The sequence below is a fragment of the Anolis sagrei genome, chromosome 1, assembly GCF_037176765.1.
Source record: "Anolis sagrei isolate rAnoSag1 chromosome 1, rAnoSag1.mat, whole genome shotgun sequence".
NCBI classification, from domain to species: Eukaryota; Metazoa; Chordata; class Lepidosauria; order Squamata; family Dactyloidae; genus Anolis; species Anolis sagrei.
In genome coordinates this window covers 242,916,715-243,156,363 of record NC_090021.1, presented here as the reverse complement: position 1 = coordinate 243,156,363, position 239,649 = coordinate 242,916,715, and the positions used below count along the sequence as shown (strand labels likewise).

The 239,649-nt window shown below is 39.9% G+C and overlaps 2 protein-coding genes across 2 annotated transcripts; one reads left to right on the top strand and one right to left on the bottom strand.

Moving 5' to 3' along the window:
• The first annotated feature begins 71,391 nt into the window (after positions 1-71,391).
• On the top strand, positions 71,392-109,960 carry TOLLIP (toll interacting protein). The gene is made up of 6 exons (XM_060769011.2): positions 71,392-71,552; positions 89,198-89,347; positions 93,884-94,066; positions 96,739-96,891; positions 101,201-101,291; positions 106,885-109,960. Exons 1-6 carry the CDS (start codon positions 71,520-71,522, stop codon positions 107,097-107,099), a joined length of 825 nt encoding a protein of 274 aa, XP_060624994.1. The 5' UTR covers positions 71,392-71,519; the 3' UTR covers positions 107,100-109,960.
• Positions 109,961-124,101: 14,141 nt separating this feature from the next.
• On the bottom strand, positions 124,102-204,479 carry LOC132762420 (mucin-5B-like). The gene is made up of 50 exons (XM_067466590.1): positions 204,380-204,479; positions 202,084-202,152; positions 200,164-200,425; positions 196,876-196,990; positions 196,146-196,236; positions 195,448-195,557; positions 194,757-194,970; positions 193,369-193,494; positions 191,932-192,049; positions 190,435-190,573; positions 189,630-189,740; positions 187,210-187,279; positions 185,153-185,290; positions 184,887-185,051; positions 184,290-184,384; positions 182,414-182,540; positions 181,587-181,839; positions 180,868-180,923; positions 180,069-180,169; positions 178,452-178,603; positions 176,477-176,615; positions 176,258-176,371; positions 173,176-173,358; positions 172,550-172,789; positions 170,941-171,097; positions 170,247-170,375; positions 169,179-169,323; positions 167,964-168,007; positions 167,683-167,874; positions 159,233-167,137; positions 153,675-153,785; positions 149,126-149,243; positions 148,996-149,059; positions 146,509-146,674; positions 145,922-146,172; positions 144,390-144,573; positions 143,520-143,730; positions 140,879-141,057; positions 136,224-136,293; positions 134,785-134,885; positions 133,841-133,872; positions 133,186-133,363; positions 131,071-131,175; positions 130,454-130,497; positions 128,098-128,220; positions 127,873-127,968; positions 126,940-127,068; positions 126,287-126,338; positions 125,726-125,837; positions 124,102-124,700 (listed from the first exon to the last, which is right to left on the bottom strand). Exons 1-50 carry the CDS (start codon positions 204,450-204,452, stop codon positions 124,523-124,525), a joined length of 14,337 nt encoding a protein of 4,778 aa, XP_067322691.1. The 5' UTR covers positions 204,453-204,479; the 3' UTR covers positions 124,102-124,522.
• Positions 204,480-239,649: the final 35,170 nt, after the last annotated feature.

The following is a 239,649-nucleotide window of genomic DNA, read 5'->3' as shown; positions in this document are numbered from 1 at the left end:
ACATCACAGTAGGCAATAATTTTGTTACATTTACAACACAGACGATTTTGGGTAAAACAAAGGGTAAATGGACTGAAAAACCAGTCCAAACAGACTACAATGGATGATGATGGTGATGATGATTGAGAGAAAGCCCTCCCCAAGAAATCATAGATGCCTCCCAGGTTCATAGAAAGAGATATGATTTTTCAGATAACATGGAACAACCAGAGCCATATAGGGCTTTCTATGTAGGTCAAAAGCAGCAGTTTGAATTGTACCCGGAAAAGTGTTGGCAGCCAGTAAAGCTGTTGCCACAGAGTTGTTGTCAGCTCCCTGTAGCAAGTCCCAGTTAGCAGTCTGGCTGCTGCTGTTTGGACCAATGGAAGTTTCCAAGCACTTTTCAAAGGCAGGCCCATGTAGAGCGCATTACAGTAACCCAACTGGGATGCAACCAAGTCATGTACCACAATGGCCAGATCTAACTTCTCCAGGAAAGGGTACAGTTGGTGCACTGTGGAAAAGCTCTTCTGGTCACTGGTGATATCTGGGCCTCCAGGTTCAGAGGTGAATCCCAAAATGCAAACCTGTGTTTTCAGGGGTCGTGTGACCCCATCTAACATAGGCTGAATCCCTATTCTTGAACATTGAAAGTGACTGCTCCCCAATTAACTTAGTAAATGCAGAAATGGACTTGTTATGTGTACAGTTAGTTTAGCTTGTCAATTCATAATAGATTATATGGATGAAAGTGTGTATGATATGTGTGTGCACACAAGCATACAGCTAAAGACCACCCAAGAGGAAAATTCCAGGCTTTACATTTTCTTTTTATAGGCAAGTATGGTTGGAAGCCAAATGGGTCAGATTAAGCTCCTTTAATAGACACAGTCTCCTTGATATCTTTTCAGATCATTTCATAAGTAAGTATATATAAATGAAGAAAGTAGATGCAATTGCCACAGCAACATATCCTCATTTGACTGGATCAGTTTCACTGGATATTTATTTATTTATTTTAAAAGAGGTATGTTATTTCTCCAACACAGCAGGAGTCTACTCTTCTCTGTTATTTATTTGTAATCATCCGTTTTAGTGATCATATTAAATATTGTGTAGCATCTCTCCATGCTATTTGAATCCAGAGTCTTTGTTTTTTGAAACAACTACAAACAATCAGTTTGTATATTTCAGTTCTTTCACATCTGAATCTTCACTCAAAAATCCTGCCTTACATTGCAAGCTGAAGAAAACTGGGGTTGTCATACAAAATAATGCAGATTAAATTCCTTCTTATCCATAATGTTGGAGTATCATTAAAAACCAACCAAGAAAGCAGCAGCTATTTAATTTACAAAATATTATGGAAAAGTTGCACATGTTGCATATTATGCATTTTGTCTGGTCTTAAGCCAGTGGCTGCCACTACCACATCTTAGAACCATGAATTGAATTACTCATTGTGTGGTTAAGTATTTTGTCTGTCCCAAATTTGAATTGGTCTCATTCAATCTTTTCCTCAGCAGACGTAGTTCATAAGACTTGATGAAATTATTTCACACTACACAATGGATAAAGGAACGAGTGATTTCCTTTCAGTAAACAAAAATAAAAAGTGTTTCAGTGAAGAATTATCTCAGTAAAGAATTCTCTAGTGTTGAGGTGGGTGGAGATGGCTACATCTTTTGTGTAGAAAAGAATGTACCATAATTCTTTCCCTCTTCTTCCATACTAGCCCTAAGAATCACCCTACATCATGAAGTAGCATCATTCCCATTGAGCAATTCTCTAGCAAAGCAGGTATGCTGCCAGGATTCTGACTGCAAATCCATCACCACCATCACATCACCAGTAGTGGTAAATCTTTCTTTGATTTAAAGTAGAAGCCCATCTATCACCTCACCTTAATTTCCAATCCTGCTGAAATAATAGAATAGCTTCTCTCTTGCAAGATCTCTCCCTGCCAAAAGCCTTTTTGTTACTTCTGTCCCAAAATCAGTGGAAAACATGAAAGCAGATGTCCTGTACCCTCAAATATGGCATAATAAGTTAAAGTGATGACAACACCATCACTTTCTATTATTCTCATTAAGTGGTCAAATGCTCAGCTTCTGTAATAAAATGGTTCAGAAGAACATTTTTATCAAAACACTGAATTTCAACACTGAGATATTCATGACCTGATTTTGACACCAATTCTTCTTTCCAAGAGTGATTTAGCAGTATGACAATGCTACTTTGAGAATGACCATATTAGCTTTAAGTATGCAATCTTGAGTAGAACCCCCCCCCCAAATTGTACAAGTGCAGTCCCCCTCATGGAGTCATGTACTCCCAGAGGGGTCTCCCATGGTGGCTGAGTCATAGAGGAGAAACCAGACAAAAAATCCAAAAACCTCAACAGAAGAGCAGGCAAGTGATAACATCATACATGTTACAATGGCTGCAATGGCAGACAAAGGCTTCAACAGATTAGAGGCCACCAGTCATCTTGTCAACCATGCCATTGGATCAAAACCTCTCTCTGTAAAGACTGTGTTGAGCTCCACACATAAAACAAATTAACACACGGGTATCTTCCAAGAAAACCAAAACCAACAAAAGTTCAATGGCGATAGGCAAATGGCGATGGGGGTAGGACAGTGGAATGTGGAATCCCCTAGTCACAGACCAGCAGTCATTCTAACTTAAAGTCCAAAGCAGTTGAGCAGTTTGGCAGCTGTATCCACAACTGAGCAGTCCTATTTAGGATCCACTCTGCTCACCCCATATGGGGAGGGGGCTAGAAAAGATGTCCTAAACATAGTCTGCCTCTCTTACTTATCCTTGACTGGACTGCAGCATCCAGACGGGTCAACATCTTGTGGTAAAAAAAGATGAATTTTGGAATGTGGAACATACAGACACCGTTGGATAACGCATACAATGACCACCCTCAATGTAGAACTGCTATTATTGCAAGGGAGCTGAGGCATTTTAATAGACTCAGATAATCCAGTTCAAAGTGGATTATCTGCCTTGATATTCTGGATTATATGATAGTGTAGAAGAGCTCAAAAAGAGTACAACCCAAGACAGATAACGGTCTTATTGAGTCAGACATTGCATTAGTTGTTCTTGGTTTTAGTTACTTTTTTGTTCTACATATCCTCCCCTAAGCTTTTTTTAAAATGAAATCCCCTCATATCTGTATTCAAAGAGCATTGGAAACATTACTGAAGACCCAAGAATATTAGTTCTTCACTCCCCTGCCCTACAAAAAGATCTACACCTGTTTCCTTACACACCGGAGTTCCAACCTAGGAATGGAGAAGAAATAAGGATGGGGGAGCAGAATGTGGTAGAGAAGGTGAAGCTTTGGATTCAAAGCTATCCCAGCCTCCCAGCATGATCCCAACAAGGGAGAATATTGAGATCAGACCTGGTACTATTCTAGAAGGTTCCCTTTCTCTCTGAGCAGTGGAAAGAAGATGGTTCAAAGGGAAACACCATCACTATTGCGCTTCTTCCCCTTCCTTCTGCCCTGCCAGCTTCAGAACACTCCAGGTTTGGGACATTAGGGTTGAAATGGAGAATTGCATTGCCTATTAAAAATCCTTTTAAACATGGGTTAACACTGACTGGAGTAAATTATTAATGAAATTAATGCAGCAGAAATATACCTACCATATTTTTATTTCTTGAAAAAATTTAAAACACTAAACTCCCCTTTAAAATTACTGTAATTTGTTCCAGTGCATTTATTCTCTTTTTTAGTATTCTAAACAGAATAGTCAAATTCAAGTTGATGCTTCATAGCAAACATCCTTGGTTTTTAATCTTTTCAGCATCTTGTTGAGAAATCTTTTCTTTTCTTTGTATTGTTTGCTGTCATCTTTGCCCAAACTTCTCTACCTTCTTGCTTTTTCTGCACATGTCCTCATTTCCCCTTCTGTATTCCCCACACTGTCAACCTAATTTATCTCTGTGTTTATATTTGAAATACAGGCATGCACACTATACATGTTCAGAAAATGTAGTCAATTTGTAAGATTCTTCATTGTTTTAGTGAATCCCATTGCTTAGGAACCTCTGCGTACACAAGTGCAGTTCAACAATTTCCCATGTTTGTGACTTTATGTTGTTGTTTTTTGTGTGTGTCAGGAGTGACTGGCAAACTGCAAGTCACTTCTGGTGTGAGAGAATTGGCCGTCGTCTGCAAGGATGTTGCCCAGGGGACACCCGGATGTTTGATGTTTTACCATCCTTGTGGGAGGCTTCTCTCATCTCCCCACATGGGGAGCTGGAGCTGACAGAGGAAGCTCAACCCACTCTCCCTTCTCCCTGTTGGTCAATGTTCCTGCCACCACAAGGGTTTAACCCACTGTGCCACTGGGGGCTCCATGTTATGACATGATAAGAAGGGATGGGTTTGGGGGTTTTGTTTGCAAGTTTTGCTCAAAAAGGATTTACCTCTGCCTTTCTCTGAGATTGAGAGGGTTTGACTTGCCCAAGGTTATCAGTCAGTTTCCATGGCTGAGCAGGTATTTGAACCCTGGTCTTCAGCGTCAGTCCAACACTCCAACCTCCTACACCATGCTAGTTGTCACTGCAATGCTATAGTCCCTTCTTTTCCCTTTTTAAATATTTTAGAGCATTATATCACTTTTTAGAGCACTTTAATTAAAAAAAAAGATAGGAAAAGGGATACTTTTATGTTCTGATATGCTTTGAGTTTCAAAGGAAATCCAGAACAAGGTGGTGAAAATGTCAAATTGCTCAAAAATAGTTTAGGACAGCAGAAATCTCATCTGGATATTGAGAGAGAAAACTACAAGAAAGAAATATTGCAACACATTTGCTCCATCTCAAAGGTACATACATCTGGGAATCTACCATCTTCCTGCCCAGTGTCAAATTCATACAAAAAGTATGAAGTATGAAGTAGCAGCCAATAGTGAAAGGATCAAGGCAGAGACATCTCCAGCTCATCCCCTGTTTGGGTATCAGCCAGCACGTCAACGACTTAAATCAAGACATAGCTTTCTTAGATCTACAGAGACACTCGCTGGAACACCCCAGCAAGCGAGAGTCCAAAAGTGGCAGGCCCAAACCCAGCACCTCAATTCATGGGTGATACCAGATGAGAGACTCCCCCCTGGGCACTCAGAAGACTGGGCGACTTGGAAGGCGCTGAACAGATTGCGCTCTGGCACCACGAGATGCAGAGCCAATCTTAAGAAATGGGGCTACAGGGTGGAATCCTCGGCATGCGAGTGCGGAGAAGAACAAACCACTGACCACCTGCTGCAATGCACCCTGTGCCCTGCCACATGCACGATGGAGGACCTTCTTGCGGCAACCCCAGAGGCACTCCAAGTGGCCAGATACTGGTCAAAGGACATTTAACCAAATACCAAATTTGCAAAATCTGTGTGGTTTTTTTTCTTCCTTTTTTCTTTTTCTTTTTCTTTTTAATCTCTGTGTTTGTTTTGCTCTGTTAGAACTGTAATACAATGGTTGCTGATGACACGATAAATAAATAAATATACAAAAAGTGAGACGGTACTAACCCATTTTATTTTGTGGTTCTCAGGCTCCACATCTGTTTCAATGACACTTTTGCACAAAAGTGTGCTTTCCAGCCTGTTGGGGGTCTGGATCCCTTGCCCCTTCAAAAGGCTAATTCTGTAAGTGTCTTGCTCAAAATGTTATATTGGTGGTATGTTAGATGTCTTCTTCTTTCATTTATGTTGCCTCCGGTTGCTTCTGGGTACAACAGCGGGAGATGGCACCGAGGTTATAACCCAGACCTCTTATTTGTGAGCGACAGCATCGTACAGCAATGCACCAAATCAGTGGGACCACCAATCCCAAACACACAGCACCGACCAATAATATGCCAACTGTTCCCAACCATAAGGCCTCAGGAAGTTCGATTTAAACGAAGATACAACTTCAGAAAGGCAGATTGGACTAAATTCTCAGACATGGTAGACGACATGATCACATCGGTCGCGCCAGTCCCTGAGGAATACGAACATTTTATTGAAATAGTGAAAACCTGCTCACGGGCCTCCATACCGAGAGGCTGCAGAACCCACTACCTCCAGGGCATTACTCCTGAAACAGCTGCCTTGTTGGAAAACTATTACAGGCTCCACAACGAAGACCCATTCAGTGAGCAGACCCTTCAGGCAGCGCAGAGCATTGTGTCCTCCATCTCTGAAGCCAAGAAAGAACAGTGGATCAAGTTGATCACAGAGGTCGACATGGGCAGGAGCAGCCAGAAGGCGTGGAGGCTGCTGAGACGGCTGAGCAACGATCCCTCACAAACTAATACCCATGCCAACATAAAGGCAGATCAGATAGCACACCAACTCTTGAAGAATGGGAAACCCAACCTTGCCACCGAAGTAGGAAAGAAACCAATAGCCAGACAACCAGAGATTGAGAACAACAACCTCCATGAACCCTTTACATCTACTGAATTGGACATGGCTCTCAACAAATGTAAGAATGGCAAAGCAGCTGGCTTGGATGATCTACGGATGGAACAAATCAAGAACTTTGGTCCAAAAGCAAGGCGCTGGCTGCTGGAGCTGATGAACAACTGCACTGCATCCTGTCAGATCCCCAAAATCTGGAGGAAAGCAAGAGTCATCGCCATCTTGAAGCCAGGCAAAGACCGTAATGATCCAAAAAGCTACAGACCAATCTCCCTGTTGTGCCACCTCTACAAAGTTCTGGAGAGACTTATTTTGCATAGAATTATGGAAAATATAGACCCCTGCCTGATCCCACAGCAAGCTGGCTTCAGAAAAGGCAAAAGCTGCACATCGCAAGTGCTGAACCTGACCCAGCACATAGAAGATGGCTTTGAAAGGCAGCAGATCACAGGAGCTGTCTTCATAGACTTGTCAGCAGCCTATGATACTGTGAACCACTGCCTCCTCCTGAGAAAAATGCATAATATCACAAAGGACTACCACCTCACCCGCCTCATAGGAAACCTGCTACAAAACAGGAGCTTTTTTGTTGAGTTCCAGGGCCAGAGAAGCAGATGGCGGAAACAGAAGAACGGCCTGCCTCAGGGGAGCGTGCTTGCTCCATCCATGTTCAACATCTACACAAATGACCAGCCACTGCCAGAAGGGACAGAGAGTTTCATCTATGCTGATGATCGTGCCATTACTGCTCAAGCAGGGAGCTTTGAGATGGTAGAACAGAAGCTCTCCGAAGCTCTAGGTGCTCTTACTTCCTATTACAGGGAAAACCATCTGATCCCTAATCCATCTAAAACACAGACATGCGCCTTTCACCTTAAGAACAGACAAGCATCCCGAGCTCTGAGGATTACCTGGGAAGGAATCCCACTGGAGCATTGCAGCGCACCCAAATACCTGGGAGTCACTTTGGACCGTGCTCTGACCTACAAGAAGCACTGCCTGAACATCAAACAAAAAGTGGGCGCTAGAAACAACATCATACGAAAGCTGACTGGCACAACCTGGGGATCACAACCAGACACAGTGAAGACATCTGCCCTTGCGCTATGCTACTCTGCTGCTGAGTATGCATGCCCAGTGTGGAACACATCTCATCACACTAAAACAGTGGATGTGGCTCTTAATGAGACATGCCGCATTATCACGGGGTGTCTGCGACCCACACCACTGGAGAAATTACACTGCTTAGCTGGTATTGCACCACCTGACATCCGCCGGGAAGTAGCAGCCAATAGTGAAAGGACCAAGGCAGAGACATCTCCAGCTCATCCCCTGTTTGGGTATCAGCCAGCACGTCAATGACTTAAATCAAGACATAGTTTTCTTAGATCTACAGAGACACTCGCTGGAACACCCCAGCAAGCGAGAGTCCAAAAGTGGCAGGCCCAAACCCAGCACCTCAATTCATGGGTGATACCAGATGAGAGACTCCCCCCTGGGCACTCAGAAGACTGGGCGACTTGGAAGGCGCTGAACAGATTGCGCTCTGGCACCACGAGATGCAGAGCCAATCTTAAGAAATGGGGCTACAGGGTGGAATCCTCGGCATGCGAGTGCGGAGAAGAACAAACCACTGACCACCTGCTGCAATGCACCCTAAGCCCTGCCACATGCACGATGGAGGACCTTCTTGCGGCAACCCCAGAGGCACTCCAAGTGGCCAGATACTGGTCAAAGGACATCTAACCAAATACCAAATTTACAAAATCTGTGTGGTTTTTTTTCTTCTTTTTTTCTTTTTCTTTTTAATCTCTGTGTTTGTTTTGCTCTGTTAGAATTGTAAAACAATGGTTGCTGATGACACGATAAATAAATAATTTATGTTGCCAAGTATAAAATGAATATATTACTGCCCTGCCTATCTATAGAATTTCTCCAGGTTTATAGAGAGCTAAATACAATAACTTTCACTGAAACCGGAAAAGACACCATGCCTGGGATTTTGCAAGTCTCATCATACCTTTTTCCAGTTTTTTTTTCATAGCAAATGTACTAATAATTAATAACTTTTAAGAATTTACTTCTTTATCATTTTGATCAGTACTTTGCTGTGGGACTTATTGAGGCAATAGTTTTGGGCCTATTTCATCTGAGCATGATGAAGAAATGCTTTGGTATTTCTTGATCCCTTAATAATCACACAACTGTTTATTCCATTTTTCTTCCACACAGAGCAAAACCCCATTATCAGCTCCCTTTTGATCTGAAACTCAATACTCCTTCTTAGTGGAATCTAGGTTATGTCCCCTGGTGTGAAGCACTTACACAATAATTCCCCCAATTATTTGAAGTCTTGTTTATTCAAATGTTTTGATGTCTTAGAATGGGTTTGAATAAACAGAAATTTAACGTCCCTGTCTACATTTGATCTTATCATTGGGGACATGCTGCTAGGACAACTTCCGGCCCTTTTTATGTATCGTCTCGTTCTCAAATGGCCAACTAATGCACACTTTTGTGGTCAGTGAGCATTTTGGACTGATGCCTGGCAGTGTATTAAAACAGTTTGATTGTGTTTTTTTAAATAGTTATTTGTCATATCTACAAACAAAAGCTGGCATCTGCATATATTGCCAACATAGATGCACATGTTCATGAACATTAAAATTCTTTAGATACATCTCTTGATTAAACTACAGCATTTCTTGATTTATCCAATCAGGGCAGGTAGTTGTTGCATACTGAAAGGGAAGTCTTGCTGTGGCATCCCTATGAAGATCATTACATCGTATCATTTCAAGTAATTACCCAAGAACAAAATGTAGTGGAAGGCAATAAGCCAATTTTATATTGAATATTTTCCATATGAAGTCTCTTTGGAATGTGCCTAGGAAGATTCTGAAAAACCATTTCTCTATTGTTATACCTTTATGGAGTTATGTAAGCATTAATTACTATGCCATGTGAAACCATCTATATTGTTATAAAATGTTTATCTCTTTGTCTGCTATGTTATATACATTTGTATGGTTGATTGAGTTGCTAAATGTATTTTTTATGTAATGTGACCAAAACAAAGACTCTGAAAGTATAAATTCTGGTCAGTCAACTTTTTAAGTCTTCTCCCAAATAAATACTTCAGACTTTTATGTATTTTGAATTATGTATAGATCAATTTTGATCAAACTTGATGTTTACACTTAAGGTGACATCTGAAACATTTCTGTGCAAAAAAAAAAACATATTCAGGCCTGGCCATAAGCAAAATAAAACAAAATCCACAAAATATTGATACCGTTCTTGGCCAAGCAAAATGCACAAAGCATTTTGTGAGCTTTTAAAGCTCCACTGGCTTTTGCTTGATTAAAAAGCCAGCAAAAATTGAATTTCTGTGCAAATTTGGGACCAACTGGCAAAATTTGCCTGTTTCAAAAAGATGGTAGCTTTGATTCATTTGTGTAATTGGATTCATCGTTGAGCCTGGATCCCCAGGTTTCAGCAGTGACCAGGGGAGCATTTGCACAGCTTAGGCTCGTGCGCCAGCTGCGCCCGTACCTTGGGAAGTCTGACTTGGCCACGGTGGTACACGCTCTGGTCACATCCCGCCTCGACTACTGCAACGCTCTCTACGTGGGGCTGCCCTTGAAGACGGCCCGGAAGCTTCAGCTAGTCCAGCGCGCGGCAGCCATGTTACTAACAGGAGCGGGACGCAGGGAGCACACAACGCCCTTGTTGTTCCAGCTCCACTGGCTGCCGATCTGCTACCGGGCCCAATTCAAGGTGCTGGTGCTGGCCTACAAAGCCCTAAACGGTTCCGGCCCAAAATACCTTTTGAACCGCATCTTGGCCTATGAGCCCACGGGGGCCTTGAGATCATCTGGGGAGGCCCTGCTCTCGATCCCACCTGCTGCACAGGCACGTCTGGCGGGGACGAGAGAGAGGGCCTTCTCGGTGGTGGCCCCCCGGTTGTGGAACACTCTCCCTGTTGACATCAGACAGGCGCCCTCCCTTATGTCTTTCCGTAAGAGCCTAAAAACATGGCTATTTGAGAAGGCATTTAACTAAGTGCTACAATAATTTGGTAATGGACGACTGGAACGGAATATGGATTACGAGATTGGTTACGATTCTACTTGAGACGGAGCGGATTTTTTAGTGTAACTATATAACTGTTGTATTATGGATATGTTGTTTTTTGTTATTGCCTTTTGTAAATTGCCTTTTATATGTACACCGCCGTGAGTCGCCCTAAAGGGCTGAGAACGGCGGTCAACAAATGCAGTTAATAAATAAATAAATAATTTCTTATGAAACAGTCTTTAATATCACTCAGGGTTTCATTGTACTGAGAATGTAACTGCAAACTGACATCAGGAACATTTCCTAATTTGCTATAAAATTGAAGACCTTACCTTTTTATTGCTCAAGCAGTTATATAAATTTTGAAAAGGTTTTTTTAATATATAATTTTATTTAAAATGTATAGAGTAACCGTAAGTTGGAGTCGACTTGACGACAGATTAGTAACAAGAAAGAGAGCTGTTCCTCTGTTCAAACATAAAGAACCTGATATATATATATATATATATATATATATATATACACACACACATATGGCATTAAAATGACATCAAAGCAAAACTGCATCTTAAAACGTTTAGATGTGAACATGCAGTCCTCAAGTTATGAACAAGATAGGTTCTGTAGGTTTGTTTTTAAGTTGAATTTGTTTGTAAGTCAGAAATGCACATTTTAAAGTGTAACTTTAGCCAGATAGATAGAGAGAGAGAGAGAGAGAGATTAGATAGATAGATAGATAGATAGATAGATAGATAGATAGATAGATAGATAGATGATAGAGCATAGGGAAGGGCTAACATCCCTGTGGTATTTTGTTTTGCTGTCTGTGCCTCTGTTCAGAAGATTTCACTTCACTTTCTGTCCCTGTGGTAAGTGTATTTTGAAAAATTTAGCTTGTTGGCAAAACAAGGCTTGGTGATAAAAGTTCAATTGTGACATATTTTCTCCGTGATAATTCTTTCAGGAGTCAATTTCCCTTCCTAGGAGTAGATATCTCTCACTTCATGATGTCTCAGCCCTGTTCTTAACTATGAATAATTTGTAAGTCAGATGTTTGTAACTCAGAGATTGTTATGGTATCATCAAAAGCCTTGCTCAGGTCTTGCAGATTTAGAGTTGTGTCTTCCTTGATTGAGTTGACCCATCTGTAATGTGGTGTTCTTTTGGTCCTACTGCCTTTTACCATCTTAAGCATTATCATCTTTTCTAATGGATCATGCCTTCTCATGATATATCTAATACACACCAATCTTAGCTTCTAGGAACAGCTTAGACTTGATTTTCTCAAGGATCAATTTATTTTTCTGTTTAGCAGCCCATGGTATCTTCTCCAGCACCACATTATAAACAAGTTGATTTATTTTTTATTGTCCAGCTTTCACAATCATACATAAAAATGAGACATGCAATATGATCAAAAATCCTAACTTTAATATTCAGTGAAATGTCTTTATACTTCAGGTCTTTGTTTGTCATAGCTGCCCTTGCAAATCCTACATGTCACACCTGCAGGATCCTTTGGAATTGGTTTTATTACTCAGATCTCTACAGCTCAAGAAAAAAAAGACATGAATTATGGTTTAGGCCAACCCCCCCCCCCCCCGCCGCCGCCCCACTTCCCTTCCGATCTCCCCGTCCACATGGCCCTTATCAGTCTTCTCCTACAGGGAAAGGTTAGTCCATCCAGTTGTTCTCAAATCACTCCACCAACACCCCCTGCTGGCCCAAACATGTCACGGAGAAGATATATGGTGAATTCTCAAACAGCAGAAATCAGGTCCTGATACTATGACCTTGTCACATGGCTGTCGGAGTTGCTCCGCTTTGTCAAGGAGGAAGGCCACCCAACGCTCCACATTGTCTGACTCCAGCTGAGGGTGATTACATGGGGGGCGGGGAGCATGGGACATGCGTGGAGCACACAGTTTCTCTCCATGGATTCCAATGTCAACACGGTACACCTCCCATGTTGCCATGATGGTGGCATGAGCTGGCTCTGACCTCTTTCACACACAGAGCCATGCTGGTGCCATCTGATGGGAGCTGGTGGGCTTCATTAGTGACCTGGGCTAAACCAGTGCATACTGTCAATTTTAGCACCATGTGAAGAGGTCCTTACTCAGCCACTCATGTAGACTATATTGCAGAATTTTGGATTTTGGAATTCTGGCAAAGAGTTGCCCAACCTATTATATCTCTCCAGTCTTACACATTTTCCTTTATTAGTGGTTGATGTAAAGGTTGCTTTCTATTTGGCTTGTAGATTTTAGCCAATTTTAGCCCCTGTGAAGATGTCCCTAGTCTCTTTCCAATTTCTTGACTGCACTCTCCATTGCGATGAATGAATGATTCAAGATAAGAGGAATCTCTTAAATCTCAGTTCTTGTGGGTTTTTTCGGGCTATATGGCCATGTTCTAGAGGCATTTCTCCTGACGTTTGGCCTGCATCTATGGCAAGCATCCTCAGAGGTGAGGTCTGCTGGAGCTGGGAAAAAAGGTCTGCTCCAGCAGATCTCACCTCTGAGGATGCTTGCCATAGATGCAGGCGAAATGTCAGGAGAAATGCCTCTAGAACATGGCCATATAGCCCGAAAAAACCCACAAGAACTGAGTGATTCCGGCCATGAAAGCCTTCGACAATACAATCTCTTAAATGTTTCAGAGTCTTTATCATCTGCTTTTAAATTATGCAACTCATCTATAGTAATGGCACTTTTTTCACATTGTAAACAGTGGTGGACTGGCCAGGGTGTCAGTTTGCCTTATGTTCAAGTGACTCCCCCCCCCCAAACATGATTGCATTCCTTGACTTTTCTGCTAGTATATGCTTAATTCTGAGTCGAATCCTGCTTGATGTATGTTATGCATACATGTTAAATAAATATGGTGATAAAATAATCTTGCCATTGCCAATTGGAAACCTTTCAATTTCTCCATATTTTGTTCAAAGAGTAGCTTCTTGCACTCCTCCTCCCCTGATCAGTTATGCTTTTGGCATTCGTTACTGCTTAGCAGTTGACCATGTAATCTGCTGCTGAGTCAGTTCCAGGCACCATGACAGTAACTCATTCTACCAAACTTCCTTTGCTGACTTTTGAGTGATGCCCAAACAAAGTAATGTGCAGTGTCCACTCACAGGGCAACTTTCAGTGCAGATGTGTGAAATGCAGGATATTAACAATACAGTAAAAAAATTAAACAAGTCCAAAAAATGTGTGTGCTGGGCATTTTGCTTCTCCCTTACACATATTACTCTCAGGTAGTTAATTATGAATATAACAGGAAGTATCTACTCTAGTTCAATTCCTTTGCCATCAGTGTATTTAGTATGGATATCTACATAGGGTGTCTTCTGAGAAGGCAGCTCAATTAGTATGAGTAGTTTCCCAAATGTAAAGCCCTATGTAAAGGATGGAATGTAAAGGTTGGAATCATAAATTGCATGGCACATCTATGACAAAGTACCTGCTCTCCTGTAGTTGACATCCATTTGCAGACATCCTTTGCCAAGGAATAAGGGCCAATGTGAAGAATGGGGCAAATTCTTATTCCTGAGTGACCTGTAGTCAATGCCATCTAATGTATTCTGTAAATGCAGTGTTATTTAAGGATAAAATATACATAATATTTGCCATGGTACAATTCATAGTATATTCCTGAAAGTGCAATTTTGATACGGAAATAAGGAAGAGATGTTGGTTTTGAGAAAGCCAGTGTGGTTTGAAAAATTCATCATATATGTGGCTGTAATTGCCTCCCCCTCCCCCCCCCCCCCCCCACCACCACAGCAACTTTTTCCCTCAACACTTTTACAACACTTTAAAATTAAGAAATGAAAAAAGGACCAATTTGGTACATGGATTTCCCAGTATATAAAGTTTCTGTTAGTAAAAACAGATACTAGAAGCAGAGAAATCTAGACCTCTGGTTCAAACTTTCTGACAGTAATAGTTACAGAATACTTATGCTTCTGATTATGCTACTTCTTTGTCTTTTGTTCTAGAAAATGTTTTTAAATACCTCTACAGCTAATGTTTGGGGCAAGGGAGGGATCACAGGGTACATTTTTTTCACCAACAGGAATTTCCAGTGATTGAAGTATATCATTAGATAACACTACCAATATTTAAAATGTAAGACTCAAGCTGCTTTCTCTGGTTCAGAGCCTGAATATCAGAGCCCCAAGGAAAGTTTTATAGCATCGATTAACTGTAAACATTTATAGAACTGGAAAAGGGCTATGTAAAATGTTTATTCTGACTTCTAGATGGGAGTATTGTGCATCATTTTTATAACATGCAAGGCAGCAATGTTGTACTTTGTTATTACAGGTCAAAGTGACAACCTCTCCAGGTAAATCATACATGCTGACATTAGGTAACTCCAAATAGAGTCATAACTTGTAAGACATGAGTTGACAGGGGTCATATAAGAGGTGCTTCACTGAATTTTTCCATTTACACTCATTCCACAGAGAAAGGGGAAAATTGACTCCAGCCCATCTAACCAAGAAACAAATCACATGCAAAGACTGGGCGCCAGGTACAGACATGAATATGTTTTAGTGCTTGGATAGGAGACTGCCAATGAATACCAGGTGCTGTTAGCTATATTTCAGAGGAATTAACTGGCAAAACCACTTCGGAATACTCCTTGCCTAAGAAATTCATGGGTCATTGTAGCGAATTTGTTACTCTGTGTGAAAATTTTAGTGTTCGCAGGGGGCAGATAAGGAAGATTATAGACAAGAGAAGATAGCAACAGAGGGACCGGATTTATTTGCATATGGAGGCTGATTGGTCATATGCAGATTAGCATATGATCCAGGATTTCAAAAGGTTGGGAGACAAAATGACAGTTGGGAAGAGCAGGGCCCGAACATTCTAAAGGGGCGGAGTTAAGTTCAAAAAGGAGGGGAGTTAGAGTGGAGAGTTTAGAAAAGGACAGTTGGGAACGCAGTTTAGAAAAGAGAGTTAGTTGAGTAGGAATTGCAGTTTGTGAAGGACAGAGAGTTAGGGATTCCTGTTCATGAATGGTAGTTAATAAATCCTGTTAGAAAAGTAAGCTGCTAGTCAAATAGAGTACAGGTTTTGAGAACCTAAAGAAAAGCCAGTGGTGCTTGAATCGGAAAGTAATTTTAGTCCTGTATGTGTAAAGCAAATATCATCTTGATAAATGAGAAACATTGAAAGCCTATTTCAGGAGAGTGCAACAAGTATATATACGTGACTGGAACCCAAGTTTGCAACAAAAATAGTAATTGTAACCACAATCGTTTGGAGCTTGAAATTTTAAATAAACTTGTTACTTTGTTTCATACAAGAGAGACTCAAGCCTGTGTTTCCAAGCCAAGAGGCTTCTGCTTTATAACACTCATAGCAATTCAGATATTAAAGCTTTGGCAGAAGACCGCACATAGGTGCATGCTTCTTTACACAAACTGGTGTCCTCCCTCCCTGGCCTTACATAAATGGTGGCAGCTGCGGGATGAGTAGAATATATCTAATCTAGTGCCTCAGAAAGCTGCGGGATGAGTAGAATATATCTGATCCAGTGCCTCAGAAAGCTGCGGGATGAGTAGAATATATCTGGTCCAGTGCATCAGAAAGAGGCGGGATCCATATAAGAAATCTAGTGCCTCAAGGAAGTTGCGGGATCCGTATAAGAGATCTAGTGCCTCAGACAGCGACGGGATGCGTGTGACAAGACTAATCTAGTGCCTCAGAAAGTGACGTGATGCATAGAATACATCTAATCTAGTGCCTAGAAGTAGCTGTGGACTGTGGCTGAGGTGGTCCAGTGCTTAAAGAAGTGCTGTGAAAAAGGTTATCCAGTGAGAACTGTGGTTTAATACACCAGAGGCTGGTATAACCAGAAGATTCAGAGACTTCAAAAGAAAAATTTACCTCAGAAGCAGTTACCAAGGCTGAAGAGACATCTTTAGTCATAGGTGGAGAGTCACACCCAAAAGTGCAAAGGGCATTTGAGGCAGATCAACAAGGAAAAGATAAAGAACAAAAGGAGGCTGAGAAAGAAAGCATGGCTGAATTAGAGAATGAATGTGAGAAGTTGGATATAGCAATACAAAAGTTGGGTCAAGGCCATGTCTTTGAAGCATACATGATTGTAAGAGATACAGAAGTGCTGAGGCGTGACTCAAATCTAGTTTTGATGATGGCGACATGTTTGAGGAGTGGAGGATATTTAGACAGTGCTGTAGAAGTCGTGGCACAGGCTGTGGAATGGCACCGGGAGTTTCGGCCAGGGACTCCAGGCCATTTGTCCCTCCTCAGGAGAGCCACAGTGCTCGGGGAAGTAGCCAGGAAGGTGGCTCAAGTGGATAAGAAAGACAAAGATGGCGGAGCTGACTCAAGGCTGGATGGCGTGGCCAAAGGAGTGGTACAGAAAGTTACCAAGGGGCACATCATGGTTGCCAGGGAAGCTGGAGCCAGTGATGAGAATATAGAGACAATTGGTCTTGCAGAGCAAGGGGTAAACTCTGAGGAGAAAAAAAAGCTGAAAGAAGAGAGACGTTTTGCTGAGGATAAACCATTAGATAAGATCCTCCTTACCAAACCTGAACACTTCGAAATGCCTACAACTGAAAAGAAAATAAACGTAAAGAGAAAATCTAATCATACACCAGAGAAAGATGATAAAAACCAAGCTGATGGACTGACAAGAGAAATAATATACACCGACTATGTTAATGGTGATAAAAGGAAAAAGCTACAATTTCTAGCTTTGGAGGTTCGTCCAGACAGCAGTGTTGAGACTGCAGTAAAGAAAAACAATGTTTATGTTCATTCTTCCAACGGTGGCAAGTTCTCTTCAAGGCCAGGAGAAGATATTCAAGAAAGTACTGATTCTTCACAACAACATGATGCTATGTTAGAGCAAGCCGTTGTTCAAGCCTTGAAATTCTATAAAAGCAGAACTGTTCCTGATAATTGGAAGACCAGGTTAAAGAAAAAACTCTGGCAGTAAAGAAGAACAAAAAAAAGAGAACAACAGCTTTGTAACTTCAGAGAAGACCGAGAGACTCTTAGTAATGAACAACCTGTGTTTAGCTTATATAATAGTTAAGAAACTGTCTAATGTAAATTATCTGGTGAAAAGGGTGAGGAGAGTTAAATGAAAAGAGGAAATACCTGATGTATTTAATTGCTTAGAATTGTCAGAGGGACAAAGGTGTCAGTTGAGATGTATATTGAAGCAACATCCAAATGTATTTGAGAATGGGCCAGGTAAAAAGGAGCTAATAACTCATAGGATCAATACGGATGATGTAAAACTCATAACTTCCCATCTGTATATTGTAATGTGATAGAAACACATTTGGACAGGGATATTTGATATTGATACAGAGAATTGAATAAATGCAAGAGGATGTAAAGATGTTAATGAAAGGTAAAGTTGTGTGTCTTAGGTAAAGACAGAAATCCATTTTGAGAAAGTGTTTTGAAGTTAGAACCAGTCTTCAAGAGGAAGATTTAGGTCTAAGATAGCAGCCTCTGAGATAAAGAGTGCTGGGTTTTAGGGCTTCTATAGGTGATGAGAGCCCAGGGGACAGGCAAACTGTCAAGTTTGAAAGTGGGAGTAGAGGCTCCACAATTTCACTTCAATGTATAGTATATTGAAGGATGTGACTATGTCAAGGTGGACATTTTGTCATGGACATGGTGGAGGACTCCAGGATAGTTTTATTCAGGTAAGCTATATAGATATAGGTTTAGTGTTAACCTGTTAGTTCCATTGGAAGGTGTTTCATCAATACTGATTCCATGGAAAAGGGTTTAGCTTTTAAAGTCTAATGTAGCCAGATAAAATCACATAGGCATTGATAAGACCTAGTGTGTATATTAAAATGTAAGTGGAAAATTCTTTTTGAGGTCATTGATATGAAATGTAAAGATATGGTAAAGTATATTGGTAAAGTATAAACATGCACAGCATACATTAAGCAGGATTGTAGTAAGAAATTATATGATAATTATACTGTTACTGTTGAATGATGCCATGTAATGTGTGATGGAAACGTAAGTATTTGAATATATGGTTTAAACTGTGAATTAAATGTAGACTTATTGGATAAACCGGGTGCAAGAAGATGACTATTGGTAATGTATATTAGTGATATATGTTGTTAAGATATATAATATATGTGTTTATGTAAAATTGTATTGGTAGAGTAACTGTATAATATAATTATTAAAGAATGTTTTCATGTGATATATGATAGAAATGTAAGTATTTAAATGTATAGTTTTAAATGTGAATTGAATATAGAATTGTTAGATAAGGTATAAGTTAACAATATTGCTTTCGATGAGGTTAAAACACTCACCTCCAGCAATATTTTTATAGGGAAGGGGCGTATGTAGCGAATTTGTTACTCTGTGTGAAAATTTTAGTGTATAGATCTATGTTCGCAGGGGGCAGATAAGGAAGATTATAGACAAGAGAGGATAGCAACAGAGGGACCGGATTTATTTGCATATGGAGGCTGATTGGTCATATGCAGATTAGCATAGCCCCAGGATTTCAAAAGGTTGGGAGACAAAATGACAGTTGGGAAGAGCAGGGCCCGAACATTCTAAAGGGGCGGAGTTAAGTTCAAAAAGGAGGGGAGTTAGAGTGGAGAGTTTAGAAAAGGACAGTTGGGAACGGAGTTTAGAAAAGAGAGTTAGTTGAGTAGGAATTGCAGTTTGTGAAGGACAGAGAGTTAGGGATTCCTGTTCATGAATGGTAGTTAATAAATCCTGTTAGAAAAGTAAGCTGCTAGTCAAATAGAGTACAGGTTTTGAGAACCTAAAGAAAAGCCAGTGGTGCTTGAATCGGAAAGTAATTTTAGTCCTGTATGTGTAAAGCAAATATCATCTTGATAAATGAGAAACATTGAAAGCCTATTTCAGGAGAGTGCAACAAGTATATATACGTGACTGGAACCCAAGTTTGCAACAAAAATAGTAATTGTAACCACAATCGTTTGGAGCTTGAAATTTTAAATAAACTTGTTACTTTGTTTCATACAAGAGAGACTCAAGCCTGTGTTTCCAAGCCAAGAGGCTTCTGCTTTATAACACTCATAGCAATTCAGATATTAAAGCTTTGGCAGAAGACCGCACATAGGTGCATGCTTCTTTACACAAACTGGTGTCCTCCCTCCCTGGCCTTACAGTCATCATAAGTCAACAGGCACACACACACAAAGAATAGTCATAGCAAAACAATGTTCCAAATCCTAACATTTGGTCATGTGGGAGATGCTTCCAGACTCACCAGGGGAGGAGTACAACTGTGTCAGAAAGCACCAGACAGGTGCAAGGATTGTGATAAGGTTAATTTTACTACATCCTTGCTATTTGATTTTTTTTGTCCAGTTGAAGAGATGCAATAAAATTGACATCATCTCATGTCTAGAATCTTGTCATGTGACTTGCAGGCATATGTAGTTTTCAAGTAGCCATCATGTTCTATAGGCACTTCAGCTAAGTTAGAGCCCAGGAAAGTGAGAGTTATTAACTTGGAGTGGATGGAACAATGCATGTTAACAATTTTTTGTTGTTTGGTCATGGGGAATAAGATCAGTTTAGTTCAAAGACACATCAAATCATGTGTTGACCATGGCTCAAATCATCTTGGGAAATTAGTGTGCCAACAAACCATGACTTAGCCTGCTATGTCAAATCCTAGCCTTTTGTATCAGACTGTTTCATCCCCCTTCCCTCCTCTTAAGGATTTCCAAAATGCAGCTCCAAACCGATCTGTCTTGCACAGTTGCCTGAAAAGTGATGCCATGTATGCTGTTGTCCCAGCAGATTATGGGGGTGATGGACTAGTTAAGAACGTATGTGCTTGGAAAACAATGTGGAGTTTCAGATATTTCTATGTTTGTGTAGCACATTCCTGACTTTTCAAGCATCTGTATTTGAAACATGTTGATCCTTCTCTGCCTATTCATGCAGAAGTGCTGCCCAAACCATAAAACAGTTTTACACTCCACTCCAGTACAGCTCTCTCCTTCTATAGAGCAGAATGTGGCTCATTGTCCAGCTGTTCAGAGCTGGACAATGACAAAAAGAGTCACTGGCTTTAAATTGACATATGATTAGTTCCATTAGTTCACACCCCCTTTGAAGTTTTTCAGTATCCCTCTTTAGATATTTCTGCAATTTGAAATAGCACTTTAATTTCACAAACATTTTTGTGATTTCACAATTTTCTTACTTTCTAATCTCCAATATCATTTCTAATTGTGTGAAAGGTAATACTTAAAGGCTCATACTTCAATGTGGTGTGTGTTTGCAGTGAAAAGAGATGAGAAGGAAGCTAAACGTCAATCCAGCTTTTGTCTACAATGCATCTCCTGTCCAACTGTAAGGCCCATAACTACTGGTTTTCCAAGGATGACCACTTATGATGTTCAGATACACTTTGTATCTCAACTTCACTTACTGCGTTTTTGTGAAGAGAAAGATAAAGATTGGAAAGTATTACACTTCTTGTTATTTACCCAGTTTCTTATCCATAAAACACTTTAAGTTAAATGATTTCCATAGAACAATTAAACATAGTTGAGCATCTATTTTAGAAAATATTTGTCAGTATGTCTTTTTGCATTGTACAGATGTTTCTATTATGCAATGTTTTTATTGTTTTCTAGTGAGATAAGTTATATTTGGTTTTTAACATGAGTATCTTAAGGTAAGAGCATAACAGTTCATAGAGGTGGTTCAGGACACTTTTGAATCTTGATGGTAGAGAAAAAAACTAAATAATTAACAAGTTACTGCCTGTTAATTAACATCTAAATACCTGACAATGAGGCAGGCCACTTGCCAAATCATCCTCACTGGAGAATTTCAAGAGCCTATTTTATTTGAAGACAGTTTGATCAATATTTTCAGTTCTCTAGTGTCTAGACCCAGAAATTGGCAAGTTGTCACCCTCATCTCCACAACCAGAGTGAAAGCTGATGAGGACTCCTGTACCTCAAATGGTTGTGTAGAGGCAATCATTAGAATAATTGCTGTTTGTAATCTAGTTGTGTGACAAGCAACAACTTCTGAAATGCCTTCTTACTCACAACCCTTTAAGTGCAGGAACCCTCTCTGGTTCTCACTCTGGAAACCCTACCTTCAAGCTGGAGTTACAAAAACATTTCAGGAGTTGTGAGTGAAAAGGTTTAGGTTACATTTCAGAGAAGGTGCTGACAAAACCACCTCTGGTGATTTCTTGCCTTAAAACCCCTTATGAAATTAATGAGATATCCATATACACAAGCGAGATTTTATCAGAGGGGGTTTGTCACTACCTCAGAAGCTGAGGCAATCATACAAGGAATCCTAAGGTAATTCTATGCCCAAGCAGGGATTCAAACCCAGGCCTTCCAAGTCCTAGTCCAATAGTCAAACTAATTCACCACGCTGGCTCTCATAATCTACCCATTACATGCTTTCCAAGGAATCATGTAGTATCCAGGAAGGCTGGTTTCCCACATCACTCAGTGTTTGTTGTTTTTCAGTTGAAGTAGTCAGGAAATAAAAGATAATGGCAACATACTATCTTGTCAGGCAAAACTACAGGAGAAAACAAGGAGTCAGGAAAGAATACCATAATCTAAGGGACACAAAAACTTGTACTCGTATGCTTATGACTTCCTTCCTTCCACATTTTTCAGAAAAATAAAATGCCCAGTCATGTCTTACTGTCTTGTTGGTGTCTACTGCGATGTTCACCAGACACCTCAGTTTCCCTCAGGGCTGCTGATTCTCCTCATGTGGAGGCCCATAGTCTGTTCTCAGGGAGTCATTCTGCCTTATTGTCTCTGTGTTACTGCTGCTAAAAGCTTTCACTGTCCTCTTCAGCTGCCAACTATGAAGGCTTCTTCCACACAACACTTCGGCCTCATCCCTGGAAATAGATATCCAGCAGGCAGTTGTCCTTTTACCTCAGCCAGCTTCCCCAGCACTTGGCTGCTTTGCTAATGTTCCCTTCTGCATATTGCACAATCACAATCATGCGTGTCTGTGTGTGCCTCCATGTTGCCTGCCAACCTATCACTACCTCTTTCATTTCATAGTTTTTCTTTTTTTAAGACAAGGAATAATCTTTGATGCACAAAGGTTTAGAACAGTGTTTCTCAACCTTCCTAATGCTGCGACCCCTAAATACAGTATCTCATGTTGTGGTAACCCACAACCATAAAATTATTGTCATTGCTACCTCATAACTGTAATTTTGTTACTGTCATGAATCACAATGTAAATATCTGATATACAGGATGTCATTCATTCATTGGACCAAATTTGGCACAAATACCCTATATGCCCAAATTTGAATATTGGTGGGGTTGGAGGGGTGGTGGTGATTTTTTCATTTGAGAGTTGTAGTTGCTGGGATTTATAGTTCACCTATAATCAAAGAGAATTCTGAACACCACCACCTATGGAATTGAACCAAACCTGGTGTACAGAACTCCCATGAGCAACAGAAAATACTGGAAGTGTTTGGTGGGCAATGACCTTGAGTTTTGGAGTTGTAGTTCATCTACATCGAGAGACCACTGTGGACACAAACAATGATGGATCTGGACCAAACCTGGCACAAATACTCATTATGCTCAAATGTGAACATTGGTGGAGTTTGGGGGAAATAGACCTTGACATTTGGGAGTTGTAGTAGTTGGGATTTATAGTCTTTGGCAACCCTTCTGACCCCCAGGTTGAGAAATTCTGGTTTAGAACCTAGGATCGGATGTAAACTTAATGTATGGATATCCAAAGGGAAAATAAGAGGCATGAGGCCCTGCTGCCTCTTGAATTATTAAAAAGTGAACAAGTACTGAACACTTATAGTCATAAAATGCCATATGCTACCATTTACAGAGAGATTGAAGCCCTACATGCCCAGGCTATGGCATAGCTAATCACGACTGACCAAAAGGTCATGAGTTTGAAGCCAGCCCGGGTCAGAGTGAGCTCCCAATCATTAATAGTCTAGCTTGCTGTTTACCTATGCAGCCCGAAAGACAGTTGCATCTGTCAAGTAGGAAATTTAGGTACTGTTTTATGCGGGGAAGCTAATTTAACTAATTTATGATGCCATAATACCTTCCAGCAGCGTGCATAAGATTGGTTTGTTGATTGGTTTGTGTTGATCATTAACGCATCGTTGGAGCAAGGGATTTTTCTATCCAGCTTGAAACAGGCTGTGGTTCGTCCACTCCTAAAGAAGTCATCCCTTGACTCTACGGTGCTGAACAATTACAGACCGATTTCCAACCTCCCTTTTTTGGGTAAGGTGTTGGAGCGGGTGGTTGCCCTCCAGCTCCAGAGCTTCCTGGATGACATCAATTACCTGGATCAGGCACAGTCTGGTTTCAGGCCTGGTCATGGCACCGAGACAGCCTTGGTCACCTTGGTGGATGACCTCCGTAGAGGACTGGACCGGGGGAGTGTAACCCTGCTGGTCCTCTTGGACATCTCAGCGGCTTTCGATACCATCGATCATGGTATCCTTCTGGGTCGGCTCTCTGGGATGGGCCTTGGGGGCACGGTTCTGTCGTGGCTCCGGTCCTTCCTGGAGGGACGAACCCAGATGGTGAAGCTGGGAGATGCCTGCTCGGACCCCTGGCCTTTGACCTGTGGGGTCCCGCAAGGCTCTGTTCTATCTCCCATGCTTTTTAACATCTACATGAAACCGCTGGGAGAGGTCATCCGGAGTTTTGGAGTTGGGTGCCATCTCTACGCAGATGACGCACAACTCTACTACTCTTTTCCACCTAATTCTAAGGAGGCCTCTCGGGTGCTAGACGAGTGCCTGGCCACTGTGTCTATCTGGATGAGGACGAACAAGCTGAAGATCAATCCTGACAAGACAGAGGTCCTCCTGGTTGATCGCAAACCAGACCGGGGTATAGGGTGGCAACCTGTGTTGGACGGGGTTACACCCCTCCTGAAGCCACAGGTCCGCAGCTTGGGAGTCCTCCTGGATTCATCGCTTACGCTTGAGGCTCAGGCGTCGGCGGTGGCCGGGCGGGCTTTTGCACAACTGAGACTTGTGCGCCAGCTGCGCCCGTGCCTCGCGAAGGCTGATCTGGCCGGGGTGGTCCATGCCTTAGTCACCTCTAGACTGGACTACTGCAATGTGCTCTACGTAGGGCTGCCCTTGAAAACGGCTCGGAAATTCCAACTGGTCCAACGGGCAGCAGCCAGGATGCTAACAGGGGCCCCTTACAGAGAGAGGTCAACCCCCCTGTTTAGGGAGCTCCACTGGCTGCCGTTTATTTTCCGAGTCCAATTTAAGGTGCAGGTGCTTACCTACAAAGCCTTGAACGGTTTGGGACCATCCTACCTACGAGACAGCATCACAGTCTACGAACCCACACGCTCGCTCCGGTCATCAGGAGAGGCCCTGCTCGTGATCCCACCTGCCTCGCAGGCACATTTGGTGGGGACGTGGGACAGGGCCTTCTCTGTGGTGGCCCCCTGCCTCTGGAATGCCCTCCCGAAAGATCTCAGACAGGCCCCCACCTTGGCGGTTTTTAGAAAAAACCTGAAAACCTGGCTATTCCAACGTGCCTTCTCAGATTAGGAACCCCACTACCAAAGCCCAGAAGCACTTTAGTAGAGTCAAGATCACCCTCAATGCACACCGCACTTATACTTTAATCTCATATCCCCCCGACACTTTTTCAGCACTTTTAACCCTGTACCCCACTTCAGCCGGCTCAGTTCTTAATAACGTCCTGTGGTATTGTTATTGCTGTTGTTTTTCTGCTTTAACTGTTTTATTTGCTATATATTGTATTGTTGTATTGTGTTGTGCTGGGCTCCGGCCTGTTGTAAGCCGCATCGAATCCCTTGGGAGATGCTAGCAGGGTACAAATAAAGTTTAATAATAATAATAATTAATAATAATAAGAATGAGGAAGTACTCCATGAAGGACTCAGTGTCACAAGTGGACAGTGAAGTGGCAGCTTCCCTTGTGGCCGGAATCGAGAATACCTCCATGAAGCCAAAAAGCTGGAATGTGAAATTACCTCTGTGTCTGTCTATATATGTTGTATGTCTACGGCATTGAATGTTTGCCATGCATATGTGCATTGTAATCTGCCCTTGGTCCCCTGCGGGGTGAGAAGGACGTAATATAAACTGAAAATAAATAAATAAATAAATACCCAGACCAAGTTGCATAGGACAAAACCTTGAGGAGGTCACTCCAGAACTGGAGTTGCCAAAGTAAAAAGTGCAGAAAGCTTCATACCTTTAACAGGTATGCAGAAGAGAGCATTTCAGCAAGTGTTTCTTGTTACCTGGTTGCATGACAAGAAACACCTCCTGAAATTTGTGCTTTTATACAACCATTAAAGGTACAGGAGCTGTTTCTAGTTTCTGGCATCTCTATCTTGAACACTTGTAGTAGTTTTCAAAGGGAAGTTAGTGCACACAGTGAAATACCTGAGGTTCTTTTCAAGTATTTTTGGCACACAATAGTAGAGCCGAAATTGTTTTTGCAATTCCGAAACCATTGACATCTCTGTCAGTACAATTTTTCAAAGAATAGCAAGATTGTCTTTAGTTTTTGTGCTGCACATGAATCTTTCTGGGAGGATAAAATGCCCTGGCTAATTTGGCAGGTAGCTTTTGAATCAATTTCAGAAAAATGAGTGGAAGCAGGGAATTAAGTATACTAGGTATGAGTGTGTATTAAGTATAAGAGTTCTTTAAAATGTATTGACAAACCTCATATGATTGCTAATCAAAAACTTATCTGATTCTGCCTGAAATGCCTTCTGGTATCTGTGGCTTTGGCATCAATTTCAGTCACTTGCAATTATGATTATTATAGCATCATGTCGTGTAAAAGGCACCTTGTTACTTTTATGTTATGTGCTTGTCTAATTATGTTTCCATTCCTACAAATGGCTATGCACATGAGTAACTTAGGTTAACAGTCTCATTGAACTTGAATTGCTTGTGAATGCAGAGTTACTCATGTGCACCTTTAAAAAACTACACATTGAGGATGCATCTTATATATACTTACCAGGTACATCTACTAGGCCATAATTCCTGTTGAATTTATTGGAATGTACTCATGAAAAAGCATGAGTGGGATTGTACTGTACAGTGTTTCATTAGTCTTATGGGATTAGAGTGTAGTTTTGTATTTTCTCTGAAGTGCAGATTCACTTTTAGGAAATGGTCAGCAGCAAAATAATTGCATCCTCACATCAGCATGGAGCATTGAGAATATATTATGGTAATAAGAGATACACATATTACAAGCATGCTCAGTCTCTATGTATGTGTACCTATGATTTTAAGGTGTGTTTTAATCTTATGCCTATGTCTTTTAAATAGTTTTATGTTTTTATGTATTGGATTTTAATTATATTGTAACCTGTCTCAAGCCTTGGGGAGAGGGAATTAGGAAATATTACGATGATGATGATGATGATGATGATGATGATGATGATGATGATAAGCAAATCTGACTGGTAGTGAAGAAAGATGAAATTATTTTATTTATCTATATTTTGCACAGGGAAAATTATTTATAAAGGGCTGTACTATGTGTAACATACCACACATATGAAAGAGTTAATAATTGTGTTCTGCAAATAGTGTGATGGCCTATGAAAAATTGCAACGTGATTCAACACTTGAAGGATCTTACTCCTAGAAGCAGAGAATATCATAGTGGCTCAGCAACTGACACTGGAAACATCAGTTTGAGAAGATAATCCTCAGACCCTACTTTCAGATACTATTCAGCAGGATCACTTACGTACCGTATTTCATCTAATAATAATAATAATAATAATAATAATAATAATAATAATAACTTTATTTTTGTACCCCGCCTCCATCTCCACGAAGGGTCTCGGGTTGGTTTACATATGACACAATGTGCCTAAAACAACACATAAAATAAACTCACAACACAATAAAAGATAAAACCAATAGCATATAAAACAATAATTTAAACTCAAAACAGTGCCCAATAAGCTGTGGTGAGAACTGTTATAAAATATGGCCAACTGTAAACAGGAACAAGGGAACAGGATAGTGCAAGTTGTAGCTCATGAACTAGGGCATGGGATGAAAGTGCAGTGCTGTGTCATTACTTGCAGACCATTTGGGCTAGACATTCTCAAAGGCTTGTCCAAACATCCAAGTCCTCAATTTTTTCCAGAAGGAGGACAATGTGAGGGCCTGCCTAATCTCTCTAGAGAGGGCATTCCAAAGCCAGGGGCCTACCACCGAGAAGGCCCTTTCCCTCGTCCCCACCAACCATGCTTGTGATGGTGTCGGGACTACTAGGAGGACCTCCCTGGCAGATCTTAACACTCGCGCAGGAGCATAGGGGGAGATATGGTCATGAAAATAGGCAGGACTTGCACCACTTAGGGCTTTGTAGGTGATTACCTGCACTTTGAATTGGGACCAGAAACTTATAACAACCAGTGGAGCTGTTTTAATAGGGGTGTCATCCATTCCCTATAATTAGCTCCAGTTAGCAGTCTGGATGCCAACCTTTTCATAACAGTCACAATCGCATAATAATCCCACTTCCCTTATTGGGGTCCCAGTTTTGAGATTTTACAATTCTTTGCATAATAGTCGCACTCCTGCCCACACAGCTGCCTTGGAACAGTCCCTGAAGCTCTGAGGGGCAGGCACATGGGCAGATGAAGGTGCAAAAGCTGGGAGGCTTCCCTCAGCTGCCACCAGCTGATCAAGTGGCGGAAGCTGAGGGAACACAAGAGAAGCAGAGGAAAGCCTTCTAGTTCTCCCTGGCAGACACGCAGTTGGGTAAAAACGTGTCTGCCCGTGCACCTGCCATCTTCACAGAAATTGGGGAAAGCCCCATAGCTGCAAAAAGATTTCACCACACAATAGCCCTACCCCCTTTTCCCTCAAAAGATGCAGCTATTATCAGGATTTGTTCCATGACTGTACTTTTGCATTGAACCTGAGTCCTAGTTCCTTTGCCATTCATGTTGAAAGAAGAGGATAAACAGACTTGATCTCATTTTATTTTGAAAGCTCAAACTGGTCAGGTCTGATTAGTGCTTGGACAGGAGACTCCATGTTAGGAATGTCCTGCTAGATTTGGGAAAGGATCCTGCCCCAAACCCTGAAAGGCAATTGTCAGTCAGAGTTGAAAAGAATGGGCTATAGATCAATATTCTAACACAGCTATAAGGTGCATGCATAGTACGTACATCATGCACATAGTCTACATAGAAAATGCCTGGCTGGTGCATCAGTGTGGATAGTTGTTAACTACATATTAAGGTGGAAATTGATAGCATTTTGGGAAAAAATTCCTTTTTATTAGAGAGCCCAGATCTGCCCAAGCAAGGTTGCCAGCATGGGAAAATATTTTTGCACAAGCCCTAGAAATGGAGTAACACAGCCTAAACCAAAGAATAACGGTTGGCATGAATGAGTTGAATAAAAGTGATATTTGGAAGGAGGTTTTGTGAAGAATGTGAGATCTAAAAGGATTTTTCTATATCTTTTAAAGCATCAGTTTTTGAGAGGAAATACTCTTCAAACCGAAAGTTTGTGTTGATTACGAGATAACACTTCGTATTCTCCTGTTCTCTCATACATGCACTTCGACTACCCCCTTTCTTCATAGCCAAACCACTTATCACACTCAAGAGAGAGAAAACCTGATAGCAGAACCATTTAGGATACAGGAAATAGAAAGAACTATAGGTGGTTAGAGCCACAGGAAGGCATGATAGTATGGATAGTTAGAATCTGTTACTCCCTCACTTTTAAGCACCACACCCATATACTGCATATATTTTGGCCAGCACTCTTCTTACATAAACTTTTAACTATTAATATAAATAATTGAATAGGTTGCTTATATTTTAGGTGTGTGTGCCAAAGGAAGGGGACTTTTCCCTTAAAACACAATGGTGAAGTTCCTGTGAGAATCTCTATACTATAATTGCTATGAGATTTTTAAAAAGTAACTACAGGAAATGCTCTTAAATTGTTTTGTTTTTTTAATAGTTTTATTTTGCAACTTAGATTCAAATACATGCAAGGGCATGCATTTGAATTTTACCCTGAATTTCCTTCAATGTACCATTAAATCTGAAATAGCAAGCTGACCAACAGTATGTTCAAAAATTAGAAGTTTTTCTGACAGTACTGAAACAAGACCTAATAACGTGTGTTTGTACAAGTATAGATGATGGGGTCCATGTGGATCAAATGTGTGCTGCTCCTAGGCTACAGCAGTTTAAAAATGCTTCCTCTGACAGCTTTAGAGGACGCTGGTAGCTAATATATTTGCCAGTTTGGTCCTATGGTTAATTTATGAACAATAAACCATGGTATAGAGTTAAAAATGCTGCAACTGATTATGAAAAAAATGAACTTAAAGCCCATGGTCATAGAAGGGGCACTGTTTGCATTTTACAAAACAAATGTCAGCACATGATTTTTCAAATCCTACTCCATCACCCTCAAGATCTGATATGGAGGTGATCCGGGGTTCCTGAAGACTTATGGCAGCAAACCATCAACTCCTAACTGTTCATCTACTTCAGTGGTTCCCAACATTTTTCTGACCAGGGACCACTCTCTAACATTAGTACCAAAAGGGTTACGAATTAGTTTTTGGTCACCTTTAGATTTGGTTTGGTTATTTGGGGTGTTGATTTAGAAAATTGCATTGGATAGACCACGTCAGTTCTAGTTTCTGATACAGAACATATGTCATCCAGTAGTCACCATCTGCTCACCCTCAGAAAACCATTTTTAATAATCTAGAGCTGATGCGGTCTATCCAATGCAATTTTCTGAATCAGCACCCCAAATAACCCCAGGAACCGGCCTAAAACAAAGACACCAAGGTGTTCCTGCTTCCAGGCACCACGTGGAATGGCTTCGCTCGGGGGGAGGGAGGAGGAGGAAAGCAGCAGTCTGGAAGCTTGTTGTTGTGCTTTTCTTGGGTAGTCAGCCTTTTCCCTCCCCACATCCCCATTGCCTCGGCACTATAAGTGTAGTAGTAATGGTGAGGTGTAGTAATGGTGAGGCCACGGACCTTATTTTAATTCTAGGGGACCACTGATGGTCCACGGACCACAGGTTGAGAACCACTGGCCTAGTCTGATGAGGCTTTGGAGGTAAACAGGGTATGTTTTACTGAAGAAACAGCCTAACTAGATAAGGAAAAGCCTGTCATGAAAAGAGGAATCTACCAGGAAATGCAGTGACCAAAGGAATAGAAAGGCTCTGAATTGTTGAAGGGATTACCTGGTTTAATGAAATTACAGATCTCCATTGTATTTTTTAACATGCAATTCAGATCCTGAATATGTTAATAAGTAGAGGTTTATGTGGCTGCAGCATATTCTATCCAGGATAACATGCAAATGAAATGACAATAAGATTTCTGGTTTCGTCCTTTCAAATCAGGTAAGCAAGAACTGTAGATGGCGATGAGATATCCAATTGGCTTTTCCATCTAAAGTCTAAATGGTTTTTTCATCACAGTAAATTGCAGTGGCAAGCAAGCAGCTGTGCAATAGAAGACATTAGATATGATAACACTTGATCAGGATCCAACAACTCCTCCAAACATCCAAGATGCCTCACATCTTCACATTACTAGTGGCTTTTCTTTGCTGACTGCTCAGTCACTTTGATGAAAAAAAGTATGTTCCCATAACTGCACCCAGCCACAACCACTTATTTCAGTAATAACATGACAGCCATCATCTTCTGCTGTCAGCACAAACCTATAGCATTTGTGTGATGCATACATAAATACGCAGAATGCCATAGAGTAGTACTGTAGATATAAATAATTAAAGATCAAATAATTATTTCAGGAATTCTTGCTAGTATCTAGAAATTATTCAAGTTCAGCTTTTCACAAAATCCTGACCATCCGAGCTATTTCACATAGTTATCTCTTTAATATGTAACTTCATTGTTGGTGAAGGGCATTGCACAACACTGAATGTTGTATTCACATTATTGTAACAGCTGAAAAGGAGCAAGAGTGCAATTCTGCTTAGAAAATATGTTAGAGTTCGCTTACCTTGCTACCAATTCTGTATTATGACAAACCTATCATACTACTGGATCTTAAAATGGAGATATAAATATAAAGTATATGATCACATAAGACAAGTATTATTTAGCATGATTACTCTGGTATTTGCCTATCATTGTCTGCACAATAAATAAATACCAAGTGCACAGGATTCAGTCTTTTAGACACTATTTTCAGAGTTATATGTACAATATATAAATAACCAGATCTGGAGATTTTAATTGTTGTCATTTGCTAAGTATTCAGAACTCACAGTGAACTGGATTGCTGCCAAGTAGGGAAACATTTGCTTTTCCATATTTTTCCTTGATATCCTATTGTCTAAATCCCTTCAGTTTTTAGTTTCGCTGAAGTATGGTCAGCAAGTGTTACTCAAATTGCAACGTGGAATTAGAAGGTACTTGCTCTTACTGATTTCGGGGGGGGGGTGCATTGAGGAGGGGGTGAATCCGAGAATCCCAGAGATATATATATGAACTTTTGACATCTACTAGAATATCTCACTGAAAATGTTGTCAGCTGTAATGCAGCGATAGCCTCTGAAAATACAGTCATTAGACAACATTCAATTACCACTGATGGTCATAGTATTCAGTCTTGCCAAGTGCAAGGACATATAGGAAACCATATTATTTTGATACATCTTCACTTGCTGCTCCACTACGCAGCCCCATCTGTCAATCACACAGTCTCTTCAGAAACACTGATTTGCCTTTTCATATCCCATCAGTGGCTTGCTGCTCTTGGTCAAGGGCTTGATGGAGGTCAATAAAGAGCAGCGTGCAGTGCTTGCAAAATAGGTTTCCATCTGCTTGAACATGCTGTCGGTAGTAGATCTATCAAAAGTGGAATATCATGCACTACTGTTAGATTGGACTTTGGAACAGCATTATTGGCCTTTCTTTTCTAATCTTTTCTAATCGAGAAATTATGAGAATAATACATTTCATTTTCATAAGGCCAAAGTAGATAGAAACAGAAATAAAAACTTTACATGCCTCATTCTAATCTTACCATTTAGACCCAATACAGGGGCTACTGCGGCAGCAGAATTACAACTGGGTTGTTGTAGATTTTTTGGGCTGTATGGCCATGTTCTAGAAACATTCTCTCCTGACATTTCGCCTGCATCTATGGCAGGCATCCTCAGAGGTTGTGAGGTCTGTTGGAAACTAGGAAAATTGGGTTTATATATCTGTGGAAAGTCCAAGGTGGGAGAAAGAACTCTTGTCTGTTGGAGCTGGGTGTGAATGTTTCAACTGGCCACCTTGATTAGCATTTGATGGCCTGGCAGTTTTTTGGATGTGGCTTGTTAGTGCCTGGGGGAATGCTTTGTTGAGAGATGATTAGCTGTTCCTGATTGTTTCTTGTCTGGAATTCCCCCATGTTTGAGTGTTGTTCCTTATTTACTATTATAATTTTAGAGGGGTTTTTTTTTAGAGTTCTGGTATGAAAGCCTTTGACAATACACAGCATCACAACTCTCACAAAGCTAAATCTGCACTGCAAATAATATGTTTGAATAAAGGACACAGTGTAATTTTTTAAAATATAAAATGCCCTAGTAACATAATTGAGGGACAGAATAAAAGTTCTTAAAATACATGCAGTACAATTGGATGCCAGTTCCGGATCACTTTATTGGACTGTATAGATCTACACCTACTTGCTACTATGGCTGTCTGGTTCCATGTGATTTTTTAATCAGCACATTACCTGTGCATCTTACAATCCAGCCAAGTGGGAAAGCGGGCACCCAGCTACTTAACAATCTAACTTCAGTAGTGAACCTTTTTTTTCTAATCACAGGAAGAGTTTGGATTTTAGTTTAAAATACTTCAGGAATCTTTGGAAATATAAAGAGTATCTTCTTGGTCTTTACAGTCAGAAGCTACCACTGTCTTACTGGATTATACCTCAAGGGAACAGATTTGTTAGGACAATAATATCCTTTATTCCTTGCAAGCACAAGCTGATGAAACAAGCCACCACTGTTTTACCCTTCACTAATTACAGCTCACATCTCTTTTGCATTCCTCTTTCTCAGTTGTAGGTACAATAATGTAGAAATATCCCTAATAGTCTTTCTGTGTTCATAAATGAAGTTTCTGAACTTAGGGCTTAGTGTATTCACACAGTATTCTGGTTCAATCATCAGTCTCAGATCTATCAGTCGAGGTAAAACCATTATTATGCACTCACATGATATCATACACTGCCAGCCTTTGTCAGACATCACACTTCCATTCTTCCCTAACACCCCGTCTAGATATCATTCCAAAGTCAGCCTTATTTGCCCTTTATATTTGCAGTACTTTCTTTGTCCTGCCTGCTATAACCGTATGTCTTCTTGCTGCTGATCCAGCATCAGCATTTGAAGGGCTGCAATCTGGCACTAAGCTGACAGCAACATTTGGCACTGATGACTGAAAACAATTGCATTCCTCACTGGATAATGAAAGGAACAAGAAACCGAACCCAAATGGATCAGTGGCTTTGAGCAGTCCAGCCTTGAAAAGCTGTCTTGTAGCATGGTTCTAATGATGTGTTTTGACTGACTAACTCATTTTGGCCCAGAAACTGGCTTCTCTTAAAGCTGTGTTTGCATTATTTTTTCTGACAGTAAAACCTAGGAGACATCACAAATATAAGTACCATCAACCCTCAGTGCTCACACTCTGCTGCTAATAAGAACTTGATCAAAATTGGCTTAACTAAAGGCTGAAAGAAATGCATTTCAGAAATTGGTAAAATTCTTTACCTTTACATTTAATAAAGGTTTTCACATGAAGGCCACTCAGCATTCCCAATGTTATTTGATAGTTCTTATTTCAATACTTGTTTAAAATAATGTTTCCCAAATTTTATGCAATGGCACTCTTCCAGCTTGTTTAAACTTCATCCCTTTGCCACTGTACTTGAAGTATACTGCCTGCCTCGTGAGTCCCTGTGTTCCATTTCATATTTTTCGTTTAGTTTTTTACTTTACCAGTAAACTCTTACAGCCTTGATTTGGTTGTTTGAGTTATTAAACTGACTAAATATAAATATGTTAATCAAATTCAGTCAGTTAATCAATTTAAGTCAAATTAATCATATATAATGGCGATGATTTCACTTTGCAACACTGTTATTGCATTTAAAACCAAAGATGCATTAATTGTGAAACTTTAAAATAAATATATGTTCACTTTCCGTGGCCACAGTCCTGGAAATTCAAAGGAGTTATATACGAGGCCTACAAATAAATCTTTGAATAACTACAGAATTGAAATATAAAAGGAATATATTTTGGCCTATATCAATGAGGCAGAAGCACCTTCCTTTCCGTCTGTTACAAATCAGTATAGATAAGGCGAAGCAAAATGTCTTAAAGGAATCAAGTGCCCTTCAAAGAAATACCTTAATTAAGGCTTTCCTTGAGCGTGCACAATTGCAGTTTAGGAAATAAATATATAATCTTCCAGATGGTATTGGACTACAGTTCCCACTGCCTTCATCCACCAGTCATGTTTGCTAGGACTGATGGAAGTTGGAATCCATCAAGAGCTGCCTGGCCATAATTTTCCTACCAATGTTATAAGTCTTAAAAAGTCCGAATATATTAACTAAGTGGAAGAAGCAGTGTTGCTGCATGTGATAATTCATTCATTTGCAAATTTTGCTTGCTTTAGAAAGAAACAGGGTTGTGCTTTCTTAGAAAATATGTTCATTATGGCATGAGTTGAAACAAATAAACAAATCCAACCTCTCCCATCATGACATTCAATTATAACTTGCTGTCCATAAGGTTTGATATCAATAAGAAGGAATGATAATTTAGAAATATGTCAATAATAAATTCAAATATTACTGGAATACAACTGCATACCACCTAATTTCCGATCTCTAACTAATGCAGCTTCCCATGTTTCCCCTTATTGTTTAGGAAAGATCAGGTGTGGAAAACTTTTCCCTTCAAGAACAAGTTAATGTGAACTATAGTTCAACTCCATTGTGATGAACTGACTGCTCTTCTATTCACTCACCATGTATTGCTGAAGAAACCACTCATCTGATCAATTTATTGAAATCCAGACATCACTAAGGGTTTGTCTGTGTGTTGTCAAAGGAAGATTGGACTGTGAACCTATTTATCCCAGTATCCAGTGTGGTGAAATGAAAACTAAGGATGTACAGCTTGGATGCTAGTATAAAAAAAACAAACAGTAATCTGCCTTTAATTGGAACACAGTTATTTCTGATTTGTTTTAGGGGGAAATAGCTTTCTGCACACACAGTCTTGCAGCTCCCCCATCCCACTTCCAAACAAAGAGACTGCACAATTGTAAAGCTGATATTGGAGTTGTACCAAAATAATGTTGCATTTCAGAGGAATGAGTAAATGTTCTGTATTCATGCTCCTGTTGAGCAGTGTCTGCTTCTCAGCTAGGTTTTGCCTAGAGCAACAGCAGCAGCAAAGCTGTTTTAAAACCTCTTATGTACAGATTTTAAAAATCTGTACCTCTCTGTAATAAACAGATTCAGCCAGGAAATCTATTTCAGATCTCTTCTTGAAAAGCAGTTGCGCCATTTGGCACTCTGCCCTGTGCTACTTGTCCAAGGGGCATGCCTTATAATTTGCTTTCCAAGGACTTGTACTAAAATAAAGTACCTTAAATATTCTAAAGGATGGAAATATAAGGTTTGTTCACTCATTGAAGGAAGGAATTTCTTAGCCACATTTCAACACTACAATTTTCCCATGGTGGTTTACAATATAAAACATAATGTTTTAAAACAAGTTCATAAACATTTTATGACACATTCATAAAATCATATATTTTAACACCACATTTAAAATGAACTAGTAACCTAATTACCAGATATAATAAAGAATTTCCAATTCAAACCTAAAGGAAACAAATGGCCTGACACCCGTTAGTAACATATGCAGAAAGATGCAGAAGGAAGTTCACTTGCACAACTCTATGCAAGTGAACTTCCTTCTGCATCCTGCTGCAGAGAGACAGCAATAGCAACACTCTCATATACCTGAATATAAGCCAACCCGAATATAAGCCAAGGCACCTAATTTTATCACAAAAAACTGGGAAAACCTATTGACTCGAGTATAAGCCAAGGGTTGGAAATGCAGCTTCTACTGGTAAATTTCCAAATAAAAAATTAGATGCATTGTTATTAAATTACATTAATTGAGACATCAGTAGGTAAAATGTTTTTGAATATTTACCATATTTCAAAGTAAAATAGTAAACAAGCTATGTAACTGGAAAAGGAGGGTCAACAGAACAATATGGTATCAACAGTAACTTTACTGTAATGGGGACTTAAGCTGGCTTCCAACATAGTAACAGGTGAACATTCAATGCCTATATAAACAAAACAAAACAAAACTAGAAACAAAAGGCAATACTAAACATGGTACAATAAGTTAAAATAAACAGTTGCATTAAATAAATTTCATTAAAAGCAATTAAAAAAACATCCAAGGTAAAATGTCATATCAGTTCCCTTTTGCCTTCTCTCAGGCTTCTATTGATGCAGCCTAGAATGGCATTGGCCTTTTCAGCTGCAGCATCACATTGTTGTCTCATGTTCAGTTTGTAGTTCTAAGACTGCTTTCATAGAATCCTAGAGTTGGAAGGGGTCTCTAAAGGCCATCTAGCCCAACCCCCTTCATTTTGCCTTCATACAGCAAAAGCACAATCACAGGAGGGCACCTCCTGGTCTCAGAAGCCAGCGAGGCAGGCAGGCAGGAAGGCAGGCAGCAAGGCTGAGTGGAAGCTGAATGGAGCTGGCCTACGGAGGCCTTCATTGGCTGAAGAGGCCAGTGCAGGCTTTCACAAGCCTCCGCAGCCCCGGAATTCAGGCAGGCATGCAGGCTGGCTGCTGCAAACTGAGGTCCACCTCCGCAGCCAGCACAGGCCTCCGTAGCCAGTTCCACACAGCCTCGCTTTTGGCAAGACCACCTCCAGCTGAGTGAAGTGGCTGGCGAGTGCACCAGCTGCCACCGTCCCTTCCAACGAGGCTGCCTCCTGCCTCCTTCCTTCCTGAGCCCAGCTGGGGGCCATCAGAGAGTCTAGCACATGCTGTGCCACTCCCAGAGGCTGAAGACGGAGGCCAGAGGCAGCCTCTGTGGAAGCGGCAGTAGTGGCAAGAGTGCTCGCCAGCTGGTTCACTCGGCTAAAGGAAAATGGAGGCCTGAGGTGGCTTCACCAGAATCGGCGGAGGGTGCACTCACCAGCCACTTCTCTGGCCTAAGGCTGAAGAAGGAGATGCAAGGCCCGCCTGCAGGCTCCACTGCTCCTGCTGCCACCACCACCACCATTCGTCCACCTCCTCTGGCCCACTCCATGGAGGTGAAGGCCAGCCAGCTTTGGAGCCTCCAGGCTCCACTGCTCAGCTTGACTCAAATATAAGCCGAGGGGGACTTTTTCAGCCCAACAATGGGGCTGAAAAACTCAGCTTATATTCAAGTATATACGGTAATTTCTCTGGGCAGCAACAAGCCCTGAGAAAACCCTATCTTTCCTTTCACCAACCTCACAGATTTTAATGGCAAGCCAGAGATTAGGACCTCCCGCAATGACTTTAAGAAATGGGCAAATTCATCCTTCAAAGGGCCCAAAGAATGCAACACTTTAAAGAACTAGCACATTCAATTAGGCACACCAAACTGGACATGGGAAAGTGCAGCGAGTACTGAATTGGTGTAACACAGTGTGATTGTGCAGCCCAGGTAAGGATACAAACAGTTGATTTCTGCACCAGCTTCAGAAGCAAACCCACACAATGCACATTACAGTAGCTCATCTAGAGGTAACTATTGTATGCATAATGGAAGCTAAGTCCACTTTTTCTAGGTGAAGTTGCAGTGTATGCACCAACTGAAATGGTTAAAAGCCACTACTTGAGGGTTTTTTTCAGAGACAAAATTGAATCCAAAAGCATACCCAAGATATAAATCTAGGCCTTCTGCATGGATTGCAACTTAAGCTTCCATTAGCTCACTTGTACCTGTTGCTGCTGCTGTAAAAAAATGCCTACTTGCAGATATCCAGATGTTCCACAGTTTCCCTGGGGATTTGCCCATGGAAAACATAGTTGGTGTATGTGTCGGGTGTGTATGGAGCTTCAAGTTGGCTCTTGACTCATTGTATCCTCATGAATTCCATAAGATTTGCTTAGGCAAGAAATACTTAGAGATGAGTTTGCCAGTTCCTTCCTCTGAAATACCCTATAGCAGGAAGAAAAATACCTTTGCAAAGATACTAGTAACATTTCTCCAGAGCTTTTCTACATATTTCCATTAATTTTTGGGGAACACGGATGTAGGTGCTGCTGCCTTGTACTGTTTATAACATTTACCAGGTTTCCCTCTTTTATTTCCAGTAAATATCTCATATTCATCCTTCCTGGACCCATCTCTTGGTCTATTACCTTGTCAAGAATTCATGTCCAGCACTTTCTGAAAGTGACTGGGGCAGCTGCAGTACACAGATGTGTTGGTCTGGATCATTGCCACACATTGGTGTAACTGCCAGGGATCCATTAGTAATGTATCAATGGCACTGCAGCCCAAAACACCACTAGTTTCATATAGATGTTAAACTGCATGAGGTTCAGAACTAAATTCTATATTACTTCTCAGGTCAAAGGGTCATTGGATACCATAGAACTACTCCAGATGTATATCTTGTTTGTAGTCATTTCATGCTCGAGGTGAGAGATAATTTGAATTCATCGCAGATTATTTATTTATTTACTTACCTATTGGACTTCTTTCCTGCTTTTCTCTGAGACATTACATTTTTTTAATAAATATTTTGCCTGAAGGCTCAAAGCAGCTCAAATTATAATCAATAACTCAAACAGGGTGATACAGCCCAGGGACTGGGGGAGAGGAAAGCAGTAACAAATGCCAGGGTGATAACAATAAAATTATTTCCACTCCCCAAACAAATAAGTTGTTGTGACAAACCAGTAAATTTCTGTAAAGCTTCTGGCACACCCTGGATAGGTAGGTGACTGGGATGAGGGGAGCTATAGCTCCCCTCATCCCAGTCACCTACCTACCTAGAGGATATTGATTAGAAGATGTTTGAGAGGCTTGTAGAAGGAGTTGACAATCATCTGAAGACCAGGGACTATATCTTCCAGCATTTTATAGAAGTAAGTTAGGATATATCTCACCCAGCAGTAATGCGGTAAAGAGTATAACAACAAGCAACAAGGGGGAAATATTAGTGATGAGGAAGAATACTAATTCAAGTGGAGAAACATTGGAATTTATGCACTTTGTTTAGGAAAGCCTGAAATAAAATTAATAGAAACCGAAAACAACACTTGCTGAAGTTTCCTTGTCTAGATACCAGGAAAGGTACAGGAGCTTTCTTCAGTTTTCAGTCTTGTGATGCTAGAATATGGTATTCCTTGATACATTGGGAGAATATGCCCCATTTCATTGCCTGCATTGTGGATTTTAATCCTTGAAAGCTCATGCTATAATAGGTTTTTAGTATAATAATTGTGCTGTAATAATTTTGGGGGAGGTTTCAGTTATCCTGATATCTGCTGGGAGACTAACTCTGTTAACCACAGGTTCTCCAACAAATTCATGACATGCCTTGAGATATTTTCTTTTTTCAAAAGGTGGGGGAAGGAACAAGAGGACCTGATCACAACCAATAGGAGGAGATGGTCTTTAAAATCAAAGTAATTGGTACATTAGTGGGGAACAAATTCATGATTTTGGGGCAAGCCAAAGAAGATCATAATCAAACACAGACAATTAATTTCAAAAAAAGCTGATTTTCTCAAGTTCAGATAAATACCAAGCAAGCCCCTAGTAGGAAACACAAATCACAATTGATGTGTAGCTCAAGCTTAAAGTAATAATGTAAGGTAAGCTAAAGCTCAAAATGAGCTGAGACTGGCTAGACAAGCAAGGGGAAAAGATTTTCCTTTGTAAGTGCCCATACTAAAAACAGAAGGAAAAAAAACATTTTAAAAAAGTTTTGGAAAGTCTAACACAGGCTATTGAATATTTGGTGGACAGTTTGGTGTTTGAGCTCTAGGTGGTGGTGTTGCTTTATTAAAACTCAATTTAGTCCAGATACACTCAAAGGGACAGAACAAATACGTGATAACATTAAGAAATTATATACAGCTTTCTATCTGCAGAAGATGTATGCTGTCTCATCTATAGGGGGAAATTTATTTAGTCTTTTTTCATTATTCCACACACTATAATCAAAGCCAAATCATGAAATATGACTTATGATGATGGAACTGTATGAAGATGGAGCAGATTAGCCATGTTGCTTGTGTCATGAAAATCATCAGAATTGAAGTTAGAAGAATGAGGAGAATGTGCCATTGCCATGTATACACTTGCCCTTTGCATCCTATTTCCAAGGCACTTGCTCCACCATGTATTTTCATTGGTTGGGAGGAAAGGAGAGTACAGTGCTTATTGATGGGCAGCGAGAACTTTTCCAAGATTCCCCAAGCCCACAATACCCAGGTGCATTTGAAATTTACCCTCCTTTAAAATCTGCTTTTTACAACAGTTTTGTGTAAGTCTCCCTTGTTAAATTTCTAATAGTGATGGAGCAGAGAGCTCCTTGAGAAAAACTCAGCAGGCACTGGGTGTATAGTAGGGCTGGGCGGTTTCGTTTCGTTAATTCGTAATTCGTTAATAATTTGTTATTTTTTTCAATTACAAAACGATAACGAACCATTCTGGAGCAATTTTTAAAAAAAACGAATTTTTAAACACGTTTTGTAAATGCTTCGTATTTCATTTTTGTATTCGTTTCGTTATTGTTCTGAAGTCGTTTCGTTATTATTTCCGCATGTCTGGGGCAAGTTTTTTGTTTAATTAGTGAAAAAAAATTATAATATCACACCAACAGTCAACAACAGAGGGAGAGGGAAGCTTCAGAAGTTTTTGGAGGTTTTTTAGCGTATTTCGCGGTCGCGTCCGCCATTAACGAATCGATTCGTTATTGTTTCGGAAATTGATTCGTTAATGTTTTGTAATTTTTTTCACATTTATGAAATTTCGTAAATATTGAACTTTTTAAAAGGAAAATTTTGTAATTATTTTAAATATCGAAACAAAAAAACCCCCCAAATACAAATCGATTTTAGAAACAAATTTTTGCGTTGTTACCCAGGCCTAGTGTATAGCTATCCTCCTGTGCTCAAAAGTGAAAGTGCTGAAGGGTGCAAAAGAGTTTCAGTTTTGGGAATCTTTCTGATTTCAAGAAAAATCACCTACATCTCCAAGTGCAAGAACTTAAGAGAAAGGTTTTTGAAATAATAGAGTTTCAGGGCTGATGGCTGAATAAGATCTACCAAGAGTTTAGTTTTCTGATTAAGAAACTACTGAAAATAACATGTTGCTCTATGTTTGTCTATTGGATCTGTTGATAACATTCTGTTGCTATGTAGAGACAATTGTGGAATTAGAAGTTGTAGAGTTGTTTGGACATTTCTAATAAGTGGGCAAACTCTTCCTCTCCAACAAAGGCAGCATGGGCACACAAGATATGGGATACAGCTTATATGTTCAAGTTCACAAATTTAATTAGAGTCTAAGCTTGCTTTTATTTATTCACTAATTGAATGATTAAGTCAAGAAAAAAGTGGAAAACATACACTTTCGAGTATTTGGTTTAAATTGGTTGTTAGTGCTTATAGCAATAAACATACATTTAAAAAAAATTAAAAGAAGAAAATATTTCAAGGGAAGCCATTAAAACCTATTTCAATAAATAGTCTGCACATTTTTTTTATTAAATTTGGAGTAATGTGGAAGTGAGATAGAATTATCTCATGAATAAACAAATGGGGCAGTAATGTAGATTGGAAGCAGACTAATACCTTCTTAAGCTATACTTATGGTTGCACCATGGATATACAAAATGCATTATATGAAAAGGGTTTAATGGTTAATGCTTCTTTCTAGGAAATTTTTGAAACAATGCATCAGTTAGTAGAAGAAATGTTTAATAGAATATATTCAGTGTCTTACCATGCTGCAGTTGCCAGAAATATCTGAGATGGTGCTGTGAACTTTAAATAGTATTGATGTGGTATCAATGAAATGTAAATATACTCAATAATTTCTAAGTTTCTGGGTAAATCATTTAATATTTCTTGATGTTCATCATGCCAGACTACATAAATTGGCAGACTCAAATGATGAACAGCTTTATTAAATTCACAATTAAACTAAAGCAGCAATGATCAAGGAGGTAAATTTTGGCGCTCCCCTAATCATAACACTATATTTTGTTACTTTATTTTTAATGGATGACATTGTTGAAAGCAGACAAATTCATGTTAGAGTTGTGCAAGGATATAAACTATGAAAAAATCAGTATTATGGCAGCTTCCTTCATCATTTCTTCAGATTGATCTTTCACTACAGAAATGGTAAAGGTAAGGTTGATGTCTTTAAAAATGTGAATATTCTGAACCCTATTTTGAAAATAGTGTCAAGACTGAATTTGATTCTATGTGAATTTTACATCCTAGATATACCTGGCATATAAACACTTTTACTATGCATTAGTTTTGTATTGTATTAAGGGTTCCTTCAGAAGGACTTCACAGAAAGTGGATTCTAACTAGAATATCCTGACATCATGGCTGCATATACTATGTATGTGCTACTGTTGTTGGCCTAATTGAAATGTATTTTTATAATAAAGCAACACTAACTGGGTTAAGCTATGAGCCTAGCTTGCTGCAAATACAGAGTATTTGGACATTCAGAGTAAAAGATCTTAGGGTTTGAGCATGGTACATTGGTTACAGTGTTGTTTGGGGGCACCTTTAAGTATGAGTCCAAGCCTTAACCCTGGATAGTCAATTTTTTTCTCTCTCTCTCTCTTGAAAGAACTACAGAACGAAAATAAATATCGTAACATTATTTTTCAGTAGTCAAGGAGATAGCAAGTGTATGCAAGGTACAAAGAACTATTTAAATTGCACATATTAAAAACTGACAACACACACAAAGTATCATGATGGAAAAGTCTATCTAGCTGTTGCATAGCTGATTTTCCCCATGAATACACTGAAAAGAACTGATATACGAAGCAACCGAGGCAAAAGCAATTGGGCATAAAATAAGCAACGTTCTGTATGCTCAACTGATTGATAATGGGTTACATCTAAACCTAATAATGTGCGTACTCATGTAAGATGCAACTTAATATTCCATGCATTTTTAGTATGACCAGCTCTGTATTTACTTGTTTAATGAAATATAGATCTTAAGAATTTTGCACCACTCATTCTTCAGAGAGAACTCTTTGGAGTGGAAGATAAATGTATCCATACCATATAATGGAATAACTTATTTATTTCAATTATTTTTTTATTATATATTACAAATTAAAAGTACACACACATTCAGATATTACATTACAAGGAATCCATAGAGGAGAAAAATGGAAAAATGAATCTCCATTTAAATATGAGAACTAGAGTGGGATTCTTTCCTTTTGTTTCATGTGAGTATATGTGTGTACTGGCTACCATTAAGGACAAATGGGATTCAAGTGCTGAGATCTAGTTGTTTGGCTGAGAAGAGGTCCAGCAGGCGGGAGCACTTGAAAGATCTGTATAAATACCTGACGTTTGTAATAGGTAGTTGCTGGTAGCAATGTCAGTAATTGAGCTGCAGCCTGAAACTCTGTGTCTTTAACCTTGAATGGCAGATGGTACTCTGAATGTTGAATTGTGGACTATTCTTGAAAACTGTTGGTGAGATATTTTGGCTTTGGAGTATATTGTGAACTGGGTCTTCCATGACAGTGATGTCGTGAATCTTAGGAGTCTGATCAGAACCCTATCCTCCAAACAATTCAGCACCATACGCCTATATGGAAATATGTACCTAACAGTATTGCTGGCAACACATTTATATTTTTGAGCCTTCCATTAGAGGTTAAACATCTCAATATTAATACTTGTGGTTTTGCATTCTGTAACAATGAAATAATGCACTAAAAATAAATGAAGATTTAGAGATTCCAGAATATCTTCTGTAATATTTCATCAGTAGTTCAGATGTGAAATATTTCATAGGGCTGGGAAAGCACATGGTGGAAAGGCGCATCCTGCTGAAGCCATTTATCATCACTGGTGACAACAATGTGTATAGATGACAAGCGATCTCACTTTCTAACCTGCAATTAAGACTGGGAGGGGAAAAGATTGATTTTAAGAGCAGCCCTCAAGTTTTTGTACTGAAAACAAAATCAACCCCATGGCAAAAGGCAAATGAGCTGCATTTTCGGTTTAATTAAAAAGCTGACATTACAATGTAAATAATTGTGTTTTATTAATCATTTGCCTTCAAGCTTGTGACAGCAGCAGTTCTAAAGACAATTAAGTTGCTAGTGCTGAGTGCATTGCCTTAATAATTACATGGCAGTATAAAAAAGCTGAGATTCTGTGCGGAAAAGTGTTGAATTATTTAGTTGCAACCTAATCCATGTTTTTTTTCTTTTGTCATGGTTTAGTGGTATCCACACATATACCACACCTGTATCACATTGAACTAAGAGGCAATAGTTCCCCCAGCATTGCCCCCCCCCCCCCAATTTTTTCTGTCTCTTGTTCTCTGGAAGTATCAGGAGGCCTATCTATAACAGGTCAAGTGAAGACATTTGGAACCTATTATCAACATTAGTAGTTTGAATAGTGAGGCCGGTGAGAAGCTTGGGAACAATGTCAGAAAATTAAATCAGAGACATCCTAAAACATTTTGACATTGAACTTTTAAAACGTCACATTCATTGCAAAGATGACCAAGGGTAGATAGAACTCAAAAGGCTCTGTTTAATGCCACTCCACTGGAAGGAAATGTATCTATTATGTATCTGTGGTGAGCCGGTGAAAGAGCAAAGTATGCCACTGGGCAAGAAAAAAAAGTGTCTGAATCAGAGCCAGATGGGGGAGCTGGAACAGAACCTTTTAATTGCTGGGTCAAATGCTGAATGTGATTTTCAAAAGCCAACAAAGAAGTACAAGATTTTCTGTTTGATACTCCCTCCTGCTGTTCTTTGAACAGATGTGGGAAAGCTTTGAATCTAATTTGTGTGAGTGAGTGAATGAGTGTGTGTGTGTGAGAGAGAGATTTCTTAAGGTTACCTCCTCTTTTGACTGAGGATTCAAAAATGCTGTTTCACTATTAATCATTACAGTGGAAATATGTCTTTCTATTGTGAAGCATAAGCATTTCTTTATGACATACAAGACATACATTATCAGAAGCAGTCACCAATTGCATTTAAGCTCTAGGGCTGATTAACAAAGAGTTTTCTATCATCTATCTATCTATTTATCTATCTATTTATCATCAGTCCAAAGCAAGAGGAGCATGAAATTAACTCGATGACTGATCATGATCTAATTCAGCAGTCAAAAGTCTGTTTGAAGGGCCCCAGGGTGGATACATTTTTGAACTCTGGAGTCATTTGCTTTGCATTTTCACAGCCTTCTTTGCATGAATGAAATGAAATGTAACCATGAAGAATGCAGGCTCCAATCACCTCTGTGTCAAATGTTAGCAACTCCGGGGATTAATTTGGCTTAGTGTGTTCAGACTGTTGAGAGGAGGAGGCTGGGAGGAAAAGCTAATGGTTTCTATTCCTGGCAAGATGCCTGATAACATGCCAGGATCAATGTTTTTTTACTTTCCATTGACAGTCCCTTGGAGAACCCATTGCATTTCAGTTTGGGGCGGTAGTCAATCTTTCACACAAAACCTTCTTCCACCTGTGCCCTTTCCCTTTTACTTACTACCTCTTCTCTCTTTATTGTGACATCTATGTCTCCCCTTTTCTGCTTCTGAAAATGTGTCCAGGATATATGGTTCAGGAGTTTTCATACCCTTGCCATGCTGAACATTTATTTACACCCCCTACAGTTGGAGGGTCCAAGGAACAGAAAATTTGCTGCTAGATCCCTGCATAGGCCCACCTCTGACATAAATGAATATACAGTACATAGAGGTTTTTGTACAATGTTGCCCCTCCTGCTTTCTAGTGGAGAACTCAATGAATTGTAATATTCCTCTGGAAAGCTCAAAGGCAAGGCTTGAGGACAATCACTCTTCCCCATGCTTGTTTTCCAGAAGCATAATGTCTTATAAGAAGTCTATATATCCATCATGACTAATAATCATTGATATACATTTTCCCTGCAGCTAAACACGGACACCTTGAAAATGTCTTCCTGTGACACAAGTCCAGATCTGAAGAATACTTCATTGCTGGAAAGATGTTTCAAGTTGCAGTTGATAATATAGAAACAAATTGATGAAGAATTTTTTTTGAGAAACTCTGCATGTTTAACCTGAAGAAAAGGAAACTGACAAGGACACCATGGAGGATTGTCACAGCGAAGAAGGCAAAAATATTTACCCAAGACGAGCAGAAATGGTTCAAGTTTTTTTTGGGGGGGGGGAGGGGGCATTTTGGTTGAACATCAGCACTACAGTAACAGCAGTCTAACAATGAAACCAGTTACTGCTCAGAAGAGATTCTCTGCAATTTCAGTTGTGATCTGGAGCAAATTGAAACTACATGGCTTAAAAGGCAACATCCAACAATTATTTGGCCATTTCCCTTCCTTTTCAAGTACTTATACCAGTTAAAACTACTCCTATTTGTGATACACCGAGTCAGCCATCCCAAAAGAATTGCTTTTTTCCATTGGGGATTTTTTTTTATTTACCTCATTTATACCCCACCTTTCTCCCTCTCAGGGGACTCAAAGCAGTTTACAACTCCAGTACAATTCAAGACGGTTATCAGAACCTGCTCCTTCATTGCTCTTAACAGAACATTTAGGCAAGGGGTGGTTGACACAGTGGCCTTACTGAATACTTAAATACTATATAATTTCTTTCCCTTTCCTTGAGGAGTGCTATGAGGTATATACATGGATTACCTTGAAGACAACAGTACTACCCAATGTGCTTCTAGATGTAGGAAGCTTGTCCTGTCCCATTGGTGGTCTGAACCTTCATACAGAATGATTATGACAGTTGAAAATACACCTTTTGGAGAAGATGATCCACCATCGGTGTAGGGTTTTTCATAAGTTTACAAAGAATTCACCAGAACATTTGAAGTCCATTGCTCTACAGAGTTCTCATTCAACTGCTACAATGGAACAGAACACACTAAATGGTGCAGTAAAAATGGTGACCCCCCTTATATAAAATAGCAAACTTCCTTTTTGCTTCCATATATTTTGTTTCTGTGAAGCTTAAATTCCCTTTGAGTCCCTCTCTCAGTATTATGTGACCAAGTTATTACTGGTAATACAGAAGAAAAGTGTATATAATTAAAATGTTCTATCTAATTTTGTATTGGTATTACATATCACTGTTTTAACCTGTTTTAACTTTCATATATGAAAATAGTTTCACGCTACTTCTGGAAAATCCTAAGGCTTTAATCAGAAGAGAAATTAGAAACCTGGATCACCAAGAAGACCAAAAGGAAGACATTTAGACCTCAAAAGGTTTTCACTTTCCTTTCCTCCCATAGTACCCATGAGATGTGTGGAGCTCCTCAGGAAGCATTTATTCCAGGCAAGTTTTTGAAGCCAGTCAGAATTGGCTTTATTTGATGCACCCGACATCCCTATAGGGAACTAATTTGCAGCATGGGGCTTTGTAATTTCATGCTAGAACAGCATAAAGTGGAGGAAGAAGAAGAACTCATCCAGAAGGAGGTGATTACATAACAGGAAAAATATGTAGTGACAGTAAGTATACTTTGGAACCACATTCTTCTTGTTTGGTGATATTGTATAGTGTATATTGTATTACCAATTGGCTTTTGCACAAGATGAAATAATGAAAATAACTCAGGATTAATTGGATTCAGTCCCTACATTCATTTAGACAATAAGCATATTGCAACTGAAGAACCTTATGCTGTCTTGTTAGAATTTATTTGGCTTAGGCCCCCCTTCCTTCCACTAACATATTTAGTCAGCTTTGGTATCAATAATGCTTTAGAAAAAAAGGAACAACACATTAAGACTAAGGAACTCAGGCTTACAGGAGAGGGAGGAGAGTACTTAAAGACCACAATTGCACCAAGGACTAGCTCAAGTCACTGAAGGGCACCATACTTATATTTAATTTGTTAAACAGTGTGACATCTTCCCACTTTTAGAGTTTTGATATTCTGATAGTTTAGTTCAGGAGCAGATATATGGAGAAAATTAAAGCACACTCAACTCCAAAGCTATGCCAAGAAAGTTTATTGTGAAGCATTAAGTATCCAACCTGGCTCTCCACAAACACAATCCTCACCCTTCTATAAATGCTGGAGATCAGACTGGGAGCTTCCATGGGTTTTGTTTGTTTGCTTGCTTGCTTGCTTTTGGTATTGTGTAAGAGTGTGAGCAAGGCAGAGAGTCCTGCCCTTGGAATGAAGGAAGCATAATTCCTTAATCCAGAGGGAAGAGACACAGGATGAGGCTCAAGGCATGTGAATAAGATGGGAGGGAGTGTGTGAAGGATGACTCTGCCATCTTTGTTGTGCTCCCAGTGAACTTGTCCTTGTCACTAATTGTAAACCATTCTGTATCAACAACAGTAGTGTCGTTTCACTGTTTCATTGTCAGACCCATGTTAAAAACCAATCATTTTGCCACTTTGTAAGCCGATCTGAGTCCCCTTCAAGGTGAGAAGGGTGGGGTATAAATATAGTAAATAAATAAATAAATATATCATGCCAGAATAGTTCTTTCAAACCACAACAAAGCTTTTCATAACCTGTTTGCCAATTTCAGGCCACAAGTATAAGTTAACCTCTCATATTACAGCTACAATCATAGTTTTACCTTTCATAGATACATTGGAATTTACAATCGTAGCATTATGACATCAAAGTGATGTCAGTGTTGAAGATGAGCATTCCAAAAGAAAATCTTCCTCTTTTTTTTGCTGTGTATGCAATATCTCCAAAGCAAAATCACACAGATAAAAGGTGACTTCTGCTCATCAAAGATTTAGCTAATACAAGTGAAGCAGCTGCAATATGCTGTAGCCAAATAAGATGTTGATGAACAACACTATTAAGGACTTGAGCAGAAGGCTAAAAGACAGGTCACTCACCTTTAAGAAATGGGCAGATGAATTTGACAAAGAAATAGATGTGGTTTTGGGTGTGATAAAGCAGAAAGAGGAAAAAATCCAGGAATTAGAAAGTCATAACATGAGGTTGGAAAAAATCAACGAAAGTCTCAATGTCAAAATCAATGAGAAATCCAGGGTTTCTTTCAGTCAAGACTGCAAAGCAATGAAAGAAGGAAGTGCCATGTTTAAAAATGAGAGAAAATATTCTGAACCAGAAACAGTCATATGCTGCCATTTTGGAGATTCGGTGGTAGAAAATTCAGTTGCCAGGGAGTCTCAAGAGAGTCTCACATGGAACCTAAAAGAACAGTCGGAAATGCCAGTGCCCTCAAACAAGGACCACACAATTGCTCGTAAGACTTCAGTGTTGCATGAAGAGCTAGGCATAAACTCCTCTGAGCAACCCACATTTTTGCACTGCCTCTGGGACATTTCAAAGTTTTTGCATTGCCCCTGGCATCTTCCAAGGCTTTTGTGTTGCCCCTGGGATACTTCAAAGATTTTGCTTGGAATATTGTTTTCCTTTGGATTTTGTACCGTATTCATATTTTTGTACACCTACTTCTTCAACAATAACTTCATAGTTAATATTATTCTACTGCTGTTTAATGATCATGAGGTTGCAGAACTGATCCAACTCATTTCTCCATACCTTACCTGGCAGAACAATGGTCTATTGTCATTTTAAGAAGCACTTTTGGGGATATTAAGGGTTACTATAAAACATGCTGAAACTATTTGAAAAACAATACTATTATTTTACCTTTTTTTTTTTTAAAAAAAAGAAGGATTTATTGAAATCAGTCATATGATTATTTAATTAGTTAGGATTAATTAAGGATTACACTTAATGTTTCTTTACAGTTCTTTATTCATGTTGCATATCATGTTGACTTGGTGTGCTCTGGCTGCAATCCTGCAGTGCTACATATAGATTGAACTCAAGGAGAATAATTTCTGAATCGATGTATCTATATGACTACATTGTAAACTCTGTTGAATGCAGTGAGATTTATTTCCAACTAAACATTTCATTGAATGTGTTGTTATGGTGCAATTTTATGCTCAAAAATAAGTTCCCTTTTATCCAAAGAGGTTTAGGGTGTATATATCATTGCGAAATAGACTGTTAGTGTATATATAATTACTATTATTTGGATAAGTATTGGTTACGGATAGATGGTGGCAGACTACAACGCTTATCATTCCTCACTGTTGGCTATACCAGGCCTGGGCAAACTCTGGCCCTCCAGATGTTTTGGACTTCCACTCCCAGAAATCCCAACCAGTTTACCATTGCTTATGTAACAGTCTACATAAGCAATGAAAGAGATGAGATTTAAACCAAAAATTATTTTGCCATCAGCCCTGAGAAAGGGAATGGATCATGACCATATCACCGCTGCTACACCCAGCTCATCATGAAACTCCATGCAAGCTCCTGGCCTTAGTGGGTGCCCCATTTTGACATCAGCAGAACTACTTTCATAACCATCAAAAAAGAGGTAAGTTTGCCCTCTTTCACCTCCAGCTCCGTGGCCAGCTGGGAGTTATGACAGCAACACATAGAGTGAAGGGCAAGTGTGGTTTCAGCTCAGCTGGCCTGTGAGAATCCAAACCTAGCACTGCAGTGGATTTGGCCAGATGCTTCAGGCCACCTCCAGGACCAGTACAAAGCATTTGGGTTCTGAGCTCACCCCAGATTTGGTGGCCAGTGTAGATTTGTCCAAGTGGAAGAAAGAAGAAAAGTCAGAGTGAATTAGTTTGGATTAGTGAATAAATGTTTTCAAAGTGGACTTCACCCCAGATGCTCTATATTTGTACTAACCAAACTAAGAAAATGTGTTTTTAGAAGTGTGCTTGAAGGACATTGACCTGTTTAAAATCAACTGAAATAAACAGATCACACTGTGAGAGGCAAATAACAATTGCAAAGATCAACATGGCACTCAGCCGAGAGGCAGCCAAGCTGAAGATTCAGAATGATCTCTGACATTTATGTGTCAAGAAGATACATAAAAGCTTCTAGGCAGAGCTTTGTAGATAAACAGTAAACTGAGCAAATGGTATACAAAAATGAGAAATCTTACAAGGAACTGATAAGATGCTTATGATTGTGACAAGATGGTTCACGCTCCACCCCTCATGAAGTGAACAAAAGACAAAACAGAAAGGGTAGGGAAATAATTTTCAGATGACAATGCCTACGTGATGTATTAAATTAACTGGCACACAATGTCACTCTTGTCACTTTGTATAAAAAGGAGAATCTATTTCCATAAATACATGGAAAATAGTCCTGCTTGGAGGTTATAGGGCATAGAAGTTCAGGCTTTTTTGGAAGAAGAGTTCTCTCAAGTGTTCAAAGATAACTGATGGTCATATCACACAATGAAGCCTTCTTAGAACTGGATGAAGCCTTCATTGAACAGATGACCAAACATGCAGAAAGAAGAGATATAGTTATGGAATATTTCAGCTATTCTGATATTTGTTTGAAAACAACCTCTGCCAAGAGTACAAATTCCAGCAAATTCTTCACTTGCCTTGAAGACAATTTTATTGTCCAGAAGGTAGAAGAGGCTATTCTGGATCTGATTCAAACAAACAGCAAGGATCTGGTCAATGAAGTGGAAGTGGTGAGATCCTTAGGTGGACGTGACCATGTTCTCCTAGAGCTTGTGATACAGAGGAAAGCAGAAACTAAGAGAAGTCAGACATGCATTCTAGACATTAGGAGAGTTGACTTCAGGAAATTTAAGGAAATATCACCAAACTGAATTGTTGCCAACACTGTGAACCACACTGAGACCCCTTTGGGGATGAGAAGGGCAGTATACAAATACCGCAAATAATAATGATGATAATAATAATAATTCTGGGCACTACAGTTTAAAAGAGATATTGACAAGCTGGAACTTGTCCAGAGGAGAGTGACTAAAATGATAAAAGGTTTACGGGGCCATGTTCTTTGAGAAGCTTCTAAAAGAGCTGGATATGTTTAGCCTGCAGAAAAGAAGGTTGAGAGGAGATGCATAAACATGCATAAATATTTGAAAAGATGTCATAGGAAGAGGGAGCAGGCTTGCTTTCTGCTGCACTGGAGACTAGGATTTGGAGCAATGGGTTCAAATGATAGAAAAGGAGATTTCACATGAACATTAGGAAGAACTTCCTGACTGTAAGAGTTGTTCAACATTGGAACTCACTGCTTTGGAGTGTGGTGGAGGTTCCTTCTTTGGAAGCTTTTAAACAGGCTGGATGGCCATCTTCCAGGGGTACTTTAATTGTGCTTGTCCTGCATAGCAGGGGGTTGAGCTAGATGGCCCATGATTCTATGTTTCTGTGATGTCTTCATCAAAACATTTTGCCTTTAATGAGCTTTGTTTTGTTATTCACCATTAGAAAATAAACAGACCTCCATTTGCAGGTGTGATTGTTGGAAACATATCTGAAAGGAAATCCTGCTGTGGGAGAAAAAACACATGTATTATGTTTATGGTAGAGGAATGTACATCCTCCTTAAAATCTAGTGTGACCCTATCTCCAAGTAAATATCTTCTCCCAAAGAACCCCATCTGTTTATTTTTACGCACACACACACACACACAAGACCAACATTGGCCAAATTAATGTTTCACATTGTAGAGGCTTATGCAAATCTACTGTTAAGTAGCAGACTTTGAGTCATTTACTTTTGTACAGAATTCATAGAAAAATGAAGAAGGAAAAAAGAGAGTGAGAGTTGTTTATTTGTTCAGTTGCTTCTGACACTTCTTGACCTCATGGACCAGCCCACGCCAGAACTCCCTGTTAGCCATGGCGATGTCGAGCTCCTTCAAGGTAAGCCAATCACTTCAAGGATGCCATCCATCCATCTTGCCCTTGGTCAGCCCCTCTTCCTTTTTCCTTCCATTTCCCCCAGCATCATTATCTCCACCAATCTTTCCTGTCTTCTCATTATGTGGCCAAAGTACTTCGTCTTTGCCTCCAATATCCTTCCCTCCAGTGAGCAGCTGGGCTTTATTTCCTGGAGTATGGACTGGTCCAAGGCACTCTCATAATTTTCCTCCAACTCCAGAGATGATAATCACCTAAATACCGCTTATTCTAGTTTTAAAATATTTAAATGTTTTATCCATTTTTTTCATTTAATTTTTTATGGTTGTTATAAGTCAAAAGTTATCACAGCAGAAGACAGCCAGTGAGTAAAAATTTCACGTGACGTAAGCTAACAATACTCTGTTGGAATTTATGTGCTTAATCCCAGTCATACTTATTGGAAAAAAGTAGCCCAGAAAATATATTTTACTTAGAAATGTACTTTAACATGTCACTATAGAGACACCACTCACTTCAAAACTAGTCTCTCTTCTTCAAATATTTTTCCTCCCCACCACAAAAAGAAAAAAATGAAAAATCTGTCAGACACAGCAGCAATGGTAATCTGGAAATAGAAAAATGGGTAAACTAGAAATAGAAAAATGGGCACTCCAGACAAATTATTAAGTACTGCATCATTTAAAATTCAATCTCTTCCAAGGGGAATTTTTGGACTGGGTTATTTAATATGACAGAGTTTTAGGGCTGACAAACGTGCTAGCGTGTCAATGTCGTAATGAAGTTAGTTCTGCCTCAAGTACAGCATGAAAAACAGAAAATTTCCTTGCAAGGTTTATGATTAAACATCTAACAGAAAAATAATGATTTGCTTGAAGGAACTCAAACACCAAAGACAGTGAGGTGAGGGAGAGGGAAGCGGGGGATAGACTGTATGGGGGAGGGACCTTCAGAATATCACTATTGGGAGACTCTGTTATCTTAAAATCTCGTTAATATTCCCTGTTAATTATAGAAACTATAGCTATAAAATTTGAGTATCCAATAGGGGAATGTATGACATTCAAATGGCAGAATTCTCTCCCTATCCCACTTTCCGCTGCCGCCAGACTTTCCTCTTCACTTACAAAATTGATGGAAACTGATTTGCATGTCTATCCAGTTACTGCAGGGAAAGGAATGGATTAGCTAAATTATAGAGGATAAACACAGTTTCACTGCATAAAAGCAAAGTTCTTGTAATGAAGTGGAGTCAAAAGAATAATGGTGTTGACTTTTCTTGGGAAGGAGAAAAATACTTATTTCCTCATACATTTAATGAGAACAAGGCTATGGAATTACCCTCCATTTAAATGCCATGAAGTCATGAAAATGATAGTTTTCGAAGGATTTGCTTGTCCTCAAAAGTCAAACCTACTCTGTTCTGAGAGCAAAAAGCTAGAAAACTATCAGAGATTTCAGCAAACAAGAAAAATACTTCAGATTCTGAGCTGGCAGCATATTTTTAAAAGATCACTTCACAATTTTAGTTGGAAGCTCTACATAAAAGCAGTAAAAAAATTTAGCCATTCAGCTGATGTGCAATGAACTCTATTTTTAAAATGTGAAACAAACAACTTTAGGAGTGATGGGCTTTTGAGGATATGAAACAGACAAAACACCATGCAGAGCAGTCTAAAATAAATCAGAACCAAGCCAAATGTAATAATCTAACTTGCAGTTAGAATGATCCAGTATTTCTAAAGTTCTAATGTAACAGGGAACTGTGGTTTGAAAGGAAAAGCAGAAGCACTGGATCACAGAGAAGAGGGAGGAGGTGGGACTATATGTTTTTCAGTCCTCAAAAATACTCATACTAATAGCAAATTCAGGCCATCCCCAAGTCACAGTCATCTGACTTACAAACAATTCATAGTTAAGAATGGGGGTGAGCCAAGAGGAAATGAGAGATTTCAGTAAGGCCTTCGACAAGGTCCCCATGACCTTCTGGCAAACAAACTAGTCCAATATGGGCTAGGCAAAACTACGGTGAGGTGGATCTGTAATTTGTTAAATGGACAAACCAAGTGGGTGCTCACCAATGCTTCCTCTTCATCCTGGAAAGAAGTGACGAGCGGAGTGCCGCAGGGTTCCGTACTGGGCCCGGTCCTGTTTAACATCTTTATTAATGACTCAGATGAAGGGTTAGAAGGTATGATCATCAAGTTTGCAGACGACACCAAATTGGGAGGGATAGCCAATACTCCAGAGAACAGGAACAGGATTCAAAATGACCTTGACAGATTAGAGAGATGGGCCAAAACTAACAAAATGAAGTTCAACAATGACAAATGCAAGATACTCCACTTAGGCAGGAAAAACGAAATGCAAAGATACAGAATGGGGGGAGTGTGGCTTGAGAGCAGGACGTGTGAAAAAGATCTTGGAGTCCTCGTGGACAACAAGTTAAACATGAGCCAACAATGTGATGTGGTGGCAAAAAAAGCCAACAGGATTTTGGCCTGCATCAATAGGAGCATAGTGTCTAGATCTAGGGAAGTAATGCTACCCCTCTATTCTGCCTTGGTTAGACCATACCTGGAATATTGTGTCAAATTCTGGGCACCACAATTCAAGAGAGATATTGAGAAGCTGGAATGCTTAAGGAGCTGGGCATGTTTAGCCTGAAGAAGAGAAGGCTGAGAGGAGATATGATAGCCATATATAAATATGTGAGAGGAAGCCACAGGGAGGAGGGAGCAAGCTTGTTTTCTGCTTCCTTGGAGACTAGGACGCGGAACAATGGCTTCAAACTACAAGAGAGGAGATTCCATCTGAACATTAGGAAGAACTTTCTGACTGTGAGAGCTATTCAGCAGTGGAACTCTCTGCCTCAGAGTGTGCTGGAGGCTCCCTCTTTGGAAGATTTGGAAGATGGCTGGATGGCCATCTGTCAAGAGTGCTTTGAATGCAATATTCCTGCTTCTTGGCAGGGGGTTGGACTGGATGGCCCATGAGGTCTCTTCCAACTCTATGATTCTATGATTCTATGTACAAGCAAATATAAGGTATCCCAAAATTTGAAAATATCCAAAATATTTTTGGTCTCAAGTAGTAGGAATGTTTCTAGTAGTAGGAATGTACTGGTTATTTTGGGAAGTTATCTAGCAATGGCACACAGAACCTTAATCTAATATTAATACAGTTCTTCAGTTTGGGTGTAACAGAGATCTCCACAACAAAGCCAATGTGGAATAGGTGGAGGATAAGATTGGCGAGAGATGCACCCATGATTACAAAGTATATCCCTGGCTTCATAAAACATGAATGAATATCCAAACAGAGGTACTATATGATAAAATAAGGAGTAATAGAGGCCCTTACTGCAACCTGATCATAACGTCAAGTGATTAATAATGGAAGCTGTTAACTTCCGTCTCTTATGATGCTGAAATTTTCTATTATCACAAGAATGGTTATAATCTAATTAAAATTCTGTTAGATAGAATCAATGACATGCACAGATCCAAACATGCAATTAAGTCCAGTTCAAAAGGAGGCTTAAAGGCTGGTTTCATTTCCAGTGAGTCAGACTTCCTTGTCAGTACATCTAAGGACCCTTCAGCACAACCATTTTCAAAAAGATATATCTTCCACTTGAAAGTGAAGGGTTATAATTTTGTTTAATGGGCACTGCATTTTTGGACTATCCATACATACTGATTGGTACCTGGGAAAAATGTACTATTTTCTTACTCCTGTCTGGGGATATCAGCGAATGCACCTGTAGCTTTATATACATTTGATGTGAGCTCTGACTCTAGGACTATCAGCATCTAACAGACAAGCAATTCAGCATCTTTTATAGGCAGGCAAGAACATACGTCTACCATCGAGCATTTATGGAATGATGATAAGTGGGCTGATGAGGATAATGTGGTTGGGATTTTGGAGTGGCTGTGTAGTTTTGAATGCATTTTAATATTTTATTTCTAATTGTTTAATAACACAAATTGAATGTTCTTAATTTTTATACTAATATTCTAATTCATGCACATACATTGTTTCATTTGCATTGTGACATATGTATTGTTGAGAGAAAGGTGGAATAAAAAAATAAAGTACTCTGAATATTAAGTAACCTTCCTAGCCAACTTAGTTCCTTTAGCTATCTAAACTTGTTAAGTTGTTCTATTTATTTTAATGATCAGGGGGATACAGTCCTATCTTTATGGTAGTGAGGATGTCAGTAGTCACAATTTTTTGTTTACTAGAGTCAACATGAAAAATGTTAATTTAGCACAATGGTCATGGTTGTGTCTTCAATTATGCAGCGGGCTCAAATGTTCCAGGGCCTTCACTGGTTAGGAGCCCCGTGCTACTGCTGCCATACATGCATCTCTACACCCACCCTTTCATCTTTTCTTTTATCACCTAGCAGTGAAATGTTTGAGAGAACAAAGTGTTCCTTGTGTTGTCGAAGGCTTTCATGGCTGGAATCACTGGGTTGCTGTGAGTTTCCCAGGCTGTATGGCCATGTTCCAGAAGCATTCTCTCCTGACATTTCACTCACACAACAGGGGAATTCCAGATAGGAAACAATCAGGGCCAGCTAACACCTCCTAACAAAGGATTCCGCCAGGCAAGAATCAGCCAGTCTTTGAAGCTGCAAGGCCATTCAATGCTAAGGCCATTCAATGCTTTGGAGACTAGGACGCGGAACAATGGCTTCAAACTACAAGAGAGGAGATTCCATCTGAACATTAGGAAGAACTTCCTGACTGTGAGAGCCGTTCAGCAGTGGAACTCTCTGCCCCGGAGTGTGGTGGAGGCTCCTTCTTTGGAAGCTTTTAAGCAGAGGCTGGATGGCCATTTGTCAGGGGTGATTTGAATGCAATATTCCTGCTTCTTGGCAGGGGGTTGGACTGGATGGCCCATGAGGTCTCTTCCAACTCTTTGATTCTATGATTCTATGATTAATCAAGGTGGCCAATTGCAACATTCATACTTGCCTCAAGCAGAGAAGAGTTCTTTCTCCCACCCTGGACATTCCACATATATATAAACATCACTTGCCTAGTTTCTAATAGATCTCACAACCTCTGAGGATGCCTGCCATAGACTTGGGCAAAACATCAGAGGAGAATGCTCCTGGAACATGGTCATACAGCCTGGAAAACTCACAGCAAAGTGTTCCTTGTTGACTCAGTGGGACCAATGGGAATGGAGACTCTTTCCATCCAGAGCAGAAAGCATCAGGGTCCAAGAAGAAATGAAAAGGATGCAATTTATGTTTTACATGTATGTTTTATATTTCTTGTGCCAAGAGCCAGTGTAGTGTCATGGTTTGAGCATTAGACTACAACTCTGGAGTCTACAACTTCTCCACTTGGCCATGAAGTTCACTGGGTGGCTTTGAACAAATCGTACTCTTCCAGGATCAGAAAACCCCACCAGTGGTTCACCTTAGAGTCATCACAAGTTGGAAATGACTTGAAGGCGCACAACAAGAATTATTGTGTCAATCACTTTTTGTTATTGTATTTAATTGATGAAGGCAAGAAATGGCTGGGGTGGGCAGGATCAAGCTGCATTTAGGCAGAAACTATATATATTTTTATTTATATCTCAACTTTCTCCTCACATGGGATACAATGCTAAAACAGAAACAAAAAAAAACTAGAAGCCTGATAATGTCAAAAGGTTAATATTAAAATGTTGCTAAATTTTTAAAAAGTGTAAAATAATTTAAAATGTAATGAATTATCAAAAAAGGATTAAGGTTTTTTTTCCAGTGTTTTATGCACATAATGATGCCATAGGCATCATTTCCCTGCACTCCTTTCATGCCAACTCTATGAGGCATGAATGGTAACCACTACTTTAATCAGAGTTAATTTATGCTCTTGGTAGTCTTCCAGATTGGTATCTCTTACAAGCAAAGTGGTGTGTGGCGAGATTGCTGTCTTAGTGGTGTTTCCATTAGTCCAGCATGTCATAATTGCAATGAAATGAAAACACAGTCCCTTAATCTGTTCATCTGAGAACACCGGAAATTCTTTGTAACAAGCTTTCTCTTTTTCCTTGTCTCTTTCCTTCCTTTGTATAGAAACCTTCTGAGACATGCTGCCGTGAACATGATTCAAATTGAAACAACTTTCATTTTACAACTGGCCATCGGATGAAGATGTAGCTATGAAATAAATAATGATTCTGCTCTAACGTTCAATTTTGTCCCTATTGAGCTGCTCAACCAGGTGTTGAAACCAATAAAATTCTCTTCTCTCCCTTTGAGAATCTATTTCAAGGGCTGCGTGACTGACAAATGGTTGCTTATTAGCCACTCAGTAGTATTCTCCACTCTTCTGCTACTATCCCTAGCAATTGGCAGAACACCCGTTTTGCCAATATTAATCTAGTTCCATCAGTAATTGTGATGGCTTGGTATGCAATTATGTGGCAGGAGAGAGGGAGGGACCCTGTGCTGTTAGTGTAATGTCTCTTTCACAATACAGCCCCTAGGACTTTTTTTCAAGGTGGAAGCAAACCAAGCAAAATGATCCCTATTCCAGCTCAATATTTTTAGTGCTTACCCAGTGAACCTGGATCTAGATGTAGCTTAGCTGAAGAGAGAAGCCATCTTTTGTTTTTGCTGCCCAGACCCGCACTTCTGCTTCATTTACATGTTTGTGACACAGCTATAACATTGCCCATCAGTAAAGTATTGACAGAACCAGCAGCTTCTATAACCAAAACTACACATTTTATATCCAGTTCAGGAGAAATCCTGGAGGTGAAAAGTAACTGCATCTTATCATTGTGTATAAATGGTTTTCAGAATTTATTTATCTGACATGTTTGTTTGATATGTTGATTAGAAGCTTAGTGAGTTCAATGGGGCATATGCGCGTAGTTCTCTTCTTCCTTATTTAAACCTCGCAACAACCCTGTTGGGTATATCAGTCAGGAGGAGGGAGGGAGAGAATGAGAGAAAAAATGCATATGTGAGAGAGCAATTCAGGGCCATCTAGACTCACATAGTAGAATCCTGTACATCTCTTTGTGGACAGAACACAAAGGGCTATTCTCTCACCAAAATCTTCCCTTTCACAGCTGTCAAGTTCTAGAAGGGGCAGTGGTTGCTGCTCCCCATCAGTAGAGTAGAAAGGGGTGTGAGCACCCCTTGTGTTGCTTAATATTGCATTGTTAGTACAAATCTTATGAAATAGATACGACAAACGAGGCACAAATGAAGTTTTGTACAGCCATAGTGGAGATACTTGTAGGCAGCAGCCATCACATTATTTGGCTATGTGGGCTCTGAAAGACAAAGAGTTGTAAATATCAGGAAAGAACATATAAACTTCATTACCAACAGAAATACAGATAGTTTCTGTCCAGGGTAAGTCTACCCACCTCTTTCTTAGGCTGGGAACATTGAATTGCAAAGAGGAATAAGAGAGAGCTTGACCAAGACACTGACTGAAGATAATTTTGGCAGCAGGTTTCCTGAAATATAACAACATTGTGGAATGAACCATAGCTGACAAAATTTATGTGATGGTGTAATGGTTTGTAACAAAGCCACTATAAAATCTAGTGATGAAAAGTACTTTCTAGATGCCAATGAACTCTCCTGTAATGGGGCAAAAAGCACATAGAATGTAGTTAGTGGTGCCTCCAGCAGCACAATTGGACTCAAAGTAGCTAAATCTTTTTCCTTGGTCACAGATGGAGTGTTAATGTAGTTGAGTCTGATAATATATGACTAATAAAAGATTATGACAAATGGAATGCAACCATAGTCATTTTAATCTGTATTTTCCTCATCTATTTGTTTTACAAAATACCCTTGCTCCTAATTAATGTCTACATTGACAATTAAGCTGAAAGCTATTTTCTGCATTTTGCTCCTACTGTACAAAATGTGTTCAAATGCATCTTAGAGTAATGTCTAGGTTAAATCTGAGCCATATTATCTGACTTCATCCCATAAACTACCCTACTACCTTCAGGTACAAAGAATGACACCATTGCATTATCAATGTAATAAAATAAAATAATCAATTTAGTTTGTTTCTAAAGATAGGATAGGGGACTGGATAGGTTCTTTGCACCAGTCAGCAAAACATTTAACCAGTTCTGGTTCAAATAAGACTCCCTGCCTACTAGAGACTGATTACTCTAATATACACGAGGATAAAGTGTAAATTGGAAATCACACAAATAGAGCCTTGGATTAAAGTAGAGATGCTTTTCCAGTAACAGTGTACACAGTTATCTAATGTATACAGTTATCTAATGTTTAGGAGTACAAATAATCCTCCTAAACAGACTTTAAAAAGAATTACAAGAGAAGGAAAGTGGAATGGATAGATACCTGGCATCTTAACATTTTCATTGCAGAATAAATTTATTTTATAGCCCTTTCAGACACCTTAACTACGTCTTCAACCTGTTCTTTAAAATTACACCCATATGTTGCCAATATCAGTTTTAAGACTTTTGTTCTGCTATCTTTTCCCATGGCTTCCATTTTCACTTTAATTACCAGTCTTACTATGAATTCATCAGATGTCTTTGTACACTACCAGCTTCTGCACCTAGTAATGTTCAACTGGGGAAAAGAAAATAGCACGTGTCATTCCCATTTATAGACTACTTGCAGTTCCCAGATTGGCTCGGCAGGTGGCAATGGTGATATTTCCCTCAGTTGCCTCATGACAGCATGGATGGGAAAGTGGCACAATAATAGACACATTAAGTATATTTTATTGATGAGTGCTGCTCAAAAGGCATCACTGGAAAACTGAGGTCTCACAACAGATCAGAAACTCATAACAAAGATTCAATCTCTGCAGCTGTTATCTTGCACTGCATTATGTCCTTACTTGAGTTACTATTTTATGTTTAGGAGTAGGGAGGAGGAATAAAGAATAAGCAAGGGGTTTTCTTAAAGATATTTTAAAATGTTGCCCTGGACACAAGCCTAGATAACACCCTTCTTTTCCCACTCCCAAATTATGACAAACAGAAAGAACAATTCTTAAGGGGGGGGGGGGGGCTCAAGTACTCCATAATCAAGATCCTACCTTTAAAGCTACCACCTTATTTTATTGCTTTATTTTCTCTCTAACCTGATGTACAGAATTTTAATTAGGTTGAGATAATGCTATTGGGGAGAATGGACCTACTTGCATGGCTGCATAAAGAAAGGCAGGAGCAGTAAAAGGTAAGGAATACCATGGTATGCTAAAGGCTAACACATTTATTCCAGGATGAGTCTTTGAGGTGTTGAGTCTTTGATGTTTTTTATTTCTTCAGATGTTGCTTTCTACTTTCTAGTGACAATGGGGTTGCCACACTTTTTTTGACGGATAAATCTAAATCTGCCCTCAGGTTTCCAGATATAAAACAAGGCTGTGCTTCTGTAACAGTGGTTCAGGAGAAAGAATCTCCAAAGTGTACTCTGAGCACTTGATGTTCTGCCTCATTCTCATTAAAAAGTAGTTTTTGCCTGCTATAGAAAATTAAAATAATGAAAGATACAAAGTTTGAAAACACAATTTAACTAGTTAAATGTTTTATGTATCGCTTGAAGGCATCAAATCTTCCCAGGAAACAAACAAGAGAATCCAATATTGCTACGCTAAGTATATTGGAAGTTTGAAGTCTGGTGCTCTGGTTGTATCAACATATGCTTTAAATTGTAGTCCAGTGTTAGGAATAATGCAGGAAAGGTGTTGGACTATTTACCTTCATGAATGGTGAACCAACACAGAGAAACAGACTTTATTAAATATTCATAATAAACCCATCTGTCTTTCCTTTCAGGACTAAAGTAAATGAATAGGCCACATGGATGCCCCCCCCCCCCCCCCGGTCCTGATTTGGCAGGGATGTTCCCAAATAATCATCTGCCTTCCTACTTTCTCTGTGGATTTTTAATTGTCCCAGTTTTACTCCCACTTTTCCTTTTGTCCTGGAGAGACAATCGTGACATGAAGATCACTCTTTCCATAGCTGGTCTGGTACTTGAGCCTACCCTCAGCACTGGGAGAGCTCCCATTCAACAGTGGAAGGAGCAGCTATAAAGCTGAGAATGAATTTACCATCCCCACAGCAATGGAGACACCTGTGTCAATGCCCTGTGTACAACATGACAGTGTCACAACCAACACACGCCTAGACATTAATTAGGAACAGGAGTTAAAGAAGTAGTCTTGCTCACTTCTGAAAGTGTTTGTGAGTTAAAGCTTCACTTCTGATGACTAGGAAGTAGCAAGCTAACACAAGGGCATCAACATCTTTATTACTGATAGCAGGCTGTGCCGTGCTGGGTTTTGGTAGTTTTCTTTGGGTGGAAACTGATTTGTTTCTCCCTGCTCTCAATTCACCTATCCTCTACTATTCTCCCTCTCTAGAATGTAATAATAATGGTGACTCTGAAACTTGAGATCTTATTTGTCAACAAATGAGCTCATATCTCTAGGTATTTTACACATACTATTTTAATGAGATTAATATTTGCATTGCTTTGGTTAAAATGTGTCAAAGAAACTAATAAGCACCTTCACTGTTTCTTTCTCTTTTATTCCACAGCATGGGGAAAAAGCTATACACTAAATAAAAGAATGACCTATATTTGAAGAGTTACAAACTCTGCTAAACTTTAACTCTAAATAATTTAGCTCCAGAGAGTAAGCAACTAATCAAGCTACATTTGAATAATTTGTAAAATTGGCTTTCGTTTTTCATTTTTAACTTTGTCAAAAGTCTGATAGTACAACTCACCCAGATGTGCTTAAGGAAAGAGGTGAGCTTCCCTGGAACTGTACTTCTGACTATTCACATATAATTATTTTTACTTTATCCAATAACTGGGGAATTAAAGGATTCTGAATACTGACTGCTCTTGTAAAGAAATCTAAACGTAATTTGGGAGTGCTCTCTATTTTCCTGTGGCTGACACAAATAAGTCTACTAGATTGAGCTGGAAAAATAAGATGCACAAGGCTAAGACTATAGTGAAAATATAGCTGACAAGGAAAGAGAAATAGGTCTATTGGTTTGACTTTCAGTACACATTTAACAAAAAGTACTGTATTATTTTAAATCCTCCATTATTTCACACGTGAAAATCAGGACACATATGGCCAAGATGGTAAAAGTTATTAATGAGGAAGAACACACAAGCAAGGCTGTGACAGTTTGCTTTTGGCGGAGACTGCTGGGAACAGCAAGATTCTAGACACATCTCCGTTGAATTAATTTATGCAAACCACTTTTGCAGTATGCAAATGTTTGCAGCAACTCCAGGGGTGGCTCAACCCATTACGCAAAGTAAGCATTTGCAGTATAGTTGATTTTGCTCAGGGGAGCTCTTGAGGCGCTCTTGGGGGAAAATAGACCTTGACATATGCGAGTTGTAGTTACTGGAATGTATAGTTCACCTAAAATCAAAGAGCATTCTGAACTCCACCAATGATGGAATTGAACCAAATATGGCACACAGAACTCCCACGACGAACAGAAAATATATATCAGTGATTGGTTGGGGGAGGGGTGCCAAAGTACTGTTTGGTTACCATTGAAAATTACCTAGGGCTGCCTCTGAGCAACTCAGTTTATTACAATGGAAATATTAGTAAACTGAAGACAAATATAGGCAGGTGGTAGCAGAATAACTGAGATATCTGATAACAAGATGAAAAAGTGGGGTGGCAACAGATTAATTGGGACTATCCCTATCAGGCTGGGACAGTTGGAGGATGCATTATTTCACAATTCAGCTGAAAGAATCGATGCTCACCAATGGCTCCTCTTTATCCTGGAGGAATGTGAATAGTGGGGTGCCACTGGGTTCAAACTTTAATCAATGCTTGGATGATGGAATAGAGGAAATGCTTATCAACTTACTTAGGCGATCCCTCGTAGTCCGAGGATGATGGTAAACATGCCAAGAGGAAGGCGCGTCAAGCTTATCAAATGTGCGAGTGATATGAATTAGGAGGCTTATCTTTAAAAACAGCTAAAGCCTGTTAGCAAGACGTAGCTAATACTCCAGAGGACAGGAGCAGAAAAAGGCCTCAACAGATTGGAGAGCTGAGAAAAAAACAAATAAAATGACTTTCAACAGGGATATATGTAAGGTATTATAGTTAAGAAGAATAACTTAAACACACTGATAAAGGATGCCCGACAACACTACATGTGGAAGGGTTTTAGGAGTTTTATTAGACCACAAGCTAAACATGAGTCAACAGTGTAAATTCCAGAATGATGTTGTTGACAAGATGGAACATGTCCAGAGGAGGGCGAATAGAAGTCAAGCCCAGTGAGAAGTGGGTAAGAGAACTGTATACCTTTAGCCTGGGGAAGAAGAGCTTGAGAGGGGATATGATAGCCATGTTTAAATATCTGAAAGGATGTCATATTTAATAGGGAACAAGCTTATTTTCTGCTACTCCAGAGATTAGGTTATGGCAGAATGGATTCAAACTACAGGAAAAGCAATTGCACTTAAACATTAGGAAGAACCCTGATTTTGCCATCCTATATAATAGCTGTTCAAGAGTGGAATTCACTGTCTTGGAGTCTGATAGATTCTTCTTCTACCAAAGTTTTAAATTGGAGGCTGAGTGGTCATCCATCGGGAGAGCTTTGATTGTGACATCCTGTATGGCAGGTGGTTAGACTGGATGGTTCTTGGGGTCTCTTTCAACTCTATGATTCTAACTACTCCAGAACTATTAGGTATTTTCTATTCAGCTTTGTGTATGATAAGCATCAGGGGTGGTAAGTATCCTGAAGCTTTTTAAATCTTTTTGATCACAACTACCATAATCTCTGATTGGCTATGCTAGCTGGAGGTAATGGAAGTTGCAGTTCAAAGCTTCTGAAACACAAGGTTTCCTACTCCTACAATGGACTACAGTGAAAAAATGACAGGTATGATCAATTATACTGCACATCTTGCTAACAGGCTTTAGCTGTTTTTTAACGGGAACCTCTTAATTCATGCTGATAGGGAATTCAATTGGAAAATGCAATTGGAAAAAAGCCCAATATCTAGCAAATTAAGAAAGATTACTCAAGAACTCCATCTGTTCAGGTATGATATTATAACTATCATCTGGGAACAAATTTGTAAGTATTATCTATTCTGTTCCAGTATATTCAGTGTAGGAAAGACAATGCAGACACAGAGCCATGACTAGCCATTTTCCCATGGGCCTAAAAATTAGCTTTGGAAATTGTTTTTTGTCTCTTCTTTTAAAAATAGCAGACAGAACATATATTTCAACATAGTAGCACAGTTATAATCTGACAAGTGCTGTGTATTTATGTGCCTTCAGATGGCGACCCTATCCATTTCATAATTTTTCCTAGGCTAGGAATACTCAAAGGCAGTTTTGCCAGTTGCTTCCTCTGAAACATAGCCTAGAGCTCCTGGTATTCCTTGAGTCTCCATTCTAAGTACTATCCAGGGCTAACCCTGCTTAGCTTCTGAGATCAGATAGGGTCTAAAGCCTGTAGGAAATTTTGCCTACCATTTATTTATTTCAATTAAAATATTTTATCCCATTCTTTTATCATGCAATCCCACTTGTTAAAATTTCACAAAAATAGTGAAATTCTATTTCATGGTCACAGCAAAGAGAAACTTCCCCCTAAATGAAACACAGCATTGCTGAAGCATGCTGAGGATTTTTATTTATTTATTTATTTACTTTGCTTCTATACCGCTGTTCTCAGCCGGGGGCGACTCACAGCGGTGTACAACATAGGAAAAAACAAATACAAGACACAGTATAAAACCAATTCACAATCCATTTTTGGAATAATCTCTATTGAACCAAAAGTCAGTTTTATTTTTTCCTGGCTCTGCTGTCCTAACAGAATTAAAAAACAGGATTTTTCCCCCCAACTCTCACTGGAATTAAAAGACTGTGAATGGCTAAATAAACCTTTCATTCACACCTGGCTGACTAAATTGAATCCAGTCACATTGCTCATGTGGGGAGGTAGTCACCCCTCCACATTCAAGTGAATGCCACCTTTCTATGCCCTGTTAATTACATGACATCATAATCATTTTATTTATGGGTGCCAGCACAGTGATAATACAGAGCATCTTCTCATACGTGCAATACAATGATGCATAAAAATGTGTTATAAATTTAGAAAGCTCTTAATTGCACAATTCTATTTCCAGCTGTTGGGATCTGCTGCATGAATTTTAATTAATGACTGAATTAATGCTGCAGATCTTAGCAGCTGGAAACAATATTATTTAACTAGGCTTTAAAATGAGCAAATTTTATATCCCAGTACAGCACTTAGATTAATATTCAAGTTGTCTTTGTTCTGTTGAAGAGACTGGAATTACACAAGGGGTTGTGGGAGGCCAATGCTAAATGTGAGGTAACTGTCATTTGTTTCAGACAATCTAATGTGAAAGAGAATTGGCTCTTCCTGTTATAACACTGGCTGCCTGTGAGGTTGGGACCCACAGTTTTAAGAAGAGATCTAGAGGACCTCAAGACCCCCAACTCTAAAGCGCTGGGCAGCTAGTTCATTTTGAGCACTTTCTTTACCATGTTCTTTAGGGCTGACTAGTTGCTCAGCCTTTTGCTGACTCCACAAGGTCATTCCACAGTCTTGGGGCGGCCAATTAAAAGATCCTCTGAGTGACAGTCACTAGTCAGGTTCTGGCTGGCTGGAGTAGATGCCCCCCCCCCCCCCAGGACCTCAGTGTTTGGGGAAGATTATATGGGAGAAGGTGATCCTGTAGTTAATTTGAACTATGTAGACTGTTGCACTCCAGAACAGGAAAAGCCCTCTGACTTTAAAACACACCACACAATGAGTGAAAAAACAAATCCTTTTTATTGAAGCTTAGTAAAATAGCCCGTAGAAAGAAATGCTTGTAAGAAAATAGGAAAGTAAAAAGTAAAAGGTCAGTAAAATGCAGTAACTCAAAGCAATGTCCACAAAAGATATAAAAGCAATCTAAGGCAGTATTTATCCAGATAGGAATCAAACAAGATGCAAAGACCATCCTGGCGTTGCTAATCAACACCAAAAGGCTAGAAGTATCCATAGGAACAAGACCCCTAAAACAGGATTTCCATGGCACATGAACTTAATCTAACAGGTTTTCCCTTGAAGCAAACCTTATATCCCCAAATCCAGAAACTGGTTTCATTTCCCCCCACCTTTGGCTCTTATCTGACGAAGCCTTTCGGAACGGTGTAAACCTTGAGTTTGTTGTCGATCCAGGCTGAACTCCAGCCGCCTGTTTTTCAACTCCCTTTCTGGCTGCTCATTAAAATTTCCAGGTGTCAGATTGTTTTCCAAACCCAAATCTTGAGAGCTCACAGAGAGAGGGAGTAAACCATCATCCCTATGCCCAGCAGGAATATTCTCATGAGAAAGTGCCCTTTGCGCTGGGGCCTCTCTGTCATTGTCTGCATGAAAATCATTGACCAAACCATCTCCATCTTGCATCTCAGCACCATCATTTTCCTCATCATATCTCACAGCACTGCCCACATCATTTCCCACTTCAAAAGCATCATCAGAAGCATCATGATCCTGGAACACAAACACAGGTTGATTCCCAACACAGACAAGGTTGTAGTCCAGGAGTGGGGATAGGGGTCCCCCCCCCCATTTTTTTCAGGTTAACCCCCCCCCCCCGGTTCACTTATGAATTTAACTGGTTAACCAAATCCCTATGCGAAGTCTATGAGAAGCAAAAATTAAACAAGTATCTCCAGAACCGCAAGCACTATCTCAAGCAAATGTTGACAATTTATTCACACTATCATTAGTTGTAGCAATAGCTGATATAGTGGATACAACCAAGTTGGCCCATCCATAACTGGCAGGCAAAGGCTAAGGCATTGAGACGGAGGGGGGGGGGAGGGGATTTGAAGGCTCTCATGAAGGAGACCAGACTTGGTGGGTGTAGTTGACAGGGGCGGAGCTGCAGGCTATTTAAGGCTGCTTTTCCCCTGCTGTGCCCTTTGCTTCAGTGTGAGCTGGAGGCAGGTTCCTGATGGGGAATTAGGCCTTCCCCTCCTTGCTCCCCTGCTCCCCTTTTCCAGATAGTAGGGTTCCCATTGCTATGCCTATATATAGGCTGTTTTCAACTCTTAAACGTTTGAAAACATACATGAGCACAATGGGGCAAGAAAGTTAAACTGGACTTGCACTCTTGAGTGTCCACTGAAGTTTTCAGTGGAGTCTGATTTCTGTCAAGGTGTACTGAAACATTTTTCAAATGTTTCCAACAGACGTTTTGGTATTCTTTTGTAAGTATAAATTACAAATTAACAGTCATTTTCAGTTATTTTAAGACTTTAAACTTTGTAACTAAACTAGAAAATTGATTTAATTAATCCTATATAAAATATAGAATGAACCATAGTATTTAAATTATTTTGTGTTATGGAACTACTCTTCACAATTTGCTAAAAAAAAAGTTTCACCCCACCCCCAATTTTTTTTTCTGGCTATGGCCATGCATGTAGGGTTTTAAGGGTCAAAGCCAACACTTTCTACTTCTCCCAGAAACTAATTGACAGCCAGTGGAATGACTTTAGTATAGGTATAGTATGCTCACTCCTGGATGTTCTTGTAACCAATCTAGTTGCTGTGTTCTGAACTAATCGGGAGTTTCCGAACTTGGTACAAAGGTAGCCCAATGTAAAGTGCATTGCAGAAGTCCAACTTTGAGGTTACCAGCATGTGCATTACCACCTTCAGGTCACCCAAATCTAGGAAGGGGTGCAGCTGGCAGTAAGCACTCCTGACGGTCACATCTCCCTGGGCTGAGATTTGGGTCCAGGAGCACTCCAAGCTGCAAACACAATCTTTCGGGGGGAGTGTAACTTCATCCAGGTCTGGTTGACACACCTCCATCCTCAAGTTAGGACCCTTGGTGGCAGGTACCGCTGTCTTGTTTGGAGTCAGTTTCAATTTATTTTTCCTCCTCCAGCCCATTACCTCCTCCAGGCATTCATTCAGAGGAGACAGGAGTCTTTGCTAGAGCTACAGTGCTTCTACACTGTGGAAATAAAGAACTTTGACACTGGTTTAATTGCTATATGGCTCAGTCATGTAATCATGGCAGTTGCAGTTTTACAAGGTCTGCCAAATAGTGCTGGTGCTTCCCTAAACTACAACTGCCATAATTCCATAGACATTCAACCATGGCAATTAAAGTGGTGTCAATCTGCATTCTTCCTACAGTGTAGGCTGCCCGGAGTGAGCGAACTACACATATTATATGGAAGTGAAGAGAACCCATCCGAACTGATTCCATCTACGTCTTCCTCCTCTGATCTATGGCCTTGGAGGACTAAGGACGGCGCCACGCCCACTCCGGCAAAGGCGGCCAATCGGGATCCGCCGAGGGCGTGGCTTCCCTCCTGTGAGTCAGCAGAAGCGCCCCTCCCCTTTGCAGCGCGTTGCCTGGGTCAACGTTGTGACGTCACTGAGCACCAGTTTCAAAAGGCTGTCGCCCATCATTGGCTTTACTGCGCAGCCGTTATTAGTGTTTCAAAGCAAACTGAGGACCACTAGGCTCGCGCGGGGGCGCGCACGCGCCCGTCCGCTCTTCCCAACATCCGCAAGGCTCTTAACGATGGGAAAAGACGGGCGCCCATTGGCAGCCGGCTCATACTCCTCTTGGCGCATGCGCGGGGCCGATTAGCGGTTCCTGAGGCTGAGGGGGCGGGGGTGGGAGCGTCTTCTGCGCATGGGCAGTGGCGGATAGCGGAGAGCCGGGGGCGTGGCCAGGCGGCGGCGAAGGGAGCGCGGTCAGCTGACTTGGGCTCGCGGCACGGGCTCCGGCGGAAGGAGGGCGCGAGGGGACGCGCGAGGGACCCCGCGGCCTGAGGGAGTTGCCATGGCGACCACCGTGAGCACTCAGCGCGGCCCGGTGAGTCCCGGCGTCTGCGAGAGGAAGAAGGCTCCTGGGCGGAGGCTGGCGTGGGCTGACGAGGAGACACCCCGGCCTTTGGAATGGAGGAGGCCTTCTTGGGTCCTGTGGACCGAGAGGGTCCCTTTCTCTGCGTTCCAGGCAGAGAGGGAGGGCTGCGAGGGTTGCGCTCTCCCGGGTGACTCCTCGCGCTTTGGCAGTGTCCTCGCCTTCAGACACGCCAGATGAGGCGAGGGGCACGGGGACTCTTGCAGGCCCACGGAAAATACAACGCCGTGTTGAAACTATGGCTGGATCTACACTGCCAGATAACGCCTTTTGAACTCCATTTGTCAGTGTAGGCCAGGCATGGGACAACTTGGGCCCTCCAGATGTTTGGGACTTCAACTCCCACCATTCCTCACAGCCTCAGCTCTAAGGACCCGAGACTGTTAGGAATGGTGAGAGTTGAAGTCCAAAACCCTGGAGGGCCCAAGTTTGCCAATGCCTGGTGTAAACCCAGCCTGAGACGCAGCTTTCCCACATTTCTCCCCTTCTGCTACTGGCTATGTGCTGCCAGCATCCCACATCCGAAATGAACTGCAGAAATTATACCAAAGAATGCTGCTTCTGAAAAACTGGGCGTCCTGACCTCAAATGGGTTCCCTTACTTTACCTCAGTGCTGCGGATCAGGAAAAATATGACACCAGTAAAAGGTTTCTGAAGGCCACCCATTTATGGAAGTCGGTTGGCAACAGCACCCGGTGTTAGGACTTCAGAAAAGGCTTCAGGTATCTATATAAATAAAAACATAATGTTCGTTTGTGGTATTAACATAACTCAAAAACCACTGGACGAATTGACACCAAATTTGGGCACAATACATGTATCAGGCCAATGAGTGGCCATCACTCATAAAACACTGAAAAACACAGCAGAAGAGACATAAAAAGCAAAACAAAACAAATTTATATATATTACAAAGCATGCGCAAACCCATATATACACGCACATACACATGCAAACACTTATACACAATTATATATACACACAAAACATATACACGGACTGAGCCACAGCAACCCGTGGCAGGGGAGGGCTAGTGCTTCATAAACAGGAAAAATCGGCCTGTTTAGCAAGCCTTGCAAATGTTGATTTACTACACTGGCCAACACACATTTTGTTCCCCATATATTAGCCCTGTTTCTGGGTATATTTGACCTGCTGATTCAAAAAATGGCACCAGTTTCCACCTATCAGCTTTAGTTTTTCAGATACAGAACATATGCGTCTGCTAGTTGTTACCTGCTCATCCACAGAAAACCATGGTAACTAACTAAGAAACTAGAGCTGAAGTAGTGTATCCAGTGCAAGTTTCAGAATCAGCATCCTGAATAATCCCAGGAACAGACCTAAAAGCTAAGACACCATATTTTATTTTATTTATTTGATTGGGCTGTGTTATCAGTAAACAAATGTTTGATTTTTTTAATACGAATTTTATATACCTATATACCTGGGATCATGGAAAATTTCTCAGACAGAATAGGAATGGAAAAGGTTTAAGGAAAACCTACTTTTGAGAAAGACTTCGATTTATAGTAGAGAGGTGCATATTTAGGCCAGCAAGTTGGGAAGTCATGTGCTAAAGATCATTGTACTATGATGCAGGCCTATGGTTCAGAGCAGTTCAGCCTGGAAAGGCTCAGCTGACTTACATAGTGGTGTATAAATCTAAACATTTTAGTCAAAATATCAACCGAAAAATATGGCTTCACTTATCCACAGGCCAGTGTTGAGCACACTGTGACCTAACTCTTACAATAAATGGAACCATTCCCTTCTCTGAGTAGAGTTACAAAAAGCAAGAGCTTAGTCTATCCTGGGAGAACCTAAAAGAAGCACTGATTGCTTCCACTCTATCAGAATTCATTATTTGGGCTCCCAAATCTTCCCTCAATTTATACATGAGGTTTGATTATACAGTAAATGAGTATACACAGTAGACTGCAGAACTATGACCTTGACATGTGGCAGTTTGGGAATAAAAATGTTTTAGATTTCAGATTATTATTTTTGGGAAGGATTTTGAAATATTGAGATACTTGGAGATGGTATCACTGTTTTAACACTACATTCATTTTTGTTTGATATACACCTTAGACTCATAGACTGAATGTAATTTTATACAATATTGCTAATAATGTTCTGCATGGAACCAAGTTTGTGTACAGTACACCATGAATTGTGATATCACTATCTCAGCCACAATTTTAGATTTTGGAGTTTTTCAGAATTTTGGATAAGAGATGTTCAACCTGTCGGAAACCCCTGGAAGAGCCCTCCATTGTCTGTGAATAGGATTTTTCTGAGTACTGAAAAAAACGATTTTTGCTTTATTATTTTAAAAGGGCCAAGAGAGATTTAGCACAACATACCACTTAGCAGAGAGAGTTGTCTTGTGGAAAGCTTCACAGTCTTGTTTTATCTTCTTATGTATGTAGGGCCACAAATACCCTGAAGAAAACAGTTCCCATCTGATCTTGGAAGCTATGCAAGGTCATCCCCTGGTTAGTACTTGGGTAGGAGCCTGCCAACAAATACCAGGTGTTGTAGACTACATTTCAGAAAAAGGAACTGCTCTTGTGTATGCCTTGACAAAGTAAATCCTGTGAAATTTATGAGGTTGCCATTATGTCAGCAGGAAACTTGAAGTCACATATGCACACATACATTCCCTCTGAGGAAAGGTGTCATTCTTCTCTTCCCAGAGACATATGTGTCAGAAGGGCATCAACTTCCAATAGTCTAGGCTGACCTCTTCCTTTCTGATATATTCCAAAGTCTTTGGAACATAAATGCCAGGTTTATGGGGATCGATTATAGTTAAAGTACAAAACATCCGGAGAGCACCAAGATGGGAAAGACAAAGTTGCATCCTGGTAATGAAATTTTCTGTCATACATAAATATTTCACTTTTAAGATTTACTCTGAATTAAAAACAAGAGATTCTTGTATAAACGAAATATAAGGAACAAATAATTTTACAACTCTAAAAATCAAATAAAAGGAAAAGTAAAGCAACAAAACAATTTAAAAAGCATGAGCCGTAGTTAAAAAAAAAGTAACCACTTTATGTATTGTCGAAGGCTTTCATGGCCGGAATCACTGGGTTGTTGTAGGTTTTTTCGGGCTATATGGCCATGTTCTAGAGGCATTCTCTCCTGACATTTCGCCTGCATCTATGGCAAGCATCCTCAGAGGTAGTGAGATCCTTTGCACCCTTCATTTTCTCTCCAAAGACCAAGATATAATATTTAACTTCCATAGAAAACATGTCCCCTGTATTGGGGGAAAGCCTGTCAAGCATTTTTTTTTACAGGAGCTCTTTTAACATCTAGCAATATAGCTTGTGTTTTTCATCCCAATGGTGTTACTATGCAATCTGCGTTTAAAAGTTTAGAGCAGGTGCCGTATAAATGACATTGGAGGGCCATGTCCCGCTCACAGTCTTTAGTTTGGGGGTTCCTACTCTATGTTATCAACTTCCCATTTTTCCTATATTTTAGAAAACAGTTCCTAGAGTTGTAGTGGAAAGGAACAACCACTAAAGGATGCTAAAGAGCTTTCAATGTTTCTTGGTGTTTCAGTATTTCCAATCCTAAGGATATTTGTGTTAAAAACTTGGCCAATTGTTTACTTGTATGAACTTTCAAGATATTATGTGTACTATTTTGTTCAGGTTTATATCTTACCATTTGTTTTATAACATAACTTCTTCCTTGTCTTTCTTCTTTTTATTTCAATTAATTTGAAATCAAAGACATTGAGATTTGTTTTATATCAAACTAGAATCTTAATTACAAAGAATGTACATTCAGCCAGAGTTGGTCAATGGTCTTTGACTCAGTTACAATGAAACTGAATCAAAATGGTCAGAATTGTCAATAATAGACAATAAAACAAAGTATCAAGAGCTAAATAATAAGTATGAGGGTTTTTAAAACAATTTTAAAAACAAGAAGTTCACAGACTATGTGCCATTTACTGTAGCTCAAATCATGCAGTTCATACTAAGCAAACATGGAACCACAAAAGATGTAACTGCATATAGCTCTAGATAAGAGATGACTATCTTGCATATTCAGAGACTACCATGATTTCTGCACATTACTCTAAACCAGGGGTCCTCAAACTAAGGCCCGGGGGCCGGATGTGGCCCTCCAAGGTCATTTACCCGGTCCTCGCTCTGGGTCAACCTAAGTATGAAACTACTTGAAAGCACACAATAACAACAACAATCCTATCTCATCAGCCAAAAGCAGGCCCACACTTTCCATTGAAATACTAATAAATTTATATCTGTTAAAATTGTTCTTAATTTTAATGTATTGTTTTTAAATGTTCTTTACACTACAAGTAAGGTATTTGCAGTGTGCATAGGGATTCATTCATGTTTTTTTCTAATTATAATCCGGCCCGCCAACAGTTTGAGGGACTGTGACCTGGCCCTCTGTTTAAAAAGTTTGTGGACCCCTGCTCTAGACGATAGACTGCTTCTGAGTGATCACCATCTGTAGTTGGTGGCAACACCTACCTGCAGTGACCCTACAGTCAAAGTATTTTGATAATTGGATGAATTTTTATAAGACTGACAAGCAGATGTTCTTCCAAGCCACTTCCCCATATTTTCAGTTGATCACTGTCTTTCCAAAATGCACATACGAATATGTCGGTAGTATGATCTTAATTACAGGTAATGTGCAGAGTAATGTGCTTTGTTCTTAAGTAGAATTTGTTTGTAAGTCGGAACAGGTACATTTTAAAGTGTAAATCCAGCCATATACGTACATATCTATCTATCTAACATACATATCTATCTATCTTTGGATAGCATTGGAAAGAGTTAACATCCCTGTGGTGTTTGCTTGCTGTCTGTACCCCTGTTCACAAGATTTCACCTCACTTTCTGTCCCTGTGATAATTGAATTTTGAAAAATTTGGCTTCTTGTGAAAACAAGGATTGGTGAGAAAACATCAGTGGAGATACCTTTTCCCCATGATAACTCTTTCAGGAGTGAATTTACCTACCTAGGGACAGGTAAATTCCTGTTTTCTCTACTTCCTGTTTTCTCAACCCCATTTGTAATTATGAGTTGTTTGTAACTTGGAGATTGCCTGTATATGAAATACATATAAAAGTTTGCTTCTTCATTTTTTCCCCTTTTAAATGGAACCGTGCATGATATTTTATTGCATCTCAGTGTATATTTGATTTACCAACCCAACCTGCATCAAAGGTTTGACATTCCAGACTGAGGGAGGCCTGTTGTACTTTCTCATTAGTGATCTTCCAATCAATGGTGGAGACCATCCTTTTTAAAGAAAGCATTTAATATCTAAAATTTGATGTGCGTTTTCAAGTATTTTAAATATTTAATGTATTTTGGTATTTTTTTGCTCTGGTTTTTTACTCTCTGAATCTGTTTTTGTGTATTGATTTCCTACCAAAGCAACGGTTTATTTCACTATTGAACAGTTCAGGTTCTTCATAATATTTAGGTGGCTTTTTTGCTCTTGTAATGTTAATCTGTTGATTTGTATCCTTTTCTCCGGAGCATCAGGAAACAGGCTTACTTCATCTTCTACATGGCATCCCCTCAAGATATTTAAAGATGACTGTCCTATCACTTTTCAGTATTCTCTTTTTCAAGCTAAACATATCCAGCCCCCTTCTGTTTTCCTCGTAGAGCTTTGCTTTCAGACTTTTCACCATCTTGGTCACATTTGGAAGCTTATGTGCACTGTAGCCTCTCTATAGACAGGCAAGGCATTTTAGCATAATTCCATGTTTTCGCCACCCACCCCCCCTTCTTCCAGAAGAAAAAGGATCCTTGTGCCAATGTAGTAATGTTGAAGCACCAAAATACAGAGCACAGCTATACATATTAGGGCTGTGTCATATGTATTTTATTGGATTTATACATATGATGCAATATTATTATTATTATTATTATTAACTTTATTTGTACCCCGCTAGCATCTCCCGGAGGACTCGATGCGGCTTACACAGGCCGAAGCCTCAGAACACAATACAATAAAACATAGCACAACAATAAACAAAGCAAATCAAATAATTAAGCAAATAACAACAAAGCAAATCAAATAATTAAGCAAATAACAACAATAACAATACATCAAGAAATTAAGAAATGTGGACGGTGCCGACTCCAAAAATTTAAGAATTCAAGCTCTCACCTAGTAGTTTTGCGTAAGTTGCGTAAGCATCGTAACTCTCTCTGTGACGTAGTTTTAATTACCGGGAGGCGAAGCCAAACTTACTATTCCTCTCAGCCTATCAGGGCTGGGGGGGGGGGGTAGGCAGAGCTGGAGCCGTGGCCATTCCTCTTTAAATTCAGGAGTGCCGTGCGGCAGCTTGGATTGCGAGCGAGCTGGGATGAGAGAGCGGGCAGGAGAGAAGAGATTAGATAGCATGCTGTAGGCACTAGTAGACGCAGGCAAGGCAAGGCTACTAACTGCCTAGCTAAGTAGTAGTATTGTTACTACTGCAATACAGTTGCTGTTTTTAAAGAAAAGAAATCTCAATTAGTGCTACTATCTGTTCTGGGGCGGCGGCTGTATTTTAAAGAAAAGTAACTATCAGTTCTAATTTTTTACTCAGTGCGGGGCTAGGAGTAGAGTCCTAAACCATTTTTTTAATGCAAAAACATTCTGTGTGTTTTGGGAGACCCAGTTCTAAATTCTGAAACTTGATGAGTTTGCAGTGGTAAATGTGTCCTCCAAGTGTGGCCACCCTACCCCACTCCACTCCAGCCAGCCATAGCAGCTAAGATACATCATAGAGAATTTTAAGGAAATAACTGCTGTGGCTTCTTTTAAAAAATGAGAAAAATTAAAAACTTCCCCTGAAATCAGTAGATGTGTGAATCTTTCTGAAACTTGGAGGGAGTGATGCCTTGGTTATGTTGTGTAACTGTAGCAAAATTCTAGGAGACTGCTCTTGTAGTTTTCTTTTTTAAAATTAAAATGTTGTTGGTAAAACCTTTAAAAGTTCCTCCAAAAAATCAGTGGATGAGTGAAATGTTCTGAACTTTGGGAGGGGGTTACGGTGATAAATATGTTCTGAAATTATAGCAAGTTTCACCCCAATAGTTCTAAAAATGAGGGAGAAAGGAGCTCTGAGAGCTTCCCAACTTGCTTAATTATGTAACGAAAGAAAAAAAACCCAACAAAAAATCATTACTTCATTATAGTTGCGATACGGAGCCATTATGATATTTTGGAAACATTTTAGAAATGATTTCCTCCCTCCCCCCATTTAGTAATGAGTATTGAATCATTTTTTCATTGAATGCACAGGCCTAATACATATATCTAAACCTGTCCCACCTGAATATTCCTGTATTACCACCAAACATTGCATTGATTGAAAGCTCCATATGTAAATCAAGGCCAGCCCTTCACACCATATTCCCCTGTTGCAAAGTCATCAAAGACAGTTTCTAGTTCTATGCCAGGGACAATGTTGAGCTTGTCTATTAAGGTGGATTTAAAGGATTCGTCACCACTAAGCTTGCAGGTTCAGATGAAGAGATATATAGCTTACAGTCTTTGGATCATGCTAAAGGATTTCTTAATCCTATTGAGGATAGCATTCTGACCCTAATGTAGTGCAGTTCTAGCTTAGAATTAAATCTTGAATTTCAGGGGATTTTTATCCCAAGCAATTGTGCATAGTTTGCAGCTCTAACTATAATGTCTAGAAGTATTATTGTTTCATTTTTAAAAGATTAATGTCTTCTATCTTCTTTCTGTCAATTATCCATGTATGACTAGGAACAAAGTAAACACCAAAACATTTTGAACTGGTAAGATCAGAAATCCTACCACAAATAAAATAGGTAGTCTAGGTAATGTCAAGAAATTGGCCAGTGTTGGAAAAACAACTGTGTGACTCCATCTGGGAAGATCAGAAAGAGAGTGGTCATATTGGGAGAATCACAAGGGCTCATATGCATTTTATCTCATGATAATAAAGTTTGATTTCTAAAAATGGCATTGTATTAAATACGCTACCTGTGAAGCTGGTTACACTCTCTTAGAATCTATATGTGTTTTGTATTCTGCCTAGCTAGCGTTCATATTTCAGATATGATTTACCCTAAAGATGTACTTAGCACTTAGATGTACTAGTTTCATATATTTTTCAATTCTGTTCAAGGGCATTGCAAAATAAACAAAACATTTCCTAAAAATCAAATTACAGAAATGGGTAATCATGTACAGTACTGGGGGGCAAAAAAAATAATCAACAATAATTTGGAATATTCTGCAGTCATGCTTACAAAAAAAAAGTCAGTACTGTACAGGCAGTTCTCAAGTTACAAACATTGTCATAGTTAACAATGGGCCTGAGACATCAGGGAGCGAAAGAAATCTACCACTAGGAATAGAAATACACTCCTGAAAGAGTTATCAGGGGAAAAAGCTTTATCACCAGTCCTTGTTTCCACAACAAGTCTTTTTTTTCAAAATCCAATTATCACAAGGACAAAAAGTAAGATGAAATCTTTTTATAGCCAAAAAAATACCACAGAGTATTAACCCTTCCCTATGCTATCCAGAGATTTTATATAGATAGATAGATGTGTGTGTGACTGGTGTTACACTATAAAAGTGTACCTCTTCTGATTTACATACTATCTCTCTCCCCCCCCCCCTCTATATATAGTATATAAGATTACCCCTCTTCCAATGCACACCAAATAAAAATTAAAAGAACATCTGAACTGATTTAAATATGGTAATTTTCCTATCACCATACCTCCTCTGCCTCTCAGATCCCGCACATGCACACCTGTGCTGCTACACTAAAGTCCTTAGGAGCGAGATCTGAGAGGCAGAGAAGGAGGTACAGTAATCAGATACAAGGGCAGGGCAGACAGGTTAAAGAGGTATGTTTTTCTGGACACAGTGCAGCTCTATCTCTTTTTCCATACCTTGGGTGTCCTGGATGCCTGCAGCTTGCTCCACTCTTCACTTACACCTTCCCGGTGAAGTGCCCCCTCACCTTGTCATCAGAACCGCGTTAGTCACTTTTTTTCCACAAGTCCTGGTGAATGGCTTTTCTTCTACAGTACTTGTACAGCGCCGCCCTTGCTGCTTTCATACAGTCGCCGCAAACGGCAGGGATGTAGCCGTGGCCATTTTTTGAGCTCCCCCGTCATATGCAGCAACCGTAGATTTTCTAGTTCAGCTCGGAAGTTTCAGTACCCACTTTATAAGATGACACCTGGCGTATAAGACAACCCCTGACTTTTGAGAAGATTTTCCTGGGTTAAAAAGTAGTTTTATATGCCAGAAAATACAGTATATATACACACAACACACACACATACATATATATACACGCACACACACACGTACACACACGCATGCACACAAAATAGATGCTATTTTGTTGTCTGTGTCACTGTTGAAAAGATTTTACCTCATTTTCTATCCCTGTGATAATTAGATTTTGACTGGCGTTAAATTTTAAAAATGTACCTGTTTTATATACAAATTCAACTTAAGAACAAACCTACAGAACCAATCTTGTTTGTCACTTGGGGACTGCCTGTACATTCTTTTAGAATTGTTTTAGAATATGTTACCTTTATTCTATTTTGCTTTCTGAATTGATTTGTCAAGTTTGGCATGATGTGAGAAGTGCTTAATAATTTTGGATGTTTTGTCCAAAGAATTTGTTTGAAGCTTGTGTCACTAATTGTCATACATTTGTATGTGCATATGTATTCATTTATAATTGTTTAAAGCAAATAATTTCTAGTCTTCACACTTGCTTTGTGACAATGAACTAAATTGCTGTTGTTAGTTTCAATGAAATGTTTTAAAGAAAATATATTCCCAAGATGTTGCAAGAATACTTTCACTTACATTGTGAAATTTTTGGTTATTGTTTCTTAGACACATCCGGGTGTTCTAAAATATGCTTTAATATTTATAGTGCATATTTATAGAAGATAATTATAGCAACCTTACTCTTCCTGTTGTAAATACAATTTTAAGCATCTCTTTGCAGTTAATTATTATAAATTATATACAACTTGTGTATTTATGTGTAGGTTTTCTCTGCAGGGTGGGGAAGAGAAGTAGACATGGAACTGTTTAGCAGAAGAGAAATAATTGGATTGATAGTTAATAAAATAGGAACTAAGTCGGGATGTGATATGTGTTGGTAATGAATTTAGGGGAACTTGATCAAAGTGTGAACAAAGTGGGCCGGGAAAGGTTTGGGAGCCATATATAAAACCTTTCTCCGTTCTTTTCCTTTAGATGTAAGGAAAAGGAAAAAGAGACCTGTAACAGGCAATCTTTCATTTCTGACTGGAGTACACTCTACTGGTATTGGCTATATTCTGGGAATAAGCAAAAGTTGGGAAGAAGTGAGTGGCTACTGAGGTTAACATTATTAGAAAATGGCATCAATTGACAGAAAAACAAAATTGTGCTGCCGGTTTCCACTCATTTTGTCAGATGACTATGGAATAGAAGAGGTCTAATGACTCCCAGAAGCATCACTATTTCTCATAAGACACAGTCCTGTCCGTATCCCAGTTGATGAAATGGAATAAAAATATTAACTGAGATACTTTGAAGTTGCCAAGAGGTTATAAATATATGTAACATTATAAATAGTGCTTTCCATTTCCAATGCAAGAAAAAGAAAACCTTTGTACTCAAATGTTTGGTTAATATTATTCTACTATATTGGAATGACGAGTATATGAAATGGTGAATGTACCAATTAGGAAGTACATACTGTATATACTCGAGCATAAGCCGACCCGAATATAAGCCGAGGCACCTAATTTTACCACAAAAAATCTGGAAAATGGATTGACTCATGTATAAGCTGAGGGAGGGAAATGCATCAGCTACTGGTAAATTTCAAAATAAAATTTAGATTTTAAATTTAAATTTCAAAATAAAATAGATACCAATACACTTACATTAATTGAGGCATCGGTAGGCTAAATGTTTTTGAATATTTACATAAAACGGAAATTTAAAATAAGACTGCCCAACTCTGATTAAACCATAATTCTAACCTTCAATGTAAATGTGCTTACATATCCTTCCAATTAATAATAAAGAAAGTAAAATAATAAATGTAACATAATAATAATAATAATAATAATAACAATAACAATAACAACAACAACAGAGTAAAATAATAAATAACCTTGACTCGAGTATAACTCGAGGGGGACTTTTTCAGCCTAAAAAGGGGCTGAAAAACTAGGCTTATACTCAGATATATATACTACTCCAAATGCAGACCCCAAGATTTTGGAGCTGCCAAGCTTTGATTTTTATGATTCAGAATGCTTGTTTTGGTTTATTTGTACACTGCTTTCTCTTTTTTTAATGGTATTGTGTTATTCATTCCTTGTTCATACTCTTTGTAAAGCATCATTACTCACATCACTTACCACTACAATATTTGGGTTCTAACAGGGAGCAATTGAGTTGTTGGTCTAATTACAACCTTTTGCTATTTCATAGTATCATAGAGTTGGAAGAGACCACATGGGCCATCTAGTCCAACCCCCTGCCATGCAGGAAACGCACATCAGCTATGAGTTGTTTGCTTAGCTTTCATTTCTGAAAACATGTAATGGTAATTTTCCTGAGGAAAAAGTGCTGAAATTTTCCCCTAAATTTAATAAATTAAATGTTAACATACACACACACACACACACACACCAAATTATTATACTCTTAACAGTTTGATGCAAATTTTCTGCAGTTCTAAAACTGTGTCACAATTATTTTATAGCAAATAGAACATTTGAATGCCTAAATGTCAAAAAAGCAACACAAAATACCACAGAAGAAGCTTCCTTATCAGAAGGCCTCTTGATGTAACTAATGGATTTGAAGTACCAGGCTATAATGAAATTCAAAAGAATATTTGCATAACTGAAACACACACACAATTTGAACTTTAAGATCAGTTTACAGAGCATCGTGACACCAGTATAGTCACCTTAGAAATATGTGAGACTGGTTTTGGATTTAAGATCTGTGCCAACCTTAACAGGAAGTACTGTTTAGGTTATTTTAACTTGTTCAAGAAGTTACCATCATTCTTATAATGCTGGCAATTTGCCCAGTAGCCTCTCTGTGTGTGTATTTGTGCTTTTATTGGTCCAAAATTATGGATTGTGATATGACCCATAAATAAGTTGAGATTCCATGGAGTGGGCGGATCACCAATATCAGCCTTGGCTACTACCTAGCATTTTCCACCCAAGTATCCAAAAAGCTATGTCACCAAAGAGAGACTAGAAGGGATTGGAACTTCTTTTAGGTTCTCCTCAAATGGATTAAGCTCTTGCTTTTTGCCACTCTACTATGAGAAGAGGATAGTTGCTTTTTAATAAGAGTTAAGGTATAGGAATCACACTGACATGAATATGTAGACCCAGGTTTTTTGGATAGGTTATTTGAGTAAAATTTCCATATTTATAAAATATTACATAGGCTATTGTATACTAAAGGGTTATCTGCATAACTATGTGTGTCTTAACTTTTTAGCATCTGGGAAGCAAGGAAAAACAAATTGGAAAATTTGTAATAGACCAAAGTGCATTATAGTTGCATCATCCTAATCTGGAAATTCCAAATCCCCAAACCCAAAATTTGTTGCTGCCACTTTTGCCTTCCTTTCCCCTCCTTTCTTTATCATGGGGATTGATGGAGGAAGAAAGACAGAAAGCCCTTAAGTTTTTGCTCAAGATGACACCTCCATTCTTCTCTTGGCATTGTTAGCGGCAATGTCCTGATGAAATCACTGCTATGTGAGAGTGATAGGATGACTATCTCACTCTTCCATGCCAACAGCACTGAAGTGATTTGACACTTTGCTTTCTTCCTTGTTTTCCCATTGGGGCTTTGTCTCCTTTTTGCCAGCAGGACACATGACATCCCCAGCAAGGCCTGTCAAGGGTACAAGGGTGCTTGCATGGAAGGTGGATTTTTTCTGGTGGGGCCAATAATGGTTGTAGTTGTTTGGAAATACATATTTCTATAATTAAGCTGATGATTTTTGTATGCTGTATAGCTGGAGTAAGCTCGCTCTATGTAGCTCTTTCATACAAGACTAACTATAAAATATCTCTTTCCTTTCACTATAGCATGAATAGCTGATAAAAACCTGCTGCCTTAACTCTTCTACAAAACTACAATAGAACCCCTAAAATTGTTATGAAGTACCATAATTTAAGAATTGAACGAATTTATGTTGTTTCTTCATGTGAAATAAAGGCTAGTTGTGGCAAATGAGAGTGACGAAAAATTACATAAATCAAGTGGATAATACCTAGAGAAAACACGTTTTTAGCATTTCTAGGTCCTTCAAGATTAAACCATAAATAACAGTCGCATGAATATGGTTGTGGTACTGTACCACATTATTTTTGAATTTTAGGTTTTCCGTATTTATCTGAGCTCTTTTTGAAAAGCTGGTCTTTGATCTAGCAGCATTTAGATTGACAGTATTCCTTCTCTTGAATCTTTCTCAGTGTATTTCAGCCCCAACTAGCTACCTTTAATCTTGTTGAATCCCAAGGCTCCTACTCAGGAGCTGCTGCTAATTAAATTTCATGTTAACTCCTACATGTGAAAGATAATATCTAGCAGAACATGAGTAGTTGTATGCCATCTTCAAAAATCGTTGCCCAAGGCCTGGAATGATGCTATTTATGAAAACAAGTAATAGCAAGATTGGCAAGGTTGAACACTCTGAGGTTTAACTCCTATCTTAACTCCAGTCATGTTAGAATGTATAACATATCATATTTCATACAGAGGAAGGTTGATAGGATGGTAAAGAGAGCTTTTCATATAAACTACAACTACTTTGTACTATAAAAGAAACAACTTGAAGGTTTTCTGAGCAAGGTTTTGGAGCATGTGGTGGCCTCCCAATTACAGGGATTTCTGGATGAAACAGATTATCTAGATCCATTTCAATCTGGTTTCAGGCCTGGCTGTGGAACAGAGATAGCTTTGGTCACCTTGGTGGATGACCTTCGCAGAGGGCTAGAAAGGGGGTGTCCTTGTTGGTTCTCCTGGACCTCTCAGTGGTTTTTGATACCTTTGACCATGGTATCCTTCTGGGCTATTTCACTGGGATGGGACTGGAAGGCACTGACTTACAGTGGCTCTGGTCCTTCCTGGAGGGTTGTATGTAGAAGGTGCTGCTGCGGGATTCCTGTTCAAACCGCTGGCCATTGACCTAAGGGGTTCCTCTGGGTTCTATTTTGTCCCCCATGCTTTTTAACATATACATGAAACCGCTGGGAGAGGTCATCCAAAGGTTTGGAGTACATTGCCACCTATATGCGGATGACACCCAACTCTACTACTCCTTTCCACCTAAAGCCAAGGAAGCTGTCCTGATACTAAACCAGTACCTGTCATCAGTAATGGACTGGATGAGGGCAAACAAATTGAAACTTAATCCACACAAGACAGAGGTACTTCTGCTCAGTTGGAAGGCAGATCAAGGAATAGGGATCCAGCCTGTATTGGATAGGGTCACACTCCCCTCTGAAGACACATGTCCACAGTTTGGGGGTCCTCCTGGACTCGGCACTGAACCTGGAGGTCCAGGTGTCAGCAGTAGCTGGGAGGGCCCTTGCAAAATTAAAACTTCGCCATTCCTTAAGAAGCCTGATCTGGCCATGGTGGTACATGCCTTAGTTACATCCTGTCTGGATTGCTGTAATGCTCTCTACGTGGTTTTGGCTCTGAAGAGTGCTCACAAACTTCGGCTGGTCCAAAGAGCTGCAGCCAGGTTGCTAACTAGGCTGGCTGCAGGGAGTGAACCACTCCCCTGTTGCAGCAGTTCCACTGGCTGACAGTTGGTTTCTGGGTACAATTCAAAGTGCTTGTTATGACCTTTAAAACCCTAGAAAGCTCAGGCCCAGGCTATTTGGCTGACTGCATCCCCTTGTACGAACTTGCCTGTGCCTGAGATCTTCAGGAAAGGCCCTTCTGTCAGTCCCACCCCTACCACATGCCCGGTTGGTGGGAGTGAGAGAGCATGCCTTTTCGGTGGCTGACCCTTGACTTTGGAACTCCCTGCCCAGGGAAGCAAGAATTGTCCCCTCCCTGCTGTCCTTCTGGCGGCAGGCTAAAACCTTTTTATTCATACAGGCTTTTAAAGAAGAAGGTCTTTAATATCACTTCAGGCGGTGCTGTGGTTTTTAATTCAAGGGGTGTTGTGGGTGGAATTGGGCGAATATGCATTTTAAATGCCATTTTAGTTTATCTACTGCATTTTAATTTTGTTTTTACAACAGTGCTACTATTTAATTGCTTTTAAATTGCTTTTTAACTTTTTTATTGAACTTTTTAAACTAGCCTAGTGTTAGCCGCCTTGAGTCCCCATGGGGAGAAAGGTGGAGTATCAACAACAACAACAACAACAAATGTATATCAAGAAGAAACAAAATCAATATAAACCATTGCCAACATAATCGATAAAAAACTGTATATGTTTTTAATGTTTAAACCAGAGGTTTGAATTTTGTCCATAAACATCTTGTCACATAGTACAGGTGAATCAGGACCAGGTTAATCTGTTTTCAGATAACAGCCTGGCTGCTTAGTTAAGTAGTAGATATAGTTTTCAAATCATCTTTGATGGCAGGTGAGTGAAAAAATACATTGCAGTAATTTGTAATAGAGATTATCAGAGCTTTGTCAGGTAGCATCACAGCTGGGCTACCAGTCAAAATCGGTAGAAAGTGCTCTGCTGAAGAGGCTACCTGAGCCTCCAGTGCAGTGGTTCTCAACCTGGGGTCCCCAGATGTTTTTGTCCTACAACTCCCAGAAATCCCAGCCAGTTTACCAGCTGTTAGGATTTCTGGGAGTTGAAGGCCAAAAATATCTGGGGACCTCAGGTTGAGAAATACTGCTCCAGTGGAATTTAGGAATATTTCTAAGCCCTAGACCTCTTCCTTCATAGGAAGTGTGACCATGTCTAGATCTAGTTTCATTTCCCACAGCCAGACAGAGCATTCAAGTCTTCGTTATTGGCTCCTGTCCATCACTGAGGCCAGATACCTGATCATCACATCTATCACTATTCCTGCTTGAAATGAAAAAGAAAATTGGAATAGTCTGATGTTGGCTAGTAACCACGCACACACTCATGCACACACATCTTGCTCATGCACACACATCTTGATGATCCCATCCATTGGTTTCACTTACATTTTAAACAACATTGTGGATAGAATTGATCCCTGTGGAAACCCCAACTTACCTTCCCTCCCCAGAGTTTAACAGTACTCTCTAAGCACCATTGCTTCTGAAAAGAGTGTGGAAGCTGTACTACAAAGAGGTCAAGAAATAATGCTTGGGGTCAGATATGTTACAGGTTTTTAATCCTTATTCCACTGGTTTTGAAATACCTTTATTTGCATATATACATATAATAGGATTTATTGGAGACTAGCTGTTCCCTGCCACACGTTGCTGTGGCCCTGTCTGTGTATATGTGTTTTTGTGTATATATATGTGTGTGTATATAATTGTGTATATATGTGTGTTTGCATATATATATATGTGGTTTTGAGCATGCATTGTAATGTAATTTTTGTTTTTTTGGCTTTTTAAGTCTCTTCTGCTGTGTTTTTCAGTGTTTTTTTATGAGTGATGGTCACTCGTTGGCCTGATAGGGGTTTTGTTGTTGTTCATTCGTTCAGTCGTCTCCGACTCTTCGTGACCTTATGGACCAGCCCACGCCAGAGGTATTGTGTCTAAATTTGGTGTCAATTCGTCCATTGGTTTTTGAGTTACGTTAATTCCACAAATGAGCATTACATTTTTATTTACATAGATGGGACCCAAGGATATACACAAAAAGGAATTGTCTCATCTATCCATGTGAACAATTTTGGAGTACTGCAGATTTCAGAATTCTGGATCAGAGATGCTTACCTGTCTATAACCCGAATTTATCCCAATATGGAATGCATCATGTGAATACATTGTCACATGATGCCTAGCAGTCGAAAATTAGTTGTATTTGCAGATCTGTTTTCACTCATGGCACAACATCAATCTTGTTCTGGTGCTGCACAAATAACCAAAGTGGGCACATCTGGTTGCAACTCACCACCTCACATTTCCATTTGGCCATTCAGTTCTTCATTATGCATGCCAAATTTGCTTTCAATTCAAGGGTCAAATTGGGAATGAGGGAGATCTTAATAGATTTGCCATCTCATAGTAGCAGCTACTTTTATTATAGATGGGTTCAGGAAAGGAAGCTAAAATCTTGAATTTGCAAAAGTAGGGTTGTTGAGTTTTGTTTGTTGTTGTCGTGAATTCCAGTGAAGCATCTAAACTAGCAGTTGGGCTACAGGGGTTGCTGGAAAATAGAACAGGGGATATTATGAAATTGTAGATTACATGTTGACAAGGGGAATCCGCATGGCATATGAAGATAGTTGAAGTGAAGAGTAAAATTCAAGCGTATGTGTGTCTGTGTTTAAAAAGAAGTTTGGAAAATGTAAGATGAGTCAGAGTAATTCTCACATTGTTTTGCTTCCTCTATAGGTATATATTGGTGAACTTCCTCAGGATTTTCTTCGAATTACCCCAACACAGCAGCAGCAACAAATCCAAATGGATGCTCAGACAGCTCAACAATTACAGTATGGTGGAGCAATGAGTACGGTTGGGAGACTGAATGTCACAGTAGTGCAGGTATTTTTTTATTTTTTTTTGGTGAAGAACAGATTTAAATTTTCCACATTTTTAGATGTCTAGATTTTTGTGTTGAAGATGATGATGCCATGATCACTTAAACAGGAAATCAGTATAATAAAAGCCTCTTCTGAAGTTAAAAATTGTAGTGACTGGATTGTTTTGAAGTACTGTTTTAAATATGTTGCTGTAATTGAAAAAAATAAATGAAAGGAATTCAGATAATTTGTGGACATATTGTCTAGGTTTATTTTTGTTTTGGCACACATATACTTTGGGAAACAAAAAACAAAATAGGCTTCCACAGTTTTCAGTGCAGATATACTTCAAAAGAAACAGGCAAAAGCATCCTGGAATATTCCTTGTGAGCATCTATTCTAGAAATACAACTAGGCCAAGAAGGATATCTTTAACTACAAAACCACTGAAAATTTCTCTGATATCAGCCTTGTGTATTGGTGAGGAAACAGATTAATCCCTATACAACAGACATGGGCAAACTTTGTCCCACTAGGTGTTTTGGACTTCAACTCGCACAATTCCTAACAGCTGATAACATTCCAATCGCTGTTAGGAATGGTAGGAGTTGACGTTCAAGACACCTGGAGGGCCGAGGTTTGCCCATGCCTGCTGTACAACAAACATTTGCATAGTGATTGCTTGTTTAATATTTTCTTATCATGATAAGGAGCTTGGTACTCTATTATACACCTCCAATGCCTACATTTTATTTATTTATTTATTTATTACTTGCACTTATTAACCGCCACTCTCAGCCCTAGGGCGACTCGTGGCGGTGAACAACAACATAGAAAGGACAGTTTACAATAAATCAAGACAGTACACAACAATCTACTACTACATAACATATACTTATACTAAAAATCCGCTTCGTCATGTCATGGGGTCATAATCGGTTTCATAGTCGTAGTCCATTCCGGTCATCATTTCCAATGATATAGCACTCAGTTGAAGGCCAACTCGAAAAGCCATGTTTTCAGGCTCCTACGAAAGGCCATAAGGGAGGGCGCCTGTCTAACTTCAGCAGGGAGGGCGTTCCACAGCCGGGGGGCCACCACCGAGAAGGCCCGCTCTCTCGTCCCCGCCAGACGTGCCTGTGAGGCAGGCGGGACCGAGAGAAGGGCCTCCCCAGATGATCTCAAGGTCCTCGTGGGCTCGTAGGCCGAGATGCGGTCTGCAAGGTATTTTGGGCCGGAACCGTTTAGGGCTTTGTAGGATAACACCAGCACCTTAAATTGGGCCCGGTAGCAAATCGGCAGCCAGTGGAGCTGGGACAGCAGGGGCGTTGTATGCTCCCTGCGCCCTGCTCCTGTTAGCAACATGGCTGCCGCGCGCTGGACTAGCTGAAACTTCCGGGCCGTCTTCAAGGGCAGCCCCACGTAGAGAGCGTTGCAGTAGTCGAGGCGGGATGTGACCAAAGCGTGTACCACCGTGGCCAAGTCAGACTTCCCAAGATACGGGCGCAGCTGGCGCACAAGCCTGAGCTGTGCAAATGCTCCCCTGGTCACCGCTGAAACCTGGGGATCCAGGCTCAGTGACGAGTCCAGGGTCACACCCAAGCTGCGAACCTGCGCCTTCAAGGGGAGTGCGACCCCGTCCAGCACAGGCTGTAACCCTATACCCTGCTCGGCCTTGCGACTGACCAGGAGTACCTCTGTCTTGTCTGGATTTAATTTCAGTTTGTTCGCCCTCATCCAGACCATTACAGCGGCCAGGCACCGGTTCAGGACTTCGACGGCCTCCTTAGTAGCAGGTGGAAAGGAGTGACAGAGTTGGACGTCATCTGCGTACAGATGACACCGCACCCCGAAACTCCGGATGATCTCACCCAGCGGCTTCATGTAGATGTTAAACAGCATGGGGGACAGGATGGAGCCCTGAGGAACCACACAGGTCAAAGGCTGTGGTGTTGAACAGGAGTCCCCCAATAACACCTTCTGGGTACGACCCTCCAGAAATGACCGGAGCCACTGCAAAGCAGTGCCCCCAAGACCCATCTCTGCAAGGCGCCCCAGAAGAATACCGTGGTCGACGGTATCGAAGGCCGCTGAGAGGTCCAGGAGCACCAACAGGGACACACTCCCCCTGTCTAGCTCCCGGCGCAGATCATCGACTAAGGCGACCAAGACCGTCTCGGTACCATGTCCCGGTCTGAAACCAGACTGTGCCGGATCCAGATAATCCGTGTCTCTCAAGAATACCTGGAGTTGTGAGGCCACCACGCTTTCCATGACTTTGCCCAAGAAGGGAAGATTGGAAACAGGCCGAAAGTTGTCGAATTTGGTGGGGTCCAATGATGGTTTCTTCTACAGCGGCTTTATAACAGCCTGTTTTAGGCTCGCTGGAATCTTGCCTTCCCGAAGGGAGGCATTAACCACCACCGTTACCCACTCGGCCAATCCCCCTCTGGCCTCCTTCAGAAGCCAGGATGGGCAGGGGTCTAGGATGGACGTGGTGGGCCTCATTCCTCCAAGTATCTTGTCCACATCCTCGGGCTTCACAAACTGAAAAGAATCCAACAAAATAGGACAAGCAGGTGCTTGTGTCACATCCACGGAGACTGCATTTAATGTGGCGTCCAGCCCAGAGCGGATCAAAGCGACTTTGTCTGCAAAGAACCGAGCAAATGCTTCACAGCGCGTGGCCGAATTGTCAGGGCTCCCACCTGAGGTAGGGGGAGTTAAAAGACCTCTGACAATCCGAAACAACTCCGCCGGACGGTTTTTTGCAGACGCAATAGTAGCCGCAAAGAAAGTTTTCTTTGCGGCTTTTATTGCCGCGGCATATGCCCTTAAAAAGGACACAAACCGTGTTCGATTTGGCTCGCTTGGGTCCGAACGCCACACGCTCTCTAGTACCCTCTTCCTTCGCTTCATCGCTGCCAGCTCCTCAGTGAACCAAGGAGCTGGTTTAGCTCGGTTACTTGAGAGGGGACGTTCCGGAGCGATCCTGTCAATTGCCCTGGTCATCTCCCCATTCCAGAGAGCGACCAAGGCCTCGACATGGTCACCTACCGAGGTGGCGGGAAAATCCCCAAGAGCCGTCAGGAATCCATTCGGATCCATAAGCCTCCTGGGGCGGACCATCTTAATGGGTCCTCCACCCTTGCGGAGGTTAGGGGGCGCAGTGAGCCTAAATCTGATCAGGAAGTGGTCGGTCCATGGCAACGGAGAGATAGACAACTCCTCCACACCGCCACCCTGCTCCCATCCCTGGCAGAAGACCAAGTCCAATGTGTGTCTAGCACAGTGGGTGGGGCCAGTTATTCGTTGGGACAGCCCCATGGTTGCCATGGCGGACATGAAGTCCTGAGCCGCTCCTGTGAGGGTTGCCTCGGCATGGATGTTGAAGTCCCCCAGCACAAGAAGCCGTTGGGACTCCACCACCAGGCACGAGACCACCCCCGCTAGCTCAGGTAGGGAGACTGTAGTGCAGCGAGGTGGACGGTACACTAACAGAATCCCTATTCTGTCCCGGTCACCCACCCTCAGGTGGACGCATTCAAAATTTGGTCTGCGGGATGGGGCTCCTGGTCAGATGGATGGAATCTCTATAGACCACTGCGACCCCGCCTCCCCGTCCTCCGGCTCTTGGTTGGTGTTGCACGGAGAAACCTGGAGGACAAAGCTGGGAGAGGTTTACGCCCCCAGCTTCATCCAACCAGGTCTCCGTGATGCACGCCAGATCTGCCCGCTCCTCCAGGATTAAATCCTGGATCCAGGTCGTTTTTCCGTTGACAGATCTGGCGTTCAACAACACCACCTTCAAACCGGAGGGTCCGCTCACCTGGTTACACCAATTTACCTTAGGAGACCGGTTGGGGGTTGTTAATCTGGATTTTGGCTTTTCTGGTAGGACAGCTTCATTTGTAAAAAAAAATAATAATTAGGTTTGAAGGTATGGCTTTCAGCTCTCTGTGTCCTGATTGCTCTGTCTTGCATTTTCTGTTAACTCTTTTCATGCTAACCTCTTCTGATCTCAGTTTTGTCACTGATGCCATTACACCCCAGATTCAAATCTAAACTATCATTATCTTAGAATTAACACAGTTGTATGTAGCTGTGTAGATATAAATGCATTATTTCGTGAAAACTTTGGAGAATTGGGCAAGATAACAACAACAAATTGCTGAACTTGCTGACCGAAAGGTTGGCAGTTCGAATCTGGGAGCGGGGTGAGCTCCTGCTGTTAGATTCATCTTTTTGTTTGTTAGTTTTGTTTTAGTGTGTGGATGTATCCTAATATTTATTGTTGTGCTATTTTTTTCTTTTTCAATAAAAATACTTAAAAATATATAGACTTTGAATGTGTCCAAGAATGCTGTGAGCAGGTGGATGTAATTGTAAATAAATTGGCAAGATACACTTATTACATTTATTTTTATTAACTGTATTTTTAATATTGTACTTCTTATTGGTTGATATGACCATTAATATATTTGTTGTGACGGATTTAGATATCTCAGTCTAGTGATATAAAACTGGTTAATTTACACAGATGTTTGTGTTTTCTCAGGCAAAATTAGCAAAGAACTATGGTATGACACGCATGGATCCATACTGCAGAATACGACTTGGCTATGCTGTCTATGAAACTCCTACAGCTCATAATGGAGCCAGAAATCCTCGATGGAACAAATTTATTCAATGCACTGTTCCCCCTGGAGTGGATTCTTTCTATCTTGAAATATTTGATGAGGTTTGAGCAATTCTTGTCTATTAACTGATTTGCCAACTAATTAGGGCTGGGGGGTGGTATTATTATTATTATTATTATTATTATTATTAACGTACTGTTTAGTTTGCTAGAGAAAAGAACCTTTTCTGGATCACTCTTTGCAGAAGCATTTGAGATCTTGATGACACACTTTTTGTTGTTTCAAGCTTAATGCTACTTCATATTTAGTTTGTGTTATTATTTAGCATTTGTTTTGTGTTAACATTCGTAATCACAGCTATAAGTCAGTTATCAATAAACTAGTAGCTTTCTCTGTAAATGGGAGTAAATAGATTAGTGACAATTTTTTAAGACATGCACGGAAATGCAGTGAGGTGATGGCGGAGGAATGTGTCTCTGTGACATCCCTGCATTCCTGACTCCTCCAGTTAACTTGGGATGGATTCCTTAGGCATGGGATGTACCTGAACCTTCTCCATGATAAGTGTGGAATTACAGAGTGCTCTGTCCCTCCCTTGGCAGCCTGCTATCTTTCTGAATAAATGCCTTCTTCCATACCTAGCATAAAGACATGGCAGACTGCCACAGTGTGAGTGAAATGTTCCATCCCCTCCATTAGCCTGTTCACTCACTGCTTTGTTGCCTGTGGCAACTAGGTGAGTGATTCAAATAAGGATGTATTAAATGCTGCTGACTTTAGATGAATTAAAATGCCAAGCTTTCTTTAGGCTTATAGTCTTTGTTAAACAAAGTCCTGGAATTTTGTGTCACTTCTTAATTCAAAAGGATTTTTCTCTAGCATGTGTGTATTACGCTTTGCCTTTCATCTTTGTGAAAAAGATGAATTCAGTTGCCATAAAATTAAGTGATTTGTAAACAGCAGATATAATTTGAGATACCATTTCAGTCACATATATTTTGAAACTTATGCTTGTTTATGCTGACTGAAAAAATGAGACATAATTTAATTAAATCTCACTAATTTCAATGGAACTTAAGTTCAACAACCTTGGTCTGAATCCAGTGCAATGCTTTTAAAAGATTGCTGCAAATTATCAAGCCTTAAATCCAATTTTGTGTCCCAGCTAGAGCAAACCTATTGAATGAATAGGTTTACATATGTATTGATTTATAACTCAGCATTTGATTCACTGTGTTTCCTCTAGTTGAAACTAATAATTAGATTTATTTCATAGAGTTATATGTGGATAAGTTCTCATAACAGAACTCCTTTCTTTCATGATATGGGGAGTATGCTACATCTTCAAAATCTGTATGTCTCCAGTATTTACTACATTGGGTTAGGAAGTTTCTCATACAAATTTTTGGATGGCACTATTGAGAAATGTATTCACAAGTAAAAAAATTGTTTGGACAACTTTGGAAGAGAATACAGAAATAAAATTGAAGAGTGAGTTGTTTCACCAATAATAGCTGCAGTTTTTTTTTATTTCTAGCATATATTGCAGGTTGATAAGTGTAGAAAAACTGTTAAAAAGATCACACACCATTTACCACTTTGTCCTTCTGCCTCGAGTTACAAACATCTAACTTTCAAATGACTCATAGTTAAGACAAAAAGTGAGGTGAAATCTTCTGAACAAGGGCACAGACAGCCAAACAAACAAACACAAGGATGTTGCTATCCAAAGCTAAACAATATATATTTTGGCTGGAGTTACACTTAAAAAAATGTAATGGTTCCAACTTACAAACAAATTCAACTTAAGAACAAATCGACAGAACCTATCTTTTACATAACTTGGGGTCTGCCTGTATTGAAGTTAAATTCCAAGATGAGGATTTCTTATGTGAACATTTGAATAGAATGATTTAATTTACTTTAGATACCAGCAAAAAGGATCTTCACACATGCTGATTGAGTTATTAAGTAACATTCTGCAGACACTTAAATGAGTGGGCTTGCACACATAGGGGAAAGAATGATTGATGATTGTGCGGTGAATTTAATGATGCTAAGCTTAATTTTATTTCTTGGTCTATCTTGTGACCTGTAAAATCTACATTAATCTGGTCTTCTATCATTTTGAATACATAAAAGATGCTATTTTTCTGGATAAAAAGTCTTAAAATTGTGATTAAAGGAGATTTTTGACTCTATGTTCTACATTAATGGGCCTTTTGAAAATGCAGAGGAACTATAATACAATTGCAGAATGACTTGTGTATATGCACCTTTTAACATTTCTTATTTTTTGAATCAAACATTTTGAATACTTGTTTTCATGTCTCTATAGGAAGATGGATGATCCTTAAATCACTTTGTTTTAAAGGCAGCAGGCTTCATATAAAAATGTATTTTGAGGCTTCTTTTTTTGAAGTCTGGTTAAATTAATTCAATTGATGTAATTTGTAATAGCAATAAAATATTATTTTCTAGTGTTTTAATCTTATGCAACTTTGAAGAGATTTTTATAAGTTACTTTCTTGTTCACCATGGTATTGTCCATGAGCATATTTTTCTTTATGCACTTTTTAAACTTCATCCTTGATAGAAAAAAATGCCAGCTTCTCAATAGCACATACCATGATAGTATAAAAGCAGTTTGATTTTTATATCACTGTTACATGACAGTGTAATTTTAAAGTGCCAAAATTAATAATTCTGTCATTTTAAGATATTTTCTGGCCTTTTAAAATATATTTCTAACTATCTAAATATTGTTTTGCAGCGAGCCTTTTCTATGGATGATCGCATTGCTTGGACTCATATTACTATTCCTGAAACATTGAAACAAGGGAAAGTAGATGATAAATGGTATAGCCTGAGTGGAAAGCAGGGAGATGACAAAGAAGGAATGATTAATTTGGTTATGTCATATGCGGTAAGCTAAGTATTTATGTTACTATAATTGATATGTCTGATGAAGAAATAAGGGGATCTGTTGGTGCTGCTATTCAAAAGTCATTTGATACATAACTAAAATAAATTAGGTAGCAAACATAAATAGTTACAGAAATAAGATATTGAAAGCATAAGTAGCAAAATCTTATAGTTATGGATAGACATACATAATTGAAATCTGCAAATTTTATACAGAAGTTGTCCTGAAGAATGAAGATTTTCTTCAATCCAGGATTCTTCTAATGGAAGTTTCTCGTCACTCAGAAATAATCTTTTTGGGGATTTGAAAAAACATTTTCTATTATTCTTTTTGTTCCTTGTAATTGTTGCCTCCAGTATACAACTATTAATGATGATATAGTGTTTTACTGACTTGTGTTTAGGTTTTGGATATACATCCGTATAAAATATTTTTCCCTAGAATTTGTCAATAAAATACATTTATTTCATTGCTTGTCCTGTGCATTTCTCTCTTATTGCATAAAATTATTATATATAGAAAACATGTGTATCCAGTGTCCAGTTGCATAGTTAGAGCCTTTTTTGTATCTAGAAAGTCCTTTTCTTCATATCATGGAAGAAAGGAAAAATAAAGTCCAAAAGTATGTTTTAATTTGTGCAAGGCATTTTTTGTCTCTTGAACAAAATTGTCCAAAACAGCATCTCTGCCAGAATGTCTTCTACACATTGCCAAAGTATAGTAAAAGATCTGAATTACTACTTTCTTAAAACTTCATTTTAAAATGTAACAGCTCTTAAATTGCCTTACAGTTTGTCACAAAAGCTTAGCTTGATTTGAAGAAATGGAGCTATCTATTTAGAGGTTATAATGTTGTTCATTCGTTCAGTCGTCTCCGACTCTTCGTGACCTCATGGACCAGCCTACGCCAGAGCTCCCTGTCGGCCGTTACCACCCCCAGCTCCCTCAAGGTCAGTCCAGTCACTTCAAGGATGCCATCCATCCATCTTGCCCTTGGTCGGCCCCTCTTCCTTTTGCCTTCCACTTTCCCCAGCATAATTGTCTTCTCCCGGCTTTCCTGTCTCCTCATGATGTGGCCAAAGTACTTCAACTTTGTCTCTAGTATCTTTCCCTCCAGTGAGCAGTCGGGCTTTATTTCCTGGAGGATGGACTGGTTGGATCTTCTCGCAGTCCAAGGCACTCTCAGAACTTTCCTCCAACACCACAGCTCAAAAGCATCGATCTTCCTTCGCTCAGCCTTCCCTAAGGTCCAGCTCTCACATCCGTAGGTGACTACAGGGAATACCATGGCTTTGACTAGGCGGATCTTTGTTGCCAGTCTGATGTCTCTACTCTTCACTATTTTATCGAGACTGGACATTGCTCTCCTCCCAAGAAGTAAGCGTCTTCTGATTTCCTGGCTACAGTCTGCATCTGCAGTAATCTTTGCACCTAGAAATACAAAGTCTGTCACGGCCTCCACGGTTTCTCCCTCTATTTTCCAGTTGTCAATCATTCTTGTTGCCATAATCTTGGTTTTTTTGACGTTTAGCTGCAACCCGGCTTTTGCGCTTTCTTCTTTCACCTTGATTAGAAGGCTCCTCAGCTCCTCCTCGCTTTCGGCCATCAGAGTGGTGTCATCTGCATATCTGAGGTTGTTAATGTTTCTTCCAGCAATTTTCACCCCAGCTTTGCATTCATCCAGCCCCGCACATCGCATGATGTGTTCTGCATACAAGTTAAAAAGGTTGGGTGAGAGGATGCAGCCTTGCCGTACGCCTTTCTCAATCTTGAACCAGTCTGTTGTTCCGTGGTCAGTCCTTACTGTTGCTACTTGGTCCTTGTACAGATTCCTCAGGAGAGAGACAAGGTGGCTTGGTATGCCCATCCCACCAAGAACTTGCCACAATTTATTATGATCCACACAGTCAAAGGCTTTAGAGTAGTCAATGAAGCAGAAGTAGATGTTTTTCTGAAACTCCCTGCCTTTCTCCATTATCCAGCGGATATTGGCAATCTGGTCTCTCGTTCCTCTGCCTTTTCTAAACCCAGCTTGAACATCTGGCAACTCTCGCTCCATGTATTGCTGGAGTCTTCCTTGCAGGATCTTGAGCATTACCTTACTGGCATGAGAAATAAGGGCCACTGTACGGAAGTTTGAGCAGTCTTTCGCATTTCCCTTTTTTGGTATGGGGATATAAGTTGATTTTTTCCAGTCTGATGACCATTCTTGTGTTTTCCATATTTGCTGGCAAATGGCATGCATCACCTTGACAGCATCATCTTTTAAGATTTTAAACAGTTCAGCTGGGATCCCATCATCTCCTGCTGCCTTGTTGTTAGCAATGCTTCTTAAGGCCCATTCAACCTCACTCCTCAGGATGTCTGGTTCTAATTCATTCACCACACCGTCAAAGCTATCCTCGATATTGTTATCCTTCCTATACAGATCTTCTGTATAGTCTCGCCACCTTCTCTTGATCTCTTCAGCTTCTGTTAGGTCCCTGCCATCTTTGTTTCTTATCATACCAATTTTTGCCTGAAATTTACCTCCAATGTTTCTAATTTTCTGGAAGAGGTCTCTTGTCCTTCCTATTCTGTTGTCTTCTTCCACTTCCATGCATTGCTTATTTAAAAATAGTTCCTTATCTCTTCTGGCTAACCTCTGGAATTGCGCATTTAACTGGGCATATCTCCCCTTTTCACTGTTTCCTTTTGCTTTCCTCCTTTCTTGGGCTACTTCCAGTGTCTCAGCAGACAACCATTTTGCCTTCTTGGTTTTCTTTTTCTTTGGAACGTACTTTGTTGCCGCCTCCTGAACAATGTCGCGGACTTCTGTCCATAGTTCTTCTGGGACTCTGTTTACTAAATCTAGTCCTTCAAATCTGTTCTTCACTTCCACTGTATATTCGCTAGGAATGTTAGTGAGATCATATCTAACTGGTCTGTGTATTTTCCCTGATCTCTTTAGTTTTATTCTAAATTGGGCAATAAGAAGTTCGTGATCTGAGCTACAGTCAGCCCCAGGTCTTGTTTTCACCGACTGGATGGATGTCCGCCACCTTTGGCTGCAAAGGATGTAGTCAATCTGATTTCGGTGTTGGCCATCTGGTGAGGTCCATGTATAAAGCCGTCTTTTAGGTTGTTGGAAGAGAGTATTCGTTATACACAGCGAGTTTTCCTGGCAGAATTCTATCAGCCTGCGTCCCGCTTCATTTTGTTCTCCCAGACCATGCTTGCCTGTGATCCCTGTTGTCATTTGACTTCCCACCTTGGCATTCCAGTCTCCTGTAATGAAAATAATGTCTCTTTTTGGTGTATTATCCAGTAGGTCCTGCAGATCCTCATAGAACTGATCTACTTCTGCTTCTTCAGCAGCTGTGGTTGGGGCGTATATTTGGATCACTGTGATGTTGAAAGGCTTTCCTTGCACTCGAATTGAGATCATTCTGTCATTTTTTGGGTTGTATCCAAGCACCGCTTTAGCGAATTTCTTATTAATTATGAAGGCTATTCCATTTCTTCGATGTTCCTTTTGTCCGCAGTAGTAGATCTGGTGGTCATCTGATGTGAAGTGGCCCATTCCAGTCCATTTCAGTTCGCTGACCCCCAGAATGTCTATCTTTAGTCTTGACATCTCACCAATAACAACATCCAATGTGCCCTGGCTCATAGATCTTACATTCCAGGTTCCTATGGTGTGTTGATCTTTAGAACATCGGATTCGTCGTTCGCCTCCAGTACCGTCGGCCGCTAGCCTTCCTTTCGGCTTTGAGCTAGCTGCGTCATCACATCTGGGGCTAGTTGAACTTATCCTCTGCTCCTCCCCAGTAGCATTTTGGCCATCTTCCGACCTGGGAGTCCCATCTTCCAATGGCATACCGACATATCTCTGGTTGTACTGGTCCATTTAGTTTTCTTGGCAAGGATACTGGAGTGGTTTGCCATTGCCTTCCCCAGGGATCACACTTGGTGTGACCTCTCTGCCACAACCGTCCCGTCTTGGGTGGCCCTTCACGGTTTCGCTCATGACATCATTGAGGTGCTCAAGCTCTAGCGCCCCGACAAGGCGGTGATCCTTTGCTGGAGGGAGGTTATAATAGTTCCTTTAAAATGTTAATCCAGAGATATTTATTGTTAAATTTCCTTTAAAATGGTGGTAATTATTGCTTGGTGTCAAAGTGTTGCTGAGTAATATATTGACTAACACGCCCTGAAGAGGTTTTTTTGGTTTGTTTGTTTTTTTGGAAATTCATTTTATTTAACCTTTTTTTTTTGTTCCTAGAATAGTTTCTGAAACAAGCATTTCTTTTAACCTTTTAATGTGCAGTCCTTTCCAGCCGCCATGATGATGCAGCCCCAGCCAGTGGTCTTGATGCCCACAGTATATCAGCAAGGAATTGGATATGTGCCTATAACGGGTATGTAACTCCTTCTCTTTTTGAATATGAGTGGTGAAAAAGAACCTATTTAAAATTAATAAATTAGGTATTTATTTTAGCTGAGATTGAGATGCTAAATGTCTTGAAGTTGCTACAAACTCTTCTTCTCATTTTAGTCAAATAATATCAACAAAGCATTCAAATACAGTTGGATAGGTAGATAATGCAAGAAGATGGCTAGAGAAACTAAGCAGCAAAGCAAAGAAAATACAAATCTTTGTGTTCAGTACCCAGAATGTTGAAAGCTTATCACATTTAAAACCTTTTGTATGATTTGGAACACACTTAGAAGCCCCTTTCAGACTGAAACTGTAAATGGAATTCTGCTGAGGAATCGCAAAACTATCACTAAGGGTAGAGATCGCACATATACTTGTTTAATAGACATCATCATCATCATTGTTATTTTGATGACTGTTATGCTACTAGCTTGGGTACCTGGCATTGCCCAGGTTATTTGAAAAAGTCATTTTTTAAAATGTACAAAAATGCATAAGGTTGTGGGTGAACTACAACTCATATCATGCCAGGGTAACCCCAAAAAGCTCAATCAATACTTAAAGTTTGTTATGTTGGGCAAGTTTGCTCTAGATGCATCATCGGTGGGGTTCAGTGTGCTCTCTAGCTGTAGGGTAAACAACAACTCCCACTATGGTAGTCAGTCCCCTCAAACCCCTCCAGTAGATTGAGTTAGTCATGAAGGTTCTGTGTGCCAAGTTTGGTCCATCATCAGTGGAGGTCACAGTTTCTCTGGTTGTGGGTGAACTACAACTCCCAGAAAGGAAGGTCAGTTTCCCCTAAATCCCTCCAGTAATCAGATTTCGGCATATCAGGTATGTGCGCCAAGTTTGGTCTAGATCCATCGGTGTTTGGGTTCACAGTGCTCTTTGGATGTAGGTGAGCTACAAGTCCTCCAAATCAAGGTGAATTTTCCCCAAAGACCTCCAGTGTTTTTTGCTGGTTATGGGGAGGCTGTGTGCCAAGTTTGGTCCAATTCCATCTTTGGTGGAGTTCAGAATGCTCATTCATAGAATCATAGAATCAAAGAGTTGGAAGAGACCTCATGGGCCATCCAGTCCAACCCCCTGCCAAGAAACAGGAATATTGCATTCAAATCACCCCTGACAGATGGCCATCCAGCCACTGTTTAAAAGCTTCCAAAGAAGGAGCCTCCACCACACTCCGGGGCAGAGAATTCCACTGCTGAACAGCTCTCACAGTCAGGAAGTTCTTCCTCATGTTCAGATGGAATCTCCTCTCTTGTAGTTTGAAGCCATTGTTCCGCGTCCTAGTCTCCAAGGAAGCAGAAAACAAGCTTGCTCCCTCCTCCCTGTGGCTTCCTCTCACATATTTATACATGGCTATCATATCTCCTCTCAGCCTTCTCTTCTTCAGGCTAAACATGCCCAGCTCTTTAAGCTGCTCCTCATAAGGCTTGTTCTCCAGACCCTTGATCATTTTAGTCGCCCTCCTCTGGACACATTGATTGCAGGTGAACTATAAAACCTAGTACCTACTCCAAAATGTCCAGGCCAATTCCCCTCAAAACCCACCAGTGTTCAAATTTGGGCATATTGGATATGCATGCCAAGTTTGGTCCAGATGCATCATTGTTTGGCTTCATAGTGTGCTCTGAACGTAGGTGAACTACAACTCCTATAAATCCCCTCAAAGACCTCCAGTATTTTTGTTGGTCATGGATATTTTGTGAGCGAAGTTAGTTCCAGGTCCATCATTGGCGGAGTTCAGAGTGCTCTTAGATTACAGGTGAACTATACATCCCAGTACCTACAACTCCTATAAATTATGGTGATTGCTCCCCAACCCTCTCTAGTATGTTCAGTTGCTGATCAATTCTTCTGTTTGCTGAAAAAAATAGGAAAGGGTACAGAGTGCCTATAATCTTTGAAATAAGTGGTTTTAGATACTGCAATTTTACTATCATGCTTTGAAAGGAGAACTAGTATACAAATATTCATTTTAGTATATCTGTGAACAGATCCTGCAGTAACTGTAGAACATAGCTGGCAGTATTTAAATGTCTAGTTTCTTCATCCCCAAAGAAACATATTGTCAAATTACCCCGTTTTTCCACTGGGTATTCTGTGCACATTTTATGGGCTGATTCTTTGTATTGCTTCTGAGGGTGACTTGTGTATTAGGTACAGTAAAGCCTTTTCAAATATAAGCATGGTATTGCTAGTTGAACTTTTTGTTGAGCAGCACAAGCAGTCATGGGCTGGTAACATTACTCATAATTGAAATAATGAATGAGAGCTGTGATGCATGAGTTTATGTTGTTTCTACTTTCCACCAGTCTATTTTGTTTAATTTTTTTCTAAGGTGCTTGAAGTACAAACCCATACAATAATTAGTTGTTGAATACTTGTGGTAAATAGATGTTTGAGAGGGATTATAGAAAATTTGTGTTTTTAGTAAGAGGTCATTTGGGTTTCTGGAAACACGTACACAGATCATTCTCTTGATTTGCTTGTCTAATTTAATTTTATGTAATCTACTGGCATCCTAGTTTTTAATCAGGTTGTGTTTGGAGATGATACTGTATATCCCCCTCCTCCCCCCCCCCCCCGGTGACTTAGAAAATAATTTGTTTGGGTCCCTCACAAAGAGTCCAGGATGGCTAAAAGCTTCTATAAAATACAGTGTAACACAAACATGGCTAAAATCATAAGATCATAAAGAAAAAATAATATATGATGTAACAAATGTGATACGTGCCTGTTCCCTGGAAGCTTGCTCAAATAAATGTGTTTCTACCTGGTGCCTAAATGACAAGGTGGTAACCAAATCTCCACATAGTTCTAGAGATTGGATGCTGCCTTCAAGATGACCCTGGTGCATGTGTCAAATGGCCATAGCTGGTAGAAAAATCAGAGTTGGAAGAGGTCACAAGTACCATTTACTCGAATTCTCTGCCAAGCAGATATATACAATCAAAGCACTCCCGACAGAAATTTCAAAACCACCAAAGAAGGAGACTTCACCACACTCCAAGGCAGCCTGGACAGCCATAGTCAGCTTGTCATGGCTGAAGTCACCTGGACATTCAGTGAAAAGTTTGAATTGAGCAGTACTCTCAGACTGTGAATCTGCTTTGTCAACGAGGGTGTTACCTTACTTGGAACACCTGATTGCCTAATTCCCAGATCCAGAAACAATCTGTTCACTTCATCTTATTATTATTTCTCCGTTTATTTACAAATGCAAAACTGCTGGTAGGCATTCAGTGCTTGAACTGGAATCCAAATTTCACCCAGCAAGTGAATTCAGGATTTATTAAAATAGTAGATTATATCAGTTGTGTGCCTAATGTGCTCATTTCTAAAAAACAGCCACATTTCTTAGGATAGCTGTGGTAACATGGGACTCACCAAGTTACTCACTAGTTACCATGAGTTCATAGTCCTCTGATTTTGCAAGAGGATGATTTGCAAGTTCTATGTATCATGTTGCAATAAAAATGAGAGAGGATGGGAGGAAATTACTTGTGCTGCATTTCTTCACTCTTCGTAATGTTTCAGTATTTATTATAGTTGAACACACGATTACATTCATTACACTATATAACAAAAATTGAAAAAAAAATCTGTTCCTTGTTTGAAAGTGTTATTTCCTGTTTAATTGTGTGGCAGTTACTTTGAAAGTAGTTGTTATACTCCAGGAACTTCATTTTGTGGCTGCCACAAACTATGTTGAATTAGTTGAAACTATTAGATATTCTGGGTTGTTGTAGGTTTTTCGGGCTATATGGCCATGTTCTAGAAGCATTCTCTCCTGACGTTTTGCCTGCATCCATAGATGCAGGTGAAACGTCAGGAGAGAATGCTTCTAGAACATGGCCATATAGTCTGAAAAACCTACAACAACCCAGTGATTCCAGCCATGAAAGCCTTCGACAATACATATGACATATCACTTTTAATCGTTACTCTTATAACATTGGATGTTGCCATCAAGGTGCCTCTTGTAGTTTTGTCAGAAGTTGCTTGTAAAATTCTGGAATCCCAATTCTGATGCCTGTGTATAGAGCTACACAGTTCTTCCCAGCCTGGCAGCCTTGAAATTTTTTGGACTGTAACTCCCATTGTCCACTGTAATTGGTTGTGCTGGTGCTGGGGCTAGTGGAACTTGCAGTCCAAAGCATCTGGAGAGTACCTTTTCAAACTTTGCAGAATGTTCAGCAGAACTAACTCAGGGTCTATAGCTGACTGGATTGACGCCTGTATTGTCAGGTAAAACATTGTAGTTTGGCATCTTCTACAACTAATATTCTTAAAGCTTTAATCCCCCCCCCCCTTAAACATTATGATGGACTGTGCAATTTTGCTTTTGAAAGTTAAGGTATTTATCACTTGTTCTTTCTTGCAGGGTCAGGTACCTCTTTGAGAATCTAATAAAAACTATAGACTCCTTCCTCAGGGAAAAAAAACTTTCACACACAAATACATAGACATTTTTAATGCAGTGTATATTATTGGATTAGATATTGTTTTCCCCTACATTCACATGCTTGTTTTGGTGCTTAATTTGTAAAATCATAATGTAATTTGACGTTTAATAGGCTTTTCCTTAATCCCTCATTATCCAACTTTTTTGCTTATCTAACATTTTGTCGGCCCATTTATGTTGGATAAGCGAGGCTCTACTGTATTTACAAATTGATACTTTCCATTAGTTTTGGCAAACTAAGCTAAAGGAAACTTAAGTCCCCTTTTCTCTCCACGTCCAGTTTCTTCTCTTGCTCACCATTATTTATTCTTGGCTCTAAAGAAGCAGCACATTCCCATAGGACATGAGTGCTCGGGGAATTAGCACGCTACTTCCATAAAGTTTACATGTATATTTATGTTACTTTTAAGCAAACTTCCTTTGTGCTATCTTAAAGGATCAGTGTACTTCAAGGTGGAAAGGTCAAGTACTGTGCCTAAGCGGACAAGCCCAGTCTCATGAGCTAATTATACACACTGCATGTCTTATTTCTCCTACATCAGTTGATCATTGATATTACGATTCAGCTTTTAATCTAGGTTCTCTACCTTGATTGAAAACTATATGAGCAGGGTTACATATTTAGGGGGCACATTGTAGATTCAAACAACAGCAACATACAAAACAAAAAGATTTCGCAAATTGTTGACCCCAGTAACCTCTTTTTCTGGGATGTATGGAGTTTTGCAGACCTGTAAATACATTATGAGTTCCTTTCATTATTAAATTTGTGGACTTTTTATTCTCTCAGTGAGATTTTCTTTGTGTCCGAGGTAGCCCTCTGGGACAGATTTGGAGACTCTAGAGCAGGATTACTGCAGAGGGAGGAATTTTACCTTCCAGTGGTGTTTATTCTGCATGTCGATAAAATTGGCCACTACTTTTCTATTCTGAAACACCTCTTTTGATTACACCTTTTTGTACATCTGTTCCTTTACACCTACAACATAAAAACACTCTTAACTGGAAGCATCTGACCTCAATACTTTGAATTAATAATTAGTTTTCATGTGTTAGATTCAATGATTGTCAGTTTTCTTCAACTTTCTGTCTCTTTTTCCAGGAATGCCTGCTGTTTGTAACCCAGGTATGGTGCCTATGGCAGTTCCACCTCCTGCAGTCAACCCTCAGCATGTCTGTAATGAAGAGGATCTGAAAGCTATTCAAGACATGTTCCCCAACATGGGCAGAGAAGTAATCCGTTCAGTACTAGAAGCCCAGAGAGGGAACAAGGATGCTGCTATCAATTCCTTGCTTCAAATTGCAGAAGAATCATAGAACCTTCTACCCATTCCCCATATTCACTGTTACCTTTTACTTTTGATTTTGCCAAGCCAGGGATTTAGGTAGCGGAAGAACTTCCTGAGAAAGTATCTGGAGAGTTTTGGTTTTTTTTTAAATGTGGTGATGGTGGTTGGGACACTTGCACATATGTTTCTACATATGATCTATGAAAACCTCAGCCCTTTTAATGAAATATTAGTTCTATGTTTGGCTGGATTTCTGTGAGAGGCAGAGTTAGGGTTTCTTTGCTGCTGTTCCCTTTTTATGTTTCTGGGAAACACACACTAGCATATACTTCCAGTGTTCAGCACTACGCATTTTGTGGATGAAAGCAGAAGGTGTCAGTAGTAGGTTGATGGGTGACTGCTATTCTATAGCATGTTATTCAGAGAAGTAATTTCTGCCTCAATGTACACCTCTTTCTGTGAAACACAAGGGTATTACACAGTACACTTGAGATTATTTAATAAATCTTGGACAGGGCAGCAATTCATAATACTTTGAAAGACAGACAATCCGGCTTTCTACTAACTTTTGCAGTCATTCTTGTGAAAGTTCCCTTTTCTCGTCCTGTTTATTGGGCACGATTGCAATATATTTGTTTGGTTCTTTGGGGAAAGAGCTAGTTGCTATCATGTGGGATGTTGCTCTGCCTCTGAAATCTATAGTGGCTTTTTTCTCAGGATATAACAGCATATGTTCGAAGGTCAGAATTGTGGCTTAAATGTGCTCTTTTATGTACCTCTATTGGTCTTGCTTCTATGTCTGTCATCTGTTTAGAAAGATGAAAACAGATATTACACATTGGAAAACTTGACAACCTGATTTAATATTCATGCCTCCTAATTAACATCATAAAATGATTTGAGAAGAAGCTGGCTTCATTTTTTTCTTCTTGAGGCAAAATTTATTTTCAAGATACAGCTTTTTAGTAGAATATATACTGTAATTCCTCACATCACAATTGACTTGACAACATCAGAGTTCAAGCTTAGGAAACAATTTATTGTTCCAAATGAGACAAACCAAACAAAATACAATCCCAATCAAAAGATGTGTATTGTACATACTCACTGTATATTGCTAACACCTTTAGAACCTTAGGACATAATACATTTTGTATCTCTTTAATGCGTTTTTTAATTCATTTTTGGGCAGGGGAAAGCAAAGTAATGCACTTTAATATGCACATTTTCCTATAATGTGCAGTTTGGCATTTTGATGGTTTCAAACATTTTGCATACCTTGTATAATTAATAACTGTACTTTGTCCTTCCTCGAGTGTTTGAACACAGTACAAACTTTTTCATTGGCTGTGAATTTATTACTTTGAAAGGAAGTGCTTATGTTTTTTTTTCATCTTTACTTATTTTTTTGCTCCTTTCTCTGAAGAGTTTTTAGAATAGTCTATTAAAAATTTTAGTCCACTAAAATTACTTACTTTTATCATCTCCACACAAATACTCCTGGCACAGCCAGCTATGGTTAAAATATTTATTTTTTTAATAATTAAAGTATAGGTAAGAAAATAATTTTAAATATTGTACCAAAAAGTGTGTGTTTTCCTTCTACCATTTGTTACTTAAAATGTCACTGCTGTTTTGGTTAGCAGACTTGCAAGTGTTAGTTCTTCTTTCCGCTCCCCTCTCCTTCTGTTTCTTTTTAAGTTCATAGATAACAGTACATGTCAATGTATTTTAAAAAACATACTCTAGAACACAGCATATGGCATTCCAGTTATTGTTGGAATATAATTACCATTGGTGAGCTGGCTAGGGCTGGCCAAAATTGTAGTCCAAAGCCACCTGGGGGGCCAAAACCACCCAGAGTTTTAGTCCAAAAACCATCTGGAAAGCCAAAACCATCTGGAATTGTAGTCCAAAGCCAGCTGTTCCAGAACCAATCCATGTTCACCAGAATATTAGCTTGGTTTCTTTTTCATACCTTACAGCACTACAAAATAGATATGTTAATTAATATCAGACATTTGTCGTTAACATCATAGAACAGTCAATTCCTGTGATATATGTGAATGAGATCTTGATGTGTAATGTGGCTCTGAAGTGGAAAAAAAACTAGGATAGCAATTCGGCCTTTGGAAAATGATAGGACATGGTGGATTAAAATGAGCTCCATTACACACACAGTTCTAAACATTTGAGTTTATTCTGAAGTAACCAGCAGACATGATTTTGGCAGCTTTCTTATAGTTTAAAAATAGTATTGAATTATGTACATGATTCTTTAGGAGCTGACTTATGAACATGTTTACTGATAACAAGTGTATTCCCCTGGCAACAGCATCCCAAAGCAGTGTTTGGCTCAGAATGTTCAGCTAGTGGAAAGCACAGCATGTGATTTTCTTTTTTAACTGAAATAGCTCCTAGCATCACTTGCCTCTGTTCTGGCTGGACCATCAACTTCCTCAAGCATATTTTTTTAGGAAGCTTGGACAGATAAAAAATCTTCTAATAAAGGAAGGAGCCCTTATGTTCACAGGAGGTTAAGTTGGATCCAACCCACTGAAAACAGTCGAGGATGCACTTTCATGTAAAATAGAAATGGGAAAGGTAAAACTAAAATTTCCCAAAGGTCCCAGCAATTCAGAGCTTGTAGAAAGCCCTGGAAGCTTTAATAGTGGTTCTTTGTTTGTGTATGTTAAAACTAAAAGAATCATCATAGATTATTGGGAGCTACTAGGATATAAAATACTTTGCTGTTACTATTATTCCACTATTAGTGGGGGGTTTTCTTGTCATAATGGCAATACACCATTGATGTAAAATTAATATTCAGCCTTTTCTGATTATTGTATATGTGTCATTAAAAATAAAAAGAGGTAATTGCAAGCATGACTATAGTTGTATGTATATCTTTTCTTGATAATTGCCTGGGTGAACCTTGATCCTGTAAAAAAAAAGTGGAAGTTTTCCTCACAAATTCAAAGACACCTAAATCCAATTACGTGGGAATAAAACTAGAGCATATATTTCTGATGTACAGAATTGAAATACATTAGTTTAACCTGTTAAGATAAATGTGGTGCAGTGCACAATTCTTAGTATTGTTTGCTATACACTCCATTTAACAGAATGCCATGTTCAGATTTGTATATCTCTCATTTCCTCTCTCCACAGTCCAGAAGCTGCTGAGGTTTGTGCTGGCATTAGTATTAGTTTCAAACCTGTCAAAAGCCTGCAAATTGTGAAATCCAGGAATATTTTTGTTTAGCTAGATGCTTGCTTGCTTCTTCCTTACTGCAATTTGTGTGTTTGCTAATGGTTCTCAGTATTCTGCTTTTCTTGGCTGACCTGTAATACTGTATAGATCATGTTTTGCTGTAATAATTTTGAAGACATTGAGAATTTTTTTTCTGTATTGAAATCTTAATGTGCTTTTTTTACATTGTAAGGTCTTTTTCAATCTGTCTCATTTAATAAATCATGAGTGAAGCATGGCCTTTTATGGGAGACATATCTTCAACATGGTAGTTCCAGAGATTAAAAATGAATAACATAAATTTACGGTTAGTAAAATGTAGACAATTTAAATGTAGACAAATCATTACTATGTTGTACCTCAATACAGACTATCCTAAACTGCAAAGGGTTCTTTTCAATCTGTTTTACTCTTAATGAAATGTTTGTTTGTTTGTTAAAAGGGTAAGGTATGTCATGTGAGAGGCACTGGTTGGACTTTTGTACTTGAAATAGGATTCAAATACATTTTTGATCACAATTGCATACGGTTGTGCAAGGTGTTATTAAAATTAGATTTTTGCGGAAGTGCAACTCCTATTGAACACAGGCTGAATCTGTTCTCTGTTCTGCCTTTTGACAGACCAGGAGCACCTTTGTCTTATCTAGATTACGCTTAAATGTCTTGACCATCAGTCAGTCAGTTACTAACAGCTGATGTGGTTTAAGCACTGAAGCAGCTTCCTTGGAATTTGATTGAAAGAAGAGATAGAATTGGACATTATCAGCATAGTGTGACATCAACCCTCACAAATCCAGATAAACTGCCTAAGCAGCTTCATGTAAATGAGAGACAAAACAGTCCTGAGGCCCACAACAGAACCCACAAACTAATTGCTAGAGTGGCAAACAGGAAACCTTCCCTCCAAGAAGGTCTGGAAGCACTAAAAGAGTTCCCCAATTCCCATCCCAGAGTGGTGGCCTAACAGGATGTCTTTTGGATTGAATTGAAAGCTGCTGAGTGGTCCAGCAGAACTAACAACAACATACTTCCCCTCTCCAGATCCTGGCATAGGTCATCCACTGAGGTGACCAAAGCTCTTTCTGTCCCGTAATCAGACTTAAAGCCAGATTGGAATGTATCAGTGAAATCTGTTTCACAAAGGAATCCCTGGAGCTGAGAGTCTACCACATGCCCCAGAACCTTTACCAAAAGAAAAGGATATTGGAGACTGGCTGGTAGTTAACTAATGTGGTTCGGTTCCTCTCCACAATCTCTTTTAGACATGATGGAACTCTGCCTTGCTGCTGTGCGACATCTACCATCTCCCTCCTTACACATACATCTGGTCTTCCTGCTGCTGCTTTTATGAGCCCGGAAAGACATCGATCCAGTACTTGTGTTGTGTCTCTCATATCTTGTCTTGTTCCTAACGAGCAGGAGTGCCCAATACTAGTGTCTTCTGTTCATTTAAGAAGAGCTGCAAAATTTATCTCATTGTTTGCTATACAAAGTTTTCCCGGATCATCTCAGGCCATCAATAGATATTGCAACACCTTGTCTAACGTGGAAGAATGAAATTGGCCTATGGGTGAGACTTCCGTCCCAGGCTCACATCATTAGGAAGTAAAATATGTTGAAATGAGTTGCAGATTTTTGTGTGGTTAGAACGGAATAGCAAAATCTCCAGAAAAGGGTGACTCAACCATTTCTGTTTGACAATTTGAGCTTTTTTTATGTCTTTTGAAAGATAAGCAACTCTTCAAATGTTGCATCATTCACATTCTGCTTGTATAAACAGTCCATATGCCTCATGTGGATTTATTGATAGTGGGATAAATTAATGACAGTTATTGCATTTGGTAATTCAAAAATATGTGTCAATTACCAGTTGAATTGAAGTTTTTGCAAAAATTTAATGTGATAGATCTGTGAAATCACCAGTGCTGCATTATAATACAGTGTGACCTATGTATCTATGGGGGATATGTTCCTGGACTTTGCATGGATACTTGAAACCATGGATATTAGCAAGTCATATCAGATTCCCTGGTGCTGCGATGGGTTAAATCCTTATGCCAGCAGGACTGCTGACTGACAGGTCAGCAGTTTGAATCCAGGGAGAGCAGGTTGAGTTCCCTCTGTCAGCTCCAGCTCCCCATGCAGGGACATGAGAGAAGCCTCCCACAGAGATGGTAAAAACACCAAACATCCAGGTGTCCCCCGAGCAACGTCCTTGCAGGCGGCCAATTATCTTACACCAGAAGCAATTTGCTGTTTCTCAAGTCACTCCTGACACGGGGAAAAAAAAGGCAAATCATACTGGTATGAAGACCTTCTGGCACAAGCTTACCACAGAATCACACTGGAGGACCTAGAAATTCCTAAAAATAACATTTTTAATGCAGATAAGTGAAACCATGTACAGTATGTAAATTCTGTAATTGTGGGAGATATCCTGTACTAAGAACCCTAGAGATCTTTGGTAATTTAGAAGCTTAGTACAGAGGAAGAAAGTTCTTCTCCAGCCTGTGTTTTGAGAGGAAAGCAGTTGATTTTGCTCTAACCAAGTCAAAAGTGGTTGCAGTAGATAATACTGTCAGGACTGATTAATAGCACAGAATGCAAATGGTGCATAAACTATTTTGTTGTCTAGTCTTGGCGAGAAGGGTTTGCCATCTGTTGTAAGTAATTACATATTTTGAAGTAAAACTTTTTTTAACAAACAAGGATATAGTAGTAAGAGGAAGCAAGATTATTTTTGGAGGCCATGAATTATAAAGTGATACTTCCAAAAAAAATTCAACAACCAAAAATGCTAAGAAAATAAATAAGGATATACATATACCTCTACAGAAGTGGAGACTGAAGTATAGGCAGTATTTACCTCAATTGTAAATCAGTATATATTTTCTATCACCTGAGAGGTTTAATCTCATAATGAGATAGAGGGTTGACTAATAGTGTTGCTGCTCACGTGTTTTGCTGGCCTTAAAATTCAGGTTGACTGGATCTGCATGAGGAGGAGTTTGGTGAACTGGAATGCTCTCTCTGACTAGTTCATGTTGGATCTATTCACAGCACCACCTGCAGTATAAATCTTGTTATAAACTGACATTTTAACAAATGGATTCAGAGTCTGCTTTAGGACTGTTGCTGAGAAACATTGTGCCAAATTTTTCATAATCAAATTACCGAGATCTCATCTGCAAATCATTTGACTTATGCTATGGGAGAAGAAAAGCAGCCATGTTATCACCCCTATGTTTGAGAAACCATCAATAATGTAAACTATTTGAAAAACATCAATTAGGTTGTCTATTTACTTCTAAATTTTCATCCCATTGTCAGGGAGTTTACCACATTTAATATCTGAGTGACTCCTAGAAAATATTGTTACTATACGTTAAGTAAGCCATGCTAAATCAATACATAATTCCCAAATACAAAGCCACCAGTGACACAATTTTAATGTGTCAGCTGTTTATTCCAATGTAATGAAACAACTCAATTTAGTAATTTTAATTATTACAATTGGCCTGCCCATCCCTTCTTTTGATAATAGGTGGCCAACAATATTTTGAGCACCATATAGTACCTCTTTACAGTGAGTGTTGGTGTAAATCATTTTTCTGGGTCTAAAGTATGTTGATGCTATCCTCGTTACTTTCCTAAAGACAAAGGATTTCTTCAGTCACCAGCTACAATCCTAAAGTGGTGCTATATTTCTTGTCTCCTTGTTACAACCAATTCCCTTGGCCATTGTTAAATTTGATCAAACTAAAATGGATTGCTGTACCAGAAAATAATAATAGTTTAAATAATAGCTGTCCTGCTTCAACTCCCAAGATTTCCCCTTTCTTCAACACTGGACACCAAGATTGTGATTGAAGATTGAAGGCTTACTTCTATCCTCACCAAGTAACATGCTCCGCAAGGGGTCTTTTGTGGTATATCTATAAAGATATTCTCCAACTTGCAACAACGCTGGATGTTGAAATACAGTGTCTTTTGTAGCATTAGTATTTTAAAGAATACCCATTTTGTACCCTCCATCAAAAGAGGGTTGTGGAAAGGAAGAATGAAGCTATTGTGGCAGAGGTTGACATGGAATAGTAGCTAATTTGCATTTTTTTAGCTTATTTTTTAGGGGATACACTATGTGTCTTTCCATTGTTGCCAAATAATGCATGGGATATTGGAAATTACTGACAGAAATATCAAGATTCTTTGGGTTTTTGATTCCCATTGCATTGTTATGACCCATTTCTCATTCCTTTAAAATAACTAAGAGCCATGAAACAGGATAAAGGGTCCTGCAGAATCTAATTTCATTATGGCTCATGATGTACACACATTGGCCCTAGATCAGTGATTTCCAGCCTTTTTTTTTTTTTTTAACCAGGGACCAGTTGATCAACCAATTTGACCAGGAGCCATGCTACAACATTAGTACCAAAAGGGTTATGAATCAGTTTTTTGGTCAGTTTTAGATTTGGTTTGGTTCTTTGGGGTGCTGATTCAGAAAATTGCTTTGGATATACCATATCAGCTCTAGTTTCTGATACAAAGCATATGCTATCCAGTAGTCACCATCTGCTCACCCACAGATGCAATTTTCTGAATCAGCACCCCCAATAACCCCAGGAATAGGCCTAAAAAAGAAGACACCCAAGAACATATGTCATCCAGAAGTCACCATCTATTCACCCACAGAAAACCATATTTAATCAGCCTTAGCACTATAAGAGGCTTTTGTGAGACAAGTTACTTTTGTTTTAACGGTGTAGCAATGGTGAGGCTGCAGACCATATTTTAGTTCTTGCATACAACTGGTGGTCCATGGACCAGAGGTTGGGAACTACTGCCCTAGAAGCAGCATAGTGGAGTAACATGTCTAATATTGTAGTTAATATCTTTAAAGCACAATTGCCTTCTTCTTTTAGACAGGTCTAAAAAACAGAAGAGATGTTGTATTGTATCTAATCCTGAATTAGTTTTTCCATGGATATAAGGAGGTTAGTGTGCTTCCTTCATCCCTTCTTATATAGAAGCATTTCTCTCTAGTGAATAGGAGACTTGCAGTGCAATCTGAGCACATGCATAACGAAAGTCTGGCTGTCAAACCTGGATTCACTGCATTGCTGAGAACTTTTCTGGGCCAGCAAGCAGCTGAGATAAATGTGACTTGGTTCTGACCTAATGGAGGTATTTATGCATGGTTTTACAAGATTTGGAGATGTTAGAAAAGCAATGATGCCCAGCATGATCTAAATTTGCACTAGTACGATTTTAATTTGGGTATGAAATCATCTATTAGAATATTCTTATTGAAGAGGTAGGGTAGTGGCCAAGACTGTGGTGCATGCCATCCTTGCAAAACATGAGCGCCCAGTGTTGTTATACCCATTTTGTTGTGGAGAGCTACACTGCTATGAAACCCCATATTACTGTGTTATTTAATTTCTTGATATGTTATCTTTTGTATGCTGATTCTCCTGGCTTGGTACCATGAACTTGCAAATCAACACTCAAATGTCATTGTTCCTGGACTTCCGGTGCACGAAAGATGGCGAGGAGTCGGACATTCTAGAGCGCTAGAGTGTCACCCCTGACCAAGACGACCGGGTAGAGCATAGCTCCCTTCCCTACCGCGGATTGAAACGGAGGGAACAGCGGAACCGGGGGGGTCGCCGATGGTCTAAAAGGGGGCCCTCTCCTCAAGAGGGGGTCACCAAATAGATCCGGCAAGATCCCCCGAGGTACGGCGGGTCGTGGCAGGGCGATCGGGACTGGGAACGGACCCGAACTCATCCTCGACCGCGTGCATTTTAAATGGAGAGAAGCAAGGACTGGAAAGAAAAAGTAAGTGGAAACAAGTAAAGGATTCGAAGAGGAGGGTGGGGACCCCTTCCAGAGAAGGAAGGAAGACACAGAAAGACCTAGATATAAAATAAGAGACAGACGGAATTCCGGAAGAGAGAGAATAAAAATAAGAATAAGAAAGAACAGAAAGAGCGAGAGAAAGAGAGGAGATCATCTCCTTGAGAGGAGAGAAACTTCCGTAAAGCATCTTAACAAGATTAAACAAATAATTACGAAACAAATAATCAATCAAAATAACAGTTAAACGGATTTAAACGGATTTAAACGGGAAGGGTGGCGAAGACGAAAGAAAAGGAAGAGACTCTATTTAAAGGATTTAAAAGATCCTCTGGCCAAGTAAATAGAGAATACTGAACAAGTAAATAAAATATAAAGAGAAGAGAGTGTGACCGACCTTGAAGCCCATTGTTGTGTCTACGAAGAAAATAAACAGGAGGGAAGGAGATTCCGCAAGAATAGAAGAGACAAACGGGAGAAAACGAGAAACTGAGAGAGCGAGAAAGATCGCGAGACAGAACAAAGAGCAAGGAACGCGAGAAAGAGTGAGAAAACAAGGGAGAAAACGGGACCTAGAAAGTAAACAAGAGAGAGCGTGAAAGACCGCGGGAAAGAACGGGAGGAGACGGGAAAAAACGAGACTTGGAAAGCAGGAACAGGAAGGGCGCAACAGGCCAAAAAGGGAGAATAAAAACAACAATACAAGAGGCCTGAAAGGCGGAGGAGGCAGAAGCAGACGGAAAACAGAGGAGAGGGAAGGAATGGGAAGGAAGCCCAAGAAACTCGAGAGAAAGATCCTCAAAGGAGAAAGGAAAGGAGGGAGAAGGGAGAACGCGGAGGAGCTGCAACACAACGCTAAGGAAGGAGGGAAGAAAGGTAAAAGAACCCGCGCATAAGGGGGAATCATATATAATAAATAAATAAATAAATAAATACTAACAAATACAAACAATAACTGAATAATAAATAATAACAAGGACAAACAAATAAACAAATAAGTAACAAAGTAAACAGAAAATAACAATAAATAAAATAAATAAAATAAAATAGGAATAAATAATAATAATAAAAGAAATAAAATAATTGAACAACAAAAATAATAATATTGAAAAAAAGAGAGAGAGAGAGAGAAAGAAAAAAACTCCCTACATAAGCTGACCACATACCCCCATAAATATAACTATTAGAAACAAAAATTGACAAAGCCTTAACAAGGATGGTCTGATAAATTTAACAATCAACAAGTGCGAAGTTTTTATCTAAAACGAAAATCAACAGTTGATAGAATTGGAAACTACATTGACATATTACTTGCTTGCAGATATTGATTTCTATTCAGAAAAGACAACTCACAGGACAAATGGCAACCACAATGAAACTAAAGAATGGAAAGGAGTTACAAACACAAATACCCAAGAATGGGAGAGATCCCAAAGAGCTTAAAGAGATGAAAGAAACACCAAAGGACAAAGACAAAGATAAAGACAAAGATAAAGAAACCAAGGAAGGCGTAACGTCCAATAATACCACCAGTACAAATAATGTGGGTAGAAGACTCTCTTTAGGCGAAGATACGAGGATGAATGAACTACTGAAAGGAATAAAGGCTATAGGGAAGGAATTGACTGTAATGAATGAAAAACAAGATGCATATCAGAAGGTAGCCCAAGAACAGATGGCTGAATTGAGGAAAGAAATCAAGGAAGAACTAGGAGCGATGAGAAGAGACGCAGACATAATGAAAGAGGAAATAAAACAATTGCAAATGAAGAATAAAGAGGGGGAAGAAAGACAATCCTCAACACAGACAAGAATAAAGACACTGGAAATAATGAACCAAAAACTACTAACCAGGCAAGAGAACCTAGAGAAGAGAGAGACAGAGTTTCAGCTACGCCTCAGAAACATAAGAGAAGAGGAGGACGAAGACATAAGGGAGAAAACTACAGAAATATTAGCAGAATTACTTCAATGTACGACACAATATATGGAAGACCAGATGGATAGAGTCTTCAGAGTGAATACGAATTTCGCCAGAAAAAACAAAACTGACCGAGACGTGATAGCACAGTTTACAAGAAGAGTGACCAGAGACGAAATCCTAAGAACAAGCAACAGAAGAGTAATCTGCTACAAAGATAAAAGAGTGGTGATTCTGAAGGAATTCCCAGGACCGGTGATCAATAATAGAAGAAAATACGCCTTCCTCACGGAAGAACTGAAAAAACAAGATATTAGATACAGATGGAAAAAAGACGAAGGCCTGATGACAACGCATAATGGACAAAGACACTGGATAAAAACGGTAGAAAAGGCAAAAAGATTCTATAATGAAATAGTAAAAGAAAGAGAAGAAGGAGAAGAAGGAACAAATTCAAAATATAAAGAAAAACAACAGCATACAATAGTGATCGAAAAGGATAACCCGGACCCTAGGAAGTACAAAAAAGATTGGAGAACAGGAGAGAGTGGGGAAAAGGCAGGAGACAAAGGAGAAGAAGAAAAGGACAGAGAGAAAAAGAACCAAGAAGAAAAGGAACTAAAGTAAAAACAAAGACAAGGGAAGAAAAAACTTTCTGCTCTGCCCATCGACTATGGACCTGAAAATTTATTGTAATAATATTAATGGTTTAAATTCTGCAAATAAAAGAAATAAAGTTTTTAATGATATAAAAAAAAGAAACTGTCATGTAGTCATTCTACAAGAAACGCACATTATACACAAACATACCCCACATTTAGAAAATAAGAACTTAGGGGAAATGTATTATGCATCATGCTCTGAAAAGAAGAGAGGGGTGGTGACATATGTAAAGGAAAATGTGGAATCTGAGCTGGCATTCAAAGACCAGGAAGGAAGAATGCTAGGAGTGAAAATCTGGTGGCAAAATTTGAAAATACTAATTTGTAACATATATGCGCCCAATGAGACCAAATCTAAATTTGTGAAAGAATTGGAAGAAAATATAACCAAACAAGATTTTGATAAAATAATTATCTTAGGAGATTTTAATAGTGTCATAGATGGGAAGAAAGACCGGACGAGTGAGGGACAAGCGCAGAAAGAAGATAGAACATCAAGACAAATCCCCAAATCTTTAACAAGACTCCTAAAAGAAATGAATACAGAGGATGTATGGAGACAAAGAAATGAAGATGTACGGGATTATACTTTCTTCTCGGCCAGGCATAAGTCCTGGTCGAGAATAGATATGATTTGGGCTTCCCTATCTCTTATACCTAAGATTAAAAAAATAAAAATACTACCGAGAGTGAATTCTGATCACTGCCCCCTAGAAATGGTAATGGGGTGGGGAGAAAAACAACTGAGATGGAGGTTAGATGAAAATCTACTACAAAAAAAAGAAGATATCGAAAGAAATAAAAAAATATTAAAAGAATACTTTAAGATCAATGATACAAAAGATATGAACATCTTCATGCTCTGGGAAGCCAGTAAGGCAGTTATGCGTGGGCATCTAATACAACAAAAAGCAAGGAAGAAAAGAGAAAAGACACAAAAGATGGCAGAGAGGAAAAATAGAAAAAGAAGAAAGGAGACTGAAAAAAGAACCCAAAAACAACAAAATATTATACAACTTAGAAAAACTACAAAAAGAAAGAGAAAATCTGGAATTAGAAGAGAGGGCTAAACAGTTAAAATATTTAAAAGCCGACTATTTTCAAAATGCTAACAAACCCGGAGCCTGGTTAGCAAGGAAACTTAGAAAGAAGAAAGAAAGAAATACCATAACAAAAATTAAAGACGGGGAAAAAATACACACGGATGAGAAAGGAATAAAAGCACAATTTGAGAAATATTATATTATAAAACATTGTACCAGGATGAACAAATAAAAAACGAAAATATTATGAGATACCTCGAAAAGAGAAAAATTCAAAAAATAACGGAGGAAGAAAGAGAAGAGCTAAATAAAGAGATAATGGAACAGGAGATCATAAAGGCAATAAAAAATTTAAAGCTAAACAAAGTTCCAGGCCCAGATGGATTCAGTGCGATATACTACAAGAAACTACAAAATGAGATTACACCGTATCTAAAAAAGGTAATTAATGAAATCAGAGAAACGCAAGAAATGCCGACTACGTGGAAACAAGCTAACATATGCGTAATCTTAAAGGAGAACAAAAACCCAGAAAGAATAGAAAATTATAGACCAATATCGCTCTTAAATATAGATTATAAAATTTTTAGTAGCATCCTAGCAGATAGATTTAAAAACTTCTTAGTCAAATGGATAAAAGAGGAACAAGCAGGCTTCCTCCCTGGTAGAAACCAGAGCGAAACCGTACGAACAATAATCAATCTAATTGAATATTATGAGAAAAACATACAAAAAGAAGTGACGTTTCTAGCCATAAACGCGGAGAAGGCGTTTGACCGAGTTAATTGGAATTTTTTCAAATTATTAATTGGGGAAATGGATATGGGCTTTCACTTTCGAAATTCAATAGAAGCAATCTATAAAATACAGAATGCTAAAATTATAATAAATGGACAGGAGACAAAAAAATAGATATAAGGAAAGGAACCAGGCAAGGCTGCCCATTATCACCGCTAATATTTATATTAACTTTGGAAATTTTACTAGATAATATTAGGGAAGACAAGGAATTAAAAGGAGCAAAAATAAATGGACACCCATACAAGTGTCGAGCTTTTGCAGACGACATCATATGCATTATAGAAGAGCCAAATAAAAATCTAAAGAGATGGATGGAGACAATTAATGAATTTGGGACGGTAGCAGGGTTTAAATTGAATTTAGAAAAAACGGAAGCAATAACCAAAAATATACCAAAGAAAAAAATTGAACAAATTAGAGAAACATGGAATATAAAAATAGTATCAAAGATAAAATATCTAGGGATCACAATAACACCAAAGAACTCACAACTATTAGAAAATAATTACATAAAAACATGGAAAGAAATAAAGAAAGATCTGGAAAACTGGAAAAATCTGAAGATATCAATACTAGGAAGAATATCATGTGTAAAAATGAATGTCCTACCAAGAATGTTATTTCTATTCCAAAATCTACCGATAATCAGGAACCAAAAAGGATTTACGGATTGGAACAAGGATATTAAAAAATTCATCTGGTTAAAAAAGAAACCTAGGATAAATTTCAAAAATTTAATTGATGAAAAGGAAAGAGGGGGACTAACACTACCGGACTTGAAAACATACGCAGAGGCATGCACACTGGCATGGGCCTCGGATTGGATCCAACTAAGAAAGGAAAAACTGTTGAACCTAGAAAGCTATGGCCTGAGAAGAGGGTGGCATGCGTACATTTGGTACGAAAAGACAAAGATAGAAAAAAATTTCGGGAACCATTTTCTAAGAGCGGCAATCATAAGAATATGGAACAAATATAAGAAAAGAATATATGAAAAGGTTCCGGACTGGGTTTCCCCCCTAGAATCCAGCCAAAGAAAAGAACTAGGATGGACTAACTGGCCGAAGTACAAAGACATACTAAAGGCAGACAAAGAGGGGAAAACATTAAGACCATTGGAGGAAATCAAAAAGACATACAAAAATACAACATGGCTGCAATACTGGCAGATGCAAGAATATTTTGGAAAGGACAAGAAAATTGGATTTGAGACGAAGGAAAATAAATGGAATAAAATCTGGGATACAGAAAGGAAGAAAATATCTAAAATATACAAAGAACTATTGAGATGGAATACAGAGGAAGAAGAAGTAAAAGATTGCATGGTGAAGTGGGCCAAAAATATAGGCAGAGCAATAAGACTAGAAGAATGGAACAAGGTATGGAGGAAAAAAATAAATACTTGAAAGCCTATGATATGCAAGAAAATTGGATAAAACTATTTTATAGATGGTACATGACACCATGCAAATTGAACAAATACTATAAAAACGTTAGCCCAAAATGCTGGAAGTGTGGCACAGAAGAAGGCACTTTCTTCCACACATGGTGGAAGTGTAAGAAGGCCAAAAAGTACTGGAGGGAGATACAAACTACATTACAAAAGATACTGAAAATCCAAATTCCTTTAAAACCAAAAATTTTCTTGCTGGGAATTGCAAATGATAAGATTGAAAAAAGTACTGAAAAACTGATTTTTCTATCAACAACTGCGGCACGAATATGCTACGCAAAACAATGGAGAAAAAAGGAGATACCTAAAATTGATGAATGGAAGAAAAAACTGATGAACGTGAAAAATATGGATAGACTGAGCTACCTCATCCAAAGGAGTAAAGGAATAGAAGAGACGGAGACAGACTGGAAAAAATTTGAAGAATTTTTAAAATAAATACTAAATAAGGAAATAGACTTTAATCAACCGCAAACAGAAGGAAAGGAGAAAGCAACACAGAAAGGAGAAAATAAAATAAAATAAAATAAAATAAAATGAATGAATGACAAAAATGAGAAAAGAAGTAAGGAAAAGGAGGAGACCAACCTCGACGAATCCTGGAAGTCACTCTGATAAGAAGAAACACTTTCACAAGCTTCATAACCTTTTGAATTCTCTCATTTTAAACTATCCTCTCTTTTTCTGTAGATATTTACCTATACTTCTGTAGATAATCTACTTTTTATCTATTTCTACCTTTGTAGATATCTGACTCTACTATAACTTCAACTCCCTCCCCCACTCCTACGTCCCCCCTATACTGTAAATACCCCTCTACACCCTTTCCAAAATCTTTCTTTTTCCCCGCTTTTCCCTCTCTATCTTCTTTTGATGTATTGAGAAACTGAATAAAGACTATATCCAAAAAAAAAAATGTCATTGTTCCTTGCATTTTCCTGTTTAGATCACTGTATGCAACCCATCAAAAACCTTCATTGGCTTGAAGCTCCAAACTGAACCCGATTTCAAACTGAACTGGTCCTGAGTTGATTTGACTTATGTACTCTTATGACAGAAGAAGCAAAATCAATATCCCTTTTCTGAATTCCACATAAATGTAGTCTGGCCTGTTGTTCATAAAAGCAGTTTGTGTAAATTTCTCTGAACCTCCAGTATGAATTCGAAGCTGGTTTTATTGCTGTGGCTAAAGGTATAAGCGTTGCATGATTTCTTTTATATCTTTATGCCCAAATTGTGCATAATTTTTATCTATGCTGTTTTATTTGAGATAATTAATAAATAAAAAGATGGAGACAAAATCCAGAGTTTTTAAAATTCCCCACTCTTGCTGTAAATCTCTTTCAAAATAGGGGAGTGTATGAAAGGGGGTGGGATAATGTCCTTTACAGATTCCTTAATGGAAGTCCTTTTAGTAGCTGCCTCTATGTGCTAAATATTCGTCTTCAGTGAATATCATGTGCTACTCTAAACCCACATATTAATACATATTTGGTCAAAAAACAGTTCAGTAACACATAAAACCCTCCACAAGGCTACCCTACTTTTTAAGCACCCCGCTCTTGAAATGGAAATATAATCTTGCTGACAATTCAGTTGTGTTCAGTGATTTAATATGTTCAATTATTTTAATTCCTGTAAATTGCTGTGAAAGTATTATTGAAGGGCGGTATAGAAAGGACCTGTATTCTTGGACCCAAACCTAGTCATTCTTTGTAGAAGAGACTAACTTAATTTCCATGAATTTCAATGGATTTATTCTGACCATTACTATATCTGGATCCAACCCATGTATATCAAGTTTCATATGCTCCTCTAACAGTTAAGTTTCATAGGCTGGGCTAGGTACAGTGTGCTTCCATCTAGTATCTTGGCCCATGTTTCTACTAGACAGAAGAAGCATTCATGTTTGGCATAAAGTATCTCATACAAATGCAAGTTATAATTTGTCATTTGAGGGTCTGCTGTAGTGCATTGCAATAATTATATTTAAGGGGTAGCAGTAGTGAATTAATGAGAACAGAATCTGTCGAGGTTTAAATGCTTTTTTAATTAATCTTGAGATACAGAAATAAATGGTGAAGCATATTTATCTACATCACAGTCAGATGCCTGTTAAGAACTGTAGCCAAAAATAAACAGCAAAGTACACAAGAAACCTGTTAAGTACAAGAGTTCAGTTTTCTACTTTAAATTTCTATCACCATTTTACTCTCTCTTTTTAGGGATGGTTGGAGAGTTTTCCAAATGTATCCATTCTGCAAATGGCTATAAAGTCACATGAAAAAGAAGGCATTAATTTAGTATGGCATCTGACCAAGGAAAAGTAAAATGTTGTTTGGAGATACAGAGAGAGGAAGTAGCACTAGATGGCGACTAATGCTAACTTTAGCTGCATTGGAACATATTTGTTTCTTTATCCTGAGAGGAATGTACCTTCTCCTTCTTCTCATCCTCTAACTAACGGTGGTTTGTGGGATGCATGCAGTTGTGCACTGACACTCATCCACATAGATATAGTCATAATTGATACTTCTGCCATCCCGGCATGTCAAGGTCAATTCTCTCCTATGACTTTTCAGCTCCTGGCAACAAGTACACTTGTGCTGCATTTCCCTTGCTTCATTGGAATACCTGTCCAAAGGAAAGAGATTGAGACTTATTCTGTGATTTTACTCCATTACATGCAAATTGCACTATACAAGCTCACTGCTAAATATTGCTATTTCCATCTTAGATTTGCTAGATTCCAGTCTCAGCATATATATAATATCTTTGTTTGAAACCCTAGAGGAAACAAGACCAGACAATGCCCTGGTTTCAAAATTAATTTCTGATCTTAGTATATGTTTCCTAATCATTTGTTCTTAACAGAGTTTAATGAATAAGCCAGACTTCAACATGTTTCTGAATCAAAGAAGAAAGTTGTTTTTCCCAGATAAAGGAAAAGCAACTGCAGCTAATTCTGGTATCATGTCATCCTCCAAAATGGACCCAGACAACCCCACAAGAATGTACACCTTTCTTTGCCCAGAAAAAGGGAAACCCCAGAGCCACAAGTTAAACCCCTATGTCCCAGAATAACAAAGGGTATAGCTATGATAGGTGAGAGCCCTAAAATCGCATTGCCCTTTGCACTGAACATATAGGGGAATTAAATGCATGCACAATTATTTAGCTTTGCAGCTGTAGCAATGTTTCTTTTAAAAAAACATGAGCTCTGACATTGATACATTCTTTATCAAGCAGTACATTGGAGCAGGATACTTGTGTATCAGCAAGACTTTGTCCTATTTATGTATTATTATTTCTTTATTATTTCTTTATTTGTAGTATTTGTATACCGCTCTTCTCAACCCCAAAGGGAACTCAGGGCAGTTCACAGTGTTGGCAACAATTCAGTGCCATTGATTAAAAAACAGTATAAAACATCAACATTGACCCTCCCATGATAAAACATTAAACATTATTAAACACTGCATACTGTGATAACAGTCAGACTCCCTTGGAGAGACAGGGCAGGTTACAAATAAAGTATTGTTATAAATAGACTTCAAATGCACATAGCAACTTCCTGTGAGACCTAAATAATTATGTTCTTGGTACCACTACAATAACTAATTAGGAAATGGTAAACAGAAAGATTTCTTGTCACTTACACTGCAGAACTTGGACAAACCCCTTCACAGTATGTCATTTCTACAACTTCGGTAGATATGCAGTCATCTGACCGGACAAACGTTTGGTTCTTGTGAAGCTTGCAGCTTGGTGCTAGATTGGATGACAAGAAACAAATCTCAAATATTGTCCTCATATTCACTGTTGTGGATACACTACAGATGAGTTACAAATAAAAAGAGCAATATGAGTGTATTCAATGCTAACTGATTACTATTCACTCTTCAGTAACAGATCACATCCTACCTGTTTGTTAATTGAGGGGATGTTTCAGGGACATATGGGTTAAAGTGTCCATAATCTTGCTTGGGAAGAGTCAATACAATCTGAACATTCCAGTAATGGGGAATTGAACTAAAGATGGTTGGGAACCTCCAGCAACATTTTTCATCTATCTTATTATACAAGAGATGGCTGAAAGGAGGTGCATCCCAGCCAAGCATGGTGTTTGTGGAGTTAGGCAGAGAATTATATAGCCTTTTTTCAAAGTCCTAGTCACCCAGTTCCAACTCCTTTATTTGAAGATAAGCAACATGACTTACGTTGAGGTTTGCATTCTTGACAGCAGCCATCAGATGTCAGCTTTACTCCAACCTTTGGAGAAGAAACAAAGGGTGGGGGAAAATATTGTTACTACAAAGAGGCATTTTAGTTGCAGCTTTGCAATGTACACTACCAGTGGAAACATAATGTACCCAGAATCCCATTGGTAAGATGACCACATTTTGCTTTTTATGTGTATAATTTTATCTAAATGTACAGTTCATTATTCTTCTCTAGACTTTTAAGCGTCTTCTGATCCCTGATAGATGATGAGGTTGGAAGGAGATAAAGAACTGTGTGTAGGGAGTATTACACGGTGCCCAACTGTTGCAGGAACCTGACCAATATTGTTCCAGCACTTGCTTGAGACCTGGCTATTTCCCAAAGCCTTTCTGGCGTGGGCTGGTCCACGAGGTCACGAAGAGTCGGAGATGACTGAACGAATGAACAACAAATTTAAACTAAGTCATTAACTTGATCAATGTGAGTTATGTAGCTGAAGCATTTTCTACCTTTAACTGATGCAGTCATCTAGCAATTGGTAATATTGTTATAACTGTTTAACCATATGTTATGTCAGATTTTAAGACTTATATTTTGTGTACCACTATGTCATCATCAAGAAAGAAATCAAGAAAGAAATAAAACTTACAGGTCCACACTCCTTCGGGTCAAAGGTGGGGCATTTTCGTACAGTGTTAACCAAAACCAATGTGTCGCTAATTTCCTCGCATTCATAGAAAGTGCAGTTATTCGTTTCTGGATGCCAAATATCACCAGGCTATTAGAAATAAAGAGAAAAGATAGCATAATATATTTATTTGCAAGCTACAGCATAGCAAATGCATTCTAAATAATGTATTGATAGACCTCTCTCACCCCCCCCCCCCATATGTATATGTAGAGATTCAAGTGTCTATGGCCCAATGCCATTCTTGAAATTTCAAAATGGGAAGTTCTTACTCCACAAGACTTCTACATGTGATTTCTGTAGGCTCTTGGCTGATTTCTTACTACTGTAGGTCTTCAGATATGAGAAAAATAGATGCTAACACAGGCAAGGGCAAAGTTCAGCCCTCCAGGTGTTGTGGACTTCAACTCCCACAATTCCCAAATGCCTGTAAACTGGCTGGGATTTCTGCAGCCTTACCACCACAGAATGGTGATTCAGTTTAGCCCAACCTTCCCCCACCTGGTGCCATTGGCCAAACTGGTTGGGGATACTGCAATGTGAATAGATAAATCCAGCATTGGGTATTTCTATGGTTCCCTTTAATGAATGAAACAACATAAATATCCAGATTGATTTGCTCAGTTTTTTTTATTGCTCCAGATCTGTTCCAGAATCCATCGAATTAATCTGGAGGGCACCAGACTGGGAAACGATTGGTTTGCCTATTCACATTTCAAGGGGGCAGATATTTCACCTCACTGTTCATTTGAATAGGCAGTGTAGAAACAACGCCTCTAAATATTTGTCAGGTAGAAGAAATAGAGGAAAGCAACTTGATCAGCAAGTGTTTTGCCTACAATCTCTGTAGTCTTCTGCTGAAGAAATACATCAGTAATGAAAGGGCACATTTACCTTGAGCAACTCAACAGTGTCATTAAGAGTGATGACGCAGGCCACCTGGACACATTTTCCACAACATTCACCAGCATTTACTTGGTATTCATGACCCTGTTTGATAGAAAACGATGGTAGTTAACAGTGCATGGGATCTGTGAGAGGCTAGTGTCAGTAATAATGCAGGTTTAAAAAACAAAGCCAAGCTCACGCAGGAACACGGAAAGAAAGATTCTTGCTTACCTCTGTGCAAGTTGTATCACATGGAACTGCAGTACATTCCACAACATTTCTCTTGGTGGCCGGGTCTGTGTCATCACCACAGATGCATGTTTCACAAGCCTTACCAGGAACAGTTGTTCCAGGCTGGGGAAAGTCAAAGAACAATATCATTATAAATTATACTGTGGGCACCAAGTGGATTGAAAATCATACATCAAAAGCTTCTTAAACACTTCTAGCACTCAAAGTGTTCTCAATTCTTAGTCTCATTTAACTTTACAAAAACTCCAGTGGTGTTCTGAAAGGGGAATGGATAATTGTGCCGATTTTGATTGTTGTCATCAGTATTATTAATATCTCAGTACATATGTAACATGTTAGGAACTCAACCAAAATGCCAAATAGCAATGAGATCTGCAGAGGTGATAATGCTTATCTCCATACTGCAAAAAAACTTTCACCTGCTGATTTCTTCACACCATACTGCTGTGAAAGCTCAAGAGCAGGTCAGACTATTTCGACTGTTGGCAGTCCTAAACTAAACTTTGTGTTGATACTCCCTGGATATCTTGGGCTATGTTCCCCACATTTTTAAGTTACTTTGATCCTCAGATTGTAATGATGGATAGACAAGAGTGTCGCCTAATGTTTAGATCAATTTCCTCCAGTAATAAATTAGATTCTTATAAAGAGATGTGCCGCAATTTTGTTGGATCTCAGCTTCCAACATTCATTAGCAACAAACATATTTCCCTTCTCCTATTAAATAGCTCAGGGAGTTGCTTCTGGACTGCAACTCCCAAAATATCTCACGATTGACCATGCTGGCTGGAGATGATGGGGATAATATCTTGAGGACCATATTCATTTGCCCTGAAATAGCAAATTGGCAGGAAATAGCTGGCTCGTTTTTAGAAAGGGTTTTATGCATTCTGCTCTCCCAATTTAATGAAACTTGTTTCTAAGTAAGTCATGATGAAGATTGGGCTTCAAGATACTAATGAATTGTACTCTGTCAATTGTCGAAAAATCTATAGAAAGTGCAATGCACAGAAAAAGATATAATCAAAATGGGCAATGAACAAGTCATCATTATGAAAATGTAAAAAAAAAACACATTTTGGAAAGCAGGGAATAATACTAGCTTGAGCTGCTGTAATGAACTGTTTTCTGTGTGGCACAAGAGCTGGTCTATAATCAATCATTTTCCAGAGTTAATGAAGCAGTCATCCCTTTAAAATGGTTATTATCATTTTTTTCCCACTTGGAGACTTATGTGTAGGTGGTTCAAGTAGGTTAGTATCATTTGCACTCTTAATGTTACTTGTAGGGTGGTAGGATTTGAATATGTCCTCAAGACTAAAACTGCAAACTTTGAAGTTATTCAGCTTTGCATATCTCTAATATAAAATTCACATACTCGAGTTTTATAAAATTGTGAATTTGTAAGGATGCGGAGGTGCACTGTTACATTATAGGTATTTCCCATTAAATCACAGTGTGGGTGCAATCATACTGCAAAATCATTGCTGCTTGGGCACCACTTTAACTGTCATAGATTAATTGAAGTTGTAGGGTTTTGTTTTGTGTTGGGGTTTTTTTGCCAAAGAGTGCCAATACCCCGCTAGCTACAAATGCCATGATTCCTTAATTTTGAGCCATGGCAGTTAAAGTGGTGTCAGACTACATTAATTTCACAGTATAGATGCACCCTTTGACTGATTAAATCCATTCTCCCTGAGGAAAAACTAGGGAGGCAGTTATTTTACATCTGCATTGCTCTTTGCCCTGTCTAGATAGGAAGGATCCCTGGGGCATAGAAAGCAATGCAGAGGTAATACAATGGTCTCCCCCAGTTTTTCCTCTTCTTAAATTCAGGACTCCAGTCAAGAGGATCTGCATTCAACCCCACGACTTTGTTGTCTTTAATGTGATGCTATCCATTGTTTTAGTTTGTTTGTGCTGTTACTTTAATGTTTTTATTGATTATTTGATTAGGGTCACTGTTAGCTATTTATGGAAACTTTAAGGTTGAAGCGTAGGATACAAATGTATTCAAATAAATGTCTGTAACAGCACTCATTTTATTGTTTTTTTGTCATGTCAGAAGCAAATTGAGGATCTAGTTATAATGTATTTAAAAACACAAACAAAGTTAAAAACTTGGCATTATACTAGATTTCCTTTGACCAGAAGCTGGCCAAATTAGTCATCTTAATGAATTCACAAACATGTTCACTCAGATTTCCCAAACAATGAATCCTGAATCTGGGTGCTTCTACTAAAATCAGTCCATAGTTGAAAAGCAGAGGAAAGGGATTTGTTTGGTCTACATCTGCACATATAGACAATACATATACAACAGTAGTATCCTTACCTTGTAAACTGTTTCATTGACCAGACAAATATTTGGGATTTGCTCTGAAAAGAGAAAGCACTGCAATGTTAGAAATATGTTGGGGAAGTGATAGCTATTGTAAAAATGTCCAAGAGTTTACAACAAACATGCTACATCTTTTTATGTAATATGTCTATACTGGATGTTTACTTTTATTTTATTGCTTATAAAATATCCTCAATGGGAGTGCCATTCAGAATGGAAATGTAATATATCATATAGGAAATAAATAAGCCAAAGGAGCATGCATGGTTCTCCAAACTACTCTTAACACATTATTTGTTTATGTTTACCCTGTAAGGTAGGGAGACAAGGATTAGCCCCAAATCACTCACAATGCAATCTTATGCACATTGGCCCAGGAGTAAGCACTTTTAGAGTTAGTGGGGTTCAGTTCCAGCTAAGCAAGTATAGAAGAGCAGCATTACTGAATGCTGTGGTTACACAGATATTTCATTTTCTTGATTCTTAGTTTGTCAAATTTGGATTGTCAAAAATTAATCATTTTATACTGCTAATTTATTTTTAACTCTGTCTCCTTTTTGAAAGAGGTTCCCAGAATACCCATAAATACATGCCAGAAGGCTAGTGCTTACCACATGTGAAAGTAACACAGCAGTCTCCTTCGAAAAGGACTGAAGCCAATTCGTATCCAGGCTCACAAGTTTTCTTCTGGTTGGAGCAAGCACTAGTATCGCATTCTGTGAAAGAATCAGAAGGAAGAAAAAAAATGAACAAACCACTTTAGCTAGTACCCCAATATTATAAATGTTTAAGACTAGCATATTTTCCTATGATGCTAAGAAAGAATACCTATATTGCTGGGATAATGTCACAAGTAGTTGGTGACATCAGATGGGATGTAGTTAACCTTAGAGTCGGATTGTAAGCATAGTAAAGGAGATTAAGATAGATATTGGAAAAGTTTTTTTTAAGTACAACTCTTACTTTGTGCCTCCCACAAATATTTTTTCCTAAGCTCTGCCTTGAAACCCCCTAAACAATGGTAATCATGTTTATAAGGAAACTAATTCCACTGAGTTAAAATTACTGGAGCTTGGAAGTTAACTTTCTAAAAGTACTGTAATTTGTTCTGCTGCTTATTGCAGTGATTAAAAAAGCAGTTCCTGTTAATCACAATGATGGCTTTAACTGATTTAACTAATTTACGACACCATAAAACCTTCCAGCAGTTTATATAAGGATGAGGAAATACTCCATCAAGGACTTGGTGAAGTGGCAGCTCCCCCTTTGGCCGGAATCAAGCATACACTCATGGAGCTGGAAAGCTGGAATGTTAAATTGCCTCTGTGTCGGTCTATATATGTTGTATGTCTAACGGCATTGAATGTTTGCCATGTATATGTGCATTGTAATCCATCCTGATTACCTTGCAGGGTGAGAAGGGCAGAATATAAATACAGTAAATAAATAAATAGGTTAACATAGCCTGCTACACATTTTATTTCCATGTGTTACTTGGAAGTGGGACTGAACATGATAAGAGAATACCATAAAACTTGAAAGATTCTTGTCAAAATGCCTCTTAAATTCTGTTTTGAAAAGCTCTTGGAAATAACTAGAAGCTAATTGTACCAATAAAGACACTTCACTTGTGTTTGTTAAATTGCTTGTAAAATATAATTTTACCACTCTTTTTACCAACAGCATAACAAGCTATGGGTAAAACATATTGTGTTGTGTTCTGTTCCTTCAAGCCACTTCTAACTTATGGTCTTATCACAGGGTTTTCTTGGTCAGATGTGTTCGGGGGGAGGGAGGTTGCAACTGTTCTCTGAGGCCGAGAGTGTTTGATTTGCCGAGATTCATGAATTGAAATTATATGGCTGAGCAGGGATTTGAACTCAGGTCTCCTTGGGGGCTATTCTAGCACTCAGGCCACTACACCATGTTGGCCCCCATAAAAATGTTACTGATGACATGCTACTTCTATGCTCTGGGAATCACTCTTGAGTCTTTGTGGGTAAGATTGGAATCCAAATATGCTTACAGCTTCCCCAGCATGTGATAAGCAGCAGGTTGTGCGTTGCAATTTCTATACATCACAATTGTGCCTTGGCTGTTCATCTGCCTTGGGTAAGGTTCCTTTTGTATCACTTGTCAGACATTCTCTCTGATGAGAAAATCATTACCTCTAGCTCATGAAGAAAAAGCTTGCCTAGTCAACTACAGAGACATGATATATACAGATGTATTACTAATGTTAAAATTCAGTAACAATTCTTTCTCTTGATCCTGTCTGTAGTTCCCACACTGGTGACAACTAAGGGTTTCCTCCCCCTCCACCTGTTTTAAGAATAGCTTGGTATGGTTATTTACCAAAACAATGAATTTGGAACAGACTGCTTCTGCTGAATTATGTGATGGCTATCTATGAATTATGTGATGGCTGTGTTTTCTGTAAAGAAAGAGTTTTTGTTTTAAGAAGTGCTTTCAAAGACAAGGACTGCCATATTTGAAAGTGAGAAGCAGTTACCGTAAGAATGCAAATTGCTTCCTCAATAGTGTTTGCCACAGAGTGAATTCAAACTTCAGGTATATTTTTTTATTTCAAACGATGATTCATCTTTCTTTGCTAACTCTGTCATTTTTTATTTAAACTGATTATATATATTAATCCCTGTATAATAGACAATAGAACTTGGACCAAAGCAACCAACTGGTCTTGGCTAGAAAGGAACAGTACGTACTGCATTGCATTTCCGGACAGCATGGGTCTTCTGGGGTCACGACAGGGACAGCAATGAAGCCTTCTTTCTCACAAACAGGTGTTTCTGTGGTCTCGCAGGTCTGTGGCTTACACTGTACCGTCACAGATAATGGGTCACAGATACATTCTTGACAGTTGCTCTTCCATGTGCTACCTGGCTATTGAAAAAAAAGAATGTACAAATCTTGTAATGTTTTATGTTATGACAATTATCATAATAATTGCCTGCTTATTTATCACTTCAGTCTTCAGCTGTCTTTAAAGGAATCCTTCTGAGGGAAAGTGCAGCAGTAGTTTGGCAGCTGATTTTTTGCCTTGAGTTTTTACAGCAAAACTAGGTCAGCATTTTGAGGACTTCCTTAATCAGAACATGGAATAATCAGTTTTGGATACTACATACTTTGATATGGGGAATGTGTGTCATTGCTGTACTCAGGCAGCAATGTATCTGTGGTCAATCCTCCAAGGCCTAAAGATTGCACGTGGCCTTGGTAAAAATAAGCATGCCATGATTGAAGGGTGAGTTGATATTGGGTGAGTTGATATCACTTTCTGCTCATATTGAGAACCCAGATTATGGTTAGTGTCACTAACATACTTTGCAACAGCCTAGATGTAATTGCTGAAATACTTACCAATTTGGGCAATCCATCTGGTCCCACACAGCCTGAAAGAAATGAAGGAAGAATAATAATTCATACAAGTTTCCAAATAATTCATATAAATTTAAGCTGGCTCAAACATAAACAATATATTCCAGTTTTAAAAGCTTGATGTCCAATTTAGTCCGCCATGCCTATAACCATTTCTGTTCATACCCCAAAAAGACTGATTTAGTGTGTGTGTGGATATGTATCTATGCTATCTGTGCTAGCAGCTGTTGATATTGCTGATTCAATTAAAAACCTTTTCTCCCCACCCCAACCCACTGACATTGTTTTAAATGCTGTCCCCGAAATTTAACAGCAGCTAGAAGTGGAAGAATCCCATTTGTGGTTTCTGAACAGTACACTTTTTAAAAAGTAAAAAAAAAAAGAGTCAATTGGAGAGGGCATACTTTGTATAAGGAAGAATTACACTTCCTAGAGGCTTCCCAGATGCTTTTTAGTACAGAATTTGGAAGGAGGAGGCACCCTCTACAATTCAGTGCTGCCCTCTGAAATTGATCTGTCCAGACAGGGGCTGCACTAAACTGTAATCCTTAAAAATAATTGTTAGGGAACACACAGAAGCCTACATCCCATCCCTGTGCTAGAGAAAGGAGACACTGTTCAAATATGTATGCTGGTTTGTACTTTTTTTCTTCCCAAGGTCAGTGAGCCATTATTACAGGCAAAGCCACCTCCAGGAGAAATCTTTTTTTATTCTTTAAAACATACCCCCACCCTCATGCCAGGGCAGTGGAATCAAAGTGTCACACCAGCAATGCTGAATCGGAGAATAAGGCAAAAAACAAAAAACTGCTCCTGCATGTTAGTTTGCTCTGCTCAGCTGCCAGATATGAAAACAGATTCTACATTTCCCTTTTACTGCTGTAAGCGTCTGTGGCTAACTTGTCATGGCGAAATGAGAAACCTACCACACTCTGAGACACAGATGTCAGTATATGAATTGAAAAGGATTTTGTCATCTGAGCAAAAACATCCTTCAGAAACGTGGACACTAGTGTCCTCAGCTGGTCTGCAAGGCAAAGAGAAATTACTATGAGTATTTTAAACTTTCTAACCAAACATTTCCACAGTTTTTGGTTTTTTTATTCCACAGTTCAGAATAAAAAGAAAAATGGACACGTACATAAAAAGGTAAGCAAAGATGTAAAAGTATTCAGTTTATGAATAGTTTTCATGAGCATGGCAAATATTTTAGTCCCTGTTACACAACAAAGAAGACCTGTAAATTGAACCAGTTTGTGTTTATGATGCACATTTGTGGGGTTGGAGGAGTTCTTTCAGCGTAATACTATGTCTACTACATATGTCTACTTTCATTAATTTAACGGCATAGGATCATTTTGTCTCTCCATTCTAGCACAGGAGATATTGTTTCCATGATCAGTAGCTTCCAAATACAGTAGGCCCTCCACATCCACCCATGAAAGTGTGTGTGTGTGGGGGGGGGGGGGGTTAACAAAAAAGTTCCCACTATATATATATTTACCTGAAAGAACATCTTCCTAGAAATCTCTAGGTCCTCCAGCATGACTCTACAGTCAGCTTTTGGTGGAAGCTGTCCATAGAATTGTGCTGGAGGACTTTGTGATTCCTAGAGAGAACATATTAATCAAAGCCATTAATAATCAAATCTGCAAAAGTTAAAGCTGTAAATGTGGAGGGCTCACTGTAGTAATAAATACTTTGTAACAGTGGTGTTGGAAATGAGATCAAGATTCTATAAACCTTTATTGCAGCAGAAGCATATGTTAATTTACTTATACTGAAGATCACGGTTTTGCAATAGATGACATAGACTTGAGCTCATCCGTAGAGCAATAGTCGATGCCATCCCCATCCACCAAGTTCAAAGTGAGGAAGCAGGCCATGTGTGTGTGTTTGTGCAGACAGCTGGATGCACAAGGGACTATGCCATGCAACCACAGAGAGGGCATAACTCCATATACAACTATTTTTAACATAGTCTAATGCACTAAGAGGATGCCAGCCATTATATTTTATATTCTGAAATGGAAAACATGAAGATTATTATACCTGGTGTTCCAGAATAAGAGAGAATGCATTGAAGTAAGAACTGCTTCTTAAAAACAAGGAGGTCTGATGGAGGTAGCAATAATTGTTCCCTTATCCAAAACCTGAAAGACGTTGCTACCTAAAGTTGAGATTAATTATGCCTTTTAAATGAGAAACGGAATAGTAATATGTAGGAAGATTTAATCAATTTGCTCATTTTAAACCACAGAATATACTTCCATTAATTAACTCAACCACTGCTGCTTTACTCAGGAAATAAAAACACCACCTAAGAATAGTGTGAGTCAAACAAATCAATAAAGCTTATTCATACCCATCACTGCAGGTGGCAGCAGGAACAGTACCACAGGCATCGTAGACCTTGTCTTTGGGGCAATTGTATGCTGTAGAGAAAAGAATCATCATCATCATCATCATCATCATCATCATCATCATTTATATCCCACTTTTCTCCCTGTGGGGACTCAAGGTGGTTAACATCTATCTACACTAAACCGTTTAGAAAGAGCAATACAAACAGTTTTTAAAAATAATAACAACAGTGTGGTACAAAGAGAAGTAAAATACAGTAAATACATTAAAATAGCTTTTAAAACTCATATCCTCCCCAATCCAATTCACCCTGCCCATATCCTTCCCCAAAAGCTTGTTCGACAGAGGATGGTCCTGACATACTTGCAGAAGGCCAGCAGAGATGGGGCTACTTTGGTTTCTCTTGCCTGGGAGCAGCCCTCTCTCGTGTTCCCATCAACTGGGATGCAATCAAAGCATGTTCCACCTTGGTCAGATCTGATTTCTCCAGGAATGGGTGCAGTTGGTGCACTAGCTTTAACTGTGCAAAAGCACTCCTGGTCACTGCTGATACCTGGGCCTCCAGGTCCAGAGCCGAATCCAGGAGTACTCCCAAACTACGAACACAGGCTGACTCCCTATTGTCAGATCTGTCTTACGACTGATAAGGAGCACTTCTGTCTTGTCTGGATTAAGCTTCAATTTGTTTGCCCTCATCCAGTCCATTACAGCTGTCAGGCACTGGTTTAGCACAGGAACCGCTTTTTTGGAATTAGGTGAAAAGGAATGACTGAGTTAGGTGTCATCTGAGTATTGAGATCACTGCACTCAAAACTTGGATTGGGGAGGATGACCTCTCCCAGCAGTTTCATGTATATGTTGAACAGCACTGGGGACAACACAGAGCCCTGAGGGACCCCACAGGCCAATGCCCAAGAAGTCGAAGAGAAGTCCCTCAGCACCACTTTCTGAGAATGCCCATCCAGGAAAGAACAGAGATACTGAAGAACAGTACCTCCAAGCCTAATCCCAGAAAGGCAACCCAGAAGAATATCATGGCTGATGGTATTGAAAGTCTGTGAAAAGTCCAGGACAACCAACAGGGACAAATCCCCCCCCCCCATCTAGCTCTCTGTGGAGGTCATCCACCAAGGCCATCAAAGCTGTTTCTGTCCCACAACCAGGCCTGAAACAAGACTGAAATGGATCTAGATAATCTGCTTCATCCAGAACTCTAGGAGTTGCAAAGCCACCATACACTGTAGAACTTTGCCTAAAAATGGGAGGTTGGAGACTGGTCTGTAGTTGTCCAGTACCAAAGGGTCTAAGGAAGGTTTTTAAAAAAGTAGTCTTACCACATCCTCCTTGAGACCTGTGGGGACCCTGCCCTGATGTAGAGAGGTGTTAATCACTTCCCTGACCCACTCTACCCATCCCCCCGTGGCCTGCTTTATGAGCCAGGAAGGGAAAAAGTCTACAGCACATGTGTCTAGAGCTCACTTTGCCAAGAATCCTCTTCACACTCTCAGGCCACACAAATTGAAAGATATTGATCAACACGGGACAAGCAGGTGCCAAGGTTACATCCAATGGAGCAGTATCAACTGTGTATCTTAAGTTAGAGCAAACCCAAGCAATCATATCTGCAAAAATGGTGGGCAAGCTTTCACAGTGTGCTATTGTATGGTCAACGTTCTATTTTGGACCAGGTTAGATTAGGTCTCTAACTACCCGAAACAGCTCTGCTGGACGATTTTGTACTGCAGCATAGTGTTTGTATAAATGTTTGGGGTTTTTTTCTGCTTTTATTGCCCCACCATAAATCCTCAGATACAACTTTGCTTATTTTCGATCAGAATCACTCTGAGTTCTCTGCCACTGTCGCTCTAGTCCCGGTCTCACGTGTTTCATTGCTGCCAGCTCCTTAGTGAACCAGAGGGCTGGCTTAGCTCCACTTTGTGAGAAGGGATGCTTTGAAGCAATCATGCCTACTGCCCTTATTTATTTATTTATCGTGTCATCAGCAACCATTGTATTACAATTCTAACAGAGCAAAACAAACACACAGATTAAAAAGAAAAAGGGAAAAAAACACACAGATTTTGCAAATTTGGTATTTGGTTAAATGTCCTTTGACCAGTATCTGGCCACTTGGAGTGCCTCTGGGGTTGCTGCAAGAAGGTCCTCCATTGTGCATGTGGCAGGGCTCAGGGTGCATTGCAGCAGGTGGTCAGTGGTTTGTTCTTCTCCGCACTCGCATGCCGAGGATTCCATCCTGTAGCCCCATTTCTTAAGATTGGCTCTGCATCTCGTGGTCCCAGAGCGCAGTCTGTTCAGCGCCTTCCAAGTTGCCCAGTCTTCTGAGTGTCCAGGGGGGAGTCTCTCATCTGTTATCACCCATGAATTGAGGTGCTGGGTTTGGGCCTGCCACTTTTGGACTCTCGCTTGCTGGGGTGTTCCAGCGAGTGTCTCTGTAGATCTAAGAAAACTATGTCTTGATTTAAGTCGTTGACGTGCTGGCTGATACCCAAACATGGGATGAGCTGGAGATGTCTCTGCCTTGGTCCTTTCACTATTGGCTGTTACTTCCTGGCGGATGTCAGGTGGTGCAATACCGGCTAAGCAGTGTAATTTCTCCAGTGGTGTGGGGCGCAGACACCCTGTGATAATGCGGCATGTCTCATTAAGAGCCACATCTACTGTTTTAGTGTGGTGAGATGTGTTCCACACTGGGCATGCATACTCAGCAGCAGAGTAGCATAGCGCAAGGGCAGATGTCTTCACTGTGTCTGGTTGTGATCCCCAGGTTGTGCCAGTCAGCTTTCGTATGATGTTGTTTCTAGCGCCCACTTTTTGTTTGATGTTCAGGCAGTGCTTCTTGTAGGTCAGAGCACGGTCCAAAGTGACTCCCAGGTATTTGGGTGTGTTGCAATGCTCCAGTGGGATTCCTTCCCAGGTAATCCTCAGAGCTCGGGATGCTTGTCTGTTCTTAAGGTGAAAGGCGCATGTCTGTGTTTTAGATGGATTAGGGATCAGTTGGTTTTCCCTGAAATAGGCAGTAAGAGCACCTAGAGCTTCGGAGAGCTTCTGTTCAACCATCTCAAAGCTCCCTGCTTGAGCAGTAATGGCACGATCATCAGCATAGATGAAACTCTCTGTCCCTTCTGGCAGTGGCTGGTCATTTGTGTAGATGTTGAACATGGATGGAGCAAGCACGCTCCCCTGAATCAGGCCGTTCTTCTGTTTTCGCCATCTGCTTCTCTGGCCCTGAAACTCAACAAAAAAGCTCCTGTTTTGTAGCAGGTTTCCTATGAGGTGGGTGAGGTGGTAGTCCTTTGTGATATTATACATTTTTCTCAGGAGGAGGCGGTGGTCCACAGTTTCATAGGCTGCTGACAAGTCTATGAAGACAGCTCCTGTGATCTGCTGCCTTTCAAAGCCATCTTCTATGTGCTGAGTCAGGTTCAGCACTTGCGATGTGCAGCTTTTGCCTTTTCTGAAGCCAGCTTGCTGAGGGATCAGACAGGGGTCTATATTTTCCATAATTCTATGCAAAATAAGTCTCTCCAGAACTTTGTAGAGGTGGCACAACAGGGAGATTGGTCTGTAGCTTTTTGGGTCATTACGGTCTTTGCCTGGCTTCAAGATGGCGATGACTCTTGCCTACTGCCCTGATCATTTCCCTATTCCAGAGATCGACCAGGGTTTTTCCAGGGGATCAGCTACCTGGGTAGCAGTAAATTCCCAAGAGCCACAAGGAATCCATTTGGATACCATTTTAATGAGGCCCCTGCCCTGCAGAGTTTCTGAGTCCCAGAAAAAAAATATCATTAAGAAGCAAAAACAACAAATTCTGGGGACAGAACTATTCTCCTCCAATTGCTCTCATGAGTGATGAGTAAGTCAATCATGAGGGCTTCAGACAGAAACTGGTTGGAAAGGGAGCATTTCTTTGACCGTTACAAATTGTACTTCAATCCAACCAGTGGTTCTCCTCTCCCCAAAAAGTGGAAAGAGATATACATCACAGTGCAGTTTCACCCTAATTCTTTTAACACATGTCGTTGGTTTTGAGGAGTTTTTGCTTGTAGCGGTTTCCTCTGCATCCACCCATTTCATTCTTTTTGGGGACTGTAATTTCTTGAATCTACCCTGTGGCTAGGCAGATGGCAACTAATGGATGGCATATGTTCTGTATCAGAAACTGGAACTGATGTGGTCTATCGAATGCAATTTTCTGAATCAGCACCCCAAATAACCAAACCAAATCTAAAGTTGATCAAAAACTGAATCGTAACCCTTTTGGTACTAATGTTGGAGAGTGGTCCCTGGTCAAAAAGAGTTTGGGAACCACTGCTCTAATGGAAGGTTCCACTGGATTTCTGTGCCAACATCCTTCCATTGGTGGAAGGACAGGATGTGAGCAACATTTTTCTTCCACCTCTGGTTCCTAGTGCTTGACATTTTTGCTCTCAATACCTTTCAGACCTCCTGCTGCTTTGCCTTCTGCCTTTTCAATTTTGACAAACATGTGAAGTGTGGCAGAAAAATCAGAACATGACCTAAAAATAAAGCCAACACCTAAATTTTGCTGCATTTGCACTGGTTAGTATGCATCCGTCAGCATCACTTTATTTGATTAGTTCAGTAAAAAAGTAAAATATGTCTTCTACTTACGGCATTTTCCTTCGGTCTTGCCCCTCCAGTCAGTACAAGCGCCTTTAGCTGTGCACAGGGAAGCATACATCTCTAAGTAGTAACAGCTCAGGGAATCATTGGCTGAGTGACAGGCTTCAAGGAGGCAGTCTTCATAGAATACTCTGGGTGGCAGAACCTTATGACAATCTGCAAAAATACTTCAAACAGAGGGGGAAAAGATGTGTTTGAGCCATGATTTGTACCCATTGTCTGGGTCGAAATAGTTCCAAAATGGAAGTACAGCAGAAAAGATAGTAATTTGCTCGGCAAGGATTTCAGTTTCATGAAAGATATATTTGTGTCTTACTGCTGAAAGGAATCTTCCCACTGGCATGCAATTTAGCATAATACCATTTTTTTTAAAAAAAACTTTGGACTTCACTACATTAATTAAATTCCACTTAGTTCTACACTTAAAATCTGGTAATTCACTGGGCTCACTACATTCGTTTGGGTTAATGTGTGATTTTTCAGTCTTTTAAACGTAGGGGGCAGCAGTCCTTTTCAACATATCAGAAAGAGGTGAGGAAATGGATTTTTCTCAATTCTCTATTTGGTTTTATTTTTTTGGTTTGCCAGATTTCTAATGAAGTAGCATTTATTGCTCCCAGTTTAAAATGCGGGAGGGAAAGTTGTGGGAGGAGCTAAAACACTCACTCCGGTTAGGAAGAGTTCAGTCGCTGGCATTTCCTAGGTCTTTAAAAAAAACACCCTTGGAAATAAGCCCCAACCTTTTAGGGCTTCTCTGGCCATGTCCCAAAGCATTATCTCAGTATTATCAGTGGCAAGTGGGAATAATGTAACTGGCCACCTTGGTTAGCATTGAATAGCCTTGCAGCTTCAAAGCCTGACTGCCATTATGCAATGATGCAAGTATCCAGATCTTTGGGATTCAGAAGTTGGAGTATATGGCAGTGTAGATGGGGCCCTACACTGTAGATGGGCTCCCCACTTATCAGAGGCAAGTGGGAGTAATGTAATTGTTGCCCTTGATTAGCACTGAATAGCCTTGCAGCTTCAAAGCCTGGCTGCCAACATGCAATGATGCAAGAATCCCCTAGTAATTTGTTTGTATATGATTATGAAAATATTATACAGTGTATAAGCATTTGTTCCCAGAATACATACAGCTAAGTTGCAGAGTTTGTCCCCCTTCCCCCATGCCAGAAATGACACTGAAATACCGAATCCCTCTTTCTACCTCCCTCCCTCCTCTCTCTTCGTCAGCATCCCAAAGGAAGAAACTAAGGTTTCTGTAAGAAAAAAAAAACCACTCAGAGGGATGGTGGGCGGGACCTAATGTCTGCTGTCTGGAGTCAGCAGCAATAAAGACTACACAAGTAAACCAATATGGTAAAAGGTAGGGAACCCCCCCCCCTTTTTTTTTTAACTAAAAGGAGTCCGATACAACTCTCCTCTCCTCTTTCAAACACTTCCCAGCTTAAAGTAATGAACCCCTTTGTCTGTATTTTTAAATGCATTTAAATGTACCCTCAATTTGCTTCTGACATGATAAATAAATACCGGGATTCTACTACCACTAAAGTAATGATTCTACATTATTGCAATGGCACTCTTCCTTTTCATATAGAGGCAGTCCCCAAGTTAAAACATCTGACTTACAAACTAATCATAGTTAAGAATGGGGGTGAGATAACAGGAAGTGAGAGAAATTTACCCCTAAGAAGAGAAAATCACTTATGGAAGAGTTATCATGGGGGAAAGATGTATCCACTGAAGCTTTATTACCAATCCTTGTTTCCACAACAAGCCAATTTTTAAAAAATAATTGAGGTGAAATCTTCTAATCAGGGACACTGTGCCGTCGCACCCAAGCTGTTTTAAATGTCTTTAGCATCAAGGCGTCATGGCTTTCTATTAGCTTGGGTGATGCTGGATTGCCTTCCTGTTTGAGCAAGGAACCCCACAGAATCAATGTCCATGCTATTGCCTTCAAGAAATGATAAAGATTTACTAATTGGTCTTGAGCCTATCTCCACCCAGGCACTATCTTGATTTCCCCACAACAAAGTCCATACTTAAAGTTTGAAGGCAACTGGTTGTTCTTGAAGTTGCTAATCATAGATGATTCCGTAGACGAAGGACAAATGAAAGTTTTCCTTGCTCAGTTTCTCTGATAGAGGGGCCTCTGGGGCACCCAATGCCCAAGGTGAGCATTTTTTTAACATAAAAATTCAGATTAAGAACAGATTTACAGAACCTATCTTGTTAATAATAATAATAATAATCTTTATTTATACCCCGCCACCATCTCCCCAAGGGACTTGGAGCGGCTTACATGAGGCCAAGCCCAACAACACATCAATAACACAAAAAGCAATAAACAAAAACAATAAATACAGAAATGGAAAATAGTCTGGATATTTAGAAGGTACTAAAACAACAGTGTCCTTGGCATTACACAGCTGTGATATATTGTAAGGACAACAAATGAAAAGAGATACTGTACTCCTTTTGGAAGTAAAAGAACATGTTTTGATAGCCCATACAATGGCAATGATATGGCTATTATTTCATACGCTACGTGCATTAATATTTTCTCGGAAAGTTTTATTAAATATTTTCTCTGAAATGCATGTAAAAACTGAATTTAACTTACTCGCTCACAATCAGTTCACACAGAGGAGAAGGAGTTGTGCAGATGGTTGGTGTGGGTGACACAGGCGTTGGTGGTGGTGTTGGCACCACTCTTTCACAATAGGGCTTATTTTCATCATAAACCTGCCATTCAATGGCCATTTCTAAGCAGGAGCTAGCGTCATGGCCACTGGGCAAGCGGCAATCATCTGACTGGTCATTTGAACAAGTCCCTGGGAGACAGAAAGAGTTAAATACACAGCGTGCATGAGTGTTGAGCATGTTCACTCTGCATGTTACTAGCATAATGGAGCTTGTTTTTCATCTTCAAATGTTCCTCATTGCTTTTGGTTTATCAAAGAGTGCAATAATCTGAAGTCTATGCTTCCCATTCTTGGATATGGGCAAATTAGAGCTAGTATAGTGCCATGACTTGAGTGTTGGACCAGGACTCTAGAAGACAAGAGTGCAAAACCTGGATCAGCCATGGAAACTCACTTGATGACTTTGTGGGCACATCAGACACACTGAACTCAAGAGGAAGGTAATGGTAACCCCCTGGCTAAATCCTGCCAAGAAAACCCTACAATAGGGTCATAGTAAGTTGGTGTTGACTTGAAGGCACATAACAACAGAAAATCTGCCTTATACTAAGACAGACTTTTGATACTCTTAGACTACCTCTTTCTACATATTCCAGTTGGCAGTAGCTCTTTCTTGGCCTTGAGATCCTTCTGTAGTGGATATATGAGGACTTGTGGCCATGCTGCCCCAATGTTATCATCAAATTTTCTTATAGTAGTGTACTTTTTTGCATGCTCATTACACTATTTTGAAGGAATAGCCTTGTGAGAAAAGATTTAGAATTCCCCAGTGTAATTCTTTTACTTACCACACTGTCCCTCTGTGTTGTGTTCAAACATGCCATAGGGTAGTTCGACTGAGAATGAGAGCCCATTGAAGGTAACAAATGCACCGATGGCAGGGATTTGAGCAACCATAGTATTGGTATTAGTAATCATTATGCCATCTATTTCACAGTAGACACAATAGACTGGCTTATCGTCAGAAAGAATCTAAAAACAGCAAAAGAAAGAACAAAGATGGGAGTCAAATGTCAATCAGAAGAATATATCTTTATAATAATAATAAGATTATTTTTGTATCCCGCCTCCATCTCCCCGGATACTCGGGGCGGCCCACAAAGGGACAAGCCTAATCAACATAGTTAAAATATAACACACTAGAGTACATAAAACAACATCATAAAACACTATAAAACAAACAACAACATAGCACAGTATTTAAAAAAACCATCACACAAACAACCAATGTTCTGAGTAATAAACAGTTTATGGGCTCGGGCAGGCAAGCTGGTGCAAATCAGTTGTGAGGACAGGGCTGATGGATAAAGTACAAAGCCAGATGATAAAATTAGAAATAGAGGGTAATATGAAACAGAGCACTGTGTCCTGGGTAGGGAACAGTAGTAAAGTGCAAGGACTAGATTTTGGATCATAACTGGGGCCAAAATTATCTGGAGAACTATCTAATCTAAAGCACAGTGGAACATCCACATTTTTAGATCTTTACAGAAGGTGGACAGGGTAGGCATGATGAATGCCAGCCTAATCTCGCTAGGGAGAGTGTTCCAGAGCCTGCTTTGAGCAGTTTAGATCAATTTGCCCTATTGGTGCTGCTCTCCTATCCTCCAGACTAGTTTTGATACTGGATTGGTTAACAGGGAGATCCTTCTTAGTACTGGTGTTGTGGACACCCGTGGGTAAACATACACAGTTTAAGTATTTTTTTAAATTAAAATTTGGAATAAAAGTACTTGCAATAGATTAACAAATATAAAGTAACACATTTATTTGCTTTTCATGCTAACCATCAACCTCCATTCATCACAAGCTAACTTCATATTTTACAATACAATATTTTTATTTTATGCAATTTGTTTTTTGCAATTTAATTTTCTGTGGAATGGGGTGGGGAGGAGGAGAAGAGAGGAAGCAATGGAAAGGGTGAAGGAGAATATGGAACAAGAGAAAAAAGAGAAAAAGGTTGGCATTCTCTCAGGATGGATCTACACTGTAATTTTAATGCAGATTAACACCACTTTAATTGGAATGGCTCAATCCTTTGGAATCATGCGGGTTGTAGTTTTTACAAGATCTTTACCTTTCTTTGCTGAAGAGTACTGGTGCCTAACCAAACTACAAATCCCAGGATTTCATAGCATTAGGCCATGAGAGACTGAATACAAGCATTCCTTAATACTGTATGGACTCATGATGTTAACTTGAATTATCCAATTATTGATTGGCTGATTCATCTTGGTGTAATTATGGCCTTTTATTTTGTTTTGTTCTTTTCAAGTAGTATTATTATATACATTTATAAAAAGCAAGAACATATTACCATATTAGTTCTCTCTCCATTGTGCACGTGACTGCTTAGCGTTATCTTCGCAGAGTTGTAATTTATAATAATGGCTCTGGAACAGGACTGATCATTAGTTGGATCACAGAAGTAATTGTCAACCAAAACACTGAAGTTTCCATGTTTATTCACAATTTCTTTCACCAGGATATAAGTGCAATTGTCATGGAAAGAGTAGTAAGTACCATCAAAAGTCATATAGTGATGATTATCCCAACCAGTACAGATACCTAGAACGGAAAAACCAAAACAAAGTATTTAGTACTGGAACGAATAGATGTAAATCAACGGAAATCAAGTCCAAAATCTTTAGTATTAATGATGCTCCACTAATCAGATTGAAAAGACCAGTTGCAAGCTTGTACATCCATTAGAAACTGTGCATTGTTGTTAAACAGGACAATAGCATAATGCACCCAAAATGTCTTAACATCTAATGCTATAAACTTCAGTTTTTCTCCTTGACCACTAAGGCTTGAATCCTCTACTTGGTTATCTGGGAGTTGGTCCAATTTGACCCAATATGACCCATTCAATATGATCATACTATAAATTATTATACTTACATTCACACTCATAGTGAGGACAACCGTCTTGATCTTCTATTTTGACTGGTTCAAGTCCACTTGCACATTCTATCTTTTCTGGTGGTGGTTGAGGTATCAAAACAATTCTGTTGTTTCCTTCACAAGTCGCCATGGTGCAGTTGCTTAACATCCATGTTTCATTGATCTTAAAGTGAACCAAAGGAATTTATTCTAAAATGACTGTGCATATGTGAAAGAAGTCATCCCCTCACATCCTTCGGTGAAATGATATACAGTCGACCCTCTGTATTTATGGGCTTGACTTTTGCTGATTTGATTTTTTTTTCATGTCAGGAGTGACTTGAGAAACTGCATGTCGCTTCTAGTGTGAGAGTACTGGCCATCTGCAAGGACGTTGCCCAGGGGACACCCAGATGTTTTACCATCCTGTGGGAGGCTTCTCTCATGTCCCTGCATGAGAAGCTGGAGCCGACAGACAGGAGCTCACCCCGCTCCCTGGATTCAAACCTTTGACCTTTCGGTCAGCAGTCCTGCCAGCACAAGGGTTTAACCAATTGCACCACTGAGGACTCCTACAGAAACTTCAATGATTTGATTATTGATGGATTTAGATTAATATGTTATCTCTAAGAATCTCTATGTCCTCCATGGTGACTCTAAGGTCAATTTCTGTCAGATACTCTAGGTCAGGGGTCCACAAACTTTTTAAACAAAGGGCCAGGTCACAGTCTCTCAAACTGTTGGAGGGCTGGATTATAATTTGCAAAAAACATGAATGAATTCCTATGCACACTGCACATCTTATTTTTAGTGCAAAAAACACTTGAAAACAATACAATTAAAACTAACAATTTTAACAAATATAAACTTATTAGTATTTCAATGGGAAGCGTGGGCCTGCTTTTGGCTGATGAGAAACTGTTCTTGTTGTTATTGTGTGCTTTCAAGTTGTTTCAGACTTAGGTTGAGCCTAAGTGAGGGCCGGGTAAATGACCTTGGAGGGCCGTATCTGGCCCTCGGGCCTTAGTTTGAGGACCCCTGCTCTAGGTCCTCCAGTGGAAGTTAACTATAGAGTTGCATTGGCAAAAGAGTTGCATTACACACTGCCTTTAGTGAATGTTGCTGTTATTTTAGACACTTTTCTATCTGCTAAAGAGATTGCCTGTTTTAAGAAACACAACAGAAACCTTCAAAACCTGAAACTCATAATCTTTAGTTCTATCCCACCTTTCTCCTCATAAGGACTCAAGGCTGCTAACTATCATATAAAACACCTAATAAAAAATTTAAAATAACATAGATACGTTTAAAAAATGTGAGTGGGTATAAAGTTAAAATACAACAGAATACAATAAATAAAATTACAATTACAATTACATCTAAACTCACCATCTCGCCATTAAACCCACCGACAACCTATTCAGTAGCAGAATCCCCCAAATGTCTGGCAGAAGAGATATGCCTTAATCTGCTTGTGGAAGGCAAGCAAGGATGAGGCCACCTTGGTCTCTTTTGGGAGGGAGTTCCAAAGTTTCAGCAGCCACTGAAAAGGCCTTCTCCCTTACTAGCACCATATGCACTTGAGCTGGTGATGGGCCAAAGAAAAGGCCCTCTCCAGATTATTGTAAATTTCTAACAGGTTTGTCGAGAGATATACAGTCCTTCAAATAACCTGGAACTAAACTCAGCTTTTCATCCCAACTAGAGTAGATCATTGAATCAATGGAATGTATGTAAATGTTGATTGACCAAGGTCCCAATATTTCAATGGATCTATTCTCGCTGGAAGTAACAATTGCATTTAGGTGCTGTTTACCAGAGGGAATAACAGGATGAGTTATGCCGTACAAGCAACTGTGCTTTTCTTACTTTCTCTTCAGGATTTAAAACAACAATTAGATTTCCAGCATCCGGAAAATGAAATCCTATTGTGTTGACCGCACAACATTCTGTTAGTATTTATTATATCTACAGGAAGCAGACCACTGCTGGCTGAACATCAGAGTATGATCAATTACATTATGCAAATCAAATATGCTGTATTATTTATTTATTTATTTATTTCAAACATTTATATCTTGTCCTTCTCACCCCGGGGGGGATGGGACCCAGGGTGGCTCACAACCAGCAATCATTAGATGCCAAACTAAACAATTATAAAACAATTACAGTTAAAACAATTAGTTAAAAACATTGGTTATAAGCATCCATTTAAAATCACACAAATCCGAAGTCATAGTCCAAGGTAGTTATTTATTACATCTATATGCCAGCTATCCACAGAGTTTAAGGAAACTCTTTTAATTTATGGCTTGAATTGATTTAAAATAGTGACTAATTTACCAGTAACTCTATTTTAATGTTCACTGTTTATATGAGGGGTTTTTTTTTGTTCTTTTAAATGGTAAGCCACTTTGAGTGCTAATTATAGGAAAAAAATCAGGGTATAAGTAAGTGATCTTAATAGTGCCGCCACCACCAGAACGACTAATAAAAGTGGGTTACCTGTCTAGGTGGATCAATATCAAGGCAACCAGGGACTTCTGATGTGGTCGGTACAGGTGAAGAAGTGTGTGCTGTGGTTTTCACAACAGCGGCTGTTCCTGGAGGTGTAACTGATGGAATTAAAGTTGATGGTTGGGGAGGAGGCGTTGAAGGACATGGTCCCTGGTGCCTTTCAATTTCACAGTTCTTGTTGCAAATGGCATAAAAACTGCATCCAGCACTATCAGTTCTATTATAGATTATGTCCCCTGTTTAGAAAAGAAACAAAAATAAATGAAATGGAAAACAACATTTGCAAACATTATACCTCAAAATATAATACAATGCATGTATGACTTGCATTGCATTGTATTTTACTTACTGCCATTAAGTAAATGCAGAGGATTAAACTTCTTCAGAATCTTACAATGTCTACACAAAAGGAAGTGTCATTGAGATCAGTGGTGCGTGTTCCAAGGTAAGTATGCATAGAATTATCTCTCTCTATAAAAGTCAAAGTGTGTCTGTTTGCACTACAAAGGCTGTTGATGGGTGAAGTGGCCCTCTGTGATATCATTGAGGAAAAAATGTGAGGTTTATGAAAGGAAGGGAGAAAATACCCACATTGCCATGCAGACTGTGCAAGCTAAGCCCTCTCAGAGCTGGAGAAAGGAGAAAGGAGAAAGAAAGAAAGAAAGAAGAAAAGGGGGGGGGAGGAAGGAGGGAAGGAAGGAAGGAAGGAAGGAAGGAAGGAAGGAAGGAAGGAAGGAAGGAAGGAAGGAAGGAAGGGAGGAAACAATATGAGGGGAAGGAAAGAGAATGAAGGGATGAACATGTGGCCCCTCTGATACTTGGGCAACACCGGGTATATACTCACACACTAGTAGCTACATATAGGTTGAGTGTAGTTGTTTGGGTGTTGGACTACAACTCTGGATTACAATCTCTGCCTGGCCATGAAAACCTACTGGTTGACACTGGTCAAGTCACACACTCTCAGAAAAATCCCTGTCATAAGTTTGCTTTAGATCAGGCATCTTCAAACTGTGGCCCTCCAGCTATCTGGGCCTCCAGGTCACAGAAGCCCAAGCCATCTTGTTCAATGGTCAGGAATTCTGGAAGTCGGAGGCTCAAACAACTGGAGGGCCACAGTTTGAAGATGCCTGCCTTAGCGTGGCAACAACAAAATTTACGTGGATGAGAACAATGATCCCAGAAAGCTAATTATGTTTGCAGATTGCAGAGTTGTAGTAAATTTTGCAGTTGGTTTGGGATTTATCTAAAAATATTGGTAGCTTATAAGTGAAGAAATATATCCAGTCTCTTACTGATTTGATGGAGCCGCAGTGGCGCAATGGATTACACCCTTGTGCCAGCTGGACTGCTGACCTGAATGTTGGGTTGCTGACCTGAAGGTTGTGGTTTGAATCTGCGAGAGGGGTGAGCTCTCGTCTGTCAGCTCTAGCTTGAGGGGACATGTGAGAAGCCTCCCAGCAGGATAGTAATACATCAAGGCTTCCCCTGGGCAACGTCTTTGTAGATGGCCAATTCTCATACACCAGAAGCGACTTGCAGTATATTCTCAAGTTGCTTCTGACACAATAAAAAACTGATTTGATAGTTACATCTAGTTTTTAAACATACAAAATTAACAAACTCATTGGGCAGAGCCTAATAACGTATTTGTAGCAGATCTGCTGCTTCTATCAAAACTGGCAATGCCTTTCCTTCTTCGTACAGCTGTTTCCCTACCTGCCTATCTTAACATCCAGAAGGGAATAAATACATTTGACCTAGGCTTTCAGGATCTATGTTGGGGCAAGGCCGCACCAGTAGGGGGAGTAATAGAAAGTCTCAATTCTGCTGATGCTGAATAATACCAAAAGGCTCTTCTGTTTCTTGGCCATAAAGTTAACAAGACTGAGGGACAGTGAAGAACGGCAAAACAGAGATCTATTGCTTTTATGAAACGAAGGTAAAATTAAAATTGTGATCCTGAAAAGTGTTTTTCTTTGTTGTCACTATTGTAAAGTTATTTAAATTGTGACAGTCATGTAGTTAGATATATACTGATATGTTTATGTATATTACCTATTTGTTGTTGTTATTGTTCTGCGCCTTTAACTTGACTCTTGACCTCTTCACACTTCATTGCTGAGTTTTGCCCCGTGTGCCCTTCCTCCTTCCCCCATCACATTGGGGAAATGGGACAAGGCACGTTGTCAGATAGGGAAAAGGAGAGGAAGATGCGGGTAGGCCCATTGGAACTACCCCAAAAACACTTTCCTTCTCGTCATGGCCAAGGAAGCATCTAGCAACGCTTCCGCAGCACTTGAAGGGTCAATGGGGTGGGGCCTGCCAGGAGTCATGTGATGGCACTCAAAGGCCCCATCCTCAAAGAGCTGCAAAGGGGCAATTTGCCCCAATGTGATGAGGTCGTCTGACATAGGCAGCCCTTTTCCTTTGCAAATTTTTTCAAGAGAAGACTTGTCATTATTGCCTTCTTAGGCTGAGAGAGTATGACTTGCCCAAAAATGACCCAGTGTTTTGTTATGGCTGAGTAAAAATTGGAACCTTGGTCTCCTGAAGTTTTGGTCCAATATGCAAGCCTCTACCCCAGGGGTCCTTAAACTAAGGCCCAGGGGCCGGATACATTCAGGGTCAACCGAAGTCTGAAACAATTTGAAAGCATACAACAACAACAACAACAACAACAATCCTATCTCATCTGCCAAAAGCAGGCCCACACTTCCCACTGAAACACAAATAAGTTTATATTTGTTAAAATTGTTCATCATTTTAATTATTGTATTGTTTTAAGTGGGGGTTTTTTGCACTACAAATAAGATATGTGCAGTGTGCATAGGAATTCATGTATGGGTTTTTTTAAAATATATATATATATATATAATCCAGCACTCCAACAGTTTGAGGGACTGTGACCTGGCCCTCTGTTTAAAAAGTTTGAGGACCCTGCTCTACACCATAGTGGCTCAATCTATATATTATGTATTATTAAAATAGCTTTTCTTGATGTCTGCATTAAGTTCTTAGTATTAATAAGCTCACATTCTACAAATAATGATTTTTAAAATGATTAGTAGACATAAATGAAGGATTATTTCATGATAGCAGATGTAAATGACAAAGGCCATGTGAAAAGGGAGAAAAGAGGAGAGATGGGAGGGATCCATTGTGTAGGATGATTTTTTTTCCACTCAGGGAGAGTAACCTTGCTGCAGTGACAGAATGAATCAATATTCCAGGTGTTATGCTGCATTTCTATAAAACACTTAAATTGATGTTTGGTAAACAAATTGTTGGAAATGAAACAACATTCAGCATTTAAAGTGTTAGAGATGTCTTAGAGCAATGGTCAGTCAGAGAGTGTAGTGGCTCAAAGTTCCATCTCTTATGCACCTATCGCAATCTCTTTGAAGTGTAAACTGATATACTTAAGGAACTTTGCACCTCTTTTATGACCAGCCATTTATTAATTACAGTGAAACATATACAGGAAACACATTCAGGGATAACTGTGTTGGCCATATAGCAAATTACAACAAACACAGTTCACCTGCCACATTTGTGTGTTTGATCTTTGCAGATTTGATTATTCACAGATTTGATTAAAATGTTATCTCTAGGACTTCCAGCGTGACGCTATGATCAATATCTATCGGAAGTTCATAGAGTCATGCTGGAGGACCTAGGACCCTTCCACACAGCTAAATAAAATCCCACATTTTCTGTTTTGAACTGGAATATATAGCAGTGTGGACTCAGATAACCCAGTTCAAAGCAGATATTGTGGAATTTTCTGCCTTGATATTATGAGTTATGTGGCTGTGATTCCTAGAAAGTTTTTCTCTCCGGTTAAAAAATATGTGGTTTTTCACTGTCATGAGGTTCCTGAGCTCCCAATCCCAGCAAATGTGAAGAACTAATTTGATTGCTAGCTTTGCATCCTACATCACTCCCATATCTTTCTTACAATAAAGTCTTTGTTGACTTCTTTAGTCATTGGTACTTTTTACAGAATTTCTTACAGTTATGCACTTGCACACATGCACACACTCCATCATAAATGAACAAACAATACATGCAAAAATTTTAAAAACCCACATTGAAAACAGTAGAATATAGCTGTCAAAGAGTTATAAAAGGAGATAAGTAAAATGATCCAAAGCATTGCTTCTTAAGCCTTCTAATGAGGGGGAGAGGGGGGGAGGAAAGATCAGCAGTTCCCCCTCCCTTTGTGCAATCTACTAGGCAGTGGTTCTCTACCTTTGGTCCTCCAGATGTTTTGGACTTCTGGTCGTACAATTCTTTACACCTGGTAAATTGGTTGGGACTTCTGGGTGTTGAACTCCAAAACATTTGGAAGATAAGAGGTTGAGAACCAGTGTACGAGGGTATTTGTGCCTATTGTCTGCAGTTCTTTCTGTCTTGGGAACTCCAGGAACCAGAAGCTGAGGGCTTCTAGACCAGTGCTGATTTATACCACCTGCACACATTCATGCATACAGTACATACATACATACATACATACAGTACAGAAACTTTCCAAGGTAAAGCAGCCCACAACTGGAGTACAATTATAAAGAAGAACATTTTTGAACTGTATATTCAATCAAAGCAATGGTATATGGGTTATTTTTTGCTAAGCTGCTTCTGGGATATATTTTAGAGGCACTCACCAGGAGAATATAAAGAAGCTTTAACTCCAGACACATGGCAGAAACAAGGAGTGGTTCTGCTTAAAGTGACTGTTGTAATTCCCATGGTAGGGGTAATTGAACTAGTTGATGCTGTTGAAGGTATAAGAAAAAGTAAGAAATAAGGTAAATAACAGTGATCATAATGGAAAATAGAAAACATTTTTTATTAACATATCTATATCCCACCTAATACTCATGAATCTCAGGAGAGGAGTATACAGTAAAATAGTTTCACAATTTAAAATAACCGAAAGTGCACTTTTCAAAACTTTGTATGCTTTTATTTTAAATATATTATAAAATGTATCTTAAACTCTTTAAAACTACACACTTTTAATAAAATGTAATAGGACATTTTAGCCAAACTTTTGTTTAAAATCTTTAAGCCTTCTTAGGTCCCTTGATGAGAAAAAGGTGGTGTACATATAGAATATATCAATCAAATGAAGAAATACAATGAAAATAATATAAGTAATGTAATGTAATGAAAAGCACATTGAACAGTTTGATAAATTAAAACAAGAGCACAGAGTACTGTGGCTAAGTGATACTATCCTGGAAAACCTGGCCAAAGATATTCTGAGCCATGAAGTCCACCTATTGAAAGAGATGGTTCTAAGAATACTCCCAAGCTACATACCTGCTCTTTCGGAGTGAGTGCAAGCCAATCCAGGGAAAATTTCTTACTCCGATTCCAGAACCAAAGAGCCTCCAATCCCCAAAGCCTCCATCTCATCAGGACTTAATTTATTGGTCCACAAGATATCCCAAGGAGACACAGAGATGAATGCCACTATTATGCTTGTAGCATTCAGCTCTCAATCTCCTAAAGAATCATCCAGTGGCTTCAAATGAACAACAAGGGAGACACGGTGGAAATCTATAACAACCAGCAGCTTAAGGGCTAGGAAATTCAACAGAAGTCTTCCAATGTTGATGTTTGGAAATGAATTGGAGATAGGAGTAGAATCACTGTAACACAATGCTTTCCGTTCCCATCCAACTGAGTCAAATCAACAGAACTAAAAGCCCCTGAAAACCCAATAAGGTAGTACTAAGAATAACCAATTATAATCCTATATGTCTGGAGAGCATCTAGAGAGAGGAATGCAGAAACACATAGATTCCTGCACAAACATCTGTAGTGTATTTTCTGGCATATAAGACTACTTTTTAACCCAGGAAAATCTTCTCAAAAGTCGGGGATCATCTTATACACCAGGTGTCGGCTTATTGGGCGGATGCTGAAACTTCTGAGCTGGACTGCAGAATCTGCGGTTGGTGCATATGGTGGAGAGAACTCAAAAACAGCTGCGGCCACATTCCCGCCATATACGGCGACTGTATGAAAGCAGCAAGGGCGGTGTTATACAAGTACGGTAGAAGAAAATCTAGGATTCATGGAAATAAGTGACTTAACACGGTCCCAACGATATGGTGAGGGGGCACCTCACTGGGAAGATCTAAGTGAAGGATGGAGCTAACTGCAGGTGTCTAGGTCACCCAGGGTATGGAAAAAAGAGATAGAGTGGCACTGTGCCCAGAAAAACACACCTCTTTCACCTGTCTAGCCAGCCCTTCTATCCAATTAGCGTACCTCCTTCTCTGCCTCTCAGATCTTGCAGTGAAGCAGCACAGGTGCACATGTGCAAGACCTGAGAGGCAAAGAAGAAGGTATGGTAATAGGACAATTACTATATTGAAATAAAATCTGATTTTTTTAAAAAAAAATTATTTGGTGTGCGTTGGAAGAGAGGTAGTTTTATATGGCAAGTATATCCCAAACTCTATATTTTAACTGGAAAAGTTGGGGGTTGTCTGATACACCCAGTCGTCTTATACGCCAGAAAATACAACAATTTCTGTGTAAAAACCAAAATAAATTCTGTACATGGAAACTTTTGTGACGAAAATGTGTGGATTTGTCTTCATATGAGTGTTATCTAAAATAGAACTACAAATCCAAAAGTGCTATTGAGTTTCACCAATACCTTTGTATTTTTAGGGTTTGTTTGTTTTCCTTACGAAGGCAAAATGAACAAATATATACATCCATGCTACAAATGCATGTCTGTTTTCGAATACACCAGAAAGGGCCTAAAAGGCATAGGTCAGCTATTTTAGAATAGAAATAGATTGAATTCTCCTTATTCAAAATACTTTTTCAGACATCGGAGTGTGCATATGTGTTTTGGAGGAAAGAAATAGATTGTGGTGGAGGCTCCTTCTTTGGAAACTTTTAAACAAAGGCTGGATGGCCATCTGTCAGGGGTGATTTAAATGCAATATTCCTGCTTCTTGGCAGGGGGTTGGAATGGATGGCCCATGAGGTCGATTCCAAGTCTTTGATTCTATGATTCTATGAATTCTCTTTATTCAAAATACTTCGGATGAGAGGTTTTTCAGACATTGGGGTGTGTATATGTGTTTTTTTGGGGGGGGGGAGGAGGTTGAAAATGAGCATTTCCATATACAGAGTGAATGATGGGTAGGCAGAGGTGAGTGGCCTGTGACAAAAACTTTAGGTGTTTTGAATACTTTGGATTTTTGGATAAGGGAGACCCAACCTATATCATTGTTTGGACAGTACTATGATTACATTAGCTAATGGGATGTAAAAATAAATAAAAAATTATTTTTTACTAGCTGTGCCCTGCCACGCGTTGCTGTGGCCTATAGTTAAACTTATCAAAGTTGAGTTAGATATCTGGACTATTATGAAAGAGAGGTACTTACCTATTCCTTCCCCCTTTTCCTCCCCCTTTCTCTCCTTTCTTCCTTCTCTACCTCTTTCTTTCTTTCCTTCTTTCACTACTTGGTTCCATCCTTCTCTCTTCCCTTCATTCCCTCCCCCTTTCTTCCTTTGCCTTTCTTCCCTCCCTGTTTGCTTCCTTCTTTCACTTTTTATTTCCTTTTATTTCACCACCATCATAACAATAACAATAATGCAATGCATTGCCTCTGGGACCTGACACCTCTCCCATTCCCCCTAAAAGGGTCTAATAGGAATAATAGCATAATAATAATAGAAATAGCAACCTTTACCCGCCACGTGTTGCTGTGGCCAACCTTCTCTCTTTCTCTCCTTCTTTCCCTCCTTCCTTCCTTCTCTCCCATCTTTCCTTCTCCTCTTCCTTCTCTATCTCTTTCCTTCCTTCCCCCTTTTTCTTTCTCTTCTGGTCTCTTTTCTTCCTTCTCTCTTTCCTTCTTTCCTTCCCTCCCTCTTTCTCTACATCCTCCCCCTTCCTTCACTCCCTCTTTCCTTCCTTCATTCCCTTTTTTCTTTCCTTCTCTCCTTCCTTCCTTCCCCTTTTTTCTTTCTCTTCTGGTCTCTTTTCTTCCTTCTCTCTTTCCTTCTTTCCTTCCCTCCCTCTTTCTCTACATCTTCCTCCTTCCTTCACTCCCTCTTTCCTTCCTTCATTCCCTTTTTTCTGTCCTTCTCTCCTTCCGTCCTTCCCCCTTTTTCTTTCCCTCCGTCTCTCATTTCTTCCTTCCCTACCTCTTTCCCTCCTTCCCCCTTTTTCTTTCTCTTCTGCTGTCTCTCTTTTCTTTCCTTCCATCTTTCCTTTTCTTTCTTTTTCTTCTTCCTTCTTTCTCTAACTTTCCTTCCCCCTTTTTCTTTACCTCCCTTTCTCTTTCTTCCTTCTTTCCTTCCTTCCTGTCTTTCCTGGATTTTGACAGGGCGGGAAGGGGCGGGGTGGGGTTTGGAGATGGCGTGAAGTAAAAGGAGGTAAGATTGGGGCAGGGGAGTGATGGAGCGTGGGGTTGTGTGTGTGTGCGCGGCGGCGGGGGGAGTGATGGAGTGTGGGGTTGCGTGTGTGTGTGCGGCGATGGGGGGAGTGATGGAGCGTGGGGTTGTGTATGTGTGTGCGGTGGCGGGGGGAGTGATGGAGCATGGGGTTGCGTGTGTGTGTGCAGCGGCGGGGGGAGTGGGGTTGCGTGTGTGTGCGGCGGCGGGAGGAGTGATGGAGCGTGGGGTTGCGTGTGTGTGTGCGGCGGCAGGGGGAGTGATGGAGCGTGGGGTTGCATGTGTGTGTGCGGCAACGGGGGGAGTGATGGAGCGTAGGGTTGTGTGTGTGTGTGCGGTGGCGGGGGGAGGGGTTGCGTGTGTGTGTGCAGCGGCGGGGGGAGTGATAGAGTGTGGTGTTGCGTGTGTGTGTGCGGCCGCGGGGAGTGATGGAGCATGGGGTTGCATGTGTGTGTGCGGCAGCGGGGGGATTGATGGAACGTGGGATTGCGTGTGTGTGTGCGGCGGCTGGGGGAGTGATGGAGCATGGGGTTGCGTGTGTGTGTGCGGCAGCGGGGGAGTGATGGAGTGTGGGGTTGTGTGTGTGCGTGCGGCAGGGGGTGTGTGTGTGCGGGAAGTGGCGCGGCAGGGCTTGGAGTGGGCATGGCTTCCGCAGAGGGAACGTTGGCCGGAAGGCTGTGTGCGCGCCCAGGGAACTTGCGGCTGGGCGCCAATGCGCATGCTCAGTTGTTTTGCCGTATTGTGAGTGTGTTGTTGTGTTGTTTTTCATTTTGAGTAGATATGTTTGTACCTTGTGGGTTGTGTTATGGGCATGGGAATTTTGGTTAAGTTTCATTGGGGAGTTTTTGAGTTTTGTTGTTTTGCCGTTTTGTGAGTGTGTTGTTGTGTTGTTTTTCATTTTGAGTAGATATGTTTGTACCTTGTGGGTTGTGTTATGGGCATGGGAATTTTGGTTAAGTTTGTTGGGTTTTTTTTGAGTTTTGTTGTTTTGCCGTTTTGTGAGTGTGTTGTTGTATTGTTTTTCATTTTGAGTTGATATGTTTGTACCTTGTGGGTTGTGTTATGGGCATGGGAATTTTGGTTAAGTTTCGTTGGGGGGTTGTGGAGTTTTGCTGTCCCGTTGAACCAACCTAACAGATTTATATATATAGATGGAACATGATATATTACAATACTATAAATATGTTCAAAGGCCAAATGAACATCATGGTCATAGCCATGTAAAGAATACTGAATATCACAAAATACTGTCATAATAGACTAATGGAGTAGGAAATTGCATCATGGGTTATGGCAGTGGTTCTCAACCTGTGGGTCCCCAGGTGTTTTGGTCTACAACTCCCAGAAAGCCCAACAAGTTTACCACCCGTTAGGATTTCTGACAGTTGAAGGCCAAAATATCTGGGGACTCACAGGTTAGAACCACTGGTTTATGGAGATCAATATCCAGCTCAGGGAAGGATCTCAAGCTAGTGCAATTCCAGATATCCAGAGTAGATCATAATGCTGAACTACTCTCACTGCCAAAAAGGTCTTAATAAATCAACAAGTTTAAAAATAAATCCTATGTTGATGCTGATGCAACAACATATCTTGAGAGAATATTTGTCTACAAGAAGGAGTATCTGTATAATATTAATATTAGCATTCAAACAAATAAATACAAATATTTTGTGGAAATCTTAAATTGTGGAAGAAAGAATGGAAAGGAAATAGAAAACTGAAAAAGGTGAATCAAAAGACCCTACTACGTGAAAAAACATAATACATTCATATTTTATTTTCTTACCAGTAGTAAAGGAAGAACTGGAGGAAGCAATAGAGATTGTCACAGTAGTTTGGGATGAAGTCCTAGGTGTAGATTTGGAGGAAGATGGAGGAAGCGTTATGGTTGTGGTTCTGGGAATCCCGGGTGTTTTTCCTGAGGTTGGGATAGTTGCTGTAGGCTTGGATATGGGGGTGGACTTCAGGGATGTAGCTGTCACAGTAGAGCCTTTCCCAGGGGTTGTTCCCGGTGTGCTGGATGGGGGAAGCGAGCTGGTTGTGGTTCCAGGAATCCCAGGGGTCTTTCCTGAGGTTGGGATTGTTGCCGTAGGCTTGGATATGGGGGTGGACTGCAGGGATGTAGCTGTCACAGTAGAGCCTTTCCCAGGGGTTGTTCCTGGTGTGCTGACAGAGGCTGTCACAATTGCGGTGGTGGACACAACTGTGGTGCTCTGCGTAGTAGTGGAGACCGGCGGAAGTGGGGTGGAGCCCACGGAAGATGCTGGCAGTGTGCTCTTTCCCAAGGTAGTGCTTACAAGTGGCATGGTGGCAGCCGTCGTGGAACCCGCTGGCGTGGTTGCAGGGTTGCAGTGGCTGTCGTCGCAACATAAGTATCTGGTCTGGTAGTTATAACACTGATCCATCTTTCCGGTCTGCTCTGAATTCTGGCACCAAAGCCCTGTGTCGAGGTTGCATTGAACGTTCTGACCAATGTCCTTCAGGCTGATATCGGGGTGGTCCTCTGATCTGCACTCGATATACATGGGTTTGTCGCAAAGCTGCCCGCCTGCTGCCTGAATGGTCTCATGGTTTTCCTTGTCTCCGTCTTTCGGGTCTGAGCTTGGATAGTGGTTATCAAACCAAGGAGTCCACTCGCATTTGGGCTGGCAGGTGGTAGTGGAAGAGGATGTCGGAAGAGCGGTAGTTGTGGTTCCGGGAATCCCGGGGGTCTTTCCAGAGGTTGGGATTGTTGCCGTAGGCTTGGATATAGGGGTGGACTGCTGGGATGTAGCTATCGCTGTAGAGCCTTTCCCAGGTGTTGTTCCTAGTGTGCTGGATGGTGGAAGGGCGGTGGCTGTGGTTCCGGGAATCCCAGGGGTCTTTCCTGAGGTTGGGATTGTTGCTGTAGGCTTCGATATTGGGGTGGACTGCAGGGAGGTAGCCGTCACAGTACTGCTTTCCTCAGGGGTTGTTCTTGGGGTGCTGACAGAGGCTGTTACAATTGGGGTGGTGGACACAACTGTGGTGCTCTGTGTAGTAGTAGGGACCGGCGGAAGTGGGGTGGAGCCTGCGGAAGATGCTGGCAGTGTGCTCTTTCCCAAGGTGGTGCTTACAACTGGCGTGGTGCCTGCTGTCGTAGAACCTGCAGGCGTAGTTGCAGGTTTGCAATGGCTGTCATTGCAACATAGGTATCTGGTTTTATAGTTGTAACACCATTTCACCTTTCCAGTCTGTTGTGAATTCTCACACAAAAGGCCTGTGTTGAGGTTGCATTGAAGTTTCTGACCAAGGTCCTCCAGGCTGACATCAGAGTAGTCCTCTGCTATGCACTGGATGTCCTGGGGATTGTCACAAAGCTGCCCGCCTGCTGCCAGGATGGTCTCATGGTTTTCCTTATCTCCATCTTTCGGGTCCGAGCTTGGATAGTGGTTATCAAACCAAGGAGTCCACTGACATTGGGGCTGGCAGATGGTAGTGGAAGAGGATGGCGGAAGCATTGTGGTTGTGGTTCTGGGAATCTCGGGGGTCTTTCCTGAGGTTGGGATAGTTGCAGTAGGATTTGATATGGGGGTGGATTTCAGGGATGTAGCTGTCACAGTAGAGCCTTTCCCAGGGGTTGTTCCTGGTGTGCTGGATGGGGGAAGCGAGGTGGTTGTGGTTCCAGGAATCCCAGGGGTCTTTCCTGAGGTTGGGTTTGTTGCCGTAGGCTTGGATATGGGGGTGGACTTCAGGGATGTGGCTGTCACAGTAGAGCCTTTCCCAGGGGTTGTTCCTGGTGTGCTGACAGAGGCTGTTACAGTTGCGGTGGTGGACACTACTGTGGTGCTCTGCGTAGTAGTGGAGACCGGCGGAAGTGAGGTGGAGCCCACAGAAGATGCTGGCAGTGTGCTCTTTCCCAAGGTGGTGCTTACAACTGGCGTGGTGGCAGCCGTCGTGGAACCCGCCGGCGTGGTTGCAGGTTTGCAGTGGCTGTCGTCGCAACATAAGTATCTGGTCTGGTAGTTATAACACTGATCCATCTTTCCGGTCTGCTCTGAATTCTGGCACCAAAGCCCTGTGTCGAGGTTGCATTGAACGTTCTGACCAATGTCCTTCAGGCTGATGTCGGGGTGGTCCTCTGATCTGCACTCGATATACATGGGCTTGTCGCAAAGCTGCCCGCCTGCTGCCTGAATGGTCTCATGGTTTTCCTTGTCTCCGTCTTTCGGGTCTGAGCTTGGATAGTGGTTATCAAACCAAGGAGTCCACTCGCATATGGGCTGGCAGGTGGTAGTGGAAGAGGATGTCGGAAGAGCGGTAGTTGTGGTTCCGGGAATCCCGGGGGTCTTCACAGAAGTTGGGATTGTAGCCGTAGGCTTGGATATAGGGGTGGACTGCTGGGATGTAGCTATCGCAGTAGAGCCTTTCCCAGGGGTTGTTCCTAGTGTGCTGGATGGTGGAAGCGCGGTGGTTGTGGTTCCGGAAATCCCAGGGGTCTTTCCTGAGGTTGGGATTATTGCTGTAGGCTTCGATATTGGGGTGGACTGCAGGGAGGTAGCTGTCACAGTAGTGCTTTTCCCAGGGGTTGTTTTTGGGGTGCTGACAGAGGCTGTTACAATTGGGGTGGTGGACACAACTGTGGTGCTCTGCGTAGTAGTGGAGACCGGCGGAAGTGGGGTGGAGCCCACGGAAGATGCTGGCAGTGTGCTCTTTCCCAAGGTGGTGCTTACAACTGGCGTGGTGGCTGCCGTCGTAGAACCTGCAGGCGTAGTTGCAGGTTTGCAATGGCTGTCATTGCAACATAGGTATCTGGTTTTATAGTTGTAACACCATTTCACCTTTCCAGTCTGTTGTGAATTCTCACACAAAAGGCCTGTGTTGAGGTTGCATTGAAGTTTCTGACCAAGGTCCTCCAGGCTGACATCAGAGTAGTCCTCTGCTATGCACTGGATGTCCTGGGGATTGTCACAAAGCTGTCCGCCTGCTGCCCGGATGGTCTCATGGTTTTCCTTGTCTCCATCTTTCGGGTCAGAGCTTGGATAGTGGTTATCAAACCAAGGAGTCCACTGGCACTGGCGCTGGCATATGGTAGTGGAAGAGGATGGCGGAAGCATTGTGGTTGTGGTTCTGGGAATCCCGGGGGTCTTTCCAGAGGTTGGGATTGTTTCCGTAGGCTTGGATATGGGGGTGGACTTCAGGGATGTAGCTGTCACAGTAGAGCCTTTCCCAGGGGTTGTTCCTGGTGTGTTGGATGGGGGAAGCGCGGTGGTTGTGGTTCCGGGAATCCCAGGGGTCTTTCCTGAGGTTGGGATTGTTGCCGTAGGCTTGGATATGGGGGTGGACTGCAGGGATGTGGCTGTTACAGTAGAGCCTTTCCCAGGGGTTGTTCCTGGTGTGCTGACAGAGGCTGTTACAATTGCGGTGGTGGACACAACTGTGGTGCTTTGCGTAGTAGTGGAGACCGGCGGAAGTGGGGTGGAGCCCACGGAAGATGCTGGCAGTGTGCTCTTTCCCAAGGTGGTGCTTACAACTGGCGTGGTGGCAGCCGTCGTGGAACCCGCTGGCGTGGTTGCAGGGTTGCAGTGGCTGTCGTCGCAACATAAGTATCTGGTCTGGTAGTTATAGCACTGATCCATCTTTCCGGTCTGCTCTGAATTCTGGCACCAAAGCCCTGTGTCGAGGTTGCATTGAACGTTCTGACCAATTTCCTTCAGGCTGATATCGGGGTGGTCCTCTGATCTGCACTCGATATCCATGGGCTTGTCGCAAAGCTGCCCGCCTGCTGCCTGAATGGTCTCATGGTTTTCCTTGTCTCCGTCTTTCGGGTCTGAGCTTGGATAGTGGTTATCAAACCAAGGAGTCCACTCGCATATGGGCTGGCAGGTGGTAGTGGAAGAGGATGTCGGAAGAGCGGTAGTTGTGGTTCCGGGAATCCCGGGGGTCTTCACAGAAGTTGGGATTGTTGCCGTAGGCTTGGATATAGGGGTGGACTGCTGGGATGTAGCTATCGCAGTAGAGCCTTTCCCAGGGGTTGTTCCTGGTGTGTTGGATGGGGGAAGCGCGGTGGTTGTGGTTCCGGGAATCCCAGGGGTCTTTCCTGAGGTTGGGATTGTTGCCGTAGGCTTGGATATGGGGGTGGACTGCAGGGATGTGGCTGTTACAGTAGAGCCTTTCCCAGGGGTTGTTCCTGGTGTGCTGACAGAGGCTGTTACAATTGCGGTGGTGGACACAACTGTGGTGCTTTGCGTAGTAGTGGAGACCGGCGGAAGTGGGGTGGAGCCCACGGAAGATGCTGGCAGTGTGCTCTTTCCCAAGGTGGTGCTTACAACTGGCGTGGTGGCAGCCGTCGTGGAACCCGCTGGCGTGGTTGCAGGGTTGCAGTGGCTGTCGTCGCAACATAAGTATCTGGTCTGGTAGTTATAGCACTGATCCATCTTTCCGGTCTGCTCTGAATTCTGGCACCAAAGCCCTGTGTCGAGGTTGCATTGAACGTTCTGACCAATTTCCTTCAGGCTGATATCGGGGTGGTCCTCTGATCTGCACTCGATATCCATGGGCTTGTCGCAAAGCTGCCCGCCTGCTGCCTGAATGGTCTCATGGTTTTCCTTGTCTCCGTCTTTCGGGTCTGAGCTTGGATAGTGGTTATCAAACCAAGGAGTCCACTCGCATATGGGCTGGCAGGTGGTAGTGGAAGAGGATGTCGGAAGAGCGGTAGTTGTGGTTCCGGGAATCCCGGGGGTCTTCACAGAAGTTGGGATTGTTGCCGTAGGCTTGGATATAGGGGTGGACTGCTGGGATGTAGCTATCGCAGTAGAGCCTTTCCCAGGGGTTGTTCCTAGTGTGCTGGATGGTGGAAGCGCGGTGGTTGTGGTTCCGGAAATCCCAGGGGTCTTTCCTGAGGTTGGGATTGTTGCTGTAGGCTTCGATATTGGGGTGGACTGCAGGGAGGTAGCTGTCACAGTAGTGCTTTTCCCAGGGGTTGTTTTTGGGGTGCTGACAGAGGCTGTTACAATTGGGGTGGTGGACACAACTGTGGTGCTCTGCGTAGTAGTAGGGACCGGCGGAAGTGGGGTGGAGCCTGCGGAAGATGCTGGCAGTGTGCTCTTTCCCAAGGTGGTGCTTACAACTGGCGTGGTGGCTGCCGTCGTAGAACCTGCAGGCGTAGTTGCAGGTTTGCAATGGCTGTCATTGCAACATAGGTATCTGGTTTTATAGTTGTAACACCATTTCACCTTTCCAGTCTGTTGTGAATTCTCACACAAAAGGCCTGTGTTGAGGTTGCATTGAAGTTTCTGACCAAGGTCCTCCAGGCTGACATCAGAGTAGTCCTCTGCTATGCACTGGATGTCCTGGGGATTGTCACAAAGCTGCCCGCCTGCTGCCAGGATGGTCTCATGGTTTTCCTTGTCTCCATCTTTCGGGTCAGAGCTTGGATAGTGGTTATCAAACCAAGGAGTCCACTGGCATTGGGGCTGGCATATGGTAGTGGAAGACGATGGCGGAAGCATTGTGGTTGTGGTTCTGGGAATCCCGGGGGTCTTTCCTGAGGTTGGAATAGTTGCAGTAGGCTTGGATATGGGGGTGGACTTCAGGGATGTAGCTGTCACAGTAGAGCCTTTCCCAGGGGTTGTTCCTGGTGTGTTGGATGGGGGAAGCGCGGTGGTTGTGGTTCCGGGAATCCCAGGGGTCTTTCCTGAGGTTGGGATTGTTGCCGTAGGCTTGGATATGGGGGTGGACTGCAGGGATGTGGCTGTTACAGTAGAGCCTTTCCCAGGGGTTGTTCCTGGTGTGCTGACAGAGGCTGTTACAATTGCGGTGGTGGACACAACTGTGGTGCTTTGCGTAGTAGTGGAGACCGGCGGAAGTGGGGTGGAGCCCACGGAAGATGCTGGCAGTGTGCTCTTTCCCAAGGTGGTGCTTACAACTGGCGTGGTGGCAGCCGTCGTGGAACCCGCTGGCGTGGTTGCAGGGTTGCAGTGGCTGTCGTCGCAACATAAGTATCTGGTCTGGTAGTTATAGCACTGATCCATCTTTCCGGTCTGCTCTGAATTCTGGCACCAAAGCCCTGTGTCGAGGTTGCATTGAACGTTCTGACCAATTTCCTTCAGGCTGATATCGGGGTGGTCCTCTGATCTGCACTCGATATCCATGGGCTTGTCGCAAAGCTGCCCGCCTGCTGCCTGAATGGTCTCATGGTTTTCCTTGTCTCCGTCTTTCGGGTCTGAGCTTGGATAGTGGTTATCAAACCAAGGAGTCCACTCACATATGGGCTGGCAGGTGGTAGTGGAAGAGGATGGCAGAAGAGCGGTAGTTGTGGTTCCGGGAATCCCGGGGGTCTTCCCAGAAGTTGGGATTGTTGCCGTAGGCTTGGATATAGGGGTGGACTGCTGGGATGTAGCTATCGCAGTAGAGCCTTTCCCAGGGGTTGTTCCTAGTGTGCTGGATGGTGGAAGGGCGGTGATTGTGGTTCCGGGAATCCCAGGGGTCTTTCCTGAGGTTGGGATTGTTGCTGTAGGCTTCGATATTGGGGTGGACTGCAGGGAGGTAGCTGTCACAGTAGTGCTTTTCCCAGGGGTTGTTTTTGGGGTGCTGACAGAGGCTGTTACAATTGGGGTGGTGGACACAACTGTGGTGCTCTGCGTAGTAGTAGGGACCGGCGGAAGTGGGGTGGAGCCTGCGGAAGATGCTGGCAGTGTGCTCTTTCCCAAGGTGGTGCTTACAACTGGCGTGGTGGCTGCCGTCGTAGAACCTGCAGGCGTAGTTGCAGGTTTGCAATGGCTGTCATTGCAACATAGGTATCTGGTTTTATAGTTGTAACACCATTTCACCTTTCCAGTCTGTTGTGAATTCTCACACAAAAGGCCTGTGTTGAGGTTGCATTGAAGTTTCTGACCAAGGTCCTCCAGGCTGACATCAGAGTAGTCCTCTGCTATGCACTGGATGTCCTGGGGATTGTCACAAAGCTGTCCGCCTGCTGCCCGGATGGTCTCATGGTTTTCCTTGTCTCCATCTTTCGGGTCAGAGCTTGGATAGTGGTTATCAAACCAAGGAGTCCACTGGCACTGGCGCTGGCATATGGTAGTGGAAGAGGATGGCGGAAGCATTGTGGTTGTGGTTCTGGGAATCCCGGGGGTCTTTCCAGAGGTTGGGATTGTTTCCGTAGGCTTGGATATGGGGGTGGACTGCAGGGATGTAGCTGTCACAGTAGAGCCTTTCCCAGGGGTTGTTCCTGGTGTGCTGACAGAGGCTGTTATAATTGGTGTGGTGGACACAACTGTAGTGCTGTGTATTGTGGTGGAAACTGACGGAACTGGGGTGGTGCCTGTGATAGATGTTGTTGATATTGTTTTATATGCAGGTGTTGTTTCAGCAGTAGTTGATGTGCTTGGTACAGTGGTTACAACACTGCATGGTGTATACTCACAGCACAAGAATCTGATCTCATAATTGTTACAGATTGGTGGAAACTGGTCTTTGTTATTACAGATTAATCCACTCGTTTTGCTACAAGTTATCTTTTGATTTAATGCTTCCAATTTTTCATTGGGAAATCTTTGTGCTCTGCATTCCACTTCATCTGGGATCTTACAAAAGTTATATCCTTGGTTTCTTATGTTTTCTGGAGTTTCATAGTCACCATTGTTTTTGTCATAACTTGGGTAACTGACATCGTACCATTCTGTCCATTCACATTCGATGTGCACACATGATGTTGTGATTGGTGTCGTAGCTCCTGTCAAAGAGATGGTTTCATTTAATTTCATTGTACTTGATTTTCATAATTACTTTTCCCATGTCTTTCTCAGAGATATTGCTGGTATATTTCTTTGTGTAATTAAAATTATAATGCCTCTATTCTGCATCCCATTTTTCCTTTTTTTTCTCATAAAAAGTTATTTTGCACCTCTAAAAGTCTCAGTCGTAACATTACAAAATCTTTTGAACTTACACCAGGCCTGCCTAAGGGAGGTATCTTCCTATCCAGAAATTAAAAGGACAGTGAATGACAATATTAATTATTTTTAAAGGAGTCAGTTATTATTGGCATATTTGTTTTGTCTAGGGTGTGATATTTTGGGAATTTGAGTGTTTTCGATTCATCTGAGAATTTATTACATTATTTAGAAGAAAGTTGTGCTACTAAATCAGATAATTTCTTTGAAATGTATGTGTTCAACCCTGCTTAAATGTTATTTGAAGAAATACTGTGCTTGAATTAAGCGGCAGTTACTTCCATGTACTTAATTTCAGGCCAAGCTAGTATACCTGTTCCACTTGATGTTGTCGTTGAAACAGTGGTAAATGTAAATGGTGTTGTTGCGGTTGTTCCTGCACATTTGTACACTTCTCTATTTATGGTTCCATTGACATCACAGGTTGCAATCATGCACCAGCCCAAGCCATCTGTGGTGTTGTAGATGACATCCCTGTAGGTATAGGTCTTTCCTTCGTAATAGCAGTAACATGCTGAAATTGGGAAGAATGAGAAACTTGTGGTTAGGAAAAGTCATAGGAAATAGTTCTTAAAGTGCTCATCATAAATTTGTATACTGTACCTTTAGGATCATAGCTACACTCCATGCCTTTATTGGTGCATTGACTGTAAGAAAAACAATAGAAAAATTAATTTTATAACTTCACATAAACTTCACACACTTATTTTCTTATTTATATCAAATTCAAATTTTGATTTAAAAATAATATGTATTGTAAAAATAAGGTCAAGTTGATATATAATTTTTACAGAATATAATGCCTAACATTCCACAGGTGAGAACTGATGCTCTTGTGCCACCCCTGTTCCCAACTTTAGGGCCTGCACAATTAATATTGTATAAAGGCAATTTATTTTAAAACATTCATTTTTAAATGTTTCTCAAATATTTTATTTTCCAACATTTGCTATAATTATAGACTTAACGGCACTCCATGCAGTCATGCCAGCCACATAACTTTGGAGGCAGCTATGAAGAGCGCCGGCTCTTTGGCTTAGAAATAGAGATGAGCACCATCCCCCAGAGTTGGACACAACTAGACTTAATGTCAAGGGGAAAACCTTTACCTTTACTATAGACAGTTATAGAGATATAGGAAACAAGGGAAGGTGGTACATAAAAATCACATTAGAACTATTTTCTCATCCATTTCCTATACAGTATCACTGTTAATGCATTCCCTATCTAACAAATCAAGAGGCTACCATGGTTCAATCATTCTTTAAAAATATTTTTTTCAATGATTGCTGAGCTCAGTAGATGCTAAATTTAGGATTTTTTTTTTTTTGGTTCAACTCTGTGAATGTGTGTTCCTGCTCTGCTGAAAGACCATCGTATTACCACGTGTGAACCCACCCTCAACCATGGAAGCCACTGGGTGACCTTGTGCAATCACTATCTCAGCCTAAGAGGTGGAAAATGCTCTCTGAACAAATATTGCCAAGAAATTCCTGTGATAGGTTTGCCTTATGGTTGCCATAAAGCAGAATGACTTGAAAGGATACAACAACAAAACACAGACATTCTTATTGTCAGTGATTTCATTGATTGGGAACGTTTGGTTGCTAAGCTCTAGCAAAATTATTTGCTCCAAAAATTGCCAAGGCTACATATATATTGTTATTTCACTGTATTAAAGGCATTGAATGTTTGCCTATCTGTATATGTTGTAATCCATTCTGGGTCCCCTCGGGGAGATAGAGCAGAATATAAATAAAGTGTATTATTATTATTATTATTATTATTATTATTATTATTATTATTATTATATTTTACCATGTCTGACATGTCTTCTTTGAGTCAAAGATTGTTCCTGGTGGGTAATAGTCACCCTGACCATCATAGCAGCCACAAACACTAACACATCTCATCTCGTCCTCACTGAAATAAGGCTTCTCAGGAGGACAGTATGGATAACAACCTAAGAGAAAGGAAAAGTTAATTGGGAGAGAGAAGTAAAATACAGAGCAAACCTATGGGGAATCTGGTAGCTGTTGTCTTAAAAGATAACCTTTTCAAACTTTGGTGGGTGGCTATCAGGAACAGGCTGTCTTATGGTGAGATGCCATTTCTGTATCTCCCTTGCCATGTATGTCTATCAGCTACCCTATAGGTGCCATGTAAAAAGTATTTATTATATAACACTTAATGGCATGGATGCTAACCTCTTCTTAGGATCTGCTTTTCTCTTGTTTTTTTTTCTGTTTCTAATGTATTTTAGACATAGTTCAGATTGTCTTTATTGCATTTTTGTTTTTACACTGCGGTAGGAAATTGTGTTGAGGGCCAGTCTTCCAAGGGCCACTGTGAAATACATTGTAAATAATGTCACATCACTTCTGTTTGCCATTTTCATCTGAGCTTAGCATTATTTTACTTTTATGGACTGGAGCCTGAAAGAGTGAACAACCTAGTCCACATTGGGGGGTATTTGAACAGGTTTAACTTACAAATCCCTCCCAAATCCACAAAACTAAAAAGGAGGAATTAGAAGCTGAGAGTGGAGGGAAGGGCTTTGGGGAGACCATAAAGGGGACATCAGTGACCATGGAAATAGAATTTGAGAGTCACATACAGTCCATGGATCCCCATTTCCTGTTTTGAGGACTGTTTCCAGTGCCCAAAGATGCTTCTAACAATCAAGATGGAGAGGGAAATATGTTTCCCTTAGTTAACAGCAGTTTGAGGAAAACATTATGCAAACTGGAGAAATTACTGAAAAAGAGTGATCAAAACCCTATAGACACTTTATTGATTAATCTGTGTATGTGTGCATGCCTTAAACCTCTTGAATATTGTGCAGTCAGTGGCACTATCAGTGCAATACGTTAGTGGCTACCTTACCTTCCAAGCCTGGTAAATGATGAAGGCATCTCCCACTTGGGTTTCTACACGTCTTCATGCATGGGGCTCCACAAGGCTTGTAGTGCCAGTCACATTCACCTTCAGCATTGTAGTAGTCACAGAACAGTGCTAAAAGAAACAGGAAGGGGAAATGATGAAAAACCAAAGTTTTCTGTGTGGATGCATATGACTGCTTATATTAAAATAAACAATAAACAAACCAAAAAGGCAACAGAAAAAGTATTTGCATTCCATCGTAGATTATAAGCTCCTGTTGCAGTGTCACAAAAATCAATTTAAAACAATATATAGCAGTGTACAATTTAATACTTCTACCATTTTTGTAGACAGTTGTTTTGTTGTGATCTCATGGTGTCACCTGATATGGATCACAACCACCCACATAACTCCATTTTGTTCAACACAACTCTGTATATTAGCTTGATTCAAATAGGAGAGAGTTATTTCCAATAACTATGATAGGAAATATTTTCTTTGCATTTGAAATCCTAAATGGTTCATGATAAGCATTCACAGCTGTGTAAAATTCCAGTTTTTTTCAATGTGCCATTCACTGTAAGGCAATATATCAAAAAAGTCTTTATATTTTATATCCAGTAGGGTATGATCTTGAAGCTCCTCTTTCATTTTCTATCCCTTCATTTTCATTATCCACTGAAGTAGAAATACTCACGACAGATGGATGGTGACCTCCATGTGACACACACTCCAAATTCACTACATGCTTGAGCATAGGCAGCTACTGCGGTACAGAAACATTCACAATCTCCTCCGGCATCACAAGCACAGGAGTCAGTCACACAAGCTTCATAATATTTAGTTGGGTCAACCTATTTTAAAAAAATAAGGGGATTGCTATATGTCTTGTGGTATTTCTGAAGCGTATTTCACTAGTGGCATTCTTCTAAATTGACATATAAAGGATAAACATATAAGGCATAAGAAGTTGGCTGTAAAATCACTGAATTTAAACAGCCTCACAAAGTAGATGAGAAGGCAGCTGTTTTATAGAAAGTTGTCTTTATTTACACACTTTTAGAATGACAAGGTGGAAGATTTCTATTAATCTATTCGGCTGGAATTCTGTTAGTTCGATTTAGAATAAGCCCATCAAATCATCTGTGTGATGAGTTAACAAATAGATTCAATTATTCAATGGCTTATTCTAGCTGGAACTAGCAATAGGATTCAGATCTTTGAGTATAGTGCAACCTATTTCGAAATACTGGGTTAAGGTTTGTGTGTCCATCTGCTTGTGTAAGAATAAAATGTATTTAACGTTAAAACAAAACAAACAAAAGAGAAAAATACTATTCCCTCCCCCTCCCCTCCCCCAGTTTTGCAATTCCTCTGGACTACTAGGCAAAATAATTCACACATTACAGTACAATGAAACACTTGGTTACATGGTGGAGAAAATGAAAATATAATTGATTGTATAGGAGAAACTGAAAATTATCAGATTCACAGAAGATGCAAGCATTGTTCTCTGGCTACAGTCCTGGGAAAAGTGCCTTTAAAAAGAAGGTAGTCTTATTTGTTCAGGGAAATCCCTGTTGAACTGTAGAATTCATAATATATGGCTGTTACTATAAAATGATAAATGTCAAGGTTTGGTATCATTTTGAAAGCTACTTGCCTTATAATGCTTGTGCTGGAATTAGAACTTGAAAGGGATTTTTCCCCTCAGAACGCATGCTAGAGGAGTCTAAGAACTATAGTCCAATTTTTAAAGGCCCTGGTTAAAATTAATGAAGCATTAAAAAAACCATTATTGACTGTTCCTGATTTTAGAGTTTTTAAAAATCTGGCTACCAGTATTAAACAACTCTGAAATCAGGACATTAAATAAAAAAAAACAACAACACAGATGAAACAGGGAAATTCCAGACAGGAAACAATCAGGGCAAGCTAACACTTCCCAGCAAAGGATTCCAACAGGCAGGCAGCAACCAGGCTTTGAAGCTGCAAGGCTATTCAATGCTGGTCAAGCTGGCCAATTCCAACATTCACACTTGCCTCAAGCAGACAAGAGTTCTTTCTCCCACCCTGGACATTCCACAGATCTATAAACCTCACTTGCCTAGTTTCCAACAAACCTCACAACCTCTGAGGATGTCTGCAATAGATGTGGGCAAAACGTCAGGAGAGAATGCTTCTAGAACATGGCCATAAAGTCTGAAAAACTCACACCAACCCAACAATGAAATCACTACATATAAAGTTTACAGGTCTGAAACTACACAGGCTTAGAAATATTCTACCCAGTAAATGTGACATACGTGAGAATGGCAGGTAGCAAAGGTCTTGCTGTTGATGATGCTGCATTGCTTCTGAGACCATGATTTTCGGTAGGGGTTCTTGGCACAGGGATCCTTTGTGCACTTAGCATCAGGGCACGTGGGAGATACCTTCCAACTGTTTCCAAATTCCAACACATTACCTACTACAGATTGACTTCGAGTTGTAAAATCATTAACTCCACTGCCATCATAATTCCCACACAAACCACAGACTTGGCCCTGTACAGAGGAGGAAATAAAATTAATACAGTCATTATAGAAAAGGTCCATGGACCCTTTAGACCAGCTGTGATTCCTAAACTCATTTACACAACTGTAATTTTCAATAAAATAAATGCACTTAAAACCCTGTGCTATGTCTGCTCTAGCAGTTTTAATTGCAGGCGAAACTTTGTTTAAACCAGGGAGAGGTCTTCTTCAAACCAGAAGTATAAACCAATAGCTGCCTTTAGTTGGTATGGGGCCATTACGAAGAAAAAAGTAACAGGTCTCAAAAAAGAGAGAAAGGAAAGAAAAATAAAACAAAAATATTGACGGGGTATGGTGGATGGATACGATCCCTATAGGCCTGGTTTCTCCAATCCCTGTTTGAAAGGGTGTCTCACCTTGAAATCAGCACTTAGTTTAATAAAGAGGCTTGTTTTTTTGTCCCATAAGATGACCAGTCCATTGTAGGTTTCAATAACCAAGTAGATGCCCATGTAGCGAATCCTGTAGGGCAGTGGATGATTTCCTTCACCCCTTTGTATCAGTTCATGGTGCTCCTCACTGAGTATTAGTTCATCGGTCTGGCAAAGAAAATAAAAAATGGAAACCATTCACAATATTCAAAACTGAATATGATTACATTGTACTATTGCCCATTTTATTAATTAATCTGCTTGGACCAAATCCTTGAAATGTTTTTATCTAAGGGACACTTTACATATCAGCAATTCGTGACAGATCACTTAGTCAATGAACACAATCCAGTCTGTAATTGTTAATTTAAACAATAGGATTTTTTCTACACAGAGAAAATTTGTCTACAGTCAAAAATTGTAATAACATGATCCCTTCCACTTGAAGATGCAGTTTCTGGCCAAAATGAGTTTGGCTTTCTTCTCTATCCTCACATCATTGCCAGAACACACACACACACAGGGACAATATGAAGAACTTGGAAGTATGTTGCTTTCATGTGTCCACCTGGTGTCCCAGAATTTCCATGTTTATTTGAAAGAGTGGACAAATGTGGAATGGGCCATTTTCGGGTTCTCTGGGGAATTGCATCATCACTTTTTCTTCTGAAAACTGGTTTTGGAGGTTTTGTACAAGTTTTCTTTGTTTTTGGGGTGGAGAAAAAGAGAATGGAGGTGTATTAGTGGAAGTCCTATCCAAGGACTTCCTACCCTATGAGTAGCGGCTTAAAGAGCTGAGCATGTTTAGCCTGAAGAAGAGAAGGCTGAGAGGAGACATGATAGCCATGTATAAGTATGTGAGAGGAAGTCGTAGGGAGCAAGCTTGTTTTCTGCTGCCCTGGAGACTAGGACGCGGAACAACGGCCTCAAACTACAAGAAAGGCGATTCCATCTGAACATTAGGAAGAACTCCCTGACTGTGAGAGCTGTTCGGCAGTGGAACTCCCTGCCCTGGAGTGTGGTGGAGGCTCCCTCTTTGGAGGCTTTTAAACAGAGGCTGGATGGCCATCTGTCAGGGGTGCTTTGAATGCAATTTCCTGCTTCTTGGCAGGGGGGTTGGACTGGATGGCCCATGAGGTCTCTTCCAACTCTATGATTCTATAATTCTAAACAGTATTCAATGGGAGGAATTCCCCCTTAAGATTTTTTTTTTTTTGGAGGGAGCCGGTGGTTTGAAGAGATGCAAAAATGGTTTTAGGGGCTTCATGTAACTTGCAGACAGAACTTTTTCCATTGCTTTATTTTCAAAAGCGGTTGAAAAAAAGTAGGCAGAAGCAGCAATCTTAATGTGCTGTACTCCATAGTTGTTAATCTCCAAACTAAGGATTTGAACATAGCATATACGTATTCATGTTGGACTTAACCACACACTTTGACTTCCTACACTTTGCCTTGCATTTTTAGTCTGCTTTTTTGTCTCTCACTTTCATGTCTGAAGAGCACATTCTATAGAGACTCATCATGAGATGTTATGAAATCTTTAGTATTTGTAAGCAAAGCTACTTAATCAGTTTTTATAGATAAGATTAAACTTGTTGAATTTTCTTGGTTGGACCCTCTGTACAGATGGCAATGATGCAGAACTAAAAACCTTGTCACTTCTTAGGCGATCCCTCGTAGCCCGAGGATGATAGTCTTCCATATTCAGTGTACTGGTGGTAAAAGGCTTGGCCCGACATACCGGACCAAACAGGGTTGCAGCGCGGGGATGTCCTCGCCATCTTCCTGGGGGCTTCTTCCTACCAGAAGCCCCCGGGAGGGCTTGGGTGGCAGGAAAGTTTCCTGCCAGTGGGGCCAGCCGGCCAATGGATGGGCTGGCCCCACCCCATCCGGGGCCAGGCTGCGGCCGGCCCTCCCTTCCACCCAGACATCCTACTTAGGTTGCCTGAGGCCTTCCAGCAGGCACTGGGCACCTGGCCTGCTTCAGCGTTGCCATCCCTCCCACCCTGCATGCTATTGTTCTGTGTTTTGTTAGCCTTTTTTGTTGTTAGCTTGCTATCCTGTCACAACTCTGTGTTTGGCGTGTGGCATGGGCCCTGGATCTGATTGGTTTATTGCCCTTTGGTTGAAGGGGGGATAACGCAGGTGGGCCCTGGGGTGCCAAGTTTGCGTTGACCGGTATTGGGCCGGCGGCACCCAGGCTAGTGAACAGCATCGGGCTGCCCGACCTTTGATCCAGGACCCATGCCTGACTGCCAACCCTTGTTCCTGTTACCAATAAATGAGTTGTGACCATTTTCTACTCCAACCATTTGTATATGTGCCTTCTTGGGGTACTGGAGGGAAGTGTATCACCCATGCACATGCAAGTGCATAGGTGACTGTGGAGCCCTATTCTTGACCTGCATGTTCTCCCTCAGAGAGGGCATTGGTTTCCAGTTGGAAGGCAGTCCCAGTCGGGGTTGGCTTGTCACCTTGCTACATGTGCTGCTGGAAATGGTGGTGTCTCAGCATTTCCCAGCAGTGCTTGCACAGTCGGCGTTGGGACCTGTCACCCTGCTCCCCGCTCAGTCGCGATTTCCCCCCTGCCTCTTTACATGGAGGGAAGCCTGGTTTTGGTGGCTTTACCCATCTTTCATAATGGAAGGACATGGAGCCTGCTGCTAATTTTTCAGCAGCGGCAGCAGTTCAGTCACAGAGCCACCACAGAAGTGGTTCTCTGGGGTGCGGTGGGAGTCATTAGGCTCCATGGCTCCCACTGCCACCACCGAAATTAGACAAGTGATTCTTGCTCACCTCACGCCTGTGAAATACAATATTTTCCTCACTTTCCACAAGAAGAAGTGGGAGGGCTCTTGTTTGAGAACCATAAATACACAACACAAGTTGCATGGATTTTTGAACCCTTTGCAAAATTTGCAAAGTGCACTTCACTCTTAAGTTGCCTATTCAGAGTTGTTTGTTTGGTAAAGTGTTCTTTGGAACGTAATGTACAGATGACATAATGTCACTTTGCAAAACCTAATCCTTGATCATTTTGTATTAGCAAGCCAGGGAAGCTACTTACCCCAAAAAATATTTTAATAGTTTTTGAGCAAGTGGTTCCAGTTGTGCCACAGGGAACGTTTTCGGTGATGACTCGGAAAGTTGCATTGTTGGAGCTATTCTGTCCACAGCGATCCTAAGAAGGGCAGGTGTGGGGAAGACAAAATGGAACAGTTTATTTCTTTGTCTAATGGCTGAAGGCCGCTTCATGAATAATAATGCCAAGCCAGCTGCACCATACCTGGACTAAGGTGTATTCACACTTCCCATTGAAAATGTAACGCTTGTCATCAAAAGTGATATAATGTCCATCTCCATAAACAGCACAAGTAGCCAAGCATTTGTTCTTTGTGCACTTCCACATTCTGTCCTTACATACACTGAACAAAAAGAAAAGGTTGCATTTAAAAGTGAAGGCTCTGTTTGCACAAATATAAACTCTAATATATTTGTTTAATATGGGATGTTGTATCCCTGTGAAACATGGTTAAATGGATTATATCTTGAATTAGTCATAGATAATGTATGAAGAGAAGATAGAAGTGATATGAAGATGATGTTAGAACACGGCCATACAGCCTGAAAGCCACACAACACTCCATTGATTCCAGATGTGAAAGCCTTCAACAACAGATATGGGAGCTGTGAGTGGGGAGGGAGAAGTGTAGAAAAATCACCCATATATAGCATTATTTTGCATAACTTGGTAGGAGTTGGAAAAAACATATTCAAACTAATTAACTACAATATGTTATTTCTATTACAGCTAATATCAATTGTGGCCATTCACGTGTATTAGAAGTCCAAAATACTATATTGTGGAAAAGTCAAAAGTTTTTCATAACTTTTCCTTGTTTTGTTCTGAAATGATAAGGCACTGATTTCTAATGATATGAACATTATCATTTATAGTAATTTTAGACTTGAGGTACATTTGATTTTATCTTTATAAAGAAAATTGTTATAGACATTACTAGATAAATATCAATTTCCATGAGTTTTCATGCATTACAATGTTCAATGATCCCTTGGTATCCACTGGAGTTTGGTTGCAGGACCAAAACACCCCCCACTTCTCAGTGGATACCAAAATCGGTGGATGCTCAAGTTCAATTATATACATATGATGTAATAAAATGGCAAAATTGGGAGTTTTAAAACTTTAGGAGTTATAATTTTTTTTCACGCAGTGGATGGTTGGATCCATGGATACAGAATCAATTGATTTGAAGGATTAATTGTTGGATAATGAGAAGTGAATTGTGCCATCCAAACATGCTTTACAGTTGTGTCAGCTGCGTAAGTACTAGTCCATTACATCAAGGTCTTTTCCAGGTGCCCCATTAAAGTGCAGTGGGTGACAACTAGGAAATGAGCCTTCGCGTTGAGTCGCCTGTTGGGCTGAGAAACTGCGGTATACAAGTAAAGTAAATAAATAAATAAATAAATTCGCAAAGGAATACTCTGAGAGGCCTCCTGGTGGCTGGGCACCTTTTTTCAGTACCAGATCAAGACAGTTTCAAACTGCATTATATGATAGTGTAGATGGGGCCCAAGACTTTCAAAGAACATTATACCTCTTAAACATTGTACTACTCTAAAGAATAATATTGATGATGATTTATTTATTTATTTCATAACATTTTTTGATAGGGATGGTGATGATGGTTGTTGTTGTTGTTGTTATTATTATTATTATTATTAATTATTATTTGCACTCTGCTTTTTCTCTGCCAAAGGAGACTCAAAGCAGCTAACAATAAAAGCCATAACAATATGTGAACTAAAATCTAACACAAACAAACATTATAATATGAATAAACATTGGAACTATCATATTAAAAACCAAATGTTTAAACCATAAAAACCATTCAAAAATTCAAAATACACAGAACAGTGCCAGGGTGATGCACAGTGATTTCTGTGCATTACCCTAGACATTTTTATTTGAAATAGATTTACTAATAAATAGATCTATCAATAAAAATTATAAATGTACTGTAGTTTTCAGGTACTTATTTATAAATGAGTACAGAAATGTTATAAAGTATATATTGGAGGGAAAGAACAAATCAACATGAAAGAATGAGTTGGGGATGGCCCCATGTTCTTCTTACAACCTGTTGTTTAACCTGATCATTTTCTTTTGGAATAAAGAACATCTAAGTATTAGGAGATGCTCACACAAGGCTAGTAATTTGTGAGTAAATATTTACCAGGTGTTACAGTCAACTTTGATCTTTTCTCCGGGTTTATAAGTTACATCATTGTGGACACATGGACACTCCTCCATAGGAATACAGCCACCGTTACCATCTGATACTAATCCACTGGGGCACATGCATCCAGAGACACATTGTGTGCTGTACTGTAAGACCCAAGAACAAAGAACAGATTCAGAGGAAAGAGAATGATACCCAAAACCATAAGATTTGCTCTTGTTTGTCTACCTAAAATCAGATTACTAAGATGATTGAGGGTGATGTGAATGCAATAGAGTGAGGGACTGGATATGTTAGACAATGTATAACTTCTGTATTTGCAGAGATACTTCACACAAAATTGCAGATAACGGTGAACTCTATTGAAATGAAGGACTTCTGGTCCAGGAAAACTATAGAGCAAGGGTTCTCAAAGTGTGCTCAGTGGGGCTCTTGGGGCTCCACAAAGCATACTGAGGGGTTCCACTGTTCCCTCATCCTCCTTCCTTCCCCTCCTCCCTCTCCAAACTTTCCCTCCTCTTTTCTGCTTCTTCCTCTCCCCGCCTCCCTCACCCCCAAAAGCCTTTCCCCTCTCCTTCCTTGCTTCCAAAATCCTATTTCCCTCCCACCACTCGGGGGTGTGCCTGTGCTTTAATTGCATGGAAGAAGGTAGTTGAAGTGGATGTCCCCTGGGGTTTCTGCTATTATTATTATTATTATTATTATTATTATTATTATCATTATTATTATTATTATTATTACAACAGCTAGGTGGCGATCTGTTGGGGTGCTTCAATTTTCTTGCATGGCAAAGGGGGTTGGACTGGATGGCCTCTGGGGTTGCTGTTACTATTATTATTATTATTATTATTATTATTATTATTATTATTATTAAGGCGGGGTGGCCATCTGTTGGGGGTGCCTTGATTGTGCTTTTCCTGCATGATATAATATAATATATACACATTTCATTGCACTCTATGAGAAACTTTTTCTTCCACAACTGAAAAAGTTTCAGACCCCCTACTATAGAGTAATGCTGGCAGACTTATAAAATGCCTAAAGAGGATTATTTTGTAGGATGGTCCAGGAAAACTATAGAGCAAGGGATACATGAAATAATTGATGCTTGTCCTGTGGACACAAAACATTGTAATGCACTTAATACAACAGTTCCAGGCTAAACCTCAGAAATTCAAGATCCATTTCACACCTCAAATTATAGTACTATGGTTCCAATTTAATTGCCATGGTTGCATTCTATGGAATCTTGGAGTTCAAAGTTTAGTCAGGCAGTAGAATTGCCTGACAGAAAATTCTTAATACAGCACAAAACTATAGGTTCCAGGACCCTAAGGCATTTAATATGGAAGAAGAGCATTATAATTGTGTAATTTGAGAGGGGTCCTGTTCAAGGGGTAGGGAGATGGGAAGTGTGTATACAGAGATCTGCATGGCTGGTCCATGAATCAAAATTATCATTAATCGGGGCACATAGTTTCCTCACACAGGATCCTCTTAATTGTGGTAAGAGGCAGGGCTGTTGACTATGTGATGAGTTCAGATGAAAGGCTTGTAGACCTGCTGCATAGGTCTGTAGACACTACACAACTCTTGGTCTTGCATACTTACACAGTGCATATCAAGTGTCTGACAACTCTTCTGACATTCAGCTCCAGTGGTGCCTGCAGTGGCGTTTTTGCAGTCAAAGTATACCATGGGAGCAACACATACTAGCAGGGAAAGAGAGAGAGAGAAAAGACGCTATAAGTAAGAGATGAAAGTTCAGGCATGGATACAGTGGGCAAAAGAAATTGAGTTAACTCTGAACAGAAGTGTACTGTGTTTCTTGAACTATCATTAATCACCGCCAACATATTTTGTACCTATGTGCAACTTGTAATAAATATGATTTTCTAGCAGAAATGCAATGCTTGCACTCTAGGATTTTTGCCTTTTTGTACTCATCTCTGTTAATCAAAACACTTAAACAACAGTTCAGTCCTATGCAAAGTAAAGTTGGAATTTAAGTAAATGAGTACAGTTGACCCTACATATCCATAGATTCAGTAACCACTGATTCAGCTATCAACAGCTATATATGTGTGTGTGTGTGTGTGTTGTTGATAGCTGAATATATATATATATATATATATATATATCTCCAAAAAGTAATCCTTGATTTTGCCATTTTATATAAGGGCCACCATTTTACTAAGCCATTATATAAAATGGGACTTGAGCACTCATTGATTTTGGTATATACTGTAACCAAATCAGCGGATACCAAGGGCCCACTGTACTGGTTTTTAACCTGATGTTTTTTTCTTTATTCTTTGCAGAGAAATGATTTTTTTGTATAGATTTAACTGGTTTCCACAAAATAAAATCAAATAGCTAAATAGATTTCACATGTATTTATATTCCTTACTTGACTTTGAGTCTCCTCCACCACCAATGCAGTTCAGCTTTCCTTTACTACAAGTGCTGCATGAAAGAAAAAGGTATTATGTTTTGTTTTATTCTTTTAAAAAACACTGTGTGGATAATAATAATATTTTTCTTGTAATTTGAAAGCAAAATGGTAATCCAAATATATCTATGATTTATAATATTTTCGTCTATACATTTCTAGGATGTGTGTTTACCAGTCAGGGTTTTTATTCTTTTTAAATGCAGCAAGAGTGTGTAATGTAGCAAAAATACTTATTTCTCTCCTGAGGTACCTTCTCAATATAGGAGGCTTGGAAAAAAGGGACATCAGAACACAGTGCTTACCAAGTTACTTTCTGTCTGTGTGAGCCTCTAAAAAGGAAACATTGTCTAATGGCAAGCCTAAGCGAGCCAAACCTGCTTGAAATCAGCAGTTTCGGTCTGTTCTGGTCCCTTTGAAAAGCATCTGAAGATTTCTCTAGGGTGAACTCTGCTCTTTTGCTAACTCTATGGCTGCTTCGTCTCTGTTGGAACACATCCCCCTGGTTTCCAATAATTCTCTACAGAATTGGCTCTCCCCATTTTCGTTAGATTAGTCTCAAATTACTTTGCAAGTCCAGGTATGATTTATATTGGGACCATCTGTATTTCACATCCTAACACAATTTATGGTACATATGAATAATAAAGTTGAGACTGTGATGTGATTCCTCTTACCATACAGCACCGAGATCATGGAGGACTTCACCAGAGAGTACAGGATTTCCTTTGTAATAACAGGGGCACATTTGAGCAGGCACACATTTTCCAGAACTATCCAAGTAAGTGCCGCTTTCACATGTACATCCATCAACAGGGACAAATTTGATATTGCAGGTGACATCAGGTTCACTTAGTGATCGACAGGTAGGCTGACAGGAACTGATGGCATAGCTGTAATTCAGGGACTGAGCGCATGTCGTGTATTTGGCTTGAAGGAGGAAGACGAAAGGGAATTATTTATTTATTTAACACACATATCTCTGATGTTTTAGCCATAAGACCCAACACCCAAGGCAAGTGATAGGCAAAAAATCAGAACAACCCCTTAAAAGAACAAACTAATAATGTAACAAGTGATTTAGGTAAATGGTATATTGGCACTGGAGCCACGGTGGCACAGTGGGTTGAACCCTTGTGCTGGCTGAACTGCTGACCTGAAGGTCGGCGCTTTGAATCTTTGAAAAGAGACTAGAAGCAAATGGTCAACTATTAAATATAAAATAAATCAGTGGGTTATTCCATAATGTGTCCTAGTTAAGAGTATGGATTTGTGTCATTTGGGGCTTCTCAAATGGTACATACACAGGCATGGCTGTCTATGTTCAGACCTATCCTTTTTCAGAAAGAAATAAGAATAGCTGGGAATTATTACTGAAACATGAGTCCTGTAATCCATTCTTTTGCAATGCCGAGCCCTACAGGGTGTAGATACTGATCTCAATCATTGGTAGAATGATTTCTTTTATGAAAGCCCTGTGGTGGCTGCTCCTAAGAGCACTTACTACAGACAGTGGTCCTCCATCCTGGAAGTTCAATCTTCTTGGCTGCACAGGCTCTGACATAGGACGAGAGGGCTGCACACATGCAATCTTCACTTCTTTCACAGTTGCAAGTGTCAAACATGCAATTCTAAGAAAGAGAAAATGTTCTTGTTAAAATGTATTCATTCTAAATAATTTCTTTCAAAGTTTTGCCAACCATCAGAGTGAAGTCTTCCACTAGATTTTGATTTATGTCCCTTTTCAATCTGTCTCTTTTGTGAAAGAGTGTTCTCCCATACAACTAGTGTGCTGGGTTTGACATACTTTGCTACAGCACCAGGAATTTATCATGTGACTTCAAACCATTTTGATGTCACAAATATTGCTCCAAATCTGTTTTTATGTATTGAGTATTCTCGTTGAAAATCTTGCCTTTGAGTTTCATTAGACAAATGAAAAGAATGTCTTATAGTGGCCCCTTCCACACATCTGAATAAAATCCCACATTATCTGCTTTGAACTGGAATACATGGCAGTGTGGACTTAGACAATCCAGGTCAAAGTAGATATCGTGGATTATCTGCCTTGATATTCTGGGTTTTATGGCTGTGTGGAAGGGACCAGTGTCTAATGATCAGAAAAAGGAATTTGAGATTACAAATATTATGCTGAAAAAAGAATTAGAGATCATTCTATATTGATAATAAATGTTTATTAGCATTCAAGTGCAGAAGCATTTGCATCAGCCTCTCAATTAGCAATGAAGACTTAGAACAACTTCACACATAATTTATCACTAGTTGACAACTTGTAGATGAATGTGTGAAAAGTTGTTACTGAAAAATGTTGTTTTAGGTGTCAGGGAAAGACATGAACATTCTGACTACGGTGTTTGATCTGTGTTGGATCGTTTATACATGAGCCATTATAAGTACTGTAGTCATCAAATTATAAACATGTATTTTGTGAACTAATGCTTAGAACTATCTTGTTTTTTTTTCCTTCTCAAATCATGATTTACATTGTTCCCAGATTTCAAAATATCTGGAAGCCCTATCTATATGCTTTCATATCTGTCCCACACTTTGGCCTCAGTATGGTCATTTCTGGCCAGCAAGCTAGAACATCTCTATATTAATAAAACAATTCTTCTTATTCCCATTATCCCCCATTGCAACAGTTCCTCATGACATTGTTCTCTGGTTTTCCTCCTGAGTGTCATATTTGCACTTCATTAGAGAAAAGTTTCTTGTTGTATCCAATGTTAAGGAGAAAGGAATTTGGGGTTATAAGCCACTTTGAGTCTACTTGTGGAGAGAAAAAGTGGGGTATAAATAAACAGGAGGAGCAAGAGGAGAAGGAAGAGAAGTAGCATATTGTGTCTGTGCCCTGAACAAAGCAAAGGCGATGGTGCCACTGACCCAAGGCAAATGATAGCTTTTAAAAACTCATCGCCTTAGAACCTCTCCTTTAACCATGTAATAACCCACCCCAAATACATAGATTTCTCATAGGTTCTTTATACATTGGATGTTCGCCCATCCCTTCACATTCATTGGAATTAGGGATGCAGAAAACCTATGAAAATGGGGAAAGTGGAAATAAAATCCCCCTTTTCAAAAAAAATCTAAGAGAAACCTCCTTAAGAACTTCTAGGTCCTTTAGTATGACTCTATGGTCAACTTTGAGTGGAAGTTGATTGTAGAGTCATGCTAATGGACCTAGAGATTTCTAGGGAGTTTCTCTTTTAGGTTTTCAGTGTGCTTCTTTGGCAGTTGACCATAAAACTACATCGGAGGACCTAGAGAAAACACTGCAATTAAATCTCCAAACAATCAAATCCACAAAAGTCTTTTCCACAAATGTGAAGCGCTGATTGTAATGGCTAGCATAATACCTTATGATAAGGAGCTGCATTCACTGCGGAATGGCATTCAGCAAAAGGTCCTTCACTATCAGTCAGCAATCCACACCAGTGACTGGCATATTTTTCTATAAAGAGAGGAAATCAATACATATCACTTTTGAAATTGTTATAGATCCAAATTGCAGAAATTAGTAGTATATCTTATCTCTCCAATTTTAATTGGGATATTTTATACTTTTATACTTACTACAGTATTTGCCTAATTTGAAGGAAGAAACTGATCGAAATATTCATTCCCTTTCCCTATACATGTTTATGCAGAGACAAATAAGTGCCCATGGGTGTGGCAGCTTATGGCCCATTTGTAATACCAATAAGCACAACTTTAAAAAGAATTTTTCACTCTTAAAAACAAAATCAAACTAAGTTTCACCTTTTTTTATTTCTCTGATTCTTCTCCCCTTATTATTATTATTATTATTATTATTATTATTATCATCATCAATGTTTCCTTTTTATAAATTAAAAAAGTCTATCCATTTTTCTTCATGAGCTAGCTAGGAAAAAAATAAAATGATAGTTTAACCGAATATGTGTATTTTGCTTACAATTCTCATATATACATACCATTTACTATGCTAAGTGTGCAAGGGTCCTCAAATGTATGTTTGATGTTGGGACATGCTGCCTGAGTTTTCCAGGTGTTAGCAAATGTAGCGGCTGTCCCCTCTACTACTCCACTTAGGACTTTGAAGTCATCTGTCTCACGGCTGTCAAAGTTTCCACACAGACCTTTAAAAGAAAATCCAAAGCATTTGAATGATCCAGGAAGCCATAAACAATACACTTTGGACCCAGGTACGCCCACAAATGTTTTTTAAAATAATTCTTACCACACGTTCTTTCTTTAAAAGATGGATCCAGGTACATGTACACTTGCATCATGGGTGTGTGCTGGATGACAAGCTGAAGGCCAAAGCTGCATTGCACAATTGTGTAGAAAGAGGAAGGACTGAAGATGGTCACATTGGCTGTGGATTAAAAAAGGAATATATTTTGAGATTCATAGCTGCAACTACTGTCAGATTCTCAGGAGAGGGGGCATATTCTGTGAAGACCAGTGCATACAAATATCTATGTGTATTGAGAATGTATATAGGACTCAATGTAATACGAAATTATTTTATGCTTATATTATGACTTCCATATTGGTACCTGCTATTTCACTTACTTCCAAAAATGTCCCCTATACACATTTTCTGGGTCCTTCAGCACAATTCTATGGAATGTTTCCACTGGAATTTAAGTATAGAACTGTACTGGGGGACCCAGAAATGTGTTATTTTTAGCCATTTTAGGTCCTCCAGTGTGATTTTATGCTATAATTCTGTTAGAAGTTGACCATAGCACCACACTAGAGGACCTAGAAATGTGAGGGAGGTGTTCTTTCTAGGCATTTTCTAGGTTCTCCAGTGTGGTTCTACGGTATGTTTCCAGCAGATGCTGTTTATTTTAACAAAGTTTGCTATTAACTGCAGTTCCACATTTTCATAGTAAGTCCAGGAACATATTCCGGACAATAACCTTTCAGTGTAGATCGAGTCCCCATTTACACTGTAATATAATCCAGTTTCTGAATCCATGTTATCTGCTTTGAATTGGATTATGGCAATGTAGACTCATATAATCCAGTTCAAAGCAAATAATCTAGTTTTAGAAATTGGGTTATATGACAGTGCAGATCCAGCCTGAGTCATGCCATCAATCCACACTTTCCAACTTTTTGATAATCTTGTCATGCTGTGAGCTGATAGAATAACCTAACTTCTTCAGCATCACATTGCATGGATTTGGATTTGTTTGTTTGCTTGCTTGCATATAAAATATAAATAGTACCCAACTAGCAATGTCCTTTGAAAAAATTCATTGTATCCAACAAAAGCTTGAGAATCAACAACAGACTTTGTCTGGCATCTAAAAGATGACAAAAGTCACATCTATACTGACGTTTTAATGCAGTTTAAAGGCTGCTTGAGAATGTGGTGCTTACATATACTGCGAACATGCACTGCAGAGTGCTTTAAGACCTTTGATATACCTCAAAACAAGATCTTTAATGATCTAGTATAAACCACACTGCCCATTGGAAGTGATTCCACAAAATATGAATAGCTCTGAGGCCATGCAAAGGGCTCCACTACACATTTTGGCAGGGGGAGTTGAACAAAAACAGCTACATTCTTTGCAGCTGTGAATACTGCAGATCCTGGAACCAGTTCGAGGCCAACCTCTGTGGTACGTGTAAGCCACTGAGTCCGTTCTAGGACTTACAATAGAATTATTCACAGAGTGATTCACCCAGAGATGATGTGGGCAGGGATTCCTCAGGTGAGAAGCCCATAAGTGGATTGCACCAAAGGAAAAAAAAGTCCAGTTTCTGGTGGCCACCTCACATGATGTTCTTTTTTAAAACAAAATCCACAGGTCTAAGCAACTTTATAATGAAGATCTTGGTCCTTCTTATACTCTCATACTGAGATGGTTTATGGTTTTACAGCAAACCCTAGTTGATTAGAAAGATACCAATTCATTCTGCTAATTATGGTGAGTCCAAGTTAACAATTTGGTTCTCTAATTTCTAGCTGAAGGCTCCAAAGATTTTTCAAAGTCAGACTTTTCTTCAATGCATTACAGTAACTGAAGCTGAATGACCTTAAAGAATAGTTAACAAAAAAGTATCTTTCCCACAAGAAATAACCCTTCTCTTCTCCAATTACAACTTTCTTTTTCCAGATAAGGTTGTTTAGTTGGGAAATGCTCCAGCACCAAGAACTAAACCAAATCTTGCTAGCTTGTGGGAATAGCAAGCTACTCTTCTGAGTTTCTCTCTGAGAGTGCAACATGCCAAAAGGCTGTGGTGAGAGCTAGACATTTCTGATATGCAACATACCTGTTGAGATAGGTAGTTGAGTATAGATCCAATTCAGAAATATGTCACCATCAGGCTTGATCACAACGTTCTGGTGAGAAAGAGAAAAAGTATACTACTCAGGACGATTATAAATTGCATCATAAGTTCATAAACTGGTAAAGACTGAAAGATGATATCCCTGTTCAAGTTCTAAACAATTCAACTGTCAATGTTTGCTTTTATGATTATAAACTTTAGCTTGTTATTTCATTACCACCCATCTCACTTATAAAGACCTATCTTTGTAGTATTGCTTATTTTGGATTATATATTTTTTAAACAAAGCAACCATTTCCACAGCAAGGTAATTTATTCTACTGTCTAATATGTATGACAAAGAACCTCAAATTCTAACATCCCTAAATACTGATGTTGAAAGATCAGGGGCAATATAAACTGATAACATAAGTAAAACTCTTAACTGTGATGCTTTCAGCTAGAGCTGTATTTTTGGACTACAACTCCCAGAACCATCAGTGGCTATGCCTGCTACAAAAATCTGGGACCTATAACCCATTAGGTAACATTTCTAATAGATAATCTTGGCATTTCTAAGGTGTTCTCTTTAATATGTGTCACTTCATAGTTCATGTCTTTTGCTATAATACTTCATTTCTTATTTTATTATTGTTATGTTACACTTATTGTATGTAGCATACACTTTTACCAACACATTTTAACGGAAACAGCAGCATATAGCCATTTCATATTGAAGTAGCAATGGGGAAGTATACACTATTCATTTTTTTTACTTTATAAGTTCTTGAATTCATCAATAAAGTATCAGAATCCATCCAACCTCAAAACAATTTACATGCAGCATCATTACAAAGCCTAGATCAAATTCAAATGTATAAGCAATAATGCTTAATACCAGCTTATATTAAATATTAAATCAGTAGTTAACCAGGAATCTATTTGATCCAATTTCCTCTATAACCAAAGTGCTGTCCTAATGGATTTTTTTTACCATATTCTTGTATTTCTGTCAAATATTTGATACCCACACATAACAAAACTGTATTTCTTGAAGGAATTTATGACTCTGGACAACCATCACTATTTGATCTTAACAAATTTAAAATCCTACAATTGACTAAATAATTGTAAGATTTTAAATTTATTACATAGGAAGTCTGGAAGTCCAGAAGACAATATAGGACTGCCCACTGGGTATGAACATATGTCTTGAGATCCAGATGTGAATGCACATCCTTATTAAATTATATGGCTTGCAGGTACCTCAGCCAGTGGAAACCTTCTACAGATGGAATAAGGGTAATAAATTGTCATCTATTCATTTCATAGAATCATAGAGTTGGAAGAGACCACGTGGGCCGTCTAGTCCAACCCCCTGCCCCTGACAGATGGCTATCCAGCCTCTGTTTAAAAGCCTCCAGGGAAAGAGGTTCCACCAAACTCTGAGGCAGAGAGTGCTTAAGTGGAATTTCTTTCAGAGCCTTCTGAGCCATGTTTGTGCTGTTCTGCCAGCGCTCTGGAACAGATTATACGTGGGTGCTGGGGGTTTGGGGAGAAAGGTAAAAATGGCAAAATGGCATTGTTCCATCACATGGAATTCTTTATATGGAACATACTTTGTGGGTGCATCTATTAATAAATGCAGTTTGCCACCACTGTAACTGGCAAGGCTCCATGTTATAGAATCCTGGAAGTTATAGTTTGGTGTGTCACCAGCACTTGTTGGCAGAGAAGGCTAAAGATCTTGTAAAGTTACAATGCCCAGGACTCCATTGCATTCAGCCATGGTGGTAAAAGTGGTGTCAAGCTACATTAATTCTACAGTGAAGATGGACATCATGCCTTGGCCCCAGCAATTGCAGATAGGCTTCAAATGTTGCCACTCCCTGTTGAGCCGCTGAGGGAGTGAAGAGCAGCAAGAACATCTCCATTATGGCTTAGTCCCAGCGGCTGGTGAGAGACCCTCTCTCCAATCCAGTGTTACTGTTTTGGTCTCTAACACAAAGAAGAGCACCATGGCACAGCTCTGTCATGCCTTGGTCCCAGGAGCTTATCAAAAGCCTGCCTTCTGTACCAATTGTCACTCTTTGGCCTCTGAGGGCGAAAGGAACAGCCTTCTTACACCCAGTTTGTGAACAAATGAACATTTAAAAGCCACTCTGGAGTCTTTTTGGCTAAAGGTTGTGGTATAAATAATCTAAATGGATACATAAACAATAAAACCTCAATCGCCTTTTCTACCTGATGTTTGATAAAGGTAAATATACATCCGACATATTGTTATTCTGACAGCAGAATATATTTCCGCAAAATGAAAGAGCAAATATTCTTTATTTTACACACACATTTCTAAAATGTTGTCAGCATGAGATCCACATAGGTTTACAAAATAGTCTCCAAGCATTAGTTTGATTACTTACAGTTTCGCCTCCATTAATGTTGAGGGTTACCATCTTTAAGCATGTTTCAGTTTCTGTTAGGCCACATCTGCGGAGCTCTCCAAGAACAGTGAACAGGTTGTCATCGCAAGTCTAGGTGATAAAAAATAAGAATTACTATTTGCCTTATTAACTTATTTCAAAAGGATCTGAAATGTGTTATAGTGTTGAGAAATCAACCTAACCTACCTTACATCTGCAAGTATTAAGGCTTTAGGACTTATCTTAACATCTTCCAGAAACAATTTTAGATATGGAAGAAGAATTTGGGTTGTTTTTTAATGGATAGTGGAACCACTTTGAATCAAAATTGTCAGAAAGATTATACTTCTTTTGGGGATGCCCCACATGTCTTTAATTTGATATTTCCCAACCTCCTAAGAGCACTTGATTCAGTGTGAAATTATTATTAATTATTATTATGTATTTATTATTATTATGGAAATGGAAAAGGAAAGCTTCATATATTCTTCTCTTTTTGCACACCCCTCCCTAACACAGTGTCCCTTTTATGCCTGTATCTTTTGCAAATTTACAAAAATGTCACCACTTCACATGAGATTAATATAAAACTAAAAAAAAAAAAACCTGTATAAATAATGTAATGGGATATCAGGCCAGGGATTTACCTCAGGAACAAAGATTCTGGTTTCATAATCTCAGAAAATGAAGGTTTGTGTGTATAGGGTGTGTGTGTGTAAGTATATGAATGTATGAGAAAGAAAAACATGAGCAGCAGGTAGATATTTTTGCTAATTTTATAAATTGCTCATCTTATATGACTTGCCTTAGACAGAACATAAGTGCAGTCTCCATGGACATCATAATGCTTTTCATCATAAGTGGAGATGTGTGATCCACCTTCTACTGAGCAAATACCAGGACATGGAACATCTGTGCAGTCCCATTGGCCTCCAGCGCAGAGACTGGAAGAAACCAAATGAAAACACATGCGTTTTAAAGAAAACTATTATGACTAACAGTGACAGAGCTCCATGCTTTATATTGTATGTAAAAATAATCATGTTAAAGTTATGGCATACATTTTGTTTTGTTTTTTAAATGGCTGTTGACCAGTTAGAAAATGACCAAAATGATCAATGGTTTGGAAACCAAGCCCTGTCAGAAATGGCTGAGGAAGCTGGGTATGCTGTGAGTTTTCTAGGCATTCTCTCCTGACATTTCACCCACATATATGGCAGGCATCCTCAGAGGTTGTGAGGTGAGTTGGAAACTAGGCAAGTGAGGTTTATAGATCTGTGGCATTTCCAGGGTGGGAGAGAGAACTCTTATCTGTTTGAGGCAGGTGTGAATGTTGCAATTGGCCACCTTGATTAGGACTTAATGCCCTTGCAGCTTTAAAGCCTGGCTGGTTGCTGCCTGGGAATCCTTTGTTGGGAAGTGTTAGCTGGCCCGGATTGATTTTTGTCTGGATTTCCCCTATTTCCTGTGTGTTGTTCTTTATTTGCTTTATTTGCTGGGATCTCCCAGGCATCAACCAACCAGGCTTTGGAGCTACAAAGTCATTAAATACTAATCAAGGTGGCCAATTGCAACATTCACACTTGCCTCAAACAGACCAGAGTTCTTTCTCCCACCCTGGACATGCCACATATATATAAACCTCACAACTTCTGAGGATGCCTGCTATAGATGTGGGCGAAACATCAGGAGTGAATGCTTCTGGAACATGGCCATACAGCTCGGAAAACTCACAGCAACCCAATGATTTTAGCCATGAAAGCCTTCAACAACACAAGGAGCTGGGTATGTTTAGCTTGGTGAAAAGAAGGCTGAGAGGGGACCTGACAGCCATGTTTAAATATTTGAAAGGCTGTTACATTGAGGATGGGGCAAGCTTGTTTTCTGCTACTCTGGAGACTACAACATGGAGCAATGGATTCAAATTGCATTAAAAGCAATTTCACTTAAACATTAGGAAACATTAGGAAGTAAAAGCTGGTTGGCAGTGGAATATGCTGCTGCCTTGAAATGTGATGGAGTATTTCTCTCTTGAGAATCTGGATACCTGTCTGTTTTTTTCTCGTCAAAGAATCCAATTACCAAGGATGTCTAAATACCCTAGAAACATTAGATCCTGTTTGAGTTTCAGTGCTAAGCAGAGCCAACCCCTGTCTTACTAATTGGGTGGGAGTTCAACAACAAATACCAGGTGCTGAAGGCTATAGTTCAGGTGAAGAAACTGGTAAAACCATCCATGAGCATTCCTTGCTTTAAAAAAAATCCTATGGATCACACAAACACACACAGACATACAAATTACCAGGAACGGCATGGTTCTGAATAGGTTGCCCCTGGAGCATAGGATTTGCCATTGTAAATGCAGGAACACTGTTCAAGTTGAACACAACCTGAGCCGCTGATGTCATCGTATACAGTTCCTAGCAGAATAAATAGTACACACATTATATTTTTCAGCAAATTAATATGAAGAGAAAACAGAGCTTAATGGATATTAAATATATTAGAATAGTTAATAGAAACCAAATGGTAATTGCTCAAATGGAAACCAGTCTTGGACAATACATTTTTACTGTAGGTGCCCCCCCCCCCCCCCTATATTTTTATGCATATATTTGTTAGTTTTTAGTTTTTATAAGTTGCCTTCAATTTTGTCTGTGGGAAAGAGGCATTATGTCTTTCCTCTTCATCATCTTATTATTTGCACAATTTTACAGAGATAGAAGCTAAGACTACAATCTTTCTTGCAAACACACACACATATATTCTTCTAAATATTTTCTTGCCCACATAGTGAATACCATAAAAGGGAAACAACAACCATATGTCTTTATCTGGCACAAGCTTTTCATGGTTAACTTCAACAGATTTGTGCATCTGATGACATGGCCTGGACTGGTGTTTTCAGAAAAACAACAGAGTTCTACCGTACCTTAAAGACGGAAACATTTGAATTGCCATACTTTCACAGATGTTTTTCTAAAAAATAAACTTAGCAGAGGTCCCTTTACCACTGTTCTCTCATTTCTCTCAATGAGGTTGTTGACATTCATACTGGAGGTGGCATGCAAAAGGTTTGACCGATTGCAACCAAAAGCTTTGAGATGTAGTTTACACTGTTTATGTGGTGCCTGATGTAGCCATCCCATGTTTTCTCTTCCCTTTCAGTGGATTTTCTTTTCTTACCAGAAAATATTTATTAAGAAAGAAAAGATGGATTAGTTGTCCAATGTTTTTGAGTCATAGTGAAAGGATAAGTTATGGACTTGGGTGGTCCGTGTATTGTTTCATTTATTCGATAAAATTGGATAAAATATATAATATTTACGTAATATATGGTAGATGTACTAAAATAAGGATTCGTGTGTGTGTGTGTGTGTGTGTGTGTGAAAGAGAGAGAGAGAGAGAGATTGAGTGAGTGAGTGAGTGAGAGAGTGTGGAGGTTAGGAATGACTTGTGACTGTATGTTTAATTTCTGTTTAATAAATCATTTTTTGTATTATACTCTGCCTCTGAGAATGCTATATAGGGAACATTGGAAAGCCTAAGTTCAGTGGAGTCTGTAACAGTACCGATGAGTAATGTCTCAGTCGGGGGGCCACAAGGGCACCTATGAGGTCTACCCTGTTGGTGGCCTCAGCGGTGGGACAGGAGGAAGTCCACACATTGATAGCAGAGGTGAGGATGAATGGAAGCCCTCTTATCTACCATTTGGAAGCACTTGAGGGAGCAAGCTTACCTGGTGGACAGAAGCAGCCATCCATACAGTGGTCTTCACAGAGCTGAGACCTTTCAGAGTTGGTGCAAGTATCCATACAGGGTGATCCACATTCTTGGTATTCCATGTTGAAAGGACATCCCATTGCTGAAAGGGAGAAAATTCAAATTCAGTTCGACTTTGGACACATGAAGCACAATCTGCTTTAAACACCCTCATTTGGGGGGGCGGGGAGGGGGATTTAGCATCCTAGAATGCTTTCACCCTGGCTTCTAAATGGAGCCCCACACTGGCCATAACACAGAATCGTGTGACTTCCAGCAGAGGTCCCACCTCCAACTGGGGTGAGGGCATCGACAGAGGCTTTCCCCCACAACACAGGAGACTTTTGCCACCCCGCAGGAGGCTTACTGTATTGTGATGGCTCCAATGGAGCCAGCACGGATCCTCTCTGGAAGGATGATTCGCCTGGCCTTTGTGATGAGTCCCTTATTAAAGAAGATACTAATTACCTGCTTCCTATGTGTTTTACAACATGCTTCAGAAAAGGCATGATGTGCAACATCTGCTTTCTAAAATAAATATACATTTTTATTAAAAGAAACAACAAAATCCTACAGAACCAGGTAAATTTTACAGACTATCAGCCTACCTGAACAAAACTTATAATAAACTTAGAATAAGCACAGACTTCTTTTATAGTCTTTAAGTTACGATTTTATTCCAAACACTGACATGAGAATCTGCTGAATGGCTTTTCTTAATTTAATTTATTTATTTATCTATTTTACTGTTGATACATTTCAAGTGGATCTTTGGAAAGTTAGCTTCTCAAAATAGGGAAAATATAGGCTGGGATATCCCTGCACCAATATAACTTCTCTGGAGTGGTTTGTTGTTATCTAAAATAGATAAGCCAACATCAGTCTTAGCTGAACAACTATGTACATTCACTATTTTCACTTTAGTGATTAAGAAGCTGCACTTTGATTTCTTTCTTTCATTATATCCTCTCCTCCAAGCGTAGACAACCTGGTGTCTTCCAGATGTTATAAGTTACAATTTTTATAATCCCTGTCCATTATCCATTCTGGCTGGTGTTTTAACCCAAAGTATAAGAGCATAATTGCATTACAGTAGATGAAATCAACTGGAAAGATTTTACTACAGTTCTTTTATTTACATGCAAGTCATGAATGAGAGTTGCAGGGCTGGGATCTACTGAACACATCAACTTTCCACAGACAGGTACTGAATTGTTAATTTACAATTTCACATGCAACCTAGCAAAATTTTCCCTTTGTTGTGTTCTGCTCTGTTGTTAGTATCATAATTCTCATTTTGCAACATGATAACATAATTGTGGATACATTCTCTTTGAACACTGAACAGTTATTGTTTCTACTTACGGCACAGTTCTGGGGTTCTCCAGTTCTGAGGCTGCCCACCGGCATGATCACACTGCCGGGAATATTCAGCAAAAGTTTGACAGAGGCAGGAAAAGTTATCAGAATCATTGCAGAGGCACAGGTCCTGTACGCAGATATCAATGTAGTCATCCACCCACACGACATCATTACATTGAGAGAATGCAGAGCCAGTAAGTACTTGTCGACAAATATCCTGGTTAGGAATAAAAAGGCTTAATTGATATACATAGCTCTAAGAAGGCCTGTTTGGAGGTTCATGCATTTTTCTGAGAGGACAGTGTACACTGCACTTTGGAACTGTAATGTAATGACTCTTTGTCAGAGGTGAGATACCCTCTGTGAGGGAAAGACACAATTGTTTTCCCAATATAATATCTGGCTACTCTTCTGTATGGTCCTAACATAGTTCGAAAAGCAAATGAATATAGTATGATGCCCCATATTTGAGAAGGTTATGGTCCAGAACTTAGTGTGGACACACAAAAACATAGATAATAGCAAACCCAATTGAAATTAAGGACTTATGGCAGAATAATACAATAGTCATGCTGGTGGACTTCGAAAATGCCTATAGAGATCATATTTTTTGAAAAGTCGATAAATGAAACTGCATGTACAGATGCTAGAGTTGTACTGTATAAAACACAAGAATAAGCATGTAAGTACTTACATATACATCAGTGCAGTTGTTCAGTGGAAAAGGTATAGGATCCTCACACTCCTCTGTTGGCCCATTCAGCTTCTGCATATTCCCAAACTGCAGGTCAGTTAAGTGGACACCTGTAATAAATAAAGGCAGGATTAATATAGTGGAGGTATGGGAAATTTATGTAGAGAAAGTATGAGAGATCAAGAGATTTTTATAGTGGTTCCTTTTTGAAAATACTGCATATATGCTGTACATTAAAAGATTGTTTGTAATACTGCCACAAGCAGCAAAGTGTATTAGACTAGACTTGTTGTTGATAATCTTGGAAACAGAAGGTCACCAAATATATAAATATTCTACAGGTGGAAAACATGTGGCTGGTGATGTTGGACTCTAATTCCTGGGAGCCGCGGGCAACATGGCATGTGATCAAGATGTTTAGAGATAATATAGTCCAGCATCATGTGTAGGGCAAGAGTTTGAAATTTTTAGGAGGGAAGGGGTTTAGAAAGTAGAGAATGAAACACATGGAGCAAAACTACTTGTTCTTTTTTTTTTTTAAGTTGAATGCTTAAAGTCTTGTGTTTTTAAAGAGATTTTCCCTACACAGAAGATGGGTAAAAAACTGAAACGCTAAAGCACAGGTCTCCATGAAGAATGGTTCATAAACTATGGTTGCACAAATTAAAAAAAAAAAAACCAGTATTTATTATACTTACCATCTGAAATGAATTCATTGTAAGTTGGAATGCCATTAAAATCTCCACAAAGCCCACAGGTCTGGTTAGCATATTTTTTATCCAGTTCCAACTGAAATTATATAGAGAAGAGTTGGAAAAAGTTAATAGACAGGCATGCCACAAAATATATTGCAAATCTAAGACATCAGTGTTGTGTTTTAACAACTTATTGTGAACCTTGTTGAATGCAAAATTGGGGTTTCATTTATGAGTCACTAGTTTTCATTTTAATATTCAAAACAGAAACTTTGCTCACTCTTCATCCAACTTTCTATTCTTTAGAGAGAGCAGAACATCTCAAATGTATGTAAAGATTATTGTTTATCAAATAGAAATTTTACTAAAAAATGAGAAACTGAGAAGGCAAGTGGCATCTCCTGAAAACATGTGAATATGTTGAATCTAAATTTGTAAATGTAATCTAAATTTGTTTTTAACGTCAAAAATGGTGGTCCAGTGTCAAAGTGGGGAGATACATACATCTTGATAACCATCTTCAGTTAAATACAAGTTATCATGGTCTATGGACACAGAATATCGACTGCCTGGTGAGGATGAATAATGGAAAAGTAGGGGTAGATAGGAATGCTATGGTGAATTCTGAAGAAAGACTTGTTTGGTTGAATGGAAACCCAAAAAACAGTCTTCCATGCTGCAAGATTTTATTACAAATTGTACTTGTCATGTCTTTATATCATCTAGCACTTACCATTAGACTGTCTTTTTCATTCCACATTAAGTTTAAGCCCAACTTGGCAGTTATTATAACATAGCTGGTAGATTTTTCAATTAGAAATCCAGCTCCACTGTAGGGCAGCTCAACCCTAATGAGAAAATATAAGGAATATTGAGTGTCATATATATCACAGTAACATTCAAGTCAAACAATTTCTTTGAGTAGTAAGAATTTCAGAGTGCTACACTAACAAATGTGTGACTTCTTTTGGAGAAAGCTTATGGAAGTCTTATAATTGATGTGTAATATTCACATCATTTTGGCCATTGGTCTATAATATTTGTATACCAAAAATCCATTGTCAGCCAAAGCCCATTGCTCCTATATCAGACTTCTAGGGCAGCCTGATTCTCTGTGTTTTAGGATACAATTGCCATCAGACTCAGCAAACATGACAAATAGTCATGGCTAATGAGAGCTGAAGTTCAATTTATTTATTTATTTATTTATTTGTGCATTTGTTGACCGCCGTTCTCAGCCCTAGGGCGACTCACGGCGGTTTACAACATATAAAAACAGTTTACAACAGGGCATATCACAACAACAATATAAACATAACAATACAAATTACACTAAATCATCCGCGCCGTCTCATCTTAGAATCATAAACCAATCTCGTTGTCCATATTCCGTTCCAGTCGTCATTGCTAATTGTTGTGGCACTGCTAATTGTCGTGGCACTTAGTCAAACGCCTTCTCAAATAGCCATGTTTTTAGTCTTTTCCGGAATGTCATGAGGGAGGGCGCCTGCCTGATGTCTGCAGGGAGGGTGTTCCACAGCCGGGGGGCCACCACCGAGAAGGCCCTATCCCTCGTCCCCGCCAGACGAGCCTGTGAGGCAGGCGGGACCGAGAGAAGGGCCTCCCCAGACGATCTCAAGGTCCTCGTGGGCTCATAGGCCGAGATGCGGTCAGAGAGGTATTTTGGGCCGGAACCGTTTAGGGCTTTGTAGGCCAACACCAGCACCTTGAATTGGGCCCGGTAGCAGATCGGCAGCCAGTGGAGCTGGAACAACAAGGGCGTTGTGTGCTCCCTGCATCCCGCTCCTGTTAGTAACATGGCTGCCGCGCGCTGGACTAGCTGAAGCTTCCGGGCCGTCTTCAAGGGCAGCCCCACGTAGAGAGCATTGCAGTAGTCAAGGCGGGATGTGACCAGAGCGTGTACTACCGTGGCCAAGTCAGACTTCCCGAGGTACGGGCGCAGCTGGCGCACGAGCCTAAGCTGTGCAAATGCTCCCCTGGTCACCGCTGAAACCTGGGGGTCCAGGCTCAACGATGAATCCAGGATCACACCCAAGCTGCGAACCTGCGCCTTCAAGGGGAGTGCGACCCCATCCAGCACAGGCTGTAACCCTATACCCTGTTCGGCCTTGCGACTGACCAGGAGTACCTCTGTCTTGTCTGGATTTAATTTCAATTTGTTCGCCCTCATCCAGACCATTACAGCGGCCAGGCACTGGTTCAGGACCTCGACAGCCTCCTTAGTAGCAGGTGGGAAGGAGTGACAGAGTTGGACATCATCTGTGTACAGATGACACCGCACCCCGAAACTCCGGATGATCTCACCCAGCGGCTTCATGTAGATTTTAAACAGCATGGGGGACAGTATAGAACCCTGTGGAACCCCACAAGTCAAAGGCTGTGGTGTTGAACAGGTGTCCCCCAATAACACCTTCTGGGAGCGACCCTCCAGAAATGACCGGAGCCACTGCAAAACAGTGCCCCCGAGACCCATTTCCACAAGGCGCCCCAGAAGGATACCGTGGTCGACGGTATCGAAGGCCGCTGAGAGGTCCAGGAACACCAACAGGGACACACTCCCCCTGTCTAGCTCCCGGCGCAGATCATCCACTAAGGCGACCAAGACCGTCTCGGTTCCATGTCCCGGTCTGAAACCAGACTGTGCCGAATCCAGATAATCCGTGTCTCTCAAGAATACCTGGAGTTGTGAGGCCACCACGCTTTCCATGACTTTGCCCAAAAAGGGGAGATTGGAAACAGGCCGAAAGTTGTCAAATTTAGTGGGGTCCAATGATGGTTTCTTCAACAGCGGTTTTATAATAGCTTGTTTTAAGCTCACTGGAATCTTGCCTTCCCGAAGGGAGGCATTAACCACCACCGTTACCCACTCAGCCAATCCCCCTCTGGTCTCCTTCAGAAGCCAGGATGGGCAGGGGTCTAGGATGGACGTGGTGGGCCTCATTCCTCCAAGTATCTTGTCCACATCCTCGGGCTTCACAAATTGAAAAGAATCCATCAAAATAGGACAAGCAGGTGCTCGTGTCACATCCTCAGAGACTGCATTTAACATGGTGTCCAGACCAGAACGGATCAAAGCGACTTTGTCTGCAAAGAACCGAGCAAATGCTTCGTAGCGCGTGGCCGAATTGTCAGGGCTCCCGCCTGAAGTGGTGGGAGTTAAAAGACCTCTGACAATTCGGAACAACTCCGAATTCAAGCCATCTGGAGGGATCCACATTAGGGAAGACTATTCTGAACTGAGAATCAATGATTATGGCAGAGTCCAAAATCCACCCTTTTTTGTCTCAATGTCTTTCCTTGCTGCTGTCTTAAACCAATCTGTCTGTTGCTCTATTCGGCATCTTTCCTTCACTCTTTGGCTAGAGACAAGAAATCAATTATTTTTCTAACCAACATTCATTTTTCCTTGGAGCCATATTACTTGAATATTATGGCGCTTCACCATTTCTTTCTCAAGTCCAGGTATTGTCTCTGGGAATACTAGATCAATGCTCCTACTCACAGAAATACATAGCAGTAAGAAGAAAAGGATATCAAATGCATTGTATAGTTTGATTTGTTGATGCACTTCCTGTTTCTGACTATTTAATGTCCAGATTAAGAAAGGGCAATCTAATCAGAAAATGTCTGCCTTAGATTGTTTCAGAAATTAAATTTCTCAATGCAAACTTTAAAAACTAGGGCCAAAAGCTTAGAAACAGTTAAGTATGCTTATTAAATAATGTCTCATGACCCAGTAGCCCCTTCCTCGTCCTGTATTTTTGGGCAGCACTCACTGTGAGCAACAGAGCTCCATTCTCTTGTTGATCTGGATGTAACTGGCTGGTGTTTCCATCTGCTCCTCTTGCCAGCAATCTCCAGTGAGACTATCAGAAACAGGATCCCTGTCTCAGTTCCTCTACACACTAGAGATTGATGGTAGGAAGGAGATGGAAATGTCATTCTGCTACACAGGGATCATGAATATGAATCAGTCTGGTACATTGGCCAATGTAGTTACCTTTCACCATTCACCTCAACGGCATCTTCTTCTAATTGCACATCCACTCCATCCAGCCTCATGGTGATATAACTGATAGATGGCATGTCTCCTTCAACTGTGCGCCTTATCTGAATGTTGAAGTCCTCAAAGGCAGTGTTGCAATGGGAGGCAAAGACATAGTTGCAAAGCCCAGGAAAATAAAAGATGTCTCTATCAAATGTCTTGAAATGGAAGTTGCCCCATGTGCTGCACACTTGTCCATTGTGAGCTTGATTGAAGGCTGTGAATTCACAAGAGTTAATAAGTATAGTGCATGTCTATATTGATGTGAAAATCATCTACAATTTTTGCAGGTCAGTTGATTTATTAGGATCATCTCATATACTTGTGTGCAAATAAGGGTTGAGTATTCCTTATTCAAAATGCTTGGGACTAGAAGTGCTTTGGTTTATTTTTTTTTTCAATATTTGCATATATATATAATGAGATATCTTAGAGATGGGACCCAAATCTAAGTACAACATTCATGTATGTTCTATATATATCTTATAGTCTGAAGATCATTTTATATAGAATATTTTAAAATAATTTTGTGCACCAAACAAAATTAAACCATCAAGGCAAGATTATCTCAGCTTCCCATATAGACAATTTGGGAGTATTTCAGATTTCTGGAAAAAAGGATGCTGCTCAACCTATAGTATTACTTGCACATAGCATATTAAAAATATACTCCCCCCCCCCCTTGAACGCTCACCTCAGAAGCAGGTCAGTACGGCTACCCCCAGTTCCTCTAGGCCAGGGCTAGCAATTTTTCAGCCCTCCAGATATTTGACCCACAATTTCCAGTAATGCTAGTCAGCAGAGCTGGGTGTGAGTTATTCTGGAAGTTGTAGTTCAACAATATCTGGAGGGTCATGTAATTCACAGGCTTATTCCAGATAAAGCTGAAACATGGAGGATATAACAGACCCATTCACATGCTCAGTAGCAGAAAGGAAAGACCACTGTTGTCTAGGATAAAATTTCATTATGCTATAGGAAGTTTTAATACAGGGTATACAATGTTAAATGGTGGGGTGTGCTATTTAATACCAAAAGGGGACTAAAACCAATAGAGGCCAAAAAATTGCAATCCTACTTATTGTGACAATAAATTAAATATAAAAGACCTCCAGAAACCTGAATAGATAGAATATGTTCACTGTCCTCACTCTACCACTATTGTCATAAAATTATGCTTTTCAAAACATCCTATTTAAATGATCCCCTTATAATGAGTAAATGTAAACCTCTAATGTGATATAATGACATAAAGTTTAAAAAAAGATTTAGTTATTTCCCTGCTCTAAAAAGCACAAATCCTAGTCTGAGATGTTCTAAAAACCACCAAGAAACATGACACGGGTTCCTTTATTTTCACCATTCTTCAGGATTGACAAATGCCTGCAGGTACATCCTAGGTCTAGGAATACTGTGTTTGCACTTTTTTGCAGGTCTGCTCCCTACATTATAGCGCTTTCTAACCAAAGGATTCAAATTGTGACAGCAAGATGCAAACATAAGTCATCATAGGATAAAATAAAACACTCCAAACAGAATTTTAAATCTAAAAGCAATGGCAATAAAATAGCCACAAGAAATGCAACATATAAAAACAATAAATAACATTATTTCTTTTCTTATCCTGGCACCAAAGTCTTGTAACAGTAGGCCCAAGGCATACAGACTTAAGAAAAACACTTCTCAGGCAGTAAATGAATATACAAAATGAATTGATTTCCAGATTTGCCGAGGTGCATGTCTGACTTGCTCTTCATCAGCTTAATTATTTACCCATCTATTCATTCTTTTCATAACTTTATCCCTTTTACTATATTTACAGGCTGATCTGATGGATACATATGAATATTTGAGGTAGTTTTTGTATTTACTTACATGTGATAACTGGAGTTGTGATTGGTGGAATGATGGTTACTTTTCCAGATATGCCTTCGTCGCTAGAGACTACCAAAAAAGTGTGAGAGAAAAATAAATATTGTACAGATGTTTATATATATATATATTATATTTATTAACTAATTCTTTCCAAAGTATTGTACGTGATTTTTCAAACTTTTGCTGGAGAAGTTTGGGAAATCACCACGGCTCATTCCCAAATTAATTCAATGAAACCCTAAATATGGGGTTTTCTTTCAGTTCGCATTCCAGTAATAAGGCAATTTTAATGGCAACAATCCAACTCAAGCATACTATAAAGATGTTGATATGAAGTTAACCATCTTCCAAAATGCTGATTGAATTTTACACAATTTTGTTCTGCATGCTTTAATGGGAAGAACCACATAGTCCAGCATTCTGTTCTTACCATAGCCAGTCAGTTGTCTAAATGAAATATTCTATGTATTGTCTTTCTCCAATTGAAGAAAATACATTGCCCTCTAAAAATAAGTTATAGATGTTATGTTGTTTAGTTATATGGGTTGTCATACTTCAAAAATTGTGCTATCCCTTTGGTTTTCTCAGCTAGGCACTTTAAATCTGCATATGTACTTTTCATACCTGGCAGGAGGAAGTATCTAGTATCTGTTTTGACAAAAGTCCCATTTCAGGCACTCAGCAACACACATTGCTAGCATGATCTTGCCCACAGCATATATTACACTTCAACTTAGTTGAGCAAGGAAGAGAATATATTTTGCTGTTCTTACTCAAACAGGAAGCCACCTTGGGCCAACCCTGCCAAGTTCTTTTAATATGCAGTAGTATGGAAAATTTTGGGGACTGAGCATGAGGCCACATTTCTTTTGTTATGGTGCTCTGCATGGAGGAGTTTCACATGTCTTTTCTTCTTATTGCCATTTAGCCAATGTACTAAAAGAAATAGAATGAAAGATCTATGAACACTTAGGGTGCTTCTAGACAGAACTTAAATCCATGGCGAAGCAGGTTTAAGAAACTTGCTTTGTTGTGGGTTTAAGTCCCCATGGGTTCCCAAAAGACTTGGGCTTTCCCAGAGGTTGTCCCCATTCCAATGTGGTAACTACAGCACTGGACTGGAGCCACCTCAACCTCTTCAAAAGTCTTAAATTAAAATAAAAACCTACTGTGCCACTATTAGGCCTCCAGAAAGGCCTAATGGCGGCACCGTTATTATTTTATTTTAAGGCTTTGGGAGGAGGGTTGGGGAGGAGGGGGTGCCCACCTTGGTTCTCTGGGCTTTTGAAAGACTGACCCCAGGACTGTGAAAGTAGTCCCATGGGTCAGTTCCCACTGGCCCTATACTCGATTAGACCCAGGCCTTTCAAGAAGGCCTGAGTCTAATGGAGTATCAAAGTAATTTGGGACAAAGCAGGATTTACTTTGGAAAGAGTGGCATTTTGTCCAGAACTATAGCAATACAAAGTTATGCCAGTTTGATGCCAGTTTAATCGCCTGGTGATATTTTATGGACTCCTTGGATTTGCAGTTCAACAAAGTGCTCGGCATTCTCTGCTAAATAGCTCAAGAACATAATTTCCAGGGGTTCATGAGATAGAACTGTGACAATTACAATGGTATCAAATTGCTATAACTCTGTAGTGTAGATACACTCCAAAATGTCTGGCTTGTGTGCATGCTGGGCAACAAATTTCCAATACTATAGAGCTTTGCAATAACCACAGCTTTAATCTTCTTCACAGTTGTAAAGTTACATGTTTATTTACCAGACTTGAGGAAATAACCAGACTGTTACAGCACCGTGACCTCGCATTTTACAAGATACTGTATGTCCTTTGGACATACAATGCAATTTTCTGAAATGTAATATGTCTGTGAAATAACTGAGCACAATTTGGATTTTATTATTTCAACACACTTCCAAATAGAATGCATGTATTTCTCTAATACAAACAAAAGTTTAGTTAAAGAGCTTATGTTTCTACTAGATGGGTAATTTTTCAAGGAAAGGGATCATTCTATATATTTTACACACTTCTCAAAACTGTCACCTTGAAGATATCGTTCATTATTTTTGGTTGCAGACAGTATAAGATAAAAATATTCCAGAACAAATACATATTTAACTGAAATAGTACAAAAGTTTACAGGGTTATGGGATGAGAATAATTGAAATCCAAATATTTGTATGACTTTCAATTAGAATGAAGTATACTTTTGAAAGTGAATTAAGACATGTAATTGATTGGTTTTTAGAAATGAAATGAAGTGAAAAAAGCAAAGGAGATTTTACCTTTCTGTTGGATACAGCAGATTGTAAATATGAAGGCCCATAAGGGCATCTTCTTCCCTGTGCCAAACTCCATCGTGAATGGAGTCTGGTGGGATGATGTTCAGCCAACTTCTGGCCAAAAGGGTTAGCTCACTTCTACTTTCAGAGTCTTATATAGCAGGTAATCTTGGCAGTTTTCCTAGCATGTTTGACAGGGTCTAACAAGGTGGGGCCGTGAGGATCTTCGTCGATACAGAGGTAAATAGAGGATGCGCTTCCAGTTCCTTGGTAAGCAGCCAAGCATGTTTGTCTTTGGGGAGGTGTATTATTTTTTGTCAAGCTTCCATCTAATAAAGGAAATTCAAAATGAATAGCAAAAGGTAAGATTTCTTCCCCAGCAAAAAAACTCATCGAAGATCCTGGAAAAAAGTTAGTCAAGGATCCTTTGAGTCAGTATGTGGTTTCTTGAGTGACAGGCAGATCACTGTTCAGGGTTCTGGTTATTGTTAAGCGATGCCCATCTTATCTGGAAATAAAAAAACCCACACCTTCTTTCCTTTTTTGTGCTGGGAAGGAGTAAAAGAAGAACATTTGAGAAAATAATTTGGGAACACTTTTTCTACTTGTATGTAAATGCTTTGTGAGAGTTTAACAGCAAGTAGAGTCTGAGCAGTATCTCTCAAAACAAGGACAAGTACAATCAGCCTCTGTCAACCATCCATGGCTTAATATTTTTTTTAAAAAAAATCCAAAAGCAAACCATGATTTCACCATTTTATATAATGGGCACCATTTTACTATGCCATTGCAAATAATGGTACTTGAGCATCCACAGATTTTGGTATCCCTGGTGTATGTGTATGTGTCCTGGAATCAAGCCCTAGAAGATACCAGGGACCACACTTACAAATTCTTAAGGGTAGATATCACTGAGTGTAGTGAGTTGAGTACTTCAGATGTGGAGGAGGACTGTGGCCAAAAACCCCTAGCTATTCCATCATCCTGAGCCATAACTATGACAATGACTTCTTGAAGAGCCACCTCAACTAGTGAAGGCATTCTTGGTTCTTGGCTAAACAACTAGCTGTCTTGACTTCTCTCAACAGATCAAACCCAGACCCACTGAGAATGATGCATGACTTTATGGCACTGGAGACTAGAAGTAAACTCATCTAAATCAGAGAATGGCATTGTTTAGAATTTATTCTATGAGAGCAGATATCCCAGAACTGCTTTTAAAAGGGGAGTTCATAGTTGCTGAGCAAAGGCCTGCATATTGACCTGTTGTCCTGGGCTGGATCTGGCATGGTATATGCTGGATCAGCACCGCAATGGGTTACACAGTCATCCACGCCCACACCAGCTGCTGTGGAGGTGGGAGGGAATCCCGATCACCCAACATTGCTGAACCCAGTTTGAAACCACTGGACAGCCCCCGCTTACTTGGCCCCTTCTTTTACATATAAACACAGCTAAGTATTTTGAACACAGAGTATTGCTTCTACAATAAATGTGCTGCCACTGCTGCTGCTGCTATACTGCATTTGTTAAAGTGGAGTGACAAGTGACCCCCAAAGCAGACTGCAGTCAGCAAGCCAAAGCAATTTGCAAGAATCCAGTAATGTTTGCTGCATACAGAATCATAGAATCATAGAGCTGGAAGAGACCTCATGGGCCATCCAATCCAATCCCCTGCAGAGAAAGCAGGAATATTGCATTCAAATCACCATTCAGCCTCTGTTTAAAAAATTCCAAAGCAGGTGCCTCCACCACATTCCGGGGCAGAGAGTTCAACTGCTGAATGGCTCTCACAGTCAGGAAGTTCTTCCTAATGTTCAGATGGAATCTGCTTTCTAGTAGTTTGAAGCCATTGTTCTGTGTCTTAATCTCCAGGGAAGCAGAAAACAAGCTTGCTCCCTACTCCCTGTGACTTCCTCACACATATTTAGACATGGCTATCATATCTCCTCTCAGCCTTCTCTTCTTCAGGCTAAACATGCCCAGCTCTTTAAGCCGCTCCTCATAGGGCTTGTTCTCAAAATCCTTGATCATTTTAGTCGCCCTCCTCTGGACACATTCCAGCTTGACAATATCTCTCTTCAATTGTGGTGTCCAGAATTGGACACAATATTCCAGGTGTGGTCTAACCAAGGCAGAATAAAAGTGTAGCATTACTTCCCTAGATCTAGACACTATGCTCCTATTGGTGCAGACCAAAATCCCATTGGCTTTTTTTGCCACCACATGACATTGTTGGCTCATGTTTAACTTGTTGTCCATGAGGATTCAAAGATCTTTTTGGCCCATTTCTCTAATCTGTCAAGATCGTTTTGAATTCTGCTCCTGTCCTCTGGAGTATTGGCTATCCCTCCCAATTTGGTGTCGTCTGCAAACTTGATGATCCTGCCTTCTAACCCTTCATCTAAGTCATTAATATAGATGTTGAACAGGACCGGGCCCAGGACGGAACCCTGTGGCACTCCATTCGTCACTTCTTTCCAGGATGAAGAGGAAGCATTGGTGAGCACCCTCTGGGTTCGTCCATTTAACCAATTACAGAAGCAATTATGCCTTATCCTATTTCACTTAATTAACTCTTTTCAATGGGTAGCCATGAAATTGTTTCTAGAGGTTTTGGGAAAGCCTGGAAGTAGAGACCATCTTGGTTTTATGACAATTGGTTCCAAGAAAAACCACCACTAATACAAACAGGCCAGGCCAGTCATTTTTTTACCCTGGTCAGCTGACAACCCTATTGGGTAATTCATTTTTGTATTGTCATAGAATTTCCATGGGACCTTCTAAAATCCCTGGATGGATGCATCACTAAGACAATACGGACTTCTGAAACGTTTGAGAGAAAAGTGAAAAGTCAAACTGAAGAGGACAATACTTTCCATAAAATCACAATAAATGTTTTAGATTGGAGAAATGGAAGACAGAAGCAGAGTTCAGGAGTCCAAAGCAAGCACAGGAGGCAGGAACTGCTATAGAAATGGATAATGTGGTAGGGTGCTGTGCAATAAATGTGATGTGTGGATTGAATGAAATTCTATGATTGGTATGTGATTTGAGTCTGGCTAAGACCAAAGATGCCATTCTAAGAAGAATGAAGCCTGGAAAACTGCAAAAGGAGATGAAGAATTCACTAACTGCTAAATTGTGATAAAAAGATGCTGATGAGAACTGTTTACATGACCAGAGACAATGATTCTGTAAGTTAAGGAAGTCAAATACTGGTTCCTTACATTAAGGGGGAAACCGATATCTGTTAAAGAAGGAAAACCAACATCTGTCTGGAAACTGATGGAGTCAGCAAGTTTTAGCTGGAAAACTAGCTGACAGTTATTTACAACTTCTTGAACAACAACAGCAGAAATGCTACATAAAGAGACACTTTCCTCTTGGAAAAGTGTGTCAGAGCTGCATGGGGAATGCAGTCTGGTCACCAGCTGCCACCTCCAAGGGATGGAGAAAGGTGGTGTATCAGCAGAAAAGCAGATTTGCGGGGAATGCAATCTGGCCTACATGCGGGTCTCTTCTCCTGGAGCAGGAAGAAGAGATTGTATTGTATGCATGTAGTATGTGTGTGTGAATGCTGAGTAAAATGTAATATCCCCTTTGTCTCTGTAACCAATGTACCTTATATACTCAAGTATAGGCTGACCCAAATATAAGCCGAGGCACCCGATTTTACCACAAAAAACTGGGAAAACTTATTGATTTGAGTATAAGCCAAGGGAGGGAAATGCTACAGCTACTGGTAAATTTCAAAAATAAAAATAGATACCAATACAATTATATTAATTGAGGCATCAGAAGGTTAAATGTTTTTGAATATTTACTATATATCAAAGAAAAACAGTAAATTAGCTCTGTAAGTGGAAAAGGAGGGTCAAGAAAAACAATATGTTAGCAATAATAATAATAATAATAATTTATAGTGCTGGGACTTTCCCTTCTCCACAGAATAATTCTCAGTCTCAATTCCAACCCTGCATGGGAAATACACTGATTGACTGCAATGGATTTTGTGGATTATTCCAGAATCTCCAATGCGTTTTTTAAATATGTTCTTTGGACTTGATGTGTATTGCAACATGCATTGGAGGTGCATATTTTGTAGGCACCCCAACTTCAAGATGGCATCAAACTGCATTATAATACCTGTGTAAAAATACTGCATGTGGTCAGAAAAGGAAGAGTGCAGAATGAACAGGAAGCCAATTTAGTAATCATATGAATAATATGAATAATAGGCTATCAAACAAATGCAGAAAACCTGTGATTTGGAACTCAGTAGACTTTGGATTTTGGCGTGTGTTGTAAAAATATAGTTTTACTCCTCTGCATAAAGTTGTTGTGTTTTTATTTTTTTTGGAATGAATATAGTTGTGGATCCAGATTTATTAGCAATCAGCATAGACTCATTGAAGGAACCTATAAAAGACATGAACTGAATCATTCCATGAATTACAAGTTCATGGGTTTTTATGGTAAATTCTGCCAAAAGAAAAGCTAGATAAGAGACTGATCCTTTAGATTTTGGACAAGTACTAACTAAACTTCCAGTTCCTCCTGAGTTTTGGATCCTGACTATTTCTAGTTTATATGAAGGTCAGCAATTATAACTATGTATTATATTATTGATTCTAGTATTATTTATCTGAAGCACAATGTGACTAAAATACATAGTATTATAGTTTATAGTAATTGTAAGCCAGTTTTGTAAGCCAGCCAGAAAGTATTTGTGTAACACCCTTGCTCTGACAACATAGATGCTTATGACTTGGCTGAAAAGAATGCTGTTGACAAAGAAGAGCCAGAAAGCACTACTATACGTAAGTAACCATTCCAGTGATGAATGTGCCCGTTTCTGTGACCAGATCATTGTCTGGAAAGAACATGAGGCCATAGCACTCTTTTGACCTATGTGTGGGTTGCTGCAGGATTAGATAAATAACAAAGTTCCCTTCTGGGATGAAGGAATAGCAAGTGTAATCTATGATTGACGGAGGGTGAAGAAACATTGCTTGAAGAAGAGGCTCTTCCTCAATGGATATATATTGGGGCATGAGAACAAGTGAGCCTTTGATAAGAAAGCAATTTACATTAGGATAAGTTGTACTTTCTCAGACATTGTGCAAGAAGGTATGCCCCCTCCCTCTGGATGGCACCCAGTGAAGGTTCATCAATCAGTAACCAGTTGGCTGCAAAGTTCTTCTGGGCAGAGCCCAGATGCTTTTACACAGCCATTTGTCTTCCTGACCTTCCTCCTTAAGTCAAATAGGATCTTAGCTGTCATGTCCTGTATTTCATTTATTTATTTATTATTTATTTACAGTATTTCTATACCGCTTTTCTCACCCCTAGGGGACTCAAAGCGGTTAAGTGAGCCATGAGTACACTTTCTCACTATCTTTCTTGTCCTTTCTTCAGTTGTTGCATTAGAAGCTATGGGGGTGAGGGGAGGAGAGGAAGAAGTGGAAACTTGCTATTTCTGGTAGGCACAGCAGCAGGCCTGTAGCGGGGGGGGGGGGGGGGGGGGGGCAGGGGTTCAACCCCCCCATCTCCCCCGAATTTTTTTCAGGTTAAAAAAAACCTGGTTTACTCATGAATTTTAACTGGTTAACCAAATCCCCATGCTAAGTCTATGAGACGCAAAAAAATTAAGAGTCCCTCCAGAACTGCAAGCACTATCTCAAGCAAATATTGACAATTTATTCACATTGTCTTTACTTGCAGCAATAGCCGATGTAGCAAAGCAACCAAGTTTGGGGGGGGGGGGTTGAATACTCTCATTAAGGAGGCCAGACTTGGCGGAGGTGGTTGACAGGGGCAGAGCTGCAGGCTATTAAAGGCTGCTCTGCCCCCTGCTGTGCTCTTTGCTTCAGCGTGACCCTAACACCCCCCCCCCCGAAATTTTCAACGCTCCCTGAATTTTTTTTCTGACTACGGCCCTGGGCACAGGCAAAAACAAAATGTTGCAGCTTCTTCTAGCTTTTCTGTTCTTCCTTATTAATAACTTTTGATTTCTTGATAACACTCTGATGTTGTTTGGTCACATATGTCCCAGATTCTATCAATTAAATGTTGGAGGGTATGCTATTGGGTTTGAAAAGCTATTAAGTTTGAAATTAATAGAAAATCAATAAATATTTTCTATTATTTATTTATAGTTTTTATAGAAAAACTATAAATATGATGTATTGTCAAAGGCTTTCATGTCCAAAACCACTGGGTCGTTGTGAGTTTTTCGGGCTGTATGGCCATGTTCCAGAAGCATTCTCTCCTGACATTTTGCCTGCATCTATGACAGGCATCCTCAGAGCTTGTGAGGTCTGTTGGAAACTAGGTTTATATATCTGTGGAATGCCCACGGTGGGAGAAAGAACTCTTGTCTGTTGGAGCTAGGTGTTCTTTATTTAGTGTTATGATTTTAGAGGGTTTTTTTAAAAAAATACTGGTTATTTTTTAACACTCAAAAATGGGGGAACTCCAGATAAGAAACAATCAGGGACAGCTAATCACTTCTCAACAAAGGATCCCCTGAGGCAGTAAGAACACACAAATTGAAACTGCTAGGCCATTAAATGCTGATCAAGATGGCCAATTGAAACATTCACACCTACCTCCAACAGACAAGACTTCTTTCTCCCACCTTGATTTTCAGCTTAAAAACAGATTTAAAAAATTCTGAAATAGTGTTCATTTACTTACAGGATCATACACTTCTTGCAACAAAATCTTGCACATATGTTGAAGGCCATGACCTAAGAGCAGGCTGGCACGTGTAATTATGATACAACAGGAGACAGACAGAAAGAAAATTTGTACGCGCGGCACTGCTCAAGATATGAGACCAATATAAGGGAAGATTCTACATAAAGACACCCTTTTGGGTATCATTGCTCAAAGCTCATCAGAGAAGAGAACTGAGGTGGAATTGGTGGATCACATACAAGAACATGTTGAAAAATAAAATAAAGAAATAAAATTGAAATCCCAGGAAGAACTGAATAAACAATTTGGCAACATCTCAATACTTCAGTATTGGCAAATGAATGAATATGTCAAAAAGGACAAATCTAAAGGCTTTGAAAAGACCATGAGAATTTGGGAAAAATTAATTGTAAATGAGAAGAAATAAATTACAAAGGTCTAGAGCAGGGGTCCACAAACTTTTTAAACAGAGGGCCAGGTCACAGTCCCACAAAATGTTGGTGAGCCGGATTATAATTCGAAAAAAACATGAATGAATTCCTATGCACACTGCACATATCTTATTTATAGTGCAAAAACATTTTAAAACAATACAATAATTAAAATTAAGAACAATTTTAACAAATATAAACATATTAGTATTTCAATGGAAAATGTGGGCCTTCTTTTGGGTGATGAGATATGATTGTTGTTGTTATTGTGTGCATTCAAGTAGTTTCATACTTAGGTTGACCTTGAGCGAGGGCCGGGTAAATGACCTTGGAGGGCCGCATCCGGGCCCCGGGCCTTAGTTTGAGGACCCCTGGTCTACAGTATAGCTGGAATGGTCAACAGAGAAAGAAAACATCAAGGAGTGCATAATAAAATGGGCAAGAAATATAGGGAGATAAATAATGTTAGAAGAATAGGAATCAATATGGAAGAGGAAAATCAATTATACCTATTCATATGATTTAAAGGAAAACTGGCTGAAGATGATGTACCAGTGGTACATAACACCGCAGAATCTGGTGAAGTTCTCAAAAGATGTAACCATCAAGTGCTGGAAATGTGGAAAAAAGGAAGGGACCTTCCACCAGATGTGGTGGGCTTACGAAAATGTCAAACCCTACTGGAAAACAATCCAGGAAATCTGTCCAAAGATTCTGAAAATAAATATTCCACTAAAATCAAATATTATCTTCTAGGTATGACAGACATCAAATGGGACCTGAACACAGACAAACTATTTGTCTATCTTACAACCGCAGCTCAGATTGTGTTTGCGGGGCAATGGAGACAGAACACAATACACAATACCAATACCGACAAGGGAAGAATGAGCAGAAAAGATATTAGATATAATGAACATGGATCAACTGACCTACCTATTAGCAAGGTCACAGAGTAAGTATATTTAAACAATTGGACCCCCATCAAAGAATTGATGAAAAGATATAATCTCAAGATGTTACTTTGACCAGAAGAGAAGAAGAGAATGTTACCAACGTTGAACAACCAAGAAAGTAAAAAGTTAAAAGATACTATAAAGCTTTTGCTTTTCTTTATATAACCATTATAAAAAAGAATGGAAGTGCAACATTTTTTTCTCTTCTTTTTTTTTCTACTGTCCTTCCCTATTCTCTCAGATCCTTTAACTCCCCCCTGCTTTCCTCCCCCTCCCTTCCCTTCCCTTTTCTCCTTTTTTCTATTTTGCTTTTAATGTATCACTGCTAAAAATTTCAATAAAAGCATTTTTTTAAAAGTGTGTGCCACCTTCACTGTGTACTCTTTTTGCATGCCTATTGTTAGCACCCCTCCCCATATTTTAGTGATATGGTTCTGGGTTGACAGAGTACACAGATATCAAGGTTTCTTTTTATGTCTGACAATCCCATTCCTACATTTCTCAAAACACTTCTCTGTAAACTTATAACAGAAAATATTTAAGGTCTCAAAACTATCATTATTTTTCAGCAAGGTTATTATGACTCATGTTACATCTTGATTTCCAGCCTTAAAAGTTTCAGATAAGCTTGGTCATGTTTAATTATGATTGTAACATTTTATGAACTCATTTGTCTGAAAAGTTATGCTTCTTGTAGATGCCTGAAAAAGAAACTTGCTTGAACAATAATGAATCTTTTGGAAGTGAATTGTCTCTTTTGGACACAAAATAAATCTGTTCTGGCACTGTTACTCTCATTCTTGTGCTTTACTCTTTTGGACATCTTGCTGGACAACTCTTAGTTGAATTCAAGAGGCTTAATCAGTAGGTCAACACGTTTACGTTCTCATTATACAACATTATGTGATCCTTATCAACCAGTCCAGGATGTTTGATGAAGCTCCTTCTGATTCAGTGGTTAGCTGTTTACACATTCCATGTTTACATCGTCACAGTTCATGAAACCTGAAAAGCTGAATGAATAAAAGAGAAAGGTCTGGACTTCCTGTCTTTCACAATTTTTGTCTCTGTACCCACACCTAAAAAGGAATGCAAATACCTCTGTACATGAAAAAGGCACGTGGACCCTCAACAGCAAGTCTCTTGAACCCAATGAAATAAACGTTTTAAGTAAATATATTTGAGACACTTATTTTGACTGATGTCTCTCAATTTAATTACAGGATGGCAAGATAGATAGATAGCTGTCCTGAAACATATATATTCAGTCAAGCTATAGAGATTTAATTTAATTATTGATAAATTCCTTATACTTTTAATACTTTATCATATATTTTAGACTTTTTAAAAATCCTATCATTCAGATTAGAGGTGCCTTCTTTTTTTATGTACTTTTGTATGATAGTCTGTCCCAGAAGACTTGTTTAAAGGTTTTCTAAATGTCTTGGGAGATTTTCTGGTTTATGTATGGAGATGTTCATCTTGCTATCCCATGGAATGGTGAAATAGAAAGTTCTGTCAGGTCTATTGAAGTTGTGTAGCTTAAACAACTTCTCTCTAGCTTGTTCTTAATAAGACACCATTTTTGAAGAATTCTTCAGGCTTTGGTGTGGGTTTAAGTCTCTGCAACCCACCCAAAACCAAACTCCAGTATATAACCAAACTCCAATATATTCCTAAATTCAAAAAACCTCTGGTTGCAAGCATTTTGTATTAGGAATATTCAACCTATATGTTGAACTGCTCTTGTTTTTTGTAGTTATTTCAATGTTGCTTCTGCCAAATTTACTATTAAAGAAATAATTACAGGAAACACATTGACTTTATTAACTCAGGTATATGTGTGATCAGAATACAAATAAACACATGCATAGTATGGTAAAGATTTTCCCCTGACATTAAGTTGAGTTGTGCCCAACTCTGGGTGTTGGTGCTCATCTCCATTTCTAAGCCGAAGAGCCGGCATTGCCCTTAGACACCTCAAAATTCATGTGGCCAGCATGACTGCATGGAGCGCCATTACCTTCCAGCTGGAGCGGTACCTATTGATCTACTCATATTTGCATGCTTTCTAATTGCTAGGTTGGCAGAAGCTGGGGCTAAAAGCAGGAGCTCACCTGCTGTTATTATACAATAAATATACATGCATAATTATAATAATTTATATGATATGTAAATTAGATATCCAGATATTATGGAGTGGGATATGGCAGCCTTGTTCAGCATGAAACTTGATAGTGTAACTTTTTCTTGTGAGAATCTTGACATATCGTGTAAATGTATTAAAGGTACTGTGATGCCAAACACAAAAGAGAATGGAAGACATTTGCCAATTTCCATGCTGTATAGGCCTTACCAAAGTGAAAATTGCAAAACTCCCTGGTTTTCTTCTGTCCAAAAGGATATTGTCTCATTGGGAATGCAAATAAGATAAACTATAAATCTGTTCATTTCTGGATTGTTCAGTCTTTCTATTGTGCATGTATTACAGACTCACATCTTATTCCTACAAAAAGTTATCATATCTCAAAGAACAGCTTGACCTTGCATTTTCTTTGGAATCTCTTTACCCATGAGATCAGGCAATAAAAAAACTTTTTAAAAAGGAGAGGGAGAATTTTCAACTTTTGTTGAGAAGAATGTTGCAAAAATGCAAAAGTTGTGCTGAAACATCTGGCAGGAAAGTAGAAGAGAGGATTGTGGTTAGAGGTGTGCAATCCATTAAAATGGTTCAATTAAAAACTGGGGGGTGCTGGCACTTCATTTCTAAAGTGTTTCTAAAGTATACTTAGTGAAAATTTCATTACTATAACAAGACTAACAAAATTTCGTTACAGTAATTATGCATAGTTAAATTGGGGAAATTTCAGGGTCTCCTATCTCCCTTATTTTTAAAGCTTTCTGGGTGAAACTTGCCACAATGATAGACCATATTTACCCTGTTATCCCAGCAAATTTCAAAAGGTTTTCACTTATTCACAGATTTTTGGTAAATTTCTAATTTTTTTATAAACAACATTTTTTCAATAATAAAGACAATCTGTTCCTACTTTCAAAGTATTATTTCCTGTTTAATTGTGTAGTCCTTACTTTGAAAGTAGTTGTTCTACTCCATAAACTTTGTTTTTGTGAGAAAAACTTTGTTAAATTGGTGGAGATTCAACAAAGCAAAATGTGCATAGGACTATCTCCCTTGTTCAAAGAAAAAGTTTTTGCAGCGTAATAAACTTTCACCATGTTTTTATGACAGAACCAATTAGGAACTGCCATTTATAACCCCAAAACAGAAAGCATAGTGTAGAATATTAACAAATGTATTGAATCTCTGGCTGGCTACAGACTGATCTCCTCTGCTAATTCGGGCTTTCTTATGCTGACACATACTGGGAAATGGAGTTTAGGGCAGAGCCTTTTTAATTCTTTGGTATAGAGCTTCTCCACTTCCCAAACTATATGCACTGCTCCCTCTTTTCACGGCTCCTAATGCTGAGACTCCATTAATTTCAGACAGGCAGGCAGCCTTTTTGGTTTAATGGCTTTGCTTCCATGGGACGCCCGGACATGTTACCATTCTGTGGAAGGTTTTTCTCATGTCCCTATATGGGAAGCTGGAGCTGATAAACAGGAGCTCACCCTGTTTCACACATTTGAACCACCGACCTTCAGGTAAGAACTTCAGGCAGCACAAGGGTTTAAAATATTGCCCCACCAAGACTCCGTGCTTCCTTGCACTGAATATGAAATTAACTTTGGGAGCCTTCTGAGATTTACAAAACTAAAGCAAAAATGTATGGAATAAGTTTTGATTGTAAAATATTTAGTTTGGGCCATGCAAACACTTCAGATATGGTTTTCGACTTATAAATCCTCCAATTTTCTTATGGTTTCCAACACTTCTGGATTTTTTTTGCACATTCCTAGTGATTATGTCCTAAATATTTAATACAAATGTATACATTTCAGCATGAAGACAGGAGCTTAAATATTGTGTTGTCTCCACCATATCCAAGGTTTCCCTATAAAATGGAAAAATAAAAAGGAGGAACATTGTTCTCTAACCTTCCTGTGCATGGTGATATAAGTTGAATTACTGTGGTAGAGCCAGGGATGTTTATCTATTGTGGCAACAACCCATGTACGTTTTACTTTTTTCAATAGGAGTAGAAGGTTCAAGTTTAAGGGAGAAACTAAAGGGGTACCTCTGGGCTCAGGATTTTAAGCAGTTAGAAATCAAACTTGTTCACAGCTACATGCCTTCCTTTGAGCAATGTTGCCCAATCACGCGATATGAGACAAACAGTTGGGAGTGATCTGAAATGTTGAAAATGGGTTTTATATTTCTTAACTCAAAAGTGAAAATTCCTTTGTCTGGTACAGAGTTGCAAGAGCAAGTTGCAAGAAGGGTCTTTTTTGTCCGAAATCTACATGTGAAATTACCATGGGCACCTTGAAAACAAAATGGGCCTTCTTCAAAATGGTTTGAAGCAAGTAGGCCAATCTACAAAGACTCAGCCTGGTTTGGAGGAGCAGCAGTGATTAAAGTCCTTTTGGAGAAGGAACTGCTCTCAAGGTAAATAAATATGGTATTCAGGAGGCAAATCAAGATTTCATTCCTGATAATGGCTTGGGGGAATTGTCTTCATTCTCCTTGCAGGGATCCTGTCCTTGTCAAAGGGGAATGTTTGTTTTCACTCCTCACATGCCTTTTAAGGCATGTATTCTTTTATTTCTCCTACACAAGATGTGGCATCAACTCTTCTAACATCGACTTGCATGTGGACAAATAAAAACAACATACCTCAGATATGGTTTGGGAGGAGAGATGAAACCCACTTCAGTCAAGGACCTTGAGGAGCAGGTTTCCTTCTGAGAAGCTGGCCTCATCCTTGCATGAGCCATTTTCAGGGATAACCATTTTACGACCTCTTAATGTGAGAGTCCAAGTCACCAAATGAACTATTACAAGAGGAACTTTTTTCAGAGCATATGCAGAATGTCATTCCATTACTACAGAGACTCTCTAAATGTATACGAGCTGCTTCTATGTCATTCGTAACAGTAAACTTTTAAACAGAGGCTGAATGGCCATCTGTCAGGGGTGCTTTGAATGCAATATTCCTACTTCTTGGCAAGGGGTTGGACTGGATGGCCCATGTGGTCTCTTCCAACTCTAGGATTCTATGATTCTATAAGTTACTTATATTCAATTTTTTTCCCCCCAAATACCAAAGGTGCAATTAAATTTATTATAACTACAACTTCTTGAAAGATTATGATGGCCTTCTTTGCAGTACATCTGTGATTTTTTATATTTAAAGATGTGTGGCTTCAATAAGTACAAGAGGAATATGACATGATTCAAATGCCAACTTACATTGTGCCTAATGCTTTGTTATCTGTGTAGAAGTGACAGTAGGCTGGATGTGGAAGAGTGTTCTGTGCCACAATATTACAACAATTATAGTTTTCTAAACAAGTAAAAGAAACATGTTTCTTTCATGGTCAACCCCAGACATTAGAAAGAAAAACTCATTAGATAGGAGAAGGATGATATCTTCAGCTCTCTCTTTCTATGTAAGTTGTATGGTCTGCCAGTAGGGTACTTGTGTTACCTAGAATGGGACACTACTTCAGAAGACATCTGACTAGCCTAAGATAAGAGTTTTTGAGATCTTGAAGCTGTGGTTCTAGGACTTCAGCCTAGTACTTGTGATGTGCAATTGTATTCCCAGTTTCAGTTGCATAGACACCATGCATCCTTTCTAGAGAAAGACAAATCTACTACCGATAGCCATGAAATTCCACAGCTTTTTAAAACTCCCAACATTTGAAAGTAGTCATAGGGCACTCTGAGAGTTCAGGAAAGAACAGGACTTGTATGAAGGACACATTGCCAGCATAGGAGTAAAGGGGCAGCAGCTGCCATCAAAATGGAGGGAGTGTGTGGACATCCCAGCAGTACATAAAACCACTTGGGAGTGGATGGGATAGCTTTATCTGCTCAGAGAGATGAATTAACTGCCATCCTACATTACTGCTATGCATTGTTTAAAAAGTGACTTACAGGTGTAATGGCCCCTTTCAGCATGATGGGGCATGGGCAGAATTTAAGCCTTTGTCTTCAGATGCTGAAGAGGTATTGCAGGTTTGCAAAATGGCAATGTGGCTCTGCTTCTGCACATGTGTTTCCTACACAGACATAATGCATTGTAAACCTCATAGTAAGATTTTTTATAGTTTCACCTCATTAGATTTTATTATTTTTGTGTATAGTTATTTAAAAGCCTTGCTAATTATAGACTTGAATTTTTAACAATTCTAGCACTTTCCTAGCAGCTGTTACTTACAGTACATTCATATGATTCATGTTTTCTTTTAAAGCTTGATCAAAGTATAGCAGTGTGTCAACAGGATCTCACACGAACAAGTTTTGCTTTTGGGTGGAACTATAAACTACCCTTTATTCTATTTAATATTTGCTTACCCCAAGCTTTCTTTATATGCGTGCGTACAAACGCTGTTCTATTATGATAACTAGAAATGATTGCATGACAAACCACAGGACAAACAATTCTTGGAGCTGTGGAGTAGCGGTTTCACTGTGATTTCCAAATTCTCTGTAACCAACATAGTCTAAACCTGCATTTGTCTGTGCAGTATAGTAGAGTTGGAAGACCCTTGTTGGCTAGCTGGTCCAACCTCTCATTCACCCACTAAACAGAACCAGACCCTTCCTAATAGATGACAGTTTAACAAAAGTGGTGGATGATATCTACCATCAAGGCCCAATGTTATAAAATGCTGGAGTCAACAGGTCCATGGGGTCCACTGCAGAACAACCAGTCATCCCTTTAAAAGAGAAGAAGAGATGCTCTCCAACAGATCAATGCTACTTTAAAAAGCACCAGGTTGAACTTCTGAAGACAATAACATTTTCTTCTTTACATAAAAAAATCTCTGTTTCTCCTCCCCTCCAATGTTCACTCTGAGCATGGGGAAGAAAACCTTTGGGATATAGAAGATGAAGGCAATTGCTGTAGATAGCTCCCTTGACCAGTTCCTTTACAATGCTGGGCTGATGGGAGTACTAGGTGACTCAAGCTAGTGAGTGGCTGGAGCAGTGGTAAATCCACTCTGAGTTTTAATCTGAACTTCACAGCATCTATCCAAAGTGTTGAAACCTTCTCTTCTAAACAGGTCAAGTTCCTTGAATAAAGTTCAGCTTAAAATCCAGAACCAATTCATGGCTCTCTTGATATTGATATGTGCATATGTGTGTACACATAGATATTGTATACCTCTGGCAGGACCCATAGTTTTTGATTATTTTATTATATAGTGCCAAGTACTGCTACCTGTTACCACCCATTGGCAAGGTGCCAGTGAGGGATCGGCAAAAGTATCAGTTTCATTTCCTCCCATTTTTAAAACCTTCAGTTCTTTCCATTGAATTCATGAAGATAAAGTTCTTATGAAACACTAGCCATCCCCTGCCATACATTGCTGTGGCCCAGTCTGTGTATATGTGTTTGGTGTGTATATGTGGGTTTGCACATGTGTTGTAATGTATTTTTTTTTGGTTTTTTGACTTTCTAAGTTTCTTCTACAGTGTTTTTCAGTATTTTTACGAGTGATGGTCATTCGCTGGCTTGATAGGTGTTTTGTGTCAAAATTTGGTGTCAATACGTCCAGTGGTTTTTGAGTTATGTTAACCCCACAAATGAAAATTACATTTTTATTTATATAGATGAGTAGAACAAAATTCCCAAGCATCTACATTGGCCAAATTCAGCAAGTATATTCAGTATTGAAATAGTAATGGTGCACCTTCTCTGCCATGTACCTGTTCAAGATGACATCTTCTGCTGTAGCCGGGGGGGGGGGGGGGGGTTAGGTGTTCTCCCTCCCCCCTTAAATTTTTGAAGTAAAAAAAAACAGGTTTACTCGTGAATTTTAACTGGTTAACCAAACCCCCATGCTAAGTATATGAGAAGCAAAAATTAACTGCAAACACTATTGCAATCAAATTTTGACAAGTCATTCACACTGTCATTACTTGTAGCAACAGTGGACATAACAAAGTTGGCCCACCCATAACTGACAGGCAAAGCCCAAGGCATTGGTGTGTGTGTGTGTGTGTGTGTGTGTGTGTGCATGTATTTGAAGTCCAATCAATCCTGGGAACTACAGTTTCACAATTATTTTGCTTTTTTCCCCAAAAGTGCTGATGCCTCGTCAAACTATAGTTGCCAGATCCCGCTTGCTTAGGCTCATCGTCTAGCCCCCTAAAAGGCCGCTCTGAGTCCCCCCTCAAGGGTGAGAAGGGCGTGGTACAAGTATATGAAATAAAGAAAAGGCCCAGAAGTTAAGCAGTCACAATCCATAGGGTAAGATACACACACTCAGCTTAAAAATAAATCTTCATTATATTACTTCTATTCATTATGGTGAATATCCTGGCAGTGTCTTTTAGCGACGTGCTTTTGTCTTATGCGAAGCCTCATCCATTTGGGGGATTGTCAAAAGTTTAAATACACTTTATGATGTTTCCAGGTATATAACAACTGTGATAATTTTTGCTTGCTTTAAAAGTTTGTACTTTAATTTCTCCTAAACTCCCAAGTAATTTTTGAATAATTAGGTACCAGATTAAAGGTATTTTATGTCGTTTCTTAAAAATATATGGGTCATTGATCTTGATTTTTAGATATGCCAATTTAAAGTGTGTGTGTGTGTGTGTGTAGGCCGTTTTCAACTCTTAAATGTTTGAAACCATACATAAGAAGCACAATGGGGCAAGAAAGACTGGCTGAACTTGCACTTTTGAGTGTCCACCGAAGTTTATCAACGGAGCCTGATTTCTGTCAAAATGTATTGACACAGTTTTCAGGTATTGCCAAAAGACGTGGTGGGATTCCTTTGTCACTATAAATTACTAATTAACAGTCATTTTCAGTTGTTTTAGGACTTGAAACTTTGCAACTAAAATAGAAAGTTGATTTAATTAGGTCTATATAAAATATAGAATAAACAATACTATTTAAATTATTTTGTGTTACAGAACTACTTTTCATGATTTGCTAAAAAACAGTTTCAACCCTCCTCCCCCCCCCTTGAAATTTTTTTCTGGCTATGGTACTGCTCACAGTGGCAAAATTCCTCACAGTATCAACAAGGTTGAGAAAGAAACAAACCTCTAATAGGGGTATTACTTGAAACCATGTAGATGTTAAAGTAAAGTTAACTTATCCTGAGATGGGAGCATTTATAAATGGTTGTTTGTTCACTAATGGGTCTATGGATCATGTTGTTGTTGTTCAAGATGAAAAGCCCAAAGGGTTGTGTTTTTTTTGGGGGGGGGGAGTGGGATAGGGAGGAAGAAGAACTGACATATATAATTTAGCAGCACAAATATAGTTGACTATGTAGGTAATTAATCCCAGACTTTTCAAACATTCATAATCCTCTGCCTATGCGTTAGTTCTGTTCTTCCCTCATTTAGATTTGTTTCTAAAGCATTATTGTTATTGTTTTCTGGGAAGTTATCTAGAGTCAGAAAATAACATTTTTCTGTCTTCTATGGCATTGGCTCTCAACATTTTTGCTTATACTAAATGAAATAATATTAGCTTAAAATCTAATATTTGGCATTTTTTGAAGCTGCACCATATTGTTGACTGATGATAAATTTGTAATTGACTATATGGTAAAATCCAAAAATAAATTCCAAAGACAAGATTTGTATAAGGTTAGCTTCCGTTTGAAGCATAATGTGTTCTGTGTTGAGTTTTACTTTAAGATTGTGATTTAATTCTTTATTATTATTATTATTATTATTATTATTATTATTATTTGCTTATACTATTTTTTTCCATGTCAGAAGTGACTTGAGAAACTACAAGTCGCTTCTGGTGTGAGAGTATTGGTGACACCTGGATGTCTGATGTTTTACTATCCTTGTGGGAGGCTTCTCTCATGCCCCTCCATGGGGAGCTGGAGCTGACAAAGGGAGCTCAATCAACTCTCCAGATTCAAACCACTGACCTGTCAGACAGCATTCCTGCTGGTATTCAAGGGTTTAACCCACTGTGTCACCAAGGACTTCTACTAAATTAAATGATGTTAGATTTTAAAGACACAATTTGTCTCAAATCCACCCAGAACATTTACTAATAGCAGACGAATCCTGAACTCCTTTTCTGTGTACTTCTGCAGAGTTAAATAAGCCTAGTCCTATACCGCTGAGTCTTAAGTCTAATCTAACTTTGTAGAACTTTGCCTCTATTTCATTTAATTTGTTTGCATTTTGGCTCAGTTTTACATTCTATTAAAGTCATTTTAAAAACGTTATTCCCGTATTCCAAGTGGCTCTGATATCAGTGGGATGGTGAATATAGACGGGGATGTAATCTGAAATTTAAAAAAGACCTTTGAAGTGTTCAATATCCTAAACGCCTTTTTCATAATGAAAGCTAAGGAGGGTCAACACTAGTTAGTTGCAGGGTGGGAGGATGCCAATGAATAACAAGTGTTGTAAGTTGTGCTTCAGAAGAAGAGACTGCCAAACCATATTTGAACATTCCTTGCTTAAGAAAAACCTGTGAAATTTATGTAGTTGCCATAAGTTGACAGATGAGTTGAAGTCACATACACACACTGTCACCTGGAATACCTTCTTTAAAATTCAAATGATAACCCAGAGTAGATTTACCACCTTACTGATATCAGAACGAACAGCCCCCATTCAAATGATCCTTCCTAGTTATATCACACTTGCCAATATTTCACAGATGAAAATTGAGACACTTATGCCCAGACAACATTAGAATGTGGACAAGATGGCAAAAGGTAGTAATGAGGAAGAACATGCAAGCAAGGGAAGGCTGCAGCAGTTTGCTTTTGTCTGAATCGATTGGAAAGGGCAAGATATCCGCCCTGAGTCCCTTTGGGGAGATAGAGTGGAATATAAATAAAGTTTATTATTATTATTTATTCTTTTACCCACTCACTCCTCTACTCCCTCCCTCAGTAAATTAAGTACAAACTGCTTTTGTACTTTGAACTCAGGGTGTTTCCAGACAGTGCCTATAATGCGGGAGAGAATGGGTTAAAAAGGACTGGTGTCTGGATAATATTTATGCTAAATGTGTGCTCAACCGCAGTAACTGAGGGAAAACTTCATTCAAAAAGGTCCTCTTTTATCCTGATTCCGGGTGAAAAAAGCTGATTTTTCCATGACTGTGTGGCCCTTCAGTCATATAATTTTTTGGGATTTCCCTATTTACCCCCTGTGGAGACTGCTTCCTGCCCATTCCAGTTTTAAAAAGCCCGAAAACAGCTGATCAGCTGTCCAGGCTCGGAGACAGCTTGTATCCAGCTGGTTTCAAGAGAGGAGAAGTGGAGAGTCATTAGAGGTCTCTGAAATTTTAATTTAATTTTATAATATTAAATAGATTGTGAATAAGCAACTGGAAAAAGAGGAAAATCCAGCAGCATTCTTTTTTAAAAAAATATTCCCACCGTTATGTGCTGATGTTTATATGTGCATATAGGAATCTATCCATATTTGTATTAGGATATTCACATGTGCCTATATATGCATCAGCTCATAATCAAGCAACTGTCTACAAAACAAACTTCTGGTGGATGAACCATACATGTGCACATACAAATATTCTAATATAAATATAAGCAGATTCACATGTGCACATATGGGGTTCAGCACATAAGAGTGAATTTAAAAAAAAAACTTCCATAGGATTTCTACCTTTCCCAAATTGTTTGTTCAAGCTCTGTTTAATATTATACAGTTTAAAATAAAGAGTTTCGGAGTGTTCTCATTGCTCTCCATTCGTGCTTTCTTTAAAACAGCTTTGTGTCCATTTCACAGCCCACTCAGCTGATTAGCTGTTTTGGGCTTTTTAAAAGCAGGCATGTGCTGGAAGGGGGAGGGAAGGAAATCACATGTTTTTGCTGGAGTGCAGGGATATGTGGTGATGTGAATATGCGCAGCTTTTGGGAGGAATTGGAATAAAAGGGGAATTTTTTTATCCTTTTTTTGGTCATTGCAGTGAATCAGTGCACATTTGGTGCTAATGTCATGTAGCCACCCCTTTTTTTAAAACAGGAAATTCCATGTTTTAGGTACTGTGTAAATGGGCCTTAAATATTTCCTGCCCAGTTCCAACATCTGTTGAGGGAATAAAAAATCCTGCAGTAGGTGTTTTGATTCTGGAGATCTACACTATTCTAGAAGACGTCTGACTATCTTATGATAAGAGTTCTTGAGATTTGGAAACCATGGTTCTACTAGTGTAGCCTAATACTGCTTTGGCATTTTAGACTACATTCCTAAAATATAGGAATGTTTGTAGGTTTCACATTTGTGTCTTTGATTGTTTTCAGGTTGTTTTAAGATAGGGCAACTCTATGGAAGTTGAAAACAGAGTTGCACTGAAGGACCTACCAATGCTTAGAGGGGTATTCTATTGGGTTAAAATGTATTTTTTATTCATAGCTTTTCAGCTTTTTACAGGGGTCCTGTACTTCTAACCTTAGCCAATGTAGAGGCCTGACTATATATTGTTACTTTGATAAAAGGCTGTAGATAGGTCTATTTTCTTTCTGTACATCAAAGACTGATACCTTGTATCATCACAGATTTTATAGTATCATAGAGTTGGAAGAGACCATCTGGTCCAACCCCCTGCCATGCAGGAATACACAATCAAACCACCCCAGACAGATGCCTTTCATTCTTGAGTATACTGGGGAAACTCTATCGAAGAAATCCATAGTTTTATGTCCTAAGGGTGAATTTTAAAAATCCATCTGCTGAATTTTAAGCTGGTTTCCTTGTCCTTATACAGTAGGGCTTAACCTAATCCTCCCTATGTTTGCCTTTTCCCTGTGTTTCTTGGAATAGGCCACTTGTCTTAACTCCTTACAATGGTTTACTTATTTTTTTGTTTACAAAGACAAACATGGATTGACTTCCATCTGTACTGTGTGGACTTCTGGTTGACATATCTGTGTACTTTCCTCTTACGACCCCATTTAACAGTGTGGTCCGATCTTGAATCATCTGGCTTGTGAGTTTATCACTCTGTGAGCTTGCTCCTTTTGAAGTATCTCACCTTGGCCCCTTCCACACAGTCATATAATCCAGAATATCAAGGCAGAAAATCCCACAATATCTGCTTCGAACTGGGCTAGCTGAGTCCACACTGCCATATATTCCGGTTCAAAGCAGATAATGTGGGATTTTATTCAGCTATGTGGAAGGGGTCTTGTCAAATGTAAAGAAGTTATTTTAAATGGATTCATTTTATTATTGACTTCTTGGATCTTGAAAGTAGTGAGACTGAGCACGGTTAAACAGAAAACTAAAGCACTAATAAAAAGTTGATTCAACTCAAAATCTTGTGTAGAATTCTCTTCCAGCTGTGTTCTACATGGACCCATATTATTTTGAAATATTGTTCCAGGCTGGAATAAAGGCTTGTTAACAATATACCTTGACAAAATATGAATAGAGTTAAGAAACATATGTGAAAGAATACCAGTAGTAGTATGCAGAATGTTCTTGCTTACAAGTAAAATTTTTGTGGGTGTAACCATTAAGTTGGCAACATTTTAGCTAATATTTACACATTAATGAGGAATGAAATGGGTGTGTATATATGTATTTTGTTATATTTGTACTATCTTGTAGGATTATGTGACTATCTAGTGAAGAAGATAAGTGTTCTGGTGTATTAACAAGAAAGGTGGACCCTTTGCAAGTAAAATGTAACACATTAAATATTAAATGAAGAATTGCTATGGAAAAATCTATTTTGTGACAATAGTACCCAACATAATCAAAATTTCGTTTTAGCTGAACCTGAAGAAGAATCCTATGACAGCATAGGATTCATGAAAAATAATAAGAAAATAGATATTCAACCAGAATGATATAAAATGACTTTTTGAGAACATTTTCATGCATCCCATATACAGGTGAACAAATAATCCTATGTAACAACATAAGTGTATCAACGTAACATGTTAACTGCCCCCTCAGGGTAATAGAATATTTTTAAAAATGTTTAATGCAAAATGGATAAACTTTCAGCAGCATTAGGTGTTTTCTGTTCATTCTCTCCCCAACCTCCCAGCTATTGTACACCTCTTTAAAAATCAAAATGAATTAACTCAAGCATTTTATGCACCAAGGGATGAGTCATTTTGATGTAGGATGGCAAAGGACAAGAAAAGGAAGAATATTCCAGCAATACCTTGAGCCCTAAGGCTTAGGGAAAGCAAATTGGGTCCAGGAATTAACTGGCAGTATTAGTTGTTAAATACAAAAGTGTAGCTACATAATCCTTAGAAGCCAAACCCAGCACTTCCAGCTCCTTTTCAATCTTTTTTTGGCGGAAGAAATGCATTTCAAAGTTCCAGAAGACTCAGCAATGTTTTGGGGATTTTGTCATATGCAGCTGCTATTTCACAATAGTTGTGTGATCATCAATAGCTGCTACATACCAGCATGAGCACCCTCCCTATTGTACATATTTCCAATTGCACCAATTCACCAATCCATGGCCATGCACTTGTGCTTCCAAATAACCTCATAATTGCCCTCCTGCACTTTCACTGTTCTGTAATTTAACCCTTCTACCATTATAGTCAATGGCTGCATCCATTCCTTCTGCACCAAATTATTGCATCCATCTCCTATCCAGCCAAAATTGCCCCCTTACTCCCAAGAAAATCCAGTCACCTTTTAAATGTGCTTTCATCAAATCCAATGCCTGCAACCACTTCTTGTACTCCAGATAAACCCCCCATCTCTCCCCCAGCCAAAATCACCACCACGTATTCCCAAGAAAACCCAAATAGCTTTTGGGGTTTCTGCAATCAAGTCCAATTACTCCAGTCTCTCCTTCTACTCCAGTTTATCTTCTTTCTCTTGGCATCCTGGCACTGAAGCAGAACAGCCCCATTGCGACAGGCAAATGACGGTAATGTGGCATGATTGGCAACCATTTCCTGATGATTTGTATAGGGGTATTGTTACATGGGGCAGCTCTCTGGTAATGCCAGCAAGTACAATTGCTCAGAGCAACAACAACAAAACACACACACACACACACACACACACACACACACACAAAGTATATGAGAAAAATGTACACACATACTTAGTAGTGCTCTCAATTTGAGATTCCTCTCTTTCACATGAGAAATAGAGATTCCAGACCATATTCTAGAAACTGAGAACACTATAAGTAGTGAAAGCTACCACCACTGAGAACAATGTTTTAAGTGTATTTGTTGTGCTGCTTTTTAAAATTTCACTAAAACCAGAGGTTTAGAAGTACCTGGAGGAATAATCACATTTAGTTTGAAATATTTGTCATCCAATTCCCCTTGAGGCTGAGAAGACCACGAAACTGCTATTTAAAACAATACTTTATTGAAATATTGCTAAAACACCTTGTTTGGCAGCTGTCAGTGGATAAATGAAAGGAGTTACTGCTTCCTTTGAACATGGGTTAAGATTCAAAACTGCTAGACACCATAATAGCTAGTGGCCATGTGTTTAAGCATCTGGCCACAGCAAGGGTTCAACTCTGTGCTGTCACCTGCAATGATGTTGGCTAGAGTGACAAGGGAAGGGGGAAGAGGAAGAATCACTCCCTCATTTCCCTCTACCTTTCCCGACATTTCCAACATCACTGCATGCAATGGTGGATAGACAGGACCCCTATTGCAGCCAGAAATTGCCACAACACGGAGGATGGGAAGGGACAGAAAGAGTGGACATCCACCAGGGCCAAACTATATTTGGCAAGAGAAACTATGGAGGAGAGGAGGGGAGAGTTACTGCTATGTCATGTCCCTGAGCCATATGAACCTGGGAAACATGGAAGGCAGTGTTAACAGTTGCAGTCCAGCTGTTCACCTGGGCCCGGAGTTGGGGATACCCTGAATTCTAGGCAAAAATTAAGAATATCTCTGCTGCTGCTGCTGTTGTTAACTTTATTTATACCCCATCTTTCTCCCTGTGGGGACTCAAGGAAGCTAACAATCCCACACTTAGTCAAGTTTAAAAAGTGCAGCAATTAACAGGGGGCAAGGCTGCACTCAAGTAGGCTTGCTAAGAAGAATACCTAGCCTAATTGTTTCTATACAGTGCCTTGTTTCAAAGGGATTCACCCCAAGTTCTGCTTGTATGCTCTTCTCTGAAAAGTTTGTGTGGTATTGTCATTCTGGGAAGGCAGTGGAACATTAAATTCTATGTAGGTGGATCTTATTTATCTTGGAGGTGGTACGTTGACATCCTTGTATCTCAAGACTCTTTGAAATTGACATTGCTTTATTGTTGCTTGGTGGCTAAAATAATGATTCTGTTTGCTGCCGGAATTCTTCTTTATTGATCCCACCAAGCCTGAAAAAACCTGCTTTTCCTAGAAATTGTGATAGGTAGAGGATCAAAAGCAAGCTGCTTGGGAGCCATTTGGCTCTCAGCAATATTTGAAAATAGGACATCTGATTAGAAAACATACATTTAGGGCCACAACTTTTACTGGTTAAATTTAAGAAAGTTCTTGGCATGAGAAAGGGCATGGATTCACTGAGTGGCTACTGATTTTATGTCTCAACCTTCATGATGAGTCACATGGGATGAAACAATTAAGCAGTGCCTTCGTGAGAAGGGCTAGAGCTAGACACAAGTTCCCTCATGGAACTGGGAACATGACAGGCCTGCAAGCCTATGATTCATGCTCGAATTTGGAGGCCCATCTGAAAGTACATGATGAGGAACTCCTCTTGAGGAAACCGATTCTTCAGCTCAACTTCCTAGTACCAGAACCTTTGGATTTTCTCTTCACTCCCAATAGCAGCAACTGAGTCCCTCTATAATCTTGCCAATTCCTCTACAGCATTGTGGCTGTTGAACATAAGAGAATTTGGGAACAGAGACACGGGGGATGTAAGGTCACTTCTATTTCTTCTGTTGTATGCCTTCTCATCATTTCCAACTTATAGTGACTATGACAAACTTGTCTTGGGGAGTTTTGAGGCTGAAAGTGGGTTTCCCTAGCCAAGCAGAGAATTGAACCCTGGTCTCCAGAAACATAATCTAGTGCTTAAACCATTATACCACACTGACCTTCACCAATTTTGGGTAAAGTGAAGTGGTTTCCTGTGATTTGGGGATGTTTTAAGATGCAGAATTGCTCCATTGTAGTGGTAATTTTTAACAATGATTTTTCAGTCACACATGACTGAAATAATTAAATGGAGGAGTCTGAGGCTACATGAAATCTGCGGACTGTATTTTCCTTACACCAGCATAATGGTTGGGAGTTTGCTGGCCTGAACTGAATTGAACAAAAGGAGTGGTAACAGTTCTACAGGGATTATGTTTTAATTCAGGAGTTTTCAGCTATACCCACAGCTACCACCTTTGACCTACACAACAGGTACACGTTGAAACAGCATACAATTGTTGTCATCTCATTTTGAGCACCTTACTTTGTATATAGGAATTTGTGTTTGCTTTCCGTAGCCAGGATTTTGATTCGGGGGGGGGGGGGGGGGCTGTGTCTGACTGAAAGAGGGTCGACCCTAGCAAACCTTTTGTATCGTTACCCCAATACCCCCATGCATATGCGATATATTGAGCATGGTGATCAGATCATGATATGAATAAACATAACAGTTTAAATAATGTACCAGTAAGGCCTTTTCGTGGACCACCATGAGAATTTCCCAATTACCCTGGCTACATGCCTGGGTACATCCATCTATAGGAAAATGTGATTATATGTTGAGAGAGAAGAGGAGGTCTGGAAGAAACAGAGAAGGTTTGAACCAGCCTTCCCCCCCCCCCCCCCCCATCTGAATGGTTTTAGTTTCTGGGGCTGCTAGAACACTTGCTATGAGCATAAACAGATCCTATGCAAGGCTAGTCATTGACTTCTTACTTTAGACAAGGAATAGGGAAACAATCATAAAAAGATAAACAGTATCTTTCAAGCTGGTTTTTTTTTTTTTAAAAAAATTGAAAACGATTACCTGGAATGAAAAGGAATACCTGGCTGCTCTAAATGAGTTCAAGTCCCCAGGGCCATATCAACTACACCTAAGAGTACTGAAGGAACTAGCGGAAGTCATTTCAGAACCATTGGCAATTATCTTTGAGAGTTCTTGGAGAACGGGAGAAGTTCCAGCAGACTGGAGGAGGGCCAATGTGGTCCCAATCTTCAAGAAAAAGGGACAACCCAAACAACTACCATCCATTCAGCCTCACATCGATACCAGGCAAGATTCTGGAAAAGATTGTTAAGGAAGTGGTCTGCAAACACTTAGAAACAAATGCGGTCATCGCTAATAGTCAACATGGATTGATCAAAAACAAGACATGCCAGACTAATCTGATCTCTTTTTTCGATAGAGTTACAAGCTGGGTAGAACTGGGAATGCCATGGATGTAGCATACCAGGATTTCAGTAAGGCCTTCGACAAGGTCCCCCATGACCTGCTGGCAAACAAACTAGTCCAATGTGGGCTAGGCAAAACTATGGTGACGCGGATCTGTAATTGGTTAAATGGACGAACACAGAGGGTGCTCACCAATGCTTCCTCTTCATCCTGGAAAGAAGTGACGAGCGAAGTGCCACAGGGTTCCGTCCTGGGCCCGGTCCTGTTCAACATCTTTAATAATGACTTAGATGAAGGGTTGGAAGGCAGGATCATCAAGTTTGCAGACGACACCAAATTGGGAGGGATAGCCAATACTCCAGAGGACAGGAGAAGAATTCAAAACAATCCTGACAGATTAGAGAGATGGGCCAAAACTAACAAAATGAAGTTCAACAGTGACAAATGCAAGATACTCCACTTTGGCAGGAAAAATGAAATGCAAAGATACAGAATGGGCGACGCCTGGCTCGAGAGCAGTACGTGTGAAAAAGATCTTGGAGTCCTCGTGGACAACAAGTTAAACATGAGCCAACAATGTGATGTGGCGGCAAAAAAAGCCAATGGGATTTTGGCCTGCATCAATAGGAGCATAGTGTCTAGATCTAGGGAAGTAATGCTACCCCTCTATTCCGCTTTGGTTAGACCACACCTGGAATATTGTGTCCAATTCTGGGCACCACAATTCAAGAGAGATATTGACAAACTGGAATGTGTCCAGAGGAGGGCGACTAAAATGATCAAGGGTCTGGAGAACAAGTCCTATGAGGAGCGGCTTAAGGAGTTGGCCATGTTTAGCCTGAAGAAGAGAAGGCTGAGAGGAGATATGATAGCCATGTATAAATATGTGAGAGGAAGCCACAGGGAGGAGGGAGCAAGTTTGTTTTCTGCTTCCTTGGAGACTAGGACACGGAACAATGGCTTCAAACTACAAGAGAGGAGATTCCATCTGAACATGAGGAAGAACTTCCTGACTGTGAGAGCCGTTCAGCAGTGGAACTCACTGCCCTGGAGTGTGGTGGAGGCTCCTTCTTTAGAAGCTTTTAAACAGAGGCTGGATGGCCATCTGTCAGGGGTGATTTGAATGCAAAATTCCTGCTTCTTGGCAGGGGGTTGGACTGGATGGCCCATGAGGTCTCTTCCAACTCTTTGATTCTATGATTCTTTGATTGTAACTGCACAAAATAGAAACCAAGGTCAAAACTATGGAATATTGGGGGATTTATGAGCCAGAATCCCACTAAATATGGCATTCATTTATTCCACATCTTCATTGCATGTTGCATCTATTTCCTGACAGGTAATTGTTAAATGGATGGCAGAAGAATTTAGGTGTTAATCTTACTGTTATCAGCACTGATCAATGGCATGACAAATAATGTAAAGACAATACTGAAAGGGCAGATATCACACCAAAATTATAGCTATACTACTCATTTCAGTTTTGCTAAAGTCACTACAGTACTGTGATATCCCAGAACATGAAATACTAATCAAACAGAATGTGCTTATTTCTTTCCTATCAGAAATCAAAGTACCTGATGTTTTTATTTTTTTTATTTTCTTGAGAATGGGGCATAAATTGATAATGGCTTGACTTTGCAGGGCTTTAAAATACATTTTGCTTTGTCATAGAAACCAAGGCAAAAAAGAAAGAAAAGAAATTAATTAAACAAAGTATGTGTAAATGCAAAATCTACAAATCCTTCCTGGATTAATGTAAATGTTTGTCAGCTGTTACATTGCTAGAAAATGGGAGAGCTCAATTTTCAATGAAGCATAGATATTTTTGGAACTCTGGGCAGGTACATCTACCTCTGGGCGTTTGTGTACTGTTATGCACATAAGGCTGACTAAAGAATTTGAAAATAAGAACAAGCTGGGTGTTACTATTGGCTTCTGGATCATACAAGGAAGGAAAATACAGTTATCCTAAGTAGTTTTCATCCTACTCACAGCCACCATAACCACAATCAGTGTGGTATCTGTGGAAAAGACTTTTCAGGTTAGAGATTCAAACTTTAATCAATTAGTTACATGTGTGTTCAGACCTGATTATTTAGTATCTGTATGCATGTGTCTTCAAGTTGTCTGCTGACTTATGGGAACCCCACAGTTTTCAAAGGATTTTCTTAGACAAGGAATACTCAGGGGTTGTCTTGCCAGTTCCTTTCTTTGAAATACAGCTGGCAGCACCTGGTTTTCATTGTTGGTTTCCTATTCAAGCAGGACGTGATAAATTGGTAGTTGCACAAAATCCCACTTCTTTCAAACTAGAACAGGGGTCCTCAAACTATGGCCTGGGGGCCGGATACGGCCCTCCAAGGTCATTTACCTGGCCCTCGCTCAGGGTCAACCTAAGTCTGAAATGACTTGAAAGCAGACAACAACAACAATCCTATCTCATCAGCCAAAAGCAGGCCCACACTTCCCACTGAAAAACTAATAAGTTTATATGTGTTTAAATTGTTCTTCATTTTAATTATTGTATTGCTTTTAAATGTCTTTTGCACTACAAAATAAGATATGTGTCGTGTGCAAAGGAATTCATTCATGCTTTTTTCAAATTATAATCTGGCCCTCCAACAGTTTGAGGGACTGTGACCTGGCCCTCTGTTTAAAAAGTTTGAGGACCCCTGAACTAGAATATGAATAGCTTTAAAAGCACTGTCCAAGGTAATGAACATATTTGGGGAATAGGGACCAGAACCTTGAGGATGGTTCCAGACAGCACCAAATCGCGCGCTTTAATCTGGGGCAAAAAAAAAAGGGGGACCTGAGAAGATGTCTAGATACAGACCTGTTGGTCCCGTGATTTCTGCCTTCTTTTTCCACACTTGCTGCTTTGTTGCGGGATTTTGCAGCCCCAAGATGGCCACTATGGGGACTTCCACTGGAAATGTTGGTGTTTTTTAAAAAACTTAAGATGTGAATATGCGAATTATTGTATAACTTCCGTTCCTGGGTTATATAACTCCAAACTCAAATAAGCATATCTTCTTTATTAGGCAAGCTAATAAGGCACAAAACCATAGAGATGTGAAAAAGTATATCAGCAAGCAAAATTGAAATTATGATGTTGAAATCATGTAGTTGGCATGGAGTGATAGGTTCTAATGATCAGACCAGAGTTTATAAACATTCATTTGAACTTCTAACTAGCAGTTGAGATGGCAATGGTTTTATACAATACCCTTAAGATACTGTAAGCAGGAAAGACAGACAAATTTGAGTCTCCTTTTTCAAAACATATGAAATCAAGTGAATTCAATACTATCTCAGCTATGGGTGAACTAATTTCTTTGTGGAAATACACAGGCGTGAGAGAATTTGTATACAGACATTCCCCAAGTTATGAACAAGATAGGTTCTGTAGGTTTGTTCTTAAGTTGAATTTGTTTGTAAGTCAGAAGAGATATATTTTTAAAGTGCAACTCAAGCTAAAATGTGTATTTTTAACCTTTGGATAACATAGGGAAGGTTTAACAACTCTGTGGTATTTGTTTTGCTGTCTGTGCCCCTGTTCAGAAGATTTCACCTCACTTTCTGTCTCTGTGATGATTGAATTTTGAACAATTTAGCTTGCTATGGAAACAAAGACTGGTGATAAAGCTTCAGTTGAGGCACCTTTCCCCCATGATAACTCTTCCAGGAGTGAATTTCCCTTCCAAGGGTTGATTTCTCTCACCTCCTGTTGTCTCAATCCGTTCTTAATTATGAGTCATTTGTAAGTTGGATGTTTGTGACTCAGGGACTGCCTGCACTGTCAAGATATAATAAAGTTTTTGGATCTGGACTAGTATTTTCAAAAGGCAATAAAAGCCACAGTGGGTAGTTGGAATGAACCACCAAAGTGTTCCTATTACACTTAACATGTGCCTTCTTCATTTCATAAGTGGTTACTTGCTCAGTGGAATCTCATAACAATACTATATCTTTAAATATGAAGTTTGCTTCATTCTAAAGTCTCAGGAGAAAAAGTAATTTTAAAAAACCACCATTTTATCGTTGTGTGTTGAAAATGTCTCATAATTTTGTCAGGTTATTTATTTATTTGCCATATTTATACCTCACCTTTCTCTACCCCAGCAGGGGGACTCAAGGTGGCTTACAATGGCATATACACAGTGTCTCAAAACAACAAATTCACCTAAAATTAGTTTTAAATTACAACATATTAGACATGATTAAAATACATTCAAAGTTAAAAACACGCCATCCAGAGTTCAAGGTCTAAGGCCATTCCAAGGTCAAATTGCACATAATTCTATATTCAGAATACTGCATTGGTCTAATTTTCAAAAACCCGCTCCCAGAGCTAGGTTTTGACTCTCTTCCTGAAGAATAGTAGGGAGGGGGTGATCTGATGTCACTAGGGAGGTTAAGTGATGAGTTCCACACCCCACTCTCCATCAAAGGCAATTTCCAACCAGAAAAACATTTACAGATGGGAGAATTTGTGAAATGTGAGCTGTCTTCTTAGCTGTAGAACTAAAGCCAGACAGTGACAGCGGTTCATTCATCTCTTGTTCTCTACAGAAGATAAATGAAGATTTCAGAGAGACCATCAAGAGAGTATTGCTCAAGTCTCTGCTTTATATCTGTACTGCCACATTTGTCAACATTTTGGGATATGCTCTTATAATCTTCATGAAGGAATTGGAGTGAATCTCTGTTGCTTGCAAAATAACGGATGAAGCAGAAAACTGAGGTTTGGGATGCATTTCCAAGGCAAGCCATTAGAGGGCTATTTTTAATTATTATTTTTATTTTGAATCCCATTTTTGTTTAATATATTGTGTTAACTATTGGATATCAAACCAAGAAACATCAAGATTGGTTTGACAAAAATGACATCGAGATCCAACAGCTAATTGACAAGAAAAGGAAAGCCTTCCAAACATGGCAGAGAGACATCAACTGTGCTGCTAAGAAAAAGATCTACGCCAGTGCAAAAGCTGAAGTCCAAAGAAGGACAAGAGAACTCAAGAACATCTGGTGGACAAAGAAGGCTGAAGAAATCCAACACCTGGCAGATACCCATGATGCTTAGGGATTCTTCAAAGCCACAAAGGTCATCCATGGACCAAGAAACCATGGCATACAGCCTCTACACTCATCAGACGGAACCAAACTCCTGAAGGACCAAAAGTCAATTGCACTACGTTGGAAAGAACACTACCAAAGCCTCCTGAACCGCAGCTCCAATGTGGCTGAAGAGGTCCTCTCACAAATTTATTTATTTATTTGATGCACTTATTAACCGCCATTCTCAGCCCATAAGGGCGACTCAACAACAAATCCCGCAACAACAAACCAGGGATGAGCTTGCAGCACTGCCTAGTCTGGAAGAAGTCAGCAATGCCATCAGCCAACAAAAAAATAACAAATAACAAAGCCAGCGGACCGGATGGGATCCCTGCTGAAATCTTTAAAGAGGGAGGACCTGAGCTGACACAACAACTCCACCAGCTCATAGAAAAAGTGTGGGTGACCGAGAAAATCCCAGCAGACTTCAAGGATGCCACCATCATCACCCTCTTCAAAAAAGGGGAAAGAACAGAAGGTATCTCCCTTCTAACCTCCGCTGGGAAAATCCTCGCAAGAATCCTTGCAAACCGCCTTCTGCCCCTCTCAGAAGACACCCTCCCAGAATCCCAGAATGGCTTCTGCCCCTCCAGAGGAACCGTGGACATGATCTTCACTGCACGACAGCTCCAAGAAAAATGCAGAGAACAAAATCAACCTCTGTACATGGCATTCATCGACCTTGCAAAGGCATTCGACACAGTGAATCGCAGTGCTCTCTGGACCATCCTCCAAAAAATTGGGTGCCCAAACAAATTTGTGAACATCCTGCGGCTCCTCCATGATGACATGATGGCAACAGTTTTGGACAGCAGTGGCTCCCAAAGTGACCCATTTAAGGTGGAATCTGGTGTCAAACAGGGATGTGTTATTGCCCCAACTCTATTCTCCATCTTCATCACTATGATACTTTACCTTGTTGATGGGAAGCTTCCCACCGGAGTGGAAATCATCTATCTGTTTAACCTCAGCAGACTGAAAGCCAAAACCAAGGTTACAACAACATCCGTTATAGAACTCCAGTATGCTGATGACAACGTCGTCTGTGCGCATTCAGAAGAAGATCTACAAGCCACTCTAAACACCTTTGCAGAAGCATACGAGAAGCTCGGCTTGTCATTGAACATTGCAAAAACCAAGGTGCTTTTCCAGCAGGCACCAGCCAACCCCTCTCCAATGCCAGTGATACAGCTTAATGGTGTAACATTAGAAAAAGTTGATCATTTCCGCTACCTTGGCAGTCACCTCTCCACCAAAGTCAACATCGACACCGAAATACAACACCGCCTGAGCTCTGCAAGCGCAGCATTTTTCCAAATGAAGCAAAGAGTGTTTGAGGACCGGGACATCCGTAGGGATACCAAGGTGCTTGTTTATAAAGCTATTGTCCTCCCAACCCTGCTCTATGCCTGTGAGACGTGGACTGTCTACAGACGTCACATGCAACTCCTGGAACGATTCCATCAGCGCTGCCTCCGGAAAATCCTGCAAATCTCTTGGGAAGACAAGCGGACAAACGTCAGCGTGCTGGAAGAAGCAAAGACCACCAGCATTGAAGCGATGGTCCTCCGCCACCAACTCCGCTGGATCGGCAATGTTGTCCGGATGCCCGACCACCGTCTCCCAAAGCAGCTGCTCTACTCCGAACTCAAGAACGGAAAACGGAATGTTGGAGGACAGGAAAAGAGATTTAAAGATGGGCTCAAAGCCAACCTTAAAAACTCTGGCATAGACACTGAGAACTGGGAAGCCCTGGCCCTTGCCCACTCCAGCTGGAGGTCAGCTGTGACCAGCAGTGCTGCAGAATTTGAGGAGGCACGAGTGGAGGGTGAAAAAGAGAAACGTGCCAAGAGGAAGGCGCATCAAGCCAACCCTGGCCGAGACCGCCTTCCACCTGGAAACCAATGCCCTCACTACAGAAGAAGATGCAGAGCAAGAATAGGGCTCCACAGCCACATACGGTCCCACAAGAATATTGGAAGACAATCATCCTCGGAAAGCGAGGGATCGCCTAAGTAAGTAAGTAAGTAAGTGTGTTAAGTGCTTTCCATATCCATACACATTGAAATTTGCTGGGAAATTATTACTGTTAATTATTTCAACAGATACATTTTTTAAGCAATATGGTTATGAAATCCTATCTTAACAGGTCAGTTAGCAAAGTAGATGTGTTTCCAGGTATTATTTTTTAAAACAAAATGTTTGGTAAATAACATGTTTAAAGAAAATTAGAATAGGGATATGATCCTGCAAAACAAAAACAAAGATTAATACAAGTTTTTTCTGAATGTTTCCCTCAAAACTCAAAATATGCACATGTGACATGAAACCGTGTCAGGTAAGCAAAACTGCTTCTACAACCACTTAAAATTTTCCACGGTACATCCAGCAATGATTTTCTTTTTCAACCTCCACTTTGTTTGTGATATCCCTTTTGGTATTCAGAATCTTTGCTTCTTTAATGTGCTATGGGTAGCTTGTAAGAGATAATTATCTGCTTTCATCTTTTCTCTCTGTTTTGTTTTTCATGGATGCTCAGTAAGTGATGCTGGAGGCAGCTGCTGTTTATCCTCCCTGTTGCAGGATGACACATATATCAATGGTAAGCTTGGCTGGTGAGAACCCCACTCTTTCCCAGCTAAGGTTTATTGCAGGGCTTACTACAGGTATCACTTCAGCTTATCTCCACCATATTTTGCAAAGAAATGGCCCCTGTTATAGTATTTCATTGATATGAGGGCCTTGCCCTAGCTGCTTTTCTGTTTATAGAAAGAAAACAGTAAATAGCGAGGATGGAATTAGAGGTCATTCTTTACTACTGTGCAGGTAAAAACAGCTTAAAATAGCCCAGTGGGCTGCATCAACATGTTTCCAATGACATTGAAGTGACATCACATCACTTCTAATTTCAGTTTCAGTTTATTTTAATGGAAGGGGATTGAGGGTGAAAGAAGTAAAAAAGCTGCATTCAGGGGCATTCTGGCCAGATTTCTGGTGGTTGTTTAGTTGATTTTTAATATTGGCATGGCATGTTTTTGGGCTGTTTTAATGGGGAACCACAAAAAAATAGGGGATTGGAGGTTTTATGCATAAATTGCATTTTCCCCATTGCCCTAGAAGAATTTAATGAAAGAGCTGTTTTATGTGTAATTTCTGCAACAAAAATTGTATCTGAAGGACTAATGGCCCTTCTACACTACCCTTTATCCCAGGGTCTGATCCCAGAGTATCTACTTTAAACCAGAATATGTGAGTCCCCACTGCCAGATAACCTGGGATAAAGAGATAATTTGGGATCAGATTCTGGTATAGGGGCAGTATGGTAGGACCCTAAGATGTCTTGCATAAAGGTTCAAGTTGCTGCTTCCCTCCAGCAATAATTAATCTGACAGTGATATTCAAGTAGCTGCTGCCTCTTTGAGGCACTTTTTGGGCATCACAATTCAAGAAGGATATGAACAAGCTAGACTATGTGCAGAGAAAGGTGATTAAGATGATCAAAGGTTTAGAAGCCAAGCCCTATGAGGGATGGCCAAGGTATGGCACAATAAATTCAAACTGCAGAGATCCCACCTAAATATTAGGAAAGACTGCCTTATGGTAAGAGCATTTCAAC

Coding starts and splice junctions, on each gene's coding strand:
- TOLLIP (XM_060769011.2), top strand. CDS start 71,520: ATGGCGACCACCGTGAGCACTCAGCGCGGCCCG. Junction 71,553..89,197: donor TGAGCACTCAGCGCGGCCCG/GTGAGTCCCGGC, acceptor CTTCCTCTATAG/GTATATATTGGTGAACTTCC. Junction 94,067..96,738: donor ATCTTGAAATATTTGATGAG/GTTTGAGCAATT, acceptor ATTGTTTTGCAG/CGAGCCTTTTCTATGGATGA.
- LOC132762420 (XM_067466590.1), bottom strand. CDS start 204,452: ATGGAGTTTGGCACAGGGAAGAAGATGCCCTTATGGGCCTTCATATTT. Junction 149,060..149,125: donor TCAACGCCTCCTCCCCAACC/ATCAACTTTAAT, acceptor CACAGCACACAC/TTCTTCACCTGTACCGACCA. Junction 134,886..136,223: donor GCTGCCACCTGCAGTGATGG/GTATGAATAAGC, acceptor TTTGCCTTGCAG/ACCAGCTGAGGACACTAGTG.